At 40.5% G+C, this 274,410-nt stretch overlaps 2 protein-coding genes across 2 annotated transcripts in view; both read left to right on the top strand.

The window, feature by feature from the left end:
• The window catches only part of MINAR2 (membrane integral NOTCH2 associated receptor 2), an 8,802-nt gene extending 5,002 nt beyond the window's left edge, over nucleotides 1–3,800 (top strand). The window contains exons 2-3 of the mRNA XM_075446826.1: nucleotides 2,575–2,820; nucleotides 3,621–3,800. Coding sequence (XP_075302941.1) covers nucleotides 2,575–2,820; nucleotides 3,621–3,800 — 426 coding nt within the window. The remainder of the gene's footprint in view (nucleotides 1–2,574; nucleotides 2,821–3,620) is intronic.
• Nucleotides 3,801–41,770: 37,970 nt separating this feature from the next.
• CHSY3 (chondroitin sulfate synthase 3) lies at nucleotides 41,771–242,369 on the top strand. The gene is made up of 3 exons (XM_075411483.1): nucleotides 41,771–42,494; nucleotides 43,883–44,166; nucleotides 234,446–242,369. The coding sequence occupies exons 1-3, from the start codon at nucleotides 41,771–41,773 to the stop codon at nucleotides 236,009–236,011; spliced, it is 2,574 nt and encodes an 857-aa protein (XP_075267598.1). The 3' UTR covers nucleotides 236,012–242,369.
• Nucleotides 242,370–274,410: the final 32,041 nt, after the last annotated feature.

A 274,410-nucleotide genomic window follows, 5' to 3' on the forward strand; every position in this document is an offset into this window, starting at 1 on the left:
ATATGGATACCTAAGTTTACAATGCTTTCATCTTTCTTTGAATGTTTGTTTTATGAAGCAGCATCAAAACCTAGAAGTCTGTGAAAACTGTTGGGACATGTTTTGAATCTTAAAAGAAAAAATACATGGTTTTTGCTAAAATTATTACTAGCAGGCATATATTTATTATGTAAACCCCTTCCGTTTCTCAGCTTCTATAAAGGTATATGTTTCATGCAATCTTCTTGACATTTCTCTGTATCATTTCTTGGACCTAAACCTTTTTTTTCTGTGCATATGCATCAAACTTCTCTCCTTCCTTTTCCCTAACCAGCCTCTAGGACATACCTACTGCAGAAGTTTCACAACCAAGCGTTTGTCAGCACTCAAGTTTGGTCTCTCAATTAGCTTGGCATTTCAGTGATTGGTCTCCAAAACTTCTGCAAACCATCTCCTACCCAAAATTCCTGTCCAGTTCTCACAGTAAAACCCTGTTTCCCCTCCCATCCTATTCCCTCCCTACCTCTGCTTCAGGCTACCACAGTCTCTTGTTCTCATGTCTGTGAAAATGAAGGTACTCCAGACGGAAGGGGCAAAAAGTTTTGCACAGTGCACTCTCTTTATGAACAAATTTTGCATCATGCCATCTATTCCAAGTTTTGGAGCACTTTATTTAAAACAGCTTTAAAAATCACTGTCAAGTCGCATTCTTTTCGCAACATTTTAGCCCAGGGAGACCGAGCATCCCCTGGTGAGACACTTCGCATTCTTCAACAAAATGTTCTCCAAGCTCAAGTATCTGGCAAGCCTGAGGGAAGCATCATTAAGGACACTGACAAATTTTAAATAAGAAATAAGCAAAATAAAATAAAATGCAGACAGAAAGACACGACACTTAAAAACACCAGCTCAGCTGAAATCTGGCCAGTACAATCCAGAGGGCTTCAGTGCCAGCTGCAACTGCAATGAAGAGAGTAATAATATCAGGGGACATGTCAAGGCTAAGGAATGACATATGGAAACTATGAACTAATCGAGGGACTGGGAGAGCACTGAGGATCCACCCACCCACTAATGGCAATTATTGATGGGAAACATGCTTAGTCACTTGTGCACGATTTAGTGATCAGAATGCCAGCATGATGCTTCCTCCTAGGCTTACTTAGACAAAGGCTGTTGGTTTCGCTTCTCCCTCTTTCCTTTCGGAAAGAAACCAGTCCTCCCGATTCCTTCTACACCTGCCTGCCCCAGCTCAACTCACACGTGTCTATGCATCTACACAGGCACTGAGGCATAAAGTAGGTGATGACATGTAGCAGCTAGCTTCCACTGAAAGTGGATTTACCAGTCCACAAACGGGGCAGAAAATTACTGAGGCAGAAGAAGCTAACAGTTTGACATCAGCTTAGGGACCTGCACTGGCTGATGTGGGATCCGAGCAGCTCCAGAGCCAGTGTGAGGGAGGAGGTGGGATCCTCTGGTCCCGCCAGAAAGGTGGAAGAAGAATCAGGACGTACTGTGGAAGTTCCTCCAGCCTGTGGCGCCTTGGTGGCTGGAGATCTCAATATAAGTGAAGTATCCTGGGAAAGACACCCTTTCATGGAAGGAAGTTTCTTACTTTGTGCTGTGGTGGTTCTGTAGAAGCAGTCCTGAGACATGGGACAGGTCTTAGCATGAGATAAGGGCTGTGCCAGAAGCAGGTCTCTCAGGAAGCTGATGTACCCCCAGAGCCGCAGATTGGTGACAGAAGAATTTGAAGTCTTGGGAACAGAAGGTTGTGGTGAATGAAAATGTTGAACAGCTTGAATTGGAGAGTCTGACTGGCATTCCTCGATGCAATTACAGATTGAAAAATATAGTAGCTACCATCTTACCGACTCCTGAAGAGGCTGTTCATGCTGCATTAAGCAGCAGCTTGTGAGTCCTCCAAAAGATGATCCCAGGAGGGCTGTTCCTCCTCCTCCCTTGTCCCCTCTGTTACAAAAAGTGAAATTTAATGATTGTTGTTGCTGGGAGACTGCTCAGATTTTTAATTACCTTTGAGTTCTGACAGCACCCGAATTAAGGGTTTCCCCTTAGTTAAATGAAGGGCCTCTGACACCCTGGCACGGGTCTAGCGTTCAACAACCTGAGCAGCACTGCGAATCACACCCCGGCTCTCAGAGGTGCTGCTCCACTCCAGGCAGCCCCTTACACACCATTACCCCCCTGCTTCATGTCGCTTTGTCCTTACAGCTCTGCTTCTGCACCATACGCCTGTGGCTTTCACCAGAACTGCATCTTCTGCCACGGTACTCTACAGCACTGTTCTGCGAAAGCGGAGGCTTGCTTTCAGCAGGCATTGTAACACCAGTTCACGTTTGCAAAAGAGTTTATGTTCAGATTGTACCCACGTGCTTTCACCAGCAGGAAGAAATGTGCGCAGAGGGGACAGCCAGGGTCCGTTGCTGCCCTGTAGGTGGTTGCCACAATGAGAAAAATTGTTGCGTTTTAAAAAAGAGTCTATTGTATCACAAATGATAACTCTGGAAGGGGACCTGTGTAATAGGTAAATGAAGATGAAAGTCAACTTCTAATGTAACTTGTGCCTTACAGAGAGAAAAGAAAAATGTCACTGAGCTGCCGGGCTTAGACTCGAACAGGGTCAGTCAAGAAATGATAGACAAAGCCCTCGGGAAACACATTACACCTATCACCCTGAAATCCACAATCAAATGCAACCCCCTGTATAGTGACATCCAGGTAGACGACGACTGTGAGGAGAAGAAAAAGACCCCTTGCTGGACTGTGCAAGACTATGAGAGACACTCGCTGGGCTGTGACTGGGCCAGCCATATAAAGGTAATGCGCTGTCGTGCTGCGTTTGAGCAAAGTGAGTTGCAGTGAGCTCTGTGTGCGTGCATGCATGCAGCCCGCTTGGTTCTTCTGGTGGGATTCGAGAAGTAAATGTGAAACGCGTTTTCTGGTACAGACACAATACTCCCATGAGTCTGATCAGCAAAAGAAGTCTGCCTGTCTGGTTGGACTCCAAGAGCTTCAGTTCTGCAGAACACAACCACTGAGGCTAGGGAAAGTCTTCAGCTGCAGCACCTCGCGACTCAGTTTCCCCATTTATGTTGGGAAGAACTATAAACGAGGCAACTAAATACTATATACCTGCTTTAATAACTTTTCATAAGATCATTATGTTATCAAATAACATACATTTCCTCAGCCTCATCCAGACCACACAGGATCCTGCCTGCCTGCGGGTTGGCAGAAATCACTTTTAGGGTCACTTTTGTGAGTTTTTTTCTGCTGTTTCCTGTTGTGGAAAGGGACTCAGATCTGTGTTTGCAAGTGGACATCTCTTCTTGAGAAGACAACACTGTTTCTTCGGTTTTTTAAACACAGTTCAACGGCTGGTGTCCTACATTTGGTTCCTGGCTGAAAAGTGTGGTTTTAATTTTCCCCAGTGGAACATTTGCAGCATCTGGCAAGTAGAGCAACCTATGTTCAAGTGAAAGTCTCTTGCATTTGTGTTGTGATGCCTTAAATTCATTAATCACTATCTGATGATAGCCAAAATACTTCTGGCTGTGTTCTAACGACTTTATGTGTAAGAGAGAGGAACTGAGTTCATTTTCTGACTTTTCTTTTAGGAAAATCCTAATGATCTACAGTTCTGGATGGGGGATATTTATACTCCTGGGTATGATACCTTGTTAAAAAAGAAAGAGAGAGAAAAAAAGCATTCCAAATGTTGCCGAATCATCCTGTTCATGGTACTAGCTGTTTGCATCCTGATTACCATAGTCACGCTCAGCATTTTACTTACTTAGTACAGCCAAATGATGGTGATGGGATTTTTTTCAATAAATTTTTTTATTAAGCTATTCCCCTCCCTTGTTTTATTTGAATTCCAATTTTTTGTCACAAATAAAATTTGTTTGACATCATTATTTCACTATGTTCCTGTGCAGCATAAGGAATTGATCCTGAAAAGATACAACTGCTCTGAGCATGGCAGAGTGTCTCCTTATGGGCATAATTAAAAAAGAAAATCATAAATATTTTACTTCTCTTCATGCCTTCTTCTTTTGGCCAATGATTTGTGTCCGTGTGTGTGGTGTGGTACACACAGCATGTACAGACAATATTCTGACTCTTTGTTCTGGTAAATACCTAACACCCTGTTCATCTTTTTATGACAGCTATTACTGGAATATAGAAAAGTGTGATAAAGCAGCATTCAAGGTATCCCAAAGAATTTTAAATCAAAAATTTACGCATTACTTAGTGGCTGAATCCATTGCTGCAATGATGCAGCACTTAGTAAAAAGCTAGCCTAAATGCACAAATGTTTCCTTATACTTTTTTCAGAGCAGAAAAACAGACTGCTGAGCTTCCACCAAAAGAATTCCCTGAGACCTGAGATAGGGTTTCTTCATCCCTGTGTGATGTTCTTTGAACATGTAGCATCTCTGTCACCCCAACAGATGGAGTGTCGATATTTTTTTTAATCTGGCACATCAAAAATTAGAGCAAAATTGGTAGAGTATTAGAGTATAAATGGGAATTAGAATACACCTTAAAAAGATTAAAGGTGGTGTATAGCCATGCTATCAAAAAGGATCTTTGTAAATGAGAGGACCAAAATTAAATGTTAAGAGCACTCAGAAAATTAAGTTCATACACCTCAGAATAATCCAGAATGAAAACATGAGGTAAAATGACAAAAAGTCAGTGAAGAGAGAGAAAAGAAATTAAACTATTTCATTCCGTTCTAAGAAAAATACTCCGAATATTGGAAACACTTTATACTTCTGCATTAGGGTAAGGGGCTACGAACGCTATTTAGACGGGGATCTTCCTCATTCACACAAGGGAATGTCGCAGATTCACAAAAGCTGGAAAGTTGCTGCTTACAGCAGCTTTGCAGTGCTTTGACGTGGGTCAAGGCGGACTCATCTTCCAGGACAGTGTGACCATAAGACAACTGCGCTTGATTCTCTCCTTCCTTCCTGACCTCGTCCGTGTTCGAATCTCCTTGGTGCCATTACTACTCGGACCCTAGTCTGGCTTGCACCGTCAGTGCTTCGCAGTCCCAAACTAAAACAGCTCACCGCTTTCATCTGGTGGGCAGCCAGCAGCAAACTGTAGCAGCACTTTAATGGATTGGCGTAAGAATTAGCGTCCCTCTTACAAAACCGGATGTTGCTGTCGGTGTACAGCAGAATGCGGTCTCCGGGCTTGCTGCCGTGTCGGTGGGGACGGGTGTTCTCATCTGAAAGATCAGGCCCGTTCAGCTCATGAAAGTAAGAGCTTGGGAGCATTTTACAAGACCAGTGGCTGACATTACGAAGTAATTATTCACATTAAAGCGACAATACTTGACCGTTTTTATTTCCAGCCCAAGCGCATTTGCTGTAAGGACACTGCATGCAACGCAGAGATGCGCTTTGCAATTACTGAGGCCTGCAGTCGGGAAGCCTGAAAGCAAAGGGCTCTGCAATTTCCAGGAAAGCCGCCAGCAATGCGAGTTTCTTCACTGCGTTGCCCTCCGAGGGTTCAGCAGCGGGGATAAAGCCGTTTTCCCCCCGGCCGCTGCACTCTCGTTCCGCTGCTGTCACCTAGCGAGAGTCAGGAGGCGGGAAACGCGTTTCAAGGCACGGAGGTGCCGGTTTAAAGCAATTTGCCCCCCCCCCATCCCACCCCCTCCTTTTTTTTTTTTTTTTTTTTTGACTGATTTCTTGTATTCCGCCCGCGCCGTTGCGATGCACCTTCCTCTGCTGACACCTCGCGGCAGGGCGCGCCGGGCGGGGAGACCCTGCGGCTCCGCCCCGCCCCGCGGCTCCTCCTCCGCCCCGCCCCGCGGCCTCTCCGCCCCGCCCCTCGGCTCCGCCTCCGCCCCGCCCCGCGACCCCTCCGCCCCGCCCCGCGGTTCCTCCTCCGCCCCGCCCCGCCCCGCCGTCTCTCCGCCCCGCGGCTCCTCCCTCCGCCCCGCGGCTCCGCCCTCTTCTCCCACGCGTGTTTTCTATTTCATGGGTGCGTCGCGCTGCTGAAATCTGGGCGTGAGAAAAAGGTCCGTTCTTTCTCTGCTGGAGCGTCTGCCTGGCCTTTGAGGCAGGGGCCTGCTGCTGCGTGCTGGGGAGAGCATTCGCAGGGGGATTGCCGATTGTCTGCCAAAATGTGAGCCGTGTCTTGGGGCTTGAGAAAATGAACCACAATTGCATACTTTGGAGCAGCGGGGGGGGGGGGGGGGGTGTGTGGAAAAACCCCCGACAGGCTGAGAGACAAAGACCTCTTTTCATGGGGGAGTGGTGGAGCCTCGGGGTTGTACAACCTCGGGGTTGTACAATGTGCTTCATCTGAAAACAATTAAGGAGACACCCTTTCTTTAGCCACTTGATGTGGTATTGGGTTACGTGTGTTGTACAGGAACAATGTTAATTTTTGGTTGGTGAGATTGTTCTCTGTTGCCTCTGCTACCACGTTGTTTTTTTGGTGTGTTTTTTTTTTTTTTTAATAGTGACAGAGACTGAAGAAGAAAAATCATCGCATGACATTTATAAACTAGGATCACTGTAGGAGGCTGAAGAACAGAATGTTTAGTGTATTCCAAAAGTGCTTCGAAAACTGGATGAATAAAACAACTTTAGTAGGTAATTAAACATTAAATAAAACATTAAAACAGGACATAGGGCATTTTTTCCGTCGTAAGTAATCTCTGGGATCTACGTTCATTGGTCTCTTCCTGGCCTGAGAGAATGCTTACGCATACACTTTGTTTGACTTCAACAGGATTTAAGCAGGTGCTTAAAGCTGAGAAAGCAGTTAATCAAATTTGGGTCACAACAGAAACATATCTTGGCATTGGTTTAAAATTTTTATTCCAATGATTATCAGCTCAAATGGCAGCAAAGTCTCCTACTTAGTAGTCAGTAAAATCTCTAACATACAACCCCCGGCTGATACGTTGATATCTTACCAGCACCTACTCATGAGGTGTAGAACAAGGATATAACTGCAGTGGAATACTATCTTTGACTGAGAAAACTGGCATTTGCAGTGAGATGTAGCAGGAGTTAGCTCTTATAAACTGTACAGCTGCAACCTGGAAGTAAATACGAGCACTCGTTCACACAGTTTCTGCAAACTTACAAACGCACCGGCAGTTGCTGTATTTCCTGAGTGGTTTTTATAAAAATTAACTTCCTTCTCTCCAGCAAATCAGGATTAGCTTTCAAAACCACCTAAGCAACTGAACTTTATTTTTTACTGGCTTTTAGTACAACTGCTCTCCCAAATCACTAGAGCATCTTGGAAAGTTCTGATGAGGAAATTCCCAAACTTCGTCTTCCTTGGCTACATTCTTCCCTTCCTAGAAGTGTCCATAAATATGCAACTAAGTTCTCATGTTATTTGCTTTTAGCCTGTGAAGTTGCTGAACACGGGCTGCTGCTTGACTCTGGCGGTCCAACGGGCACTATCTGGGGAAATTACAGCTACCACTCCAGTAACATATGGAGCTGGCCCATGGAAAGCATCTTGCAAGGCTTGTTGCTTTAGCAAGCTACATGTTTTCGCACTTTCCGGTTTCCATGGTAGATATGAAATGTCTCATGCAGTTGTTGTCCAGATCCAGTGTTTGTCTCCTATCACAGCACGATTATTAAACATTCACAAAGTAACATTTTGTCTACAGACTCTGGAACATATTCTGCTTCCACAAAGACATGTCAGTTTTTGGTTATGGTAGATGAAGTAAAGGAGGAGTCTTTCAGGGTCAATTAATCCCTGCAGTGAAATTCTTTCACTCTCATAGCAAAACCTCTAATTCTGCAACAATTGCATTGTGCCTGAAGGGACAAATACATCAAAGCATTTTGTCTGTGCCTGTTTTACTCTCCTGACCACCTCAGTAGGAAGCCAGAAATTCCCATACAGAGCTGAAATAATATTAAACCCCTATATGACCTCCTTCTCAACGCATTCACACACCTGTCCTGCAGAATAAAGTCTGCGATGTATCGTCTACCTGAAACTGTACCTCACACTTCAACTCTCAAGGTTCTCTTGCCAGCACAGAACAAAACAACAAAACAAAAACTATAAACAACAGCACTCCAAACAGCGTGGGTTCAGTGACAAAAGCAGTGTGATCTCTTACTTATCTCAATTTATTTATTTCTGTCAAGAACTTCCAAATATAGCTTAGATACTATCTATACACACATATGCTCCTCTCTACCATGTTATAGTCAACTGCTGATTAAACTAAACTGGATATGACCATTACCATGGAGGCAAGCAGAAGTAAACGGTAACCTGATGTCAGATAGTCTGACAGAAGCTGGGCTGCTATTTTACATGTATCTCTGTCAGGTCAGGCAACTCAGTGAATACGGTTTGACTAGTACTAGTGATCAAGGGGACAAAATTACATTAGTCTTCCTAGGAAAATATTTGGCTTCAACAAACCTGCAGAAGTGGCAGCACTCAGAGTCTCCTTACACATTACTCTTTCCCTCGGCTACATGTACACTCAGCACGTGGAAACACAAGGAAAAGCAAGCTGGTGGTAATCTGACAAAACAGCGCAGGAGCGGTGTCATGCCCAGTTCAAACAGGAGTCTTTGCAACCATGTGTGGCTTTGATTCGTGCTCCAAACCACACGCCAGCAATTCAGTTGCTGATCATAAGAAGAGCTAAAAGCTGCTGAAAACAGGCAGAAATACTGACTCTTCAAATTTCCTGATGCTCAAGCTGTAAAGTCTGCTCTGATCAAGAACCCCAGTAAAAGCAGAAATCTGACCCTGCAAGAGCAATCCAGAAGAGTTAGAATTTGTTCCACCTGCAGCAATCTTACAAGCTAACTGCCTTATGTACTCTTCTACCTTTTTTCTTTATTGTTTCTTTCTAAGTGTTTCAAGATGGCATTACCTTTTCTCACTAGTGATTTTCTTCCATTTTTATATAACTATTTTTTTTTTTACAAAACAGAGTCAGGAACATCCTAAGTGTTGACCTTCTTTTGTCGTCTTTGCTGGAGGGCAGTCTCAAAGACAACAGAACTGCAACATGAATTTTCTCAGCACTCATTTAGAGTCGATGTAAGGTACATTCTCCTACTCAGAGAACTCTGCTCCCAACTACGTGTCAAATGTTTGACCAGAGTTTGGATTTAAAAATAAAATCATAAAGAATCTGACTAAACAGATGTCCTGTTCCTAAGACCCCAACTGCCACTTCTTAGGATGAACGCCTTAGATTTCCAGGCCCATAAGGTGATCTTGGGCCAGAACAAAAAAGTTAAGAACCAGCCTTTCTAATGTAAAGATAAAGCAGGAGAACCTTTTATTTCGGGCACGCACAAATAAAACCAAAACACTGATACTACTTTTATGTACAACACTGGGTGTCTCTAAGATTGACCAGGCTTACCAGGTCTGGAAACCTCTTGAAGAACCAAGCACTGATAAGATATTTACAAGTTCCTTACCACACGTGCACTGCACTGGCTGATCAAACACATTCTGCCTTCAGGTTTGTGGGCAAAAGTCTGCACAAAATGGAGAATTAACCAAACAAGCTATGTAGAAGTAAGATGCAGGGTCAGTGGTATGGTGCCAGTTAAATCTCCTCCCACGGACAGAAACCATAACTTCCAGAGACATCTGGGTGTAGAAAGGAAGCACTGGAAGAACCAGGTGCCTCTGAATAGCAATAAAACCCAGCATGCATGAATAGGAATCTCTCTACACAGAGGTCATGCAAGACTTCCGTCAAGTAGGTATCTCCTCTAGAAGCATATGGAGAGATCTCTAGGCATACTGCATGTGCTGCAAAAACATACGGAACACTGCCGCCCCCACCCTCGCATTAAGCATCACTTCAGTTTCACATGTGACACAGAAAGAACAGCGAACAAAAGACTGCAAAAGAAAATACCTAGGAAACATAAGAGGCTTTCCTTAACAGAAAAATCTGAAATACAAATGGGCACATTACACTATATGGTACCTGTGTAACACAATGTATTGTATGCAACTGTCGAAGCCAAGTCCAGAGGGCATGTGAGACAAAAAGGTCCTGGTAAATAAAAGGCAACCACGGCAACTGTTCAATACTAAAATCACCTTGTGAAGCACCTAACTCTGATGAGAGCTTTCACCATCTATTTGGTGCCCCTGAAAACACAGTGTGTGTAGATCTAGTGGTTTTGCTGAAACACAGAGAACATGCAAGAAGGCAAAAAAATTTTTAGCCAGTGTTCATGAAGGCAATTCTGAAAGCAGAACTGAAGAGGTACCAGATATGTATTGGTTAGTGAGATCTCTTTTTTCTGATTGCACCCCACAAACTTCACTTACAAAGACAACAGTAACTTGCAAGTTAGTTCTATTTTCCTGAAAATAGAAGAGGAACAACACTGTGCATCAGCCATAAAAAGAAACTTCGAAATCCTCCAGAAAGAAAAACTTTTTTCTTTGAATACATTAAAAACCCAACTAACTTAATAATACCCTACCAATCCACCCTTGTAATAAAAGGAACAAAAATAATATTTAAAATTACAATTTGAGAACAATTTATTTTAATACATTCAAATAATAAATTTAGAACTTATTTGGAGAGATACATCCTCTGCTTACACTTTACCAAAATAAACAGTACTAAGCCAATTCATAGAATATAACAGGATATTCCAGAGGTTAGTTTTGAAAAAGACAGTAGCAACTTTGTTACAGCAGTTTCCCACCAGCAAACTAAGTTCTTTTAAGATTTCCTACAAATTTTGCCACTACGCATAACAAGCCTGACGTTTTGTCTGTCTCTCATATTGTCCAGGGATTAAACAGCTTTTTATCAAAAACTCTTACATAATAAAAGAGGGAATTAGGACTCACATTCGATTACAAGCGGGGTGGCAAAGCAGGGGAAAATGCACAGAAAACCACAGTTAGGCAGCGACAGACAAAAGAACGGACAAATTATTTATGTCATCCTATTTGCTACGGGTAGAGAAATACAACATTGTGTATGTGGCCACTCGTCTTGTTGGGAAGTCTCAGAGTTCTTTGATAGCTACAGCTTCAAAACTACTGGCAGAAGCCATGTAAAGAGGATGATTGTAATTCACAGTAAGATCTGATGGAAAAGGACAGGCATCATATTTTAGATTATGAGTTTACTTAGCTCCGTGTGGCTACTTCATAAACATAAAAGACACAAGGCAATGTGTCTTTTATGCTTATGAAAAAAAAGCAGGATCAAAACCCTGGACCTCAGGAGGGCTGACTTTGCCCTCTTCAAGGAGCTACTGGGAGGAATCCCGTGGGCCAGGGCTCTCGAAGGAAGGGGGGTCCATGAGTGCTGGTCGCTCTTTAAACAACACTTCTTCCATGCACAGGAGCAATGCATCCCCCTGAGAAAGAAATCTAGCAAAGGAGGCAGGAGACCTGCATGGTTAAATAAGGAGCTTCTAGCGGAGATCAGGCAGAAGAGAAAGGTCCATGGAATGTGGAAAGAGGGACAGGCCACTTGGGAAGAGTACAGAAACGTGGTGAGAGCATGCAGGGATGCGACGAGGAAGGCCAAGGCTCACCTGGAATTGAAGCTGGCAAGGGATGTCAAAAACAACAAGAAGGGCTTCTTCAACTACATCAGCAGCAAAAGGAAGGCTAGAGACAACGTGGGGCCGCTGCTGAATGAGGCGGGTGTCCTGGTGACGGAGGATACGGAGAAGGCAGAGCTACTGAATGCCTTCTTTGCTTCAGTCTTCAGTGCTAAGACTGGCCCTCAGGAATCCCAAGCCCCGGAGGTAAAAGAAGAAGCCTACAAAGAGGACGACTTTCTCTTGATTGAGGAGGACTGTGTGAGGGATCGCTTAAGTGATCTGGATGTCCACAAATCCATGGGCCCCGATGGAGTGCTGAGGGAGCTGGCGGATGTCATTGCTGAGCCACTCTCCATCATCTTTGAGAGGTCCTGGAGGACAGGAGAGGTGCCCGAGGACTGGAGAAAGGCCAATGTCACTCCAATCTTCAAAAAGGGCAAGAAGGAGGACCCAGGGAACTACAGGCCGGTCAGCCTCACCTCCATCCCGGGAAAGGTGATGGAGCAGCTTATCCTGGAGGCCATCATGAAGCAAGTGGAAGAAAAGAAGGTTATCAGGAGTAGTCAGCGTGGATTCACCAGAGGGAAATCATGCCTGACCAATCTAATAGCTTTCTACGATGACATGACTGGCTGGGTAGATGAAGGGAGAGCCGTGGATGTTGTCTACCTTGACTTCAGCAAGGCTTTCGACACAGTCTCCCATGATATCCTCCTAGGGAAGCTGAGGAAGTGTGGGCTGGATGAGTGGTCGGTGAAGTGGATAGAGAACTGGCTGAATGGCAGAACTCAGAGGGTTGTCATCAGCGGCGCTGAGTCTAGTTGGAGGCTGGTGACAAGTGGTGTCCCCCAGGGGTCAGTACTGGGCCCAGTCTTGTTTAACTTCTTCATCAACGACCTGGATGAAGAGTTAGAATGTACCCTCAGCAAGTTTGCTGACGACACCAAACTGGGAGGTGTGGTAGATACACCAGAAGGCTGTGCTGCCATTCAGCGTGACCTGGATAGGCTGGAAAGCTGGGCAGAGAGGAACCTGATGAGGTTCAACAAAGCCAAGTGCAGGGTCCTGCACCTGGGGAGGAACAACCTCATGCACGAGTACAGGCTTGGGGTGGACCTGCTGGAGAGCAGCTCTGCGGAGAGGGACCTGGTTGTCCTGGTGGACGACAGGTTAACCATGAGCCAGCAGTGTGCCCTGGCTGCCAAGAAAGCCAATGGGATCCTGGGGTGCATCAAGAAGAGTGTGGCTAGCAGGAGGAGGGAGGTTCTCCTCCCCCTCTACACTGCCCTGGTGAGGCCTCATCTGGAGTACTCTGTCCAGTTCTGGGCTCCTCAGTTCAAGAAAGATGAAGAGCTACTTGAGAGAGTCCAGCGGAGGGCTCCGAGTATGGTGAGGGGACTGGAGCATCTCCCCTACGAGGAGAGGTTGAGGGAACTGGGCTTGTTCAGCCTGAAGAAGAGAAGGCTGCGAGGGGACCTTATAAATGCCTACAAATATCTGAAGGGTGGGTGTCAGGAGGATGGGGCCAAGCTCTTTTCAGTGGTGCCCAGTGACAGGACAAGGGGCAATGGGCACAAACTGAGGCACAGGAAGTTCCGTCTGAACATGAGGAGGAACTTCTTCCCTCTGAGGGTGACGGAGCACTGGAACAGGCTGCCCAGGGAGGTTGTGGAGTCTCCTTGTCTGGAGATATTCAAGACCCGCCTGGACGGGGTCCTGTGCGGCCTGCTGTAGGTGACCCTGCTGTGGCAGGGGGGTTGGACTAGATGACCCACAGAGGTCCCTTCCAACCCCTACTATTCTGTGATTCTGTGATTCTGTGATTCTGTAATGCAAAGAATTAAAGGAATAAAGGGTTTATGTTTAATCAAAGAGAGGCAAATCCCTCTGACTCGTGGGAAGGACATTATAAAAGGCTGCAGTACAAAATCAGGAACCTCACCCTGGACAGCTGGGAGGGTTTCCTGCTTGAGGGACCTGGGCACTTCTTCCAACCCTCCCCAGGCCAGCCAGTGAACGTGGCCTCTCTGCCTTTTCTAGCGCGACACCAGCTGCTGCAGCGCCCGTGAGAGGGAGCAGTTTGTCATCCCCAGCTCCCCCCAGCCCACCGCAGCCAGTGCAGAGCATGGCCACGCAGCTGGAGGAGCGCTGCCCTATCTGCCTGGGCAGCTACGAAGACACCAGCTACGCGATGCCATTCCTCCACCGCTTCTGCTATGAATGCATCCTGCGGTGGGCTGAGATCAAGCTCGAGTGCCCCCTCTGCAAGAGGGGCACCCACTCCATCTTGCACTCGGTGCAAGCAGATGACGACTATAGGGAGCACGTCATCTCGCCATCCACACGACAATCAGACATCCTTGGAGAGGCGCAACCAGCTCCCAGCGAGTCAGAGGACGATGACCTCTAGGATCATGGGTCACCAGAATGGTGGGCTGCGGAAGAGGTGCCCAGGAATCCTGTGAACTTCTTCCAGCCCCCAAACTGGCTAAACAGTTTGCAGGACCAGCCATAGCTCCTCCAGACCCTGTAGCCCTGATTCCATCAGGGTATGGTGGCGACCTTTGGCTGCGGGCTGTTGGAGACAGCCATGGGCATCCACAGGCTGGATACAGAGCAGCCAGTCTGGATGCTGGGGGCCTCCTTCCAGAACCCCGATGCCCCCAGCCCCGCTGCCTCCCGAGCAGGGTCTCCCAGCTCCAGACCAGCCCCTTCCGGCAGCCCTGACACATCCAGCGTGGACGACCTCCCCACCACCTTGTCCGCTGCCCTTGCTGGGGGCCCCGGAAGACACCACTCTGCTCCCGCTGCCATCCCTGCGGAGCAAGAGAAGCCCCAGCAGGAGCCAGGGGAGGCTGTGCCCTGGCCATCCACTTCCCACCGGGGCAGGCATCGCTCCCCTGGGCGGACACGGGAACCCCAGAAGAGGAGGACCGGCAGGTCCCAGGGCTCTCCGGCCAGCAAGAGGCCAGCACCGCCTTGCTGACCCTGGAGGGTGCCTCGGGGGATGGCCACACCAGGACTGGGCCATCCGCTGGGTCCTGCACCAGCACTCAAGGGCTCCCAGCCCCACCAAATCCAATTGCCCTGATAAAATAAGTGCATGGAAACTACAGAAAAAGTCTCTGTGTTACTGACAGTGCAGGTGGAGTGGCTATCCTTGCCCTTTTTTGCATTTTTGCCAGGAGGGGAGGGATGTTAACGCTGAGGCATCCATCCCCGCGTGACAGCAACTATTTCGTTGTTTCCCCTTGAAGCCAAGTGCAGCATCCAGGTCCACAGCTCTGCAGCTGGTCCCGGGGCAGATGTTTCCAGCTGGGAGGTCTCCAGGGCCAGCCTGTGCCCCACTGCTCGTCTCCCCCCACCTCTCCTCCTCCCCACTGCACCCTCTGCCCCCAGGTCCTGGGGCTCTGCTCTCCTGACAGCCTACACTGCTCGGTGCAGCCTCGCGAAAGGATCGCCCAAATCCTCCTGCGTGGAGTCACGGCTTGGGGCTGCTCTTGGCATCACCCTGGGCTCGTGCCCTGCCAAGGCAGGAGCCCCAACAACTTCAACCAGGGGAAGCGCAAAGTCCTGCACCTGGGGAGGGACAACACCAGGCTCCAGCACACAGAATCATAGAATAACAGAATCACAGAATGCTTTGGGTTGGAAGGGACCTTTAGAGCTCATCTAGCCCAACCCCCCTGCAGCGACCAGGGACGTCGTTAACTAGATTAGGTTGATCAGAGCCCCATCCAACCTGGCCTTGAATGTTTCCAGGGACGGGACCTCCACTACCTCTCCAGGCAACCTGTTCCAGTGGTTCACCACTCTCACAGTAAAAAATTTCTTCCTTATATCTAGTCTAAATCTGCCCTCCTTTAGTTCAAAACAATTACTGCTTGTCCTGTCACAACTTGTCTTTGTCCTGTCCTTGTCCTTATATACCTTCTCTGGACATATCCAGCTGCAAACAGCAATGGGTGGCTGCAGCCATCCACATACATTCGTCACAGTACTGCCCCTAGGTGGATACTTCCCGAACACGAACATATTTCAGCCAGATTTCTGCTGGCATACAGACGTAGTTCAAGTTTGAACTGAGGTAGAGTCTTAGTGGGCACGTGGTATAGGTAAAGAGCTTTTGACCTCATCTCTCAGGCTGTGTGACACTGTTTTCTCCCTTTTCCAGCTGCTTTTCAGTGGACTTCTCCCTGAGAGCAGTCAGTCTGGTCAGTGGTGATGGCGCATCCTGAGAGGCAACCCTCTTCCTGACAGAGGGATTTGTCAGGATTTTCTAGTTGAGGAAACTGACTTTGTGAACCTCTGCAGCTGGACACGCTTTGCAGTGATGCTGGTACTGCTCTGATGCTGACCACAACACGCTGAATCCAAGAGTCAGAATAGTCAGTTATGAATGACATATTGTTAAGGGGTTTTTTCCATCATCAGGCCTGGTAGAAGTCATGTGGTTGTGGAAGATAAATGCCGGACACTCTCTCCTCTGATATATTACATTCTCTTAAGGCAAGCTTGCAACAAAATTCCTGTACACATATATATTTTCAATGCATTATTGAAATGAGCTGTCAGACAGTTTCTGTGTTGTGTTGAGAGAGGGGAATAGTTAATTCATAGCAGTATGACATGCTGTATTTTCAGGAGAACATGCAAATCCTGAGTTGGTGTGCATTGGTTTTTCCTCCCACATATTTATCTTCACAGACATCCCAGCTTACAAACCAGCCTTCCCAAAGACAGCTTGTTTCCCTCTGAGGTTTCCTCTGTGCCAATTGTGCTTTTCTTGGAAAATCTCCAAACGGCCACTTCTAGCTCAGAAATCAATTTGCTGCAGCTGCTGCAGTAAATTGAAACTCTTGTAGCAGTAAGTGGGTTCATCTGTGGGGATTCTCCCTGTATGTGGCAAGTCCTGTTGGAAGATGTGGGGTGGAGGTATGGTAGAAGGCACAAAGGTTTATGACAGCATACAGTTGTACCACACACAGCATAAACCTACTGAGTATCAGGCTTATTTGCTTCAAATTTGCTAGACTTCTGTTTTTTAATACCTGTGAGTGTGCAATATATGATTAAAGGTTCAGTTTTTAAAGCTTCTTCTCTCTAGGCAGAACTGAATACTGAAAAGACACCTATAAATGTGCATGCTGAAGCAGTATTTTGTGTTCAGCTGTTTGGGTCTCTCTTTTTTACATAACTTAGTGCTTGCTCAGAAGGGGAAGTGATAAAGATGATCCATAGTGAAGATGACGAAAGATGGTTTTGTCCTGGAAGACTCTTGCTTTTGTTCCAAGTCTGATTTGTCTTTTTTACACCCTCGCCTGGTTTTTTTGCTTTCTGAACTGCAAGCACGGTAACCTTTCAAAAGTGCTTGGGACAGAAGACAATCTGGAGTTGCAGATACAGAAGTTGTATGTGAATAATGTTCTTTGTGTGGCTAGCACTATTAGTGGTACGTTGCTAAGGGAAAGACTGTGTCCCTAATAAAAGTAGCTGTTATGGTAAAATAAGCACAGGGCCTTCAGTCTTTATATTTGCATTGGTTCCCTTTCCTTTTAATGAGCAATGTCATAAAATGCTGTCTTAGCTCAATGAGAAGTGAGCTGAACCAAGTATTAGCAAATTGGCATGTGGGCAATCTACTTAGGAGCCAAAAGTGCTGTTTATTTTTTTATTTACTTCTCTTTTTCTAAGGCTGTTTCTTGAGATTAACTGCACTGAATTTCAGAGCCATTTGCATGGAGTATATGGGGAAAAATTCAAATCAGGAATTGGAAAACTCTATTTTGCTCTGAAGTAGGCTGTCTTGCTCTAAATGTCTGATGAGTTATTGTAGCCTCATTGAACCCCATAAAAAATTCTGAGATGCCTGCAATATTAAGTTACTGTATAACACAGTTTTCAGTACAATGTAATGTGAGAGAACTTTTTAATCAGAACATTTGAAAATAAAGTAACGAGAAAGGAAAGGGAAAACCTCCTAATTTGTTAAGATTAAGCTAAGGATAAAGAGACAGCCATGACATTCAATCAGTCTTTGTTCCTCGCTGAAATGTGACGCAGAAAGTGATCTATACCTGGAACAAGAATAAATTCTGAAAAAGGCATTTAGAATTGAATAAGCTGAAACAACAGAAGCTATGGCTTTGTGCACAAGGGTGAAAATATAAAACATTATAAGTAATGAGGTCTGAAGTATAAGATTGTGCAAAGCTCAAAGCCAGAGAAGAATGGGGTCTCCTAGCAAGTGGAGTGAAGGTACTGTTTGCAGCCTGGATGCCGGTACATTTAACTGGCAACTTGTCAAATCCCCCGGCAGCAGAAAACAAATGAGTAAAACCTAGGGTTTATACCAGTGATGTTATGTGGAAGTGAATGTTGCAATACTTAACAAACTGCCGAGCAAGGGAAGAATTTGCTAAGGAGCTAAATGCATGTCTGACCTCAAAGTGAGAAATCAGCTTCCTCGGGATTTTCTTGACCAAGAAAAATGAAGGTAGGTGATGGTAGGATCTGTACAGTGACACCCATTAAATTTTACCTTACCAACTATGTTTAGCTGTATGTGCCTTGGTTAGATACTTTCCCCAGTGCTGTGTCCATACCCTTGAGACAAGCGAGGAGTCAGTGACCTTGTTTTCACAAGGCAACTCTGCCACCAGAAAACCTGCTTCAATGTGGAGTGAGATCTCCTTCCATCAGGGCAGATTATTCGCAGCTCCCCTCAGTTTAGACAGAACGATCGTGACAATGGGCCAGTTAGAAGCTGTGCCTGGCCTTCCTCGCTGTGCATCCTGGCAGCAGGGAGCTACCAGCCACCTCTCCGCTTGTTTGATCCCTGTAACATTTCTTGAAGGCTCAGTCAGGTATACCTGTGGCTCAAGGCATGCTGTCCAGTGCATCTTCAGCTTCTTTTTTGTTTGGTGTTTTTTCCTTTTAGGAGTGACCCCAAGGTGTATTCAAGTCACATAACCAGTTTGCCCAGTCATGGCACTGGGGGCAAGCTTTGCCTTCGCTGCTACCTGGAACGAGTGTCTGGGCTTCCCAGATTACCATGCATTTTGCAATGAAGTTTGGTGATACGTGCGTATGTATGTATATATACTTGTAGGTGTGTGTGTGTATGCATACCTACGTATGTGCGTATGATAGATACGTGTGTGTGTGTGTGTATATACACACTTCAAAAAATCATTGGCCATGTGAAGCTGTTACCTCCTAAAAGGAACATGTGATGTGTTTTTTCCAGCATCCAATGCAGAAAATTTCAGTTGTCAAGAACAATTTTTCTTAAGAAGCTCTTAAGCAAAATTTAGGGTATACTAAGACAGACAAGACCCAGAGCATAGTGCTTGTGAAACTGGTGGCATTAGTCCCCTGCTGCACATTGCTAACAACTGCTACTGCTCCTTCTTTGAGGGAGGCTGGTGATCAAGCAGCAATGGAAATCAACTAGGATGCCAGCTGGAGATCATCACATGATTTTTCTTGTTATGGATCTGTGCTGAACATCCCTTTCCACTGGTAAGCCCATTTGGGAAAGAAGATGTGAGGAAGTGGCCTTTTGAGATGTTGTGCTGTGTAACTCATTGGCAGCTGGAAACGAATCTGTGAATTATGCAGAGGTCTATGAAGCTGCATTTCCCACACAGCTGCAAGCTGGGGCTGCCCAAGGCACACAGGGGTGCAGGCACCCTGCCTGTCGGACGGGCAGCTCATGCAAGGAGCTGGGCAGCTGGATGCTGCAGCAGCTTGGCAGGCTATACCAGCTGCCTGGGGAGCGGGTCAGCCCTGCAGCCAGCAGGCAGGGTCTGCTGCACCTGGGGGAAGCCAGGCGGGCAGCGGTGGCCATCTCTGCGTGCTCCCACTGAAACTTCTAGTGGGAGCAGCTCACTCCAGAGAGATGGCATCAAGCCTCTCAAACAACTAAAAAGCATCCTCGCTTTCTCACCTGCAAATGTATTTACATGTTTTGAGTGAAGGCTGAATGCCTGCTGAAAATAAAACTTATTTTTGCTGTTGTTTTCTTAATTAATTTTGCCTTCATTATTCAGCACAGTGATGTGGACCATAAAGCTTACCAAAAGGAAAATGGTATGTATTTCTGTGAATTATCAGTAGTTATTTAGTGTTCAAAATCAGTTTCATATCTAGTAATCAAGTAAACTGCTGACACATGCTTATGAATTATTGAAGAATAAGCTGTTACTGATCATATCCATAGAATCCATTTGAGTAAGCTGTTGATCAATGAGATCAAAGGCATAATTATGAAGTTATGCAAGCTAAATTCTGTCCTTAATAGCACAGTGTCATACTAAACTTAATTGACAAATACTAAAGTCCAGGATGCTTTTCCTGCTGCACTCTGTTTTTGCCCTCTATTAGGAGTCATGCTTCTAGCTATGCCTTTAAAACTTTATAATGACTGGAGGCATGTGTTGAGCATTCCTCCTAATGAATCAGAATAATGTCCTTCTCAAAAATGTTCCATAGTTTAGCAGCTTGTTTATTTTTTCTTTCATATATGACATTCAGAGAGGATGTCAGGATGCCCAGGAAGTTGTTTTCCGTAACTTCATCAGAACTCTTGTTATATAAGTCATCCTTTTAGAGGATAGATACAGGATTCCTCTCAAGTTTCTTTTCTGACATGAAGTTAGGTTCACCTTTACTGATACATCCTGGTTACATCTGAATATGCCAACAGTGTATTTGGTTACCTGCCAAAGTTCAAGTTTACAGAGCCAGCTACATCCACAACTTGCTTCTAGCACAAGCCGGTTTGGGTTCATACTGCACATTTGCAGTATGCAAGTTTGGCAAGCACACTTAAGCCTCAAAATCATTCAGTATATTTCTGCAGCTCCCTCTGACATGTCTTTTTCACACCACAGATGACTCGATATTCTCTAGAGACTGCCTTGCTACATTGAACTACCTCAGCCAGTGTCTTGCCAGCTGCAGGTGAGTTGCACAAGCAGCTACAACAGAGAGGCAGATGAAAGTTATCTACAGCTTTGCATTAGGGCCAGAGAACTCAAAAAGTGGTGATTATGCTCTTAAATAAACAGACTCCAAAAGAAATGAGTAAAGACTGATGAAAATAGGTAGACTCTGAAACATGACTCTCTTGGAGGTGTAACCAAGGTGATGGAATTAGTTAATCATAAAGCACGAACAATGCTGCTATGTCCCTTGTACAGCCCTGCCCATCTGGACATTAGGTCTGGAAACAGAGGGTTTAGTCCCTAGGTAATCATTAATGTTAAACAATAATGGTGAAGAGGGATTTTTAATAGAAATAGCGTTACCAAATAGTTGCAGGTGTATTTGTGGTACCTACCTATTGTGTGAATTAATTGAAGCAAAAAGTCATACATCTCCCCCCAAAGAAGTTAGTGTCAATTAAAACCAGCAGGTGCCTAGAACTGGTCAAGATGACCCGTAATGCAGGGACAAGAGCCAGAAGAGGACTGAGTTTGCGCAGAAACTGTGATGAAGAGGATAAGCCTTCATCTTGGGACCCCCGACGACCACCACTAGGAGGCACTGCGCAAGCGCGGGTGGGAGGAGTGTATGAAAATGGACTGATTTGACTATGAAGGAAAGGGCTTATGTAATCAGATAAATATGTATATTTTGATCTATATAGACTGCACAGAAGGGGTATGGGGTATGCACGTTCGGTGGAATTATCCCCCGTGCATCCAGTGGTGCAATAAAGAATGCCTGCCTTTTAACACTACATTGGTGTTACGAGGTTTATTCCCGGATTTTTGGTGACAGAGGCAGGATGCAGGTGACCAGGTGCTGTTAAGCAACGGTCCACAGCCACTTTCAGAGTTGGCACTCCTTGGGGGTCAGTGGCTCTGGCTGTCGCTAAATCCTCACCCAACTCTTGGGTGAGCGGATCCTGCTCCTGAGCAATTGTAGGAACGCGGCAGGAGCTGAGAGCTGCCTGACGCAGGGATACTGCCTTAATTACCACCATGCTGCCTCTGACAAGAAAGCAGTAGGTGTTTGTGTACTTTTTTTTCCTTACACTCTGTAAAGAGGTGAATAATTTTGACTGGTCTTGCACATGTCACTTCATGCATGCAGTAATGCTGAAGCACAAGATGGCTTACTGTCCATTCCAGAAAAAGAGAATGAAGGAGTTCTGAGTAATTCAACAGGATGCTCATAAACAAATATTTTGTTCTGCTTTAATTAGGCTGGCAGAGTATGCCACAAACCTAGACACTCCCATTTTTTTGCAGCATGTAACAGCAGACTGTTCTGCCTTACAGCCTGGTTTTGCCTTCTAAGGCCTCTGGCTTTAGAGTTCCAAAAGAAAAGAAAAGAAATCTGAAGAAGATACTGATGCCGTGAAAAGCCGGAATTGAAGACTCAATAGTCGGCAGACTATTAACCAGGTATTCTTTATTACGGTGCCGGGCACACGGGGATCTCTCCTCCAAACGTGTGCACCGAAGAGACACAGTTACTAGGTATTTATGCTATGTTAACATACATATTAATTACATTTCCAAGAAATGTTTATCATAGTAATGGCTTTTCCGAGAACTCATTAATATATGGTAATGTCCCTCGCACATGTTTGTTTGGCGTCTCTCGGCAGGGGTCTTCAGATTATCTTGCAGCCTCCTTATCTCTGTAGTTTGCATACCTGTTCTCCCAAGGCCCAGGCGCCTAAAGGGGTTATTCAGGAATCCCTTGTCTTGCAACCGTCCCAATTATTCACAAAGAACGAAGACTTGTTTCTGATCACCTCAAATGATAACATCCCCTACATGTTACATTTGTTACATTTACAGTTATCAATACAAGTTGGTTTTATAAAGTAATTGACTGTAACTTCTATGCTTATAGTTGCAGGGTTGGGTTCTAATTTACATTCATCTTTTTCTTCCAGAAGAATATTAACACACCAGACAAGGCAATAAACTCTATTACATTAGAAAAGGAATTTTTTCATGATGTAACATAAATATTCTTTCCACTTAGTATAACCTCTCCATGTACAGCTAGAATTCTCAGATGATAATTCATGTTAAAATAAAAGTCAAGTCTTAAGCAAACAGTTATTCCCCAGATAAAAATACTGACAGCAAACCAGGGAACAAATGTGTGATTACTCTTGTATTACATAGTTTCTCAAAGTGTCTTAAATCCTTAGACTTTCTTTCAAACCTTAATTTGATGCGGTTTTTGGAGGTAGAAATAGCAGAAGAACCAGGAAGAAGAATACTGATCTCTCATTTTAGAGGGTGAAACTTTGATTTTATCTTTCCATTCTTTACATGGGAAAAAAACCCCCACAACCCCTCAGCAAAATAATTTAGCCATATCATTGTGAATTAAGCCTTTTTTTGGTGTGAAAATGCACCCTGACAAAACTTACTGCTGACAGAACTGGCAAATACAAACCCAATCCTTTTCTCCTAAGACGTCACAACATTGCATACCCCAAATAAAAATTTCAAAACACCCAAACTTGTTAGTGGCTTACCTTTTGGAGGCTGTTGTTAAAATATATTTTCATGGACACTGTACTCGTGACCTAGACAGGGAAACGGCACGCAAGGAAAACAGCTTTTTGGAAAGAAGTTGTTGCTGTCAGTGTATCAGCAAATGCTTGCCAGAAATGAGCACGAGCAGTTGTATTGCACAGGCTCAGAGAATGTCAAGTACAGCATTCACGTGGCAGAAAATCACTTGCTGTGGCAGGGCATTAGTGCCTCTGTAACCAAGGTGATGGAATTAGTTAATCATAAAGCACGAACAATGCTGCTATGTCCCTTGTACAGCCCTGCCCATCTGGACATTAGGTCTGGGAACAGAGGGTTTAGTCCCTAGGTAATCATTAATGTTAAACAATAATGGTGAAGGGGATTTTTAATAGAAATAGCGTTACCAAATGGTTGCAGGTGTATTTGTGGTACCTATCTATTGTGTGAATTAACTGAAGCAAAAAGTCATACATCTCCCCCCAAAGAAGTTAGTGTCAATTAAAACCAGCAGGTGCCTAGAACTGGTCAAGATGACCCGTAATGCAGGGACAAGAGCCAGAAGAGGACTGAGTTTGCGCAGAAACTGTGATGAAGAGGATAAGCCTTCATCTTGGGACCCCCGACGACCACCACTAGGAGGCACTGCGCAAGCGCGGGTGGGAGGAGTGTATGAAAATGGACTGATTTGACTATGAAAGGAAGGGCTTATGTAATCAGATAAATATGTGTATTTTGATCTATATAGACTGCACAGAAGGGGTATGGGGTATGCACGTTCGGTGGAATTATCCCCCGTGCATCCAGTGGTGCAATAAAGAATGCCTGCCTTTTAACACTACATTGGTGTTACGAGGTTTTCTTCCCGGATTTTCGGTGACACCTCCATATTGAAACCTCAACAGAAATCTTTGGAAAAATTCATCCAAGTTCAGGAGAGTGTAGAAGTACTATGGAGGTGCCCAGTGGAACTAGAAGGAGAAACTGATGTCTCTTGATCTTAGAGAACAGATGGGAGGTCCTGAGCAGAGCTAAGGTGGAGAGCTTTTAACACAAAAACATCAGTGCAGACTCGTTTCCCATGTCAGTTTCTGTGGAGGACACGGAAAATCTGAGTGGAGTCAAAGAATTGGTACTAAGAATAGTATCTGGAATTTTCCCTGCTCTAATAGGGTTTTTGAGTGACGGAACCTGAGACATCTTTGAGAAATAGTGAGCTGATTATACGAAGCACTGTAATGTTTCGGAACATGTTTTTATTGTTGTCAAGAACAAACAGAGATGGGCCAGACACAGCCTCCTTTGAAGCCCTGCTCAGGAGAGCTTTCCACCCTCAGCTCATTATGTTTTTACATAAAGACAAAGTGATTATTTTGCTTCAGGTTATTCTCTCTGTTGCCATAGTTAGGCAAATTGATCAATTTTGAAACATTGAAGTTATAGTGGTCCTGTTTTGTTCTCTTAGCATGTCGCTAAAGTTGCTATTCTGAGATAAATTCTGGCTTTACAGCTGCTTCCCCGTTCTCCAAGCATCCTAAGATGAAGTTTTGCAGTTCCAGCCGACCTCAGCAACATCTAACTTTTGTAAGGGCTCTCTCTGGTATTTTCCTTCCCTATTCTAAACTGAATTCCTATGTCTTTGGTGCTGATACACACTGTGTTATCAAACAGATCACAAACAGGGTCTTCAGTGAAAATTAGTGAATATTATAAATATGATGGCATTTTACAAGAAAGAGATAGTGAGTGCTCACATGCATGCCCTCTGGCCTGCTCAGCATCATTGCTTTCCTGACACACACTTTCTATGTGTCTATGGGATAAGTTCTTGTTACCCCTGATACCTGTTTTTATCTTGCAGCCTTTTGGTCCTTAGATGCTTGATGACATTTTCATCCTTGTCTTCAGTAATTTGGCTTATTTTTCACTTTCTGCATGCCTCCTTTTATTTAAGGCAATAAGGAATGTACAACTAAGCGAGGTTGGTCTGTTGTTGCACATAACAGTGGCTGCACTGGTAATGTGCTTAACAAGAAATTTCTTTCTTTTAGCCCTGGCATTGTTTCCTCAAGGAACCACTTCTGTGCTTCCTTTACCTCCCAAGGGATTTTTGCCAGACAGTGCTCTGAGCTTATTCAAGCCTGCCGATCCTGTAACGTAGCACTCTGCTGAAAACGGGTGTCAGTAGTAGGCTCTTCTCTAATGCAAAAAATAAGAACACTCTCCCGCTAATATTAGCTTCATTGAAAAGGAAGTCTTTTCCTTATGTTCGATCTGTCAGCTAGTGTTTAGGCATAAAGCAGCATGCTGAGCACTCTTCAGTGTGAAGAGGCTTTCAAATAACACTCTGAAAACAGGAGAGGTGAATCACTGAGTGTATTGAAGGTGATTGTATGACTCTCCTGCCTGTTGCAGGATTAAAAGAGTGAAGCTAAATGAATGAGAGAGAATGGCAAATCTTAAATCTTCAGTAGAATCTTTAATTTCCTATCTGACATTGCAAGACACAGATGAGGAATCCTCTGCCTCCCATCTGCTCAGGAAATAGCAGTTTGGGGAAAAAAAGAATATGAGAAGAGCTGAGGTCAGTACCTTTACATCAGAATAAGGAAGTCAACCTTTAGAAAATGCTTTTCTCCAGCAAACAAACTGTGCAGTCGTATGTTGTTTGGGGAATGTTACTCTCAAGGTAGTAGCAGGGATCTTGATGTGTGCTCGATTAGTCCAAGGAAAAACATTTCTGAGCTATACTTTATGATTTAAGTATCAGTAGTTTTAGCATGTTAATCACCTGTCTTACCGTGGCAGGCGCTAAAGGCTGCAAATGACAGGGCATGGTTTACTGAATGCGGTCTTAGATTGCACTAGCTCCTGAATAGATGAAATCTGTTTAAAATATTGTTAAGAGGAAAAAGTTGTTAGCTGACAAATAGAAGCTCTAGTCTTGAAATTCGTAGTAGAGATTTCGTGAATGAAAGAAGCAAGAAACAATTATTAGGGATATAGACACAGGAAGGGAAAAGGTATCCTGATTCCTTGTTTGCTTATTTACTATTATTGATGAAATAAAGGCAAATATAGCTCATAGACTTGAAACACTAACTTTCATATAAAAATACCTTTAGGTGATGATACCAAGTGTTGTTTACTGCCCACATCACAGAACAGGGAGGAAAGGGTTGACCTGCAGAAACAAACTCCACAACTCACAGAGAGTTATAAAGCAGGTATGTTTATTACGGCGCCAGGTGCAAGGGGGATCTCTCCTCCTAACTTGCACACCGAGTCACAAAGCATGCACCTATTTATTACAAAGTTTATCTAAGTGGGCTGGATTATTACAATTAGTTCTGCGAATAGCCATGATTATTATCATTATTTCCAGGAATTCGTTATCATACTCCACCTCTCTTTAGTGCTTGCGCAATGTCATTTGGTGGTCGTCTGTGGGGGTCTTCTGGATGAAGGCTCGTAGTCTTCCTCGCTGTGTACTTTTCACCATTGACCCATATCTGCCGAGTTGTCTGTGTTGGCTGAGTTCCAAGCTGCAAAACCAGTTTCCGCTAGAGGGGGGCTTCTTACATACAATAGGGTTCTGGTTATCAGTCCTTATCAGTCCCTGTCTCTTTTACCAGTCCTTGTTATCTACATTTGAGCTCACAGCAGTCCTTATTAGCAAGGTTACAAAGAATAGGACCAAACTAAATGTCAAAGGTTTAATCCTTGCCTCAAAATGGCTGCAAAGCTATATGACAAAATCAAACTAAAGTTATAGCAGAATCAAACTAAATGTCAATTTCCCATATCAGGGTTGCCTCCCCCCCTATTTTCCCATTGTACTGCACAGCTATGCCTTCAGGTGTATCTTCAACTTTAGAAAGTTTGGTTTGGCTGGTTGTTGCCCCTCCCCCCCCCCCCCCGCCTTATTTTTTGAAAGATTTAATCAAGGAGAATGACAGAGGATAAGCTTTGACAGCCATCGAAGTCCGACTTGTCAGCACAGCCAAGACAAGAGGTGCATTCCCTCCTGCAGGACTCTGTGTGGCTGTTTCCTTTGAGTGGCCAGATGGTACTCCTCCATATTGCTCCTCAAGTGCCCTGGTCCCAGCCATCCGTACAGAGCTCTACAATATGGAAGTGATGGAATAGTTTACCTAAGGAATGAGTTCTAGGTCGTTGGTGTGCTAATCAGGGGAAATCCGCAATTTATCCTGCTTCTCCCAGGGGAACATTCCCACCTTCGTCCACAGAGCACTCAGCAGATCTCCACAGCCCCCTGTCTGCTATGGCTGCCACTTACGCCATAGCAGCTTGGAGGCACAAGATACCTCATGGCATATGAAGTTCTTTTTGGATTTTTTTTGGTTTTTTAATAGTGGTACAGTGCTGTAATTAATTCATCACCTCGGCCAAGGGTTACAGTTTTGCTTAGGACAAACCAGAAGGATTAGGAGCCATTTGAATTTTCTCGCCCACATGAAAAGTCAGGGTGTTCACAGGAAAACACTAAAAAGTACACCCACTGCCTTCTTTGTGGACCCTGGACACCGTCTGTTTCGCCTAAAAAAACACCCTGACATTCTGCCTCGAAGCAGACTGGCTCAAACAGACTGAGTGTCCAGAGCAGAACTGCACAGAAAGTAAGTACTGTTCAATGCTATTTAGCTGGAGCTCTGAAGGATCTGTCACGAGGGCAAGCAAGGCAGAGCAAAGCTAAACGCTCTAATGGGGCATGATACCCTGGAGAACAATGGACTCCCTCAGTGAAGAAGGAATTGAAAATTCATCAAGATCAGACTACTGTCATCAATCTTGCATCCTCCAGGCTGGAAGGAGGGGTTCCCATGCAGGACAGGAGCCAGCGGTGGCACAGCTGCGGGGCTGCCGTCCTGCTGGGGAGGAATGTGCCAGGGCAGCAATCATGGCTGGTGCAGGGCGGCAGCCTGTGATCGGCAGGAAAGGATCTGCGTTCTTCCACCGCCCCATAAAGAACAGATCTTTTTCCACTCTCTTTGTGCACGCTTGCTGACACTTTACCCTGTGAGGAAGAAAAAATTGAAAGTTGTATTAACGATGACATTCATACGGCCCCTTCCCTACACTGAAATGAAAGGCCAGTTTGGCCACATGCCAACACTTGAAACCCCAAATTTTATTTTTCTTTCATATTTTTGCTTCATCTTGTGACTAATCCACTTCCACAGCATACACATGCATGTTCTTGTGTGTTTGTGTTTGAAAAGCATTGCTGGCATTTGAAGGAGGGGGCGGAGGGGGATTTTTATGGGCACTTTCAATAGTAAAGAACACTGACTGACTAGACTACCTTTGAAATCCAAAATCTTTTTGCTTTAATCCAAGTTTTGCGTAGCCACACTTCTTGGAGACAGCCATAGTCAAGATAATCCAAAAGAAACGAAGACACATAGGCTTATTTCATCATCAGAGGAATTTGTTGATGTTTGCCTTATGATTACCTGGAATTTTAAACGCTTGCCCATGTGGAGATACATCTTTGAAAGTTCTGGCATGAGTCTGTAAATTTTCTTCATTCTTACCCCAAGACCACAAACTAAACTGACGAACTATTCTGAGTCCCAGATATTCTCTGCAGTTTGTTACATGATGATGTACAGCAGCAGTGTAAATGCCAGTTTCCCAATAAGCAAATTTGTTCCCAGCAAATTTTGTGTAAAACACAAGTAGCTATCTAAGCAGCAGGATTTTGCAAAGCAAATTTGCCACATCTCACACTTGAGGCCGTTGCTCTGAGTATGTTAGTTGGTAAATGCATAGGAGTCACAAACTGAATTTCATAATGTCTCTCTTTGCTATAGCCACCTGAATTGCAAAGATTATTTCAATTGGTAACCTATATTTTGGGGTACGTTTAAATGTGTTTAGGCTTAAGAAGCGTATGAACTTTCTTATTATTAAAAAAAAAATGTAAAATAGAACTAATTTCAAACACATCCTTTCCATAATCACGATAAGCTTAATACTGATATTAGTGATTTGGAGCAGTGCTTCTAAATGCAAACCAATATATTTACTTCATAGCACCTCTGACATTTTCAAATGACATAGCCATTATAAAGCAAAATTTTGTGTCATCTTCTTAAGTTTATGCACAAAATGAACCTGCTACACTTTTGCTTTTGTGATCTCTAGAGTCTAATTTCCTAGTCCTATTAGGATTTCTTCTATGCTAAAAAGCATAGACTCTGCTGAATTTGGGCCACCATGTGCTGGGTAACTGAGTAGCCAAATTGTGCCCCAAATTACTCATTAATCAAATTAAAGGGTGAAAAGGAAATATGAGATGATTCTTTCTTTAACTGTTGGGTTTTCTTCAGCCAAATGCATATTTCAAATACTACTAATCCAATCTCCTATTCCTATTATAAGTAAGCAGTGATGGTAAAAATCATGATGAAATTATTTTATATGATATATTTTTAAAACAGGGCAACTGTTTCGTTGTAGATGTTTGCTGAACTGGTTTCATGACTGATATTTCATACAGATACTTTTACTCACACAAACATCATATTTTTTAAATAAAAAGAAATTTTTGAAATTGCTTTGAAAATTTTTGTCTTCTTGAGTGTAGTTATACAATATAAAACACACTATTTAACTTTTCCCTTAGAAAAGTCGTTATGCCTGTAGAATTTGTTTGTTTGTTTTTTCTTTTTTCCCCTCAAAATTCTAGATTTTCTGGACAAGACATTATATATAAATAGGTTGATGTTTTTGTCAAAGATACAATTCTTTTGCAAAAACTTCTGCAATCAAGAGCTCTCTCCTCTTTGCACAACTTTTTGCAGCTATATATGTCAGGAAATCAGCAGGCAAAAGATAATGTTTTCAAAACTGTAACGGAATTTTCAGCAGATAATTCAGAAAGCAAGCAGAGATGCAGCTTCTTTCAAAGTCTTTTCTACTAAACGGTATAAAAGAAAATGGTGTGATAATAACTTGGTCCCAAAGATATCGTGTGATTGTTTGAATTATAAGGAAATGCTGCCAGAAGCCATCAGACTGCAAATACAGTGTTGTTTCACAAGGTGGCCCCATTACTGTCCATATTGTGCATGTATATTTTTTCCTTAGCTACTAATGAAGTGCTTAACATCTACTCAGCCTCCCAGTGTAGCTGTGAAAGAGCCTACATGTATTCAATTGCTGAAAGCATAAGCAAGGTAGATAGGCTTCAGGCCCAGTCCAAGGCTTGTTGAAATCAACAAGCTTTCCAGTGTCTTTGATGGGAATTTAATAGTTTATCCACAACAAGTTTATAATTGCTTTGAACTTTCAATATTATTTTTACAGTGATAATTTTCTTGAGGACTGCTTACCCTGGGTGCACTAACCTACCTTTCACAGAATCACAGAATGTTCGGGGTTGGAAGAGACCTCTGTGGGTCATCTAGTCCACCCCCTGCCGAAGCAGGGTCACCTACAGCAGGCTGCAGAGGACCTTGTCCAGCCGGGTCTTGAATATCTCCAGAGAAGGAGACTCCACAACCTCCCTGGGCAGCCTGTTCCAGTGCTCCGTCACCCTCAGAGGGAAGAAGTTCTTCCTCATGTTCAGACGGAACTTCGTATGCTTCAGTTTGTGCCCATTGCCCCTTGTCCTGTTGCTGGGCACCACTGAAAAGAGTTTGGCCCCATCCTCCTGACACCCACCCTTGAGATATTTATAAGCATTTATTAGGTCCCCTCGTAGCCTTCTCTTCTTCAGGCTAAACAAGCCCAGCTCCCTCAGCCTTTCCTCATAGGAGACATGTTCCAGTGCCCTCATTGTCTTTGTAGCCCTCCACTGGACTCTCTCCAGTAGCTCTTCATCTTTCTTGAACTGGGGAGCCCAGAACTGGACAGAGTACTCCAGATGGGCCCTCCCTAGGGCAGAGTAGAGGGGAAGGAGAACCGCCCTTGACCTGCTGGCCACAGTCTGCTTAGTGCACCCCAGGATCCCATTGGCCTTCTTGGCAGCCAGGGCACACTGCTGGCTCATGGTCAACTTGTCATCCACCAGCACTCCCAGGTCCATCTCTGCAGAGCTGCCCTCCAGCAGGTGACCCCCAAGCCTGTACAGATGCATGGGGTTGTTCCTTCCCAGGTGCAGGACCCTGCGCTTGCCCTTGTTGAATTTCATCAGGTTCCTCTCCGCCCAGCTCTCCAGGCTGTCCAGGTCATGCTGAATGGCAGCACAGTCTGCCGGTGTATCTGCCACTGCTCCCAGTTTTGTGTCATCAGCAAACTTGCTGAGGGTACACTCTATCCCTTCATCCAGGTCATTGCCGAATAAGCTGAACAAGCCTGGGCCCAGTACTGACCCCTGGGGAACCACAGTAGCTACAGGCCACCAACTAGACTCAGCCCCTCTGATGGTAACCCTCTGAGCTCTGCCATTCAGCCAGTTCTCAATCCACCTCGCTGTCCGCTCATCTTGCCCACACTTCCTGAGCTTTCCTGTCAGGATGTTATGGGAGAGAGTGTCAAAAGCCTTGCTGAAGTCAAGGTAGACAACATCCACGGCTCTCCCCTCACCTACCCAGCCAGTCATGCCATCATACAAGGCTATCAGATTGGTCAAGCATTATCTCCCCTTAGTGAATCCATGTTGACTACTCCTGATAACTTGTTCCTCCGCTTGCTTAGAGGTGACCTCCAGCATGAGCTGTTCCATCACCTTTCCAGGGACAGAGCTGAGGCTGACTGGCCTGTAGTTCTCTGGGTCCTCCTTCTTGCCCTTTTTGAAGGCTGGAGTGACATTGGCTTTTCTCCAGTCCTCAGGCACTTCTGTTCTCCAGGACCTTTCAAAGATGATGGAGAGTGGCTCAGCAATGACTTCTGCCAGCTCCCTCAGCACGCATGCGTGCGTCCCATCGGGGCCCATGGACTTGTGGGTGTCCAGGTTGCTTAAATGATAGCTAACCCGATCCTCCTTGACCAAGGGAAGATTTTCCTTTCTACAGGCTTGGTCTCTTACCTCCAGGGACTGGGACGTCTGAGGGCAAGCCTTAGCAGTAAAGACTGAAGCAAAGAAGGCATTCAGTAACTCCACCTTTTCTGTTACTTTCCGTTACCAGGGCACCCACCTCATTCAGCAGCAGCCCCACATTTTCCCTAGTCTTCTGTTTGCTGCTGATGTACTTCAGGAAGCCCTTCTTGTTGTCCTTGACATCCCTTGTCAGATTGAATTCCAGGTAGACCTTAGCCTTCCTTGGTTTTCCCCTGCATGCTCTGACAATGTTCCTGTATTCCTCTCAACTGGCCTGTCCCTCTCTCCACATTCCATAGACCTTTCTCTTCCATTTGAGTTTTGCTAGAAGCTCCTTGCTCATCCATGCAAGTCTCCTGCCTCCTTTGCTTGATTTCTTACTCATGGGGACGCACCTATCCTGAGCATGGAGGAAGTGATGCTTAAATAGGAACCAGCTCTCTTGGACCCCCCCTACCTTCTAGAGACCTAACCCATGGGATTCCTCCAAGCAGGTCCTTGAAGAGGCCGAAGTTAGCTCTCCTGAAGTCCAGGGCTGTGATCTTACTTATTGCCCTGCTTCCTCCATGCAGGATCCTGAACTCCACTGTCTCATGGTCACATGCAGCCAAGACTTCCCCCAGTCTTCACATCCTCAACCACTCCTTCTTTATTTGTCAGCACAAGGACCAGCAGCACACCTCTCCTTGTTAGCTTCTCCACCACCTGTGTCAAAAAGTTATCATCAATGCTCTGCAGGAACCTCTTTGTTTCTTTGTTTTGGATTTGACAGTTTTTCCATACTATTTTGCAGCAGATAGAACACATTTTCTGGTGTGATACCTTACTACCTGAACCCACTTGGACTAATATGTGTAGCAGTCTTGTCTGCTGGACTTAATGATCCTACACAGGCTAAGTAGCTCTTTTCTTATTTTGGCCATCACTCTGAAAGCTGATCTTGAAAAAACAAACTATACTGTTCATCAAGCATTGCAATTGCATCTTTAAATGATAGCTGCACCTAGTAAACCAGAGAGGTCATTTTAATGATAAATACGGGAACACCATAAACAACAAGTACTTGCCCAAGTCTACTTAGGTTCAGTTCTGAAAAATTCCCTCAGATGATCAGTTCAGGTCCTTTGAACAACTCTCTTTGAAAGAGGCACCTAGACACAAAGATGGCTTGTAATTCATTACTTCTGTGGAAATCTTTGTCTTAGCCAAAAGGCTACCGGAGACCTAAAAGAACAATGCAGTTAATATCTGTTTTCAGGTGAGAAATTCATCCTCCCCTGTTTGGCACAGAATTGGTAAGTCACATGAATTTCTGAAGCTACTAGTGCACATGGTAGGGATGCAGCTATTTCTCAACAAGCATCACCAACCACTGATCTTCAAAAGTAGAAAACTTGCTCTTCATTATATTGTGTATCTAGATTATACATTGTACAGAAAATGTTTAGGGAGGGGGGAGGGAAGAGGAATTTGTAGTTACAGTTCTTCCATTTTCCAATCCATTTTAAAAGCTCTCCTGCCAGGCTTTCTAATCCTGTGCGTGATTAGCTACAGCAGACAACATACTAAACTTCTCAGGAAAAATAAGTTCATAATGCTTAGCTGTTGTCTGGCTTTTTGGAAATCTTAGTATGATTACTAATAAGCTCAGCTAGTAATAAGAACTAGAAGCTAAACTGACACATATATAATCCTACCAAATTCAATGAGACTGCTTCTCAGTAAATTCAAAACACATACTGCAGAAGTGGTTTCTAATAAGAATTCTTGATATTTTGCTCTCTTAATGTTTCAGTACAATTCTTTATATTCTTAATTCAAACTTTGGAAATTCACCTCTAGGATCAGGAGGGAAAAGTGACATAAAACACAAATTAGAGATATTTTTTATAGATCTATCTAGCAATTGCAAAACAATGTTCTTGCAACAGTTAAGGCAATGACTTAGTCCTTTCAATGTCGTTATTTGTTCTTCACCCAGACACTTCAAGTTGAAGACTAGAAGGATATTCCATTAGGTGACTTTGATGCCAAGTCTAAGGAAAAATTATGTATGAGTAAAATACATAGCAAATTTGGAAAAAAAATGTTCAGTTTGTTATCAATTTCTTAATATCCCCTCAAAAAAAATCTTAAAAAAGGACTGCATGAAGGAAAAAACTGTAAGAAACTCACCAGACCAACATGCCTAGGATCAGCAGAAACGATGTTTAGAAGAATTCTGGACTCATAGTAGTATTCTTTCAATTTTTCCTTTTAGGGTATCACATAGTTTGGTTACACTAATGTTGGAGGAGGATGTGTGCATGTGTTTATTGTCACTTATGTTTTGGCTGATTCATAGCGGAAGATAACTATTCAGTTTTTCCACTGGGAGCAATAGCTGCTCTCCTCTGTGCGTATCCTGTTGTTTCCTTTCTAGAGCTTTCTTCCTAGTGTTGTTATTTTTTTTTTTTAATTCAGTTTAAATTTTTATTTCTTCTGCCATATTTTTCTTTTCAAATGGCTTGAACAACCTTCAGAGTTTTTGGCATCCACTTCTCCAGCTGTGCACTCCACCTTCACAAAAAAACACAGCAAAATATATGCCACGCAGCTTCCTCATGTGAGTTGCTTCAGCCTGCAGATTAACCAGTAAGGTATTCGTGTACAGAGGATATGTCTATTGCTAGTAGAAATTAATCTTGTATTTTACCTTCTGTTTCTTTTGTTTCCAAGGGCCAGATTGATCAAATTGTGGTGTTACCTTCGGTATTACAACAATTAGTAAAAGCTATTACAACAATAACTTTTTCTGCCTGATGAACATACTTTAAATTTGGACGAAAGCACTACAGGTTTTTTTCCTGCTGTAGATATTGCAGGGAAGTTACATTAAGCAACAAAGGTTTTTACTTTCAGTCTTAATCTTTGTCCATACAGTCAGTTCTTAGAGTACATGGAGAACCAAATGTTTCTGCTGAGATCTTTAAAAGAGAGTTTTTCTGTTGTGCTCCTTACACTTGTAACTACCTTTTTACCAAGATTGATGTACATGCCTTTCTGTCTATCCTAAGTGCACATGGAGATGCAGCACACTGCTGACCTTCTTTCAAAGGGCAGAAATTACTCCGCTTAATCCTTATATCTGCCACTGGAATAGTAGGCAATAACATGTGGCAAAAGTGTTAATACAGGAAACAAGACTGCATTCTCTAGTATCAGAAATGTGCAAGAACCTACAAGAAACAGACTCCTCCTGCCAGCAACTGCCCTGGAGTGAACAGGCCCTCAGTTCCCCTGAAATGTTCTTTGGACTGGGATTCTTTCAGGAACAGTATCTCAAGTCACCCCAGTAAGGCCAAAGCACACTTCTCGGGACAACAGTTGCAGAAAGTGCTTCAAATTTGGAAACTTCCAGGTTTTGCAGGATTTTGGAAAAGGCTTTTTGCCTGCAGCCTCTACCAGTGCGTGCAGAACTGTGGCTGCAGAGAGTGCTTGCCTGCTTCCAGGTGAGAATGTCTTGGTGCAGGAGTTGCCCGTGCACCGTGCCGTCCCATCCTGTGGCTTCAAGGGAGAAGATGTTGTGCCTGTGGACAGGAAGGATGCCACAGTGATCTCCAGCCACGTGCCTGGTCCGGTGTCAGGATCAAAGCCTGTGCGGTCTGTTAAGGCATACCCGCGCTACAGGCTAGATCGCAGGAGAGTGCAACGGACCTGTAATGCCAGGAAAGATTCACCTTTCCTATCCTATCTGAGAGTTTCCTATGTAGGTCAGCCCCTGTGGGGAGAAACTATACACTATCTTCCAAACCCGTCAAAACCACTTAAAACCATGCCTTCCATACAAGTCCACAGCATTTGCAGCACCTGAGGAGGAAGAGAGTAAATACTGGAAGAGAGTAAATACTGCTGGCTGCCACACAGGACTGTTTAATGTATCGCAAAGATAGGTGGGAGCTGTGTACGGATGTTTCCTACTCATAACAGAGAGTGATTTAGTCTCATTTATTTGTATTCTAAGATGAGAGGGAAATCGACTACAAAACACAGAAAAAATAAATTGAGAGGGGAGCAAAATAAAACAGGTTAAATAAAATTTACATATAAATGGCCAATGTAAGCTTAACTGCCATAATAATTCTTCATAAATAAATGTCGCAAATGTTAAACCTGAAAGGATTTTCATAAGTACGCATTTCACAGCCTAGCCTGTTGCACATTATTTCCGTTTTGGCTTTAAACCAAAAATAAATTAGAGGAGTATGGAGCTCCACATTTATCTTTCATCAAATTGCAGATCGAGTTAATTCGTTTCACAAGTAAAAGATGGGTTTGGTAACAGCTGGTTTTGCAAACTCACCTCAAATCTAAAATTCAAGTTACTGCTGGATTTTCAGAAATGCATATAATTCTGGACGATATAAAGGTTTTGCTTTCAGCAATGCCTGTTGCGCTTCACTGATCTCAGTGTGAAGCAGGACTGAGTACACGCAGCTTCAGAAATGGCTCTGTGGACAGTAGTGAGGGAGCAGGATACTGCAGTCGAATTCCTGCTCCAGTAGCTGTCATTTCTCTGCAAGGAAATGGTGGTATAAGACTGTAAGTTTGTGGATGTGGCTGAATATGCAGAAGGAGCTGATTGCTCTTGAAATAAAATGCTATATTTATGCAAGATCTGGCTGGGTCCGGTGCCCTGTAAAATCAACAGAAAAGGCTTTAATCAAATTCATTCAGATGGCTATGAGGGTGAATAGATTGGACCAATAATTACTTTCCAAACTCAAACTGCAGGTAGCAATGCAAATAGCTGTAGAGTCAGATGTTGCAATAGCACAGGCACGACATAGCAATACAAGTTCAGCATAAACACCCTGCAGATATGGAACATAAGAAAAAAAATAAAGACAATTAAGTTATTTCTTAGTCAATATACCATTAATGCATATGATTTCCCAAATGTATCAATGAAGAAATACATGCTTATAAAAATCTTAAAGGACACTTGGCAGTTACAACTACTACTCTGTAAGTGATGTGTATGTGCCTCCACAATAATGCTGAATGCCCAAGGGGAATTTAAAATTTCATGTTTTCAAAAGTTTGCTCTACAAGTGAAATTTCTTTGTCTTTTTCGGATGGCCGTGCTAGCTCTGATGGAAGCCATTTTTGTGGGTGGGCACTTCACAGTCTATTACTTCAAGCCAAATGCTATGCATTTTCTGCAACCTCACACACCTAAAAAGAAGCTATTCACTGTTTCCTGGTGATATTTTAACGAATTCAAGTGAAAAAGCAGTAAAAAAAAATTCATTTTGGCTTCAAAGTCTGAGACCTTTCTGCAAAAATTTTGAGACCTGTCTGATTAGTGATACTAATAACTCCAGTCCTTTCCATAAGGAATACGTCAGTCTTGAGTTACTCCTTGTCTGCATCAAGCAGATCCATTTGTCACCATTTTTTTCAGGGTTTTTTGTTTTGTTTTGAAAATGGCATTCATCATCATCACTCTTTCTTAACTTCCTAACAGAGCTCGAGTTGACTGTAGCAGCTGCTACAATATAAAGTGAAGCCATCCCTAAGGCTGCTTTTTGAATTCACGCAATATATTACCAAGATCCTCTTAAAAAGAACACAAAACAGATATCTGAATTTTTTTTCCATCTCTGAAATTCTCTGAACTTGTCCTTAATACCTCAAAATCTAAACAAAAATCCTAATTATATGTTAAAGTTGATTTTGGTCTGCCTTGGGAGAACCATACATCATAACGCTTCCACGTCAATACACATACAAACAAAACTCATAAGGAAATCTGAGACACTAATCATATTGACAGTCCCAAATAAATGGCCTCTTAGCTGGAACGGCACTAAGCTGCATTTTCAGCAAATACCATAACAGCTACTTGATCTTTGACATGTGTGTCTATATGTATGTATATATTTAATCTTACCATTCCATACAGCTCTCTTCAAAGAAAAACTTAGCACAGCTAAAGGTCAGGAGTTCTATCCAAAGCAACAGCTCTAATACAACTGGAGCAATTAATTTCTCCTTACTATTGCACTTCAGTTTTCTTTTACAGTTCGCATACTGTATGTTTTAGCAACTGGTTCCTAACACGGAAAACAAATCCTGGTGTTCTAACAGACCTATTTGTTTATGTAGGATATCTGGGCTTGGACAGAATTAAGTTGAGTGAGCTGCTTTATGACAGTGGAATTAAACCAGATGCTTTCCCTTCCCTGTTCAGCTCTAATTTGCTGTGGGGCTATGTCTGTTTCAGCTGATCAACCTACACCGTTAAAGCATCTTTTCTTGATATGACTGACACGGGACATGGGACCAGCAGGATACAAGACTATGCCCAAAGACACAGTTCCACAACTCATCCTCAGCCTCACCTAAAGTGCAGTTAGTTTTAGTCGAGTGTTCTTCACCTACGGCTGCTGCGAAGGGATTGTAAGCGATGTTAAGGCTATCTCATTTAGATGCCCTTTGCACAATAGGTACAATCAGTAAACTGCAGCTGAAGTGTCAGTATCATATTCAGATATCACAGCAAGCTATTTGAGTGAGAACGTCCAAGGATGCACTCGAGATTTATCTTCCTTTGTTTTCTGTCCAGTGTTGAATTTGAAGCCTACTACTAATTCCCACCAATCTATCACTGATGGCTTTGGACTTGCACCTGAGAAGGAATAGTGAGACTACTACTAAGGAACAGAAGAAGAATTTTGAGAAAACCCAGCTCTGTTCCTCTCTGGCACTGCAGATGTGTCAACCACCCCTTTCGTGCAGGGGTGCTGAAGGAAAGATGACTGGGTTCTGTGTGTCCAGAATTACTTTTTCAAATGTAAAGTGAGAGTGAGAAGTTGATACCCACCCATTTGAACTCTGGCTACTGCTGGTATCACTGTGTAAGAAAGCTTGGCCACTTCTTCTAGAGCTAAAAAAATACCATTTAAAAGTATTACTAAGGACAAGGTTACCCCTATATTTCTGCAGTTCCTTCGTCAAAGGCCATGTGTGTAAAAAGTTGATCAGAGGCTGTAAAACTATGGGGGTGAAAAGGGAGATTGCATTTTCCACCTTTTTTACAAAAGAAAAACCCAAAAATGTTAAGAGACTCCCCCAAGATTATAGAAACACATGGTACAGTGGAAAGAAGGCAGATTTTCTAATTTCCAGTCCAATTTTTGTTACAAAATAATCTTTCAAGCTTTTGAAGCTATCGCTTGTCCCTGGCTTCTTGCATTCCCTGCAGAGACGTTCAGTGTGACATTGCTGTAATGTTCTTATCAAATGCGTTACAGCATGTGACAAGCCGTGTAGCCATGAACTCACGGTACCCCGCATAACAAGTTATTATACCAAGTATTTATTTTAATTGGAAAGGCGTTCTGGGTTTGACGACTTTTACTGAACACAGGCATAGGACTGTTATGATTAGCCACTAGATGCCACCGTTGCTCCTATAAAAGCACTCTGGTCTTAGCCTGGGTCTGTCCATAAAGCCCCACAAACCTTCAACAGACTTCCCCAGCGTGTATCGAAATACTGGTATAGCGTTGAAATAAAAATATAAATGCAGGTACACACTTGTAATATTTCTGCTCCAAATATCGTTATACTCAATTCCTTTATAAACTGTCACCTTGGTAACACACACAACACCTTAAGGTCCATTTTCTTTTTGGAAGCATGTAAAAGGCTTTATGGTCACCTGTCACGGGTGACACCCTGATGATGGGGATGTGTAGGTGTCAAGGACCCCCTCCTACTCCTGTCGTGCTGCACATGACTCGCTGGGACCCAGCAACCCACAACCGTTTGCGGGGAGCTGGAGTCAAGGAGCGGGAGACAGTATTTTTAAGTGGAAGACTTGTATGGAAAGCTGAAACATTCGTAATTGTGGTAATCCCTAATGCCATCGTGAAAGCTTCCTGAAGGACAGCCCTCCCCCTTAGCTTGTTGCCTCTTAGTAGCATGGTGAAGGCAGACCCAGGATCTGCCACTCTGTTGCTTGCAGAAGATCTCGGGTGGTATTTATGTGCCCGGACACATTGCCTGGACTGCTGTTTTTAATGGTGACAGCGGAGTCAATGCCTGATATCTAGTGTCTCACTGCTCAGCTTGATAAATGCTCCAGCCTGTGTGTGCGTAGAGAGGAAACTAATGATGGGCTGCCTTGGAAAGGATGCTCAGCCCTGGGGAAGCTAGAGGGTATGTTTCCTGATGCTCGCACAACTCAAAAAGGCGAAGAGCACACAGCCTGCTCACTGCATGTAGTGGAGGCGCAAGGCAAAACTGGAAACGACTTCACTAAGTGACCTCTTCGTAGCTAAGGACTATGCAGAGTAGGCTTCTTTCTTCGTTAGGTGGATGAAGTAATTCCTGTCTTTTCGGAAAAGGGCTTGAATTTTTTTCTCTCACAACTACTGCATTGCTTTTGCTAGCCTCACATACTACCAGCTTCTATACTCCTCCTCTCGCCTTGATATACGCACCTGACAATTGATGAAGTCACGTGAAGTGACACAAAATCCCGCAGACTTAGCTACAAAAATGGGTGGTTTTGCTGGCAAATGATTAAACATACACTACCAGATCTTCGGTAACTTGGATGTGTTTCAGCGAAAGGGCAAATGGAGACGAGGAATGATTTATGGCTTTTGCTGGAGATGAGCCTCTGGCACGATTAAGTTAGGGGTGCATACAAACACGGGGGATATGTGGGAGATCTTAAACTTCAGAATTAAAGCTGTCTCTACAGGCACAGTGTCCGGAACGTTTCGCTCCTGCTGTCAGCCACCTTGGGCTGTGGACAGTGCAGCCCAGCCTGAGGTCGGGAGGATGAAGAGGCTCTGCCCCAGCATCTCGGAGCTGGGGACAGTAACAGTCACACACTCCGGCTGCGGGGATCCACGCCGCAGGAAAAGACACGGCCACGGAGGGCTACAGTTCTCGGCCGGAAGGCTGTTAGCCGTCCGGAGCGGGGGAGCAGGGGGTCGAGCGGGGGCAAAGGGCCTCCCCTCCTCCTGGAACGACGCCCCCGAGCCGCCTGCCCACGGCCACCCGCTGGTGGGGGAGCCGGGGCAGGACGGGCCTACCCGGCTCCCCGCCGGCCGCCCTCGGGCGCAGCGAGCCTGCGACCGCAGATCAGCCCCCGGCCTCTCCCGACCCGGCGCCGGAGGGCGGAGGGGGCCGGGGCCGGGGCCGGGCCCGGTGGCGGGGCGGCGGCGCGGCGGAGCCGCCAGCGCCCCCTAAAAAAACCGTTTCCTTCCGGAGCGGCGGCGGCCGCCCCTTCGCCGGCGCGGCTCGGGCACCGGCGCCCTCCGAGGTGAGGCGCTCGGAAGCCGGCTGAGCGCCGAGCGGGGGCCGCCGCCGCCGTGTGGAGGGGGCTGAGCGGTGGGAGGGGCGGGGAGGGACCAGCCGCCGCGGTGACAAGGTGCCAGCGGAGCGGAGGGGCCGCCGCTATCGCTCCGCCGTCCCCGCCGCCGCCCTCCCGCCCGGAGAAGTTTGATTCGGGAGCAGCGGAGCCGCCCGGGCCGCCGCGGCCGGGCACGGAGCCGCGCCGGGAGTCGCCGCGTCGGGGGCCGCCGCGGGACGGGGGTCGCCTCCGGCGGGAGGCGGCGGGGGGACGCCGGCGGCGGCGCTCCGGGAGCCGCCCCGCCCGCGCCATGGCAGCGCGGTCCCGCAGACCCTGGCTGAGCGTGGTGCTGGGGCTGGTGCTGGGCTTCACCGCCGCCTCCTGGCTCATCGCCCCCAGAGTGGCCGAGCTGAGCGAGAAGAAGAGGCGCGGCGCCAGCCTCTGCTCCTACTACGGCCGCTCGGCGGGGCCGGGGGCGGCCGGGGGCGCGGCGGCGGCGGGCGGGCAGCAGGCGCCGCCGGAGGCAGCCGCGGCGCTGGGCGGCACGAGTTTCAGGAGCAGCCCCTGGGAGCTGCCGCCGGCTGCGGCGGCGGCGGAGGAGGGCACGGTCTCCAGCCCTGCCGCCGGCGGGGAAGGGGAGCCGGAGGAGGAGGAGGAAGGCGGCGAGAAGCGGGGCGGCCGGCCCGGTGTCAGCCACAACGGGAGCGGGGACTGGGGGGGCGCCGCGGGCTACGCCAAGCCCCGCAACTTCCTCTACGTGGGGGTGATGACGGCCCAGAAGTACCTGGGCAGCCGGGCCGTGGCGGCGCAGCGGACGTGGGCGCCCTCCGTGCCGGGCCGCGTGGAGTTCTTCTCCAGCCAGGGCTCCGCCGCGCCCCCCGGGCTGCCCCCGCTGCCCGTCGTCGCCCTGCCCGGCGTGGACGACTCCTACCCGCCGCAGAAGAAGTCCTTCATGATGATCAAGTACATGCACGACCACTACCTGGACAAGTACGAGTGGTTCATGCGGGCGGACGACGACGTCTACATCAAAGGTGAGCGGGGCGCGCGCCGCCGCCGGGGGGGAGGGGGGGGAAGCGGTGGCCTGGGGGCCCGGCGGGGTCCCACGGGGCGTGGGGAGACTCGGTTCCTGCCCGGGGTGTGTGTGTGTGGCGGGGGGAGCTGGACGGGTACCTCGGCCGAGCCTCGCGCCCCGGCGGCGTTTGCCTGCAGCCCCCGTGTGCGGGCGTGGGGTGCGCGGAGGTCCCGGTGGGAACCCCGAGGTGCCCCCCGCGGGGCCGGGCCGGGTCGCCCCTGGGGGGCCCGCGGCGCCGAGGCGCGCTGGAGGACTGATGCGGCGGGCTGGACCGCGGTGAGCGGTCCCTGCGTGGGCGTGGGATCCCGGTGCTGCGGGTCCCGCGAGTCCCGCTCTTCCTGCCGGCTTGGCTCTGCGGGCGAGGCTTGGCCGTGGGCCGCCGGAGACGGTTGGACCCGGCCGGGCGGGCGGTGGGTCTGGGCTCGGGTGGGGGCCGGAGCCCCGTCCCGCCGCGCTCGGCCGCGCAGCCCTTGGGCGGCCTCGTGCCACACCGTCCCGCCGCTCGGCCCGGAGGCTTCGGCTCGGCGCCCCTCGGAAATGGCGTTTTCAGCGCTATCGGGGGTTCTCGGCTGGGCCACCGACGCTCGGGCAGGACAGAGGCCGCCCGCGAAGGCTGCTTGCGGGGCTGCTGTTCCCCTCCGCGGGGCGGGTCGCTGGAAAGCACCGGGGGCTCGTTTCAGAGTTGTCAATGGACCTGTCTTTAACTGGTTCCACGTTTCCGAGTTAAACCTATCCAGGAACTTTCAAGTAAATGCGAAATCAGAATTTCTTAAATAAATAAGGGGTTTAAAGGAAAAGCACGTAGACATTGTAGCTCTGGAAGTACTTTGGAAGGAGCCTGAGTTTTACCTTGTTCCGGCAATTACTCTGCAAATGAACATATTTATCTTTTTTAATTTAGATTTGCTGTGGTGTCTTCAAAAATTAATGCTGTTAAAATAATACCTGGCATTTCCTCTGCCATTCCTCCCCAGCCTGGAACTATATTGGCGCATTGTCCTACTTTAGAGAGAGTTTTAAACTATCAAGGGACTGCTTTCAATCAGTACTGGTTGAACAGAGCAAGGTTTACTGGTCACGTTAAGCTTTGATCGTATTCTGGCTGTTGGCTGAATGAAAATGTCATTGTAAGGTTAGTTAGTAATGATAATAATAATAAAATAAGAAACCTATGAAAAGTAAACTTGTCCAAGGATATTTTCAATTAGGTATAGGACAGTGATTTGGAAGTGGTTTCCTGTGGCAGACTCAGGTGCCTGTTCTGTTTTTAAAAAAGCTCTAGGTACAGGAAAAGAGATAGCTGGCAGGCTAGGTGGAGAAATAACAGTGATCTTTCCTCTTTTTCAGGTGAAAAATTGGAGGAGTTTCTTCGCTCACTGAACAGCAGTAAACCTCTGTATTTGGGGCAGACTGGTCTGGGTAATATTGAAGAGCTTGGAAAACTCGGGCTGGAGCCTGGAGAGAATTTCTGCATGGGAGGGCCGGGAATGATCTTCAGCCGTGAGGTTCTCAGGAGAATGGTGCCACACATAGGTGAATGCCTTCGAGAAATGTACACCACTCATGAGGATGTGGAGGTGGGCAGGTGTGTCCGAAGGTTTGGAGGAACTCAGTGTGTTTGGTCCTATGAGGTGAGTGACAGTGTAAATTGCAATGTGTTGTTTGTTTATGGAGTTTGTCATCTTGCAACGTAAGTAGCTGTATCCTCAATCTTTTTCCACCATAATTATGTTTTAATGCGTGCATCAGAATGTAAACTGCAGACTGTAAGGAAAAAAGAGAGGAGAACATTCACGGCACGTTGCTGCAAGCGTATTTGTTTCACTTGTGTCTTTCAATTTTCATCGGTGACAATTACTGAAGCCATGTTGTAAGTATTGCTGTGCTATAAGTTGCTGAAGCATTACTTTGAGGGTTTCCGAATATAATCCTTGACAGGGTGCTGCTGTATTTGTCGTGTGCTGTTAAGGTTGGATCTTTTTAAGAACTTGTTTTTGGATAAGCATGTGGCATAGCTGTTTGTTCTACATCGCAGGATCTTGGAGTAAGTTGTGGTATTTGAAGAAGAATTTCTTGTATTTTCTTAACTACTGAGATGTGTTGTGATGGAGTTCATTACTGGCAAAAGCAGAAGTAGAGGTGGGGTTTGTTTTTTTTTTCTTGTACAGGAATGGAATTTGTTACACTGCCTGTGTCTATTATACGCTTTTAGCAGTGTTTTTCTTGGTGTAAAACAGTGTTAAATGTATTAAGGACACATGCAGTGTAACAAATCTTCCTATGCTGAAGTCATTTTAGGAGCAAATCGCTTCACTCCATAGTAGCATTTTCTGAAGTAATGAAGATGTGTTGCAGTACGCAAAAAGTTTGTTTGCAATGCCATAACAAAAATCCAGGCCTGTTTCTCCGGAAATGTTGGGGTTAGTGGCAAGGCTATCTTTGTAGATAAAAATAGACTAAGTGTGCAACTGCCAGAAAGGGTAAAGGGTGATAGCTAACATGATGAATATGATTTTAGTTATTTTGACCAGTTCTTTAATATTAATACATGCTTGCCCTTGTGGCTCTCCCTCGTTAAGCAGGAAAAATCATTTAAATGGACCGCTGAAGGAGGTTATGTGCTATTGACAACAAAAAGACAGGAAAAATAATTAGTATTGTGGATAATTGTTTTTCTGAATGGATGAGGAAAGGTGGCCATGCTAAAAAATGGGTTTGGTAGGTTACTGTGCACGTAAACAGGTGAATGAAAGTAAATTTTGAATAGTTGATGCTAACTAGGTGGAAATCTTAGAGGTGGAAATCTTATCCTTTACTTCACAGTAGAAAGGTGCTTTTACAGACTATTTCAATAAATGTTGTAAATGCCGATGTAAAATAATTCACGCGTTGCACTCGTAGAGCGCGGAAAATGTTTCTTGTGCTGATGAATGTCGACGCAGGACTGGTGGTTCTTAATCAGACTTCCAAACCGCACGCTACGTTGGCAGCTTAATCTTACGCTCTGATGTGTTTGGACTGTGTCTGTACAAGGTTATTTTCAAACCCTTACGGGCATGTGGTGCCTGCTGATCTGCATCAGATAGCAGAATTATGATTCTGCCTTGACAGTCGTATCTTGGAAGGGGTTTTGGTTTTGTTTTTCTGATTTGTCTTCGTGGGAAGAAATCTGAGGAAGGGAAGAAAACTGGTAATAGACGTTATCACTGTGGGTATAATTTATTTTGATGTTGAATGTCCGGAAAATTTTGCTCCAGGCACTGAGTGTAAATGAGATAGAGTGAAAAAATATGTTTACTTTCTTCAGTTTTGGAGAGTGAGTTATGTGACTGCTCAGAAGCTCAGCTTTTCGTGGTAGGATCGGGGCCTGAAAACATAAAGTTTTTGGAAAAAAGTGTGTGTTTATGGGATCTGGAATAGAGTGACACTAGTCTTGACTGTCAGTTGCCCTTGAAGGCCTAGGTCTGTATAATAAAGGAAGGAAAAAGAAAAAAAATGTGTTAGGTTTGCAATAGCAGCTGTTCATTTCTGACCAGTGTTTCTGTCTGCTAGAAGAACCTTTGACTGTTTCCAGTATAGGAGATGCTCCAGAAGATGCAGATTATGAAGACAAAGCTGATTAGAGTGATATCCCAGCATTAGATCCGTGTGGAAGGGATGGAGTGAAATAGGGTGTCAGGAGAGAGAGAAGTTGCGTTCATGCTTTGGCATGGTTTCTGTTGTGTAGCTGATTGTTTCAAACAGCCTGATACTGCATCTGAATAGATTGGCCTTTAGCAGGTTGGTAAATTAGTCAGTGACAAGGGTGACTTTTCTCCTAGGGCACTGAAACTCTCGCTGTGTGCCTTTTCGTTCCTGCTTTAGATCAGCAACGCTCTTTTTGTGCTAGGAGGAGAACTACTCTGTCGCGTACACGTGAGCAAAACCTAAGATGGGAGCCAGGATTTTCTGCCTAGCCAGTTGCGTTTTTGTCCTGAAGTCCACTTGTTGTATCTAAGTATTAGACCAAGTCCTGTTGGGCTGCAGAATTTTTATGAACTTTGTTGCTTTTGGGAAGATGCATTATTTGTATTTAGTTTGTGTTGCTGAAGACTAACATAAACTGGAAACAATTCCCTTAAAGTTCTTAGAAGGAGAAGAAGCTCTAGAAGAGTCGAATCACTGTTGTATCATTTTTACCAGATTTCTTAGAAAAGAACTGGAACAGAAAGTCTCTTTTTGGTAAGGATGAAAGAAATCAAGCAGTTTAAGAGAAAACCTGAAACGCTTGATCTTTGCTGGGTAACTCAACTGGTATAGGTAAGAGGGGTTGCCTGTCAGGGTTTATTCTTGCTGGCTTTTAGAGTTATCTAGTAAACTGTGCCCTAGCTTGTATGTGTAATGTGTTTGCTGGCAAGGAGAGGATTACACCCTGACTTTTTTGGAGGGACACACAAATATTTATTTTTTTTTTGTCAGAATGAATAAGGACAGAAGAGGTGTACAAGCCTGTAATGAGCCACTCTTATTCTTGGGGCTTTCTAGAGTTTAATTCTTGTTCTGCCAGATTTGAAGCCAGGGCTAAATGCTGGGTCTCTCACATAGCAGATGACTTACAGCTGAGGTGATGAGTCTTTCTCTGTCTCTGGTGACAGAGCTCCTCCACTCTGAATGAAGAATTAGTCATCAGGTTGCTGAGAGAGTGAATTGAATAACAGGGTTTTTAGGGCACTTGTGCAGAATGGAGGAGACAAAAACCTGCCCATGGGCTGCAATTTGACAGTTCCTCTAAGCTGACATAAATACGGGCTTTCACTAAAGCGCGGTTGCTCCTTACGGTTGCCTTCTGCAGGACTTGTGCAGCCCTGTGGTGGCATGGAACAGGGGCGGGATCCGCTTGAAACCCAAACCTGACCAGAAGTGCTTTCTTCAGCTGAATCGGTACTTGCCGCGAAGCTTTGCTGAGCGTGAGCCTCAGGAGAAAGACGAGGTGGTCATGTTCAGCCAGGAGTGAAGGGGCAGAAGAGTGTCAACCTGCCCTTCCTGGCAGCTGCTTACATTTGAGTTGGCTGGAAGCAGCAGTTGAACCCCAGCCTGAATCTAGGATGTTTCCTTGCTACGTGAGGAGGTATCTGCTAGAAGCGTTGTATTTTTGCTGGATCATTTTCTTTCTACAGAAGATCCATCCTTGTTCTGATACAGTTTTCAACGATTGCTTCATTTATCCTCCAGTGTTGATGATGCTGTAATGATTAAGGTGTAATAAACCTGTAAAACTGGCCTAAAATATCTCTGTAAAAAGCCTCTTTGCTTTTGATAGGTGTTAGTGACTTCTCCTTCCCCAAATCAGTAACAGTAAAGATTAAAAAGGGCCTTTTGCTTTTGTGCTTTCAGAATCCATGTTTCAACCTAGCACTCTCTCTTCCCCTAATTTTCAAGCCTTGAAGTGTTTTTCTTTATATGATAGAAGAGATTAGTTTGATTTTAGTGGCCATACTTGTTTTACTCTTTGGAAGCAAAAGTGTAATTAAACTGAGATGCTGTGGTGTTCCTTACTTTGCTGTTTAGGGGGGACTTGACTGCAGAGGACCGTTTGGAGAAAAAGGCAGATTGCTTTATGCTACCCCCCCTCTTTTTTTGAAATTATGTTTGTGGTTTCAGAAGACCATTTTGTAATTTATAACCGAAGTTTATGACAGATCAAGTAGTGTAGTTCCACAAAAGGACAAAATAAAATGCAACACATGAATTAAGTGGCTGTAACAGTTCAAGCAGAAATCAGTCATTGTCAGGGTATGAATATTGACTATCAGAGAAAGTTTTTCTTCAGGAAATTAAAAATGACAAATGCGGTGTAAAAAGATTTAGACTATTTGTCAGTGTGTTTGGGACATTCATTCTAATGTTAAGTTTGTAAAGCTTTTTGTAGCCTTTTTTTCCCTTTCCATGGGAAAAAATATCATAGAATCAAAAAACATCTCAAGTTAGAAGGGACGCATAAGGATCATAAGTCCAACGCCCACTACATTCGTTGTAAAATTAAAACCTATGTTCATACAAAAAAGTATCTTCATACAAACCACCCCATATACTTTTGGTAATGCTTACATTGATACTGACGTTGGTACTGAAAGAAAATACTGTACTTCGTACATGCAGGCAGTCCACATTAGTGATTGTATCTGTTTTCCTGTTGTTTTTTTGCTTTTACGAAGTTCTGTGACAACCAGAGAATACAGTCTCATTTCTATAACACTTTTTAAATAATAGAGCTCTCTAATAGCCTTTATGTTGTTGCTTCCCAGTAATTACAGTAAATATCCTGGGAAAATGGCTATTTGGATCGAACTACGTGGTCAGAAAGGTTCCCTTTGCAGTGCACTGGTATTGTGACTGTCTCTGGAGGTGCTGGCACCTTTCTAAGCCATCTTCTGGCTTCCTTTAAAAAGACTTTATCTTTTCCTTTTCAATGTTGATTTTCCTTTCCGATGTATTTTAATTTTTCATTCAAGTCTTTGTTTCTCTGGTGAAGATGTTGGTGGATCACAACTTGGTTTGAGTTGAACACTACACCAAACCGAAGTATTAGAGGTGTATTTGCCTTTGATGATGGTAAGATGGTATTTTGCTCATTTGGGTACTAGAATGATCAGTCTTGAAGCAGCAGTGCCCACCCCATTTAAGCTGTTGGTTTTGGGCAGCTTCGTTAGGTAGTTATGTAAGTGCAGCCGTCATTTTAAGAAAGCATAGAGCGAGCTATCAGTGACCCTAGAATAGAAATGCACAGACGAGTAGATAATTAAGATTGTAGCAGGGGTCTCTCGGGGTATATGGAGAGGAACAGGATGATCACAGAGGCCTCAGAACTGTTTGCATAAGGGTGGTTACTGATAAAGGATTGTGTATACGCTCTCTTAACTATTTGTTATTAATAGCTGTCTGATTACAGCAGTGTTAAAGGTAATTATCAAACTTTTTTACTTTAATGTGATTTTCACCTGGCTAGGAAAATTAGTTGTATTTCCAGAAGATTCTATTACAGTGTTTCTATATGTACATGATACCAAGTAAAATGCAAATTATCAAATGCTTATCCTGTTGCAGAAACCGTGGTGCTAAAACTGGGTCGTTACTCTTTCCCTGTGTGGCTCTGTCGGGTCCTCACCTGAGCTGCGTGCCCCTGCTGTGCCTCTTTGGCTGTGTAAATAACCTCCTGTCATTCATTTGCTCTTTTACCTGGGGAATTTGGGGAGGCTGCTCGGGGGTGCTGCCTCCCTCGTGTTCATGTACGCTGGGAAATCCCTGTCTTCTTGCCCCTTCTTGATCCTGCAAGGTCAGCTTGGCTGCGAGTTGAGCAAGTTCACGGTGAGAACTCAGAGTCGTCCCTGGTACTTGCATGCTGTGAGCATTACAGGGTCTTAAGCGTTTTACTGTGTGGCTCAACAGGATTGCAAGAGTTGGAGATACCTTTTTTTTGGATTTTTATTGTGAACTATTCAGATGGTGTCCTGGTTTCGGCTGGGGCAGGGCAAGTGAGTGGTTGTGTGGTCCTAGCTACCAGCTGCCAGGTTAGACCGTAGCAGATAGTGTCTTAGCCGTGGAGTCAGGGGCTAAGGGAGCTGTTTCTCAGCCTGGTTGGGAATTAGCTTCTCTCACATTTCTGGCTTGCTTGCAGATCAGTTGTCCTGTCTTCCCTGCTGTGCCTCAAGAAGAAATACTGCTTGTGCCTCTTGGGAGTTTGACACCTGTGTAATTCTGCCTCCTGGTGCTGAGTTACCAAGGTGCTGGAGGACTCTGGGGGTGTGTTTTCGTGTCTGTGATGAGAAGAAGGCGTGAATACTTAATGTGTTTTCTTCTAACATGCCAGCAGCTATTTATGTGGAGGACTATGTGGGCTAGCTAACAGCTTTCTAGTCTGTTTTGAGTGTTTGTACGTTCTTAAAGCAAATATTTGAAAGGTATTAATCTTTAAGGATAAGCTCTTGTTTAAACTACAAGAGCATCCCACAGTCAAGCAAAAGAAAAACATTAGGAAAAATTCTTAAATGATTAAAAATGTGTCTTTAGTTCTGCATATTGGCATCCTGAGCCATGTCTAAACCTATATGGAAATTTAAACCTAAACTCATGATTGCTCTCATTTTATTGGAAATGTTTTCTCAAGACGTTTGTGAAGTTGTTATATTGGAGGTGATAGAAGTCTAGTGCGGCAGGCTAGCTGTGTTTAAAAATAGTGTTCGACATGAGACGACGCAATTGTGGAACAACTACTGTTAAGAGTCATCTCATTTAAACCCATCACATCATCACTCTTGACAGTGCCTGTCACATTATACAAGGAATAAGCTTGATTTTTAAAAAGACACTTACAGGTGAAGAACTTACCTGTTTTGGGGTCAACAGTGGGTTCAATGCTCTAAGTGAATCTGTGAAACAGCACAATGAAACCCTGCTGTTTTTACTTTTTGCACTGCAGTGGTTTTCTGTACTTTACCTTGAAATCAAAGAAAGCAAACCAGATGCGAAGCATTATCTATAGATATTCCTGAAATTACTTTGTTTGCAAAATTTTGTCTTTCCTAGGTGTTCTGAAATAAATTTCCATTTTACATGTACAGATTTGATCGTAGTTATTGGTCACTTTGTTAAACTGTCTTGCTTGAGCCTTTTGAAGACCAGGTGCTTGTTGCGAATTACCAGACAAATCAGATAGTATAGAGTTGCTCAAAGTATGTATAGTCTTCTCAAAGATGATGGATTGTTTCCTCCTGCTCCCTCCCAACCCCCAGAACTGATGGGCTTTGTTATTTTTTTCTGGACAGTTATTTGTCTGTCTTCTCGTCCTGACTTAGAGAGGTAACTTTTCCCTGACTTGCTTTCCAACTTTATGTCTTTTGATGAGATCAAAAGGCAAGGTTCTACTGAAATAAAAAATGTTCACAAAGAGAGAGGATGGAATTCATAAACAAGGAGTTACAGAAATTACTTGAAGTAAGTGCTAATTAAATGCACTTGCATTTATTGTGTTGTATTCATCATGTTATGTGGTTTTTTCTTTCATTATATAACATGAAATATTCAAAGAAAACATACTTTATTTAAAGTGTAGCCAGAACTGCTGCGCTTTGAGGAGTTTATTCCATCTAACCAGTGCTAGCTAACGATTTGAGCTCAGGATGAGTGCAGAGGTTGGTTACTCTTTAGTACAAACTTGGAACTCTTTAGTACAAATTTGGAACTGGTCAGCAAGTAACTGTGTAGTTCCACCCAGCTGCAATTCTTTTGGCTGCTTGGGTATCACACTAAGAAAAGATTTTAGCTTACTTTTAAGAATTCTTTTAGAGCGTACATATAGATTAGGAAACAAAGACCGTCTTAAGCTAGAGGTATACTTTTAGGAAATTCTGGAGGAGCGTAAGCAGCCTGGTAACTGAGAGAGGCTTCCTGAATGCTTTCTTATGTATGATTTAGTCTTGAAAGGAATGTAGGAAAGGGAAGTTTACTTTTTCTTTTTTTTTTTTTTATTTAATTCTTTCAAGAGACATTTTCCACAGTCATTTTTCACATTGGTTGAGGTTACCTTTAGTAACCTTTTGGTTACCTTTAGTAAACTAATCTTTGTGAACATTTAAAAATGAAAAAAAAAAAAAAAGCCTACAAGTCATCTCTTCTCGAGTGTGCTTGTTTAACCAGACAGTTAGAATATTGGAGATTAAAACCTGAGGTAACGACTGGACAGATTGTTTGTTTGGTTTTGGTTTTTTTAATTTTCAGTTTGTGACAAAATATTTTATTTAGAAACTTGGAAGCATTAATTTTATTAATTTTCAAATAGGATTGTCATTTTGTGCCTTGTTTTTTTTGTGCACTTAGATACTTAGAAGGATTTATATTTTCAAAATTGCTTTGAAGTGTGTTTGAGTCCCTAAACTTTTCTTCTTTTTGTTTCTTTATTATTATATTTTTTACAATCATTCAAGGCAAAATTAACATCTGAAGGACAAGAATTTGCTTACCAGGGACAATGCTCCTTTTGACTGCATTTGCTGGTGTCCGGGAAGTCTTTGTTTGTGGGGCCCTTTCCGTGTGTGGCATGTGTGAATAAGCTTCTCGAGGCGTGGCAGCAGATGCACCAAAGAAATGCAGCATTTCTTTAGTTGTATACGTAGCTGCAATGCAGTGGAAGTATATGTGGCCTTAACTAGTACAGGAGGCATACACTGTAAATCTATGTGCACGGAAATCTGGATTTGTACATACATATGCATATATTTAAATCTTGTGCCCAGTTGATAACTGAGCTTGTAGGGCCATAAGTGAAGGTCCTTCAGAGCTTTTAAACTGTTCTTCTAGGTATTTACTTCAGTCTCTTTCCTGTAAAACTTAAGAATTTAGCTTTCAGATTGTTTTTCATTTGTCTTCAGTTATATCTGTGTCCTTCTATTCCGTATATACATGTATTTTGGCTTCCAGCTACAGTTTAACATAGCTGTTTGGCTTTCCACTTTCCGTGAAAGCTTTTTCTTTCCAGCTACAGACGGTAGCACACCTATTGTCATAACCAAAGGGGGACTCTCTTATGGACCAGCTCTTATCCTGCCAGAATTGCACAGCTTGCTATTGTTGATCATGATGAAACACAGTACCTTTTTCTATCACTTTTTATCAATTTTGGGCAAAAGTTTCGGAATTGCATGAGTCTCAGTTCCAGAAATCAGGAAATTTAACTAGAACAGATGCAACTGATGACAAAGCTTTAGGAAAGTGCTGAACCTGGCAAACGAAAAAATTTTGTTATGTGCTATAGATATTTTTAATTGTTTTAAAATAATTTGTTATGTATAAATCTATCCTGCTGGAATGAACAAAAGCAGGTGCTAGTATTTTCAGTTCATCTTTTCTTCTACTCCAAATTTTTGTGGTTGAGGATATTTTTCTTCATGTGATAGGGGGAAATGATTTTGCCTAACTGAGAGTAGCTGACTGTAATAGAAAATATTGTCAAACAGTGAAAAGCATTTTTTCATAATATTTGGCTGTAGTAATTTTGGGAAGTCTAGTATTAGTGTAGCCAAGAGGGAAATGTAAGTGTATATATATTTCTTTTGTGGCATTAGGTGCTTGAGGTTTGCTTAAAGTTGTGGACCATGTCTGTTACATCTTTGCAATAAATGGTTATTGTTTCTGCCTTCAAGGAAGAATTCTGTACCGAAACTGTGCATTGGGTATTCCTCTATCCTGGCCACGGTAAGTTGATGCTTACTTTCCTCCTCCAAATCTGTTAGCCTTAGTTTTTGCTGTACTAAACCCAAGAATAAACCTACCTTCAGACTCTGTTCTTAAACTCCTATCCATGCTGTGCTATTGGCATATATGCTTGAAGGTCACAACCCTGTCACAGGAGGGAGATGTAAGAGATGTATGGTCTTTATGCGGCATACAGCCTTGTGTGAGTAAGGGCTGGTCTTCTTTCTTCAGTATCAACTGTCCCAGCCCAGCTTGAGCTTCCTAACTTGTTGCTGGAAAAATGTTTTGAGCAGTGGTGGCTTTATTGTTTTAGCTGCCCATAATGCTAGCTAGAAGCATGAGAGGGAAATGATGGAAGAAGTAGGTTGGAGTAACAGACTGACATGCCTTCGTGAAGTTTGGCACATTAGAAAACAGCTACTAAGAATCAGTGGCTCATGACTGAAAACTGCATCCTTACAAGTAAGACTTCTTTCACGAGTTTTTGCTATAAGAAGGATGTGGTGCCGGTGTTCTCTGTGTGCCTGTGTGTATAGATGTGTGTATATATATGTGTGGGGGGGTGTGTGTGTATTTAAGAACCATGCAGTGTATTGCTATTTGCCTTTTTGCTCCACTATGAGGACTGGATAATCATAAAAGACCATTAAATTTATGTTGTTTAGCTTGTTACCAGCTGTTTCTGGAGACAGATGATTATTGCAACAGTTGTGACTAGACCTGTCTGGGTTCATTCCAACTAAAGGAAGCGGTTCAGTGCATCTTAAAGGAAAGTTACCTTTTGGTCTTTCAACTTTACACTCTGTGATTTGCCATTTTCCTTTTTGGTGTTGTTGGTTGTGAAATTACTGCAAATAAACATGTCAATTATTAGAAACCTGCAAAAGAGCTCACAGGACTATCTTTGAACATTGGACTTTCTTTTTAAAGAAAGTCGGTTACTTGAGTCCAAAGCTGAACATCTGTGGAAGACAAACATGCAGTAGTTTCCAGTTTTGCTCTGCAGCCATTGTAGCCAGGACAAATACTGAATGAATACTGGTGCCTGCTGGGAGAGTTGATGTTTCTGGCTGAAGTGTGTTGACCGTGTAGTGCAGATCTTTCCAGGCTATGACTTCATACATAATTTGGAAAAAAATAAGTTATTCTGAGTGTACTGTTTATGAGTGCTTTAATTCATGAGGAATTGAAGTGGAAGACTACAATTAGTTGCTTAAGGAACTAAAGGTTCAGGAAGTGTCTATGTACATGTGTATGAACACACATGTATGTGTGTATAGATATTAAAAAAAACTGATAGGGGAGCATACCAGTACTTTTTAATCTGACAGTTTGAGGTAATTTTCTTGAAACATCTACAATAAAATGCAGACTTTTGAAAGAGGGTTTTGAGTAGGTTGAAAAATACGTTCCCATGAAAACAAGACTTGCATAAATACATTGGTTTAAAGAGAGGAAGCCCTCTCAAGAGAAAATTCCACGTGTGGTTGAAATCACCTCTTGAAAATGCATCTTTTAGGGAAGATGTTACTGCGTCATGCAGACTAGATGGATAAGCTAAAATGACAAATGAACAGTTCTGGTGCTGGGTGGGTATGTCCTTCAGGCTTTCGGATTTCTCTTCTGTAAAGCCAGGAGTCCTGGCTGGCTGTACTGATTGTGAGTTTGCTTTTCACGGGTGGATTGAATGGGTTTTATGAAGAGAGTTGCCAACAAGTCACCCTGTAAGGGACCTGTAACTGTCATGATGTTACAGTGATTTCCAAAGATGATGAAGCCTTAATCTGAGGCCACGATATTTTTTTCCCCAGCCATTATCTTAAATGGCTCTTGTAGTAGCTATAGTGTCACCTATGCAGGTTTTTTAATGGTATACCCTCATATCTGCCATTCATTATCTTTTAGAGGAGGGGGCTGTGTTTCTGCCCACTTGAGGTGCCTGGAGATTTCGAGCTAGTTGACAAAGGCAGAAGCTTATTGAAAGTTTTACATCTCTGTGTATGCAAAGCACTGTAAAAGTTACACTGTTTTGTTTCTGTGTTTCGTTTCTTTGTTGTCTTTTGTTCTTTCTAACAAAAAAAGAGGGAATGCTAAGACACAGATGAAAGCCATGAATTAACAAAGAACGTACTACTGTTGACATGCTCGGATTAGCATGAGCCGCTGAGGCTGTTCTCACCTTGAGCTGACACAGTGTACTTGGTTTTGCAAGTCCTTCCATGCCTATTTCACTAGGGGTCTGTTTTAACTTTGGTTGCAGAGGTCGTCCAGCATGCAATACCAGAATGTGTGGGCTGGCTTGCTTGCTGGTACCTGGAAATCTTGTGGGCAGTTCCTGTACGTGTGTGTCTTTTGCTTGTGTTTCCAGAGTGAAAAGCAAAATCTGACTGTGAGGAGGCAGTGAAAGGCTTGGAGGATTCAGGAAAGGAGGAGGAGTGGGACTTTTTTTGAAGGGCAGATAAATTATATACCTTTTTATAGGTGGTGTAATCTAGGACAGGAAGAACACTCATGGAAAAAGAGTCAGTCATTCAGACACTTAGATTTCACCCCAGGAAACAGTGCATTATTGCATTTATTTAAGTTTAGCTCTTTCTTTATGTTTTTTAAAAGAAAATTCATACAAATACAAGGATTGTTTCCAGTGTTAATGCTTCTTCAAAGCTTTTCAACTTCAGTAATAAGTAGTAAATATATGTGTGATATATCTCCTGTGTACGTATATTCCCTAAGCACTTTAGATCATGCCTGTGTCTTGAGGATGGCACCTCGTGATACGTAGCATTCTTTGTCACAAATTTCCAAAAACTGAATAATGTGATCATCATCATCATCAAGCACATAGCTTGAAGTTTTTGTCTTAACTGAGGGAATGAATAGCTTTTAGAAAAAATTTTTAATGTTGAATTAATTTCATACACATTAATACCATTGTGTTGTCTAGATGATGACATTACCCAGCAATAAAAATGGTTTCAATACGGTAATGTGTGTTTTCTGTAGAGTTTCTCCTTCAATACCTGCGGTCATGTTTTGTATTCTAAATCTTTTGGATTTAATCAGTTAAATGTGGTTAGTTCTTGACATTATTTGGGTAGGAGACTTATGGAGGGTCTTAGGTGTTTGAAATTATCTTGGCAATATCTCATGCAGTTCTCACTTTTCTGAATCTACACTCAGTGAATGCCTCCAGACTGTAATGAAGAGTGGAGCTCTTGGGGTAGTGCTTGTTGAGATGCTGTTTCCATAAAAGATACCAAGTTGTGGTCCTGGCAACTAATGACCCAAAGAGATACCATGAGAATCTACTCTACTCGACAGCCCTTGTTTAACTTCTGTTCTTTTTATGGTCAGCCTACATAAATCTCTTTGCAAAATGTTACAGTATTGCCACGTGTTATTAGACAGATCATTAATGTTCATTGTTTAGCTAAATGAATTCGGGGCCTGTAGAAGAGCTGAACTACTTGGACTTCTATCTAACACAAGTAATTATAAAATCTTTTGATGTTCAAATGGTCTATGACCTTCATGCAGGTGACTTTTCTTTTACTACATGTGTGCTCAGTAAGCAGTTTAAGTAATTGATGGTACACAAATCTGAACAGGTTGTTTGGACTGTGGACTGCTACTGCATGCCATAGCATTGGCTGCAGAGTTTCTATAACAGTGTTGTAAAGTGTTCCTGAAGTGTACTTACAGAAAAAAACCCCAACATTGAAACCGTATTTTACTGCTTTAGGAGAATACACAGTCTCAAGGGATGAACAAACCCAGTTAATTGCCTTTGAAGAAAGATCATGTAAGTTAATATATTATTTACATACGTACACACATGTATGCATACATAGATAAACAAGCTCTTCTTAAGAAAAAGACTAAAATAAATTTTTCTGCAAAAGGCTATGCAATATGTAAGTAAGTAATAGTCTATTTTACCAAACTGATAGGTTTAGAAGTAGTCATTAACCTGACAGGCACTGTCATTTGGATGATTTAGAAGGTTGTACAGTAGTTATAGTCTTCAGACCAAAAACTGTCTTTGCATGTGTATTTGCTGCTGGTAGAGGTTATTCACTGTGCAGCTGAAGAACTCTGTTGTAGCCAAGGTGCAAGGAATGCTATTATTTCCAACAAGTTCGCAGGACAAGGCCATGACCCATTGAGTGACTCGGTGCTGGCAAAGCCCAGCCGCGGTGAAGAGCTGGGAGGGGTGGGAGCATCACATCTGCAGCTTGTGCGCCTGCATGATCCGTGCTGAAGACAGAGGGCAAGAAGATGGAAGGCAAGACCGTGAGATGCTGTTAGTAGGCAGAATGAGGGTACGTAAGCAGATGCTCACTTGAAAAGTTTTCTACGAGCTCTTGAGAGACAAAAAGGAGAACTCTGCAACAGTCTCGCTGTCTTGTCGTATGTATGGTGGAGGGATGTGACAAAGTGAGAGCTTGAGAGAGGAAAGTGGAGAGTAAGGAAAAAATATAGTCATCGAGGAAGGGGTAAAAACAAGTGTGGCTAGTCTAGGGTGACTTACAGCTTTGGGACAGGGCCTTGAAGTTGAGCGCTTTTGACCAAATGATGTTCGAGTTGGAATTTGTGGCTTTCTGTGACTGTGACTGACTTGTTTCCAGCAAAGGAGATCCATTTGGGGCTCTTGTAAGTAATTAAGTAATGAAAGGATAAATTGGAAGAATTACTAGATGCTAGTAACATCAAAAGGCAGTCAGTTTAAAACATAATGGTAGTGCTGATGTTCTGAGCAAAAATAAAGTTTCACTAGTTGAGACGTGGTACATGTTTAGCAGGAGCAGCTAATGTGCTGTCTCTTATTCTTTAAAAGAGACACTTTATTAAGTGTTTATACCTAACATAAATGAAACTTGAATGAAGCGTTTAGTCGATTGTAGCTTTAATAAAAAAAATCATCTCTCTGAGTAGCTTTAACAGATTGAACATTTCTTTACAGCTCTCGAGGTTAGTTTAGTTTGTTTTTTCTTTATTTTTACAGCAGAGGCATTAGGCACTGAAATCCACACAAGATGAATAAAGCTGTACAAAAAAGCAATGATCCGTGAATGAAAGTGAAGTGTGGGAGTAAGTTGAAATGTATGAAGGTATGGTTTATAGTGGCTTACCACTATTACTGTTTTCTTTTTTGTTGTTCTTTTTCTCTTTATCCAGTTTAATGGATTAGTGTTGTCACTGAGGCATTCTTGGTCTGTAATTTCTTGTGCCTGTAAGTCCCCAGCCCTTCACTATTAATAACAGCGACAACAAAAAATCACGTCATGTCAGAATCTGTGCAGTAGGCTGGTGATGTTGTTCATCTTCTTCACTTTCAGAATCCACGTGTATATCTTGTTTACTTGTCAAGTGCTGCATTGAAACACATGATTGTAGCACCTGGTTGCTTCACCAGTTAGGTTAGACAGGACTGAGGGTGTCCGTCCTACTAGATCTGCCTCCAGTTAGGAGTTGAATTTTTTTCTTTTGTAAAAATTAATGGTGTGGGTCCAGTCTAAGTGGGCAGCAGGGGGAAAAACGAGTATAAAGTTGTAGCTTTAGTGACTCCTAACCAACTTACGGCAACCATTTCTAGGTAGAAGTTCTACTGTGTAGCCCCCATTTAATACCTTTTAGGCTGATGTTTTCCTGCAGTTGTTGCTTTTTAGGCATTGGATGAAAGCAAAGCTCTTTCCATAGTCCGAATGCACAGTCTAAGTCAGGAGCATCTCTCTGTCCAGAGGCTCTGTTTCCTGCCATTTCAAACAGGCTTCCCAGACTATGCAGAACAATATGGGGTGTGAACCCAGGATTTTCAAATCCCTGGGATTAATATTTTTCCTAGCTACGCATTGGATGCTGCCCATCTTACTAGAAATAATTTTTTTTTTTTTGGATATTTTTTTCTCTTCCTATAGAAAATTACTACAGAAAAAACAAAAGGGCTGGAAAATGTGTTCCTGTTTATTCTGTCATTTTTACTGTTTTGCGTCATTGGAACTCTCGTTACCAAACTTCAGTTAACTTTTGATTCAGCTTGGTGATTTTTTGAGACACTGTGTCTTAGTTTTCATGCACTATATATCTTATGCTGCATGCCATCCTTCTATGCAGATTTTCAGTTGAAAATATGTACTTTTACTTCATTTGTATGAACAGTTATCTTCAGTAAACTTACTGCAAAGCAGCTCAGATTTTGGTATGCTGCAGTGTAGAGTAACTTGTGCAAGTGTGAGCTAAAGGTAAAATTCTGTCATTTGGGCAAGTTGTCAATTTTTGCAGACTGTGTCCTGTGCAGTACAGAAGTAGAAAAGCGAACTAACTTCAGAACAGCTATTACATAGAAATAATTTAATGACAACCTAGTTCATCCCTGTCCCAGCACAGTTTACGGACTTGCAGGGTTTTCAGTATCTTGTCTAAAGACAGTAGCTTTAAATAATGTGTGAATTGTGTAGCGATTTATCTTAATAAATTTTAGCAATTCTTCTTTGCTTACAGGTAACAAAGTCTGATTTCTTTCGAATGTCTGCTAGCTGGATGGGGTTAATTTGTCTGTTTTCCCTCCCAACACATTTCAAGAGAGTTATATTGAAGGTAGGAATCCAACATGAAAGCAAATAACTGTCTCATAAAAAAAAGCCTATAAGCCAAGCGGAGGTGAGTGAATTCTGAACGTTCTGATTTTTCTCTTTTGCCATCATCCACAACACTTCCATTGCCGCTGTTATCTGTTAAAAAAAGCTCCTGGTGAGGAAGTGCTGTGAGAAAAGTCTCCAACAGTGCATTTGCTAGTGTGAGGAAGTGGTGGGAGACAGAGAGAGAGGATGGTGAAATAACGGCATCATCAGCTGGATGAGGAATGCGAAAGAAAAAGCATGAGCCTTCCTTTTGGCAGCCAGAGAGGGGTAGGAACTCTTGCCTTTCTGGGGGTAACAAGCCAGGAACCTGTACCTATGGGAGGTACAGTTCAGGTCATCTTTGTTCCCTGCAGCCCACTTATCATCCCTCTGTGTGCATGGGAGGGTCCTCATGTTCCGAGTGGTCCTTCACTTGCCATGACATAGGAGGAAAATAATGTGTCCCTGTGTGAAGGGAGCGAGGAGGATCGTAAAATAGGGGCTTTTCTGAGAGCGTTTTTCTTTACTCTCTGACATTTGCCAGTGACAAGATTTCTCCCATAAAGAAAAGGCAGGCTTGAGACAGTGTGATTTGCCATGTGAATTGCTAGCTCTGTGAGAATTAGATTTTTTTTTTTTTAATTCTAAATTTTAGTCTATGAACATTTTAAAGTATCTAGGATGTATATGACACAACAAGACCTTGCTGGCCCTGACTGGCTGTCAAACAAATATTTTTACAGACATTCACTGCACCTTTTTCTCCCACGAAATTTGAAAGAATGAGGCTTTTCTGTAATTGCAGAAAACACATGTTTCCCTTTCCTGGACTTCTTTAATGTGAATATGCCTGAGAAATGCAGAAGGAAAAAAAATGCAATTATTTGGTCAATTGTAAATTGTGAGTGCACGTTTAATACTCTGAGCACTGTTCTGCTTCGTGATTACATTATGAAGACTGTTTCATTCAAGGTTCTATTTGCACCTTTTATTTAAAGTCCATTCTAATTGTAACCATGTCAGCATCATACTTTGAGTTCCATTGACAAGTAAGCCAGTGTTATTTGCAAGATGCAGGGTTTCTGTACCAAGGAATGGCAACTATTTTATTTTGTGCAGGTGCAGGAGCAATATATGTGTATATATATATAAAAAAAAAAGTGTATTTACTGTTTATGGAAAAGTGCTTCTGTGACTGCATGCGTGAATACCTCTTCTGTCATTTCTTCATCCAACCTTTTGTTCCAATTTCCTTTCCACAGATTTTGTTTTGAACAAGTAAATGTCATGAGAGTTCAGATAGTTCTTCATGAAAAGTCCAATACTTTGTCCCTTACCTAGTGAGTTACATTAAAATACAGATCAGTATGCATGATGGACTATATTGAAGAATTTATTACCACATGAGTAGTGTCGTGGTTTCAGCAGCTTTGCTGACAGACTTAACTTTACTATGTAGTTATCTGGTACTTTTAGAAAGATGAATCGTTAAACCTTTTGTTAAAAGCTAAACCAATATACTTTTTTCAAAGACAAGTAGTGTTTAACTGCTCTAGCTCATAGTGTTCATGAGTTGTACTACAGTGAATGACAACATTGCTCCTGCTTCATATGCTCCTGCTTCATACGTTTGTTACTTCTCCTGATCCTTGGAATAAAATATTGCAGCTTTTCCCCTTTGCTGGTATAAGTGTTCATTGTGGTTCTTAAATTCTATTAGATGTTCTCCCACTATGCTTAATGGTTTTGATAGTTGTCCAACAGCTTCCTGAGATTTTTAAATGTTTGACTTAGAACTTCTTATTATAACAATTTAAGCAACAATGAGTACCAGGTAAGATTAATCAGATTTCCCTTTTTACTAAGGATTTTTACTGAGGATTTGTCAAGATTTTATTTGGCCAGAGGTTGATTTTTATAATTTGGTCAGGGATAAAATTTATGATTAAAATAAAGATGTTGTTTGACTTAAAGCACTGTTGGCTATTACAGTAATCAAAGGAGGCATTGATTCACTTTTTTAGCTTTGCTAGAGAGAGAACACATAGTCTTAAGTATTCATCTTGCTGGTTAATATACTTAGTCGTCTGACTAGTATGTAGGGGATAAACTAGTAGTAGACTTTGTTGAACACTGAGCAGAGATGGATAGACTTTTTTCTGTGATGATACATATCCAGTGATGGTATCTCCTGGTTTCCAACAGACTTCCGTAAATGATCAGATTAATCAACTGGCAATAGTTTAGCTATTGTAATTAGATTAGTTTGATTGTGATGCGCTCAGTTCATAATCAGTAAGTACCATGTGCCTTTTTTCTCTGCCTTCTCTGAAAGAGTTAGTGTTATGATGGTGTTATCTAAAAAGGTTAGTAAACAAAACTAGTCTCTTACTATTTTGATGTACACAATCAAATACAGTTGAATAAAAAAGACTGATTAAAAACATCTTTAAGAAATTTGTTGTATATCTTTCTATCCTCAGCTTCTCAGCTTCTTGATACCTCATTATACTGAGGTGGTCTGAAACATAATGTTCTGTGCTGATGTTGTTCTTCTGTTTGCAAGCCCTTATGTTGTACGAGTTCTGCTTCTTCTTATTAGTTATGTTACAGCTGTGCAAAGATATCTGCTTTTTAAGGAGTAGTTTTAAAGTAAAAGAATACTTAAATACATGCTCTTTTGATGCATTTTGATTTTATTTACATTATTACTGGAGGAGATGGAAGTACTATCTGACAATTTCAAAAATATTAAAAAAAAAAATTGGAAGGATCTCCATTATAGACTGAAGGTGTCCTTTATGTCAATATTTGCTGTGTTCAGGAGTAAATACAAGTGCAAATAATTTGCTTTATCTACATCAGAAAAAAAAATCCTACACCCAAAGACCAAAGCTGGGGAGAAGCCCTGTGTATTCCCAGAAGGTAGTTAATGTTTAAATTGTTTTCAAAGCATGTTGTTTATAATGTCTTCTAAGCTCTCAGATAGAAACATTATGTCTTTGTTGCATTCATTTACGTATACAAGGTGAGTTTTATTTCAGTCCATTAGTGTGGCACAAAAGCAGGATATATCAGAAAAAAACCACTTCAAATATTTGGTTTCAAGTGAAAGAATTCTTACTTTTTGCAGGAAATAGTGTAAAACTACATGACAAAAACAATAGCAGGGATAATCTGAATATTGTATGTTTTTTCCCAATGGTGAAATACTTTCAGGCAGTCCTAATACAGACTGCAAAAACTGTTTTTCTGTTTTGAGTTCTGAAAAAAAGGCATTTTTAACAAAAATGTTTCTGTAATTCTGTTAATTTGTCCCTTTTGCAACTATAGTTTTGTCAGTATTTTGGTTTTCTTGATTTCTTTCTTTCTTAATTGCTCATACCTCATTTAAATGGCATCAGTAGCTCAGGTATTTGCTGATGAAAATGCCATTGTAATGAGCACACGCAAAGATGTCACCACCATTCTAGTAATAATCTTGAATTTTTGTGCTCCGTATCTTATGCACAAATAGTTACCTTTTTTTGAAAGTAAGCCTGAAATGTTTTCCCTGGAGGAGTTCTTTTTCCTTTCCTTTAGTCTGAAGTAGTGTTTTGTGGATTTGAGTAGTCTCTTTACTTATGTTCTAGGTTTAGATATGCCAAATATGAAAGATACAAAAAAAGGGAGATGACTGAAATTACTAATTTGTAAAAGGCATAAATAAATTTAAGTAATACCACTCTTGTTAGTCAAGGAATTGAGGCTTGGTTAGAGGTCTGGTTGGTCTACAGAGGCAAAATGTTGAAAATGAGTGGAAAAAAAAAAAGTGTTATTGTTATCAGCTTGTATCCTGAGTGCTGATATGGCTGTAGGGAGTAAATTAATCTGGTAAAAAGTGGTTTTGGCTGTATGTGAAAGTAGGCTTGCTCTATGTGCCTGAGGTAGATGAATGGGGAGAACAACAAAATAGTAAGAAAAATTGGAGGAGGCTTGAATTGTAGTACTGTTTGGATGGAAATACTCCGGGTTAAGCAATGTGCAGAAGTGTGGGCAAAAATATGTACTTTTTTTTTTCCTTAATAGAAAACGCTAAGTTAATGGAAAAGGTCTGTTATGTGGGTTGCAAATGCAGGTTTGGTATTTATGATTTAACCAGTAATAAGCAGGAGCTGAGTATTGTAGGCCAATGACGTTTGTTTTCATAGTCTCTGGATACCAGCTCTTTTTCTTCCTTGACAAAGGAACTTATTACTTACTGGCCTAATAATGTGCATTTCTCTGTGTTATTTACAGTGATCACGCCTTTAGGGAAGGCAAATTAAATATCTTATAATTTGAACAATTTGATACTAATCCTATTTAGTAAGTTAAATTCTTTAATATTAAAAAAATATAACACCTTTATTTTCTGTTCTTTAAATATTACTGGCAGTAGTAGTGTTAAGTCTGTACATCTCAGCAGAAAATTGTCATCTCTATGATGTGTTCATTTCTACCCCATTAAATGCTCAAGAATACTGTTTTTTAATTTTGATGTCATTTCAGTCTCCAATTTTAGCATTTGTGGGTTCTGTTGACTGGGCAACAGATTGTGTGTAGGAACTAACTTGGTTTGTACCAAAAGGACGTTAAGATGCTGCTGACCCTACTAATTTGTCTGTGATGCTGTCTGGTGCTAGGGAGATATGTCTAAGTTATGAATTGTTTGAATGAAGTGTCAACACACCAATTTTATCTTTTGCAAGTCTGGATGAGTCTGCTGTACAGGTACAGCATGCTATGTAAATATCTGTGCAGTAACAGGTGTGTTACCTTAAGTACATTTACCCTTACAAAAAATAACTATGGACCAAGACAGGAATTTACTTGAAGATAAAATAGTGGGAAAAAAAATGGGTTCTTTTCATATGTTCTATCATTTTATAACAGTTAAGTTATGGCACTAGATTTTCCCAAGGTATTAAAAAAATTGAAACTTTGATATTCATACCCCAAAAGTAGAGAGAAAAAACAAATGTGACTTAAGTTTGAGAACGGCTGGAAAGTTGGGCAGAGAGGAACCTCATGAGGTTCAACAAGGGCAAATCCAGCGTCCTGCACCTGGGGAGGAACAACCCCATGCATCAGTATAGGCTTGGGGTGGACCTGCTGAAGTGCAGCTCTGTGGAGAGGGACCTGGGTGACCTGGTGGACGACAGGTTAACCATGAGCCAGCAGTGTGCCCTGGCTGCCAAGAAGGCCAGTGGCATCCTGGGGTGCATTAGGAGGAGTGTGGCCAGCAGGCTGAGGGAGGTTCTCTTTCCCCTCTACACTGCCCTAGTGAGGCCTCATCTAGAGTACTGTGTCCAGTTCTGGGCTCCCCAGTTCAAGAAAGATGAAGAGCTACTGGAGAGAGTCCAGCGGAGGGCTACGAGGATGGTGAGGGGACTGGAGCATCTCTCCTATGAGGAGAGGCTGAGGGAGCTGGGCTTGTTCAGCCTGAAGAAGAGAAGGTTGCGAGGGGACCTAATATATGCTTACAAATACCTGAAGAGTGGGTGTCAGGAGGATGGGGCCAGACTCTTTTCAGTGGTGCCCAGTGACAGGACAAGGGGCAATGGGCACAAACTGAAGCATAGGAAGTTCCGTCTGAACGTGGGGAAGAACTTCTTCCCTCTGAGGGTGACTGAGCACTGGAACAGGCTGCCCAGGGAGGTGGTGGAGTCTCCTTCTCTGCAGATATTCAAGACCCGACTGGACAAGGTCCTGTGCAGCCTGCTGTAGGTGACCCTGCTTTGGCAGGAGGGTTGGACTAGATGATCCACAGAGGTCCCTTCCAACCCTGAACATTCTGTGATTCTGTGATTCTGTGAAAGGCAGAATGTTATCAGTCAGTAGCTTAAATATTGATTTTATTCAGAGTGGAGCCTTGTAAAAAGCACACAAAGATGCCTAACTTTGCATTACAGTTTCAAATGACATACATTGTTTGGTTGCATTGATTAGGCATTTGATTTCAGTTTTCATAAACTTAGTTCAGGCATAAAGCAGGATTATAGTACCTTTCAAATTCTCGTATAACTTAATGAGACTAGTTCTTTTGTATTTATATCTCAAATTTTGCTGATTTTCGCTGAGGAAAAAGTGTCAGTTGCATAAACTCTTTGACTTGCACCTTTTTATAATACCAATATTGTGTCTTTAAGAAGCTGAACAAGGACTTTGTCAGATAGGCCTTAAGTCATAGAGAGATTGTGAGGTCACTTTTCTGTCCCTTTTTTAGCCTTTTTTTCCTCATAGTGTAGAGAAGAGGCTTACTTAATTTATGAGGTTATTAGGACAGAAAATATGTAATAATGTACAATTAGCAAATCCGATTGTCCATATGTGCAGCAAACTCAAAGGTATAGAAATATGAAAATGTACAGTTGTCATCAGAATGAAATTCTTTCTACAGTGATGGCTGGTAGTGACATGTATTGACAGTTAAGGTTTGTGGTGTTGTAGTGTTGATCACAAATTATGCTAACAGCGGTTGTCTCGTTTTTAAAGACAGGCAAGCTTTTCTTTCCTGCGGATTGCACCGGAGTGGAGGTTAGTTGAAGGAAGTGGGCCAGAAGACTTGGCTGCATTTGAAACAGGGGAAAAAAACAAACTCAGAATTTTATAAGAGAAGTAGTTATCCTCCCTCCCTCCCTTCCTCCGTTCCTTCCTTCCTTTGCTTTCCTTTTATAGGAAGGATAATTCATAACAGTTTCATTAAGTATAAAAAAAGACAAAAGTTAGATTAGTTTACAAGAGAATTGTAATCTGCTTTTAAAGCAGGTTTTTGGGTGGTGTCTGTGTCCGTGTCGTGTGCTGTCCCCCCCTGCACTGGCTACATTCTTCAGTCCTGTTAACATGATCCAAAGTGTATGATTTCTGTAAATGTCTTTCGCTTCTGTCACAAGGGAAGCATGTATACCATGTACCTTTATTAAAGCTTTTTGCCTTACTACTCAGAAAGAAATAACAATGTCACGTATACAAGTGAAAGATTCAAGAAAGATGCCTGTATATTTATAATTCTGTATAGTATATAATATGAACAAACAAAAATGTATGAACCAGACAGTTCAATAGAAAAATATTTTCTCCAGACATTAAATAATGTGCATAATTTATTTTATAGTAATGTGGAAAAACCTCACTTGCCTGTTCTCCAAAGATTTTTATAAAAATCCTTTGGTGAACCTCGTCTCTCTGAAGGAGAGGGGATAAGAACCCAAACAAACAACTGGGAAACCAGTTTTCAGGCATAATTCATAGTAATAATATATTTTGTAAGTGGAAATCTGGTTCAGCTTGGTTTCAGACACTTAGAAGCCTTGTGAGGGGTGAGTGAGCAAGCAAGCTAACTCTCTAGATGAGTCAGATTGCCTCTTCATGGAAATTTCTGTGCTACTTAAATTTATTTATGCCTTTTACAAATTAGTCTGAGGAAGCAAAGACTTAAGAACGGCTTTAAATACAGAAAACAACAATTTTGTGGCAAATATGAGTTGTGTGTATTTAGTATGTTGCTAGAAAATATTAATTGGTTGAAGTCTGATTACTGCAAAAGCTTATACTGGAAACTCTTTCAAGGACCACATCAGATTAGGTTTATCTTTTTCAGAGCTGAACCCCTCTTAAATTGTTTGAAGCTGCTTATATGTTGTACACATCGATATATGCCACAGGTGGATATTGTAAATTCCTGCTGTTGCTTTTTTAAGTACAGATGAGTGACCCAATTTCTTCACCATAGGAAATTTTTCGAAGTTATGGAATGCTTTGAGTAATACGTTCTCTTTTGTAAATTCTCTTTGAGTTTTTTTGTAAATGTTCACGTGGTCTTCTGTTTTCCTGTGGTGACCAGTTAGCTGTCTGGGACTTGTATGAACAAAGCTGCTGACCTGTTAGGCCACCATGCGGTGAGATGTTGGCCATCATTAGCTGGTGCCAAAGTCCTGAAGCTACCTGGGATGTGCCTGATTCAGTGGTCTGGTCAGCTTCTGTGCAGCATGAGCACACCATCTTTGCCTTAAGCCTGTGTAGAAATTTCGGTCTGGCAAAGGTAGAACAGAACTGAATACCCTCAAAACAAAAAAGAATGGCAATACTGGACTATATTTTTAAAATGAAATAAATGTAAATGTATATATATCTATTATTGATTATAAATTACTGTCTATATGCAACTTACAATAAGCAATCTTGGCTAAGTGTAAACATGCACAGAAGCAGAGATTGATTCTTGTACTTGCAAACTTAGAAAAGTTTTGACATTCTAATGTTTGAAGAGTTGACTCTACTGAAGCAACTTAACGTGTTTTTTTTAAGCTTCTGGCAAATTGGAAGTTATTTGGAAGTTGCTGAAGGTTGTTCTATCCATTCTGTTCAATTCCTGATCAGAAATGCAAAAATATGTTCCAATGAAGCAGTATTTTAAATTGTTTCAGAAAGGGTGTAGTAGTCTGTTACAACCCCCCTGTAGACTGAATATAGTCTAGTTACCTAGAATTACTCTGATTAATTCCTTTTTTTTAGATCTGCTATATGACAGGGATATATTAATCTCCTGAAATAAAGCAGGCAATATAATAGCTGTACAGCCTACAGTAGCTCTAGTAGTAACCTGTGTGTAGAGCGCGGTGAGACAGAAGAATGAAATGGAGACCCTGCTGTGAAATAATACATGTCTGAGGACAGTAGAAAAAAATAAGGTATTTCTCTCCCTTGTTGTGGATTGTTTCTCCTTCTGTATAGATCAATTTAAATAATCCTTCAGCATGCATACACTGCATTAAAAAAAGAATATGTAATCAAGTAACTTAGAATAAGAGCTATCTGAGGTGAAAACATAAAAGGAACGTAAAAATGTTTTTTGTAGCTTGTTTTTGCATTTGTATATTTTTTAATAAAATCTGCAACGTTTTGAAATATATCCTTACGTATTCTGTTTAAAAAACTGCCATTTGCCATTAAGCAAGCTAATTGTATGCGGCTTTATGGGTCTGGAAGAGTAATAGGGTGATATGACTCAGAGGCATGAGGAGACTGTGTAGTATATTCCAACAGGCGTTCAGAATTAAAGACGTGATAAATCTTACCATCATGATCCTGCTCAGGGCTGGATAGTTCTGACACCTGTGGATAAATGTCTAGAGATGACTTCCACAATGGTGTTTTGCTCCCTGGTTGCAATGGTGTTTTGTTCCCTGGTTGCAATGTTAGGTCTCTACCAACTGCTGCAACAAATCTGTGTGACAAGGCTTGTGTTCGGTTGTGTTTTGTTTTGTCTTGTGGTGGGTTTTTTCAAGCTCTGCGCTAGATTCAGTTATCATGGTATGTTTTTAAATTACTGTCAGTACAATGAAAGGAAACAACGGAGTGTACTTAACTGGACATCATCCTTCAGAAACTGCAGCGAAACTTGATTCTGGAAGCTGCTGAATTAGCTTTTTTTCTCAAATTATTTTCCATTTGTCAGTGAATTAAAAGCGTATATACAAAGCAAACAAACCCTGTCTATTTAAAAGTATTATGGTTGTTTTGTCAAGCACTTAAACTTGAAGCACCAGGATGCAATTTAAATGCACCTTGTTTGTGTTAAAATAGAATTTCTAATTTCTATTCTTGCGTGTAGGTGTTCTTTCAGTGGATAAATGTAAAATTTTGCTTCAAAGGGTTTTCCCAAAACCATAAGCAAGTGAAGCATTCATTGCTGTAGAGTGGCATGTGATGACCTTGATAAGGTGGCAGATCATGATTTCTTTCCTGTCTAATACACATCTCATCACAAATGACATTTCTATAAATGGGCTAGTATGATGCTTAATGGAGTCTTCTTTCTAATCCATGTTCCTAATCCATATGAATGTGTTCCGTAGCGTATAAAACCAGGTTTTAATAACATAACTATGCACTCTGGTTTACATTTTATAGACAAGACAGCAAATAATGGGTAAGGTAGCCTTGTACTCTATTTCAGCATGTATGTAAAGTCGAAGGTCTGTCCTGATTTGACAGCATACTGGACAGTTTCATAGTTTTTTTAGTTAAATGATAGGGTGCATTGCTTCCCACTTTCCTGCCATGTCGTGACATAAACTTTATCATAAGATTTATTTTGAAAATATTTGAATTATTTTTACTGCAGCTTTAGTAAAAGGAGTGAAGGAAAAGAAGGCGAAGTAAAATGTGTCATGGAGCATTTTAGTGAGACTGTTTGCCATAATGAAGTTTGCTACTGCACTGTTTCAAAACTTACTGTTAAAGCAGCGCTATATACTAATACTGTGGTCCAAAGGGGTGTTATTTTAGAAAATCATAGGGCACTGAAAGAAAACTTTATAATGAGGGAACAAAATACTCTAAATGTAATTTTTACATCAGTAATAGATCTTAACTGGACAGAACTATATTACAATGAATAGTGAGTTCCAGAGTGGAAGATAGTACACAGGATAAGAAACCTTTGGAAAAAAGGTATGAGTGCAGTGTATGGAGGGGTGCCTGTCCTGGCGTCACCTAGCTCCTTGTGTAGGTAGTGTGGTTGGCAAGTGGGATGTGGCCCAAGCATTTTGTATGATCTGGTATGTTAGATGGCCTTGTATGTTCTTGCACAAAGTAGACCTTGCTCTGTTTGGTATCAGCTAGTCAGCTTAACAAAGTAAGTAATGAATCTGTAGTGACATCCTGGGGTGGGTTCGAGCAGCCCAGGTTGCCTCTGGCGTGACTATGCAGAGGGGAACATTGAGGTAAGTAGAGAAAAGCCATCTGAGAAGTGCTTGTTGTGGTCTAATGTAAACACAGCCACAATGTAGTAGGTAGTGGCTGATAATGGTTTGTGCTTGATGCCTTCTGAATAGGTTTGAGTAGGTGAGTCTATTTGTGCAGGAAGGTGTTCCTACTTCCTACCTATTTACTATATCTGGCTTTTAATGATGTTTGAAGTGGGAGAAATTTAGACCAATCAGCTGTGTTTTGTGGACCAATGGTTATTCTGTAGTCAGCTGCATGATTGAATAAAATAGAGAATTTGTGTAGTATTATCTAAATATGTCCTGTTAATTGCATGTTTGTTTCATTGCCGTGTGATGAATCTGCATGTTACATATTTCTTGGCTTTGAACTTTCAAAAAAATTACAGCTTTGACAGGTTGATAAATGTGAAATAATCCTGCAGAAGTGTAGCAGTCAGTCCTTGCTGGCAGTGTAAAACTGAAGTGCTGCAGGTGTCTACATCTCAAGGATAGCTGAGTACAATTTGCTTTGTCATTTCTCTTTGTATTCAGTTCTACTGAGTTGCACTTCAGCTAATGCTTTTAAAGTTAGATGAAAATAAGTATTAGTTATAACACTAGAGTACTCTCAAATGGTTGGAACCATCCCTTCAAAAAACAGTATCTTCAGACACGCACAAATTTGTTTTATTTCATTTCAAGAGTTCTGAGGCCAACCTGGAACTACAAAATAATAAACTTTTAGAGTGAGATTATAAAAGAAGCATTATTCAGAAGAGCTCAGCAAGATTAGAATTCTCCCATTTGTTTGTATGTGAGGTAAATTTAAAGATAGTTGACAAGGTCAGAGTTTTATTTTCGTTCTGCTTGTAAGAGATACTGTCAGCAACCTTTGAAAACATGCAACGCTAAAGGAGAAAATTGTTACTAACACTCTTCTGTGGAGGACTGTATGGTGACTCTTCCGCCTGGCTGATGTGATAGGCACCGCAGTGTTAAAACAAGTCAGAACAGATAGGCAACCATAAGGTATGTTTGAGGAGTTAATGATTTCTGTGCTACTGGATGGTAGTTTAAGTATGGATCTTAAATTTAAGTAGGTGTCACCTTCAGTACAGCTGAATTATTCACTTTGATTTTCTTTGAACTGCATTAGTAAAATGCTTTGGTTGACTTTCAACTGCATTAGTAAGATGAGTTAGGAAGGTATTACAGGCTAACACTACTGCCTAAAAGTGAAAAGACTTGTGTAGTGTTTCAGCTGTGGTTTTATTGTTTTTAATAGTCTTAAATATATAGTTTATTTATTTTAAAATCTTTATGCTGGGCAGGAATCAATACATCTTAAAATTGCATTTGAGCAGTACAGTATTTAAGACATTAATCTCTGTATCTAACCATGCATGTTTAAGGATTACAGTCCCCTAATTTTTTGTTTACTAAAACAGCAAGTGGTAATCATCCTGGGAATAGTTCCATGTTCTCACGAGAAGGTTGTATGTCTGTTTTATTACTTTACATATTCTTTTTCCTTCATGCTGTCACAGCAATGCAACTTTTGAAATAATTGGTTTGGCTACAGTGAAGAATTTAAATTTTTTTAATGCTGCTTGCAAAAAAGCAAAATACCTTATCATAGAATCATAGAATAGTTTGGAATGGAAGGGACATTTAAAAGTCGTTTAGTCCTACCCCCCTGTAATGAACAAGAAAACAGACTGAAATCTGAAGGATGACATTACCTTAAACCAAGAAGTTTTAGCAGGAAAATTAGATAAATGAAATACCTGCTTATTATGGCTAGGTATTTTGCCATATTTTTTTTTTTTTCTGCTTCATGTATGTGGTACCTCTTACGAGAAATAAAAAAAATCTTGCACTGGGGTTCCCAAGTGCTTCTACTATAAAGTAAACAAAATACTTCTTTTTACTTTATCTCCGTATCTTAAAGCAGATATTATAATATTGGATTTAAATTATTTTTTAGACTTTGTGGACAAAAATACATTTCTTAATCGTGTTTGATTTATCAGAGTAGTTTGGTATCTAAAGGTAGTCCTGATGTTATCTACATGTCTGTGACACAAAACTGGGAGGAGTGGTGGATACACCAGCAGGCTGTGCTGCCATTCAGCAAGACCTGGACAGCCTGGAGAACCTGATGAAATTCAACAAGGGCAAGTGCAGGGTCCTGCACCTGGGTAGGAACAACCCCATGCACCAGTACATGCTCAGGGCAGACCTGCTGGACAGCAGCTCTGTGGAGAGGGACCTGGGTGTCCTGGTGGACGACAGGTTGACCATGACCCAGCAGTGTGCCTTGGCTGCCAAGAAGGCCAATGGCATCCTAGAGTGCATGAAGAAGAGTGTGGTGAGCAGGTTGAGGGTGGTTCTCCTCCCCCTCTGCTCTGCCCTTGTGAGGCCCCATCTGGAGTACTGTGTCCAGTTCGCATCTGGAGTACTGTGTCTGGTTCTGGGCTCCCCACTTTAAGAAAGATGAGGAGCTACTGGAGAGAGTCCAGCGGAGGGCCACAAAGATGATGAAGGCACTGGAGCGTGTCTCCTGTGAGGAGAAGCTGAGGGAGCTGGGCTTGTTTAGCCTGAAGAAGAGAAGGCTGAGGGGGGACCTTATAAATGCCCATAAATATCTTGAGGGTGGGTATCAAGAGGATGCGGCCAGGCTCTTTTCAGAGGTGCCCAGCGACAGGACAAGGAGCAATGGGCACAAACTGAAGCATAGGAAGTTCCATCTGAACATGAGGAGGATCTTCTTCCCTCTGAGGGTGACGGAGCACTGGAACAGGCTGCCCAGGGAGGCTGTGGAGTCTCCCTCTCTCAAAACCCGCCTGGACGAGGTCCTGTGCAGCCTGCTGTAGGTGAACCTGCTGTGGCAGGAGTGTTGGACTAGATGATCCCCAGAGGTCCCTTCCAACCCCTACCATTCTGTGATTCTGTGATCTGTTGGTGCATAAACATTGCCATCAGTCTTGTTGTAGGTCTGCATCTCTTAGCTACACTGAAGCCAAGACATTCCTACTGTTAGACTTTTTCTCAATGAACTTCTTTGAAGTTAGTGGCCAAAAAAATACAAAGGAAATCCCAGCTTCCTTGCTGCAGACAAGATGACTGATTTTTTCCTACATCGTCTCCTCTAACTTTTCTTAGTGTCACCTTTTTGTTTCAGAAAGCTAAGATGACAACAATACATTACACTGATTAAGTTCTTCTGACAGCACAGTCTGACTCAGCTATTTTTTTGGCAAGACAAGTATTATTATATTAAATTGTAAGGATTTTATCTGATGTCACATTTGTAGAACCTCTTGCTATGTGTACTGTTTGAATATAGGATGAGCACTGCAGAGTTCTTTCCATTCTTTCAAAAACTCTTCTCCCATTCAGATCTGCTGAATGTCTCGGTTTTTTATACAGTATTTTTAGAAGAATTATGGAAGATGAATATTCATCTTCCAGGGGGGTTTCCTCAGCCAGGGGCATGTGTGGCAGCTGGAGCGGGGAGCCGCCAGCTCTGGCAACCAAGGCTGAGGAGGTCTGGTTGGGACCAAGCAACCGTGGCCATGCCCCCATGGTATAAAAGGCAAGGTTACGGCGCAGCGGCAGCTAGGCCGCCTGCTCTTCCTGATGTTGGTCAGCTCCATCTGCCCGTCTCAGTAGGATGATGGGCACTTGTCTCAGAGTGAAAGCTGGGGTTTCCACAGCGAGGTACCCCAAGATGTCCGATGGTTCCACCCAGACAGAAGTACTAGGGAAGGAGTTTGTGGTGCAGCCCTCAGATTGTGACAAGTCTCCAGGCCTTCCTCCTGTGGCACAGGCAAGTACCTGCAAACGACGCAAGCATTGCAAGGGTCTGTGACACTGGGTGGCAGGGAGAAGACTGCATAGTATTAGAGGGGCTGAAGAAGAGCTTGGTGAGGAAAAGAAGAACCAATGTCTTCTGGTTGACGCTACTTAGAGCGAGGCACTGTGGACTCTGGTGACCCTCAAAAGCAAAACTTTGCTCTGCCCTCCACCCTCCTGCATAACAACCAGGACTAGCTATGATGTCTTAACGGGTGAAGACAGTGGTGAGCAAGCTCCACAGGGAGAAACCATACCTGCAGCACACACTAGAAATCACAAAAAGCAACGATGAGTGCTCGTAGTGGGTGACTCTGCTAAGGGGCACCGAGGCACCTGTTTGTCAGCCTGTCAGGGAATCGCCTCAAGTTTGCTGCCTTCCAGGTGATAAGGCCTGGGATGTCACTGAGAGGGTGCCACAGCTTGTTATAAGCTGGGACTGTTATGCCCTGCTATTCTTTCATGTGGGCACAAATGGCATGGCAAGCCAGAACTTGGGCAGGTTCAGACAAGACTCCAAAGTTCTAAGGGTGCGACAGAAAGGGGTTGATGCTGAAGTTATCTTTTCCTCTTCTATGCCAGTTAATGGAAAGGGTGCAGGAAGAAACAGAGGCCTCATGCAGATCAACACTTGGCTGTGTGTCTGGTGCTATGGCCAGGGTTTTGGCTTTCATGGTCATGGGACACTCTTTGATGACTTTAACCTGCTAGGAAGAGACAGGAACCACTTGACTAGAAAAGGCAAAGGAATCTTTGGCAACATGCTAGCAAATGTGGTGAGATGAGCTTTAAACTGACAAGCCTGGGGGATTGCATCCATAGTAGTGACGCCTGTGAGTCTGAAAGCAACAGAGTAAAAAGCCAAGCCAATCAGAGCAGCAAGGAGTGCTCCTTAGTCTTCTCAGGAGGGGTAGAGGATGGATATTCATGTGGCCGCAAAGACACAAGGGCTGTTGATGCGTTAGAAACTATGGAAACACCTGAGAACAGTCACACAGGACTTAGGGCTTCTCCCCCAAAAAAGGTGGCAAAATCAGTAGAGCAATTGAAGTGCATCTACACCAATATACACAGCACGGGCAACAAACAGGAGGAGCTGAAAGCCATTGTGCAGCTGGAAAACTATGGCAGAATTGCAGTCACAGGAACATGGTGGGAAGACTCACACAACTGGAGTGCTGCAATGGATGGCTGTAAAACCTTCAGAAGGGAGGGCAAATAAGGAGAGGGGTGGCGGTAGCCCTGTGTGTTAGGGAGTGTGTTTTGACTGTCTAGAACTTGATGATGGTGGCAGAAGGGTCAAATGGGGTTTCTCACAGCCAGTCTTGCTCCTAGAGACTGAGACAAGGTATTCAATACCTCAGCCTTTTCCGTGTGATGCATCACTAGGTCTCCTGCCTCATTCAGCAGTATGTGCCCAGACTTTCCAGAGGGATGATATTCAGGTTCTTGTGGAAACATGCGAGGCTCATCCCAGGATGCTTCTGGGAAGGTCCAAAGTGGGGTGAGGGGACGGTTCTAATTGGATGGGGGAGCAAGTGGCATGGAAAGAGAGGTGGAAATTGATAGGCTCCTAGGAAACTTCAGGCTGGAAACGACAGCAATGCCTTTCAGTACCTTAAAGAGAGGCATTTGGACAGTACGCTTCATGGTAGACTTTAACTGTTGCTCAGCCCTGAAGTGGCCAGGCAGTTGGACTAGGCGATCATTGTAGGTCCCTTCCAACTGAAATACTATTCTATTCTCTTCTAATTCCTCATGCCCTTCTTGTAAATTGGAATAGCTCTGACTAGCTTCTGGTCAGTGGGGACCTCTCCAGACCCCCAAGAGCTTTGGCAGATGTTAGGGAGGTGTTCTGCTATAACATCCACTAGATCCTTCAGAACCCTGAGATTAATCCCACCAGGCCCCATGGACTTACGAACATTCAGGTGATACAGCTGTCCCCTTACAATTTCTGTGTCCATAAATGGAAAGTCACTGTTCCCGCAATCGTGGTCCTCCAACTCAGAGGACCAGGCAGCGCAAGATGGATCTTTAGTATTAAAGACTGCGACAAAAAAGCATTGAATACCTCTGCTTTTTCTGCATCCCTGTTTGCCAGGGGACTGTCTTCATCAGGTGTCAGTCCAGTGTGCTTCTTGGATCTCCTCTTGCTACTAACGTACTTAAAATTCCCATCTTGTTGTTTGGCCCAATAGCCGGTTTCAACTCTAGTGGAGCTTTGGCCTTTTTTGTCTTCTCCCTGTGTAAGCAAACCAGAGCTCTGTAATCTTCCTGTGAAGCCTGACCTTGCGTCTGGAGATCACCCGGTCCCTTTTTCCTCCTGAGTTCCAAGAGGAGTTCCCTGCTGAGCCAAGCTGGTCTTCTGCCGTGCTTGCAACACAATGGGATGGCCGGCTCCTGTGCTTTTAAACGGTGGTTCTTCAAGGCTGACCAGAATTTGTGGACTCCTAAGCCCTCAAAAGCAGATTGCTAGTGGACACTGCTAAAGTTTTCTCAGACAGCCCTGCCCTGGTGCTCACGAGAGGGAGGCTGGCAGAACACAAGGAACATGTTTCCTTTCTGAAGCAATTAGGTGACATGAAAACGTGATGCTGTCCAAAAAATCCACCCCTTTGTCATTGTTGCACTGCCAAGACAGCGTTACATTCCCTGGAAATAGCTTGGCTCCATCGTCTTCACACCATGCCTTCAGATATCTCTACAGCTTGATGAGATCTGCCCTGAGCCTTGTCTTCTCCAGGCTAAACAGTGTGAGCTCTCTCCACCTTTCCACTTCTGGGAGATACTCTGGTCCCTTCCTCATCAGCGAAGATACTGAATAGTACAGGTCCCAGTATGGACTGCTGAGGGACACCGCTTGTTACTTATCTCTGTTTCGATATTGAGTCATTGACTGCAACTGTTTGGATGCCGCTGTCCAGCCAATTCCTTATCCACGGAATAGTCCGTCCATCAAATCTGTATCTCTCCAATTTGTTGGCAAGATTATTGTGTGGGACTGTATCAAAGGCCTTACAAAAGTCCAGATAGGTGATATCAGTTGCTCTTGCTTTGTCCACCAGTGCAGTCACTGCATCATAGAAGGCATGGTTTTCCATTGGTGAAGCCAAGTTGGCTGTCTCTAATTGCTTCCCTGTCTTCTGTATGCCTTGACTGCCAGGAGGATCAGTTCCATGATACTGCTGGGCATAGTAAGTTCCCACCAGGGTCCTCCTTTTTACCCTTTTTAAAAAGGGGCACAGTGTTTCCCCTTTTCCAGTCACGGCGGACTTCACGTGACTGCAAGGACTTTTCAAATATGCTTGAAAGTGGCTTGACAACTACATCAGCCTTTTCCTCAAGACCCTGGGATGCATCCTGTCAGGTCCCATGGACTTGTGTTTGTTCAGGTTCCTCAGATGGTCTCAAACTTGATCTTAAATGATGAGAGGGAGTTCATTCCCCTAGTCCCTGCGTTATAATTCAGAGATTTGACAATGTGGGAAGAGCACTTGCCAGTGAAAACTGGGGCCCTTACTCTACATTTGTGGGATCCTGCTTTCTGCTTCCTATTCTTCTCCATGTCCTCCCTAGCTAGTATCAGTATACAAATCATTTTCATTTTTTGTGTTTTTCTCTATTTCACTCCCTCCCTGCCCCTGTTAAATTTCATGAGCTGGCTTTACCCTGTAACTTCTTCAACATCTTCTTGAGTACAAACTCCCTTTTTTCCTGTATTTGGGATGAGTAAAACTTGGATCTAACTAGCATGACTGCACACTGCTGAACACCGCACTGATACTGTCTGTCTGCAGCTGTGACACTAGTGTCTGTTGTGAAACCTGGTTTTGTAGTATGTTGTGAAAAGTTTACAAATATATTAGTCTTAACACAGTTTTTGTTGTGATACCGAAGAACAGATTGGAGCTGAAAGTACTTAATGAATAAGAATTTTGACACTCTTCCCCCCCCCTGCCCCTTCCCCTGTATAATGTGAAACTGTCTATTGGTTACTTTTGTCATTCACAGTGGAGTGTTTTCTGCAGTATATCGGTGGTGTTGGCATTAGCACAGTCCTGTGTATCTTCCAAGCAAGTCTTCGTATTATAAAAGTAGCAATAATTTATTGAATGCTGGTGATAGTAAATAGCTGAATTAGATATAAACTCACTCTAGAGAGGTTTTTTTGTTGAATTTATTACCTGATGCCATTATATCACAGAATCACAGAATCACAGAATCACAGAATAGTAGGGGTTGGAAGGGACCTCTGTGGGTCATCTAGTCCAACCCCCCCGCCGAAGCAGGGTCACCTACAGCAGGCTGCACAGGACCTTGTCCAGGCGGGTCTTGAATATCTCCAGAGAAGGAGACTCCACAACCTCCCTGGGCAGCCTGTTCCAGTGCTCTGTCACCCTCAGAGGGAAGAAGTTCCTCCTCATGTTCAGACGGAACTTCCTGTGCCTCAGTTTGTGCCCATTACCCCTTGTCCTGTCACTGGGCACCACTGAAAAGAGCTTGGCCCCATCCTCCTGACACCCACCCTTCAGATATTTGTAGGCATTTATAAGGTCCCCTCGCAGCCTTCTCTTCTTCAGGCTGAACAAGCCCAGTTCCCTCAACCTCTCCTCGTAGTGGAGATGCTCCAGTCCCCTCACCATCCTTGTAGCCCTCCGCTGGACTCTCTCCAGTAGCTCTTCATCCTTCTTGAACTGGGGAGCCCAGAACTGGACACAGTACTCCAGATGAGGCCTCACTGGGGCAGTGTAGAGGGGAAGGAGAACCTCCCTTGTCCTGCTGGCCACACTCTTCTTGATGCACCCCAGGATCCCATTGGCCTTCTTGGCAGCCAGGGCACACTGCTGGCTCATAGTTAACCTGTCGTCCACCAGGACACCCAGGTCCCTCTCCGCAGAGCTGCTCTCCAGCAGGTCCACCCCAAGCCTGTACTGGTGCATGAGGTTGTTCCTCCCCAGGTGCAGGACCCTGCATATTGATGCTTAATTTCTGCCACCTATTGCTAGTCTTCAGTTGGTGTAAAATCATTGTATTTGTTAGGACAAGCCAAATGTATTTGGAGTTCCTTAAAAAAAGAATACTGATAGTCATTAAGACAGAATTACAGTAGAAACCTTTAAGCCTTTATCTGCAGCTCATTAACTGGCTTATGATTTTCTAGAATGGCTATTAATTATACACGAGACACAGGGTGAATATAAAGGATGATTCAAAGACAGGCTGTCTTGACAGCTGGTTGTGTCCTTAGGCATTACACCTTTTTGCTGAAAGGTCTTAATTAAGCTGAATGTTTAGATTTTGCCTAAAGGGTCACACCCAAAACTGTATTTGGAATCCTTTTAATTTAGTCTGCTGTCAAGGCATTTATCCTAAAATCTTTGTTGGAGGCTTCTGATAGCTGAAAAGCAGCAAACAAAGTTTGGGGTGAATAAAATCTGACAAAAAGAGAGATACCTCTTAATGTGAAATCCTACCCAAGCTATAAATGATGCTGACAGACTGTTAAAATGTGCCACTATGAGTGATACTGTAATATGTTACTGTGTTGTAAAGGTGTGCAGTTCAGGATTTAATTACACATTTTATGAATATGTGTCAATAAGTATGCTGTGCCTTGTTAACCATGTCATTTATGAGACATCTTCTATCTTGTACTCTCAATGGTTACATAGTTAAACTTGGTTTTGACTGCATGCTTTAAAAAGGAAACAAGGTGTATTTTCAACAACCTAATACTAAAATCAGTGAAAAATTAAATTTAATGGTATTTCACTGAATTTTAGAGGAACTGTGTGTTAAAGGCCATTTGTTCTTTGCGTGGGGATGTACTGACTGATGGGATCACCACAATCTACAAGTCTGTTGGAAGACTCAAAACTTCAGGTGGCATAAGGAGAGATAGGTGAAAGATTTAAAGCAGGGGCAAAGGTAGCTTGTTGTTGATTTGAGGCAGTAACAAAAAATGCTTACTTAAGGCCTTGACGTGCTAATGCTGTCCCGCTCTGTGTTTGAGGAGAGATTGGAGGAGTCATGTTATGAAGTAGACTGCAATACTGAAGAGAGAATGAATTAGTTTAAACAGTAGGTAAACTAGGTGGTAAAGTTGCTGTTGTACTAGGGAGAAAAATGGGAAAAGTAAAAGAATAAAGAAAGTGGTAGTAGAAGATAGGATTCTCCTCGCTCTCCCACCCATCTTTTATTTTTTAAAATGAAATGACGGATGGATGAAAGAACTCTTATTCCTTCTTTACTTCCATATCGTTGGAAATCACTACTAATAACATAATGATTTATATTACCTAAAAAACCCCCCAAAAACTAATGTTTTGAAAGAAAATAAAGAGAATTCCTATAAGTAAAGTTCTGTTTAAAAATAGCCTGTTGTATTTTAATCTATGGAGCATCTTGGCTTTTGTGTGTGATCAAATGTGTTGTTTGCATTTGGTAGTGATCCTAAAGTTGGTCAGCTGAAATGTCAGTCAAAAGTTGGAATCGCACGCAGTCTCTCAGTTATTTCTGATGAATGCTGTTGTGACAGGCTGTTATTTTTGGGTTGTACATACCCCTGCTAGGATCGCCATTTTTCTGCTTTGAATCAGGACAGAAGCTCAAAGATGTTGAACGTGAACTTGAACCACAGAATCACAGAATGGTAGGGGTTGGAAGGGACCTCTGTGGGTCATCTAGTCCAACCCTCCTGCCAAAGCAGGGTCACCTACAGTAGGCTGTAGTGGACCTTGTCTAGGCAGGTCTTGAATATCTCCAGAGAAGGAGACTCCACAGCCTCCCTGGGCAGCCTGTTCCAGTGCTCTGTCACCCTCAGAGGGAAGCAGTTCTTCCTCATGTTCAGACGGAACTTCCTATGCTTCAGTTTGTGCCCATTGCCCCTTGTCCTGTCACTGGACACTACTGAAAAGAGCTTGGCCCCATCCTCCTGACACCCACCCTTCAAATATTTGTAAGCTTTTATTAGGCCCCCTCTCAGTTTGTGTAGGAGTTGTGAATTGGATCCACTAATGCCAGTGCTCTCTGTAATACAGAACCTGTGTCTGCCTGAAAACGTGAAGAGTACCCTGAAAACTTAGTAGAGAACTCTGGAAGCAGTGTCAGGATGGAGAAATGGGACACTGATTTTAAGGTCCTTGTCTTTGCAGGGAGAAACAGATTTTGACCCAACAGATTTGAGTGGATTTTGTAAATGTTGCTGAGTGGCTAACTGATTTTATTATTTATGGTAATTCCTGAGATGGAAGATGTCTATCTTGGCTCTGAGGCTAGTCTAAATTGTACTTCCACTTAGGAAAGCTTTTTGTCTACCTCCTGAGCAAATTTTGCATGGAAGCTGTGAGACAGGAGAAATAGTGAACATTCATATGCTTTTACTAGAGTCTTCTTCTGGAATTTAGTTACACTTGAAGGTAATTTCTTTCCTAGGCATGTGTCTGTTAAGAGGATTGCAAGGTGATTTCATGTTTTCATGTAATAGCTACAATCCTGATTCACATGAACTTCAGCTGGATTTAGGTATTTCTTCTGGAATAAGGCTGATTTTGCTTTTGATATTTCAGAAATTGTTTCAGTGGGCAGAATGACATATTTTCTGTAGCTTCAGTTCATCTGTGTATCTCTTTCATATCCATGAACAGAAAGGAAAGAAAGAAAAAAATCATATGATCTCTTTAGAATTCATTAATAGCTACCTGGGAAATGTAACTGATGAAAACTGAATGAAATACATCATTACATCACAGTCACAATCTGAAAACAACAGCTGTATGAACTCAGATTCAAAGTAAGATCTAAAAGTATGCCTAGAAAGAGGAAGACTAAAGCGTTTTAGCAACTTGCCTAAGCAGCCAATGTACTTTTTAATGAAAACTAGATCTCTTTCTGTTAGATAATACCGATATACATATATGACTGTATACAGCAACGAAAATCAAGATTTCAATAACATTTTCTTATCTGACCTTGTACAAAAGATTGGATTATTCTAATACTTTTTCTGATGCTGTTACAGTTGTGATTGTGTCGGTCTTCATACTGCGTTAGGGAGTTCAAATAATGTTAGTTTGGTTCTGTGAAGATGAAAGTCCTTCACCTTCTCTGAAGCTGTGTCCTTCCAAAGCACAGCCATTAACATGCCAGGGTGTTTGGGCTCTTCCTTTCAAGAGTAGTCAGTCCTGGGTTCACTGGCAGCTACGGGTTTGTTTGGACTTTTTGATTAGGTACTTGAGGGCAGGCAGTTTTCCTTGCTTGTTTGCAGGATGGTTGGGACTGTGGCCAAAATACACCACTCCTGCTGCTTAGTTTCACAGGAGGGGACGTCCCCATCCTCATGGATGTCATTACAGTTGCTAGGGTTCTTCTATATCAGATGATTAGTGAGCATAGCACAAATATTTGTAGTGATCTTAAAATGAAGAATTTCTCAGGCCCTGGTTTTTGGGCAGCTCTGAGCAGTGAAACTGCCTTTTTTTGTCTGGGTTTGAAGTCCTGGTTTGGCAATGGAAGGACTGTGTAAGTACTGCGCATGGAAGAATAGCAAAGGGAAGGATCTTCATCTGGGGAAAAAAGCTGTTGTTTTTTTAATTTTTTTTTTTGTTGTTGTAATTATTGTTATTTCAGGTAACGTTGTGTAAGTGTTCATTGGCTTTTGAGCGGGTCTTGTGGTAGCTCAGTGGAAGTTGACCCCTGAGGTGGGGCGCTGCTGCATGACAGATGAGGGGACAGTCTCCCTGTGGGAGTCCCTGCTTGATCCTCCATATTCTTAGCTTCACTATGTGGTGAGCCAGCAGTGGCTGCTGCCTTCCTCTGTGAGCCACAGAGAGGTTAAGCCTCAGGGAGACATTGCCATTTTCCAGCCTTGGACTACTGCCAGAGTTGTGCTTCCACTTGAGTTTTGGAAGTTGTGACTCTTGAATGTATGACGTTTTTTAATGTGGTCAGATTCACCGTCCTGTCAAGTGGCATATAGCTGGTGTTGGGGAAGGTTTTTTTCAACAAAAGCCATTCTGCAGTTGGAAAGAAAAATGTTTTGATCCAATATGTGTCTATTTTAAGCAAGTCCCAGTTTGGTCAATTGAAAGTGTGTGTGGGAAGCTGTGAGCAGCATGCTTGGTCTGCCTGCAGTTAGAGTCACAGTCATTGTTGGCTGCCTATGCTGTGCTTTTTCCAGCAGCATCGATCAACTCGTATTTCATTAGTGCTTAATGGGGATATTTTAATATTTTATATTAGATCATAGTCATGTGACTTAACCTGTGTGGTAGACAGTTTATGTTTTCAATACAGCAGTGGGTCTTTGGGAGACTTGTATTTTGGACACATGAAGAAAAATCAAATTGCAGGAACTGGTTGACTTGGATCATTATGATACAGAAACTTGAGCAGATCTTTCCTGCCATATTAATTCAAAAGCAGAGCACAGCATGCTTGGAGGAACTGAAAAGCGTTTAAATATCTTCAGCATGCCAGACCTGCGCATGTGGGGTTTTTTGGGGTTTTTTTTTGTGGTCGAGTAGCTTAGCCACAGGTATACAGCCTCTGAAGCGTCAGAAAGTATGGGGTTTACTTTTTCAGGTGAGTTCACATCAGTTTCACTAAGTTAATTTAACCAGTGGGAGATATACTCGCTGGTGCTTCAAAATCAGAAAGTTGTGACATTTTTGTTTCTTGAGTTCCTAAATGACTTTGCATTTGGTAACTTATTTCAGCTTCATGTAAAAATACAGAGCGTGCCAAAATAAAACTTTCAATCAAACAAGGTGTATCATTCAGTCTGAAACTTACTTTCCTTGATTTGTCATTTGTAAATCAACCCAGAGCTTCCATTGATCCAAAAGTCATTTGGCAGGCACAGCTGTTATGCAGAGTGTTACGGTAATTTTTACTGGAATTCACAAGTTACGTTTGTGTGTTTTAAATGTGCTGCAGCCACTGCATGGGCCAAGGCTGGGAAGCTTCTTACCTGCCTTATCATTGTGAATGGGCAGCACCAGCTTTAGGAGTACAATAGGAAAAACATTACTGTTGCTAAGAAATGGGATGGAAAATCCAGAAACAGAGTACTCTGTCAGTAGGTATCTGCACCCTTTGACGGGCTCGATGAAAGTGCCTATTGACTATAACTGCAAAAGAAATGGTAGCTGAAAGTCAAGAAAGACTTAAAAGAAGTTTGCATGGTAAAGAATTGTTATTGAGACTTTTTGCTTATGAAGACTTGGGAAAAAAAGATTACCACTGACCACTTAGCAGTCAATACTGCTCACTTTGAGAGAAGTATATAGATAAAATGATAAAGCATGGGTGGAATGTCAGTTTTTATTTTAATCTCTCTCATGTTTTCAGGTAGAGACCACAGTGAAATTGAGAAGTATCAAATTTCAAAATAATAAGAGGATTTCTCAGTGCAGTGTGTGTAAGCTTGGAAACACAAGTCTGTGAGACACCGTGGTCAAGAACTTAGGAAAATGTAAAGTTTTATGGATTAATAACATCTGCAGTTACAGTAAGGATAATTTTTTTAAAAATACTCTAAAACCTTGTAATTTGTATACATAAATTGGCTTTGATTGCCCAGGCAATTGTTGTGCTTTAGCCTGGCTGGACACCAGGTGCCCACCAAAGCTGCTCTATCACTACCCGCCCCCCCCCGCCCTCAACTGGACAGGGAAGAGAAAATACGACAGAAGGCTTGTGGGTCGAGACACGGACAGGGAGAGATCACTCACTTATTGCTGTCATGGGCAAACCAGATTGAACTTTGGTAAATTAGTTTAATGTATTGCCAATCAAAAGTCAGAGAGAGTAATGAGGAATAAAACTGAAATCTTAAAACACCTTCCTCCAACCCCTCCCTTCTTCTCAGGCTCAACTTCACTCCCAATTTTCTCTACCTCATTCTCCTGAGCAGCGCAGGGGAACGGGGAATGAGGGTTGCAGTCAGTTCATCACATGTTGTCTCTGCCGCTCTTTCCTCCTCACACGCTACCCCTGCTCAAACATGAGTCCTTCCCAGGAGCTGCAGTTCTTCATGAACTGCCCCACCGTGGGTCCCCCACGGGGTCAGCCCTGCCAGCAAACCTGCTCCCGTGTGGGCTTCTCTCTCTGCATGGGGCCAGAGCTCCTGCCAGCAGCCTGCTCCAGTGCAGGCTCTCCACGCGGTCACAGCCTACTTCTGGCATCCACCTGCTCTGGTGTGGGGTCCTTCTCAGGCTGCAGGTGCAGATCTGCTCCACCGTGGACCTCCATGGGCTGCAGGGGCACAGCCTGCCACACCATGGCCTGCATCACGGGCTGCAGGGGAATCTCTGCCCCAGCGCCTGGAGCAGCTCCTCCCCACCTTCTTCACGGACCTTGGTGTCTGCAGAGTTGTTTCTCTCACATCGTCTCACTCCTCTCTCCTGCTGCACTTATGCCATTGTGCACATTTTTTTCCCAGAGGTGCTACCACCATCACTGATGGGCTCTGCCTTGGCCAGCTGTGGGTCCGTCTTGCAGCTGGCTGGCGTTGGCTCTGTCAGACATGGAGGAAGCTTCTAGCAGCTTCTCACAGAAGCCACTCCTATAGCTCCCCCACTACCGAAACCTTGCCATGCAAACCCAGCACAGCAGTGAAGATAATTCCTTTGTCTGCATGTTTCATGTATGTTTCAGGACTTCTGGACGTTCTTCTGAACTCTTATATGTCTAATGTCTAACTGAAGGACAGGATACTGAATTATGTGAATCATGAGTCTGTTGATGACAGTTTTTATGAACCCAAGATCCCAATTGTAATTTGGAGAAAACATGACGTAATAGTTGGACTGTTTGAAGAATTTTCTGCTATCACAGTCACGTGGCTAAGAAAGTTTGAAATAGAAGTAACAAGGGAAACTGCAAGCTCTCTGTATTTTTTTTCTCGTTTTGAAAATGAAGCTAGTGTTACTTGGATGAGAACTATAAATGACCTTTAAAAGTACATTGCTTGTGTGATTCTTTTAACTTTGAAATTGTAGTATAGCTAGGTATAAGTAGATTCAAATTTGTTTGTGTGAGAGAGACTGAAATTACTACTTTAATGCTATAGGTGTCTCATGTTGCCATTTCTATGCAAAACACACAGAACAGTTCAGCCCAAGCATATGCAGTATAGGCATATGTACACACAGACACACATGTATTTGTTTTTCAAATTGTGTATACGTATCCATGTATTTTCATGCTTCATCTGCATTATCCCATATGTCCCACTGAGCAGTATGTAATGTCTTCAAGATGTGCTTTCCAAAAATTTTAACTGCAGTAACAGAGCAAGTGTTCTTCTCTAAATAAGTAGAAGACATGTTGATTTTCTGTATCAAAAATCTTGTATTTTTTCATATGTGGATGAGTACTCAAACTATGGCTGTTGTTAAAAAGACAGATATGCTTTGTAGTATTTATGTTGCAGTTGACCAGAGAATTGTACAGTGTGTTTTTGTAACTGACCAAAGTTAGTTATCTTTCTCAGGACAATTGCAGAGAATGTTTTGTTTTTTTTTTGGTTTTTTTTTTTTTTTTTTTGAGGTCTGTTCAAGACTAGCGGAATCCATTACCATAGAAACCAGAATGGTATTGTTATGCTCCAGTGCTCTAATCCAGCTCTCACCTGACAGACGGTGAACTTAAACATGCTGACACAGTTTTAGGAGGTAGTCTGTACAGACTTTCAACAGAAGCAGGTAAAGATTTTGACCTTTCAGGTATGAAATTAGTATTGGAACAAAACCAATTTGCTAGGAGAAGCCTGAGCAACAGAAATAGACAATGATTTGTAATACAGTTGCATGTCAGATAGCTGTCTCTCAACATAAATGATTGCACTGCGTACGGTCATTTGCATATGGTGTTTGCAAGGCCTGGAGCAGCCCTAAATGGGGAGATGCGTCATCCCCCTTGTTGCCGCTTGTGCTGGGGTTGCCTGCTGAGTTGCTTGGGGTGTTTAGACTTTCTGGACCCAAATAAATAAATACGACACACCTAAGGCCCTGTTTTTTGCAGGGTACGTACTGACACAGAGCTGGCTTCTGATTATCTGCTTCAGGGAAGATGTGCAAAACTGTGTTATAAATGTTGTAAATGCAAATTCTGGATTTTATTCCTTCCTTGCATTTCACATTTTAAGTTGGCTAGGTGTACAGAAAGAAGTTTTAATGAAAGTATTTCAGAAAGGAAAAGTGCAAATAGTCTTTGAATCCCCAAAAAGCTGCTCCTCAAGTGAGAAAACTTGCTTGTTTTCCTTTAGTGGTCCTTTCATTTTTTTCTTAGCTTTCCTGTGTGAATGCTTAGTGTTTTGCTTAGGTGCTAATAAACAGGTGGAGGCTTTTAATCTGCTATGTGATACTCATGATAGTCATGTTAACTTGCTGGTGTTTGTAGCATATGACAGTGTGCCCCTGTCAAACCTTCTACAAATTGACAAAAACCTTTGTAGAGGCATATTCCATAAACCAGGTTAATTTAAAGCAGCGAAGGATGAAAAATAAAAACACAACCCAAAAATCCCAAAGCCAACCACAGAGAAATATGTGCTTGTTATCCCAAATAAGTAGATGAAGTGAGTAGTGAGTGTGCCTGCAGTTCAGGTTCTAGAGAAAACCATTGAAGTGGTGATATCCATACAGGGTGTGTTTCACTGGCTTCGGCTGCAGATGACGTCCGGTGTTGTATGGACATACAAAACCCCCTGTCTGTAATAATGATCATATTCCCTCCCCTCCATTAACCTTGAGGAAAATCACTGCTAGCTTATGATCTGATTGTATTAATGCAAGTAGCCCACAGAAGTACAGGGCGAATGCTGGTACATCTTCCACAGCATGTGCATAATGTTTACTCTACCTTGTGGTAGCCTGCACAGTTGTTCAAAAGGTTGCAGGGTTGGATTTGTTGACTGAGAGAGGTGGATTACTATTTCAGGCTTCTGAAATAAATCCAGACATCCCCATGGCTAAAAGCAGTGTATGTTTTATCCTTGATATAATTTGGAGAAGGTAGTGGTTTCTATCAGCAATATCAGAATGAAGAACACAGATAGGATACTTGAAGTACGTAAGAAATACGAGACAGTCTATTGGTATTGTGTTTGTCACAGTGAAACAAAGGAACATTTTTAAAGCTCTTCTGATACTGATTTGGACAGTTAAAGTATATCCTATATATATATCCATATAAATGAGGCTGTTAATTTTTTTTTTTTAAATTTTTTCAAGAACATAGAGGACTTCTGCAAAGTTGTTTTTACCTCTCCAGTCGTATTTTGCTCCTATAACTGGGAGACTGGTACAGTTCAGGGAATATAAGAATGTTTTCTTGGTAAGATGGAAGTACCTTTCCCTAGCTTGACATTTCTTATTCCTGATAGCTAGACTAATCCACTGACTCCTCAGATGTTACAATTTATTTGAAATTCCCTGAGCTTTGAAAGGCTTTTGCTCCAGCTTTGCTTTGCTTCTTTTCCTGAACAGTGAAGTAAGCGATGTATGTTTGTTCCCGTGGAAATAATAGTTCCCTATCCAAAACGTGGCAAAGCCGTAGGTACTACCTTTCTGTCAGTGCAAACTTCATCAGGCTGAGTAGAGCATGTCATTTTACACTGGGAAAAGCAGATGTAACTGTGAAAAGTATGCAGTCCTCGTAAAAGGCAAGTATGTAAGATCTGCACTTCTGTTGAACTGTACGCCTGTAGGAGAGGGTGAGGTTTGAGTCTTCATGGGATTAGACTTCCTTGTAGAAAAGACTGCAAAGAACACCCCAGTTAGCAAGATTATTCCTGGAGCAGTCTGCAGAGAGTTTAGTTCACAGCGTTGGTGTTTTGGTCAGAGGCCCAGCAGCCCCACACTCAGAGCAGTTAAATGCTTGTTGTGTTAGACTACAGATGAAACTAAGACAGGCATTTTATTTGCTTTAGAGAGAAAGGTTATGCTATGTAGGTGAAGGGAGATGTCTGCCCTGCACTGTGCTTGTCAGGGAATTTACCTTTTTATAGAGGGCAGTAAGTTAATCTCTCTGAGTATCTTTAAGCTTGTGCCTATTGTGAGGAGAGCAGCTTGCCACTTCAATTGAACTGATGAGTCTCAACAAATCTATTTTCTGAATATCTGTGGTTGTTGTCCAGTGTTTGGTGGTAGTTTGGTTTTCAACAAAAAGATCAAGATAAGACTAAAATCTCTCAAGAAACAATCAAAGGAAAAGGAACAAGTATGCTTTTATTGTTTCACTGCAGAGTTGTAAAGCATAGTGGCTGCCTTGTCACCTGTGGCAAGATTAAAGTAAACTGGTAACAACTCAGAATCACAGAATGGTAGGGGTTGGAAGGGACCTCTGTGGGTCATCTAGTCCAACCCTCCTGCTGAAGCAGGTTCACCTACAGCAGGCTGTAGAGGACCTTGTCCAGGTGGGTCTTGAATATCTACAGAGAAGGAGACTCCACAAGCTCCCTGGGCAGCCTATTCCAGTGCTCTGTCACCCTCAGAGGGAAGAATTCTTCCTCATGTTCAGACGGAACTTCCTATGCTTCAGTTTGTGCCCATTGCCCCTTGTCCTGTCACTGGGCACCACTGGAAAGAGCTTGGCCCCATCCTCCTGACACCCACCCTTCAGATATTTGTATGCATTTATAAGATCCCCTCTCAGCCTTCTCTTCTTCAGGCTGAACAAGCCCAGCTCCCTCAGCCTCTCCTCGTAGGAGAGATGTTCCAGTCCCCTCACCATCCTTGTAGCCCTCCGCTGGACTCTCTCCAGTAGCTCTTCATCTTTCTTGAACTGGGGAGCCCAGAACAGGACACAGTACTCCAGATGAGGCCTCACTGGGGCAGTGTAGAGGGGAAAGAGAACCTCCCTCGACCTGCTGGCCACACTCCTCTTGATGCACCCCAGGATGCCATTGGCCTTCTTGGCAGCCAGGGCACACTGCTTGCTCATGGTTAACCTGTCGTCCACTAGGACACCCAGGTCCCTCTCCGCAGAGCTGCTCTCCAGCAGGTCCGCCCCAACGGGTGAACTTTCAGAGGTGATGACAGGAGGAAGTTTCCTGGAGAGGAGGGAAATGAGCACATCAACTAACAGATTTATTCCAAAATGCTATAGAGTGCGTTGCTTTGAATGGTCAAAAGTACAATCATAAGTAATGGTTTACTAACCATAACTAATGACTGACTACAGAGGAAGTAACAGTGGCATCTTTTCAAGAGAGTGTAGCAGTGTTGGATGCCAAAAGATCTGGGTACTCGAGATGGCAGAAAAAGATTCCATTTTTGTACATGAAAATAAGCTGGTCAGATGAAAACAATTATGTTTGTAAGATTCTGAAGAGCTTTTCTAAAGATCATTTTATGTAGTCATTGATATCTAAAATTTTGCAAGTAGTCTTTAATCTCTAGACTACTCACTTTCATGAGTAGATATAAAATATGGAAGTAATAATACTTGGATGCTAAAAAGAAATTGCTACTGCAAGTGTTTGTGACACTAGAGTTCTGTTCTGACAACCTTGAACTGATAGTTAAACTCCCAAATAATTATTGGAAAACTGAGCAACTAGTTGATCTTTCAAGCACCGCCTAACTTCACTCTGACTGATAGTGTTTTGCTTGTGTGCTTATAGAAAAGCACTTCTGGACTTCGTTTTACTATTAATTCTATGAAGCAACTCCAGTTGTTGGTGACTGACTCTTAAACGCTTAGGGCCTTTCCCGCACAAATGCCAATCAAGCACTGCCTCTCTTCGTCTTAGCTGGAATGATCTGTGCTCACTGGTCTGTAAATCAATTGTAAATCCATTATAATCTGGGAAGTAAAATTATCTAATCCCTTGCATAATTTGGGTATATTCAGGAAAGGCATTAATGAAAGATCTTGCAGCCCTCATGAATTACTGAGCAAAGCACAGCGTTAATTGTGTGAATCATCCATATGACACTTGTTATCTTTTAATTGTAGGTGTACTGTGACAGTTGGCCACTCATGCTGTTAAAGAGAGCATGCTTCACCATCAGTCCTTTGGGAATGACATCATACATTGGTTTTCTGTGGGCTTTTATGAAGTTACACAGTAGCTTCCAGACCATATGCACTTTAAAACACAGGGTTAGCCAAGTTCTATGAAAAATTGTATGTCATTGTACCTTAATCCAAATGTTGCAGTTAGCACATGTTGTTCCCTCCTGTTCAAGCTGTGTCACACGTCGGTTTACTGAACAAAGTACATAGAGTGTAGTAATCAAAATCCAACTTGAATTTTTTTAACTGCTATATTTAGCTTTAATGTCATGATGTGGAATAATAAGATGTCGATATTTGGAAACATTTAGTCCTGAGTTAAGGCAATGTATGAACTAAAGTAGAAAGAAAATATGTAATCAACTAGCCATATGATTCTTGGTATCTTGTCAAATCACAATTGCTTTTCAAGTGTTAATTCCAGAATATTCATATTTGTTTATTCTTTTCTTAGTTGTGAATTTTGTGCTCGCCTGCTTGCCTTGCATGTATGCAGTATAAAACTGTGGTGTATACTTCTTTGTTACAACACAGCTTTTTATAGAAACAAACAGAATCTCTGCATGTGTTGTAGAGATTTTATTCTGATGATCTCTGCCCAGGACAAACAAAAGAATGTTTTTGTTTTGAAATCCTTGGCCTTCTACAGTTGTTCAAATCTTGTCTGACAAAAGACATTCACAGCTGTTGGTTTCTTTCTCAGAGACCTCAGCACTAAACATTGACTCTCTGACTTTCCACAAATAAAACTTAACATCCAGATTCTATGTGGGTTGAACTTAGATGTTGAAGACTGAGGTGTGCATTCTCACCTATCCTCCTTGGTCAGCAGAGCATCATAAACACCTGGTGTCCAGGGCTTTATTGTTACTCGTGTCCAGAAGCATTTATTTTGGCAGACCTTAGCAGATGTCGTTCGTATCTGAAGCTCTTTGGATTTAACGGTGTGTTTTAATGCTGCGCATTTTACATTAGCTTTAATGCCAGACCAGTCACAGAAGCACAATCAGAGCTAACATCTCTCTATTCAAGTACATATCTCCATCATTTTCGGCGAAGCTACTGAAGGTGAAGGGTTCTGGAGCAGAGGCTCGCGCCGAGGGACCCTTTCTCCGGTGGCAAAACCGCAGCGGCGAGGCGGCAAAAAGTGCCGAGAGAGAGAGAGGAGACCCCAGACACCCCCCCCCCCAGCGGGAAAGCGGGAGGTGCCAACGAGCGGCAGCTCTGACTCAGCGGGGGCGGAGTCGAGTGTGACAGCGGCCAAACCCCCTCACGGATAAGAGCAGCCCCCAGGGAGCGCGGGCGAACAGAGCCGGCAAACAGAGGCGGCGCAGCAGTTTGCGCGGCAGTTTGCGCGGGCAGGGCAAGCGGGGAAGGCGACTGGCAGGGTGCAGTCCGCCTCCTGGCTACTCAAGTAGTGGGCGTCGCTCTTCCAGGAGATATTCTAGCCATGGTTACCACCCGTGGTAAAGGTGTTTCTCGAAGCAGTGTGGGGACCCAGACGGAGGCCCCACGCAAGAACGCGGGTGTCCAGGTCTCTGGCTGCAGGGAGTGCCTGAGCCTGGCGCTCGTACCGGAGGACAGCAGAGACAACGGCTGTGTTCGGTGCGAGCAGGTGAATGACCTGCTCAGCCTGGTGGCAGAGCTGAAGGAGGAAGTGGAGAGGCTGAGGAGCATCCGGGAGTGTGAGAGGGAGATCGACTGGTGGAGCCGCACCCTGCCCTCCCTGAGGCTGAGGCAGCAGGAGGCGGCTCCACAGAAAGCAGAGAACCCCCAACCCTCTTGCCACTGAGCAGAAAGAAGGGGCCTAAGAGATGGGGGGGAATGGAAACGGGTCCCTGCTCGGGGGGGCAAGCGAATCTCCCCCCGGCCTCCCTCACCTGCTCAGTTGCCCTTAAGCAACAGGTATGGGGCTCTGGAATGTGAGGGACTGGCCACAGAGGATGTGGGTGAAGGTGAGGCTCCATCCAGGGGGTTGCCTAGAACGAGTCAGACAGCCCCACGTATTACAACTGCCTCAACTAAGAAAAAAAGGAGGGTCATTGTCATAGGTGATTCCCTTCTGAGGGGAACAGAGGGCCCGATCTGCCGACCGGACCCATCCCACAGGGAAGTCTGCTGCCTCCCTGGGGCCCGGGTTAGGGATGTTGCGAAGAAACTCCCTGGTCTGGTGCGGCCTTCTGATTACTACCCCCTCTTGGTAATGCAGGTTGGCGGGGACGAGGTAGCAGAAAGAAGTCCCAAGGCCATCAAAAGGGACTTCAGGGCACTAGGGCGACTGGTTGAGGGATCAGGGGCGCAGGTGGTGTTTTCCTCCATCCCATCAGTGGCAGGGGACAGCACTGAAAGGGGCAGGAAAACTCACCTGGTTAACAGGTGGCTCAGGGACTGGTGCCATCAGTCAAATTTTGGCTTTTTTGATCATGGGGAGGTATACACAGCACCGGGCCTGCTGGCAACAAGTGGAGCTCAGCTATCACAAAAGGGGAGAAGAATTCTTGGCCACGAGCTGGCGGGGCTCATTGAGAGGGCTTTAAACTAGGTTCGAAGGGGGAAGGGGATATTGCCCAGCTCACTAGGGATGAGCCTAGGCTTGGAGTGCCAAGGCCAGGGGTGAGATTGACAGCCCAGCTCAAGTGTGTTTACACCAATGCACGTAGTATGGCCAATAAACAGGAGGAGCTGGAAGCCATTATACAGCAGGACGGCTACGACTTGGTCGCCATCACAGAAACGTGGTGGGACAACTCGCATGACTGGCATGCTGTCATAGATGGCTACAGACTCTTTAGGAAAGACAGGTCAACAAGGAGAGGTGGGGGAGTTGCTCTATATGTGAGGGAGCAACTGGAATGCATTGAGCTTGGCCTGGGGGCAAGTGAAGAAGGAGTTGAAAGCTTGTGGGTTAGAATTAAGGGACAGGCTCACACGGGTGACATTACGGTGGGTGTATACTACAGGCCACCTGACCAGGAGGAGGAGGTTGATGAAGCCTTCTACAGGCAGCTGCAAGCAGCCTCACAGTCACAGGCTCTGGTTCTCATGGGGGACTTCAACCACCCTGACATCAGCTTGGGAAGACCATACAGCTAGGCAGGCGCAATCCAGGAGGTTCCTACAGAGCATCGATGATAACTTTCTGATGCAAGTGGTGGAGGAACCAACAAGGAAAGGCGCTCTGCTGGACCTTGTGTTAACAAACAAGGAGGGACTGGTGGAGGACGTGAAGGTTGGAGGTAGACTCGGCTGCAGTGACCATGAAATGGTCGAGTTCAGGATCCTGCATGGAGGAAGCAGGGCGATAAGCAGGATCAAAACCCTGGACCTCAGGAGGGCTGACTTTGCCCTCTTCAAGGAGCTACTGGGAGGAATCCCGTGGGCCAGGGCTCTCGAAGGCAGGGGGGTCCATGAGTGCTGGTCGCTTTTTAAACAACACTTCTTCCATGCACAGGAGCAATGCATCCCCCTGAGAAAGAAATTTAGCAAAGGAGGCAGGAGACCTGCATGGTTAAACAAGGAGCTTCTAGCGGAGATCAGGCAGAAGAGAAAGGTGCATGGCATGTGGAAAGAGGGACAGGGCACTTGGGAAGAGTACAGAAACGTAGTGAGAGCATGCAGGGATGCGACGAGGAAGGCCAAGGCTCACCTGGAATTGAAGCTGGCAAGGGATGTCAAAAACAACAAGAAGGGCTTCTTCAACTACATCAGCAGCAAAAGGAAGGCTAGGGACAACGTGGGGCCGCTGCTGAATGAGGCGGGTGTCCTGGTGACGGAGGATGCGGAGAAGGCAGAGCTACTGAATGCCTTCTTTGCTTCAGTCTTCGGTGCTAAGACTGGCCCTCAGGAATCCCAGGCCCCGGAGGTAAGAGAAGAAGCCTACAGAGAGGACGACTTTCCCTTGGTCGAGGAGGACTGTGTGAGGGATCGCTTAAGCGATCTGGATGTCCACAAATCCATGGGCCCCGACGGAATGCACCCACGAGTGCTGAGGGAGCTGGCGGATGTCATTGCTGAGCCACTCTCCATCATCTTTGAGAGGTCCTGGAGGACTGGAGAGGTGCCCGAGGACTGGAGAAAGGCCAATGTCACTCCAATCTTCAAAAAGGGCAAGAAGGAGGACCCAGGGAACTACAGGCCGGTCAGCCTCACCTCCATCCCGGGAAAGGTGATGGAGCAGCTTATCCTGGAGGCCATCATCAAGCAAGTGGAAGAAAAGAAGGTTATCAGGAGTAGTCAGCATGGATTCACCAAGGGGAAATCATGCCTGACCAATCTGATAGCTTTCTATGATGACATGACTGGCTGGGTAGACGAAGGGAGAGCTGTGGATGTTATCTACCTTGACTTCAGCAAGGCTTTCGACACAGTCTCCCATGATATCCTCCTGGGGAAGCTGAGGAAGTGTGGGCTGGATGAGTGGTCGGTGAAGTGGATAGAGAACTGGCTGAATGGCAGAACTCAGAGGGTTGTCATCAGGGGCGCTGAGTCTAGTTGGAGGCTGGTGACAAGTGGTGTCCCTCAGGGGTCAGTACTGGGCCCAGTCTTGTTTAACTTCTTCATCAACGACCTGGATGAAGAGTTAGAATGTACCCTCAGCAAGTTTGCTGACGACACCAAACTGGGAGGTGTGGTAGATACACCGGAAGGCTGTGCTGCCATTCAGCGTGACCTGGATAGGCTGGAGAGCTGGGCAGAGAGGAACCTGATGAGGTTCAACAAGGGCAAGTGCAGGGTCCTGCACCTGGGGAGGAACAACCTCATGCACCAGTACAGGCTTGGGGTGGACCTGCTGGAGAGCAGCTCTGCGGAGAGGGACCTGGGTGTCCTGGTGGACGACAGGTTAACTATGAGCCAGCAGTGTGCCCTGGCTGCCAAGAAAGCCAATGGGATCCTGGGGTGCATCAAGAAGAGTGTGGCTAGCAGGAGGAGGGAGGTTCTCCTCCCCCTCTACACTGCCCCAGTGAGGCCTCATCTGGAGTACTGTGTCCAGTTCTGGGCTCCCCAGTTCAAGAAGGATGAAGAGCTACTGGAGAGAGTCCAGCGGAGGGCTACAAGGATGGTGAGGGGACTGGAGCATCTCCACTACGAGGAGAGGTTGAGGGAACTGGGCTTGTTCAGCCTGAAGAAGAGAAGGCTGCGAGGGGACCTTATAAATGCCTACAAATATCTGAAGGGTGGGTGTCAGGAGGATGGGGCCAAGCTCTTTTCAGTGGTGCCCAGTGACAGGACAAGGGGTAATGGGCACAAACTGAGGCACAGGAAGTTCCGTCTGAACATGAGGAGGAACTTCTTCCCTCTGAGGGTGACGGAGCACTGGAACAGGCTGCCCAGGGAGGTTGTGGAGTCTCCTTCTCTGGAGATATTCAAGACCCGCCTGGACAAGGTCCTGTGCAGCCTGCTGTAGGTGACCCTGCTTCGGCGGGGGGGTTGGACTAGATGACCCACAGAGGTCCCTTCCAACCCCTACTATTCTGTGATTCTGTGATTCTGTGATCACAGCCATGGAACTGTGAATCTTTTCTGTTCTCAGCAGTTTTCTATTTGTTTTTTACTATGACACTTCACTTGCAGCCAGAAGTCCTAGGAAACAGTAAGATTACAGGCATATCCCTCTTTTGGTTGCTTTATTTGGCTGAATCAGCATACTGAGGGAGGGAGGGGACAGGGATAATTTAGATGTTGGAGGTTTTGAGGTTTTTTCTTAAACTCTATGCCCTTTTGATGAATTGTGCAGGAAACTTAACAGGGTAGTTTGGGAAAACTTGTACTTTACGATGGCAGAAACCCAAGAGTTAGGCAGTTCTATGCTCAATGTCATCGTGTGTTAATATTATTTTTTGTGTCTGATTCTAAAATTGTATTTCTGGAAACCTGATGACTAACACCTGGTGTGAAAACAGTTCCCCCAGGTATATCCCTTGTCTTTCTTGTACGCATTATTAGTTGACACTGACTGCTGTACAGCTATGTTGTCCAAGTGTAAGTGATCACCAAGATCAAAGCCTCTGCTCTGGCATTGGAACGCAAGTCCTAAAGCCCAGAAGAGAGGAGGAACAAAAGGCGGGAAACAGTGTAACAGCCTTCTGCAAGTAATGAGGCAGAAGAGTTTTGGGTAGTTTTTCCGGTAGGATAAGATAAGGAAGGACCTATTCAAAACTGCAAGATGACTGTGCAAGTTCAGTGTGACATGGGCTTTTAAACCTGGCCCTTGATGCTGCTCATCAAGTCTTGCGGAAGCCACATTTGTTTGTAACATGTTGGTTTTCCTCCAAAACTTTGTTTTGCTGCTTGTCTGGCAGTGTGTTTTAACCTGTTTTCTGCTGTCTAGATTGTAGTTACTGATATTTTAAACACTTCTTAAACCTGAAACTTTCCTGAATGTTGTGAAACAGACACTTTTGGTTTTTTGTATTTACAGCTACTCCTGTCCGTGCTTCCACAGTTAGTATTGTGTTTTGTTGGGAAGACTTATTTTTCTCATTTAAACCTCTTGCATGATGCATTTTATGAAGTTCTTAATACCTGGATGTGTCAGCCCGATACAGTCTTTTAGATAAGCAGGCTCTAAATCAATGAGTTTTTAAGTGGCAGTCTTCCAGCTGTGTCTTGTGATCAGTGTGACTACTGATTGCATGTGTGATGTTAAAAAGTGGTATGTGTACGTCAGAAGTGCAGAAGGAGTTGGCAAAAAAATTTGAAAGACAGAACATTAAATTTGCTTCCTGATGGTGGAATATAACTATTGAGTAACAGTGAGTGATAAGTGTCACATTCTAGTTGTTCCTAGAGTGTAAGTATAGAAACACTAACACGGGGGAAAGGAGGATCAAAGGAGAGGAGTTTCTTCTATGTTGATGGCTACTTTCTGGATGTGACTTCTTGATTTTGCCCTGAAATATTAAGATCTTTTTTATTAAATGAGGAAAACATTTTTTGATCACTTGAGTTTTGAACTGCTATGTGATTTTTTTTTTTTTTCTTTTTTCCCTTGAAGCCTTGTAGTTGCACAGGATTAATTTCTTGTGATGTATGTCTTGTGCTCTTACTCTCTGGATGACATTGGATACCCCTAAACAGTGCAGGGCTTCTGCCATAAGAAGACCATGAAGTTTGGCTGGAAAACAGGTCCAAAGCAGACTATTTTCCAAAAGTCCATGACATCCTTGGATAAAAGATAGAGGAAATTCACATAGTCCAAAATTACTTCCATATTGCAAACTGGAGGCACTTCAAAATAGAGGAGGCACCATGAATTGGAAAAATGAAATATTTTATCTTTTACTAAGTAACATTTGCCTTAATGATAAAATAGAAATATTTCCAGTGTGATTATGTAACCACAGTAGTGCAACACAGTGCATAACTACTGCTGTTAATTCCATTTAATTTGATTTTTTTAAAAGAAATTTCATCATAGAAGAGTATTTAGAAATGTGGATTTTTCTACCACCATTAATTTTAGTCCATGCTGCACAGAGAAATACTAGAGCACATGGACTTTAAGTCCAGCTGAAGACTTTGGCAGGTTAGATTAGTGTACAGCAGTGGCAGATGAAAAATGAGTTTTAATTCAGCTCAAGAAAATAAAAATTCAGACCTTATGTTGTGCTCTGGGAGTATCAGCTTAGTACTATTTTTTTTTTAAATAAGAATTAGTAAATTAACTTATGTTTTAATTACAGGTAAATACATAATGGAGATTCAGGAACTCTGAGTTTTTCTGTAGGGGTAGGTTTTTTTTTAATAGGAGTAACAGATTACTTTTCTGCTTGGATTATGGTACAGCGTAGCTGTTGACATAAAGGGACCCAAGTGTGATCCTCCTATATCTTTTTTCGCAGCATATGATGCAATTTTGATTCAACATGTTGTTCCATCTTGTGATACAAGAACATATTAGCAAGAATTGTCAATTTTTCAGAGAACTCTTTGACTTTTTAAATGAAGATCTCATTTCTAGAATGCAACTTTTTTCAGGGCTTGGCACTTCTAAGTGTAAGTAGTAAGACTTAATAAGTTCTGTTTTGTAGTTGGAGTGAAGGCATAGCTCAGTGGTAGCTTTTCCATCCTTTATTCAATGCTTTTGTCTGTGTAAGAAACCCTGCAGTGTGGCTGTTGAGAATGACAGAAGAAACTAGAATGGTATCTTTTTTGTCTTCCAGTTCAAGCATTAAGGCAGAAATGTGTGTGATGCTACATTAGGACTATAGAGTCACAGAATTGTTTAGGTTGTAAAAGACCTCTAAGATCATCAAGTCCAGCCATTAACCTAACACTGCCAAGTCCACCACTAAAGCGTGTCGCTAAGTGCCACGCCTACAAGTCTTCTAAATACCTCCAGGGATGGTGACTCCATCACTTCTCTGGGCAGCCTGTTCCAACACCAGACAACCCTTCCAGTGAAGAAAGTTTTCCTAATATTCAGCCAAAACCTCCACTAGTGCAACTTGAGGCTGCTTCCTCTCATCCTATCACTTGTTACTTGGGAGAAGATCCCGACACTCACCTTGCTGCAACCTCCTTTTGGGTAGTTGTAGAGAGCGAGGTCGTCTCCACTCAGCCGCCTTATGTAGTTTATAGAATCAGAATATAGATGCGAATTGATTTGCAAAATAGGTTTTCTTGTTTGAGCTCTCATACTGGCTTGCAGCATTCAAAGAAATATGAGTTAACTGTCCCAGGTGAAAGAACAGAAGCGTAAATAGAAGATCTCCGAGTATTTGTCTGACGGCACACCCCCACAGAAAAGACCGGTACTAAGTCTGTCTAGCTTTCCTCAGAATTTGACGAACAATTCCCTTTGTCTGTCCCTGAAGTAAGTATGGATTTTCTAGTTCCCTCTTTGGTAGATAGAAGGTTTTGTTAAGGTACCAGGAGCAATAATGACTCTCACAGAAATTGCTGTTTGGTCTGTTTCAAAATTTTATTGTTTGCTTTCCCTAGAACTTTGTTTTGCAGTTACAATCTTTCCTGCTGCCGTTGTTGTATAAATAATTATGCTACAGCTAGGCCTATGGCATTTCTCTGAGCAGCATGTCAGTGTCGTCTATCCTAAGACAAATTGTCCTTGCTTTGCTCGTACAAATACTTGCATAGAAATAGAGAGGTTAATTGTTATGAGGCGTTTCCTTGCTTGAAATAATTTCCTTATTATTGTAATTAGTCATTACATTCGTTGAGGGATTGCTCTGAGTTTTAACAAGCATTAGTAGCATTTGTAGCAAATTTTATTACTAAATGTTGTGTGAATGACTGCAGCAATTATTATAAACGCGAAAAATACCATCATTTTTCAAAAGCATAATCCAAGTTAGTAATAAGTTCCATCATTTTACATAATTGATTTACATGAACAATATCTTTGCAGTGCTAATTTAATTCTTTTTTGATTACTAAATAGAAGCCAGTTTAGCATTTCTGCATTTGAGAGGAGAAATGGAAATTGATAGGACTAAGGACTAACCAGTATTAATTCTATTTCATTCTCTTTTATATAGAAGTGTAGTGTATAAAGGCTGGTGATGTGTCAGTTTTCTTCATTGTTTAATTAATGTTGTGTAATTCTAAAGAATGGTTAGGATTTTTTTCCTGTGATGTTATATCCTTTGGGGTGGGGTTGGACTGGATTGTGGGGAAGTGTTTTTTTCTTTCTTATGCACTATGCTTTGTTACTTGGAAGAGAATTATGAGCGATTGTAATGACTGTGCTGCAAAGGATCCCTGGCAGTGGCTGCTCAGTATACATCAGTAGCCTGTGTGTTTGTAAAGTAATGAGGTTAGTGTTCTGCAGGGTCCCTAGGCAGTGCTTGAAATCAGGTACTTAAGAGGTGGATTCCTGTGTTACTCTTGACTTTGCTGCCTGGAAGGCAACCTGAGTAAAGAGGTTGTTGTCTACACCTCTTAGACTTAACTCTCTGATCTTGTGCTCCCCATTTTTCCAGCATGCTGACTCTCCATACCTTTCTCTCTTGCATTGTCTTTCTTGAGGGAATCAGGTTAAAAAGAGGTGTGTTGCTTTCTCCAGCCTGCTGTGTCTTAGTCATAGATACAGGACTCTACCTAAACAGGGAACTTCAGCTCTCTTCTGGCCTGTGTATAGCTATGGTGGGTAGCTTATGGTGAAATACTGGTCATCTGTGTTCAGGATAGTGCAATATATCTTTCAGTCAGTACACTAACTTCATCTTAATTTCGTCTGTTCTCTTCCCATGTTTAGAAATTAATCGGTTGCTTTTATCCTCATGAGCCTATAAATTTTAACTGTGTGTTGTATTTGGAGTGGGGAACAAATAAATATTCCCTGGGTATTTATGTATTTATTTTTATTAAGGAGCTACTGCAGGTTCTGGAAAGGAACTGGACGTTTCCAGCATCTCAATGACCACGTGGTCACTGGGTTTCCATTTTAAGTTGTCTCATGGATTAAATGATTCTGTAGGTGAGTAGTCTTTTCTTAAAAGAGCAGCAAGAGATAATATTTTTTTTTTCATTTCTTTTTAAGCTTCTCTTTTGGTTGCCTTTCCCTCCTTTTTTGTCCCAGTGATTGGGCCAGAACCTGGAGTGCCTGACATGACTCTCTAAAATTTGATCAGACCTCTTTTGGGACTGGGAGTGTGGGAGGGTGTTTTCTGAATACTCTTCACACTTACTCCATTAGATGCATATGTGAAGTTTCTTTTGTGACTCCACTTTGTGTATTTGATATGGACATGCAGATTTTGCAAACTCTGTCAGTTTTATTTTCAGGAATCTTAAGCACATCAGAGCTGCTCTCACTCGTCTGGGAAGTGTGCATCTTCTGCTGCAAGAATGGAATTCTCCTTTTGCTTTAATGGTCTTTCACAGATTCCCCTTTGACTGTTATGTGCAGTCGTTGTACCTTCAGGGTTATCCTGCTTTAAATTATATCAAAGGAACCTGGTGTCTCTATTGTTTTTCCAAATTAATAAGGATATAGATGTTGCACATTTTCGTTAGTAGTAATACAGTGACTATTACATGTTATTTCTCTGTTGTTGTTTTTTCCTGTTTTATTGCCTTGGAATGCTCTTTAATTGGATTAAATAATCTGATTATTTTAGTCAACTAGAAAATAATTTAATTTTAACAAAGTTTTATAATTTTGAAACGTTGTTTCTTGAATATTAGTGGCTTAAATCCTGTTTGGAAAAGTAAGGAAAAGATTTAACAGTAAAATGTATGAAAACATTGTTAGATGTAGGTAAGTCATGGCAATCGGGTGAAGTCTCTGGTGACTGGAAAAAGGGAAATATTGCGCCCATTTTTGAAAAGAGTAGAAAGGAGGACCCTGGGAACTACCGACCTGTCGGCCTCAACTCTGTGCCTGGGAAGATCATGGAACAGATCCTCTGAGAAGCTATGCTAAGGCACACAGGGGACAGGGAGGCGATTCGAGACAGCCAGCATGGCTTCACCAAGGGCGAGTCCTGCCTGACCAAACTAGTGGCCTTCTATGAAGGAGTGACTGCATCAGTGGACAAGGGAAAAGCAACACATGTCTTCAATCTGGACTCTGTAAAGCCTTTGACATGGTCCCCCACAGGTTCCTTCTCTCTAAATTGAGGAGGTACGGATTTGACAGGTGGGCTGTTTTGTGCATAAGGAATTGGTTGGAAGGTCGCAGCCAGAGTGTAGTGGTCAACAGCTCAATGTCCAGATGGAGATCAATGACAAGTGGTGTCCCTGAGGGGTCTGTACTGGGACCAGCACTGTTTAATATCTTCATCAGTGGCAGCATAGACAGCAGGATTGAGTGCACCTTCAGCAAGTTTGCAGATGACAGCAAGCTGAGTAGTGTAGCTGACACGCCTGAGGGACGGAATGCCATGCAGAGGGACCTGGACAGGCTGGAGAAGTGGGCTTGTGCGAACCTCATGAACTTCAACAAGGCCAAGTGCAAGGTCTCGCACTTGGATCAGGGCAACCCCTGCTATCAGCACAGGCTGGGAGGAAAATGGATTGAAAGCGGCACTGCGGAGAAGGACTTGGGTGTCCTCATGGATGGAAAGCTGGACATGAGCCAACAACGTGCGCTCGCAGTCCAAAAGGCCACCCATATCCTGGGCTGCATCACAAGCAGCGTGGCCAGCAGGTCGGGAGAGGTGATTCTGCCGCTCTGCTCCACTCTGGTGAGACCCCACCTGGAGTCCTGTGTCCAGCTCTGGAGCCTTCAGTACAGCAATGACATGGAGCTGTTGGAGTGGGTCCAGAGGAGGGCCACAAAAGTGATCAGAGGGATGGAACACCTCAGCTACGAGGACAGGCTGAGAGAGTTGGGGTTGTTCAGCCTGGAGAAGAGAAGTCTGCAGGGAGACCTTAGTGTGGCCTTTCAGGACTGAAAGGGGGCTTGTAAGAAAGATGAGGACAAACTTTTTAGCAAGGCCTGTTGTGACAGGACAAGGAGTAATGATTTTGAAGTAAAGGAGGGTAGAGTTAGACTGTATATACGGAAGAAATTTTTTACAGCGAGGTTGGTGAAGTACTGGAACGGGTTGCCCAGAGCGGTGGTAGATACCCCATCCCTGGAAACATTCAAGGCCAGATTGGATGGGGCTCTGAGAAATCTGATCAAGTTAACAATGTCCCTGCTCACTGCAGGGGAGTCGGACTAAATGACCTCTAAGTGTCTCTTCCAACCCAAACTATTCTATGATTCTGTAAGTAATCCTTTTATGTAATCTTACTGCAGGTTAAATATGACGTATATTTCCCCTCTGACACAATTGTACAATTGCTGTTTTTTGAGCATCTGAGGATTTAGATCAGAAACTATGTTTCTTGCAGAGCAATATAATATATATTGTAAAATTATGGTAATGACATTGCTGTTCCATTCAAATACATTGGCATATGCATTTTTATGTACTGCAGACTTCAGGATAATAAAGAGCTACATGAAGTACCTTAAATAACAGATGTGCATAAGGCATGGCAGCATGGAGTTTGCATGCTGTAATGTAGCCTGTGTCACTTAGGTTTCAATAGATTACTGATGGGTAGTGTACAGTGTACTGTAACTGTGAAGCTCTAAGCCACAGAAAGCCTGTTATGTTTAAGGGTGGTGCAATATAAAAGTAGCTTTATAGTAAAATAGGGTAAGAACCTAAGCCCTTGAGAAAAAATAGCATAGCTTTATTTCTGTAATGTTTAGTATTCAACTCCTATCACCTTCTTCCACAGCCAGTTTCAGGATGGGGAGGAGAAGGAATTGAGATTCTTTCTTCTTTCCTCTTTGTTGCCAGCAGTAGTGAAAGGTGTAGTAAACTACAGTTTATGAGCAGTTAGGTCTGTAATGATCCCACTCCATCTATAACGAAGGCATGAAACCTGTGTTCACATCTGATTTAAAAATAGTTCTGGTAATTCTTAGGGAGGAGTCACTGACAAGGGATCCTCCCCAGATCTTTGTTTTGCTGAAGGGCATGTGGTTGCAGTAGTACAGAAATGCGTAATGATGATTTGTCTCCAAAAGTGTGTTAGGTCCAGGGCATCATTAGGCTTTGTTAACTTACTACAAGTAGTGAGAAGTTTTAGTCTTGGTAACAAGTTCTTGATGTGTGATTTTATCGTTCAGAATAAAAGCGTAATGTTTAGACAAGTTTTTTAAGTTCACCTTTAAGAATGGAAGTCGTCATCACTCAAGTCCTTTTGTCCTGAAGAAGCTGCTGATTCTGGTAGCCTCTGAACCTTGCTAAATTTGTTCTCAGTAGGATCATGTTGAAAAGGGGGTATCACATCTTGCAAGCATTTTCTGTTCCATGAAGACTGACCAAAGTGAGGCATGTTTTACTAGCACTTTGTGTGTTTCCTTTTCCTTGAGCAAGTTCTAAAGTTTTTTTTCCTTGTTGAACTCATCTGTCACTTTCTAAAGCTATAGTTCAGTGTAATGTTTTTGGAAACGGAAGACTTCAGAGAAGCCTTAGTATTAAGAACTGGCAGTCTCATCTATTTATGCTTCTCCTGAAAAATGCATATCATGGGTTGAAGCTTCTGCATCTGAAACCAATGCCCTATTCCGTCAGTTCTGTAATTGCTTCCGGAAGGTGAAGTTGAAAACTGCAGGCTATCAGTGTCTTCTTCAGTGCCTTTTTACTGACTGCCTGGAATTTAAGCCTTTCAAATTTGTACCGTCAGCACAGCCCAACAGTATTTTCTGCTTAGAATCTGTAACAGTTACTTTCAGCCTCGTTCATACTGGGTAAACAATATACCATTAAACATGACTGACTAGAAGTTTTGTTCTCTCCTTTGTGGTCTTCACTGAACATAAAATGCATTTTTCTGTAGTGTATTTCTCTGCCAGTCATCAAAGTTGCCTATATTTTTTCCAAATGTGTTGCACACAGAAAGGAAAGACATTTGGTAACATTACTTTTCCCTCTTTTGAGTCAAAATCCTAAAACATGGGAAATCAGGAATGTCTTTTTCAGCATAAACATAACCCTTCTCAAAACATGCCAACTTTTTTATTGCTGTTACCTTGATTATTGTTTTATGGTACTCAGTCTCTTTTTCCATCCAGGTACTTGTATTGTTATCTGTTTCCCATGATACCACTCAGTCTGTCCACCTATGTGTTTAGAATGGGAATGATGTGCATTTTCATGCAATGGTGTTGTTTGGTTCGGTTCTCTCATACCTCACCACAAATATGTCACTGTCAGCAGTAGCAGTTCTGTGATACTGAAGGAGGTCTGCTGCTGCAGGCACCCATCTACCTTAATTGTCGCACAAAGACACATACTCTGCCTGTGCGAGAAGTTATCCTGTGCTGTCAAGAGTCAGTTACCAGCCCTGTGAACAACGAGAAGTACGAAACGAGGCTCCTGAAATGAGCTGAGCTCTAGGTGTGGAGAGGAAGAAAAGAAGATTTGCAGCTTTGAAAATGTGTTTAAGGAGAGAGAAGTTCATGGGAAAAGAGGTGGCAACTGATAACATGTAATATGAATGATAACACCAGAAAAGGTTTTCAGTGAAGCATAAAATTGTGAATAATATTGTTCAACATTTTCAACCAAATTCATTAATATATTTCTTCTTGTTCATATAAGCTTATAAGGACTTTGGAGGTTGAATGTATTTCAAATAGACCTTGGAGGTTTGATTTACTTCAAAATAAAATAGGTAGTTGCTTGATTTGTGGTTCTATCTTTCTCTGATTCACTGTGTGAAAAATACATATGTGTGTACTTTTATATGGTAGAGAAAATGAGACGTGTATGACGGTGCTCTCATGGAAAAGTATTATTTCGAGAATTAGGTATGATGCCTTTTGTATCCTTCAGGAGATGTAATTTAGTCTGTAATACATTGATTTACTATTTGAGAGCAGAGATAATAAAATTCATGCTTTCTCCTCTTGAAACAGAATTGTTCTATTTTTTCTGCTATATCAAATCTGAATTTTGTTCAGCGTATTAGTTTCATGCAAATATTTTTGTTCAAATTACTTTTAAATTGCTTGGATGTTTTAAGTGCTTATTTTATCGAATAGCTTTTGGAGCCAGTAAGATGATCTTGATTCTGCAGACTTCCCATTAGAAGTATTTCATAAAGGCTATTTAAGGATATCCTTTTTATCCACCTTCCACAGACTCTTCAGGGGTTGGTGTAATCTCCAGGGAGAGGAAAAACAGTTTTTCCATGGACGTACTGCAGAAGCATTTGAAGGGGACCATGTCACTGTTACAAAAATGCAGCACTGCAGAGTGTTCTCATACTGAACAGGATGTTTGGAACTTGAGACCTTCTTCTTTTTTTGTAGTATTCCTCTTTGTGGCACAAGCTTTGTTCTATGGAAAAATAATGGAAGGTAAATGTATTTTCACAGCTGCTTTTCACTGAAAATGTTAAAGAGCCATTAATTTTATAGTTATTTCTATAGTAACGTGTGTTACTGAAAAGAATCAAGAATTCGCTCTACAGAAACTGTTGGCAAAATTAAGGAAAAAAATACATGTGGGTACTTCGTAGTACTATTGGCATGGCACCTAGTCATCCAGTGTACATAGATGTCTAAATTATTGGCCAGGCTGCAAGTGTCAGAGACAAGATTATGTGGCCCCGTGATGTAAACCAGAAAATCTTCTGCAAGGAGTAAATCAAATGCTGCACTGTACTGCCATAAAAGTAAGTTCCTCTTAAGGCAGATAAGCAAATGAAGGCCTCATCTGCTAAGGTCTGGGACTGTAGTCAGATACTCTGAACAGAACAGAAACTGTGAAGGTTGTGCGAAGCTTAGCCCTTTTTGATTGAAAAACTACTTACAACAGTGGCTGAATTTGTTGCTGTTGATGCGATAAGGAAGAAAGCAGTACAATATTTTCCAACAAGCGGGTAACTAGCTCTGTGTTCAGATTCCTTAGTTGTGGCCAAACCAAGAAGAGATAGAGATTTGCTTGAGCTACTAGAGAAATTTACCTATTTTTGTAAAAATACTGAATTCTGAAAGACATGTAAGTTGAACAGGAGAGCTCATTCTTAGTTGTGAATTTGGCTTTTCCATCAGCCTGCATGTTCTTACATTTTCTGTTTTCTCGAGTAGTGTCACTGAAGCGTAGAACTCAGTGTTGTCAGCATCTGCTTCAGCATTTGATGGTACTGTGATAGGGTGCACCATACATACTAGCTTGAGCAACAGTAATGAGGATTGTGATAATTTTATCAACCCAGCTTTATTAAGAGTAGCCTTGGTTAGACTGGGTGCCTAAAGATTTAGATCAAAGCTATGTCATTTTACCTTGCTTTACATTTGCATAGGGGAAATGTGTAAGTAGAGACTGTATTGTACAATGTTTTATTTTTCCTATTTTATGTATTGTATCATGATACAATCCTGTGTCATGCACTACAGAATGTAGTGTTATCTATTTTATAATTTACTGATACTTATGTGAATATATAAATATATGCATATGTAATGTAAAGTGTGGCATGTAACAGCATTGACCTTGAATTATTTGAAGCCTGCAGGGCTGAGCTCTTACCTTGGAGCTGTTCCAAAACAAATAGGACCAAGTCTGTGTACTGATGGCAAGAAGCAAGTGATTGCTCCATCACTGTGGACAGAGAGCTGTCATGTTTCACCTCGCTTGGGAATGTGGAGAAGAGAAGCAGCAAAGTGGGGTGCATCCCTTGGATGACTTAATACGTGCAGTATATTCTGTGGAGGAGTGTGCGGCTGTAGTTTTTGGGCTCAACCTTTTACAGTAGCTGAGCAACACTAAAATTCTGGACAGAATTTTGTTTTCAGTTCTTATTAATTTAGACTATTTCAGTTTTTAAATAATTTGAATCAAATATAGCTGGTGTATTATAGTTGAATAAATGAAGAAAATAAAAAAATTAAAAGCTAGTTTTCTATGATGTCTTCAGGTTCCAGGGTATTTGGTATGCTTGTGAAATCAGAATTTTCTAATAGTTTCTAAATTTAATGTTTAGGTCTCCATAAAACCTTAGAAAAAATTGCTTCCTGCCTCAGAAAAGGACGAAATTTTAAGCAGAAAGTCAGTAAATGAATTACAGTGCAATGAAATAGTTGTCTTTCATTTTATTTTGTTATTTTTTTTTGGAGAGGGGTGGGTTAGGCTTATGCATAAATGCAATTTGTGCAGTGCCCAGACTACTTTTTTCCCGGACACCCAAGCTGGTAAAGCAAGCCAAAGGTCCTGATGGAATCTGCACACCTTGTGTGTGCGCCCACAGAAACCCTGGACAGCATGTATGGGCACGGAAGCTGTGGTTGCTGAAATGTGGTGAGGTCAGGGGCAGTCACAGCCGTTCCCTGGTGATGTTATAGGGTTATCAGGGGCTGCCCCTGATGGCTGCTCAGCTAGGAAGACTGACTTCCTTTCAAAGGGCAAAAGCCTGCTCCAAAAGACCTTGCCACCCTCCTGTGGCCTGGCTGGCAAGTTTTAAGCTCAGGCCTGTGACAAGAGGCTGGTTCCCTGAGCACACAGGCCTGACCAGGGGCAGACCCACAGCACAAGGGGAGACCTGGTGAGCTCCTTGGTGCCTATGGTGTGTCCCAACTGGCTCCCGCGGGGACTGTCTGGAGCGGAGGATGTACCCCTTGTTGACAGAGGGCAAGCCCTCAGGATGACGAGTGGTTGAGGTTGGAAGGGATCTCTGGAGGTCATCTGGTCCAACGTGCCTCTTCAGGCAGGCTCAAATAGAGCGTATCGCCCAGCACTATGTCCAGATGGATTTTGAAGACCTCCAAGAAGCGAGACTCCACCAGCTCTCTAGGCAACTTGTGCCAGTGCTTGGTCACTCTCATGGTAAACAAGTCTTTCCTGATGCTGGGGAGGAACCTCCCTCCCATGTTTCAGTTTATGCACACTGATCCTGTTCCTGGGCGCCACTGGAAACAGCCTGGCTCCTTCATCTTTGAACCCTCTCTTCAGGTATCTCTACAGCTTGATGAGATCTGCCCTGAGACTTCTCTTCTGCAGGTTAAACAGTGTGAGCTCTCTCCGCCTTTCCTCCTACTGGAGATGCTCCAGTCTCTTCATCTTAGTCCAGCCCTTGGCTGGACCCTCTCCAGTAGCTCCATATCGCTCTTGTACTGGAGAGTCCAAAACTGGACACAGGACTCCAGATGTGGCCTCAGCAGCACTACTGAGTAGATGGGAAGGGGTAGCCTTCTTTCCCGAAAGGGTATGGTTCTGGCTCATGTTCAACTTGGTGTCTACCAGGATCCCCATGTCTTTTTCTGCAGAGCTGCTTTCTGGCCTGTTGTCCCCCAGCACGTGTTGGTCATAGGGTTGCTCCTACTCAGGGTGAGGACTTTGTACTTCTCCTTACTGAAACTTCATGAGGTTCCCATCTCTCTATGAGGAGACAGTCTCAAAAGTCTTATTGAAGTCTAGGTAGACAATGTCTGCAGCTCTCCCCTTGTCTGCAGTCATTTTATTATAGAAGGTTATAAAGCTGGTCAAGCGTGACTTTGCCTTGCTGAATCCAAGCTGACTACTCCTGAGCACCATTTTGTCCTTCATGGGCCTGGGAACGTCTCCGAAGATTGGCTGCTCCATCATATTCTCATGGATCAGGGTGAGGTCCTCCTTCTTGCCGATCTTGAGGATAGGAGCAATTTTCCCTTTCCTTAAGTTCTCAAGCACCTCTCCCAATTACCATGATTATTTAAAGATTTATCAAGAGTGGCCTCACAATGACGTCAGCAGCTCCTGAGTTGTTTCGGGGTTATGCTTAGAGGTATGATAATTATTTAAGTTCAAGAGAGTAAGTTTATTTTTCCTTAGAAGGTGCTGGAAAACTGTATTGCTTTCTATTTTTAACAAGAATTACATTGAAGCCATTAAAAAAGTCTTTGCTTTATACCGTTACAGACTAAGTGTGTGGTTCCACATTTGCACAGCTTGGGTTGAATGGTTGACTGTCACCCTAACAGGACAGCAGTCCCATCCCCTCCTCGTCCAGCTCATGTTCCCCTTCAGTCAGAAGCTGCATCTGCTCACTGAAGCAGCAAGGTAATGACCCCAGAAACATTAATATTTTGAAATGTCTTAGTGGAATTCGATTGGCTTACCTTCTGCTTGGGAGGACATCAGAATTAGGCCAAGGTAAGCAGTGGGTGCACACAGTCAAGAGGTGTGAGAGAGTCATGGAGGGGAAAGGAGAGAAAGAGCTCTTGTGTTTGATGGCAGAAAACTATTCAGTCAGTTCAGCAGTATGGAGCAACTGTTCTCTAGTAAATGAGACTGAACAGTGGCAGGATCAAAGCAGTTAAATTTAGGAAGGAAGAAGAAGATGTAATGATTCAGAGAAGAAACCTAAGTTTTAAAATCAGTAGGTTAATTACAGTGGCAGTTCGCTGAATATCTTTGAAGTGATTTGTGTCAATAAAGCAGAATGCAAGTATGTGAGTATTTGAGCATAGTAATAGTTTCACATTTCAGTTTTGCTATAAAGTATTTAGTATTATTTTGACAATGTTTAAGCATTGCTGAGATATGTTAACAAAGGTATATTTTACTATTTAATGATTAAATAACTATGGTTTTTTGTTTAGTATTAAGCCAGTTTTGAGGATTACTGCTTTAAAAGAAGCTTGTCGTTCACTGTACACAAAGTGCAACGTAAATTACTGACACATTCTAGATTTGCAATTCTTCGTGACTGTGCTTGGATTTGCATTAGAATTTGAAGTAGCAGCTCTCTTGCAAGTATTCTCATTTTGTAGTGACGTATTGGTTCACTTTGTTGTAGTTCAGTTTTACAGAGCATTGCTTTGTTCATTCAACAATTTAGTCTCTTGCCTGCCAAGAAGATCCTGATGAGTTCCAGTTTTCCTTTTGAAGAACAGAAGCACTTGAATACTGCAAACCAAACATGCTTTCAAAATTACTACCGCTAGCTGCTGACAGGGTGTCTGTCTTCCTTTGTCTGCAAAACAGAGTGAGCTTATACAAAAGGTTTTCTATCACATCTTTGTTAATATCAAAGATTCGAGTAATGTTTGGTAAATGGTTTCTCCATTTTGCCACGCTTGCAGGCCTCTGTTTTGAAGGGAGGAGTGGTTATTTCTATCAGAGCACTGTCACCGCTCATAGTATTTCAGGCAAATTCTGCAGCTCACTGAGCACACATACAGTACTGAATAGTCTTAGTTCTAACAATCCAAAATCATTGTATTGTTTGGTAGTCACGAAGATGTCATACTTTTCGTATTGTTTTATTGCTTGAGATGACTTTGTAAAGCATGAGGTCATGTAACACGATGAATCTACTGTGAAACTTCAGACTTTGGCAGTTGTAAAACAATGTAGTGTTTGTGTTACTGCTTTACCACATAGGTTTTATATAAACCAGCAGTAAACACAGAACTCTGTGTTCTTAAAGGTGACTGAATCAGTGCAAGCATTGGGCAAATGCATGTGAAAGTCAATGTAACATTAGTTTAACTAAACCTTATTTTCCAGTTCTTTAGGTTATTTGAGCAAGCACACTTACTTCCTTAGTTGTGTGTCATGCAATAGCATTTGGTTTACCAAGGGTTTTAATGTTTTGGTTATATTAGGCGCGCTGGGATTCTAAAGTTATAAAAACAGTGGTGGGGTGTTTTTTTTCTGTTTCTCCAAACTAAAACTGTTAAAACTTGATGTTTTTAACATGGGGTTATGGTGACTTTCTTGAATGCGTGAACCACTTTAGTCTCACAGTACATTAAACACTAACACAGGGAGCTTGTTCTCCATGATATCACAAACAGAAGTATGACTCTATTCCTGGAGGCAACACTGTATTTTGAAAACAGCAAGATATTTGTGCATTCCCTTGGAGAAAAATGCAATTGTGTATGAAATCATTATGGCAATTATATTGCAGTTCATTTTCAGCATTGATTTTATTGGTAATGCTGTTTCCCATACCATCTATAGAAGCATATATTATGTCTTTGATTTCAGCACTGTGGAATGTCACATGCCACAAGAAAAAAAAAAAGCCAACTTTTTAGTGCATCCAAGTAATTTCTATTGTGTTTTTTTCCTACAAATGGTGTTTAAAAATAGCTGTATCCTTAGACACAGAGTTGCATTGAGTTTGCAGTTTCATGATTCTGAGATTATAGGTGCCTGCTATTTATTTGAAATGGTAGGGGATCTGATTAAATTGATAATGCTTTCTCCTTTTGAAGGTGTGCTTCTTTTTTGTGCCTTATGCTTGTTTCAGTCTGCTCATTTATTAACATTTCTGCCCAAGAGAGATGCCATCACTTTTGTTTCTATAGCATATGCGCTCTCTTCATCCATTGTCATGTAAGATAAATGTGTTTCTCTGAGCTAGTAACATTTTCTAACCCTTCCTTTTTTGTTTGTGTTCAGCTGCAGTCGAATAACTATGTCCATGCTGACTTCCAATACTATTCTTCTCTGTTTTAACATATTTGGAGGTCTCTTACATTCTAGTTCTGTGGGATGCTGTGCGGCATCTTTCTGTTTTCACTCTCAGTGCTGTTCATCAAGTGATATTTCCTATCCATCTCTAAATTGTCCTTATTGTTTACATCATAGTTTTACAATGATGGATTGGTTTTAACCATCATTGCTTTCTCCTGTGTAAAAACATAATCTTTTTTTTTTTTTTGGAGAGAAGAATCCTTTTCCTGGTCCTTTTTTTTTTTGAAGATGATTCTTTATTGCAATCTCAAGTGCATTTGGTATTGCAGTTCTTACTGCAATAAGTAAGTATTATTTTTTTTATCACAGATTGATGCCTGGGAAGAGCTGTTCATAGTAATTTTTTAGGTGTCCTTTCTTCAGTCACTTTCATATTTATATTAGGCATTTCTTTCCCTATTATACTGTGTTTATTCTTGTCTTTACTATTTTTTTTTATTTTGTTTTATCTTATTCTTTCGTATTTCTGTTAATCTTTGATAAAACTTTGTCAGTATTCAGTGTCTTCTGGTTTCTCCTCTCCTCTTTGTCTTGTGTTTTGTTATATTTTCTTTCTTTTAAGTTAAATTGCCATTTTGTGTTATGGTACTGTTTCTGGTGGTCTGCATCAGCATACATTCTGTTCAGTTCACATTCTAGAAAGGTTTCAGTCTGCTCTGATGGTGTCTGTATATACACTCTAATTCTGAGCTGGGGAGCAAAAATAAATATCTGTTGTATCTGTTATTTTTTTCCTTTCATTTTTTCCTGTTTCATAAAAGGGGAAGAAGATTTTCTCTAACTACTTAACGTATTTCTCATTCTGTACACTGACAGAGGCTACCTGTATTCTTAGCCTATTTTTATTTCTGTGTTTTCCTACATCCTGTGGACCCTCAACAGTCTTCTTTCAGTTTGTTTCATATTATTTGTTAAGATCTATTCTAATTGTGATTTTTTTTTTTTTGTGCTTCTATCAAGATCCTTATTTGTACTTATGATTCCTCTCATTGATGAAGTCATCAAGGTCCTTTCTGGAATCAGGGACTATTTTGTCTTCTATCTGTTATGTGCTGCAAAGTGTGTGTTTTTGACAACTGTCTTTTTTAATATGTGCATTTAAGTGTCTTTTTGAGTTACTGTCTCTAGGAGGGGTTGTTTTTTTTTTTCTCTTTGAGAGAAGAATAACCTTTCAACTAAATTTGCTGCTGTGTTTTGTCCACGCTACTAATATTCCTTCCGTAAAGTTAATGGGATCAGGACGTGAGTGTAGATTTTTGACACCTCTCTTGTGAATCTCTAATACTTTATGTATTGTGTAACACTGGCTGAGATTTGATAACATGTTTAAACTTAAATTCTAATCACTGGGTGTTTATTCACATGTTTGCTCCAACAGGAACTGGATTTTCAGTTAAGGCTCTGTAGGAGAGTGTTGCAGGGCTGTTTCTTTTTGGTTTTAGTTTTTGGGTTTTTTAGCTGTGCTTCACACATAATAGTAATTCCAAGTGTTGAATGTTTTTCCTTTTGCTGCCTCCCTTGTGGCGATTATCACTGTTGGTTGCAAACACTGTCTTACCATCTGTAAAATGTTTGTTTGCACAAAACTGTAAATTACAATGAAACAATATTTTTACCCAAAATATATTTTGATTAGAAAAAAAAAAATCCCTACAGTTCACACTGCAGCTATTTAGGTGTGATTTTTTTTTTTTTATCGTAGCTCTGACTCATCAGAAAAATAGCATCTTGCTGACTGTTTCTTTGAAAATGTAGCTATGAGACTGTTCATAGCGCTGTGCATATATAAGAGACAGAGAGAGTGATTTGTTTTTTAGGCTGCCTCATTAAGCATTCCATTCCACCCTTTCTTCTGAGTTGTCCCTTTAATCAACTCCGGCAAACTGCTACTTAGGGGAACTGAGTCACAAAAATGTTGCCTGTTTTTCTTCCAGTGGCTTAATCAGGATCATGTTCTTCCCAACTAGCTGATGTCAGAGCAACCAGACAAGAAATTTAACAAAGATCAGGCTCAAAGTTGGTTGCCCAGATGATTATCAAACAGGACCGTTCCTGGGGATTGTAAAGGAGCTCTGAAGAAGCTCCTGAGTCTGAGCAACACGCAACAGGAAAGTCATGGTTTTTTAAGAGTAGTTTCTAAATGTTCAAATAAATTGTTGACAATGATTCTACAGATTATTAACACAGTCTTGTATCATACATGATCTAGTTTATTAACTGGTGCAAGATAATGTAATTATACAAAAATTGTGTAAATAGTCATAGGCAAAAATATAATTAAGTATAAAAATCAAATACAATGCTAATATTATGTGGTCTATTGAAAACTGTAGGAAATCAGAACTGCTTAAAACTTCGTGGATGTGAGCAAAAAAGCAAAAGTTTCCTACTGTTTCCTCTCCTATTCTGTCCAGCAAGATTGGATTGTTGAAATATTTTGATACTTGATGCAGTGCACAATATAGCTTTATATTGCTCAGATATTGTTTTAAGTAGAAAAAAAGAATCAAAATTATAAAGAAAGCCTTGAAATCTCTTAAATTAGAAATGTATTAAAAACTTGCACATTCCACTGAAATGTTGTGAGTTTGATTTAATAGAATTTGGTGAAACCTGTATTATAAAAGGCTTCTGAAACAGTTTTTTAAAGCTTTTTTTAAACAGGTTTGGGGTTTTTTAAACTGTTTTTTCTGATTGGCAATAGCCTTAAGTTTTAGCAGCAGAGTGCTTTATATTGAGGCTTTTATTGAACGAAAAAGGTCTTGCAGAATGTATTTCAGAGAATACTTTTTTTAAAGCTTACTTTGTACATGTGCTTTACACAAATTTAACTTTGAATGCAGTGTGAAGTAGAAGTCAGATTTTTACTTGATTTTCATTGCTGGATATTAAGATACAGCTAGATTTCTTTTTTTCGTCCCACTATATTTGGTTGTTGGGTTATTTTATATTATTATTGTAGAGTAGCTTAGTTGGCAGCTGTGAGGTGTGAGATGGCAGGCATGAGAGTCAGTACTAAAACAAGCACCACGTTGTTCAGGTAAGTAAACACCGTCAAGGGAGATGCCTGCTCAGAATTTTTCTTGAACAGTGTGTGATTCACATCATGGAGTTGTGAGAGCGAACCTCTAAGCTAGGTTGAGGTGCTGCTGAATAGCTGCAGTTAGTCATCTAATACAGTTTTAGAACTTTAGAAACTTCTTAAGAAAGGTTATGCTTAAGGTATAATTAAGGAACTGTTTCTGCCGAAGAGTCTCCTGAAAAATATGTAACATTTGTAATTGTACCTATTCTAAAATTTGTGGTTCTTGAAGATTCTGTGCTCCCTTTTTCAACTATTAGAGCAGAGGGGAAACTGCAATTACAGTTAGATCATGGCAGACATCTCGGATCATGGCAAATATCTAGTCTTTTGGCCTGAATGATAAGATACGCTTATACCTTGAACAAACTAAGAAATGGTGACAAGTATACTACTCTTTTTTCTTTTTTTGCTTCTTTTCTTTTGCTCTTTTTAGTTTTCAAGGTGTCTTTTAGATCATGGGGCAGGAAGAGGAAATAGAGGAGTAGAAAATTTTCTAGAACAAATGAAGTATCTGTTTTAATCCAGAAGAAATAGTTTGGATTGTTAAGAATGTTCTGCTTAAAATTGGGAAATTTCAGGAAAAAAGGATTTCTCACTGAAGTAGTTTGTTGGAAATATTGAAACAGAGGTGGTTTTGTTGTTTTGACACAATTTGACAAAATCCGGATGAACTCAGAAATTGATTTGCCATAAATTTTCTTGTTTTTAATTCCTGAAATAGTTTTAGTTGGAAATATCACGCAGTTCTACTGACAGTCAAGGGCTCTTCATTTACATTTCCAGACTGGGAGCTTTGTTGAAAGCACATCCATATTTTTGATAAGTATATTGAAATGTCATCTAATAGTTCTCTTGCTCATGTGGACTCCAGTATTGCTTCTGAAATGGTTCTATTTTCTGAAGATATTTAATATCTCACACTATTTTTGATAAATTATTGAAGGATTTTATAAAAATTTTCTTTCCACATAGTTGTTACTAAAGGTGAATTGAATCTGTTAACCTTGATGCATTCTGAGAACCAGCTTGGCTTTTTACGTGGGTTGCAGCATTACGAGGTTGACATCTGGACTCTGTTCCATATCTCCTTTTGTCTAGTGTATTGCTTTGGTCAGGTCATCTAATTTCTTGTAATTAAAGTATTTCCTCTCTGGAGAATTATGTTTCATTGTAAAGGGTATAAAATTTATATATAAAACATTTGAAGTATGACAACTTTTACCATTTACTTTTTCTACCTTCTTTGCTTGATCTGTCCGTATTTTTTGCAGAGAGAAGATTTAGCTATCCTTTCTCTCCTTACTATCAGGTTTGCTACAAGGTATGACAACTCAGTTTTGCAGCTATCTTTTATGCATTCTTTATGTATTTTTATTTTTGAACCTGGAACTAAATGGAGTGGGTTTTCATCCATTATTTATTTATTTTGAAAGGCAGTCTGTAGGTTGAGTCATTTCTTAAATGCATATCAACCCCCATTGAATTTAAAGGAAAACTTGCTGAGGCTTAGTTTGGCATTTAATTAATATCTTAAAAAATATTAATAAAACACTTCAGTTTCTTACATATTCTTTAAGACTGTATTAGCCTACAGAAGGCACATCTGAGATTTTATGGCAGCTATAGGCAAAATTACTGTAATGCTTTCATGATAAAATGAATATGCAAGCAGCAGAGTTAAAAAAGTTGGCTGGAGAAGGGAATGATTCATTCATCTGGCTGCTGGAGTGAGTTTTACAATGAAGTGAAGAACAGTGTTTTCATTTTGAAGCTTTTTCAATCTAACTTCAGCTTTTCTAAGTGTATGTCTTTAGGGTACCCCTTTGCCTTCATCCCTCTTCATTTTCTTTTGCGTTTTTTTACCCTCTTACAAAAAAAGCCCCAAACTTGTAAATATTGTCCCTGAGAGACTGAAAAAAGTATTCTGTGTAATTAGCTGAAATGGAATAATATTTTTCTATTTTGCTCTGTAACTTGTTTTTCCAGGTATTATGGTTGAAGAATTTCAGAAACATCATTTTTTATTACTTTTCAATGGAATTACTGATTAGAAAGAGTGCTGTTGCCAGTGCTGTTGCGCTTCATTTATGGCAAGACAGAACTATCGCTTCTTAAACTTTTATTCACTGTTATTCCCTTTATCTGTCATTTTACCATAATATTCAAATATCGTAGATTGGAAAGTGGTTTTACATAGGAGTGAATATTCAAATTTCTTGTAGCAAAACCAAAAATAACACATGTACTCTGTGCTGTGAATTTTATCTCCTTGGGGCATTCTGATTCATATTTAAATTTTGATTTAGTTTTTATGGTATTTAATAATTTGAATTTCTTTTGCATTTTAAGACAGTATTTTTGTTCACAAACAAATAGGGTTTGGAAGTGTAGTTTTGCGGGAAATGTGTGTTTTTGGTTCACAGTTCCTGAAATATGTGTAATGTTACCAATAAAAAAACACTGAAACTTGAAACTCAATATGCTATTGCTAATATTTGGTATTGAGTACTTACCCAGTTCTGTTGTATTGACAGAAAATACCGGCTGGGGTAAATGAAATGTCTGATATGACTGAGTGATGAGCTTTGAATAAGAATCTGGTTGTGCAGATGAACTCTTTGATAACAGAGCTATGAAGCCAAAGCCCATGCTGTTGCCAGCAGTCAATGCTAAATAGAAGTGTTTACTGTACTGTATGCTGGAAAACGGATATGGACTTCATTATTTGGGATAATTCTTTATCAGTCAACAACGTCTCTAATACTAATATATCAATCAATCCATTTCTAATACTGTACCTTGTTCGATGCAGTCTTACAAAAACAAAACCAACCAACCGATAACTAGTTTATACTTGATCTGTGAAAACAATGACAAAATCTTTAAATCACATATGTGATGTAATAAAGGTTATTTACACAGAGATTGTAGAAGAAGATGCATTTTGCCAAATCATATATTTCACTGTTCTTTGCCAATGAATGATACCCTGCACACATTCGTGAACAATTTGCCTTTCATTAGCCTGTCGTTGCATACTACAGCATGGCTTCGTTTCATAGAATCGTAAAGTCATAGAATCATAGGTTGGAAAAGACCTAAGTCTAAGATCATCAAGTTCAACCATCCACCCAACACCACCATGCCTACTAAACCATATCCCAAAGTGCCACATCTACATGTTTTTTGAACACCTCCAGGGATGGGGATTCAACCAACTCCCTAGGCAGCCTATTCCAATGTCTGACCACTCTTTCAGTAACAGATTTTTTCCTAATACCTAATCTAAACCAGTTTGTTGGTGGTTAGCTATAGAACGATTTCTGCTTTGTATTAATGTCTCAAAATTACCTATATTTCATTATTTAGAATTAGTTCAGAGAAATTAACTTCTCTCCAGGAAATCAGAAGTTTTCTAACAGTTGGATGACTGTGAACGCTATCAAAAAGCTGTCTTGTTTTGTGTCTGTATTAATTTAAGGTATAACATAAGCATCCAGTGCTACCATTGTTATTTTGGTGTTCTCTTTGGGGATGCAATGTTTAGGTTATGGGTCACTGGTGAACTGTAACAGGCTGCACAGATATTTAGCGTTTCCACTCTTCTGTATTTCCATACAGGCAGTATAAATAAGCACATATGCACAAAATCAGTTTAAGGACAAAATATTCAGATGCAAATCCAAAATCTAATAAAGTGGCTAACATACATTGACCTCCTTTTGGTCAGATGCAAATTCAGTTATTAATATTAGAAAAATGGAAATGCCTTCACAATACTTCACATCATCTGTTAGTTTGTCTGGTATGTTAAATAAAAACCAATTTGTAAAGCAGCCAAATCTCTGTTACTGCTTGATGCTGGTCTTTTGAAGACAATAGGCACAGGTACATGAATTTGATTCAGAGCAACTGAAGAAGTCTGTTAAGTGTTGGTTCATGTTTTGAAAAAGTTCTGAAACTTCAACTTAAATAGACTTCTTAGAAAAAAATAAGGAAAAGTGATTCCTTTGCCTTTTAAATAATTATTACAATTTATATTTTTTTCTTTAATAACTATCCAGATAAAAAAATATTTTCCCATTCTCACTCCTGTCAGACAGTTTATTTTTGTTACAGTCGATTTCCCTCCAGTTTGCACTATCATTTGTGCTTTTTTTGGCATGTGGTGAAATCTGAAACCCTTTCTTCGTGTCATAATGTGAAATTAATTTTAAAATTTGTATTAAGATTCTGTAACTTTTTCAAATGTAGCCCTCTGGTTTGGTCAAACAATTATTTAAATTGTGATTACAAGCTTGTGACCTGATTCACTGTGACACTGAGGAAACCTTATTGAGTAGCAAGTCAGTGACCCTGAGAAGCTTAGTGTTAGCTGCATATTGCTTCTTTCCACAGGAATGTCCTCAGCAAACAGGTGTTCTTTCTGTCTTTATCATCGGAATTATGTTAGTAGCTTAAAAATAGATGCTTGGTTTGGCAGACGTAAAACTGAACAGTTCTGTTTAAAAGGCTGGCGTGGAGCAAAAAATGTACTCTCTATCAGTATTGCTGTACTGTTAATGAGAAATGAACTCTGACTTGGAAAAAACTATCTTTGTATCATGGGTGTCAATAAATAGGAAGTTTATCCGTGTGAATTTCTCCAATTATTGTCTTACTGTCCATAAGAAAATAGTATATATAAAAACCTTTTGAGCTTATCGTTTAGAACACAAAGCTCCTATTCAGTGACACTTGTAGCTTAATTTTGGTTTGGCTTGTGGTAGCTTAGCCATTTATATTAAGTGTGGAAGACACAGTAAGGTAAGAATTTGCACTTTCATTATTTTCGTTTTCTCAAAATGTGTGAATTTCATACATCAGCACTGGAACTCTGGACACTGGGTGGAAAGGGGAAGGAGCAGCTGCTGGCTACCATATGAGCAGGCTGTGTAGCCTCAGGCTGTAAAAGCCACTTTATCCTGATTGTCTCCAAATAATGTGTCAGGAAATGTATACCAGAAGTTTTTAAAGATGTTATAGTTTATTTACTTGCCTGGATTTCCCCCCCACCCCCCCTGAAAATTGTAGTTGGCCTCCTGAGCTCTTGCTCTGCAGATCAGTCCATATCAGCTTGGCAGGCTATTTACACTGGTAGAGTTGCCCAAGCTGCATAGTTGCATTTGTTGAATTACATTGTACCTTCCAGATGTTTCTGGGGTTTTTTTGGGGGGTGGCAGCTGTTGCGTTTGGGTTTGTTTTTTTTTAATGTGGGGGCAATTTCAGAACACTATCTCTGAAACAGTTTCTTGAATTCGGTTAGGAGCTGGACTGCACATTTTGCATTTGAATTGTGCTTGAACTCTCTTCTGCTCAATATTGAGCAGGAGTTTAAACAGGTCTATGCATAATACTCTTCCTTCATGATTTTGCCAGTTAAATTTGGCAACAAAGATCACAGAATCACAGAATGGTAGGGGTTGGAAGGGACCTCTGTGGGTCATCTAGTCCAACCCTCCTGCCAAAGCAGGGTCACCTAGAGCAAGTAGCACAGGACCTCGTCCAGGCAGGTGTTGAATATCTCCAGAGAAGGAGACTCCACAACCTCCCTGGGCAGCCTGTTCCAGTGCTCCGTCACCCTCAGAGGGAAGCAGTTCTTCCTCATGTTCAGATGGAACTTCCTATGCTTCAGTTTGTGCCCATTGCCCCTTGTCCTGTCACTGGGCACCACTGAAAAGAGCCTGGCTGCATTCTCTTGACACCCTCCCTTAAGATATTTACAAGTATTTATAAGGTCCCTTCTCAGCCTTCTCTTCTTCAGGATAAACAAGCCCAGCTCCCTCAGCCTTTCCTCATAGGAGAGATGCTCCAGTCTCCTCACCATCCTCGTAGGCCTCGGCTGGACCCTCTTCAGTAGCTCCTCATCTTTCTTGAACTGGGGAGCCCAGAGCTGTACACAGTACTCCAGATGGGGCCTCACTAGGGCAGAGTAAAGGGGGAGGAGAACCGCCCTCGACCTGCTCACCACACTCTTCTCAATGCACCCCAGAATGCCATTGGCCTTCTTGGCAACCAGGGCACACTGCTGGCTCATGGTCAACCTGTCATCCACCAGGACACCCAGGTCTCTCTCCGCAGAGCTGCTCTCCAGAAGGTCCGCCCCAAGCCTGTACTGGTGCTTGGGGTTGTTCCTCCCCAGGTGCAGGACCCTGCACTTGCCCTTGATGAATTTCATCAGGTTCCTCTCCAGCCTGTCCAGGTCTCGCTGAATGGCAGCACAGCCTTCTGGTGTATCCACCACTCCTCCCAGTTTTGTCATCAGCAAATTTTATGAGGGGACACTCTATCTCTTCATCCCGATCATTGACGAATAAGTTGAACAACACTGGGCTGAGTACTGACCCCTGGGGGACATGACTAGTTACAGGCCTCCAACCAGACACAGCGCCGCTGATGACAACCCTCTGAGCTCTGCCATTCAGCCAGTTCTCAATGCACATCACTGTCCAGTCATCTAGCCCACACTTCCTGAGCTTTCCTGTCAGGATGTTATGGGATACAGTGTCAAAAGCCTTGCTGAAGTCCAGGTAGACAACATCCACGGCTCTCCCCTCACCTACCCAGCCAGTCATGTCATCGTAGAAAGCTATCAGATTGGTCAAGCATGATTTCCCCTTGGTGAATCCATGTTGACTACTCCTGATAACCTTCTTTTCCTCCACTTGCTTAGAGATGACATCCAGAATGAGCTGCTCCATCATCTTTCTAGGGATGGAGATGAGGCCGACCAGTCTGTAGTGATTCCTAATTGACAACATTTGTAAAAACCTTATAAGATGATGGAAGATCATGCATATGCTGATAAAATCTTAGAAAAGCAGTGCAGTAAGAAACGAGCATAATCAGAATCAGATGATAAGGGCAATACTGGTACTAGAGTAGGTACATAAAAGTATATATTAACCCACCTTGAATGTCACTAGCTGTTCATACTCTTTATCTGCTTCAAGTTCTGGAGAAATCTCTTTTCTCTTTAAAAAATCAGCTCTGGTTATTTTAGAATTGGGCATGGCCACACCAGTGGTGATATTTTCTACTGAACTTTCCATGGCCACACCAATGACATTTTTTTCTACTGAGCTTTCTATAAATAAAAAGCTAAAAAGGAAACTCTGAACAATTAATTTAAATTTACTTTTTATATTTTATTTTTTTCCTTGGTACAATACTTGTTTAGAAGATTAGCTAATGTGTATTTAGTGATCCCTCAGGCTAACAGTTACTAAACTTCAAACTTTATGAGTCTGACTTGGATTTGACAGTTCCAGATAAATGCAAATCAACAGTTTCACTTTGAACAGTTAACAGAAGAAGCTACTCTTCTCTGATTCATACTTCTGAGACTAAACAACTGAACACCAGGTTTGCTTACCTATTTCTGACCTTGTTCAGATTTTCAGAGCTGGACTTCATCCTGCTTATCAAAAATATATGTGGAAGAATGATGAGTTAGGTATGCTGATTATATCGAGCTGTCTTTGGGAAAAGAAAGTGGCTGTACATTATCCATGTATATGATGAGTGTAAAGGGTTGCCCTGAGGAGAGTGAGACCCGGTAGGCAGGCTAACCAAATTCCGTGTCTGAAGGTGTGGTTGCCATCTCTTTCCCTGACGTGTACTGTACATCACCCTTCTTTATTTTTTCCCTTTTTATTGTTGGTGTGCATGGAATTTCTGACTACTGAGACTTTACGCAACACATTATCACTGAAATTATTTAAACTGTTTAAACCTCTTGCACCACAGCATCTTGCTGTGGCAAGGGCAAGCCCCAGCACGGTGCACAGAAGAATGGGTGAACCATCAGGAGATGCCCTGACTGCACTGGGCCCTGGTTTACTTTCTTGGCCACCTTGCAGAAAAATGCAGGATACCAGCAGTCCACCACTGTTCTGGTGGATGCTCTTGAAATCTTAAGGGAATATAACTCGGTTTTGAGAAAGAAAAAGCCTAAGCAGTTGATGTTAACACTTATTCTCCAACAGAAAATTGGTTCTTGCAGTAAGATAATGTGAAGAAATGGGTAAGCCAGAAAATACTGTGTAATAAAATCATTTATGACTCTTAGCCCTTTTGGAGTAAACAGATTTGTTTATGTGATTGAGGCTTCCCCCCCACCCCGTTCACAAAATAACATTAAAAAGTTAAATTATTTCTCTCATAGGCCAAAGGAGAAAAAAAAAATGTTCTCTGTGTTAAGTACTTCCTAGGTGCCCTTGTAGATGCATAGGGGGCATACAGGTATATTGGTTCACAGTTCTTGCAATGTCAACATTGTATACTGTTTAAGGGATAAGCTGTTTTTTAAACGTTGTCTACTTTCAGCAGTGAAAGTGCCCTCCTGTTCCCGACAAGAAACAAAACATTTCCATTCTGATTTCTGTTTTAATTAAGGGTGTTTTAATATTAATGCAAGTAATTTTTATTCAAAGCAAGTTTTATTTTAAAGAATGAGCTGCATTTTTTCAGTAATCTGGTCTGGTCACACTTATCTTTCCCACAGACTAGTTGAATGTGGAGACTGAATGGAATCTCCTTTAAAAATATTTATAACTCTGTGGAAATGAGTTGAAAAATCAAAAAGAAAGTTTATAAAAAGAGAAAAAGAAAAGGAACCAAAATATTAAGATACTAGGGGAAAAATGAAAGTTAAAAAGAAAAAAAATAAAGAAAATCCACACCGAAACTCAGTATTCAAATGAGGAGAATTAAATTATTTCTTATGATCAATTTTTATAGTAAAAAATTAAGTAGTGCTAAGGAAAAAGGGAGGAATTTACGGTATTTTCTTCTAAAGGGGTAATTGAGTTAATTTGGATCTTCATAGCAGCTGTCTTATTCAAATGAGTAGGAAATCTTTTTGATAATTACACATACATCAGCTACAGATAATAGCATCAGATTATTTGTTCATAATAGCTTTGGTAGTAACTAATACATGTATTTTTCTTAGTATGTAGCTTATTTTAGGAGAAAAAAGCTTTTTTTTAAAGTGATTTTTGTTTCAGTTTGATTGACTTGATTAACTTAGCTGCGTCAGGCTAACTGAAAATCTCAAAGTTTGTTCTGTGAAGGAGGCTTTAGGAATCAGCAAGAAGCTGAAGCAAAGCTTTGATTCTGTCAAACAATCTGGAGGATTTTTCTCAGGACTATTGGGGAAGCATTTGGCAAGGAAAAAACCCACAACCTTGACAGCAACCTTTCAAATGCTACTGCTACTGACAAAGCAAATTTTTATTTTGGATCTTGAGCCTTTTATCTTTTCCAGGAAGTGCATTTTGCAGCTCCTGCCTTAAGTTGTTGGCCAACGTGCATGGAGTCAAATGGTACAGCAGGTTCTTTCTGCTTGTTTCTGTCGCTGTAGCTGTCACAGAGAAAGTTCTCACTTCTGCAGACCTATAAAAGCTTTAAAATATCTGTGCATAAATAGAATGTTTAAAAAGTTTTTACAAAGGTAGTGGAATAAGTTATTTAAAAAAAAAATATTTATGTTTCGTGAGTCTTAGCATTGTGTTGTAGAGAGGCTCAACTAGAAGGGAATGTATGTGAAAAGAAATTCAAAACCTCCATCTTCCGTCAGAGAAATCTTACTCAGAAAAGCTCTCCGCTGTTTGCCTCTCGAAGTACTGATGGTCATTACCAGTCACTGTGTTGAGACCTGCTAGAAAAATGGAATTTTATTTCCAAATTTACATTTCATTAATAATAATTTATTCTGCAGTTTTTAATTGGAAGAACCTTAAGTAACTGAATTATAATATTCAAATAGAAGGTTTTTTTAGAAGTAGTATTTGTAACCATGGATTTTAAAAGACACTTAGCAGATATTTCTGGTAATGCTGGAATAAAAAAATCAGATTCTGTGTTTTCTTGTTGCCAACGACAATCTATCCTGCATGAAAAGTGTTACAATATGGAGCACAGTCACAACAAAAGAAGTATAGCAATACAGTAAAAGTGTGTGCACACTATTCTGACCAGTAATATCTTGAAATATCAATCTACTTGTCTTAAAAACTCAGATCTGGGCATCAGTGAGCTTTTGCACCTTTGGCAGAGCCCCCCCCCCCCCCCCCCCCCCCTTAATTTTCCAGCTCAGAAACATTGAAAATTTTAGAAATATTTGTATTGGAAATGCTCTACAATGCTGGTTTCAGGGATTGTTCAGTTCCTAGATTACCTTATTCTGTAATGCTCTAAATTATTTGGAAGCAAGCTTGTGAAGATTATCAAGATGTACTTATTTTCATCTGATGACCTGCTTACAATAATGAAAAGGTGCAAGATTAAATAGTGTCTTAGTTTTGCATCTACATGGTTTTTACTTTTTTCTTGCTTTTGAGGAATCCATATGAATATTTGTCAATAAAGATGTATTTTTATGAAGAGACTTTGCAATAACTGTTAAAAAAAATTATGACTTCCAATGTGTTTGGACAGTGCCCAGTTCAGTGGGGTTCAGCCCTGAAGGAGATCTCTAGGTGTTACCAAAAGGAGTGCAGTCACAGGTCTAGCTTCAGGGTACATGGGGGTACTTTGCATAACCACTGGCTGCAGCTGAGTTTCAGTGAGTGTGGGGGGTAATAAAAAGGGAGAAGGGTGGCATCTGTTAGCGTGCATATGTTTTTAAAAGTGTGGTGCCTCAACAGGGGTAAGAAAATCCAAGGTGTAGACATTTTATTACCTTATTCTGGACATTCTGGTTAGCTGCAAAATGAACAAAACTCCTTTGTTTTAACTGTCAACAGCCAGGCTAGAAAAAACAGCTTTACATTGCACTCTTTGTTGAGAGATTGGAAAATGTAAGATGGTAGGGTTTTTCTATGAGGAGAATTATTAGAGTCAGTTGTGAAAGAAACCAAGAGGCTTCTTAAAATTCAAGAAGAGAGATCTGTCAGGCAAGGGCAGTATCCACATTGAGATGTGACAGTAAGTCAGAATAATAAAGTTACAGACACTAACAATCAAACCTGAAGGTTTTGTTCATGCTGTGTTGTATTATTAGTATTCATTCAGCAGACTACCATTTCAGTTTTCCAGGATATGGAATCATAAAATATTTCCTGTCCTAACTTACTTGCTTGAGTGTTGAAACATCTACATTATATTGACCACAGCCATTCATATTATCGGTCTGCAAGACTTAATTTTTTGTTATGCTTTAATCTCTCTCAAATTTGTCCCCAGAAGTTCATATTTTTTCCTTCTTATTTTCAGGAACACTTGTTAAAGTAGCATTTTAAAATCTTTATTTTCTTATTTGTGATAAAAGATTTAGTTTTATTTTTAGCTCCGGACTGATTCAGTGAACAAATTGTAAGGAATGTATTCATATACATATTGTGTATATAATACATATTGTGCATATGTGTATATGCATGTAAGTGTACTAGTTTACGAGCTTCTTGAATGAGGTTGGTTGTTAGTGTACCACACAGATATTTAGCACAGGAAATGGAAAAACAACTTTTCAGTTAAAAGGGAAAGGCTGTCTGATGCTACAGCATGTGTTGATTCAACTTGGAGTTGGGACTGGTGTTCTGAATTTGTTAACATTTAAAAGAGGGAGGGCATGAAAGGAGAGCAACTGCCTTTTAATTAAATCTGCTATGTAGCTGGATTAGACACACTGGAGATACACAGATGTACACAATGTAGAAACTGAATTTTAGAATTCAATCTGAACGTAACATTGAATGATGCTTACTGCTGATACAATTTAGTCAGGCTTTGGTGGCATACTTGATGCTTACTTCCTGACTTTGGCATCTATTTGTAGAATATGCAGGATTTCAAGACTTTTCTGTTGTAGCCAATTTTTGCCACATGACATTAACTGAAGGAGGCTTGAGGGTGAGAAGGAATCCTTATATTGTGGATACATATATGTCCTTATCCTCTTACTAAAAATGCTGTGATGTTTCCTTCAGAGAAAGTGAGATTTTCAAGATTCAGATTCACAGTTAGTAATACAGTAAGAGAAACAGCAAAATGAGGTTCTCTAAAGAACTATTAATAATATTGTGTGTAATATATGCATGTGATTAATTCAAACATGTAACAATTTTTTTCAACATGTCTAAGCCAGCTCAGGGATTCTTAAAACTGATTCTTGGATTCCTTGTTGCATACTTGCTTATCATTTATAAAAAAAGAAATAAGTATTCAAATTTTGCCTTTTAATATCATTTGTACGTGAAGATATGATGCTTAGATATGAAATATTTAGCACTTAAATGACAAGAATTTGCTGGTGTGGAAGGAGCGTAGGGAACGGCTTATTATCAAAGCAAGAACCTATGTTCAATGAAGCTAAACCTCAGGCTTCTCCATTTTTAAAAGAAGAACCCGAAGCAGTTCTTTTTCTCTGAAACAGGTACCCGATGTATGTCAATGAACCAATCTTAGCACAGAAAATTCAACAGTTGGATTGCTGTTTGTGACAGCAGATTGAAGAGTCTTCCAGGCGTAGCTGTCACACAGCCCCTGGGAGCTTACTGTGAAACTGACCTTGCAAGTGAGGCGAACGGGATACTGAGCAATTCCTGTGAAGCTCAAGTGTCTCAGACAACACAATTGTAGCATTCTTTTCCATAGCCTCAGCTGAGCCATTCTGTGGAGATTCATGCAACATACAGATACTTGTATTAAATTTGATGGATGTTTACAGAACTGTGTGGAAACTTTACGGTTGCCTGTTAAATTTAATATGAATATTCTGCAAGGAAAAGCAGTTTGCATAAAATGTAGGGTGGAGTTAACTGTGCATCTTAGAGAATAATCTGACAGATCTTTCCTCTGAGAGCAGTGGGTGTATCAAATCAGCCCTGGTTATACGTAAGCTTGTGGCAAAAATACCTGCCAATCTGCTGTAAAATACAAAAGCTTTTGCTGCTTTTCTGGCCTTCTGAAGAACTGCGATTGTTCTCTGCCGTTTTTCCAGAAAAGCAAGTGCCTGCCTGTGCCGTGCACTGTAGTTAATGCCTTGTGAGTTGGTCCCCGTAAGATGCAGAGCTGCGTTGGTGCTGCTGGTCCCTCAGCAGTGCGAGGGAGTTATGGAAACACTCTGCCGCACCCAGTGAAGCTTGCAGCCCTGGCAGCAGCCTTCCCCACCTCTAGCTTCAAGAAGTGGTACCAAAGTAAGCACAAAACCATCTCCTTCAGATGAATGGTAGCATTGCTTTTATGTAGCAACTGGATCCCAGTTTTTTATTAGATAGGACCTATTTCATCAACCTTGCTGCGTAAGACGCTTCGATGCTGAGTTGTCGTGGTGTGAGTGCATCGCCCCAGAGATGACTGAAAAAACCTGTCTGTTATCCCAAGCATCATATAGAAATAGCTGCCACAGCAGTTTTGCTGGTTCTTCAGGTCATCCTTGAAATGCTGAAATGCAGCACGTCCATGTTCCTAACACAGTGACTGAGGAATTTCAGAGGCAAGTGATAGGAAATTCCTGGGTATTTTCTGCATAGATACGTGTAAAATGATAGAGTGTGTCTGTGTTTTTAAGTCTGAAGAAACCAGTTATTGAAATTAGTCAAATCATGGTCAAGAATCAGTTCCAGAATCTGTGTTGAGCTCATAATTTGCGATTGAGCTAAACTGAATTGTTCATTTCTGTTGTTCATTGTTTTTTTCTGAATCACTTTTTATGAACACATTGTGAGAGTGCATGACTGTAATTTATGAATTACATTTATTTTTATCTTTGGAGTAGCCTGCTCAATATATTCTCAATAAAAATGAACATATGTGATGGTGTGTCAGGAGAATTAGCATTCACTTCATGATGACTGTCAAGCCTTTGAAATTTGGTTTTGCTCTGCAAATAGAGGTAAATACCTAAAGAATGTTTCAGAAAAATAGAATTGTTTGGAGGTTTGACTATGTCTGTATTACATCAAGTAAGTAGTGACTATTTTGCTGTCCAGTACCTGGCATCTTTTTCCACAAGTGTCTATAAATGTCTGTGGAGGCAGGCCTGGTTAAGCTTTTGTATTGGAGGATCCCCACCCATGGGCATATACGCAACACAGGGGAGGAGAGGGAATGTGAGATCCCTTTTAACTGTGGCCATTGATTTGCGGTAGGCACCATATGAGTTTGTTGTGTTAATTCTGGCTTTAGATTCTTTACATAGTCATCTGTCTGATTGTATTGTTATAGTATATATTTTAAATATCTGTGGTTACTACACTGTGAAATTCGCAAATTGTCGGTATCGCAGATGATGGAGTTTTGGTAAATATTGGTATATGGTGTCTTTTATATAACTTCCTTTTAATTTCCTAATGTACATAAGCTATACTGATTAAGTGAATTAGTAGCTTCCTTTAACAGGTCTTCACAGACTGTCAGATTTTTCAATACTTTAAATGCACTTTCTTATTCATGATACGAGGATACTTTTATCCTTTTCACTGTTTTCAGTTATAAGGGACACAACCTTTTGTGAACCTGTAGGTCACTCATGAACGAGTGATGCCTCGTTGCATACCGAATTCTAATAGTATTGTGGAATTTCATCTCCCTCAAACTACTGCACAGGCCTGTTACAGAAAATATAGCACCCTTTTGGTGGGATTAATCAAGAATGTGGTAGGATACATTAAAGAGAATGAAAGTAAATCGACTGAAGTTTGAAGTGAAGTCACTTTAAAATAAAAGAATGAAAGTATCCAGGGTTTTCTAAATGTTCATATTTCTCTGTCTACAAAAATGTTCTTCACATAAAAGGAAAATGGAAATGCTACCTTGCATGAAGTCAAGGCTAGTAATTGTAACATTATAAATGAGCTGGTGCATATTCTATTCATTTATTCAGGCTTCTGCAATTCTGAAAGGCACAGACTGAACCGAGAATAAATAAAAACTCATACACTTCTTCCAACTTTCAATCTGCATCTGAGTTAGATGAGTGATTTCTGCTCCACTTAGTTAAAATGCTGCTCTCTAGAAAGAATTTTGATGATGCATAAGTAACAGGGTTTTTTTGGTAGCAAACTGAGAAGAGGTCTTTTTGAAATATGGCTGAATTTCATACAGAGGGTCTACTATGTTGCATGATAATTTCATTCTCTATTAAAATGATTTGTGAGCTTCATATTCATGCACTTGCTGTATTAAAATCATATTTTGAAATCTGTAATAACAGAACTGTGTTAAACTGCTTAAGTGCTCCATGAATAGGTATCTTAATTCAGCACTTTTCTCTATGCTGTTATAGAACAGATTTAAAAAATCATTGTGAATGTATGTTTTCTCAAGCCCAATAACATTTGTTTTGACTTTATTATGAAGACTTACAATAACTTTAATAGATTTCAGGTTGATTGCTTTTGCAGTTTTCTTTAATTTGGATAGGCTCTTGCTTTCTAAATTTATAAATACCAAAAACCAGATTGTGTTCAGTTTGATCTTTAAGAATCAGATGCGAGAAGATGCTTTCTGTAAGAATTCTAGTTTTCAAAGTTACATTTTCACATTTCTGGGAAAGCATTAACAGTACATGCATTTTATACTATATACATTTTATTCTGTGATTAGCAAACTGATTTATGTGGCATTTAGATTTATTACCATTTCTTTTACTTAGTGAAAGCAAGTGATTTTTTATTTTATTATTATTATTTGAAAAGACCTGCAAGCCAATTCTTTATGTTTCCCAGAAGTATTCTTTTTACATCTGTAGAAAGAAAAACATTCAGAAGTAATTAGGATAAGATAAAGATCATTTTAGTTGAAGCACATCAGAAGAAATCCAAAAGTGACTTTTGAGACATCCATTTACAAAGCTGTTAACTAGGCACCCTTTCAGTATATTGCTGAGTGATATATGCTTTTATTTTCAATCTATATCTATAATCACTTTTAAATTTTAGATGGTGCTCCTTCTGATGGAGATTATGAGGAGCAATACTACAAGTACAGAAGCTGCTAACAAAATACTTGCTACAATATAGATAACACACGTACTGTATTTAATGAATCTTGTGTAGTATTGCAGCTATTATGAGATACTTGTTTATTTTTGAGGGAATGTTAGTCTTTTTCAGTAGTTTACCAACATTCAGTGATCAAAATGAATTAAACTGGTGTTTCTATAGGTGTTTCTCCCTACAGTGTCTAGATGGTTGCAAAGATTCCTCTGGTATTATCTTGTTTGAGTTTGGGTTTTTTTGTATTACGTACTTTCCATAAGAAAATTGTACATGAAAAAGAAGTGCCCACAGCAGAAGAAAACATGCAACACTGCAATGAGTTTTTGAGCGTTTGTAACACCCTTTTTTCTTGTAGAATTAATCACACCGTCTTTACACACACGTTACCTAGATAGTATTCATCACAACTCTATGCAGTACGTGGAAAAAAGAGAATGGGAAGATGACTTGGGAAACGTTGTGTAAGAAAGATGTGCACAAAAATTCAGTATTCAAGTAAGAATATTTGCTATCTGAACCTTTCAGATTATAGTTAACTAACAGAGCTCAACATCCTGTATTTCTCAGAGGCAAACATACATCGGCACTCATAGTTTCAATAATCAGCTTCATGTCATGCTTAAAACTCTATTTTGTTTTAATGTAGAGTGCAGGTTTTTGTAAATGTGGTCAGAGGACATGCCTAAAATCCTTATCTGGAGTTACAGGAGTGGAATTCTGGTCCAGCTGTGGAGCTGTGAGTGACACTACAGCTCACTCCAAAGCAGAATTTAATCATAAATGCCAAAGATGCGCATCTTGCGTGAGGTCAAAGGTTGCCGTCTGAAAACTGTTCTTCAGGCTTTGCAAGACCTTACTGGACTGTTATCTTTGTTCTGAGATGTGCTGCTGTCTTGAAAATCCTGCGGTTTTCTTTCATTTCTGTGCACATCCTAGCTTCGCGGCAGTGAATGCAGTTCATTGACCCAGAAAGCCTTTGATGGCAGCTGCTGGGCACTTGAAGCAAACTGTCTGGCTGCACTGGTTGAAGCTGTGCCCCATCAAAGATGAGAGGGAAAAGCCTGACAGTGCGGTGTTCATGCAAAGAAAGGATAAAAGATAGCGCTGTGTTGCTTTCTGTGTTAAAGGCTTCTTTCCTGCCTCTTTTTTTCCACAACTCTTTTTCCTAATGTGTTTGCCTTCGGCTATTAGCATAATAAAAACAAGCACTCTTTAATGTAAGAAACTACTATGTGCATGTGAATGTTTCGGTGACAGTAAACACTGCTTCTAAAGCCACAGAGACTGTTAGGTACCTGTGCTTAATAACTTATTTGATTATTTAAATGACAACGTAGCAACAAAACAACGTGATTAATCATCAGAGGAAAGCATATCCGCTGTCTTTTTGTTTGTGGGTATTAATCTTACTGTATCAGTATTAGAAACCTGAGCTCCCCGTTCTTGGAAACCCCATGTCTCGGACATATTTTTTCTAATGATTATGTCGTAAGTACTTACAAACTGCTAAATGCTAGATTCCACCACTATAAGTACTCTGTGTAAAAGCATACTCTCCAATAATTTCAATTTAACTAAGCACAGGTTTGTGGAGTGCTCTTCCAATTGCGTTTAGATTTTAGCTTCTCAGTGTCTACTTACCTAATTTACAATACTTTGTTCTTTAATCATGAATTAAGTACCCACAATTGTTAAAAATATAAATAAAAGTGATACAGCAAAAACTTTACATTGCCACACCACAGCTTCAGCCCTTCACTGCACGGTAGTGAAGCTTTTGGGTTCTTAGAATCACAGAATTGTAGAATAGTGGTGGTTGGAAGGGACCTTATTTGTGTGTGGTTTATCTGGGCAGCTCCTTTGAGATTGGAATATACTGGTTTTAGAAGAAAAGTTGTGATTTTTGTATGTATGTAGGCTGAAGGCTATCTCATCCTATTGCCAGTGCCATTCCAGGGAAGGTCACTTCTCTCTGTGACCTGTCCCTGGTATTGCACCCTGTTCTGTTTTAATGAAAATGAACTGGGTTCATTTAAATGTTTGTTTAGCTTAAGTAGCCTGACTGATAAATCTAGGAGCCTGAAGTCCCTGGCAGTGATGGGAATTTTGAAGTAGTATTGCTGTCATGTCAGATGGAATAGCTATCCCTAAAGGGAATTGTGGTCCAACCCTAAACTGGCCGTTAGTTTTGTCCATCACCGAATGCTTGACATAAAAAGCACAAGAAATGTATGCCTTTAATTATGCTGTTGTACAGGATGAAACTGCTTAGCAGATACTGATGTTCTTTTGCTAGACAGCGTATAAACATTAAAAGTTTGTGTTTCCTGGAAGGCAGTAATACTGTAGCTGTGAATTTCTTCAATTTAGGGCAGACGGAGAGAAGATTTTGAGACTCTCTTAGCTCATTTAGCCCATTTTAGTCCACTTTTGTGGACTGTAGTGATGCCGTGAAAAGCCGGAATTGAAGACTCAATAGTCGGCAGACTATTAAACAGGTATTCTTTATTGCGGCGCGGGGCACACGGGGGATCTCTCCTCCAAACGTGTGCACCGAAGAGACACAGTTACTAGGTATTTATGCTATGTTAACATACATATTAATTACATTTCCAAGAAATGTTTATCATAGTAATGTCCATCGCACATGTTTGTTTGGCATCTCTCGGCAGGGATCTTCAGATTATCCTGCAGCCTCCTTATCTCTGTAGTTTGCATACCTGTTCTCCCAAGGCCCAGGCGCCTAAAGGGATTATTCAGGAGTCCCTTGTCTTGCAACCGTCCGAATTATTCACAAAGAACCAAGACTTGTTTCTGACCACCTGAAGTGATAACATCCCCTACATGTTACATTTGTTACATTTACAGTTATAAATCCCTCCTTTTCTTTTGAGGATTTGTAGCTAGAAAGCTATGAATCCTCACTATTCTATTTTGTAGGTATTATTTTCAAATAATTCTATTTGGTGCCTAATCTTATTCCTTTTTCCAATCACTGTGTGTCTCAACTGAATCCTGACAGCACCAAAGGAGACATTTGAGAGACATGCAAACAAGTATTCCTAAAAGAACCAGTGTGATCATTCCCATGAACAATTGTTTCAATCACTCTAAATTGGGGAGCCAAGAGGTTAAATTTTGTTCCCCTACTTACAAGTGGGATGTCTTCCCGTTTGGCTTGTCTCCATGATGTTCTTAATATGCCTTTAGGTATTTGGGACTGATTATATATTCGGTCCTGGCTGACTAGATGACCTATGGTACACATTCCCTTCCAACCCGCAGGGAGTCGCTTTCTGCTAATGCCATCACCACATAGCCACCAATACGTGTTGTGTAATTTACAGGGCCCCGTCAGTGGCTGTGAGATTAGCTCTGCAAAATGCTCCGCGGTTTACCCAGCCAATTGGTACATTCCTGAAATAATCCCAGTTCGAGCGGCTATAGGTTTCTAATTGGGTTCTGTTACAAAAATCTATATATATCGCGCATGTCCCTTTCAAATCCCAAGTTCCTACTTCTACTGTAGTTTTGTTGATCAAATAATCATTCCACCCATCTCTGCAAGTACAATTTTTGTGTGTATGGAAGGAGGTCAGCACGAACAAGTGTTGGATCTTGCTTTCCATAGGCACCTATTATTGCTGACCAATATCTGGGTGTTGTTATCTAATATCTGTAGGTCACATCTTGGTCCAGTCATGTAGTTCGAGTTGTCATGATCGCAGTATCCTAAAAAGCCTAGGTTTAACAAAGTTACCGCCGCAATCATAGTTTCAAACCGCCAGCCTTTTCGACCATCCATCCTGGTTTAGGAGCCTTCTTCACTCGGGAATAATGGATCCAGGCCGGTTGTTCTTTAATCTTGATTGCAGTGAAGGTAGTCAGCAATACCTGGTAAGGTCCATTCCACTTCTCTCTCAGTGGATCACCTGAAAAATTCTTAACATAAACCCAATCTCCAGGGCTAAATGGATGGATCGAGTGATCTAACCCTTTAGCCCTGGTACCCAAAACATTTTTACTAATCCTTTCTAATTGTTTTCCTAAGGATATAACATAATTCTGTAGATACTGATTTCCCAACTGGTTCAAATCTTCCCCCTGATATTTAGCCTGATATGGTCTCCCATATAGTATCTCAAAAGGGCTCAAATTTTCTTTGGCCCTAGGCTTTACACGTATCCGAAGTAGTGCAATAGGCAATGCTTGGTACCAATATAGATTCGCTTTTTGGCATATTTTTGCATCTTTTCTACTTGCCCACTGGCTTGTGGTCTGTAGGGCGTATGTAACTGCCAATTGATTCCTAACAGTTTGCTGACCTGTTGCACTACTTCTGCACAAAAATGCATCCCCCTATCTGAGGAGATAATTGTCGGTACCCCAAATCGAGGTATTATTTCATTTAATAATACCTTAGTTACTTCCCTTGCTTTATTTGTTCTACAAGGGAATGCTTCTGGCCAACCTGAAAAGGTATCCATGAGTACTAATAAGTACTTGTACCCTCCTTTTCTTGGAAGTTCAGAGAAATCAATTTGCCAATGTTGTCCCGGTATACTTCCCTTCCCAATACCTCCTAATTGTACCCGGTTACCTGTATTTGGGTTATTTTTAAACATGTTTCACACTGTTGGGTTACTTGTCGGACTGTAGTATACAAATTTTTCCCTATTAATTTCTGATTTAAAAATTTGTACAGGGAGTCCGCTCCCCTGTGTGTCCTATTGTGTTCTTCTTTAACCACGCCCCAGATCTGTTTAGCAGGGATTATAATTCTGCCATCACTTAAGTAGGCCCACCCTGGGATGGAACTTGGCCCCCTAATCCCTCTATTAATTCTTCATCAGCTTTAGAATAGTCAACATTTTCTTGGTCACTGAGGTTTCTATTTCTATAATCTGGAATTAAGGCTAAAATCTCTTGCATTCTCTCTACTGCCTGTTTAGCTTCATAGTCAGCCAACCTGTTACCTCTTTCCTGGTCAGTGTTACCCTTCAGGTGTCCTTGGCAGTACACGATGGCAACTTTTGCTGGTAGTTGAACAGCTTCTAATAGTCGAAGGATTTCCTCAGCGTATATAATGTGCTTCCCTTGCGCAGTTAGTAGTCCTCGCTCCTTCCAAATTGTCCCATGAGTGTGGACAACTCCAAAGGCATTTTTGGAATCTGTCCATATATTTATCTTTTTCCTTTTGTTAACTCCAGAGCCCTAGTTAGGGCAATAGTTTCAGCCTTTTGAGCTGATGTTCTAGCAGGTAGTGATTGAGAACAAACTACTTCGGCTGCTGTTGTCACCGCATACCTGGCCTTTCGAATACCTTGTCCGACAATGCTGCTTCCATCCGTGAACCAGGAGTCCTGTGCATCTTCCAGGGGTTCCTCTTTCAAATCTGGTCTGCTGGAGTACACAACCTCTATGGTTTCTAAGCAGTCAGGTACCGATGGTTCAGAGACTGATCCGCTGAGAAAAGAAGCTGGGTTCGTAATATTAGTTACTACAATATTAATATTCTCTGATTCAATTAGAGTGGCCTGGTATCGTGGAAATTGGGATGGGGAAAGCCAGTAGTTCCCTTTTTGTTGCAGTACAGCTGATATTGTGTGTGAGATCGGTACTGTGATCTTTTGGTCCAAGGTGAATTTTCAGGCTTCCTGAATAGTCAAGACCACCGTCGCCACAGCTTGCAGACATCCTGGCCATCCTTTGCTTACTCCATCCAGCTGTCAGTCCCAGAAAGGTCCTGAGCATTTTTACCGTCTGACGGAGGGGAGTCCTGCAGATGGCTTCATTCTGTTCTGTTCCTAGTTCTCTTTGTCCAGACAGCTTGCATCCAAGGTAGGTTACCCGTTGCCGCACCATCTGAGTTTTCTGTTGAGAGACTTGATACCCATTTAATCTCAAAAACTTTAACAAACTGATAGTCTACTGTATACAGTCAGGTTTTGTTTCAGTTGCTATTAATGTCATCTACATACTGTAAAAGGGTTCCATCTCTGGAGGGCGGGTTCCATGCTTCAAGTTCTCGTGTTAGTTGATTTCCAAAGATCGTTGGGCTATGCTTAAAACCTTGGGGTAACACTGTCCAGGCAAGCTGGGGTTTTTTTACCAGTGGTAGGATTTTCCCACTCAAATGCAAATAAATTCAGACTTTCTTCAGCTAAAGGCAGACAGAAGAATGCATCATTTAAATCCAATACCGTAAACCATACTTGCTACCACAGGGTGTATGCCCCTAACAATATTATTCACTTCTCTTAAATCCTGTACTACCCAGTAAGTTCCACCTTTTTTTTTTTTTTTTTTTTTTTTTTACTGGTAACACAGGAGTATTGTATTCTGATTCACACTCCACTAGTAGTCCATACTGTAAAAAGTTACCTTGTTTCCCCTCTTTTTCATTTTGTTTTTCTGTTGCTTAACTTCTAAGAACTTTGCTTTTTTTTTTTTTTTTCTTCATTTAGAGCAGCAGCTAGCAAAGCAGCTTGTAACTTGATACCTTTCTGTTCTAATCACTTTACACAACCCTTCGGAAAATCCAGAGGGGTTTTCCTTTTGGGTTTTTTTTTGTTTTTTTTCAATACCGCGTTAAACTTTTCATCTCCTATACTTTTTAATTGTCCACAAAACCGCATCAATTCTAACAACATATCATAATTCAATTAATTGTTTCCTTGTGAGGGGATCACCTCCCTCCGAAGCTCATGTTACAATAAAATAACTTCTCAACTTCTCCACCAATCGGTTAACACAACACACACACACACACACACACACACAACCTAGAAGCGATCTTTTAAAATCCTTCTGTTTACAAACCGTATCACCTAAGTACAACAATATATACAGGCAAACCACTTCAGTTAACATGTTTATATACATAGAGCTCTTTCAAAACAATATATACAGTATATTTAATACATACCCCAAAACCAGAGTCCCTAAATGATCGATCAATGCCGAATAACTAGAGAACTTGTAACCCCACGATATATACCAACTTGTATTTTAAAACCAATCCCCAAATTCCCAACTCAATTCCTAAATCATGCTGATTTTCTTTAAGCAAACCAAACCCCATATATTATTAAGACGTTGTTGAATGAGGGGTCTCCCCTACTTTTCCCAATGTTGCCGTCTAGATCCTGGGAGAGGCTCTCAAAATCCCCCCCGTGGGAAGACCCTGCACTGATACTTAAGAAATCATAAACCACGGCCCCGAAGACTCAGAGTTCAAATACAACAGTCCCAAGTCAAAAACCGGAAATCACGGAACATACCAAACGTACGTGGTGGTTTTTTTCTTTTTTCCTTTTTTTTTTTTTTTTGACATATTTGTCTTTCACACAGAGGCTTCATACACAGTCACACAAGCTTTCCAATGTGCTAGAATACATCCTAAGGGGCTTTTCTTTAAAATACCACTGCTTTGCTGTCCCCCATTTTACTTTGTTGATTCTGTACCTCTGTTAGTCTTTATCTTAACAATTTTAATCTGTCGTCCCCTTCTGTCCCGCTCTGACCACGTTCCAAAAATGTCACAATTAATATTCTGGTCACAAGAAAAGAGGTTCACCGTGCAAGGTGGTTTTTTTTGGTGGTTTTTTTTTTTTTTTTGGTTTTACGATGCCTGATGGGTATGTTAACAAGCCAGTATCCGAGATATCTGATATCCGAGTTTGATACCAACAAATCCGTATCGCCAGAAGTACAACTTAAGTGGGTTTCCTAAGTGTACCATACCGAATGTACGTTATTACAGAAGTACAAAGCTTAACCCATGCTTGTACCAACGCACAACTACCAAAAGCATGTTATTACAGAAGTGCAGAGCTTAACCCGTGCCTGCACCAACGTACCAAGACCCAAAAGTACGTTATTACAGAAGTACAAAGCTTAACCTATGCTTGTACCAACGCACAATTACCAAAAGCACGTTATTACAGAAGTGCAAAGCTTAACCCGTGCCTGCACCAACGTACCAAGACGTACACCCTCAGGCACTAGTAGCCTGGTGTACAGCGCTCAGCGTAGGACGTCTCCTGTGACTTACGAGAACTCTCCAAATGACCGGTCTCACATACCAAAACAGAGAAAGAAAGGAAAAAAAAGAATACCTTTACTCGTTTAGATGGTCCTTGTCTGCTCCCGCAGTGATCCGAGTGAGGCGAGGAGTCCCTCCGGGAAATCCCGGGGGTACCCTAGGGAGTCCTGTTCTCAGCGGGTCCTGCAGCCGAGCAGAGCGGGTCCCATCTGGGTCGCCAGAAATGATGCCATGAAAAGCCGGAATTGAAGACTCAGTAGTCGGCAGACTATTAAGCAGGTATTCTTTATTGCGGCGCCAGGCACACGGGGGATCTCTCCTCCAAACGTGTGCACCGAAGAGACACAGTTACTAGGTATTTATGCTATGTTAACATACATATTAATTACATTTCCAAGAAATGTTTATCATAGTAATGTCCATCGCACATGTTTGTTTGGCATCTCTCGGCAGGGATCTTCAGATTATCCTGCAGCCTCCTTATCTCTGTAGTTTGCATACCTGTTCTCCCAAGGCCCAGGCGCCTAAAGGGATTATTCAGGAGTCCCTTGTCTTGCAACCGTCCGAATTATTCACAAAGAACCAAGACTTGTTTCTGACCACCTGAAGTGATAACATCCCCTACATGTTACATTTGTTACATTTACAGTTATAAATCCCTCCTTTTCTTTTGAGGATTTGTAGCTAGAAAGCTATGAATCCTCACTATTCTATTTTGTAGGTATTATTTTCAAATAATTCTATTTGGTGCCTAATCTTATTCCTTTTTCCAATCACTGTGTGTCTCAACTGAATCCTGACAGCACCAAAGGAGACATTTGAGAGACATGCAAACAAGTATTCCTAAAAGAACCAGTGTGATCATTCCCATGAACAATTGTTTCAATCACTCTAAATTGGGGAGCCAAGAGGTTAAATTTTGTTCCCCTACTTACAAGTGGGATGTCTTCCCGTTTGGCTTGTCTCCATGATGTTCTTAATATGCCTTTAGGTATTTGGGACTGATTATATATTCGGTCCTGGCTGACTAGATGACCTATGGTACACATTCCCTTCCAACCCGCAGGGAGTCGCTTTCTGCTAATGCCATCACCACATAGCCACCAATACGTGTTGTGTAATTTACAGGGCCCCGTCAGTGGCTGTGAGATTAGCTCTGCAAAATGCTCCGCGGTTTACCCAGCCAATTGGTACATTCCTGAAATAATCCCAGTTCGAGCGGCTATAGGTTTCTAATTGGGTTCTGTTACAAAAATCTATATATATCGCGCATGTCCCTTTCAAATCCCAAGTTCCTACTTCTACTGTAGTTTTGTTGATCAAATAATCATTCCACCCATCTCTGCAAGTACAATTTTTGTGTGTATGGAAGGAGGTCAGCACGAACAAGTGTTGGATCTTGCTTTCCATAGGCACCTATTATTGCTGACCAATATCTGGGTGTTGTTATCTAATATCTGTAGGTCACATCTTGGTCCAGTCATGTAGTTCGAGTTGTCATGATCGCAGTATCCTAAAAAGCCTAGGTTTAACAAAGTTACCGCCGCAATCATAGTTTCAAACCGCCAGCCTTTTCGACCATCCATCCTGGTTTAGGAGCCTTCTTCACTCGGGAATAATGGATCCAGGCCGGTTGTTCTTTAATCTTGATTGCAGTGAAGGTAGTCAGCAATACCTGGTAAGGTCCATTCCACTTCTCTCTCAGTGGATCACCTGAAAAATTCTTAACATAAACCCAATCTCCAGGGCTAAATGGATGGATCGAGTGATCTAACCCTTTAGCCCTGGTACCCAAAACATTTTTACTAATCCTTTCTAATTGTTTTCCTAAGGATATAACATAATTCTGTAGATACTGATTTCCCAACTGGTTCAAATCTTCCCCCTGATATTTAGCCTGATATGGTCTCCCATATAGTATCTCAAAAGGGCTCAAATTTTCTTTGGCCCTAGGCTTTACACGTATCCGAAGTAGTGCAATAGGCAATGCTTGGTACCAATATAGATTCGCTTTTTGGCATATTTTTGCATCTTTTCTACTTGCCCACTGGCTTGTGGTCTGTAGGGCGTATGTAACTGCCAATTGATTCCTAACAGTTTGCTGACCTGTTGCACTACTTCTGCACAAAAATGCATCCCCCTATCTGAGGAGATAATTGTCGGTACCCCAAATCGAGGTATTATTTCATTTAATAATACCTTAGTTACTTCCCTTGCTTTATTTGTTCTACAAGGGAATGCTTCTGGCCAACCTGAAAAGGTATCCATGAGTACTAATAAGTACTTGTACCCTCCTTTTCTTGGAAGTTCAGAGAAATCAATTTGCCAATGTTGTCCCGGTATACTTCCCTTCCCAATACCTCCTAATTGTACCCGGTTACCTGTATTTGGGTTATTTTTAAACATGTTTCACACTGTTGGGTTACTTGTCGGACTGTAGTATACAAATTTTTCCCTATTAATTTCTGATTTAAAAATTTGTACAGGGAGTCCGCTCCCCTGTGTGTCCTATTGTGTTCTTCTTTAACCACGCCCCAGATCTGTTTAGCAGGGATTATAATTCTGCCATCACTTAAGTAGGCCCACCCTGGGATGGAACTTGGCCCCCTAATCCCTCTATTAATTCTTCATCAGCTTTAGAATAGTCAACATTTTCTTGGTCACTGAGGTTTCTATTTCTATAATCTGGAATTAAGGCTAAAATCTCTTGCATTCTCTCTACTGCCTGTTTAGCTTCATAGTCAGCCAACCTGTTACCTCTTTCCTGGTCAGTGTTACCCTTCAGGTGTCCTTGGCAGTACACGATGGCAACTTTTGCTGGTAGTTGAACAGCTTCTAATAGTCGAAGGATTTCCTCAGCGTATATAATGTGCTTCCCTTGCGCAGTTAGTAGTCCTCGCTCCTTCCAAATTGTCCCATGAGTGTGGACAACTCCAAAGGCATTTTTGGAATCTGTCCATATATTTATCTTTTTCCTTTTGTTAACTCCAGAGCCCTAGTTAGGGCAATAGTTTCAGCCTTTTGAGCTGATGTTCTAGCAGGTAGTGATTGAGAACAAACTACTTCGGCTGCTGTTGTCACCGCATACCTGGCCTTTCGAATACCTTGTCCGACAATGCTGCTTCCATCCGTGAACCAGGAGTCCTGTGCATCTTCCAGGGGTTCCTCTTTCAAATCTGGTCTGCTGGAGTACACAACCTCTATGGTTTCTAAGCAGTCAGGTACCGATGGTTCAGAGACTGATCCGCTGAGAAAAGAAGCTGGGTTCGTAATATTAGTTACTACAATATTAATATTCTCTGATTCAATTAGAGTGGCCTGGTATCGTGGAAATTGGGATGGGGAAAGCCAGTAGTTCCCTTTTTGTTGCAGTACAGCTGATATTGTGTGTGAGATCGGTACTGTGATCTTTTGGTCCAAGGTGAATTTTCAGGCTTCCTGAATAGTCAAGACCACCGTCGCCACAGCTTGCAGACATCCTGGCCATCCTTTGCTTACTCCATCCAGCTGTCAGTCCCAGAAAGGTCCTGAGCATTTTTACCGTCTGACGGAGGGGAGTCCTGCAGATGGCTTCATTCTGTTCTGTTCCTAGTTCTCTTTGTCCAGACAGCTTGCATCCAAGGTAGGTTACCCGTTGCCGCACCATCTGAGTTTTCTGTTGAGAGACTTGATACCCATTTAATCTCAAAAACTTTAACAAACTGATAGTCTACTGTATACAGTCAGGTTTTGTTTCAGTTGCTATTAATGTCATCTACATACTGTAAAAGGGTTCCATCTCTGGAGGGCGGGTTCCATGCTTCAAGTTCTCGTGTTAGTTGATTTCCAAAGATCGTTGGGCTATGCTTAAAACCTTGGGGTAACACTGTCCAGGCAAGCTGGGGTTTTTTTACCAGTGGTAGGATTTTCCCACTCAAATGCAAATAAATTCAGACTTTCTTCAGCTAAAGGCAGACAGAAGAATGCATCATTTAAATCCAATACCGTAAACCATACTTGCTACCACAGGGTGTATGCCCCTAACAATATTATTCACTTCTCTTAAATCCTGTACTACCCAGTAAGTTCCACCTTTTTTTTTTTTTTTTTTTTTTTTTTACTGGTAACACAGGAGTATTGTATTCTGATTCACACTCCACTAGTAGTCCATACTGTAAAAAGTTACCTTGTTTCCCCTCTTTTTCATTTTGTTTTTCTGTTGCTTAACTTCTAAGAACTTTGCTTTTTTTTTTTTTTTTCTTCATTTAGAGCAGCAGCTAGCAAAGCAGCTTGTAACTTGATACCTTTCTGTTCTAATCACTTTACACAACCCTTCGGAAAATCCAGAGGGGTTTTCCTTTTGGGTTTTTTTTTGTTTTTTTTCAATACCGCGTTAAACTTTTCATCTCCTATACTTTTTAATTGTCCACAAAACCGCATCAATTCTAACAACATATCATAATTCAATTAATTGTTTCCTTGTGAGGGGATCACCTCCCTCCGAAGCTCATGTTACAATAAAATAACTTCTCAACTTCTCCACCAATCGGTTAACACAACACACACACACACACACACACACACAACCTAGAAGCGATCTTTTAAAATCCTTCTGTTTACAAACCGTATCACCTAAGTACAACAATATATACAGGCAAACCACTTCAGTTAACATGTTTATATACATAGAGCTCTTTCAAAACAATATATACAGTATATTTAATACATACCCCAAAACCAGAGTCCCTAAATGATCGATCAATGCCGAATAACTAGAGAACTTGTAACCCCACGATATATACCAACTTGTATTTTAAAACCAATCCCCAAATTCCCAACTCAATTCCTAAATCATGCTGATTTTCTTTAAGCAAACCAAACCCCATATATTATTAAGACGTTGTTGAATGAGGGGTCTCCCCTACTTTTCCCAATGTTGCCGTCTAGATCCTGGGAGAGGCTCTCAAAATCCCCCCCGTGGGAAGACCCTGCACTGATACTTAAGAAATCATAAACCACGGCCCCGAAGACTCAGAGTTCAAATACAACAGTCCCAAGTCAAAAACCGGAAATCACGGAACATACCAAACGTACGTGGTGGTTTTTTTCTTTTTTCCTTTTTTTTTTTTTTTTGACATATTTGTCTTTCACACAGAGGCTTCATACACAGTCACACAAGCTTTCCAATGTGCTAGAATACATCCTAAGGGGCTTTTCTTTAAAATACCACTGCTTTGCTGTCCCCCATTTTACTTTGTTGATTCTGTACCTCTGTTAGTCTTTATCTTAACAATTTTAATCTGTCGTCCCCTTCTGTCCCGCTCTGACCACGTTCCAAAAATGTCACAATTAATATTCTGGTCACAAGAAAAGAGGTTCACCGTGCAAGGTGGTTTTTTTTGGTGGTTTTTTTTTTTTTTTTGGTTTTACGATGCCTGATGGGTATGTTAACAAGCCAGTATCCGAGATATCTGATATCCGAGTTTGATACCAACAAATCCGTATCGCCAGAAGTACAACTTAAGTGGGTTTCCTAAGTGTACCATACCGAATGTACGTTATTACAGAAGTACAAAGCTTAACCCATGCTTGTACCAACGCACAACTACCAAAAGCATGTTATTACAGAAGTGCAGAGCTTAACCCGTGCCTGCACCAACGTACCAAGACCCAAAAGTACGTTATTACAGAAGTACAAAGCTTAACCTATGCTTGTACCAACGCACAATTACCAAAAGCACGTTATTACAGAAGTGCAAAGCTTAACCCGTGCCTGCACCAACGTACCAAGACGTACACCCTCAGGCACTAGTAGCCTGGTGTACAGCGCTCAGCGTAGGACGTCTCCTGTGACTTACGAGAACTCTCCAAATGACCGGTCTCACATACCAAAACAGAGAAAGAAAGGAAAAAAAAGAATACCTTTACTCGTTTAGATGGTCCTTGTCTGCTCCCGCAGTGATCCGAGTGAGGCGAGGAGTCCCTCCGGGAAATCCCGGGGGTACCCTAGGGAGTCCTGTTCTCAGCGGGTCCTGCAGCCGAGCAGAGCGGGTCCCATCTGGGTCGCCAGAAATGATGCCATGAAAAGCCGGAATTGAAGACTCAGTAGTCGGCAGACTATTAAGCAGGTATTCTTTATTGCGGCGCCAGGCACACGGGGGATCTCTCCTCCAAACGTGTGCACCGAAGAGACACAGTTACTAGGTATTTATGCTATGTTAACATACATATTAATTACATTTCCAAGAAATGTTTATCATAGTAATGTCCATCGCACATGTTTGTTTGGCATCTCTCGGCAGGGATCTTCAGATTATCCTGCAGCCTCCTTATCTCTGTAGTTTGCATACCTGTTCTCCCAAGGCCCAGGCGCCTAAAGGGATTATTCAGGAGTCCCTTGTCTTGCAACCGTCCGAATTATTCACAAAGAACCAAGACTTGTTTCTGACCACCTGAAGTGATAACATCCCCTACATGTTACATTTGTTACATTTACAGTTATCAGTAGCATGGAGTAATTTTTGTGGAGAGATATTACATGTAGCCTGAAAATGTATTTAGGAAAGCTGGCCGTTTGGGGCTAGCTAGATAAACATTTTAAATATCGAAGCAACTGTAGTCTTCTGCCTTAGCCAGGAGCTGCAAGATAACTTGAACAGTAAACGTGGTAAGTTAGAAATAACAAGCAGAACACTCGGTAAGTTAAGTCCCTACTTGCAGTGAAGCCAGTTTTCTGTGGGCTGTAGGCAGGCACATAGTTCTTTTTGCCCAGGTATAGATGAGTATTTATTTGTTGGTAATACAACGGAACTTAAGCATCTCCTTGTTTAGTTCTCAAATAATTTATTTAAAATTTCTATGTAATTTAATCATTAATAGCTGTCAGCTTGGATGTAGTCCTGTACATTACTTACAATCTCTGTATTTGCGAATTAGCTTGAATGGTAATTCTGATCATGAATTTCTGTTAATTCTGATGTATGGGTGTAAAATATTCTTCAAGAGCTTGTCTGTAGGGGGAAATCCGTTAATTATGTCCTGGCTGTTTGTGTGTGTCTGTATCTATTTTGCACTGGTTTAGTGTAGTTCCGAAGTATTTCAGTTTGAATGAGGGTATTATTCATCTATGGATACACATGTGTACAATTATATAAAAGTTAAGTTAGAACATCTCTTAGTTTTTAAATTGTATTTGATTCAATAGACTTGTGTAGGCAGGTTCAATATATGATACACTGTCCTAAACTGCAAATTACTTCTTAGTAGAAGAGGATCTGGTCAGTATCAGCAATATCCCATTTTTATTAATTATTTGGCTTTATAGTGTGGCATTTATGAAAGGTGCAAAAATATTTTTGCATTTTATGTTATTCCTCTTCTGCTTTGTTTGGAAGAGCATATATTGCTTTTATCTCCAACCGGTAAAATCCCTGGACCAAGTTTGGAATGTGGTTTATAAAGTTACAATTACGGAAAAGGTAGATCTCAAAAGGTAATATTTTCTGCTATTGCCTTTCTCTGTTCTTTTGCAAACAATGTGCAGGTCCTTCTCAGGTATGTTTTGTTTCTGTGTTTTTGGTCTTAACAGCAGCCTAATTCAGTTAAAACCCATTGCTGCTTCAGTACAGAGCTGTAGCTATTCTGGCAGACAGTGATCTGATGAGGTGCTTCACATGTACGAAATGGCTTCACAGAGTTCTTTTAATAAATGTTTGTGTAGACACCATCAATTCTAAGAGAAATTCAAGAAGCTGAGTTAATTTTAATAAAAGCAATTAGAAGAAGGCTGTTTATGTTTGAATGGCTCTAGAGATATAGAAGATATATGGTGAAACATCTTTTCTTTTAAAAGTAAGAAAGCATTTAAAGAAATACGAAAAATAAATTGCAACCAGTGTCTTCATGGACCACTGGGTTACTACTGTCGTTGTACTTATGATATCCTTGCTGAGTTTTTTAGACTTGGAATGTAACATGACAGAAATCAGTGTTTGTTATCTCTACTGTAACAGGTGGTTTATCCTCTTGATGTGTAAACTAAACATTTGGAACATAAAGAGCAAAAGCTGAGTAAATTGACCTCTCTGCAGGAGTGAAAAGGATGATGAATCTTAAAATATTCTTATAACTCACATAATTAATTTCTATTTTTGATGTGTACTTCATCACTGTGGCCCTCGTAATCTTATAGTTGCTGGAATCAAGTGCCTTTCCCATCAGGATAGATATGCAAGGTTTTTTTTTTCTACCTGGGACTTCTTTCTTGAAGACTTACATAATAGTTAACCGCAAACAAAATAAAAATGTGATTTTAATGGTAAAATCTGTACTTTTTTTTTTTTCTTTTTTACCAGGAAGTATTAAAAAGTAGTACCTTTGCTCCTTTGAGACTTGTCAGCTTTTTTCTCTGCCTTTATGAAAATATTCATGGTAATGATAAGCTGTTGTAAAGATAATACTCATTCTTCCAGCCTTATGGGTAGTTCTGAGTTGTTTTTACAACAGAGAGAAAAGGAGAGTGAACAAGATGAGGGTCAGACACACTGCAGCTGAATTATTTGTTTTTCTTTCTTGAATGTTAGTGTGAAAGAGACAGTAAGAGCACTAGGGCTGTGGCTTACCTCCTTGTTTTAAGATTTCTTTTGATTCAAATGGAAAAGTGTGAATTAAACTCTTAGGAAAAATCTTGATTACTAATAATAAATGATGCACAAATTGTTTGGGAGGCCATCAGATGTCAGATTGAGGTGTCTTGGCATTTACTCTTCACATCCAAATTCTTTCTTGCTTAGTTACTTTCCTTTTTGTTGCAGGGTTCATTTTTTATAGGTATGTTTGTTTATAGAATGACTAGGAAGAAACATATCATTTACATCACTGTTTAATAAGGGACATTAACGTTATTGATGTTGCTATAACTTCCATTGTATTGTTACTCCATGGAAGGACTAAGGACTGACTAAATTTTGACTTCTGGAAGTGAATGTTGTAAAGTCTGGCTGTTGAGTACTTGAAAATTTTTTGTCAAAATTTCTATGGTAATATGGTATCACCTTTGTTTCACGTACATTCTACTAAATTTTAGCTTGATGATATTTAGGTAACTACAGTGTTAAAGAAAAAAGGTAAACTGAGGGGAGGGGTGTCAAAAGCTAACAAACAGCACATTACACAGCATTAAATTAATAATCCTGGAATTGTATTCTGACTTGGATAATGTACTGTCTTTATAGGGTGGTACCTTGAAACATTAGGGTCCATTAAACTACACTTTTTAACATTGTGCAGAAACAGATTATTGCACAAAAAAACTTCCAGCCAGTGTAGCATAAAATGGCCACATTTTACAGGTCATTTTCTGTCTATAATACCCCCCCTCAGCAGAGCTTCATCTTCTCTAAGTTTAGAGCAGTCCAATTAATACATACGATTAATAAGACGTCAGCATACTTTAATTTGGAGGGGAAACAGCTAATTTAAAGTTAAACAAAATTTAAGACTTAATTAATGGACAATGAGAATATTCTTGTAAGAACTTGGTTCATAGATTTTGAGCTAGTTGTTTTTCAGCCATCATATGCATCTACATTATCTGAACTTTTTATTACATAAAACCAGATGGAGCAGTTTGGTGTTGTATAGAAGGTATCAGCATGTCTTTTGATACATTTTTGCCTGCTTCTTGAAGGTGTTTTGTATTAGTGGGGAACTTTTCTGTGGTTTCTTCTCCTTCCCCCTCCTCACCAATCTTAAAGACCATAAAATATTATTTATGTTATAGCAGCAGTTCTCAGTTGAGACTTGCAGAATACTTGTGTTGCTGTTACATTGCACCTTTTCTTCCTTTTAATTTGTGAGTGTCACTACAAGCAACCATATCTTTTATGAAGAATTGTCTAAGCTAAGGAGAGACAACATATGGCTAGTAACTTCTAAAATGAAAACAGTGACAGGAAGAGACAGCCAGGAAGAGTAAGGATAAGGTACTACCAAAGCCTACAGCAGATTAGAGCAGAAACCTCAGAGCTGTACAGTTTCCAATGGTGTGGTGCAGCTACTGATAGGAAAGAAAGGCCTGCAAGAGAAATTGCAAATTGGTTTTATTGATAATGGTGTGTTACAAGTTTGCCAAGTCTTGTAGCCCTGTAAGAGTCTTCAGCAGGTGCGAACTGTGAGAAGCCTGGTGTCTGAGGTGTTAGAGGGGAAATTTACAAGACAGTCTTTTTTCAGAGATGGTGAAAGTGGTAACAAAGCTTTAGAACCTTTTTTTGCGATTTGTATTTAAGACAGATGGCTTTCAGTTCTTCTGGACTAGTTATTTCTACAGAAACAGAGAGTTTGGATGATTGCTTTACGGTCAGATTTCTCTGTGCAGGCAAAGCACTCCAGCAGCTGTCACATTTTAGGCAGCGCACAGAGCCCTTCATGTCTGTTCTCTCTGCAGCTTCCAATGATGACTGTTTCTTGTGGGAAGGCACTGGGACCCTCTTATTCTTAAGACACAGATAAAGCTAATGAAGTTCACAATATCACACAGAGAATACGTCAGATATTAACAAACGGACATTTTTTGAGGCTTACTGATAAATAGTATAAACCTGTAGCATTTAATACGCTACAAATTATCCCTGTATATTCACATTTGACAAGAGTATACTTTCTCTAAAGAACATCACCTTTCTGGTCAGTTTCTTAAATGGAAAGACGTAAATTCTGTTAGAAGAATTCTTACTTAGGTTCTTACTTGGAAGTAATGACAAGTAACAAACAGTAGTAACTACTGCAAGACATGAGCTGCACCTTGGTTGTGGAAAAGAAGTGTGAGAGCTTATTGCATGTCTGTTATAAAGCAGTGTGATTAAGTACGGGAACATGTGTGATTAAGTATGGGGACATGTGTGCATGCTTTGCTTTCAGCTCGGTCGTGATCCAGTGGATAGAGCAGTAGCCCTGTGCTTGGGAGGTCTGGGTGTTGGGCTGCTGAGCACTTCTGTAGACTACAGAATGGCATTAAGTCCTGTTGATGGCTTCTGCCATCCATAAATATCAGTTTACCTCTTCTTACTGAGAATGTTTGTAAGAATGAGAGAATACACACATTGAATTGGCAAGGTGCCTTGAAAGTAAATCTTCTGATTACTGTTAAAGCTTTGAAAAAGATTGTATTTTCCCTAAACAGGTTTTTAAGCAATTTAACGTACTTACTTTGACCAGGGGAAATTGTTACTTGTGAAAATGGAAAATGGATAACTTTGCCTACCTGGTTCTGCTTGACAATAGACATATGTGTGTGTAAAGTCCATTGTTAGCCCTATGAGCTCACCCCTAAGCCCTTAAAGAAGTGCATTCATGAACCCAGCTGCTCTGTGTTAACTTAAAAGCATCGCTTCATTCAGGTCCACTTGGACACCACATAACTTGGCAGCCTTTCCATCTGCTGTGCTGGGAAAAGAAATCCTTTCATAAAATCAGATGCAAGGATGTTAGGAGTCCTACTGTGTCTTCACTAACCTGTATTTGTAAGATGCATCCCACCTAAAGCTGTTTGAGGTGCAGTAATCAGTTTTATGTAATAGAACAGAGAAAATACTGATGTTGTTGCATTTTGAGCTGAAGGGGCTTTCAGGCTTACCTTTCAGAGACGTTGAACATACAGAGAGTTGAGCATACACTGCTGTATGCACTTAAGACCATAAGGCAGACAGGGATTTTGGCAAATCCCTTTTTTGGGTGTTGGGTTTGGCATGCCATTGATTGGGCCATTGGCTTTTATGAATCCTCATCTAGCACGTACCTCTATCCCATCTGATTTTCAAGGAGCTGCCACTGTATAACATTGCTTACATCATGGATCCTAATTCTGAAATCAGTCTTGTAGGTGTCTCCATGTGCAACCTCCTGGTGTCTTAAGTTCAATTACAGAACTTGCTTCAGCATGAAGAATAGATACAAATGTATTGGCAATTTTGATTGCTATTATCTAAAAACCTGGGGTTTTTGACCACTGAACAGTACACTGAAGTTGAAAAATCACAGAGCTAGACAGTTGTATATTTATATACCCTAAGAGAATCTTTCCTAATCCTTCCAGTACTGTGTGAAAATCAGTGGAAAAAATGAAGATAGAAGTGCAGATTAAAAACAAAAGTTTGTTTGTTGAAACATTAAAGACAACAAATCTATCATAATTAGGATTAGATATCCACCTTTTGTGAATTCAACTGGAGACCATTTACCAGATTTTTTTTGAGTGGTACTTACTAAAATTTTTTGTATCAGCTGTTAAGATAGATGTTTGTGGAAACCACATGTGAAGCAGCATATCTTCTTTTTCTCCTTCAGAAAGACTCTGTGGTTTCATTCACATAAATAATTTCTTTCTTCTGTCAGTTGGTCTACAGAAACAGTGAAAGAACTTTATTTCAAACATGCTGTACTAGAGCAACGTAAGTTCTTGCTTCATGCAATAACTGTATCTTTCTGTCTTCACGATAAGACTCATCAGATGTAATTTAATTGCTCTGTCATTTGCTGGTTTTATTCTGGAGCGAGTCCAGAGGAGGGTTATGAGGATGATGAGGGGACTGGAGCATCTCTTCCACGAGGAAAGGCTGAGGGAGCTGGGCTTGTTCAGCCTGAAGAAGAGCAGGCTGAGAGGGGACCTTATAAACGTTTATAAATATCTCAAGGGTGGATGGCAAGAGGATGGGGCCAAACTCTTTTCAGTGGTGCCCAGAGACAGGACGAGGGCCAGTGGGCACAAACTGAAGCACAGGAAGTTCCGTCTGAACATGAGGAAGACCTTCTTCCCTCTGAGGGTGACAGAGCACTGGAACAGGCTGCCCAGGGAGGCTGTGGAGTCTCCTTCTCTGGAGATATTCAAGACCCGGCTGGACAAGGTCCTGTGCAGCCTGCTGTAGGTGACCCTGCTTTGGCAGGGGGGTTGGACTAGATGATCCACAGAGGTCCCTTCCAACCCCTACCATTCTGTTATTCTGTGATTAACTTTCAAATTGGATAAAGCAAACATTGAGACCTCTACAAAATAGAAGTCTTTGAGGTCGAATAGCACTTCCTGATTTTCCTACTGTAATGGTGGGTTTTTATCAATGTAGAGTTAAGCTTGTCATCCACAGAGAATATTCAGTCATGTAGCTGTGAAGATAAGGAAGTCATTTTAGTTTTGAAATAGTTAACCTGTTGATTAATTTCAGAAAGTATTTGGTTCTTTACAATACTATATTCTGTTGAGTAAATCTTCCCTCATGTATACCTGCATATTTTATTTATTGATTTCACCTAGCTTAATTTTGTATTGTTGACCAATTGAAAATAAAGCTTTTCAATAAATTTTAATGTTACTGAAATGTATTTCTGGGAACGCCCACTGTTCTGAGTGAATTCTGGAAGCCTTAAAAAAGCAAAAGCAACAACAAAAAAATCTACCTTAGTTTTCAGCTGCAAATTTGCTGCACAGCTAAATGATGTTTGAAGTTGCCTGTTGTTGGGTCCTTTGTGAATGTGAAAGGAGTCTCAGTTCTAGCGTCTTTGCAGTAGTTAGAATAGCACTTTAAATTTTTCCCTTCTCTCCATTTCAAATTAATTGTTCACAGTCTGACAGTATTATTACCTTAGGATAATGTGATCTTATGGTGCTGCTACTATAGGCTAAAGAATATACTATAGGCTACTATAGGCTAAAGAATAAGACAGCTGGAGCAGCTGACCATTCCAAACATTGGCCTTAGCTTATGCTATTTATCATTGAATGTTGTTGTAACTCCTATAATCTTCTCTGTGAATCCACCATACTGTGTAGAAAAGCAGACATAGAAACATTTCCACTACGCAAAGCTGCAGAAGCTTGTTCTGCTGAATTCAACAGTAATCACTGAGATTCAGGTGGAATCTGCTTTAGTGAAAAAAATGTTCCCTGATCTATGTATTTTTTCCTCTTTGAAATACAAACATCAAGAAGAGAAGACGTTCAGCAGTAATTATCATGTAGTGACATTTTCTTTTCACTCTTGTTCATCCAGTGTTTTTGCTCCAAGCATATCCTACTTCAGATCATACTAATCAGTAGTACAGAGATACAGTACATATAGATAGACCCTGATACAGAAAGAGTACTGTTTCCTAATGAAAAATGTTGACTCATTTGTACTTTAATCTGCACTTAATATAATTTTTCATTCTTATGAAGAGTGAAAAATGAGCAGGAAATTGTGAAGGCAACTAGGTTTGTCTTCATAAGTTCAATATTGTTTGGTTTGAAGTGGCAAATACACTTACGTACATGTGCATATATGTATCTTTATCTACCAATAATAAAGGTGAAATATTGGAAATATGAAGCAGATAGCAACTGTGAGCTACAGTTAGTAAAGAAGATGAGATTTAGTAGAACTTACTGAAAGAGCCGTGTCGCAGATCTTAGGTTCTTAAACGTAAATAGAGATGATCTTCTCTAATGTATACTGCAAATCAGAAATCTGTGTTATCTTTTTAATTGTTTGTTGGTTGTTGTTGTTCTTGTTGCAACAAGGAAAAGGCATGTTGTTTTAAAGGCATGTTCAGATCTTCTTCTGAACAAATAGTTGTTGCCAACACAGCAAAGTGAAAAAATGATTTTGTACATCAAGAAACATTTTGCAAATGAAAAACACTGTAGATTGTTATGAACCTTAGCTATCTAAGAAAGCTATTGGAAACAGGACGGTTGGAAGGGAATTGGACTTTTAGAAGTTGGCTATCCAGTAGCTAGAGGATATTGTTATTTTTAAAATTGGTTAAATCCAGTGTATGTTTTATGTGTTACTGGGTACACAGGTGTATTCTGGATTCTCTATTACTTCTAGTTTTATTGTTTCTGATTGATTTGCCATGTGGATGCTGCAGCTGTACTGCATTTATGACAGCAGGCCTGGCCATTACTGCAGACACTAGAGTGCAGATGATGCACAAGAAATGCAGGCAGTGCTTATCAGTGACGACCACCTTCTGCTGAAAGGGAGGTGATGAATTCCCATACTCATAAGGTGTCTGAATTTGATAATGGGACTAGAGGAATAAAAATTGCTTTTTATTTTTGGGATTCTGCAGCAGTACCTATTTTTGCCGGTAGAGTTGAGGGGGTAGAGGGGCGTGTATGTGTAAGCTTCACTCCTGTTAATGTGGTATTGTATCGCCAAGTCGTTTTCTGAGATGTTGGAGAACATACTCTTTGGGTTGTGCAAGAAAAGAATACTTACTGTGTAAATGAGGCTGTTAGTCTTCCAGGTAGTTTGTGGCTGCCTTGGTGCATGTGCGTGCGTTCACATACACACTGTGGCTGGCTGCCAGGTGCCCACCCAGCTGCTTTTTCACTGCCCCTCCTCAGTGGGACGGGGAGAAAATAAGGCAGAAAATCTTGTGGGTTGAAATAGACAGCGAGGTCACTTACCAGTTAGGGACACGGGCAAAACAGACTCAACTTGGGGAAAACCAATTTTGTTTATTGCCAGTTAAAAATACCATAGGATGGAAAGAAGCAAAGACAAAACTAAAAACACCTTCCCGCCCCCATCCCTCAGTCCCCTTTCTTCCAAGGCTCAACTTCAGTCCTTTGTGCCTGACTCGTCTGTGTCCTCATTCCCCCTAGAGCACCGTGTAGATAGCAGAAATGTTTGTGTTTTTGGCTGTTGGGATTATGTTGGCTCCAAAATTTCTTCTGATTGCAAAGTAGACTAGCTTGCTTTGTTTGATGTGTTTTATTACTTTGCTGGTAAGTATCAGCCTCTACCATTTGCAACAGGTATATGTATTAGTCACATTGTGTGTAGAATAAATTATACATATTTTCCCTTCCATTTTGAGTGGGTGTGCTTTGCTATTTTTAAATTACCTTTGCTGTTTCTCATACTGGGAGATTTTCCAATGGCTGTTAAGTGAATGATTTATGAAACTTTTCAGTAGCGTTATTGATGAAAAAATTGTCACATAAATTTAATTATTTCTACTGCCAAGTTTTCAACATAATTGCTTCAGTGATATTGTGAAATAACCATCTAAAAATCCATCATATTCTATTTACTGCTCAAAGCAGCAACACAAAATTGAAAACATTCTATCATCTCTGTAATAAATCTAGTTACATGGGGCCTAGGTTTATTCTAAGTGATGATAAAACTTAGAATTTGCCTGCTAGTTTAAAGAAAATTGCGATGTAATATTTAAATATTTTTCACTCATGTAATATGAAATATTCAATGGGGAGAGGGCATTTGTTCCTTCAGCTGATCTACTGTGAAAATTTTTAATGTGTACGTTCATCAAATGGCAAAAGTGTTTGTTCGACGAGCAATGCTTCCTTTCTGGCTCGAAGTGGTGCTTTGATATTAATTTAGAGTTGATTAGTCTAGGATAGCAATGCTTTCTCAACCAGTTTTAGCACATACAAAAAACACTAAACTGCTAAAGTAAAATCTCACCAGCATAGATATGACTGTGTCTCGTTGTTTTGGTAAAATAAGATTAGTATTGCCCTTTAAAATATATATGTTCTTGAGAAGTTGGTACTGAATTTTACTGAGCTGAAAATTTATGCTTTAGACTTTAACTCCTGCAAATAGAGTATTAAAAAAAAGGATGAAGTTGTTCATTTGACTATGTAGATACTATATTCAAAAGTATGTTGCACAGTTGCATTTGAAAAGGTGTCAATGTGAAGATTGACCGTACCAGCTTAATTTGTTCCCCTCATTCATGTGCATTATGGTACAATTTCCAGTTTTATATCCATGTACTGTTTTACCTGGATACAGGAAAAATAATGCTTAGGAAATAATCAGATGGAGCTCCTGCCAGTGGAACAAAGGATAGCACATAATGAGTGATGCAAGTGACTGCAAGCACAAAATAGGTTTATACCCAAAATTAATATAAACCTTATCATTAATTTCTCTGCCATAGTTCTTCCTTTATAAAAGAAAATTATCAACTTACTCTCTTAAGGCATATCAAAAAACTGCAGATTTCTCCATTGTACTTGCTGAGGATAATGTGGTGTAGGTTAATAAATACGGTTTGAAAAAAGTAATTTAAATGGTGTACCAAATGAATATCTATGATTATAAATATCAAGATTCTATTTCCATGGTGATAAACTAAGAATTTCTATTCTCTGACTCTTATCACTCACATCTCAGCCTGAATCCCTCCAACAGTGGTGTTGCCTTGCCAAGAAGCGAGATTCCTTGTATCTTCAGATTTCTCCTTTGTACATCAAGGTGCGTAACGTTCCCTCTTCTTCCCTCCACACCTCACCTTTTTTCCCTCTGTTTTACTAGCAGCAAATTATTTGGTAGTTTAAGCCAGGCAACAGGGCTGCGAAGCCTCAGAGGAAACTGAGATAAGTGTATGGGGGAGAAAAAAGGAAATTCTGGAGCCTGAGCAGGTGGTGAAGGAAGGGAAGGACTCTCCACATAGGAGCTGTAGGAGCTACACAGAACAGGGAATGGATTTGGGAAGCTAGAGCTCTTGTTGCATGTCCTCAGTCACCTACGGGGAGAGGAAAATACCTGTCACAGATTGATTGCAGGGTGAACTATGGCTTGGGAGTGTCTTTAGAGATCTTTTATAACCTACAGTGGGACAGTGGTTTTTATTTTTCCTGTGATTTTATTGTTTGCTTTTTCTGCAAAAGCTAACTATTCTTCGGTGTGTGTGAGATGTCATAGAATGTGAGTTCCATTTCTGTCGTGTGTACAGTAGTGTGAGTAGACCCTGAATATAGCTGTGAGTACTCTAGCAGAGAGCTTGTTCTTCTGTAAGATGCCCCTCAGCATGTTAATTTGCAGGAACATTACTGATGTATTTTAAAGCATGGCAGCCACACTTTCCAGATTATGAACATTTCAGTGCAGTTAGCAGCCTTATTATGAAATATTTGTAAGTGATGTTTTACCAGAAGAGAAATTTTAATGAGTTTGGAACATATCCAGGAAGAGAGTGGTGGGGTTTTGGTTTGGATTTTTTAGGGGGGGGAGGGGAAGGTTTGTGGGGAGGGGGCTTTTGTTGGATTTTTTGGGGGCTGGATTTTGGTGTTTTTTCATTTTAAACTTTCTTGTTCTGTTTGATTATGCATACATTTTTTATTTTATCTCACTTTTGCTGATTCCAGCTTCTTTTGATACGTAATTATTTTGAGCTTTCTCTGTTTTGTATAAGTAGTGATAGTTGATTAAAAGAGAAAAATTAGCAGATAGTATTGCAAAGGGAGAGGTTCAAATGAAAGTGACTGAATTAACTGTCTTGTAATAGTGTCTTGATCATGAGATACGGGATAGTTGTATTAGTAGCTGAAATTGTGAAAATATTTCTTTAAGGTCTGCCTCTTCATAGTAGATGAGAATATTGTCTAAGGCCTCTCCTATAGCTTGAAGAGCAAAATATTAATTATATTCCTGAGAAGTTGTATAATTTTATTCCTCACAAAATTATTTGAGTTTTGCATTCCAGAATTCGTTTCTACGGCTCTGACATTCACATGTGGCTGTACGTGGGTTCTGACAGAAAGGTGAATTTTGTGCTTATTATTTCCTAAAGTATTATAAGCCATCTTTAATAAGATATTTTTAGTCTTGCAAGTGAGCTTAATGCAAATAGTCATCTGATTCGTAACTCAAACCTACCTCTTTTCTCCATCCTCTCCTATCTAGGAATAGTTTTCTTGGGTTTCGCTCTTTGATGAAAAGGCTGAAATGTTGTGCTAGTATGTTTATGCTAGACTGAGAGTCCACTGAGTTTTCCATAACCTGCAGTCTAATGATATTATTTTTGTAAGCTGAGGTACAATAGGAAAATACACAAAGAGGGAAGAAGAAATATAACATGTAGTAGGCATCAAAATTTATGTTATGGAGCACCTGAAGTGATTTTGGGCAAAAATTTTTTTATTATGTTTTATATAAATTACATGAGGGAAATAATAGCTGGTTTCTTCCCAAGTATGTTGTTAGGCTAAAAGCTAATGTTTGTAAAGTGGTTTGAGATCCTCACATAGAATTAGCATCCGACATGCAAATAACATTGAAAGCAGTGTCTGCTGTAATTAATCTAGTAAGATTGTTGGTCAGTGCTGTTTCTGGTGTCAGTAATGGTCTGTGTCCTGCTAAAGTAATGTAATAGGTCTCATCAGCACATCGTGAGAATATTCAAGTGCAGATATTCCAAATAAACTGCCCTTTGGAAATTCTCGGTATGTATTCTCTTTACATTTAGAACTAGATCATAGAGGGCAAGAAGAGAACTATGCTTTCTTATTTGAAGAGGAATTGCATTCTTGGTCTAGGAATTGTAGAAACGTGTTCTTACTTCTTTTATCAAGACAAAGCAGTATTTGCTATTTTCACACTCAGTTGCTAAAACCTCCACTTAAAAAGAAGTGATAGTTCATCCCAAGCCAAAAAATACGTAGAGTTCATGCCAAGCCCTAGCGGGGGTAGTGGATATCTTAGGAAAGTAAACCTTTTTGTAGTGCAGTTCTGTTAACATACTTAGGTTTTCATTGGCCATGTTTTTACTTGAATCTAGATACTTACTTGTTGCATCTTCAATAATACTCAGTTAGTTGTCTTAACTATTTTAAAACCCTGTTAAATAAAGCCTGTAGATTATCTATAGAAAATAGCCTTTTGTTTTGGGTGATTCCTTATATCCATTTTATGAAATGCAGGGATATAATGTAATGTAATAAAAATGGTGTGATATATCCTATTTTGTTACCTTTGCAAATGGAAGTATCCTATGAGGTGCAGAGTGGTACTGGAGTGTATATTATCATATATGTCATGACTATGTATGTACTGAGAATAGTGAAAGATCTTGCGTGATGAGACCGTAATAAAATCGCTTTATAGTTTTAAGTTATTCATATAGTTAAGCAGTGAAATTAACTAGAAGATTGTGAAGAGACATTAAAAATGTACATGCATTAGCGATTGTAGCCAAAGCAAATTTGTCTTATAGCTAGATAATAATTAAGTATCTTAAGAGATCTAGCTAACTTGGCCAGATAATTCTCTACGAACAGGCAACCTTCACAGTTGTCTCTTTAGGGTGATATATCTTTCTCAGCATTTTGTGTCGTTTTCAGTCTACAGTAACAGACTTTGTTTGCAGTCCATCTTCTTTCAGTTTCCTTTTCCTCTCTCCTCATACTTGTGTTTCTGCTGTGTTTGTTCCCACTGTTGCTTGATATGCTTTTTCTCTCTGCCATCCCAGGCTCTGGTAAATACACTCTTCATAATGGCAGGTGCTGGTCTGGACCAGCTAACATTTTTTTACATTTATCCAAACTGATGATCTGGAAACCTACTTTGCCGGCATTCCAGGAACTCAGGTTAGCCTCATTCTCTTTCTGTTTTTTATTGATGTGGAATTAATCAAAGAGCCTGTTTTATGTGGTATTCTGTGTTTCTTAATTATCGTAATTTGTAACCGCTCTTCAGTTACTTCCGTGTGGATTCTTTCCTTTGCTCTCCCATCTTCTGATACTGGAGTGAATATCACATTTCACTACTTATTATAGGGTTTATGTTATTAATTCTGCTATATTCTGTGGTTTTTTTTGTCTTGAATGTTACATCAGTAAGCATCAACTGGAGACAGAGAATGATTACAGCTGGGACCGAAAATTCAATATTTATCTGGTACCTGATATCTTATTCTACTTTCTTCACAAGTAAGAACTTTCCCATAAAACTTTCGAACTTGCAATACATTTTCAAATCATATATTAATCAATTTCAAATGATATATTAATGTAATTTATTATATAATAGAAATGATCTGTTATTTGACTTATATATTAATTAAGTAGTATATTAAATGTCTCCATGCAGGAGACTATTTCCTTGGCAGGGGAGGTAGATGGTGCTGTGCTGTGCAGATCCTTGCTTCCAGAAGTGAAGGAAGAAACGTGTCTCCAAGGCTAGTTAGATCCATTAGCTTTCATGTTGACTTCACGCAACTACCTAAGAACCTACATTTCATATATTGTATAGATTTTTCTGTTCTGATTTTAGTGCATAAACTTCATTTCTTGTTGTATTTCCCTAACTATTTGACTGCATACAATCCATAGGCATTATATTTTTATTAGCTGTCTCCCATTAGTATTGTCTAGTTTTTTGCACATTATGAGGAAACACTATTGTCCTGTATGTGCCTTCTATGTGTTATCTTCGGTGCTACATTTAGCCAAACAGTAGATCTCACTTTCATGCCCTTCTATATTGGACAGACTTTAAAAAAAAACAAAACACACCTGCCTGTGTGCAGTTGGAAACAGTTCTGAATAGCTAGATGAGGAAGGAGTGCAAAGACAGAAAGTTCAATGGAAAAGGTTAAGATGAGCTGAACTTTGGAAAACTTGTAAAGTCAGACATGAAAGGGAAAGGGTTTAATGAGTCTGACTGTCTTCCTATAGGTTTGCTTTACAATACTTTGTGGGTGAGGAGGGAAGGAGGTTTTTGACTCTCTGAAAAAGAAGTTTCTTGCTTTGTGTTTGACTCTGCACTATTTACTCTGTCCATGAATGTGATGGGTGTATCAGGATGTTGAGAGCTCTCACCCTCTTTTGAGGAGGACCAGAGCTCAAGTTGTTGGAAGAGAAGTTGTTTCAGAATTTCTTACATATGAGTCTTTACACATCTTTGATAATACAAATGACTTCCCGACTTGAACAGTAGGAGTACCATTAATAATATGGAAGCGTCGTCTAGGAGATAACTAATAGATTTTGTTTTAAGAGTGCTAATACGGTTGGCTGATAACTTCAGATGAGTGAAGGTCCAGTTTTTGTCTCGTGTAATTCCTGCACGCTCACTGCTATAATTTATTGTTACTTCAGATCTTTTTTCTGAGACAGATTTAGAACCAATTATCTTTCCCCTTCTGTGCAAAGAATTTGCAGTGGTATTGTGTTTCGCTTTCTAAATCTACCTTTGGGTTACAGTTGCTTGGCTTATCTGTGCCTTTGATGAAAAGAGAAAAGACAACTAAGTTTAGTAAGCTATGGAACACTAATTCAACTCTAGCAAAAGGGGAAAGGATAAATAGTGTTTTCTTTTGATTCACAATGGAAAAAAATAGATTTTATACATTAAAGGGCTGTACAATTCTTTTATGTTATGCTTAGACTGTGCGGTTTGAACAGATTACAGTAATAATAATAAGGACTTCTAACACGTCTGGGTTTGTTTTTTAAAATTATTTTGTCAGTCTATGGGAATAATATTTTTTCAGATAGAATAATACTTTCATCAGTTGATAACTTTATTTGAAAAGCTCTCGTGCTAGCTGAAATAAAATGGTGGAAGTCAGTAAATTTGAAACATAGTGCTGTAAGTTTTTTAAGATTCGGCAAATCTATCCAAAGCTGCTACATGGATTTAAAAGCTTAAAAGTCTAATGTAACTAGGAACTTATTCCACAAGAATTGAACTAAATTGTGTGACCATGGATATTTGAGTTTTACAATGAGTTATGATAGCAGAAATATAATTATAGCAGAATTTTATACTAAGCCTTATCTGTGTTATGTTCAATATCAGTTCTTACAAATTCACAGTTGCTTCGCTTTTCATTATAACTTAATGTTTAGTTTCTTGCGAAGTAATGCCTTACCTCACCAGCTGACTGCTTGAAATGTTTGTTTTGTTTAGAGCCGTGATTATGCCATTAAAGACACTTTTGGCATCTTAATGGTAGTGCAATGTTCTCTGGCAGTTGTTATATTTTACTAAATATTACTGGAGTAGTGTTTGGAGTACTTGCCTTAATATAGTAGAATATACTAAAGTCATTGAAGTAGACTGAAATATCTTCTCCAATTTTATATAAATTTTTAAGGTTTCCAAAATAATTTTGCAGAATACATTCTTAAGAGTATTTCACATGCTAAAAATGCAGTGTACATTACAGTTGGAACAAAATGGAATGTACTATTACTATCTAATAAATACAGTCTTTGAAACATTAAGAGGAACAATATTTATTATTAGTTATACCCAGTATTTGTATATATGTCCAGACAGTACACTGAAGGTTTCCTTGCTATAACTCTTAAGGCTGGTCTTTCTATCTGTTATTAGGAAGAGCTTTTACCATTCACTAGAGTTTATACCTTGTGTTAGGGCTTATAACATAAATGCTAAATATTAAATAGGAATTAATCTGGACACTGTTCTACTTTTAAGTAAACACAAAACCTGATGCTAACAGAACAATGATGTTTATACTTCAGGATTGTAATCTATCCCTACAACTCCCTTATTCCAGTAGTATTGTGATATTTTACTCCGATACAGTCTGTTGGCTTGTAAGTTCTGACACCTGTGAATTGCGTATCCATTAAAGAGGAAAAAATTTCTCAAGTTCTTGAACCCTATTTCCAGTCTAAAAATAAGTTCTCTTCAAACTCATTTTTGTCTTTAGTTTTCATGTTATTTTCTCTGTGTGACTTTCTTCTCCATAAGTTCTGTACAAGTAGACATGCAAGTATACCTGTACCAACTTTATGTTCTGTGACAGTGCTCCATATCACTGGCTTACATTTAACACATTTTGGACAGTTACTAATGTTTGTGTGTTTAGTGATTCCGTGCTAGAACAATATGCGTACTTCAGCTACAGATCTACCAGGCTGAGATAATTTACTTTTCTGATGACAAAATACATGAGGTCACTTCAACACTTGACAGTAGAAGACTAGGAAAGAAGTTGTCTTTTTTTCTCTTTTCTTCATTGTTTGATGGTTGGTTTTTGTTTGGTGAAGTACTGCAGAAAAAATACTGAAGAAATTTATAGATGGAACCATACCTTTGCGAAATGCAAGTCAAGGGTTGCAGTATTGTGTGGGAACAGACATGAAGGGTTACATGTGACTTCAACTTTGACTCACTCGATTACTAAAATGTGACAGCTAATTAGAAAGGCTTTTGTACATTTTTTTTAACTTAATAGAATAAATCACGATCTCTAGGTATTTTACTTATTTTAGAGCTTCAGATGAAACCCAACCCAACCAGCCAAACAACCCAGCCAACCCCAAATCTAAGTGTTAGACTTTCTCAGTTGCTTCTGGCTTGATTGTGCTTTGCTTACTTATCCAGGACAGTCATGTGTTGCTTTAGTCAAACCTTACTGCAATATTTGTACAGATAAAAATTTGAACAGGTGGTTGTTAGTATCAGGGATTTTGTCATTATTGCTTCTGTTCTAATGTAGGTCTAGTTTAGGCAGTGATGCACTCATCTGTGTGTTTAATATGACTTCTGAGTTTTGCTGCATTTAAAATTACATTTTTCAATAAACAGTCTTTGTAATTTTAGACAGCTTGATTTATGGGGTCATCTACCAGTAAAGCAGAACATACAGTGAAATAAAGCTTCCAAAACATACGGGTCTTAAGTCTAGTTTCTCACTATGTGTAAAATCCTTGTAGAATCTCAGGAAGGTAGACAGCAGCCAAGTGGAATAACCCTTAAGGAATCCTTTTTTATACTCCCATGTTATGTATAAAAGTCACAATAGTAGTGAGGGATTTCTATTTATTATTTTGTAATGCAACTTGAGAAGTCTGATGTGGTTGCCTTCTGTGTTGAAAGCATTTTATGAGAGAGGATTCACTGCAAATAAATTTAACAATCTTTCAAAAATCAATCTCAGTTTGTAGGAATATGAAACTGCTGATTAAAAATAGTACAGGGTAAATATCTCATGTATGGAATTTGAAAAATATTTTCAGGTGGCAGGAATACCAAATGTCAAATCTGAATAAAGAAATAGAGAATTTTAGTTTGGGTACTGTGAGTAATATCATTGGCTTAGTACAAACTATGTTGAAGAATGGAGGTAGATTTATTTTCTCTTCCTTCACAAAAAGAAAAGTTAATAAATTTTACGGGATTTACAACAGCTATAATGATGCTTGAAGCCACTGTGCGGAACAAAATACACACTGGCCCAGCAGACCATGGAAGTAGTGGGAATCACACAAGCAATGAACAGTGTTGTGTTTTAGGAGAGACTGAAGACAATACTGTATGCAATAGCTACTTTTGCAGATTTTCAGACTTGTGATTGGAACTGATGTGATATAGCCAATCTAACACACAATTTCTTCAGTATAACATTGATACCAAACCATATTCTCTCACAGTTTCATGACCACAATTCATTTTAATGCAATATTCTGGCCTATGATTGTTGCGAGGTGAATGGGGATGTGACTGGTGTTTTCAGGAACACACTCTTTTATATGTTTTCCCCTCATATTTCCTTTTTAATTGTATCAGTACTGTGAACAGGAAAGGAAATCATGGAGTCTGCATATAAAGAATTAAAAAGATGAATGAGTAGAAATAAGTGGAAGAAAAAATGGTTTGTCAGGTACTTGTCCTAATAGAGGAAAATCTGTTAAAAGAAGTGTCAGAGAGAGAATCCATCCAGGTAGGAATAACAGTGAAAGGAATAAAGGGTTAGTGGAACAAGCAGTAATCTGAAACAAGGAATCTGAAGTGGAGAGAGTAGCCTCAGGATAGGAAAGGCAGCTGGTGAGAATAGAGAGAATCAAATTAAATGACAGTACATCTAATGAATATAACAGGAACTAGTGCAGGATAAAAATGCAATTAAATACTGAAATAAGTATCTTCAGATGGATTTAAATATAAGTCGTTATGGTGAAATAACACAGTTTTGTACCTATTTGTAAACCCTTGCTGATACATACATCTACTACTGACAGATATGTTGTCTGACACACATACGAGCTACAAAACTTTTAGGTGAGCTCTCCACTGCTGGAAGAGCATAGGAGCCCCCACGGGATCAAATTAGCTTTCTGTGCACGGAAATTTAGGCCCAGTTTTTCTCTCAATATGTTCTGTGATTTGTTGCCACTAGCAAGTCAGAATATCTCTGTGGTTCATGTTTACTTGAGGAATCTTTTCTGTCTCAAGTGGATGTTCAGTTTTGTTCTTCAGTGAGGTACACACATGAGAAACTTGCTACTTTTAATGCCTCATTTTAGAGCAATTCTTGATTAATGATTTTCAATAATTTCATATTTTAGCAGGAGGAAGTGGGATGAATTTCAGTAGGCAACTTCAATAACAGAATATAGAGATTCTGTTGTATATTTAGCTGTGAATAATGTGTTACATGAATATATTATTAGTTACAGTAATAAACAGACAAAATTCAGTAATTGGATTCAGATCCAATTCCTTTGTTGTCTAGTTGCTGTTCCAGTAAAGAAAAGCAGGCTGATAATAGTTTCCTGGCATGCATTTATTCTGTATTTGGAGACATTACAATGAAAATTTGAGATGTTACAAAATTGAAAAAGTTGATATGAAATAGTTAATATGAAAAAAAGTTGATATTGAAAAAGTTGAGGGAGGTGATTCTGCCCCTCTGCTCCACTCTGGTGAGACCCCACCTGGAGTCCTGCATCCAACTCTGGAGCCCTCAGTACAGGAGGGACATGGAGCTGTTGGAGCAGGTCCAGAGGAGGACCACAAACATGATCTGAGGGCTGGAGCACCTCTCCTCTGAAGAAAGGCTAAGAGAGTTGGGGTTGTTCAGCCTGGAGAAGAGAAGGCTGCGGGGACACCTTATAGCAGCCTTCCAGTACCTGAAGGGGCCTACAAGAAGGCTAGAGAGGAACTTTGTAGAAGGGCAAGTAGTGGTAGGCCACGGGGCAATGGCTTTAAGCTAAAAAAGGGTATATTTAGATTAGATCTAAAGAATAAATTCTTTGCTGTGAGGGTGGTAAGGTACTGGAACAGGTTGCCCAGAGAAGCTGTGGATGGCCCATTCCTGGAGGTGTTCAAGACCAGGCTGGATGGGGTGGAAGACGTCCCTGCCCATGGCAGTGGGGTTGGAACTAGATGATCTTTAAGCTCCCTTCCAACCCAAACCATTCTATGATTCTACGACATGGTACCAACGTTTACATCTTTTACAGCAAGTTAAAGCTAATGAGGAGATTACAGTTTTCTGGGGTTGGCAGAGACATACTTATATAGAAAATAAATTTAAAAATGAAGTAGTTACTGTGGAGGCCTAATGTAGTTTCCACTGAAAAACAACGGGCTTTTTTAAATGCAATATGTAACCCTTAATGCTTTTCAGCTATTAATTCTATAGATGGCAGTGATGGTAATTTAATGATTATATCGGAACTGCAAGAAAATAAGCAAATATACCTGATCACATTGTAAATATTTACTAATATAGTATTGTTTTTTCCTACTTTGAGGGAATCCTTGTCTTTATTGCATTTAGAGGTTTAGAAGTAATTCCTCCAAACTTTCAAAAAGCACACATAGCTTGCTTTGTTACTCTCATCATGTTTTTTATTTAGTACTACTGAAGTACTATAACAAGAAACTTCCTGTTAAATTGATCTAGATTTCTTTAATATCTACAATAGTTATAGAAATCACTATATTTTAACTACAGGTATTGGTCAGTGGGCCAAGCCTCAAAGTCCTATGTTAAGCCTAAAACTGTGGGCAAAATCTTCCCGTGGTCACAAATTTTGATTATCTGTCTGTGATTAATTGAAAAACACTGGTTGTTAGCAATTATAAAATCAACCCCATTCTCCTCAGTTACCATTTTAATTCTGGGAAGAGTGTCCTTGTAAAGTGGATACTCCAGCCATGGCCACTTACTGCACCATCACTGTCCTGACTGAATAGATTTTCACTTTGGCCTCTAAATATGTTTATGATTTGTGTTTAACAAAGTACATGGTTTTATGTGAATATTTAGAGTCTAAATATCTGACACATGTAATATAGTTTTGCCCCACTGCAGTTTAGTGATAATCACTGTCTTCGCTCATGAGTCATCCTTACAAAAGTTGTGGGTACAAACTTTTGCCTGTGAATTCTGTCACCCTGAGGTGATAGCCTGAACTTTTGAGCTAGTCCAGCATGAACATACTTTCCTTCTTCTTCTTCTTTTTTTGAAGGCATTTTAATTACTAGGCCAAATCACGGCATATTATCTTTTAGGTCTGATAAGCCTGTAAGTGTAATATAATGTCTTGTAGCACATAGCCAACAGAGAGCTTTAACTGAAGTAATTTTCAGCTGGATAGCTGTGTGCCGTTGCTGCAAGGTTTGCAATTGACTGGAAGCTGGAAAAAAAGGAGAGTTAAGTTATCCTTAACAGTTCCATAGTGTCTCTGCTAAGACACCTCTCTGGAATTTAAGTAGTATAATGCTGCTGCAGCCAGAAACAAAGCACAGAGGCAGTGGCAGGCAGGTGTAGTTGTGCAGAACCAGAGACCTGGCAGCGGAGCAGCTTCAGTGGCTTGAGCACACCACTAAACCTGCTCTTAGACACGTTTCAGCTGTGCAAAAGCCAAGTAGCAGCAGACTGGAGAAGTGTGACTGCTCTCTGTGCCTTCCTCAGTATCTGTAGGCATGAGAATGCGGCTATTGGAGTAATGAGATTATGTACAGATTGGAAATGGAAATTGGTTTATTAGAGCACCATGTATCATCCCTCTTTGTAAGTCCTGCTGATCCGTGCAACAAATAGTGCAGTTTTACAGATCTGTAGATTCAAAATATTTAGAATTAATTTTTACTGTGGGGAAAAAGTAGTAACTAACATGTCTAGTTGAAATATCAGCACTAAACTTTAAATTACAATATTATATTTTCCTGGGAATCTTCATCCACAAAACAATACTTCTGCTTTTCCAGAAATACTGATGTAACGTAGAAGGTGATCATCCACAGAATGGCTGGGGACCTTGTATTCTTGACCTAGAAGAACTTTTTGGGTTATTGGTAAACTAGTTAATTGATAGTATTTCTTCTTTTCCCCTCTATAATCTTGTGATGCCAAACTGATGAATTCTGGTGACACGTCAGCCAGAAGGTATAGTGTGCACTGTTTGTTTCAAAGAAATAAGTTAGACTTTCTGTCATGAAAAGAAAAAAACTAAAACCTCTTTGTCCTCCAGAAGGAAGACATGAAAAAGTTTTGAAAGGAAATGCCAAAGTCTTGGAAGCACTTCACTGAGGACACCCAGCAGGAAGCAAAAAAAGGCAGTTTTATCACCAGGAGGGTAGGACACATGTTTGCTTCCATCTGCCTGTTTTCTCCCTAAAGTGAAGCTTCTTTGAAGTGCAGACCCCGGCATGTCGGAAAGTGGAAAACGGGTTGTATGTTTACTGTGCGTGTAGTTGTCCTTTGGCAAGTTCTTGCATGACATATCATTGCAGATACCTGTTTCTGCCAGGATTAGACAGATTTGAATGCTGAACACAATAAAAAAGATGGAACAATCTCCTCAGTCTTCATTGCTAGCGCAGATACAGTAACTCTTCTCAGAGGAGCAAGCAATTCTGTTGCAGGTTGTAAAAGAGCTAGGAACAGGTTTCTATAACCAAATAACATACCCAGAGTTTGGCCAGCTCTCACCTTTCCTAAAATTTTTTTGCTGAAGGAGCTCTTTTGTCCATTAGCCCTAATGGGAGCTGTTGGTGCTTAAAATGAATTCTGATCCCTGTGTGGAGTTAAGATAGTGCTGAAACCAGCATGATGGTCATTAGCTTTGTTTGATCCCAAATGTGGAAAGCAGGATCTGCTATTTTTACACTCAGGTCAAGCAAGTTCACTCTCTCTGCAGCTCATGGTAACACATGAAGGAAGACAGAGCTAGCAAGTGAAGGTCAGAGGATTTACGGTCACTTAGAAAAATCGTTTTGAATTCATTCCTCTAAAAGTTCAGGCAGCAGTTGCTTGCAGAACGTCATAACATCATTCTGACTGTTAACACAGCCGTAACAGCCTTACCTAAATTGCCACAGGCAAAAGCTGCATTTCAGGCTTAGTGTGTTTGGATGGAACTCTGAAAGATTGACTGCTGGTTTATTAATAGCATCTTTAAGTGTTTTGCTATAATGGCTGGGTGTGGGTGGAAGGGAAGCCTGTAAATATGTCCTGGGAAGAGTTTCAAATGGCTTTAGGAACTATAAATTGTTGCAATATATAGTTCATAGTCCATTTCTTCTTTTATTCAACAGTATCTAATGGAGTCAGATTGTTTTACAACAGCCTTTCCTGGAATAATGTCTTCCATAATAAAATGCTCCATTTTTAAAAGAAACCTAAAGCTTTCATTTTTTGATGCTGTAAATTGCATGTTGAGATCCACACAGAAGAGTGATAATTCTTTTATTAGTGATGTAAAGTGGAAGACAGCAAAACCCCACTCATTTAAAGTGATATTTATTTTATCCTATTGCTTCTCAATGTTATCGTATTCAATGACATGTATAATGTTCTGTTTTCTGCAAACCAATAAACTGTTCCTAGGACACACAGAATCTGGTGTCTCAGCTGCTCTTTGCAACGTTGTCTCCTGTACCATCTTCCTGATTTTTCTCACCAAAGCAGTACAGCTGTTCTCTTTTACATCCTTTCATAAAATTTGCTTTTTCTGGGGCACCTACTTACAACTGCTTAATTAGGAAAATATGCTGATAAAATGAAAGGCCTGCATTTTTTTAATGATTATTACTATTATCTATTTGTTAGTGTTTATTTATTAATTACTTTTTAATGAAAGAAAAAGAATTTCCTTCTGAGCCATAAGGGTAATAAAAGCAGGAACTGCTGGTGGATATTATGCTAGAGGAGAAGGAACAATTTATTGAATTTAGCATTAAATTTTTGTATAATACGTTCTCCAGTTTTCTTTGCTTGTAAGTTAAATCCTTCAGATGCTTTATAGCTGGGTAGAGACCTACTTTGGAGTATAGGTAACACTTCAGAATTTTTCTACAATCAGCCAGCGGTATGTGCCTGTGAACAGTTCTAGAATAATTTTCAGTGTCTTCACATGCGATGTTGCAAATCTAATCTTCATTAATAGCTTTCCTTTCCTCTCATTTTTGTATCAGTATTTAATTGCTTTCACTGTTCGAGGTCTTCATGGTAACTTGTTTCTGTCAAGACAGGACATTTAAATATAGTATCTTTAAGTCATACATGCAAGCTACCTATTAGTATCCAAATATTTGTCTCTTATTTTTTATGTGTATCTTACTTAGCTGTGAAGTTTAAAAATGAGTTGATAATGGAGGCCAAATAAATCGAGATGACTGTGGTGCGATGTGAGTTTTAAGTAGTGTGGTCTTTTAGGTGAGCACTATAAAGTGGCTGATGTTCGTTGTGTTCTTTCTAAAGCAAAGGATAACACCTTCACAGATGGAAAGTTACAGGTGGGAATCTTGTGGTCACCTACTTGTCAGTCCACATATCAGCTTACTGCATATCACCTTCATCAGCTGACCTTCTTGTACTCTTTCTACACTGAGTGGAAAAAGATACCTTCAGCTTTTTGAAGGTGATTCAGGGAGGGAGGCGAAATTGGATTCTTTGTTTAGGCAATTGAAATGTTTGTCTTCCAGAGCCAGATGCTTTCTACCTTCCTTCCATTCCTGTTCTACCCACTGTATAAAGTTATAATCTGTCCTGATGTATGTCCAGTCAAGGATGACAAGGAATTAGATGCTGGTGGCTTGTCACTGACTGTGACAAGTCCCTTGTAACTGCTTCTGGGTATGCCACCCCTTGTTTCAGCCTGGGAGCTTGCCAGAGCAGGGGCTTTGCACAGATGGGCTTTGCTGTATTGACATCCCGCTTCTGTGGGGCCTCTTAAGCCTCTTGCACTATGTTCTCATGTATACAACCTTATAACAGATTTTTAAGATATCATCAACTTAAGAGGAATCATGGTTTTCTGAAAATGTTTGGGAAAGGTCACATAAAGAGTTGTACCCATAAATGGGACCTCTACAGATTAAGGTAACCTGATCTACAAACTCATGGTACAAAGATGGCAGAATGCCATTTAACCCATTTCCAAACCATACTGCAGTAGACAAATCTGGCAATACTGGAAAAATTTATTAATGCTGTTTCACAAAGCTTCTCTTAGACCAAAAGAAAGGCACTATCTGACATCTTTGTAGAACGTGACCCTTTCCTGTAGCTGTCATTGTTAGTTGCATGGTACAGAGCTCCATTGCTGCCGAAGTTCAGTGTTCGTATACATTCAGAACATGCTGAAATCATGAGAGGGTGAGAAATCTGAGGCCTATTGATGGTTTGCAGTTGAAGTGATTTAAGTTGGTTAAATCAATTTAAGTTAAACTCATAGAAGTTTCTTTATGAATGTTTAATTCAGTTGTAGTGCAGTTCAGTTTCATTTAGCCTCTGTTAATAAGGAGTTTATTTGGGTAGGCTGAATTTCTGTTAGTATTTTTAGCACTTTAAAGTTCTACTTTTAGCCAGACTGTTAAAATTGACTTTTACAGAAAGCATCTGCTTTTTTAAAAAGTGGAGTGTGTATAATGCAGTCTGAACCCATTTCCATGTCAGATGAATGAGCCCAGGAGATGTGCCCTCTGACAGTAACCATGCCAGTGAAAAAAATATATTAGGTATAAATCCAGATTCTACCTAGAGGGCTGTAGGTCACATTAGCCATGGAATTGTGCATATATATAGTTAAGAATTAACAAGACAACGACACATCTGAGAAAGGACCTTTTTTAGCCCACTTGAGCAGTAAATCTCTGTGTTTCAGAATGTTAGCATAAGGATATTGCTCCCTACTTTGTATTTCACCCCACAGAGGCACCAAGAAACAGCCTTTCCTGCTTTTAGAGTTTGTGGCATGTATGTGAAGTTGTGCATTCAATACAGAAATATTAGTTAGAAGGCATAGTCAAGATTTTTGGGTTCAGAACTAACTGTGCGAACCCACACAATAAATATTTTCCTGTCAGACTGTCTCTGCAGCCCATCTGCTGGGCTAGCATGCTGCACACCCACATGCTACCTGGGTACCTGCCCCGTGCTTAGATCCAGGCAGCAGGGCTTTAGATGAGTGGTTCTTCAGATGAGTAGTCAGCACCACCACTGATTTTCTTCAGTCTCGCAGTTGCTGATGTCATTGAAACTTAATGGCCAAGCCCAGACTGATGAGGAGCATTGACTGGACTGCACATGCACTTTTATGTAAGGCGGAAGCTCTTGTTATTTCATCTGTTAGCTGACAAATGATCAGTGGGATGATGCTATGTATTTCAACTTCAGCGTTGTATTTCTTTCCTCTCATGACTGATTACTTTCTTACCTTTTATATGTCAAGTGACACACTGAGCCTGTATGAGTGGTGAGAAGGGAATGATGGTTTGGGACAGAAGGTAGTGAGGCAGCAGTGAGAAGGGAATGATGGTTTGGGACAAAAGGTAGTGAGGCAGCAAATACAGTTCTGAGCTGGAATAAAGGTAGAAAAGATGAGAGTGCGAGAAACAGTATGCAATGAGAAGGAAACAGGAGAGTGACCAAACTTATGTACCAAAAATGAGGAAACAGTACTACTAAGAAGGAATAGTGTGAAAGCAGTAAATTCAGCATTTTTTATTCAATTTTATATGATGTTAGAGTGAATAAGATGTAATCAAAAAAGCTTAACACAAATACAAATTTGTCTACAAAATTTTTTTAAACAGCTGTCCTCTTTCTAGTCCAGGAGGCTTAGTTTTCAGTAAATTTTCTAGTTATTATATCGGAAGAGTGTCACTGAGTATTTTTTTCATGTGTTTTATTTTTAATTAGTATTTAAAACCTACATTCTTATTTATAGTAATGGATTTTCATTTCATTTTTCTCATGATCATGGAAGGCTTGGCTTTGCTTGCCTGGGTTTTCATAAAGACTGCAATATCCTTGACTTTGTGATCCAGCTTCTTCTGGGTACCTTTTGCCATATATATTTTAGTTATGAGTGGGAGAATCCTCTGCTAGTAATTCCTGTGGGTTTTTTTTCCTTTTCCCATGTTTTCTTCATTCACATTCCTACAACTATTTTTCTTGTTCATCTCCTCCCTTCCTAACTCTTATTTGTGTGTCTGCTTCTTTTCTGTTCTACTTTCTCCTTTTCTCAATTTATAACTAAAGAAAGGCTGGAAGAAAGGCACTGATTACAATAGTGATGGTTTCTGCTTTGTCGGTCCTTCTCCTTTTAGTTCCTAAAATTCTGTCTGTTGTGTTTGACCACAACCTAGTACTGAGCTGAAAGTTTTATTAGAGTACTTATTAAAATGCCAAGATCTTGTTTACAGTTGTTGGTCATTGACTGGGAACACACCAAAGCGCATGAAGGCTCTTTGCTGTATGATTTGAACGTTGCATGTTCCATAGTGAGGAGCAGTCAGCGTTATGACATTTTCACATCACATCACATGTGAAAATGTAGATAAAATGGCTGCAACTTTTATCCATTGACAATCTGTGTGTGAAAGAACTGAGTGGAAAAAACTGAAAACAGTGTGTCATTATGAACTGAGTTAGAGTGGCACTGGAGAAGACTGGAAAAATTAACAAAATGGGGAGATTATAGTGCTTATAGTGATTATAATGATTATAGTGATATAATAGCTTATAGTGATTATAGTACAGGTGGGATTTCCAGGTATGCCTGTTCAACTGGACGTGCTTTTCCCTACCCAAGCTGAATTTAACAGTACCTGTCTGAACAGGAGCTGCAGAGAGCTCTGACGGGGTGTAATCTCAATGCCTGGAAAGTTGCTGCTTGTCCTTGGTATCTTACTGGTTCTGTTCAGACCTCTGACGTACTACTGGCAGAAATATGTTGGAACATATGGCTGCTGCCCACGTGCTGGAGAGTTTGAGCTCTTCTAGGCAATGTAGTCTTACAGCCTTTTTGCCTTTTGGTTATGAGTTGCCACATGTTGTGTGTCCTTGGGAGCGTTTTGAAAAGCAAACCTTGGATTTCTCCACTTTACAAAGTAGACAGTAAACAGGACCTAAAAAGCAAGGAGAGTTAAAAAATAAACTTCAGTGTCTCTAAGCGAGAGTTTTGTAGTGGTCTTCAGGAGGACAAATTTAAGGGACAGAAGCTTTGTTCTGCCTGACATGTATAATAAAGGCTTTGAAAATTTCAAGAGTAGATACAGCACTTCTCAGTACATGAAAGGCATTCCTCTGAGGAAACCATGAATGTTTTCAGCTATCTTTGTATTTTAGAGTCAAACAATGTATAGCCTTTGAGTGAGAACCATTTTTTTCTTCCTGAGCGGTTTAGAAAACTCCAAGGTTATTGGAAGTCCTCCAGAAAGAGTATGGTCTTTTTCTAGATACTGATGGTCTTACTCAGATCTTATACCAATCATTCACAGGTTTGGGGGGTTTTGTTTTTGTTTTGGGTTTCAATTATTGTTTATACTACTGAAAATGCAGAAGTTTTTATAAAACTATCTGCGTAAAAGAAGACATTTCTCTGTATAAATTATTGTTTCATGAATCCTCAGACATTTTTACAAAGGACCATTTTTTAACCTAGTTCACTGTTAAAATATATTTAATTTCTGATTTATTCCTTCTGATATTGGTACTTAAATTTTTGATGACTGAATTCGACATGTGGATCTAACATTTTCGGGGACATTTAGACACATAGAAATATAACTGCATGAAGGTCATCTGACCTCAGCTGATTCAGTTCACTGAGGCCTGCTGAAGTCTGTTTAGACCATGCCTTATATAAATTTAAGAACACAGAAATATGTTCTTAAAAGTCTCACAGGTAGGACACTTTAACATATCCTATTTAATGTTATCATATAGTTTTTCCACTATATGTATAGCTAAAATACCAGTTTCTAATGTGCAGCCGAAGTAACCTTGCTGCAAATTAAATCCCGTTCCTCATATCTTTTCCCTGGAGGCCCACTAGACATGAGGAAAAGCTCATGATCACGTTCTTGACAGTGTTTTTTTGACTATTGGAAGGTTGCTACCCTATTTTCACTCATTCTTCTCTTTGTAGTTCTTTCTGTTTTCTCTAGCTAGATCATGTTTCTAGCATGAGCTGGTTTTGTGCCTTCCCCAGCCACCGTAAATTGTTGATATAGATTGGCGATATCTTCATTAAAAAATTACATCCGAAACTGAAGAGAATATTCAAGGTAAGGTGTTACCATACAAAGTGTGTTTCAGAGTGGTTTTTTTAGATCCCTTTAGCTTCACTTAAACACAATGGTAAGCATGGCACAGGTGGTCTGTCTTCTGAAAGCTGTATCTGTAAAAGCAAAAGCATCTACAGCAATGAACAGGCTAAATTGGCCTTGATACAGGAAGCTGTTAATGTTAACCCTTGGAAAAATCAGGCTTGTGCAGACCTCACAAGATCACTTAGTTCATGCTTGCAGGGTCAATTCCTATGTTTTTTCCTATAAATTTTTGCTAAAGTTCTTTATAGAAACGTCCTGTGAGGGACATCCTGTAACCTCATTAAGTCTATTTCAGTATTAACCAAGGTTCTTTTTACTACCTTTTTTCTCCCTTCCTCTCTCATGCTGCAGTTCATTGTTAATACTTGCGCTTGCGCTATGGAGACAAGAAACATTTCTTTGCATCAACAGCATGTTTCTCCTCAGTCTTTTCTGAAGTAGTGAAAAAGGCTTAAACTTACGGATTGTGTCTCAACTAGGATTTTTGATGGTGTTTTCTGTAGAAATTATTTTCCACTCTTTCTTGTTTAGGCTTTTGAAAGATTTGCTGGAAAACAGTATTACTGGAAGAATTATATGATTGCACGTGATTCTCCAAACTGCTTGTTGCTTGGTTCTTCTCTTTCCAGTCCATGAAAAGATTAGACACTGGGTTTTGTAGTGAGGGAGAAGAATGATTGTGCATAGAGCTCATGTTACATGTTGACATTTCTTCTTCTTTTGATGCCATGTCTATGTAACCTGTTCTGTTTCTCCATCCTCTCCCGTGGTGGATGCTACTACTACTCTTCTCATTTGCATCCTTTGTTATGACTTTCAGTTTCTGACAAACACAAAGGACCTTGTCATCATTCTGTTCCCACTGGCCCAAGTGACTTTGTTAATGTGTTCTAATTTACATTGGTATAGCATCTCGAGATGAAAGGTGAAACCTGATTTTTGGCCCTCGCTGCTCTCTGCCTTAGACTCATATTAAAAAAGAAAAAAAAATGTTGAGGGTGAAGAAGCCGTGTATCCTTCACTACTCCCAAACTCTGCATTTCTTCTTGATATCTTCACATACTCAGATTAGCTCAAGGCTACATACAGTTATCCTGTGTTTGAAAGGAAAGAGTAGGGGATGTTTCTAGGGTGGTTTGTTGCTGGTCTGGTGGTTTTTTTTAAATCTTTTGATCACCATTATGGAACAATTGTTTTATTACCTGTAGATCATTGAATGCATGTAACCATTAGACGTTTTTTCTTTTCTGCTATTTTAGAGGTGTTAAAATAGCAATACTGCTGAAGCTTGGCTGAGTGAAAAGCTGTTTTGTAGAAGAATTAAGGAACAACTGTTAGGTTTTTATCTGTCACTTTGTGTCACTGAATTCTGTCTCTGAAGAATGCTCTATAGGTGTGCATATTTTCTGGATGAGAAGGTCAGCTGTAACTCAAAAGGCATAGTGAAAAAGATGTAGACTGAATATGTTAGTTACATTTTTTACTGACTTAGATTCAATTTATTCTTTCATCCTAAACTGGGTATTGCATTATCATTTGTCCACTAAGCATACTGTATCAGCCAGGTAGTCAGTGGGTTGTACTTTATTTTAGTTATACTGGGAGAAATTTAAATATTTACTCAGATATAGATATTGATCATGGTGTTATGTAGCTTGGTAAACCTAGGGTATATTCAGAATTAGTTTAGTGGTGGTGCGGTTTGGAATTCTGGATTCAAGCTTGTTTTCAGCTTACCAGCTCCATGTTCTTGGTGATATGTATCCTGGCAGCTCTCTCCAGACAAAATTAGAAAATTAGTTCATGAACAGGCTCGTGATGAAATATGTTGTTGTGTCTTGAATGTAGAAGCTTTTAATGCCAAAAAAGTGTTTGGACACTATTGATCTGGTAGTTGCCCTTGTAAAACTGGAACCTGCTTGTTAAGCATTTGACCCAGTGTGGTGGGTTTGCTAGCCTTGTCTAAGGACCAGACTCTCACCCAGCCACTTGCTCATTCCCTTGCCTCAGTGGGCTGGGGTAGAAAAGAACAAGACAGGGACATCACTTACTAATTGCCATCACGAGCAGAGCAGGCTCAGAGTGGGGAAAATTGATTTAATTTACTGCCAGTTAAAACGGCACCTCCTTCTCTGACCTTGATATTCTCTCTGCTGTTTCTCACTCTTTTTCTTCCCTCTCCCTTTCTCTGTTCAGCTTTTTTTGCCTTTTCTTAAATATGCTTGCAAAGGGGTACCACCAGCATGGCTGATGGGCTTGGCTGTGTCCTGCAGTGGGTCTTCTGTGGGAGGTTGGAGCTGGCAGTAACTGGCCATGATGGGCACATGGCACTGTGCAGCGTCCTCCCACCAACACTGTACACACAGAGCATAGAGTCTTCTACTTCGTGTAAAATCCCAGCTTTGCAGGAGCTCGCAGATCACTCTTGATACAGCCTAACCTCTTGATACAACACTCCAAATTTAAATATTACATCCTCAGTGCAGGTAATTTTGTGTTTTCACTTGGTGGTTTCAAAGGTAACAGATAACTGGCTAGCTACTGGCCTGAGCATGTAGAAATGGTGATGTTCAGCCTGTGAGTTTACGATGGAAAGAAGACTGTGCACTGGGTGGAATTTCCTTTTAGGTTTTTATTTTACAGCACAATGTGAGTTTGTGTGGCTTTTACGTGGGAGAAAGGAAAACTTTTTCTGCTTATGCAGGTATGCTTGATTCTGTGCGTAAAAATTGAGCAATACTAAACTCTCATTTTTCCTCGATGTACAGGCTATAAATTGATCTAAAGAATTTCGTGCTTTCTTCACGTAAATCTGTTTGCAGTAGTCGGCATATTACTAGCAGTAGGAAAGGTATATTGGGGATTTTCTCCACCAATATCATTGCTAATAATCATATTAGGGCTCATTACTATGTATAGGGCACTCTGTAAACCGATTTTTTACGATTCTTTTTAAGTGTTTTTAATAGCTAAAGCTAATTGTTGTTAATAAACGCAAGCTCATCTTTCGAGCCCTCTGTTCTCAGTGAATTGGACCTCTGCTTTGCACTGAAAGGCCTTTGCCTCTTCTGGAAGGCAGAGTGAGACCTTGTTTTGTCTCTTGTTTGTTATTTTAGTTAATTTAAATGATTGAAACTTCCGTATCCTGACTGGCTTTTGGCTGAGAAGCCTGTAGTGAGCTTAGTGAAATAGGCGGCGCTTGCATCCCCAGCATGTATTGTTAGAGCACATTGTCATCTACTGCCAGGATCTGCAGACACAGCAGCTGCTGGTCATTCCTGCAGAGCTGCCTGCCAAGATGAATGAAATGGTGAGGGAGGAGAGCTATGAGTGGCAGATGCTTGAAGAAGCAGAGTAACAGTAGGATTACAGGAGCTTAACTAAGCGAGTTCCTGTCCTGTGACGTACAGTTGGCAGATGTATTTAATGTCGTAGGTATATAGTGCGTAGGGTGGGAGGATGTTACATGCTCCTTAAGCCACTTCAGTGATCCATGCAAATTTCCACTCTTTGCTCTGAAACCAACTATTTTGTACCTGAGAGCAGAGCAATGAAAAACATCTGGGACAAGCTGCTGCTTATCTGTTGCATAAGGAATTATCTGGGGGAACTCTGTATGCCACTGATGTTGTGTGGGTTCTCTGTTTATGAAACTTCTGTTTGCTTAGATCATCTGCTTGTAAAATAATTGGTTTTTGCATGAGTAATGGGTACCATGCTGATCCTGTGTATTTGACAGCAAACCAGATGTGATTATCCATGGATTGGAAATCGAGTTAAAAAAAAAAAAAAGAACACGTAGGATTGATCTGGTTCCTCTTACGGTGCCACTATATCTAATGTATTATAATTTTATGGCTTAAGTAACGTAGCCGCAAAGCTCCTATATGTGTATTTATACATTTAGGATACTGAGAGCTCTTGTTTCTGTAAAAGGAGCAATATAGAAGAGGCTCATGTGTATTTTTTTTTTCCCTTAGAGATTTGAATCTCTGATGCTTAATGATACTACCATAAAATCAGCAGCTCTTTCTCTGTGCTTTCGTACCACGTTAGGTATATTGTTATAGTCAACCACTTTTAGTAGACTTGGATTGTGTGGTAAATTGAAAAGGTTAGGAAGATGAAAAGGTTAGAATATAATCTAGTCTTTAGAGTCTGAAACCTAACCAATGCAGAAAAGCAGCCGATTATGTAATGATTAGATTCCCTTGAAACAAATCTGGATGAAACAGTCAAACTAATGACCCTTTTTAGTGGGACTGAAAAGTAATCAGTGCAGAAAAGTAAAATAAGCATTGAGGGGGAAAAAACAGCATTTATTTATTTGTTGCCATGGTCCCTGAAAAAGAGATAAAATATTTTTAACTGTGTGTTAGAGTACATTTATGCCTTTGTCCTTGTTGGATACTGACACCACTGAAAGTTAGATCCAGAGGAGGTCAGTTATCTTAATTTTTAAACTCCAGGAGATTTATGTACAAATGGTGGCTACAGGGAACATTTGGTGGTAAATTCAGGCAGCTGTTGCCCTAAATACTCTTGTTCTGTTTATTAAGAAGGTAAACCAAGAATGATAGATTTGCCTTCAATCCTGAAAACTCTCTTGGAAATGGAAATAAGCTGAATAATATGACAGTGTTTTCACCCCTTTGCAGAATATATTTTTAGCGAGCCTGTTTATTTTGCTATCCTTGTTTTTTGGTGAAGACTGTTTTGTACAGGCATAAGACCTTAATATCTTCTTAACTGTAACATGTATGGGTTTATATTGTTCGGAGGTGTTTACATAATGTGCAGTAAGTGTTAATCTGGCTAAAGCAGTATTGTACCCTCTTGTTGCCTTTTTCTTAGTGCTGTATTCCTTAGTCCTTGACTCTTTTTGCTTTAACGTCCTTACTCAGTTCCTCCAATCTTTTCTCATTGTAAATTCTCAGAATCTTAAGTGTTCTCCACCTCTATTTTTAAGACTCAAGTCAAAGTCAAAAAAATATATACTTTGTAGATGAATCAGCTGGATACTCTTAAATGTGTAGACACAAATAGCCCTGTACTAGACTCAGTTTCCTGAATTCACTCAGTTGTGATCCCTGTGTTACAGCCACTGGTGACAGGTTATGGCATATTTAGTTTTTGTGACTTCCAGTGAGTGCTGTATGTAGTGTGCTTCTTAACAAAAATTATTCCCCTGATATAACATGAGTTGCACAGACAATTATCAAAAATCCGCTTTAGAGTGAGCAGCTAGTAGATTGGAGTCTGTTCTTATGATCACTTTGTGTGACCCTTGGCAGACTGCTTGTATGGTGTCTAAAGGTTATCTTTTGAGTCACACTTTACTGAAAAGATTACTCAAAAGATGTTATCTGATTAATAGATTTCATGCATTTCATGAATATATTCCTATTTCATGGTATTTATAGTGCAATTTACTAATAGCAGTTGGCGTTTCTGTCTTCTCCCAGCTAATATAGGCAGCATGCACTAACTGTGTTTAAACGATTTGTGGTAGTTTCTTTCTTTCTGTTTTCTAGGTAGCATATATCTGACACTAACACTTTATTTTCTGAGTAAAAATGATCTTTTATATGATTATATTTTACGGTTTTATAGTAGTCTGTGCATTTAATGATGAACTGTAAAACACTTGACAAGATTTCAGGATGTACCTTACCTAAAGACTTTTTCACAGTATCCTCACAGTAGTAGATTTCAGCCTGGAGTTTCAAGCAGTAGCTGAAAGATATGATGTCATCTGGTAATAGGATTTACAACTGTGAAAGTACGTAATTTACCGTAAAAGCACAGTTAGACTGTTTGGTTATTTTGGCTGCTGGCCTCAGCTGGTTATATTCAGACAGAAGAAACTTTGTTCACTTTGGAGTTTCACTGTTGCAGTGCACAAAATGCGTATTGTCTTCTCTCAGGTTGTGGCCATTCTGTTTGCTCCTGTCTTCGTAATTCCTTGACCTGGATATTTTGTGATAGTTCTTCAGCAAAAAGCAAGATATTACAATGCTTGAGACCAGCTTGATGTTTTCAGTATTTCCTGTAACCTTGTAGATGGATTTCTGTACCTGAGGGAGATAAGGAGAGGAAGAAGCTTTGGCTGAGACAACAAAGAGGGATTTTCATTTGAAATTTTTTATCAGAACTTTCATGTCTCTGTTCAAAAAAAAAAAAGAAAAAGAAAAAAGATGCCATTAGGCATGCCAATGAAATAGTGGTGTGGTAAGACCTTAAACTTTCTTTTAAATAAAAACTTTAGGAGATATTTTACTGTATTACATCATATCATGTCTGTCATAGACTGGGACAGCTGTTCTGCAGGTGCCATATAACTTTCTTATACGTTGTTGGTCATTTCCTCTCTGTACATCCATAGAAAGATTGTCTTGCTTTGTCCTTGTGATGTGTGGTGACACTAGGAAATCTTGTGCCCTGCAGCCTTTTCAAATCAAACTCACTTCAAAGTTTGGTAACATAAAGGCAATGGTTTGAACGTAGCTTGTTTTCTACTCTGTTTCAGTGTCCTGACTTCAGCCAGGACAGGGTTAATTTTCACCGGAATCCAGGCTGACCCCACCTGGCCAAACAGAGCAGGGTATTCCATACCATGTGCCGTCATGCTGGGTTCTGGCTGGGGGGAGCTGGGTGTCAGGAACTCACTCGCAGCTCAGGAGCGCGCAGCAGCAGCGGTTGGTGAGAGCGGCTCTCTGGGTTCTACTGTTTTGTGTTGTGTGTTCTCCTTATCTGTATCGTTGTTGTTGCTGTTCCCTTTGTTTGCTGTTCTGTTAAACTGCCCTTATCCCAACCCACCAGTTTCTGCCTCTTTCTTTCCATTCTCCTCCGCACCCCGGCGGGGAGAGGGGCGGCCATGTGGCGCTTTTGTTGCCAGCCGCAGCCAAACCATAACTCAGAGGGATTCTGCAAGCCCACGCATTGGCGGTGCTAAGTCCCTGTTTGCTCCATTGTCGGGGATGGCACTTCTTTGGTAACTTGTTTCTGTAAATTAATTCTGGAAACAGATTAACATCTCTAAGTTCAATGGTCCACTATTGGTTGTAATTTTTGGAAGAAAAATGAATTGGAGTTAAAAGTGAACAATGTAGTTAACGTTCATCAGAACTGTTACCTGGAAAATGAAAGCTGTCAGCCAGATTCAGTTGCATCCCTTGATGAGGTTCAGGTTTGCTTAGTAGACATAAATTGTGTAGAAGTAATGATTTTTGTCAACTGTTTAATACTGCTTGGCATAATTTTTCTTAATAGCTTTGTATACTGTGAAGAGAGTACGTGTTAAAGCCATTAAGATACAACTAAGCATGTGTCAGATCTTTAAAAATATTTGTCAGCTGGGAGAGATCATCGGAAGTTGTTTCTAGGAATTGCATTTCCTGCTAGACCTGTCACTGATGGTGAAAGGCACAACTAAAAGGTTAAAAGAGAAGAGACTGATGGCAAATTTGACCAGCATATGCTTTTAACCAAGGTAAGTGAAGAGTGAGTGCTTCAGGAATGCAGAAAGGAAACTTATTCCTATTAATGTGATGGGAGCTTTTTTGTCCCTGGAAACAGCCCCATACAGGATTCAGGAGTCAGAGCAGAAAACAGTGAACCTGAGCTCGCAGTGTGACCACCAGAGTTAAAGAAATCGTTGAAAATGAGGAAGTAGTAAATAGAAGAGGAGTGAGTTTACTTCTACTAAAGTTTACTTCTACCAAGAAGACCTGTGAATATCACCTATATGTATAGAATCTGCATTTCGAAAAATGAAAGTAACTCAAAAGAGAACTAGAAGATTGTCCAGGAGGTAGAGTGAATGTCACTGGGGATGTACAGAGGATATTCTTCCATTTGACACCTTCAAATAAGGGCATGCCTTTTAGAAAGCTGCTTTTTGTCAAGGATGATATATAGAATTTAGTACCACTTAACCAGAAGGTATGTGAACCCATGTGGTTTGTAAGCTTGACTGTGTACTGTAATGGATGTTCTGGTCTATTAATCTGTGTATCAGTCCAGGAAAATGGATGACCCTGTTCGGCTTACTTGCTGCCCAGTTGCTCTTGGCTGTGTTACCTAGCTAAATTGCATTTCTGATATCTTCCTGCAGTGAAATGAAGAAAATGGCAAGGACACAACGCCTCCAGAAACGATGGCAGAGGAGACAGAAGGAAAGCATGCACGATACCGTAGAAAATGAGAATACAATGTTGGTGCTAAGATAGTGTGAACTGGGAGGGAGGGTGAGGCTGAGGAAGTTGCATGCAGTGGTGAGGAGGCTGGTCATCTTGTAAAGGAAAGGACTTTGAAAACTAGACTCTGTTCTCAGGAGCAGTGATTAAAAGACTGCGGAGATAGCTACCGTTATTTTTGCTCATGGAAACAACCAGGGTAATAATTTTAACAGTAGCTGAAGGAGCATATTAAACAACACAGCTGTGTTGCTGTAACTTCCTGGTGGGCTAAAGTAATAAGATAATGAAAATCAAACAGAGGTTGAAAACTGCCAGCACAAAGGGGAAAAAAATGAACAGGTTGGCACTTGAAACACAAGGTAAACTGCTGTTTGATCAGAATAAAGTAAATATGGCATAGAGAGATCTGAGGCTTTGGGAGTGAGACCCAAACAGATCAGGTGACAGGTACAACAAAACCTAAGGCAAGATCCATCCTTTGGGTGCTGTGTGTGGCTGTGATCACCCAAATGGGCAGCAGCAACACAGTGGAGAGTTACTCAGTTGCAGTAGTACATCTAGTTTTGTGCTGGTACCTTCTTGAAAAGTGTTGCCTCGGATTTATGGGCAGCAGCTGACAACCATGCTGTCCACTTTTCCAACTCTGAGCTGCAAAGTGCTTAGAAGAGTGAGTGTGAAGGTGCAGTGAGCAACAAGGTTAAAAAGACAATAAAAAAAACAATTGAAAATTGAACAGATAAAGTAGAGTTCAGCCTTTCTGTACTAGGTACACTCAGGAACTGCGCAAAGCTAGTGCACTCACAGGAATATCAGAGGCATTCAGTAAGTGATAAAAATAAATAATAATGTTTCCAGTCATAAAAACAAAAAACCAAAACAAAACAAATCCACAATAACAAAAAACCCCGTACAAAACCCTAGAAAACCAAACCTTTAGTTTTTTTAAGAGCACATTGTTCCAAATCGGAGTAAATGCATTTCTAACGGAGATGACCATCTGAATTAATGAGATTGCTTTGTTTATTGCAGCGTCTTTTTTGGTTGAAAAGCATTTTACCAGACTGAGGTCCAAATGATCTACAGTTCAGAAAATATACAATAGATGGTGCCAGACTAAGAAGAAGTTAGTATATTCGTTAAGCCATGTAAAGACTCCTGTCATTCCTCTCTCAAAACCGGTTTAGAAAATAGGGAACTCATCCCTCTCTAACTGCCAGATTTTCATACTGACTTCATTTCATCTCAGGAGTTCTTCTTTGGTTTGCATACCATATGAAGAGAGAAATATGTCAGTTTAAATTAATCTGAAAGTGAAAATCTCTGGGGTTTGCTTGTCGGTGCAGATAGCGGATCTGCAAGGAAATTGGTGGTCACCGTTGTATGTGCATTTTACTTAACCAGTCTTACATTTGCTGTTATTTTAAGTGATGCCTTGGTGCATTAAGTCACTGTGATTAGCTTTATAGGAAAATTCAAATTCTTGTAGGTATTCTTTCACTAACCATGCTAAGAGCTTTCATATATTATATGTGGCATGTCAAGTATTTTATGTATTACATATACAATTTCATATAATAAGGCAGTAGATCTTTATAAAATACACAAAATACTTTATGTGTATGAATTTTTTCATTTGCTTCTCTTATCCACACAGCAATATACAAAACCTTTCTTTTTCCCATTCTGTGCATTAAAAGTTTATGTCTTTTCCATAGTTTTTCCTTTAAAGGCAGAGCCATATATTATGTTATCTTTTTAATTCAGGATCAAACATGTGGTGGAGAAGAGGAAGCATATTTTGTTCACAATGTCTAAAGCTGTATTTTGTTTTAACACCTACTGATCTCAATTACAGTTTAAAAGGATGAAAGAAATTATGCATTTACTAAACATTCAGAATATCCAAATGTCTGCAGCTAAAGGCAGAAAACACAGAAATGTGTTACTGTGTCAATACAGTCTTTCCAAAGACAAAATGCCGGGGAGACATGGTTTGATTTTCCTGTTATTTCTATGACTAAGAATCCAGAAAATCTCTTTCAGAACAATTACATGAACCTTTCTAACTTTTTCTTTGTGAAATTGAGGCAACAAGGGGTAAAACGATTCTTTTATTTCAGTGATAAAATACCCAACTATAATCAGGCTCACAGATGCGGGCAATTCAAATTTTGACATCTTTCTTCTGGAATCATTATTGTAATGGAAAACTTGATGCTGAAGGTGCTATATGTGAAAAGGGACTAAATTTATGGACTATTGAAATGAAATACCAGTTCCAAGTTTATGCTAGGTGAGAATCAAAAGGTATTTACTTTTTAGATACCAGAGCCGAACCTTATTACGCGTTATTAGCGTGATTTGCAGATTTGATCATCTTAAGTTTCTTTGGCCTTTATGAACTAGAAATTTCTGAAGAGACTAATGATCAAAAAATACTAGTTAGCTAAAACTTTCAGATTGTTTTATTTCTTCCAGTATTGGCTTGGGAAGGAAAAATAACCAAAACTGTTGAAGTTTTGCATAATCTAGGTATTTCTCTATCAATTGAATTTTTCTATTATGACCTGTACTGCTTTGTAATAATACTCACAGGTTGTCTTACTCTGTGAATCTTAAGATGCTAAGAATGTAGAAGAAGAGCTAATTGCTTTCTGTGGAAGAACAGAACAATAGTTGGTTCACGTTTCTTACACCAGCATCTTAGAGATAAATATGTAGGAACAATGTGAAAGGAAGTTATTCTAACAGCTTAAATATGCTTTTTATATATACAGATATTATATTGCTGCTATGTTTAGAATTTCTGTACTCTCTATACACTGAGAAAATCTAGAAATAGGGCATGTTGCTTTTCATATTTTGAAGACAAATGCGAAGTTTAAAAAGAAGTAGATATGAGGCCCAGCGGTATTCTGAAAAGAAAACACCTGTCACCTTATCTGGCAATATCAAGGAGATTTTGCATTTTTTACAGCTTGCTGTGTTTTCTGGAAGTGGGCTCCTGAATTCTTCTGAATGGCTTAAAGCATGTTTCTAGCTTTGCCCATTGCTGTTGTCGTCCTCCATTTCTTTCACCTTCTCTTGATCCAAATTCATCTGCTCAGCTGAGAATAGCAAACATTTAACTGTTTTTTTCAGTTTCCGTTCCAGATGTCTATCTGTCTTTTCTTATCTTCTTATCCCTTCCCTTCCCTTCTCTTCCCCCCTTTCCCTTTCCCTTTCCTTTTCCCTTTCCCTTTCTCTTTCCCTTTCCCCTTCTCCCCTCCCTTCCCTTGCCTCTTCCCTTTTCCCTTTCTTTATTTACTCCCTCTATTTCCCATGCGTGGAATGCTCCCTGTGCCCTTCTTGTTGACACTGCCTTTCTTCACTTCACATTGCTGCCGGATACCCAGTCTTGTGTGTTGCCTGTCAAAATTCAGACAAATAATGCTAATTCAAGAAGCCAGTGATAGAATTTGCTTATACTGTCTTGTTATTTGGGCACCATTGGTTAACCTAGATTTGAGGTCTGAGACAGTATGTTGCACGGGTAGGTTGTTTTGGTTTGGTGAACACTTTTCAATCCCAAAGGCATCTCAAGATACAAAAGCAAACAAAAGTTGAAGCAAGGCGAATTTAGACAGGAAGCAAGGCACAATGCTTAGTAATTAAGGCAAGTAAGGTTGAAATAATTTATGAATAGATATGTAAGCTTTTTCTCCACAATCTTTTAAGATTGACAGTTTTTTCAAAAGATATGACTTAAGCATAATTTGTAGGGTTGTTTTGGAAATTTCAGTAGAAAATGTTGTATAATATGTAATGTAGAAAGTCAAAGTAAATTACCATAATGGTGCCTCCTGGCCTCAGTATCTGTGAACCTATTGGAGAGGGGGGGGATGGGGAGGAACAGCTGAAGACTCTCCTATAAGGCTATTCAAGATACTATCTTAAAAAGTGGTTTCTGGGCTGATTTCCACAATCAATCATGGTGTGTAATCTCATGTTGTTCCTTTGAGGTGCCCAGTGGCTGCATCTCAAAGTTCTTCAGCATCTGATTTGAAAACCTGTATCAATGCCTTGTTCTCATTCAGCTCCCAAGACTACTGGCAGCAATCATGATTGTCAGGGAGACAGTTAGAGCTGGCCTTGGAACTGCGTATTAAAGCACAGAGAGACCTACCGAGGAGGGTGGGTAAGAAGATGGCAGATCCACTGTTTCAGAAAAAGGCTGTTTTCTTAAATATTGTCCGACAGACTGACCAAGAGAGAATATATGAGTTTGGCTTATGCCAACTGCTGCAAATGTACTGTGAAAGCATGACGAAGTGTTTAGTATGCTTCAGACCATTGGCTTGTAGAGCTTTCTACCACATTAGAAAAGTCTCATTAATTTCTGAAGATAACTGGCAGATTTCCTGTGCTTTTAAACAAGACTTTCCTTAATACACTGCAAGTGTCTAATTATTTATTCTACGTCTGTTAATTCTGGTCAATAAATGAGCTCAGAAATTCAATTATATTAGCGTGATCCTCTCACTGAAAAATACTAAGCAGTCATACAGGGCTTGGGATTTCAAATATAAAGGCTTGCATCTGTCAAATGATTGCTACTTAAAACTTTTAAACACTTCATTAAAATACAGAAAGGAGGGAGACTACTAAAGCATTTGAAATACAAAGTTTTAAGGAAGGGTTGCATTTTTTATAGTCTCCTTTATTTTTCTTTCACTGCAGATGGTTGTTTTGTTTTGTTTTTAATGAGAAAGACTGCTCTTGGCATTCTTTTGGAAGGTTTTGAATGGAGGGGGGTAGAACTTCGCTGAACTGAGCTGTGTTTCAATCTTACTTCTGTGAATATCCCTTTCCTCTCACTTCCAGAAGAGAGGCCAGAAAGAAAGAGCGCCCTGCACAGTGGGGAAGAGAAGAGCAAGGAAGGATGGGAAAAGGATACAAAGCCAGATGTCTCACATTCCTGGAGGTAGTCTGGATTTAGCGGAAACTCTTGCAAGAGCTTGAGTTTATCAGATATTTGGGGGTCAGTTCAGTGACAGCCAAACAGTATTGTGGTGCATTTAGAGTTGTATCCATATTTGCAGTCAGTGCCTGTTGTTGCTGACGATATGTAGCCAGCTTATTGAGTACCTGTTTGCAGCCAGCACTGCTCCATGCAAGCACAGCAAGGCTGGGATGAGTACCTGCAAGATTGCCTTGAGTATATGCAAGCACTGGCATAAGCTTTAAAACTAATTTCAGTGAGACCTTGGATTCTAAGTGCCCAAGTCTCTGTTTAGTGCCTTCTTGCTTGTGTCCTTTAGTTTTTTCATCATCACTGAAAGTCACTTGTCTTAAGTGTCACCAGCAGATTTGTGGTGGCATACGGAAATGAAGAGGAGTTCCTCAGACTACAGTGACTGAATCACGGAACTGCCATTTATATAATTTTTATTTATTTACTCTATTTGCTTAATGAACATTTGAGGTACAATGAAGATGAAGATCGCTATTTTTACAAGTACTATGACAGTCAGTTTCTGGGATGAATACATCTAGTTTCCAAAATTATGAAGACACTCTTTTTTCCTGGGGTTTTTTTTTTTTCTTTTTTTAAAGAAACAAAACTATGCACTCGTTAAGCAATCTACAGCAATAGCTCTCACAGTAATACATTTCTGTGGACCCAGAAAGGTTTTGCCATTAGCTCTGCTGCCTAAAGCAAATGAAAGACATGACTGACTCTCTTCATGAAGGAAGCAGGGGATCAGTAGGGAGTGTGATAAAATATGTTAACATAGCAGTAATGTTTCATATTTTGGCAAGCATTCTGCAGCTGCTAGGTGTTCCCTAACAGAAATTTGGGGTTGGTAATTTGTAAGCAAGTTTGGCACACAAGTGAGACATGCTGGAGAGTAGCTGCAGAGAAGGCTAACCTTAAGTAGATGTCTTGTGTTAGATAGTCAGCAGTGAAAAGGTGAAGTCTTCTCTTTCCAGTGAAAAGCTCCTTACTTCTAAGCTCAATGTGATAGGTTTTTTTCCCCCTTGCAGAATCATTGAAGCGCTTTTTCTGTGTATTGTTTTGGCATGTCAGAGTAGGATTTAGTGTTACACGATTAGTATTTTTTCAGAATTACCTTTGTGACACCCAGTCTTGGGGTCTTGTGGGTTGAAAAAGCAAAAGGTAGATGAGTATAAGCATTTTGGGGGGTACAGATTGTTTACATGTCTTTTCCTGCTGTAAATGTTGTTGGAAATAAAGGATCTTACTTACAGTACTGAAATAGTAAAACACTATGTGGCTATCTTTAATGGAAATACATTTCCAGATTACTTCTAAAGGAAGTTTGAGAAACACTATGCACAAACACTTTATATTCTACTCTGTGTTGAAAAAGCACTTGTGAACTGTAATAGAATATGACAGCTGAAATAGATACCCTCATGCTGGGTTTGGTTTTATGTATTCTAGATTTTTAGCTGTAAAAGAGCTGTCTTCAGTCCAGCAGCCATAATGGACAGCCATCATCCCCTTACCTTACCGAAGGATGGGAGTCCATTAAAATACACTAGCAGCTGGGGAAAGCTAGTATTTACAAAGTGTTGTTTAAAACATTTGGAGGGGAGAGTGGTAACAGGAGCTGTTCAAAATAGTATTTCTGCAGTTTGAACACTGGAAATAGATTTTGAATTGTACTGAAAAGTGTATTTGCCCACCATTAGGTTAATGTAGTGCTGCATCTGGATGGTATATGTAGTCAGAGAGCAGAGTTACTGCAGCAAACTAACCAAAAAAACTGAACAAGCTCCCATGTAACTGAATTGGCAGTGGACACAAACAGCAGTCCTTAGGGTACTTTTTATGATTACTGTTCAGGTGTTTTTTGCTGGATTCTCTTCTACCTAATGATGTTTCATTTATAAATTGTTTTTGTCTTAAAAACTGGAATTTGAGTTTCAGAAGACAAGTCATAAAGCTTTTGATTCCTTTCTTTAAATCTGATGACATAAGAAGTGTTGGAGTAATCCCAAAAAGTGATGAAAAGGGTTACTTCTCCTTTTCTTCCACCGCATATGTGAAGCTGACTCTTATTAAAGTGCAGTGAGTGTGCTACTACAGTTTTGTGATGAAAGCAGATGGTGAGATAGGAGGTAGTGGGAGACAGTTTGCTCTATGCCCGTGGTTGCTCACATGTAACTGGGACCTTTTTGCTGCAGAAAGGGTACGTAAGTGCTCACAGATTCTCTGCAGAATCATTTAGCTACATTGCTGCCCAGTGCTTCAGGTGGGCTGTGATTTCATCCCTCATGCTTCTGCTGGAAGAAGTCAACCTGCTTGCCAGAGAAAAATACGTGTTGTGTTTTGGATTTTTTTTGGTGGCTCTTGAATGATTTTATGATTTGAGAGAAACAAGCCCCCAGCATGTTTCCTTCTGAGATTTTGTGAGTATCCATAATCAACTGTCTGTGGTTAGGTTGTTAAAACAAGATGTTTATTATGCCATGTTACTTTTTCAGGCTTGAATAATTTATCTGTTAGATTTAATACCTCCATTAGGTATATCTGAATAGTGGAAGAAAGGGTGAGGTACTCTTCATACGAATCTAGAAGTTGGAAAACACATAGGATTTTCAAACCAGAAACTGGCAGTTTCTCTTATCCTTTAGTGAAGGTGACAAGCCATAACAGTTAATGCAGATGTTGTAAATAGATACTAATTTTAGCACACTCCTTATATTAAGGTTTCAATATAGCACATGAATTCCAGTCTTGTGTCACCATTACAATTTTTTTTAGTAACACTGGAAATAATTGGAAAATAAATGTAATAGCAAATGTATTTCTTTTTTTTGGTTTAGCATGAAAACAAGCATTTTTCTGTGGATCATAGTATATGTGGAGCAAAAGACTACAAAGGAAAACAGTTTTACAAAAGAAGTTGGTGTTACTTTGTGCTTGCAGATAAGGGTACTAAAGACCAATTGTGATGTGAATACAATCTACAAGATTTCTTTATTTCACTTTACATTTGCAATACAATAATAAGGATTGCTATGTTGTTATAGCAGTAGTAGTTGCTCTCAACTGTGTTTTAGCTGAAAAGAAAATTCAGTTTGCAGAAAACTGTGGTTTTTTTCCTCACAAAGTTTTGTATGTGCAAAATAACACAAGCTGGGAAAAGGCATAAGGAACTGGGAAAATATGATAAAATAACGTTTTTATCAGATATGGGAAATACCACTGGATATCACCTCCCACAAAACTGTTGCAAAAATGTTTCATAATGAACCATGCTCATCAGTAACATGCAGTAGTTGTATTTATGACAAGGGAACTAAGTGAAACACAACACAGTGTTTTAACCACAGTATCTAAAGATATCTGAAGGCTCTGACTCAAGTGGCTGAATTTGTTTTTGACTGTTTTCATTAGTCAAAGTCTTTTTGTGCCTTTTTGTGTGTGTGTGTGTGTGCACACTTTTGTGCAAATTGACATGATCTGTGCTCGTTCTTCAAAGTGCAGGAGTGCTTAGTTTTCTAAGTTTATCCATCCAACTTTACAATAAAATTAATCAGTAACTTAAGACTCCGTGCAGTGTTTATTTTGAGATGTTCTTCAAGGATTCAATAGGTTAGGGAGAGATTTATAAACATTGATGCGTGTGACCCTGGGATAACCGTGAGTTACAGTATTGTCCATTGTTTATATTGTATGTTGAACATACTGTTCCAGCAGATTACTAGCTTTAGTGTTATGGCTTGATGTTACCAGAATTTATATAATAAACCAAAATAATTCTGTTGTTGCGCACAACAGTGCCCCCTCTTCAGTTTTAGTGACATCTTAAATTGCAGTATTTTTTTTAAGGTTTTTGACAGATGGAAGAGGAAAAGGCTGTCTAAAAGGCAGCTCAGTTACAGTAGCAATCTGAAGTCAAGGCAAAGGGGAGTGGTGAAGGGAAGTGACAACCTGTGACGAGATTCATAACTAGCTAGTATTTCCAGATGTGATGTTAAACCTTTATCAGGTTTCATCAAATTTATCTTCTACTCTGACTAGAACACTTTCAGGTTCTTTGAATTATTTTGTTTCCTGGCACAAAATACTAATTTTGGAGGAAAAAACCCACAGCCAAATATTGATTACAGTTTATTCCCTCTCTCCTTGTTTAGGCTTTCATTTCATCATTTTATGCATATTTGCATTCTTCTCCCTGTTTCTAATTTTTTCTTTTGAAAGTTTTACCTTTGATCAGGTGACACTAATTGCAGAATACTCAAGAATTATTTAAGGTTCTGTTATGAGTTATGTATGGGGAAAAAAGGAGAGAGAAATGCATGGTTCTATGTAATAGTCTGTGGAGGTTCTGTGTAATAGTCTGTGAAGCTGTCAGATTAGCTACAAGTTACTGGACATTAGCATAAAAAATGAGCTGCTAGTATAAAATTAATGCATGTCTTGGTAATACCATTTTAAGTTCATTTGCAGTATTTGGAAATCTAGTCCCACATTTAGCTGAAAGCAAGTCTCACAATATTCTCTGTGTATGCTATACAGTGCATACTTGTTTCTCTCTTTTGGGGGCAAAAAAGATGTTGAACATTTGGTTTGCCAGGTTATCATTATAGAAGCGGTGTTTCTTCATGACTAGTTACTGAAACAGTCTCAGCAACATCTGGAATAGTTGTGCTGAGTCAGCTTCTGAGACTCCTGTTTTTTCAGAACTTCATCTATATACACCACAGCATTGTACAGTGTCCCGTCTCTGTGGTGAGACATGCCAAGGATTTATGCTGCAACTCTGCAGCAGTGGTCATAGGTGATGTTGTTTACATCTGGATGTTTCTTAAATCTTAGGGTCTGAAAATAGGGTGATCAGCTAAACTATTTCAGTTTATTATTTTGAGACTTAAATTCTTAAGGTACAAATTCTCAAGTTACAAGTTCTCTCTTTTATATTTTCATGCCAGAATGCTGTATTTCCCTTTGTCTGTTTTCAGTGAGTCCTGTCCTATGGAGTGTCTTTATAGGTGTTGGCTTTCTGTAAAGTAGTAGACTTTGTCTGTTATGTATTTGTCTTGTCTTGTTATTATCTTTGATGTTTTTTTGCATTTTTGACTGCACTGTCAAGGTTTCTAAAGAATCTTACAGAAAGGGAATCTCGTTTACCTCTATTTAAATATGGAGGGCTGTGATATCCTTGTGTAGGGAAACAATTACAGAATCATAGAATAGTTTGGGTTGGAAGACACCTTTAAAGGCCATCTAGTCCAATCCCCCTGCAATGCGCAGGGACACGTTCAACCACATCAGGTTGCTCAGAGCCCCATCCAACCTGGCCTTGAATGTTTCCAGGGATGGGGCATCTACCGCTTCTTTGGGCAACCTGTGTCAGGGTTTCACCACCCTCGCTGTAAAAAATTCTTCTTTATATCCAGTCTAAATCTACCCTCCCTTAGTTTAGAACCATTACTCCTTGTCCTGTCGCAACAGGCCTTGCTAAAAGGAACGTGCCCATAGGCCCCTTTTCAGTCCTGAAAGACTGCAGTAGGGTCTCCCTGCAGTCTTCTTTTCTCCAGGCTGAACAACCCCAACTCTCTCAGCCTGTCCTCATAGCTGAAGTGTTCCATCCCTCTGATCACTTTTGTGGCCCTCCTCTGGACCCATTGCAACAGCTCCATGTCTTTCCTGTGCTGAGGGCTCCAGAGCTGGACACAGGACTCCAGGTGGGGTCTCACCAGAGCAGAGTGGAGGGGCAAAATCACCTCTCCCGACCTGCTGGCCACCCTTCTTTTGATGCAGCCCAGGATATGGGTGGCCTTTTGGACTGCGAGCGCACGTTATTGGCTTATGTCCAGCTTTCCATCCATGAGGACACCCAAGTCCTTCTCCGCAGTGCTGCTTTCAATCCATTTTCTTCCCAGCCTGTACTGATAGCGGGGGTTGCCCCAACGCAAGTGCGGCACCTTGCACTTGGCCTTGTTGAAATTCATGAGGTTCGCACAGACCCACTTCTCCAGCCTGCCCAGCTCCCTCTGCATGGCATTCCATCCCTCAGGCGTGTCAGCTGCACTACTCAGCTTGCTGTCATCTGCAGACTTGCTGAAGGTGCACTCAATCCTGCTGTCTGTGCTGCCATTGATGAAGATATTAGACAGTGCTGGTCCCAGTACGGACCCCTCAGGGACACCACTTGTCATTGATCTCCATCTGGACATTGAGCTGTTGACCACTACACTCTGGCTGCGACCTTCCAACCAATTCTTTATTGTCGCGTTAAAAGCGGGGTAAGGGGAGTCTGATAAGCGGCAAAAGGAGAGCCCTTCCGTTGAGTCACAAGGTTCAGAGAAGACCCCCTTGCTTTCTAAACTCTCTCTCAGAGGAAAGTCTAGGTGTGGCTGGATCTACTCCTAGTCCCAGACTTGGTCAACGGTTTATGTCTAAAGGGTTAAGTATGTAGCCACTTATCAGATTCAACTTGCCTGTCAGAGCCTCTCCAGGGACTTTCACTGAAACAGTTTTGCAAAGTTGAAACAGCAGGTAATTTATTCAATCGTCAAGTATCACAGATTCGGGATTGCCATTGATAAATGCACTGTCTACAAAAGTTGAGCTCAAAGGTAATGGTTTAGCGCTGTAGTTAACATTGTGTTCCCAGGGATACATCTGACAAAGTCAGAGGCGCAACTCGTACCAAAAAGTCATCCCTTCATGGGGGAGAAGAGAGGTTCAGGCCCGTCGACCCGTCTGTCAGGTAAAGGTCTCGCTTGGCTCTTCCTCCCAAAAAGAGTTTTCAAGTGCCTCTTTTTATATGTTTGGAAAATTTTTTGGTGAGGTGGGACTAAGTCAGTTATGGTGCATCAATTGGCTCTTGGCATGGAATGTCGTGTCCTCAGAAGTGGGACTCAGCAGTGTGACACGCCTTCGGAGCCGGCATCTTGGGGGCCATCTGTGCTTTATCCGAAGCAATCTCTGGCTGGGAGAGGCCTCCGGGGCTCCACAGATCACTTGGTTTACATTGATGGGCTATCCTCCCTTACTTCTGGCTGATAAGATAAGCACCAGCTAATTGCTCCTTTTGTTAAGTCTTCGGCTCTTGACACCTCAGTCTGAGCATGTCTTTAGTCTTGTATTTGAGAAGTCCAGCAAGGCCATTGATTACACTTATACACAAAACAGCCCACCTGTCGAATTTGTATCTCCCCAATTTAGAGAGAAGGATGCCGTGGGGGACTGTGTCGAAGGCTGTGTAGAGTCCAGACAGAAGACATGTGTTGCTTTTCCCTTGTCCACTGATGCAGCCACTAGGCTGGTCAGGCAGGACTTACCTTGGTGAAGCCATGCTGGCTGTCTCAAATCACCTCCCTGTCCTCCATGTGCCTTAGCACAGCTTCTCAGAGGATCTGTTCCATGATCTTCCCAGGCACAGAGGTGAGGCTGACAGGTTGGTAGTTCCAAGGGTCCTCCTTTCTACCCTGTTGAAAAATGGGCACAATATGTCCCTTCTTCCAGTCAGCAGGAGCTTCACCTGACTGCCATGACCTTTCAAGTACGATGGAGAGTGGCTTGGCAACTACGTCAGTGAATTCCCTCAGGACCCTGGGATGCATCTCATCAGATCCCGTAGACTTGTGTATGTGAGCATGTAAGAAGACGTTTAGTATCCTTTTACATTAACTAACACAGGAAATTCAACCATATTGCATTAAACAGCTAAAATACATAGAAAAAATCAAGACATACAGGTTTAAACAACTAACATAAATAGAATACAGATGAGAACTTTTTTGGGAAGCAGTATTATCTAAAACATTACGCATGATGCAAAACCAAATTTAGTATTGTAGTATCCATCTTTTTCTGTTGTTGCTGTATTTTTTGAAACTTAGATTGTTTTCTTGGATCAAATGCTATTTACGTCCTCCTTGGAGCAGGGGCATGGCACAAGGGTGATTATCATGTGCTCTTTGAAAGTAGTATCTAGTTTTCTCAAAGGTTTAGCTAATTCAAAATTCCTTACAGGCTAAGAGGAATCCTCATTTGTGAGTAAAAGCATCATATATAAGGCACTGACTTCATTAGTTGAGGTATGCATAGGAGGAAGGGTTTCATATACATGTCAATAGCCTGATTTTTTGTTTTGGCAAGGCACCCTTCTAGACTGTAGCTATTCATCAGTATGTTGATGTTGTGAGTATGCAGTCGTGAAAAATCAATGTGCTTATGGCAAAGACATGCAATAGTAAAACTAGTTGAAAAATTTGCCTATGTGAGATAGCATGGAGTGCTGATCATTCTCAATTTCTATACATAGGTGTTCTCCTTTGTGAGTAAAGTAAGAAATGTTTAAAAGCCATTTGCAAATGCTATGGAAATTTCAGTAGACACAGCTACATGTAAGAACGTGAGTAATCATCTCTCCAGTTGCCACTACAGAGAGATCAGAGAAATCACTTCCACTTTGCAGCTGGTGGATTTTGTCATTTCCATTGCTTAGGCAGCAATTAACAAAGAAAACATCTGCAAGTTTTAATACACACGTAAAAACACCTTTGGACTTGCGTTAGTGGTCTGCAGTCCTTCAGAAATCAAATTTAAGATGGTTACTGCAATAAATGTGCTTCTGCAAGCAACAGGAGACTCCATTGCTGCAGTTCGTAGTCTTGTGTGATAGGTGGTGCAGCTGGCTTGGCGGTTGTCTCCTCTGTGCTCCCAGCCCTCTTGCCGGGTTCTCACTTGAATTTAGCAAGGCTGGGCTGTTCGGCCTGCAAATTGAGTGGGGCATGGACATGCGCACAGACCTGGTCCTGTGCCAGGCTGGCTGAGGGCAGGCAGGGTGTGTTTGTGCAGTGCCTTCTTCACAGACACAGCCATGGCTCCCAGGTGGTGAAGGGGTACAGCTGCTCCGGGCCAGTGTGGTGCTGGGGCTGATAAACCCGCAGCGGGCAGCACACAGGCCCATGCAGACGCTGTGCCACTGGCAGTCCATTTGCATTGCTTCCAATACTGTGTGATCTGTTTTACGCCATCATCACAGGAATTCTCTTTTTCCTTTCTCTCCATTACTCAAAATGACAGCGGTGGACTATAATTGGTCCTGCGTTTTACCCACTTTCTGTACAAAAATCCTTGATTTTAGTTAAGCGGTGACTTAAACTAACATGAGGCAGCGCAGGTCACAGTGTAGAAGGGGACCCTAAAACCTGGACAGTGCTGACAACTGAACAGTAATTTAAGGGAGCTGTGGAAGCTGGAGTTACGGAAGTGCTTGAGATCGCAATCAATCCTGCTGGCTTCAGTATTGATTCGTAAGATGACTGCTTTCACTTGGGCTAAAGTAAGGAGAGTAATTGGGGTATAATAACTTGAGCTAACTGCTCCAGTAAAGCCCTCACCCTGGCTTAACAGAACCAAATGAGGTGTATTTGCTTGAAAAATTATTTGTTTTTGGAAGACTTCCTAAAGCCATATGATGACTGCTATGAAAGCGTGATCTTAGTCTAAAAGTAAGATCAAGCACAACAAACTACAGTTTTGAAGTTTTTCTGTGGTGCTGATTACAATGAAAGGGAAAATAACATAAACCCTATCTTGGTCAGTGATGCACTTTGACATGTGCAATATCTCGGTTCCTAGGGGAGGATCTTCTCAGTTGTTTCTAATAAAACACTTCAGCTGTCATAAGGTGGTTAGCAAGATCTTATATTTCACAGCAGCTCTGTTATAAATTAAATACAGCTGCTGTTTACAGAAAAAGGTAGCATAGTTTTTTCTTTCTTCCATTATTATTATTATATCAGTGTCACTATTGATAGGTCAAGTGTAAAAGATGCCTTTTTTGGAGTACATTTGATTCTATTTATATCTGCCTGTTGAAAAGTTACATGCATTCTCAAAAGAATTTCAGAATTTAGATTGATGTACATATTAGCCTGTGGCATTAGTACTGCGTTTTTGCAGGCTTTGTACATCGCTTTCCTTATAGTGGAATGTCACCATTGAAACGTAGTTTTTTCTTGTCAATTGGTCTTGGAGAGGAAATGATTTATGAGCCGTCGTGATAAATGCTTATGATGTTTTACACTCCATTTGGCTGGAAACTTCTCACATGTGTAGAAAACCCAGAATCTGAAAAAAGTACCAGAAAGTAATTAATCTGTTAAAGCAACCATGCTAGTTTTACTAATCCATATGATCGGTTCTAAGGAGTTAAATACACCATTTTCCAAAATTTTATATGTTCACATGTGTAACCTCCCAACTGTAAACTGTGATCTGAATCAGTCGTGCTATCTCTTTTGTGTTGCTGTGTTTCATTATGACTGTTTAAGCACCTGTGGTAAAATCTTGAGAATGTTCATAGCAGGACCCAGATTATGTTTTATGGCTTTAAAAAAACCCCAACACATTTTCAAGGGGGAGGGCTGCCAGTTTCTCTGTATATGCATAAATACATAAAAATCGGAATGGGTCTGTCCAAGTTTCAATGGGGAGTGACACTAATTGTATCTTAGCATTTACATTAAAAAGTGACAGACTTTCTGAGAGACCCTGAGATAGTGTTTGTGGATTTACAGAGATGACTGTAATGCAATTCTGGACAAGCTTTATGCAGAAATAGGTGGAATCAGACATTGAATTAGTGTATATATTATTTTGTCTCTTCAACAAAACTGTTTTTTGCAATTAGCTAATAAAATGTAGGGGCTAGTAAAGGGAACTGCAGTTACAGTTCCTACTCTTGGCAGTTTGTGATGTTTTGTTTAGTTATTTGTGATGACAGGTCCTATCTGTGCTGTCTTAAAAAGATGCATCATCACTTTCATAAGGAAAATGAAGTTATTTGTATTACTCACTATAGACAGTAATTAAATATATGGAGACGGATATCTTACTAAAAAGAGAAATAAATCAGTAATTAACTGCACAGATGGAGTAGAGATAATTAAAATATATATAAAAATTGGCTTTACAAGCCATACAAAGAAACCCATCTGTTTAAAAAGAAAGTATAACCAAATATAAAATCAGCTTCACTTGAATTTTTTTTTCATAGCTTTTGGAACATCTGTGCAAAGCACTTTGCTGGTGTAAGTGATGGTGTTTTTGCTTTTGTCAGCAAAGATTTCATTCATACAAGTACAAGGCTATAAATACAATACACATACTGCTGAACTCACAAGTGTAAGTTGGACTACTTCCATGAAAGGTTTCTCACAGGGGTACTACAGTTCTGTTATTAGTGCAAGCCGCTGTCTCCATGTTGCATCCTGCTAGAAGGTCATAGAATCAGTCATGATACGCATGATCATGCCTTCTGAAGAGAATAGTATGTAGTAATTCATTCTGGGAAAGAATTTATTGCATTACTTTCCCTTCCAAATTTTGCATATATTCGCACAGCAACACTATATTGAAATTGCTTTTCTTATTTTAATTTTTTGACCTTCCAGGACTTAAACTTTGTTTAAAACTTGAATGGTCCATAATCCAAAGAAGTCCCCCTCCCTTTTTCTTTTTTCTACCTAATTTGCAAATTATGGAGTTTTCTTTTTCAGCATAGTTCAAATCTGTGGCAATACATTGCAGGAAAAGTCCCTGAACTTCAATTATGTATTTAGTGACTGCAGTACCCTGTATGCACAATTCTGAAGTACCCAAAGCACCTTTGGCTAGTTAGGAGCTCAGCTGGAACCCAAAATGACTCCTCTCAAAAAATATCTGGTCAAAACTGAGGAGATCTGAATTTCATAATTAGCTATTCAGTGTTGTGTCCAGAGAAAATAGTTCTTTGGAGATAGAAAGAATACTGAAGAGCTTGAGTAAAATACAGTGTTTTCTGCAACTGGAAATCTGAAGCAGCAGTTGTAAATATCAAATCTCAAATTCTTTTACTAGCCACAAATTTAATAAGTATTGGCTGATCACATTCAAACATACAGCAGCAGTTTTCTTCAAAATTAACTTTTCTAATAGAGGGAAATAAATGGGGTGTTTTTGTATCAAAATGTTTAAAATCTCTAATGTGAAATGAACATTAGATTGATTTAAATTTTGGTTAATGCCAAGGCATATTGTTTCTCTTAATGGAGACATAAATCTTCTATGACCGTGGTTAAATTTTGTTAGAATATAATGTAAAAAGAGACAAATATATATGTAAAGTGATGAAAAAAAAATCCAATATTTTAAATCTTAAGCAAATTTTTAGATATTAAGCAAAACATTTAGAATCTTTACACAATGAAGTTAGTGCTTGAACAGCTGCAAATCTAGGCACAAACCCTGAGGAGGTGAACTCATTTATAAAGCACAGATACTGTAGTAATAGAAGTATTAGGAAATTTTGGATAAATCAGAACACATGGTGTAAACATGCCTGGAGTATTGATCAAAGACATTTATTTGTCCTTCGCTTTAATGAGCAGAAGCAAAACTTAATTCTGTATAGGAAGCGTAAGCCCAAGGTTGCCCCCGTTCTTCTAGAAAGCATATGCTATTATTTAGCCTGGGCTAATTGTGCTGCTGTTAATTATGGGCTGCATAAATCTTCCTAGGAAAGGGCTTTATTTTCTTTGCTTATTTTTTTGCCAGATTTGAACCATTTTGTCTGAAATCTTCTATGCCAGGAACAGATTTTTTTTAATTTTGTGAAAAATGTTGCTGTCCTTTGAAGAACAAGATTAGGGAAACTGTACTTCCGATCTGCATTAAAGAAAACAGAAATGCCTTCTTACTGACAAAATGCTACACATTCGTACTTGGGGGTGGCTACTTGAAAGTTAACAGGCTGGTGGCCAAGGTGGAGGTGTGTACTAACCACCACTGTAAAAATTTACCTCCAAATGGTCTGTGGTTTTGTAGGAAAAGATGGGAGGCAATGACGGTCTCCAAAGGTACCATCTACTGGAATGCAGTTTTGCCATCGGACAGTGCCTGCCTGCCAAAGGGAGTAGTTACTCGTTATCCCACTGAAGCACAGCAATGCAGTGACTCAAGGGGGTGAAACAGAAACAGCCTTGTGCAGCGGAAGGGAGTGGGGAGGAACACAAAATCACATGGGAGTGCGTATTAGAAAGGAACAGGGGAGCAGAGACTGCAGCTGGCCGAGGAGTGCTGGCCGGGACCAATGTTTTAAGGAGAAAAGACGGAAAGAGTAATTACAGGTACCGACGGGGACGGAGACAGAAGAGCCTGTAGGTTTTAGAGCATGCACCTTTTGGAGCTGGCAGCAGGGGATCTCATTTCTATGCTCCGCTTTGTTAAGCAGTAGCTAAAAGCAGACTGATTTTTTTTTCTAGTTGTCTTTCATTAATTCAAAGGATAAAGCCAGTGCTGAGGATCTAGGAGCCCAAAGTGATTTAATAGTAGCAGCCAGGAGTCAGAATGGCACTGCCTGTCTATTCCTGGCGCAGGCTTGAGCCTCTGTGCCTTGAACTCTCTAATCTTCCAGCCCTAGGGTGCTGTGTCCCATACCTTTGATCCTGAACTTTCTTATGAAGTCCAGAAGTGGACAAGAGCATTTATTTGTGTAGTATGGATGGGATCACAGGTACTTATTTTTAATTTTGTTTCTTGGCAAGGACTAGAAAAATTACATTCAGAATCTAGTAAAGAGTTGAAGCATTGAAATCTCCTACACTCAGAAACTGGACAAGGTCAGGCTTATTTCTTTCCTTGCATCATGGTATTTGAGTTTTTATAGTGAAAAGGTGTGTAGGGGGATACAATGCTGTTTATTAAATCTACTTGTTATAGGTGGAAGAATGGAATTTGGACATACAAACCTTGCTTCACATCTGCAATACAGCATTGATTTCCAATTAAATACAACTTGAAAGGAATTATTTGCCACTTAATTATGTTAAATCACACATCATCTGAGGAAAAACTGCAGTGAGTGGGAGGAAGTGTTGACAGGGTTGCAAAGGTGATGAAGTCATTTATTCCAATGGGTTGCTATGCTGTGGGTAATCTTTTTGCTTACAGAATATGGGAAGTGAATTATGTTTTAATCCTTTTAAAATACAATCACTTAATGTTTTTCTAAAGGGCCCTTTTCCTAACTTCTGAATCTTAATTTGCAAACTCAGAATTACTGTAAATTTGGGTTGTAATTTGTGTAGTGTTTCTGGGAAGTGCATATTTTAGCTACTTGTATTTCCAAATACTGTATTGGTGCAGGTTTTCATTCTTTGCAACTTTGTTCGCTTCAGGATATTGAGCTTATCGAATTTACAATCCACTCTGGAAGGTATATGTGTAGGTAATGGAGAGGGTTTTGAGGGTATTGACATGCTTACTGTAATTCTCAAGTGGCTGCCAGCTTATAGAAAAATAGTCTTGGGACGTTTAAAGTTAAGTGTTACAGAATCACAGAATCACAGAATGGTACGGGTTGGAAGGGACCTCTGTGGGTCATCTAGTCCAACCCTCCTGCCGAAGCAGGGTCACCTACAGCAAGCTGCACAGGACCTTGTCCAGGCGGGTCTTGAATATCTCCAGAGAAGGAGACTCCACAACCTCCCTGGGCAGCCTGTTCCAGTGCTCCGTCACCCTCAGAGGGAAGAAGTTCTTCCTCAGAAAGAAAAATCTTCTGAAAATCTATTTGATTATGGTGAAGAGGCTTTACTGTAGTGTCTGAACTGCTAACATCTTGGTCATTTTCACTGATCCTAAATTGGAAAGTTACTCATGCATTTCACTGATATCTTTCATAGCCTTCATAAAAAAAGAGTTTATAATGCTTATTTGAAATAATAACAATAAACATCTGTGTTTGGTCTGCACCTAGATATAGCAGAACTGGCAAGCAGGTGTGTTGCCTGTAGGTATAATGCAATAAGCATGTAGAAAATATTGTCAAAGACTTATGAAGACATTACAGTAGCAATTCATTATATTACTTCTCGTCTTCTGTGTTTACTTATACAGAGTCAGGAATAAAGCTATCTGGCAGTCAGTCAGTGTCTGTTAAACTAGTCATGTTACTAGTTTAAGGAGATGGAAGATGATAGATGGAAAAGGAATCAATATGAAATCAGTTCAATTTGTATCTTAAAATACAAATCCCCCTCTTTAGGCTATTTTCTAGCCTGTTTACAGAAAACGAGTACCTTTGTGGTCCCGCCTGCTTAGTTTTGGTGGATATGACTGGTGTCCAAGACATCAGTTTCAACTTTTGTTAAAGAAAATCTGTTTCAGCTGAGAAATGCTGATCCACTGTTTATCTGAACTTATTAAGTAAATGCTGTCTTCTTTTTGGTGTTTGCTGTTTTGTTATACTTAATCTTTTTAAAACTGAAGGTTTTTCCAGGTTGTAAGTGAAGACTTTGGAGGCCCACAAATGCAGGGGCCTGTGGCTCCCCTTGGTTAACAAAAGTCGCTTAAAGTAACTTAAAAAAAGCTACTGTGGGTCAGTTTCCTGGGAAGTATGAAGTAAGATATTTCAGTTCCTTGAAGGCGGAGTTGTATTGCCTACATTTATGTGCATTTGAAGGCATTATAAAATTGCTATTCAAGGATATCCAGAAACAGTCTTTAATAAGAAGCAATGGTTTTGGATCATTTCATATTTAAAGTGGTTCTAGTTTTTTACTCTCACATTTTTAATCTGTTGGCTGTATGAAATTAATAGAATTAATTAACCTGCACCAAAAATATAACTCCTGTAGCAGACGTTGCCCATGTTAAAGCAGTGATTAAGCACAACTGTCTGTGGATGCTCCTTGCTGTGTGTGGTGCATTCTGGTTTTTCTTGCTCTTCCAAGTCTTGCATGGGAAGGATTTTCGGGAAGGAAACTGATGAAAATTCAGTGATTATGATTCTGAATTTACTTTATACAAAAACAGATTTCCAGTCCTTATGTGTTAAGGCTTCTAATTTGGGCATTTTAGAATTAAGAGTCATTAAGGAATTACTTTGTAGACACCTATCTTGGAAAAAGAAGCAAGAACTTATCCATAAGTCTATAGTTTCTTTAAGCTTAATGAAGAAGAAAATTGTGAAATGGGATAAGGGATTTTTCAGTTTGATTCAAGTATAGAAATGATTTGAAGCAACTTACATGCTTCCTAATTGTGTAAATACAGAAAGATCCTTTTGGCTAGATGGGGTTTTTTTCATTGTTGTGATGTTGAGCTGTTCTGTGTCACAAGTGTAACTGTAATTCAGACTGGTGGCGACTGAAATGCATTAACATATAGCACCTGTTGCATAGCTAGGCTAAGTAAAATATGAAAAACCTTAAATCTGAGTTACTAACAGCATTATTTTTACTTTTACAAATAGGTTAAATACAATAGGCCTGTTTGGTGCAAAAGGTCACTACGATTCCAAATGGTCCCATATCTGTATATTTAGACCTGTTTTTGAAAGAAACTCCTGTTGGTGCCATCTGTAAGGAAAATATGTTGATAGCTGTTTTAAATGTTAAATAACCCAGCTGACACTGAAGAGAAAATACCAAAGCTAACTTCTGAAGTGAAGATAGCTGAATCTTCTGCTTGCCTGATAAATCTTTCAGCAAGCAGTTGATCAGTTCAGCATATTCACAATAGTGGTAGGAACAATAACCAATTAGATCTCTCATTCCTAGTCTTAGTGCATTTTAGCTTATTAGCAGGAAGTTCTAATACGTTAGTTCTTTCTTCCTTTTTGATAAGATTTGTGAACTCCAAATATGAGTGAGGTCATTTGCACATTATAGTATATAGTATATAGTTTTTCCCAGAAGGCAAAATTTGCCTGGATTTGAGATGGATACGGTGACATTTCAACCCATCCTCCTAAATACCTGTCTCAGTGCAACTGGAGTGTCAATACCCTTTGTGCCTTACTGATTGTGTCCCCACATTCCACAACTGTCTTCAGTCACAGTACAGGAAAAATAATTTTGTTGCCACATAATTGAATGAACTTGTTCCTGTTATCAACTTGTGAAAGTTCTTTGTTGTTTTCCCCATTTTGCTGAGTATTTGAACCAAACGTTGTCTGGTTTTACTCTTTACAGGAATTGGTAGGCACGGTTGTAACAGAAATAACAGCTCCCTGTAGGCATACATCAAAGAAAATAAATGTAATAATCCTGTTAGGTGGGTTTCAAACAGTTCTCTGATGTTTTTTCAAGCTGATCATAAAATTGTGTGAGAACGAGTTTATCTTACTGTACGATGTTGCTATTATTATGAAATAGAACTATTAACCACCTTGACAGATAAGTCATTTTCTTAATATTCATACTATTAAAAATAAATGTAACGTTATCCTACAGAAATAGCCCCAGCTTTCTATAGCTCTGGTCTCATTCTTTCAACATGTTATAACATTTTACAGTGAGAGACAGAAAAAAATCAAAATGAACTATTGCACTTTGTTTTGATTTTTTGTTTTACTTTCCTTTCCCTGTTCCCTTCTGCCCTATGTCCTCCATTCAAAACACAAATCCAGCCAGCCAACAATTTCATAAAAGCAAGGACCAAGTAATTTCTTAAAGATTTATGTCAATTTTATTGGTAAAATGTGAAGATCTTAATTTTTTTTTAATTGTTTTCACCAGGAGTTTTCTTCTTTTGAGTGTTCCTCCGAATATATTGAATTTGGCCATTTGCTGTACCCTGTTGCACTCCCCCATTTGTCATCTTTTTTTATTTTGGCTTGGTTTGTTCCAACATCTTTATGCTAAGCATTTATAGAACTGTTTTCTGTATATTTGATTATGCTATGACAAATTTGGTATAGAACAGCATGATGTGACATAATCTCATGCAAGATGCAGTGCATATAGATTATGAATTTTTAAATGAGTAAATCACCAAGCTAGACATGCTTTTTTGATTCGTAAGAAAATTGCTAGAGTTTATTGCTGAAGAGCCAATGAATGCACAGGTCTATTTCACTACCTGAAAAAAAAATAGTTTGAATTCTGTGACTTGAATTAGAAATTGCCATTAGGATGGTAATACCACTCTTTTCATAATGTAAATTTTCAAATGTGTATTCAAAACAGTAACATTTTCAGCCATAAAGACATATGAGGCAGTGTAAAATAGGTTTTAAATTACCACTCTGTAGCTGGAAGACTTTTTTGTTTTTAGTAATCCGCAGCACTTCCCAATTCAGAAATCCAACACTGCAGTATCTTGTTAAGAATATTTTGTGGTACTGGGATGATGAGGAGTCACTGTTCAATGCAACATCTCCGGTCCCCATGAAGCGCACAACTTAGTAGATTTGAATTTTGTTTGTTTTTAGTGTAAGACTAATTTTTAGTGATGTTGTAAGAATACATTCATGTCAATTAATGCTATATTTTCATCTCATCCAGTCAGAAAACACAGCTATGCCTGTGGAAAAGTATAATGGCAATATAATTAGGATTTCTTCTAAGAAAAACATTGTAACAGACATCCTGCCATGCTTATGTTATTTTAATTGGATGCTTAGCTCAAGGGTGGTTCATAATTTATCGTAAACTTTAACGTTAATAAAATCAGCTGTAAGGAAGCTATAGTTAATCTCCTTGATTGCACCATAAGAAGTAAAATCTTAATTTGAACATCTTTTTTTTTTTTGACTGATGAAGTAAGTAGGGAAGAGTAGGTTGAAGAGGAGAACATGCTGTTCACTTCCTCAGCTGACTAATGAGTGTAGGAAAATTAAATCAAAAAGAGATTAAATCTGACGTATCATGCAGGCCATCAGTATGCAGACTGCTGAGCAGCTTTTATTTCAAGGGAATGGAGAAGTACAGCAGAAAGTCTCACTGTACTAATTTTACCTGTTGTTCTTTGTGAGAACGCTGACTTTTTGAGTGCTCTAGTTCAGTCTTTAGTTCTCTGGTGGTAGCTTCTGGGAAGCCACTTTCAGGTCTGCCGGGCACCAGAACCATATCTCAGTCATTCCGAGACTTTTTAGAGGTTGCTATAAATATTATGTTTAACTTTATTGTAAAAAGGGAGTATTTAATCAGCAGAGATAGAATAGAGAGTCTTGGTCGATACTAGATAGGTCTGCTGACACTTCTGTTTTCTTACTTAATGTGAGAGTTGAAAGTGGGACTATGAAATATATTTAGGTCTTCCGGAGATGTACTTACCAATTTAATAAAAGAGAGAAGTTCTTTGTTCACCAGTCCACATTTATTGTTTTGTTGTCCGAAGATGCTGAAAATCCTGCTATATGTTAATATATGTATGTTAATATATGTTAGTATGTTAATGATGTGGTGTGTGTGAAAGTGATCAAATTCTCATTTTTTTACTAAATACATTTCTTTAGGAAGAGTTCCTAATACTGCATTCCATAGACTTGATCTGGGCAGTGAGCTCCTGCCAGGACTTTGCCATAGGCTGTTATTGAGCTACCAAATTGTTTTTGCCCCGAAGCTGCTATGGTTCTTACTACTCTTGTCCCTTATAATGTTGTCTTGGATGTTCTTATTATCTGTATGTTTAATCCTTTTAGCTTCATGCTAAGTTCTGAGCTTCAGTAGTGTTAAGAAGCCCTGGGTCCCTTAGGTACTTTATCACATGCAGACTTTTTTCTTTTCTCCATTTTACATCTGCCAAATTTCTGTTTCTTTATCCTACTAAAAAAAAGACATCTGATTTCCGTTATCTGTTATTTGTAAATTATTCCTGTGTTCTTGTAGCTGCATGACTGTATGTTTCCTTTTTAAAGTCAATATTCCTAGCATTAGAAAAATCTGGCTGGAGGCTGGTTTTAGTTCCAATTATCTTCGAGGCTCTGCTCCCAGTGACAAGCTCAGTCACCTACCCATCTGGTAAGGATATACCCTGCCCCCAGGCAGTCAAGACCTCTGCATAATGGGAATACGAAGCCCCACCGCTAGCTGAGTGAGCGAAGAGGGTAACCTAGACCTGTAAATCTCCTTTCTCTTGGAGATAAGGTGTCACATCTCACTGAACACTGTATTCCACACCTGCATCCCCAAAGGCGAGCCTAGAAGTACAAAAATGGTCTGGACACAGCAGCAAACCCTGTAGCATGGCCAAAGACAAGTGGAAGAAGAAAGATTTCCTCCCTCTTACCTCATGCAGATGTGGGACCCTGAGTGGGGCATTTCTCAGTGGCTTGCCGTAATGATACAATTTATGCCTGCTTTTTGAATTGTGTGATGAAGGTCAAACAGTATCTCCTGCTGTGGGCAGCCCTTTGTCATAGCTCTTAGTCTCCCAAACCACTTCCATATAAATACATATAAATGAATTAAGTAATGGGTGAGTGCTTAAACACACTTCAGTGCTTGTGTCATTTGTCTGTCAAGCCTAGATAACTGAAATCCCCTGAAGTGGGATGACATTCTTGGTCTCATATCCAGACAAATGTTTGCAGGAGGAGTTAATGGTTAACGGAGGATTTAAATATTTTATTATGGTTGGGGGAGGGGGGGGGGAGCTTTGTTGTTTTTTCCCCCACCGGATGCTGTCTTTCAGGACTCCTCTGCTCTAGCGTTTCCATAACTGAACACCTACTCCACCCAACAACTTTTGCAAGATGCCAGATTTCAAGGGCAGTCTGAATAAACAAACAGGCTTCAAAGCAAATCAAATAGATGTAATGCCCTTAGGGTTCTAAACAGAAAGTCGGTGCTCTGCTACAGGTGCTGATTTTTATGAGATTGCCTCTTTTTATATTTACAGTGTTCTTCCTTCTAAGTCTTGGGTACACACTAGCCCTGGTATGTTCCTCTTTTTAGTTTGCCTGTTTCCATCATCATTTATAGCTTTTGATACCTCAGATTTTGTCAATGTGTTGCATTTATTTCCAGAAAATAAAAATCCAAACGTCATGGCCTGAGCTTGAAGCGAGGAGACTAGTCAGCTAAGATGTGCAAAAGGCTTCCAGGCAGCTTTTTAGGTCTCTTAAATAAAGTTTTCTTCCCCTAGAATCATGTTTATATTGCTCTTCTATGCTAGTTAGTTTTAGAAACTTGTTGCCTCTGTGTCACATTCTTGGCTCTGTCCTTAGACTAGCACTGCATAAAAGATAGCAATGAGTTTTTATCTGGTGCTGTCTGAGTGTAATTTAAAACAGATGCTGCAGATTGAATTCTTATTCTCCATTTTTAAAGATGTAACCAAGTATCACTCCCATGCTAAGCTTTTAAGTTTTTCAGTTACATATGTCTCTTTACAATGCTTGTCCTCTCTGCACTTTGTGTGGAAGATCTATCCAAATGAGGCTAAAGTACTGGGGAACTGAAATACTGAAACTAACTCTTTTTGAAATACAGCTAATCGTGAATAAAGACATTTGAGGTCAATGGTTTTCCTACAGTGCTTTTGTTGTAGGTGTTTAGGCATTAATGTAAACAAATGTGTAATATATTCAGACAGTTGATTTGTTTGGTTGGTGAAGTATTTAAACACAGAATTCATGGTGTTACTTAATGGAAGTTACGGATGCTGTTCTTCATACATCATTTCAACATTATCTGATAGTGCTGGGATATAAAGCTGTGCTTAATTGGTTATGCAAACATTTATTGAATTTTCTTCTAATAATTAAAGGCTTCAAAAGCTTCTTTAAAGGGTAAATCCAGCAGTTTTATGAAGTGTATTTGCAGTAGAATGATAATTTCTTAATATAAAAAGAAGATTGTAGTTGGTGAACAGTATAGAAGAAAACAAGCTGCATGCCTGCACCTCGAGAAATGAAATTTTAGATGCATAATAATGGATTGTGCTGAAATATAGACAGAGTTACAGGATTTTTTTCCAGCCTTTTTTTCATTTTTTACCCAAGTACCTCAGTGTCTTTAAACATTTTTTCTCATTTCAGTGCTGGAGTTATTTTTCTATTACTAATATGATTTGCTATTATGAGTTATAAATATTTTCAGATATGAAAACACTTCTTTTCAAATGTGCCTATACTAAGAAGAAAATATCTCTAGAAATAATCAGATAAGCAGCAGTGAAGGTAAATGCAGCATTCTGTTACATTTCTTCTTTTGCAGATCTGTTCACATCAGAGATCTGAACAAACTCTGTGTTCAGAAACTCACCAAACTCACTTCTCTTTTGTTCCAGTCCACTTTAGAAAAGATGGCTTTTTCATGAACCTAGTGCTTATTTTTCATGGTCCGTTGTAGCTAAATCCCCTAGTTCCAGCTGTGTGAATGTTCGTGGTATAGCTTAACTTCCCAGTCAGAGGAGATGGGTATAGGCAAGACTTACATTGCAGTGGTGTTAGGAGCACACCGTTATTAGTTACTTGTTGATATAAATAATCCATAGTTTCTGACAAAACAAGCCCCATGTGCAGTTCCCTGCCTTGTTGTCTTCACCATTCAAAAGCATTTAATTAGCAGAGATCTGCTGGTGCACTGCATTCTTCTGCATGGGTCAAGATATGTTTTGTGACAGAGAATTCCCTTCCACTGACCTTCTCAGCTCCTGCTTGCTTGTGCAAGTGAATGGGTAGTCAATATTCCCCATGGTAGGCTGGGGTACCATCCTCATCCTCTTGTGATGCTTTTTCTTTTGACTTTTTGGTTTTGACTTTTAAAAATGCCTCTTTCTTGATAACTTCTGTTCTCACTTTCATTGGCATTTTGGAGAACTTTAGCAAACTGATTTTTCTGCTCAGGCTGTACTTCAACAGCTCCACTTTGACCAAGAAATAAGTATCAAGTACCATTGCCACTTATCTGGTAGATGTGCATACAGTAGTGTTAATAAAAAAGAAATATCATATTCTTCACGATATGTCATACAGCATTCTTCATGGCAGCAACTGCATGCTCCTAAAAGATCAGCCAGCTTTTTTAAGTTGTATAGAAGTTCAGTTATGAAATAGCCATTGGAGTCAATTTGTTTAACTGACTGTGTACCATACTTTTTGTTGAGACTATGTACTTCATCTTCAGAAATGTTATGGTACTCTACTCATAGAGCTCCTGATACGTTAATATATATGAACTATTTAGTTTTTAATCTACTGGGGGAAAAAAGCTTAGGTATCTGATTAAATGGAAGTGTGTCAGCTAAGCACAGGAGAATGATTTTTGGCTGTGTCTAAATACTTTCCACAAGTCTTCAGAAGAGACACTTCCAAGAAAAGAGGTAGCTGAAGAAGTTAACTGTAAGATAAAGGGAAAAAAAGGATAAATGAACAGAGGAAGTAGCATCTCTTTAAGGCTGAGTTACTCCAAAAAATTTTGACTCATGCTATGTTTGCCTTTGCATGTATGCCGTAATAACATGTGTCAGGTATTAGAAGTTAGAAATACTGTGAATTGTCAGTGCTTCCAGTCTTTCAAAGTTTACATTTCTGTGAAAGACTTTTGGAGGTTGCCAGGTGCAGATTCCCTAATACAGTAGAAATACAGTACAGTAGAGATTTCTGCCACGTGTTCTTCTTCAAATTATGTTTCATAATATCAAAATACTTATTAATATGGAATTGTGGGGTCAGAGAATAATCTAAGTTAAAAGAGACCTTGGAGATCATTTGGTCCAGTCCCTTGCTTTTCAAGCAGGATCAGCTTCAGGGTTGAAGATCGAAGTTCCATCAGGTTGCAGTGCATTGACATTACTTAATGAGTTCCCAAACCTCATATTTTTGCAGAAAAGAAGTGTTTGGGAGTGACAGAATGATGTGGTAGAATGCCTACCACTATGCAAAGACAGTTTATCTTAATTAGCTTAAAAGGAGGACTTTTTTTTTACATGGCTTGTATGGATAAATCTGCTAGTTACAGTAAAGATATTCCTATTATTTCTTTTAATATTTATATAAAGTGAAGTTCCTTTTTCAAATAACTGTGGGCTTTGGGGAGCATAGGGCTGTTCATTTTTGCTGTCTTTTGTATCAAAATGGATTCTACAGAACATTAGGTACTGAGAGTAAAAAACAATAAAAACATCTTGAAAAGAATATTTTTTGCTTTCATTTTAGCCCCAAAGAGTAATACTTGTTAAAGACTCCTAAAACCCAATCAAACAAGATGAGGAAAAGCCTTTTGTGTCCCAATAATTGACTGTACACATAATACCTCAGTACATTTCCCTTTTGTAGGCTACAACGATAAATATACTGTGAATATTAAACACAAATAATTGCTTTCAGTTAGATTTTTTCATTTAGCCAGAAATATGGCCAGCTAGTGAGGCAGTGAAGCATTTCTACACTGAAGCAATTTACCTCAGTGCTTAGGTCTCAGGTTTTGTAGCCGTGAAGCATGATTTTTTAATACTTTTTTTCAGATGAATCAGAAATCATAATGGGTTTTTCTAAATGTTTTCTTCAACATTTGAATTGCTGAATTGCTTCAAAAGTAAGGATACTTATGACTGAATCAGTTAAGGAAGACCTTTCGAGCTCCTGCTGAGCAATGCAAGACGTACATTTTCTGTAGTGGAGAATAGGTTAAGTAAGGTATAGAAATGCAGATTCTTCAGTTAGATTTATTTTCTAAGGGAAGTCATACATACCAGCGAACCTTTTGTGTCAGACTGTTGTAGTTTGCAGAGATGCTCATCTCCTAGTAAGGAGGATTGTGCTTTGTAAAATATCACTACAGTATAATGATTTCTCATGAGAAAGGATCCTCATACTGTTTATAGCTAGCATTGTTACTGGGGCAGAGACACGCGAGGAGGTGCTTTCTCTAGCTATATAAACTTGTTGTCTCCCACTGTATTAAGATTATCCACTCAGAGTTCTTAAAGCATAAAGGGTATAGAAATATAAAATTTTTATATTGCCCCGTAAAATTGAGGCGCAGAGGAAAATCTCCCCATTCTTCATTCAGCTGTAGAGATTTCATCTGGCAGGGTTGTGAGGGGAGGGAGTTACTGTCCCACTTCAGGAGATGTGAGCGGCATGCAGATCATGTGCTGAGCCTCTGTCCTTGTGTCAGCTCGTATGATAGGAGTGAAGTCATGGCGTGAAGCACAGCCAGGCAGTGTGGAGTCCTGGCTGGACGAGAGGGGACATAGTTTGGTGCGTTGAGCAACCCAGGTTCCGATCCGGAAGTGAGCCTTGGGAGTGGCTGACACGGAACCCTGCTGGGAAGGCAGAGCGACGAGCTCGGGACACTGGAGCAGGGGGAACGTCACCGTTTCCTGCCACACTGTCACTTCCTTCCTGCCACGTTGTTGTTTCCTGCCACAGTACTGTTTTCACATCGAGATGCAGCTCTGCACCAATCACAACGAGTTGCAGTAGTTTTGCCTATATATGGATTAGGGGTTTAACCATTCAGATGCTGTAGTAGTTTTGCTATATAAACGTTGTTTTTGCTGACTAATAAAGGTGAACGATCATACTCATATTGGGGTCACATCGTTACAACGGATCCGTAACCCACGCCAACAAGGCAGTACGGCCTCGAGCCCTTTACAGAATGTTAATTACCTGGCCCCGACCACGGCTGGTTAGCATGAAATGGGGCTGGGTGGATGTAGGTGCTCAAACACATCATACAAGAATATTAGTCTCTAGAAGTGGAGAACAGAAAGCATGCATTACGGCTGTTTTTTTAGGAATAGCTCTAGCCAAGTATCTGTGAAATACTGTCCCATGCACCTTCATACAGTCATAGAACAAACTACTCTCTGGTTTAACATTGTGGAAAGCTTCAGCCTTCTTGCTGTGCTGAGTACATCCATGCTAAAAAATGCTGATCTGCTGACTGTTGATATTTGAATGGTTTCTTTGGAAGTCCATTTTGTGGGAGGGAGGGCTGTTGGGATGAGCTGAGTATAAATATGTGAGCACTGCTGGAAACATGAGAATGGGAAGGACAATATGAACTCATTGTAGATTATTGCCAACAGTTATAGGGAAACACGCACTAATTGCTTCATGCACAAGGGTCCAGAGGACATCCACGCCATGTGTCACAGGCCACAAAATGTTCCCTAATTCTCTGTAATAAAACACAGGATCAGAAAATCAAAAGCATGAATATCCCAACTTGTCATGAAAATAATGGACTTGCCCATGACCTTAGTCTGTGCAACGAAAGGGAAGTTGTTCAGTAAAAATTCTTTCTGGGGTAATCCTGTAAAGTGGGATATGTTGCTAGTCCAAATGTGTTATTACCCATCTAGCACAAAAAAAAGTTATTTTTTCCAATTTCTACATAATTTACGTATGTGGAATCAGCTTTTGTGCTATTAATGCACTTAGAAGAATGATTACAATGTTCAAATCTTTGATCAGATACACAGATGCACAACTCCGTGTTTGAGTGACGTTTATCATTAAACAAATATACCAGCTGGTTTCACAAGACACGCTGAAACGATTCAGAAAAGATGATCAGTCGTCAAATCACCTTTCATCTTTTTTCCTGAATCCAAAGGATCGAATTTGGTATTTCTGACTAAATATGTGACCTTTAAAGACTTTTTCCATTTTTTCCTGATGTGAGTGTTGGAGGCTAATGATTTAACAGATTTTAATATTTTTGCCTGTGTATGGCCAAATCTGTTATGCAGTGAGAAAGGGATGGTTTAAGATCAAGAAATAAAAATACTTACACACTTAAAAATACATGTATTGAGTAACAGAGTTAATTGTAACTTTTACTTATTTTGATAATTAATTCCCTAGTAGCAATAAAACTTTATTATTATTTTTGCTAACCAAAAAACTTGAGTTTTAATTTTACGATTTAGTGATGGTTGTAAAATACCTGCAGAAATGGTCTGTGCTTAAGGTTAAGATATTGGCAAAGTAACTTTCCTCTTCTTCTGCTCCTTGAAGTTAACAATTAAGCATTTTTCTCAACAGCATATGTAAAAAGTGTCTGTTTTGTAGGTAGAGATGTTTTTAAATGCTCTGATGAAGTGTTGTGCATGAACCTTTGGGAAGGTTTGCTGACTTACACTGAAGGTGTATTTTTGTTTTCCTGTAAATGATTATGGATCATTTATGTGATAAATTTTGCAATGCCTTTTTTTAAAATATAATATGAATAAATAATAATGCAAGTGCATAAAAAAGCTAGTATTTCTTGTAGATTGTAGTGATACAGAATATAGGTACCTAATAGACCATCATAATAAAATTAAGCATGTTGTTTTAATGGTGAAATATGTAAAGGACTTGATACAAATGCTGAAAGTTCATTTTTTTTTCTAAAATGCTGAAAGAAAATTATGAAATATATCTTAAAATTTGCAAAATACCACTTATTGATCAACTCTGCACCTGTCTCATACTGTATATCTGAAAGAGAAATCATTGAAATCTAGGTCTTAATATTTGGAATGAAAACTGATTTTCTCCACCGTGTTCACTATGAATTATTTAAGGGTTCAGCATGGGAGCATTTTCCTGTACTACTTGTTGATCCTGGAACAATTGTCATAGCATTTACAATCTGAAGATGGAATTTCCGTATGTGAAGAATTGTATTTCCTGAACTATTTGTATAGATAACTACTATAGGATGTTGCACATCTTCAAGTTCTCTGGGCTGTATACAAAGCTATTAAAAGGATGTCTGGTTTTTAGGAAAACTTCAACCAAAAAGAATTGAGTAGGAATAAATATTAGCTGTCAACAAGCTCAGACAAGAAAAAAACAGTTAGTCAAAGTCAACACCTTTGACACAATTCTTCCAGATCTGAATATTTTTAGAGCTCCCTGGCAAGCAGCGAACAGCTGTCAGCTCTGCTTTTCCCCAGAGGTGGAACAGTTTACTCAGGAACCAAGGCAGCAAGCTGTTAAATCTTCCAGTGGGGTACCAGCTATCAAATATGGGGGCATCTTTCTTTAAAATTAGAATCCCTATTTCTTGGAGAGCTTCCAAAGTACCTGAGACCCAGCCAGCACCACTGAGTGAGGGGCAGAGCCCTGGGGAAGAGTGGTTTTACGGGGAGCTGCAGCAGCCTCTGTGGCATGGCAGGAGCCTGGGTGAGACCCAGTTTGTCAGTACAGTGAAGGATTTGTTTCACATGAGGGTGGGTTGCCACTTTGCCTGACTGGGGCAAGCCCGAGAACAGTTTTGTCGTTAGGAGAAGTTTTAAGCACGGACCTGTTGCCTAAGGATGTGCATGTGTCCTGACAAGATCTTCAAAAGGATATAAAGTAGGTGCGTGTTTAGGGCTGTCAGCTGGAAGCAACAGCAGGCAATGCTACTGCGATAAATTGCCTTCAGTAAGGAGGCAAATGAATGGCAAAGCTGTGGATGGATTTACCTGCTGGACTGCAAGTATATTCAGTTCGTTCTGAGGAGGGCGTGTTCAGCTCCCAAGACTCATGTTGTAAGCATGTAGGTGATCCTAGTGCACTTGCTAGTGTCTCACTGTGTAACTCCATGAGAATGTGGACGTGCTTTTCTCTCCTGAGCTCTCGTAATGGTGTGAGGATGTAGGAGCAATCACAAGTCTGAAGATCACTGAATTACACCGAGCTTAAGCTATGATAGGAAAATTAATTATACCTTCTCTGTGATCATTTCTCCTTTTTCATCCAGAATATGGAATGTCAGATCTTCATCATCATCAAAACCTCTGAGCCAGCCTTTTCTTTTCTGCATGCCAGTGAAAAGAAGATTGGCAGTGAGTGAGAGGCTGTTGTTCATTGTCGCTGATGCACTGTTAGCAATTTGTTAGTCCCTCGCCACTTCCCATTGCCCATCGTGCTTTTCCTCTGAAGGCTGGTTGTGCCAAAAAAGGGGGTTACTGACATCAGGCCAACCAAACCTGAGCAAGCTGAAAGGGTAGTTTCCTTAAAGCAAAGTTTCCTTAAACCCGTTGACTTCTGAAATGCAGCCTGTTCCACAATTGTTCCGCTTAGATAGTGCAGAGGGTAATTTAAAATATTTTGCTGTTTTCTTACATGTATGCTGCTGTGCTTTCATGTCAGTGCTGTTTAATTTGTCTATTTATAGCCAAAATTACAAAAGTTAAGTATTTACCATTCTTTTTCTAACATGTGCTGATTTTGCCTGTACAGCTTTGTTGGGTTTTACTACATTTTGTGCTTGGTGAAGTATCGCTATATCAGGGGGTAGCTAGAACCGTACGTAGAACAGCATGAGTTTATACATCTTTCTTGTATTGTCTGTCCTACATTGCAGGAAAACTTTGGGATTTGGAGTGGGATTTTTTAGTCTAAAGCTATAAAGAGATGATATGTCAAAAAAGTCTACCAGTATTAACAGAGCAGCACTGTTTCATGAGCGCTTTACTTTAGCTTTTCTTGCTACCGCTTGGCTTACAGCGTGCTGAGCTGATTTCAGCCCAATGGCTTGACTAAATGAGAAAGGAGATGGGGGGGAAATGGTCCAAAAGGGTTTGCTATAAACCTTTATTTATTAATCTCATTAAAGTGAGAGCCAGTAGAAGAGCTATAAATAGTTAATGCACAGTTCTACTTTTAAAGTCTAAAAAATTAGCTCTTTTTTATTTTGATCACTACACATCATACCTACCATACCACCTTTCTATTGAGTGAACAGTCCTAATCCTGAAGAAACTGTTAATCGAATTTGTGGTGTGCGCTTGTATTTTTTCTGCTTACTAACCCCTACATACCAGAGCTGGAATGAAAACATCAAGTTTTGCTCATCCTGGGGATGATGTCAGCAGGAAGACTGTAGATTCTGGTGCTGAAGTTATTTAATGTGTCTGTTAATGATGCGTGAAATGGAATAGTATTTAGCGCTTTCTTCGGTGGCTGTGTTGGCTCAAACTTATTTCTCTAGGAAGAAGTAGCGGATATGCCTTTCAATATACAGCAAGATGTAACTCCTGTATACATGGCATTTGCTGTCACTCATAGATTATAATTACACTCCAGTTTTCCCCATTGTTTCTGGGTACATCATAAGCTAAAGCAATGGCTGCAATATAAAGACAATAGCAGGTTTTAATCCTTCACAATAATTTGAATAGTGAAACATGAATCCTTGTTCTGTTTTTGTGGCAAAATGCTTCCCAACATTGTTACTCAGATGTATTATGAACTACAAACAAATGGATGTGTTATAAAGCTATTACATTACCAGTCATCATTTTTACAGACATAAAGCTGGTTTGTTAGGCATTACACTAAGTGGAAACATAAGGAACTACAGCTGGCTGAGGACTGTGAATAGAAAGAGGATGTGACGTGCGGAATCAAACTTCACAACTCAGAGAGTTATAAAGCAGGTATGTTTATTGCGGCGCCGGGTGCAAGGGGGATCACTCCTCCTAATTTGCACACCGAGTCATGAAGCATGCACCTATTTATTACAAAGCTTATCTAAGTAGGCTGGACTATTGTAATTATTTCCAGGAATTCATTATCACACTCCACCCCCCTTTAGCACTTGCGCAGTGTCGTCTGGTGGTCTTCTGTGGGGGTCTTCTGGATGAAGGCTCGTAGTCTTCCTTGCTGTGTGCTTTCACCTTTCGCTCAAAAATTCCTGAGTTGTCTGTGTTGGCTGAGTCCCAAACCATAGAACCAGTTTCAGCTAGAGAGTTGCTTCTTGCAGACAACAAAGTTCTGGTTATCAGTCCTTGTTTCTCTTTGTCTGTCTCGCAAGCAGTCCTTGTTAGCTCCATTTGAGCCACAACAGTCCTTGTTAGCAAGATTACAAAGAGCAGAACTAAATTAATTAACAGTGTTTAACTCTTACCTTAACATAGATGCAAAGTTATATAACGAAATTAAACTAAAGCAATAGCAAAATCAAACTAACTGTCAATTTCCCACATGAAGTCCCCCCTTTTCTTTCTTCTTTTGCAAATTCTTTTGCTATAAAGTTACCCTCCTTAAGGGTTTTGGCAAAATATTTGACAATGTCACTGTTTTAACTTATGTTTCTCATTTAGCCCTTCCCATTGGGGTAGTACGTCTGACATGAGATATTGATTATTACCTACGGCTAAGACTGACGATCGTAACATGTGTTGTATTCTACTTAAATCTTGCATAATGGTGGACAACTTATTCGCCAGCACCTCGGAATCTACACTGTTCAAAATTCTTAAACCCGTTTCCACAAAGCCTGTTGTATCCCTTTTTCTCCTTTGAGATGTGAGAATCATTATTAGCTCCACTTTCTTTAATGAACTATCATTTTCCATTTGCCCATACGCTTAACTATATAGGGTCTCACTTCATATACATAAGGTGCTGTCATTTTCTGGGGTGTAGGAGAAGTTGACACCTTGATGGGCACAGATATAGCCGTAATTGAAATCTTTTCCTGTGATATGTCCAACCCAAATTTAAATGATAATGCTCTGTCTCCTTTGCCGGTGCTCTTTAAACAGACAACAGATACTGACTGAATTATAGTAAAACTGAACCAACAAACATCAGATGCACAATGTTCCCCACCTATTGTGGGTTCTGTTCTTTGTTCAGAAAATCTTCTCATAGTAACTTGGGTTAAAGGAGGGAAATTTTTTCTTCTGCTAGTACTAAAGGTTCTGCAACCTACATGGATTGTTTTCCTTTTATCAACCTTCCGTCTATGCATCGAATGCTTCCATTCTGATTCATGTAATTGCAGTTCCCTGCTGTCATGTATGATGACAGTTGCTAGATTCATTCCTGCTAAGTCTTTTCCCATAATTCCTGTATATCAAAAATAGGCTTTTGACTAAGGCCATTCCCAAGTATTAACTCTCATGGGTTTCAGCACAGTTACCACCCACATTATTGCAAAGGTTCTTAGCTTAGCTTGGTTAGTCCATGTTAGCGTCTTTGGATGCGGAGCTTCAGGGGTCCAGTGGACGTTATTTTCCATTGCTGCTGAGGAGCTTTCTTCACTCTTGTATGATGGATCCAGGATGTCTGCTCCTTAATCGTGACTGCTGTGTGGGATGTCAGCAGCACTTGGAATGGTCCTTCCCATTTCGGTTCTAGTGGAGAATCTAAAAGACATCTGATATATACAGTCACCAGGTTCAATATTATGTACAGGCCCATTAAGACCTTGGGCTCTAGTTCCTAAGATCAGTTTCTCTACTTTTTGAAGCTGCTTCTGCAAACTTATTATATAGCTAGTCAATACCTCATCCCCAACTTGAGTTGATGTTCCTGCCTGTACAATGTAGGGCCTCCCGTATATTATTTTGAAAGCATTTAGTGCTTTTTTGGTTCTGGGTTTGGTTCTAATTCTTAGGAGTGATAGTGGCAATGATTCGGGCCAAGACAGGTTAGCCTCCTGACCCAATTTTACAATTTTCAGTTTAATCAGGTGGTTCATCTTTTCCACTTGACTGCTTGATTTTGGATTATATGGGGTATGTAATTGCCAATCTATTCCCAAAAGTTTACTAACTTGTTGAATGATCTTGGCAATAAAATGTCAACCTCTGTCTGATGAGATTACCACAGGAATCCCAAATCTCGGTATTAGTTCTTGCAACAGTACCTTGGTTACTTCCCTAGCTTTATTAGTTCAACAAGCGAATGCTTCTGGTCATCCTGAAAAGGTATCCGTCAAGACTAGCAGGTATCAAAATCCCCCTTTTCTTGGCAGTTCTGAGAAATCAATTTACCACTGCTGTCCTGGGTAATTACCTTTCCCGATTTGTCCTAGCTGGGCTTTAGGTCTTGTCTTAGGGTTACTCTGTAAAGAAACCTCGCATTGTTGTGTTACCTGCTTCATAGTAGTGTATAGATTTTGGGCAACCATCAGCCGGTTCAAATATTTATACAGGGCCTCTGTTCCCTAATGAGATTTTCTATGTTCTGCCGTAACTACGGCCCATAACAATGCAAATGGTATTATTGTTTTACCTTGTGGGAGTCTTTGCCCACCTACCTTTCTCTGTTTTTCCCCCTAGGTCTTCAATTAATTTTTGATCTTCTTTAGAATACTTGGGTTCACAATCAATTTGTACTTTACCATCTGGGACTAAAGACTGCACCCCCAATTCACTCTTCTCAGCTACTCTTTTAGCCTCACAGTCCACCATGGCGTTGCCCAGTTCCTGAGCGCTGTCTCCTTTCTGATGAGCTTTGCAATGCATAATAGCCACTTTCTTGGGTAGCTGCACTGCTTCCAGGAGCTTAAGAATTTCTTCGGCATGTTTTATATGTTTTCCTTGGGTAGATAGGAGTCTTCTTTCTTTCCACACAGCTCCATGAGCATGGACTACCCCAAAGGTGTATTTAGAGTCTGTCCAGATATTAATTTTCTTACCTTTAGCTAGTTCTAATGCTCGAGTTAAGGCTATTATTTCTGCCTTGTGAGCTGAGGTGTTTGGGGCAAGGGCTTTGGACTTGATTACCTGATCTGTAGTGGTTACCGCATATCCTGTCTTGCGGACTCCTTATCAAATGAAGCTGCTTCTGTCCATGTACCAGCAATCTTCAGCATCCTCCAGTGGCTCCTCTTTTAGGTCAGGTTGGCTGGAATACACTGCTTCAATCGTTTCCAAGCAGTCATGCGATACTGGTTCCCCTGTGGTCCTGCTGAGGAAAGATGCTGGATTGACAATGTTAGTAACTGCTATTTCCACATCATCCTGCTCTACCAGGATAGCTTGACATTTAAGAAGATTTTGTGGTGAGAGCCAGTGTCCTCCCTTCACCTCTAATACTGCTGATACAGTATGAGATACCAGTACTGTAATCTTTTGGCCTAGTGTAAATTTACTTGCTTCTTGAATGTTCAGCACTACTGCTGCTACTGCCCTCAGGCAGCTAGACCAACCCTTGCTTACTTCATCAAGTTGTTTAGAGAAGTATGCCACCGCCCTCCGATATGGTCCCAGATTTTGGGTTAGGATTCCTCGGGCTATTCCCTGCTTTTCGTGAGAGAACAGCCAGAAGGGCTTAGTAGTGTCTGGTAATCCCAAAGCAGGCGTGTCCATCAGCTTTTTCTTTAGCTGTTGGAATGCTTTTTCTGCTTCCTCATTCCAGATGAGGAGTTTTTTATCAGATTTTAATAACTCATAGAGCAGTTTTACCAAAAGTCCGTAATTATATATCCATAGGCGACACCATCCTGTCATTCTCAGGAACGTGCAGAGCTGTTTAGGTGTCTGTGGTCGAGGGGTCTGACAGATGGCCTCCTTCCTCATTGTCCCCGGTGTTCGTTGGCCCGCAGCTATCTCATACTCAAGGTAGGTTACTTGCTGTTGAGCTATTTAGGCTTTCTGTGGAGAAACTCGATAGCTGTTAAGTTCAAGGAAATTTAGCAGACTGATTGTCCATACTATAAAAAATTCTTTCATTTCAGTGGCTATTAATAGATCATGTACATATTGTAATATTGTTCCTGTTCCATGGGGTCGCTCCCGTTGTTCCAAGTCTTTAGCTAATTGATTTCCAAAAAGAGTGGGGCTATTTTTAAATCCGTGGGGTAACACAGTCCGTGTCAGCTGTGTCCTCCTTCCAGAGTCTGGGTTTTCCCATTCAAATGCAAACAACAACTGGCTTTCTAAACTTAATGGGATGCAAAAGAAGGCGTCTTTTAAGTCCAGGATGGTAAACCAGGCCAATTCAGGTATCAGTTTAGTTAATAATGTGTATGGGTTTGCCACAACAGGGTGCAGATCCTCAACAATTCTATTGATAGCCCTGAGATCCTGTACTATTCAATAACTACCACCTGTTTTTTTAATTGGTAAAATATTCTGATTCACACTCTATTAATCTTTGATGAACCAGTCGATCACTGGTCAATTTCCTTCTCTGTCTTTCATTCTAAGAGGATATTGTCTAATCCTTACAGGCCGTGTTCCTTGCTTGACTATTATTGGAGAGGCATTTTTCGCTTTTCCTGGTGTCCCTGTGGCCCATACTCCTGGGTATACCTGGTTCTGGACTTCCTCAGGTACTCCTGAGCCAGCAGGGTTATTTATGAGGGCCAAACTCAAAACTGTAATTAGCTGGTCATTTCCCACCCAGAATTCTACTTTCCTTTTGTCAAATCTTATTTCTGCCTTTAATTGTTCCAATAAATCTTGTCTTAATAGAGGTCTTGGTGAATTAGGCATATATAAAAATTTGTGTACCCCGAATTGTTTCCCTAATGTGAATTCAAGAGGTTTTAGAAAGTACGCCTTTCCACTTTGGCCAGTAGCTCCCCTTACCGTTACAAAGTCATTATCTACAGGTGGCAAAGCCTGATATAAAACTGACAATGTTGCTCCAGTATCAACTAAAAATTCCACGCTCTGTTGCCATTTCCTTAGCTTTAATACAACCAGTGGATCCGCTAGGGTAGATTCCCCAGGTCCCCGTCAATCCTCCTTGACGTGGGCCTGTATTCTTTTCCTCCTGCTCTGCCTTTCTAGACACTCATTTTTTTAATGTCCCCTCTGCCTACAACACGCACATTGGTTTCTTTCCAAGGGCCTCTCAGGTCCTTCACTTCTGAGTCTTTCACTGTTTTGTAACACCGCTACTAACATCCGCTTCTTTTACTTCCTTGTAATGCTGCTAACAACATCTGCTTATCTTTCTTTGGATCCTCCTCCGTGTTACTAAACACTCTCCACGCCTCGTCTAGTAAATTTTCCAAATTCCTGCTGTCTGCTGCTCTCAGTTTCTGCATCTCTTGCTGACTGCCCAATGAGTAATGTTCTGGCAGGTCAGATACATGATCCCTCCAAGATCTTTCATTTTATCCAACTTAGTACATCTCTGCCCTATACTACACGCTAAGCAACACCCTTTCAACTTCCTTGTTCTTCTTTCTTATTTTATACAAAATACAGCCCAAAGGGCTTTTCTTCCGTATCTCTCTGCTTTGTGAAATCCCCATTATTTACCACATCCAGCTCTCTGTCCCTTAATCAACATATGGCAAACCAACTTTGCACTTAAATTCTTTTAACACCGACAGCTCCAACTCTTAACCAAACTTCTATACTTCAAGCACCAAGAAATAGTTACCGGCTGCATACGAAACCTTATCCCACTTCTTTTTTCTTCTTAAAAATAACATCAATTGCAACAAAGTATTATAATTCAGGGTTCCATTAGAGGGCTGTTTTCCTCATCATCTAATTTATACCAAAGTCATCACTGATTACAATACTTTATTAAGGTCCTTTTGTTCACACTCCTGCCTGGTGGTCCTCCTATATCCTTCCAGTGAGCCAAAATACAGCCTAAAAGGCTCTTTTGCACTGTCTCTCCACTTTGTTTACTTCTCATTATTCAGTTAATGTTTTTCTCTCCTAGTGTATCCTGCAGGAACTTTCCCTGTCTTCCTCCCTTGCTAGTTAAGGAATACAGTCTGATTAAACCGACAGCACTAATACCTTATCCAAGGCAGAAGGTGCAGAGGTGTACTCACCCCACAGCAAATACACCTAAATTCAAGACAATTATTAACATAAAACTCCTGTCTTCCATTTGACAAAAATAATGTACTTCTAACACTTTGAACACTGAGTGTGAACAAACAGGCAACAGCAGTGACAAAGTGGACAGGAGCTAGTACGAGCTCCACATTGAGGGACAACAGTGCTACTCTGTCCTGTGTCCCTTCCCATGTAATAACAAGAATTCTGTAGCTGTACTTTTATTGCCCAAATTTCACTGATTTTTAATATTTCCTAAATTTCCTCAAATCGCTTGCTTAAGTCTGCCTGAGCGATCAATCCTGTCTCAGTCAGACCAATTTCCACATTATGTACACTGACAATCGTCTCTAAATAGTACCCAAACGTTTTTCTCACAAACAAAACACTTAAAAACCGAGTTACATGAAAAATCCCCATGTACAGAACACCAAGGGTTAATACTTCATTCAAGTAACCCTGTTTCACAGTCTGCCACACGGTTCTTTAGTCTCCAGCTTGCTCTTCTTGCAGAGAAGATGAAACTGTGGATCAGAACTCTGCACTCACTTTGCAGCCAGGCTGCATCTCACTCGCCCAATCACTCGCCCAGCACTTTTAACACACAATAACGGCACAATAACACATGTACATTCTGGGGCTAGCCCGGCACTTCATACAAACATCAAGGCCTTAATGTTAGGTGTTATAATAGTGTTAGATGGTATGATCCTTCACACAACACACGGTACCGAATTTTTACAGCATATAACAATAACCATGGCAATACCAAATATAACTCCTGCTACCGCAGTCAGGAGAACCCAAGTTACCATTAATCGGGGTACAAGACTTACAAGTATTACCCCACCACCTTACGGGGACCTCAAACCCCCACCACCATCTTATGGGGACCTCAAACCCCCAACCCAGGGGTGAGCACCAATGCTCTTTACCTCGCGTGGGACGTCTCCTCACGACTTACAGGTATCCCCTTACAATATAAACATACCTGGTCCGGTGGATGGTCCTTGTCTGTCCCCGTGGTGACCTGGGTGAGAAGGGGAGTCCTCCCGAGAAATCTCGGGGGTGTCCGGAGGAGTCCCGTCCTCAGCAGATCCCGCAGCCGGACGGAGAGGATTCCACCTGGGTCGTCAAACTGATGTGCGGAATCAAACTTCACAACTCAGAGAGTTATAAAGCAGGTATGTTTATTGCGGCGCCGGGTGCAAGGGGGATCACTCCTCCTAATTTGCACACCGAGTCATGAAGCATGCACCTATTTATTACAAAGCTTATCTAAGTAGGCTGGACTATTGTAATTATTTCCAGGAATTCATTATCACACTCCACCCCCCTTTAGCACTTGCGCAGTGTCGTCTGGTGGTCTTCTGTGGGGGTCTTCTGGATGAAGGCTCGTAGTCTTCCTTGCTGTGTGCTTTCACCTTTCGCTCAAAAATTCCTGAGTTGTCTGTGTTGGCTGAGTCCCAAACCATAGAACCAGTTTCAGCTAGAGAGTTGCTTCTTGCAGACAACAAAGTTCTGGTTATCAGTCCTTGTTTCTCTTTGTCTGTCTCGCAAGCAGTCCTTGTTAGCTCCATTTGAGCCACAACAGTCCTTGTTAGCAAGATTACAAAGAGCAGAACTAAATTAATTAACAGTGTTTAACTCTTACCTTAACATAGATGCAAAGTTATATAACGAAATTAAACTAAAGCAATAGCAAAATCGAACTAACTGTCAATTTCCCACATCAGATGTTAGGTATTTGCAGTGTAATGTCTCTATGTAGGAAGGTTGGCTGCTGCCAATTACTAATATGTAATTAATTCTTAATAAAAACCAAATACTGTATCATTAGGAAAAATTGAATGGATCTCTGGAGTCATTGATTCCCCTACTCACAAGCAATCTAGTTTTATAACCTCGTTAAATTGTATGCATTACTTGTATTGAAAATCTAATCTAAACCTTCCTGACAGCTAGAAATTTTATTTTCATTTCCTGCCCTGGTAAACCAATTCTAGTCTGCTTTCGTTAGCTCTCTCTTATTTGCTTAACATATTTAGAGACAATATGATTCTTATCCTTCATTTTGCAAGGTTAAACAAGCCAGATAACATTAATGTTTTCTCATAGGATGGTTTCTGGTCCTGGCAAATCTCTTTTGCATTGATTTGGTCCCATGCTTTGCTAAAGATGTAGGTTCAGAATTTTATGAAATTGTCTGCTGTGTCTTTCAGGCATATTCTGACTCATGCAACACAAAATCTTGTTTTCCTTTTCTGTGGAAGATTCACAGTTATGTTTCATAATGTCTCTATGTCACCTTACTGTTTGCTAATATTCTTATGTTCTCCTTACTTGTTAGTTGTTTCCAGTTTAAAAAGTCAACTTTCCTGAGCTCTTTAGCTACCTACCTCTTATAACCATGCGTGTAGGATTATGTGTGTTGTATTGTTGTAGTTGCTTCTCCAGGTTCTCTGGCTCTTCTTCTGGGCTGTCCTCTTGTCTTTTCATAGTGTCCTCTACTTTTTGTTGTGACCAATATCCCAGATTTTGTGCCAGTGTCACGTGTGATACTGTTCCTCAGAAGTTTCTGTCATGACTTCTCCAAACTGATAGTTCCCCATTTAAACATAACTGGTTATTGCTGCTATGTTACCCAGTTCATATAGATTTCATAATTCCAGCTTTAATACATATCTTCTCCAGGCTGACAGTTTTTCTCATAGCACCATACCAAATGACTAGCTGAAATATGTTTTCTTGTCCAGAAAATGATGATCACCCATAGCTTGGTGTTGCATTTTGCTGTAGTACACATTACTTAGAACATCCTAATGTGCCTGTAGTTACCTGAATTTTTTTTTTTAATTTGTACTTCTATTAAAGTTCTTGTCTTGCTGCTGTTCAGCCAAACAGTATCATCTTGAACATAGTCAATTTTACATGTGTTTCTCATATGGATGAAATGCCCCTTGAAGACACTGGAATTAGTGAATAAAGCTTCATACTTAGGAGAGTTAAACTCTAAAGAGCAGGGTGAAGAAAGACCAGGAATAGTTCCTGTTCGTCTTCTTTTTAAGTTTATTAGAAGTCCAATTTAGCTAAAGTGGTCAACGGTTTAGTACTATTGTAGATTTAAAAAGAGCTAGCATGGATGGAGTGTAAAGTTCCATGTCTTCCCTGTTAAATGGGACAAATTGTTCTTAAAGAATGCTAAAAAAAACCCAACTATGTTAATTTAAAAAGCACTATTTGCATTCAGTCTTTTAATATGTGATAGCCTTGCAATAATAAAGTAGGTTGGTTTGGTCTTTTGTGTATATGTAATAAAAAATTTCCTTTTTTATTACATCAGTAAATCACAGAGTTTACAATGATTCCAGGGCTTGCAATGCAAATTACAGTGTGCTTACGTATTAGCTATTGTATTGCTCTGCCACAATAATAAAGCATTGCCTTTATTCTGATTTGTTTCTTCTCATTTTTTCAGTCCTGCTTGCAGTTCAGAGTTCCTCAGAACACAATTGAATTATTCATATTTCTTGCCAGCTTCTGGTTTCAGCTGGTGTGAAGAGGCAAGCAGAAGTCCTTGCCAACTCTTGCATTAGTTGTGCTGTGAGAATTGTTCAGAAGACAGCAAACTCTTCAGGAAAGTCACAAAGTCATGCAATATGAAAAAATGAAATGTTGTGCCTCCATGTATTATACTGAATTGAAGACAGCTTCTCCCATTCATTGCTTTCAGTGAACGTGAAGTGGTTGTATTATGTCAGACTATCATTTGACAAAATACCCTTTCTGTGCAGTAACCAGCAAAAGAAGCTGAGGCAGGGGTGTAAGAGGTATTGTAATATAGCCTCTGCTGGGGCTCCAGGAGTATGCAGTACAGCGGTGCTGTGGAGAAAGTGTTTAACATAGCAATGATGAAAGTCTCCCACTAAGCTGTTGGCTCACTGTTTGAAGCCATTTACCATCAACAGCTGGCTGTGCCGGTAAGTTCTGTCATTGAGCTGTGTGAGTATTTCCTTTTCGGTTTTTGAATCTTTGAGAGCGTCATTGTATGTGTCATAGTTCTTTGTGTGACAAGAGACACTGTCTATTCCTGTCCATTTGCCATGTGATGCTACTGACTTTATAGAATCTCAGGGCTGGCCTGCTTTGGATTGCTCCCTCTTGCCCTAATCATCTGTTCATCTAACAATCCACATGTGTGATCATCTGGTGGCCCTGGTTAGTACCTTTCTACTCATATGTTTTTGATTTCAGGTGGGACATCACAATATTGCCAAGGTGCCTGCCCACAGCCTACAAGATTTAAGTGCATTGTAAACACAATCATTTAATTAAGTTTTCAGTTTACCCTAGACTTGTCCTTATGCTATTTGCTTTGCCTTTCATCACTACCGAACATTGACGTGACATTTGCGCAGAATTGCCTACTGTGTAACTAGATTTACTTTCCAGAGTACTAACAGCTGGCACGCAGGCTGACATTCTTGTAGTATAATTAGGACTGCCTTCTTCACATGTACTTTGTGTTTATGTACACAGAATTTAATCTGCCATTTTATTACCTAGCCATTCAAAATCATGAGACCTTTTGCACACAGGTTTACTTTTACCATGCTGAATAATCTTAATTTATACTCAGTAAATCTCACCACCTTCCAAATCACCTCGTTTTCCAGATCACTTATGACTGCATTGACCAGTTCAGGCCTTTGCACATATCCATTCTCCAGGACATCTTTCCCTTTGCCTCCTAGGCTTAACTACCTTGCTTAGAAATTTCAAAGCAAAGTTAGGATCACATTTAATTCCTTTCATCTGGATGTTAATAATTTGAGTCATAAGAGGATTTTTGTCCTGCAATATTGAAAACAAATTCTTGTGTGGCACCAAGATTAAAACCTGCTATCTTCAGGAATAGTTCATGATTTCAGTGTCATATTTGTTCTGAACTGTTTTCTCTGTATTGAGATCTATTAAATGTGTTCAGTAACATCATTTGAAATGGATTAGTACAGTTTTGTATATGTGTAATAATATTGCATTACTGAGTTGATTCATTTTTTTTTCATTGCTGCTGTTAATGTGTTGTTGATGATCAAAAGCAAAATCATTAGTATAATTGAATACATCCTCTTGCTGTGATTTCAGTGGAGCACATCTAATAAACCAAGACATCTGAAATTGGAATGTAATAAAAAAGTGGTATTTATATTAATAGAATATTCCTCTTAAATGAGTGCTGTTAATGAATCTGCTGTGAAGCAGAGCTTGTAATCAGTTAAGGGTTACAGAAGAATTTGCGCAATAGGAGGACAGCATATAGTTTTACAGTGATAGTTTGTCATCTGTTAAAAATGTTCTAGATAAAATGCATTAGATTGCTTTAAATAAAATTTACTGTGAAAATTCAGGTACCATAAGTTAAATGTGTAAAGTAATTAATGGTTGTTTCAGTTATACTCAAATACCATTCTTCAAGGTGGATGAAGAAAAATTCAAGTGATTCTTTATGATTAGTAGACTTAGGAGAGAATGGAGTGTCAGGATTTGTGGGGAAGATGCTGATACCATTCAGCAGCCAAACAGCCTCCCCTTCTTTCTTTTGTTTTCAAAGTTACATTTTTTCTTTTTCTTTGTTTTCCTATAAGTGGATTTTAATGTGAAATTCTGAATGTGAAAATCATGGATTCAACTTTGTTCCAGAAAAAGTGGAGAACACAAAAGCACAGTCACCTTGCAGAGCACACAGTAAACAGCTTTAAATAAAAGGGGCAGGGAAGGGAGTGTGACTTACAGCTGGGAAGATGGAAATCTTACCTGATAGGCTGACCTTTTTTCATTATTCAAAATGTAAATTGTAGTGGTAGAAGGGCGATTATCCTCACCCAGCCCTTTCCCAGGCATTTTTCTCTAGTTCAGTCCCTCATCTCTAATCTGCCCCTGCTGCTAGTGTCCATTTCATGTTCTCAGGGAAGCCATATTTCAATTTTGGCAGCACTGCTGGTTAAACACTGACTCGGTATCGATGTTGTTGGTTCCCGTTCTCTGTGATAGCACGAAAATTGCCCAAACCCTCATGTCCCTGGTTCATCTCATCTCACATGACAAGCAAAATACCCACCTCCCAAGACACAACAAATGTGCTCTGACAGATTTGGGTAGCGCTTCTGTAAACAAGGAGTATTTGAATCATTTTGTAACTGTATGTTTTTTCATGCTCACGTTCGCTTTAATATAATGGACATAGCTGGTTTTTTAAAGGCAAATTTAAGATAGCTTAAGGTAGTTCTCAAAATTAGGCTGTTGCTTTTCTCCATGTTGTATGACTGTAGCCTCGAAAATTCTGGCCTTACTAACAGTAATCACTATGTTTGCTTGAGTAGAGTCATTTGAGGTCTGAATGGGGTGGGAGGGAGGTTCGAGAAATTTTGTATTAAAATTCTGCTTTTCTAAATATGACAATGGGTGTTTCTTGCACATGCTAATGGATTTTAAATAATCGTGTTGGTTCTTAGCTTTGTTAGGATAAATTTTACATTTATTGCTCTATGCTTAATATTACTTCTAGTAGAAAAACCTCTGTTCAAGAAAGAACTGCAGTGAAATGAACAGTTTTGAGTCTGAGACAGTGTGTCATCAGACCTCACCTCTCTTGATTTCCTCAGAATATAAAAGACAAACTTCAATACCGATCTCAAAATCTGATTGTAGCTCAAGCTTGCAACACCTCCTTGAACATTTTCTATCTTATTAGCACATCTTCCTTATGTATTAATTACAGACCAATCTGAAGATGAAAAGGAGCAGCCTCTTCTTTATCGGCTACTCATGGGAAATAATTCTGTTTCTCTGGAGTTAGTAGGTGTTAGCTTAGCAAAGGGCAGTGGGTCTTAAATGTATTTATGAAGTTAATATTTTACTCCTCTATATCACTTCCTATTGAAGAATAAATATTCATCACATTAAATTAATAATGAGCTAAGTTTTCTTTTAGGGAGGAAACTGAATCAGAGAAAGTTTTATGGTTTGCTCATAGTTCAGCTGTTACCACAGAAAGGTATAAAAGCCGGATACCTGAAATCCTGCACCTGTGCTTCAGCTATAAAATTTATCTCTTCACTATTTAGAAGATATTACGATTACTAATTTGACAGAAGTAGAATGTCTTTTCTTGTCACAGAAGTACATTGGAAATTACTCAAAGTGAGTTATACTAGCATGATCTATAGCTTAATTGACATACTCTGTTATATGTATCCCTACCAACACACATTCCAATGGTTGTATTTCAGTCATTGCATTCTCAGTCTGCGTGGAAAAAGAAGAGTTTTCGTGAAAGCAATTCCATGAGATTTTTGAACGTTAAGCAGTACCATCCATTTGCATATGTCTGTAGGAAATACAAGCAGCTTTGTGCTCCATACATGTAAATCAAGGTCCTCTTAAAAATCGTGATCAGTGTTGCTAACCTTTCAGTAAGGATCTGTTCTGATAAGAGTTCAGATGTATGTGAAGACTTAGCGTTCCATGCGTAGAAGAATTCAGTCCACACCTAGGAATTCAGAAATATTACTGACAGACCTGTGGTGAAGTGTTTCATTTAGTTTTGCAGTTAGATGAAGTAAAGACAAACCCAAGATATGTGCCTTTCGCTTTAGTTAGAGGACAATATTTGCTTACTGTAGATACTGCTGAAACCGAGACCAAAACAGTACTTTAAGATTCTGTGTGTAAAACTAGCCATGATTGATAAGAATTGGTAATGATCAACGGTACCAGTGTGGATCCTTTTGTGGGTAGAAGCACTTCCACTTAATGTCTTTTTTTTTCTCTCTTTCTCTCTCTTTCTAGATGCAGCAGTTGTTCCATGAAAACTATGAGCACAACCGCAAGGGTTACATCCAAGATCTTCACAACAGCAAGATTCACACAGCCATAACACTTCATCCGAACAAAAGACCAGCCTACCAATACAGGCTGCACAATTACATACTGAGTCGCAAAATTTCTGAACTGCGCTATCGGACCATCCAGCTCCATAGAGAAAGTGCCCTGATGAGCAAGCTCAGTAACAGTGAAGTAAATAAGGAAGATCAGCAACTGGGAGTAATGCCATCTTTCAATCATTTCCAGCCACGTGAAAGGGAGGAAGTCATTGAGTGGGAGTTCCTGACAGGAAAGTTTCTTTACTCAATGGTGGAGAACCAACCACCTCGGCAGAGCCTGAGCAGTGTCCTGCAGGCTGCACTGGATGACACCGTGATGCAAGTCATGGAAATGATAAATGAGAACTCTAGATCTAGAGGAAGGCTCATTGATTTCAAGGAAATACAGTATGGCTACCGCAGGGTCGACCCTCTGCATGGAGTGGAGTACATCCTGGATTTACTGCTTTTGTACAAAAGGCACAAAGGAAGGAAAGTTACAGTTCCGGTGAGACGCCACGCTTACCTTCAGCAGTTGTTTAGCAAACCTTTCTTCAAAGAAGCAGAGGAGCTGGATGTAAGAAGCCTGCTGGAGGATACCAACACTGACACTCAGTCTTTCTCTTTTCTTTCAAATTCTTTTAAGATTTTTTCCTCATCATTCCAAGGCACCAAAGACAATGGGGGACGCAATGACAAGAAAATACATATTCTTGTTCCTCTCACAGGAAGATTTGACATTTTCTCAAGATTTATGGATAACTTTGAGAAGACTTGTCTGATTCCCAGGCAGAATGTGAAGTTGGCAATAATTCTCTTCAGTTCTGAGTCAGGCCAGGACTCCAGCAAACACATAGAGCTAATGAAAGAATACAGCATGAAGTATCCTAAGGCAGATATGACCCTGATTCCGATGTCAGGAAAGTTTTCTAGAGGCTTAGGTCTTGAAATGGCCTCATCTCGATTTGACAATGGCACTTTGCTGCTGTTCTGTGATGTTGATCTGGTATTCACACCAGGCTTCCTCCAGCGGTGCAGAGATAACACTATTCAGGGAGAACAGGTTTACTACCCTATCATCTTTAGCCAGTACGATCCAAAAGTAATATATGGAGGCAACACTCCAGCTGACAGTAGTTTTGTTTTGACAAAAAGAACTGGATTTTGGAGGGACTATGGATTTGGAATTACCTGTATTTACAAAAGTGATCTACTTACTGCTGGTGGATTTGATACCTCAATTCAAGGCTGGGGACTTGAGGATGTAGACCTGTTTACTAAAGTGATAACATCTGGCTTGAAGGCTTTCAGAAGTCAAGAAGTAGGAGTTGTCCACGTTTTTCATCCAGTTCAGTGTGATCCCAACTTAGATCCGAAACAATATAAAATGTGTTTAGGGTCCAAAGCAAGTACATTTGCCTCTACCATGCAGCTTGCTGAACTTTGGCTACAGAAACATTTGGGTGTCAGGTACAATCGAACTCTCTCCTGACATCTCAGCTTTGGCCTTTTTAGGGGAGTTTACCTCATTAGTGTTACTATTATTTGATTTTGCTGTCATAGTTTTAAACTCCCTCCTCGTTGTCTTCCAAAGACTGTTGACCTCAATTGGGATGAGTCTGCTGTTCACTGATGTTTCTTATATGTGCTGAACTGGTGAGGTGAATTCCTTCATCTTTGCTTTATTTGAAATTCGGTCAAGTCACAGCAATCATATGATCCCATGGAGCACATCTGTCACAAGAGACTGCATCAGAAGAATGTTCTCTTTTGGCTTTGGGATGCAGTATCATCTTTGTTGCATTTCTGAGATCTGATGTGATACAAATATTTACTGCTGAAGGTACCACAAAAGTGCTTTATGCTTCTTCTGGGGATGGAACTCTATAAGATAAACTTGAGTTTTATAATTTATATGAGGACTTATATGTATAAAAGGTACTTTTCTTCATCTTTAGAATTTTTAAAGTAAATTAATAACTATGATTGTATCTTTATTTTTAAAAAAAAAAAAAAAAAGAAAAGCTGAGGAGCTAATTGCAAATACAACTGGTACTGGCTACCAAGGTCCTTAAATGTCTTATTAGAATAAATAACTCCTTATTGTTGTTCACTCTAAGTGTAAAGGAACTTTATTTTCACAAGGAACAGGATTTAATTGAATGCTCATGTACACTTTAGAAGATTTGTGAATGAACGTCTCCATTTGCAGACAAGAAGAAACTATGACTTAACAAGTCACTTATGAAAAAGTTCAGGCATACAGTATTTTTTTTGAAGCACATAGTATAAGTTGCTGATTCTCTTTTTAGAATTAGTCTCTAATACAACATTTTCTTTTACATTCCTTTTGTAAGGCTTCACTTGATACAGAGTGTTAGAGCTTAAAATTGTATTTTTTTTTTTACATTTTACATGAATATAGGTACTCAGTAGCAATTTGTTGTTAAAATTAAAATAATTGTAGAATAATTATTTAAGTTTCAAAATTAACTATTGCTGGTCAAAGTTCCTTGCCAATATATTTATATTAGTGGAGGCTATAAGACTGTGTTAAGATTTATCTCTCTGGACAGCCTGAAGTTGTCATGTTGTGGATTCATGGAGTAAAGTATTAAAAATGCTACCAACATAAGAAATAATAAAATCAATTTCTGTATTTTAGAGAAATGTTTATATAGGGATATATATACACAAGTGTGCATGTGTGTGTGCGCGTATGTCCCTATATAGAGATAGACGGAGAGAGTCGTGTCAAAATATGTTCTCTTTTTAGTTCAGGCAACAATTTGTTACAATCATAGTGTTATTTTTGCCGCATGCTTGGAATGTTTTATGTTATACTGTGGCAAGAGCTCAAACGCATCCAAGAAACCATGGGAATTCAGCCAAACTCAAATTAATACAGCGGGTACATATACTAACCTCAGTACCCTTGATTTCAAACTATATTTCAAATAGAACTGGGCAAGAAAAAGTAAGCAATTATTGAAGTTGAGTTTGTAAGTTTTTCAACTGTAACTGACTCCTGTGTTTCCTTTCAAAAAACGACTACAAGACTGGAATTCACTGACACATACATTTGTATGAAAATGTCCTGATAAATTTCGTAGGGCATGAGGAGGGTGTATAGGTCAGTTAATGTCTCTTATCTGCGGTTGTCTGTTCCGAATTTACCAAGCAAGGAAAAAGGCATTCCTGAAAAGGAGTGAGTAAACTGAAAGTTACAGAGCTGGCCATAGCTTTTTGTATGTTTTAAAAAAGGCAATCCCCCTTGTCTTGGAGAAGGTGGTAGTTGTGGTAGATGAGAACAGATGGAAGGTAGTTCCTGCTCGTCTGCCTTCCCCAAGGACTGCTCCTGGTTTATTGCTCTTCTGGAGGCTCTTGCCTTCCTAGCCCAGTATTGTTAGCTCAAATGTCTGGAGAAAGTAAAATTCAGTATTACTTATGAAATAATTCTTGGAAATGGCTCTTTAAACTGGGTGCAAATGTCACACTTTGTTCAATAAGAGAGCCAAGAACAAGGAACATAAAATTTATTTGATCGATCTCGACTAACTGGTACAGCTCAGATTGTAAGTGTCAAAAACTGAATGCCTGTTGATAAACATTTGTGATGATTTCATAAATATAAAAAAAAAATTATTTACAAAGTCATCTAAGGAAATAATTGTCTGCTGGGAGGTATTCCAGTGTTTATTTCAATTACTTAACTTACTGGCCAGAAAGTAGTTGCTCAGCTCAAAGTAAAATAGTAGATTAGAAGAAATTAAACCAATCATTCAGTGGGGATAAAGATGTATACAGAGGGCTTGCAGGATCGGGTCCTCCATATATAAGCAAAATGCTAGTATTTACCAGTACAAATATTTATTTAGTGTCTGACTGATTCATTTGTTTATATGATGAATTACTTTGTTAAGAACCTGATTATAAATGTTTGTTATGAAATATTGCATTGTCTTTTGAATTAACTATCCTGAGATAACTTGAGAATTTGTGTCAGTTTAAGGAATGATATGCCTTCTAAGGAGATCATATTAAAAGGAAAAAAAAAAAGCACAAAAGTGTTAATGTTATGGATGTCTAGATTAAGATGGGAATGTCTGTGCCAATCAACTGTTTGCTTTTGTCTAATCTGAATCATAATCTTGATTGTAAAATGAAATTTCTGTGTGTATCATGTCCCTTTGTAAATGCATAATTAATGAGCTCATGATAGAACATAATGACTAGCTTTTCCCAAAACCTCCTTGCCCTGGGAATAGGTTGCCTGGTTTCATTGCTGGGAAATGGGTTGTGAACTGCACACACTTTGGCTTTTCAGATGCTGCCTTTCTTTTAAAAAAATCTCAGCAATCCCCGCACAGAGACCTCAGAAATCCCCATGCCACCCCCATCCTTATGTGTTTTCCCATTCACAGTACTTGATTTAACAGAGCATTGCATCTGCTGGATGAAGGAGAAATATCAGGTTGGGCTTCCTAAGACCTGTTGAGCATACTTTGCATCAGGGTACTGGTCTCACGCTGGAGAAAGGCAGAGGGCTTGGGGGAGGCATGAGGCTCAGCCGTGGAAGTCATCGCCTTCTGCCTGAGTCACCTCCTTGCTGCCACCAGTGCTACCAGATGCCTTTCCTGGAAGCTGCCAACAAGCAGCACAAGCCAGCGCAGGAGGAGAGCTGCACTTGCTGCCACCAGATACTTTTGATAAGCAAAAGGGCCATTCTAATCAGGGCTTGGGTGGAGTGAAAGGAGGGTGTGAAAACTGAGGTTTCATTGGGTTGAGGCGGCAGGGTATCTTGTGCAGATCCTGTGTCTCCCTGTCCCTGGGTGGAAAGGGAGCCTGGTCCCACACCTTTTCCCTGTTTCCTCTCGAGGGACATTGTGAAGGATGGGGCGAAACCAGCAGTCCTTCCACTTGGTGGGGCTAGTGGGCCTGGGCCACGCACTTGGAGTCCTGCTGTGTCATGGAACATGTGGGCAGAAAGGTGCTAAGGAGTATTCCCAAAAAGCAGTACAGAGAGGAGCACCTTCTGCACTCGCCAAAAGCCAGGAGGATGTGCACTAAAGTGCCTTTTGGAGCCTTTGCACCACTGTGCACTTAACAGTGCCTCAAGACTTACAAAAATTGTAATGCTGGTAAAATGACTCATAGGAGTGTACTGCAGATCCTGAGGAACTGTGGAGGCTTCCAAGGACCATGAATTAACAACCACTTTCTTTAAATAGAGAAAATAAGCAATTTAAACTTATTTTTCTTTCTTAAGAAGTAATTCTAGTGATTAGTTAAGATGTAGTTTGCCACGCAGAAGGTTTGGCTCCATGGAAGAATGCTAGCTTTAAGATATAAGCAAAACACATGTGCGCTCTACATCTGATTTTCCTGCACTTGGTTAAAATTTTTTGAAAAAAATATGGACTAAGAATTCGTGAGCTGCTGACTGGAGGAAAGTTTTGTATTTCTGCTCTATTTTTAAAAGAGAATTAAATGAGATGAAAACAAGAAATGCTGACGGTAGATATGCACAAAAATCAGCTATGATGTGAGGGTGCATTGATGCTTATGGTCCTCATCTGCAGCACAATGAGATGTTTCACAGAAGTCTAACTATTTACAATAACTGAATATCACTGAAAGTTACACTCTGCCATAAGTCTATAAATGACATATAAAGTTAAATGACTCGATTTTTATTTCTTTCATTTCTTAGAATAATTTTCTTTACATTTTTCTCTGTCAGCATTTATTCACTTGATTAATAAGCTGGCTTTTCATGAGTTACTCCTTCCTGTTTTCCTTTGGTCTTCCCAATTACAGTATGTATTACTACAGTATTTTAAACTTTTGAACTAGCATGACATTTCTGTTAAGGTTTTATGATGTTGTTGCCATATAGAACTCCTGAACAACGGTATTTTGCCAAATGAGTTGCCAGTCCTGCTTCAAATTGTTTCCATTTGCCTGCCACTGGAAGTTAAAAGTGTTCTGAATATTACCACTTCATCCCTTCCTCTGGTCTCCTTCATACTGGAATCCCACCAAGGCAAGGAAGTGCAAAAACTTTCCAGTTGTGAAGTCTAGGAAAATGAACAGAATCTGAAGATTTACTTTATCTCTTTTTTTGTTTGTCTGGGGTTTTTTTTGTCTTCAAGTCTGTTATCTAGAATTCCAGAAGCATATTTATCAGATCCATAATTTTAATAAATTATGTAACAGTTATTAAGATATGAGACAGCATATATATGGATTACATGATGCTAGTCATAATTTTATGTCTTTATTTTTTGATTATTCAACAGATGTTTGCCATTTATAGGAAGTTTGAAGATACATGAAAAGCATCCTTGCTGATTTAGTGTTTATTTATCATTAGTGGAGAGCTTAACCATGTAGGCAGAGGTCAAAAAATGTGCTTTATACTGTAGACTGCAGGTTTTGGTTTGTTTGTAGTACTGGTGGGAAGAGCTCATCAGCTCTGCATAGGATGCCTGCAGTGTGGTAGTGTCCTTCATAAATCAGCCGTGTCTAGCAGTGATTTTAAGTGACTGCAAAACTATGGGCATAGCATCCAGCTTCATACAGCAGGCAAGGCTCACTGGACTTCCCTACACATGTGAGAGATTGATCCTCAGATTCAGAGGGACTCTGGTGTGGCATAATCAGATGGTAGGTACATAGGTCAAATACATCTGCTGCCACAACTTCTGGGCACACCCACTGAAGGCATCCCTTTAGAAAGGAGGCCCCAGCAATGCAATGGGCTCTGTGAAGATATTCCTAAGAGAGATTTATGCTAGCTAACATAGGTGCCAAAAACTTCTACTTAGAGCAGGTAAATTGCATTTAGGTGATTTCATCAAAAAAGGATAAAAGAAAATGAATGATGGAAAAAAAAAGTGCTAGTACTTGAGATCATGAACGTTTTTATTATTGGTTATTTGGGAAGCCTACGTGACTTGCTCTTGCCCTTGCTTAGGGTAATACGGAGCAATAAACTATGCCTGTTTTACGCATTTGTGCATATGCTGCTGACTAAAGAAAAGAGAAGCTGACTAGATGCTTTGAAGATGGTGGCTGAGGAGTGACCAGAGAGAGAACTGCTAAGCATAGTTCAGCCTCAAAACCAAAACTTAGATCTGCTCCCAGGTAAGGACAATTCTCCTAGCTGGCTGTCTTGAACAGGCATAAGAAATAGAAGCCTGAGTTTATAGAAAGCATCATGGTATCCAGGGATCTACCTTCATTCTTCTAGTGTGTAATTGCTGGGAGCAGGCACTAGGTCTGAAAACAGTGCTACCACCAGTTGAAGGAAAAACTAAGGAAATGCAGTTAGTGAGAAATGCAGAAAAAAGTGTTTTATGGGTGACAGGATGGGTAGGAGGGATGCAAATCCAGAGAGGTGTGTGTGTCTTTGTTATGTTAAGAGAGTGGAACACAAAACTTATTTTAAAGTAGAACTCGGCATTCCTTTCTTCTTGAAAGCTTTTTTGCCTTGCTTTACATTCCACTTGTACATGCAGTGCCAGATACTGAAACCATCTGGAGCAATACCAAAGCTATATACCTTTCACACCTGGTTTGTTCTGATGAACAAGCCCAAGTTCATTGAAGTGATAGTTTAACTGGCAATTATGACTTTTTCGTGTTCTCTTTCTACACTGGACACACTTTATTGCTGTTTCTTTGGGAGTGACATCTTTGACAGCTTTGTTCTATTTGTGCCTAAGATGCTCTAGTCTTTCCATTGTAACTTTATATATTGCACTGTTATGTGGCATATCACTGCTTTAAATGAGAAAAAGTTTACTTAAGCAAAGGCTTCTGTACAGTAGCATACAGCTGGTGTAACCTTGCAGCCACAGCTGTGTGGTTGAAATAAAGTCTGTTCACCTATGGTCTTTTATTTGCTGTGTCGGTACAATGTTTTTGCTTGATGAGAAATCCAGAATGAATATGAGTTATGACTGAATACTTTTGACTGACGTAGCTGAGCAAATTTATTTAAATAGCTGGGGCTAAGTGATGAGCCATGCATCCGGCATGTTCTGATACTGGAGAATATCCAGAGACTATAGGTGCTTTTAACAAAATAGATACAGGAAGATGTCTTTGGTAAACGTGAGTGAGAAATGCTGCGTTTTCCACTCCAGAACTGCTGGTGGCAGAAGATTTGTATTGCTTGTGAAATTATATCAGTGATAACTTCTGCGTTATAAACAGGTGTTGAGGGAAGGACACAAGGGTAAATCACTGGATCTTGCTCTCATGTACAAAAGAGAGCAGAGAGATCAAGATTCAGCCTAGAGCACCCTTAGAAGAAGCCCAATCTGCGAGAAACACGAAGCTGGGCAAAGAAGGGAGCATGCATGAAACCAGAGAAGATTCCCTTTCTTATTTTTCTTTATGCTTGACGTTGCTGTGCTCTGCAGGGAGCTACAAAGTCTGCCTGGATTCAGCTCAGCACCAGGTGGGGAAGCCCATTTGTTTAGCCTTTTGGAAAGAAAGTATAAATGCTGTGTATGTGACAGGAGCAGATACTGGTATGTGATGGGAAGGAAAGTGCATGGGAAATCATAAAAGGAGCCAAGAAAATGGATTTTTATGTTTTCTGGTGAAGTAGAAATTCAGTCTCTGGGTAAGCAATTTTGCTAGCCTTGATGTGTAGGGGCAAGAGCCAGTAATAAAGAGAGGGAGAAAGAAGGACGTAAATTTGAAAAGAATGAGAAGGTACAGACACAGTGCAGAAAATAGTACCTGTGTAAACACAAAATTTAGTTAAAGCAGACATCAAAGTAGATGGGAAAAAATAGCATAAGAAGTAGCAGGAAATAAGCTGCAGAAAGAAAATAAGAACTTCCAAAAGTTTAGTAAAAAAGAACTGAAGGACTGGCGTAGATGTAACCATTAAGCGTTGGGTACAGAATACTCTGCAGTGCTGTTTGAGAACCATGGGAAACATGTAATGGGAAGCATTTCTGGAGCGCTACACCCCACTGCTTTACTTGAGGGTGGCTTAAGGAGCAAATGCCAAGCTAATATTAAAATATTCTTAGGTTTGTTTGCTTTTTACCAAAGCCTAAAATACTTGCATTTGTTTTCATGTTGGTTTGCCCCCACCCTATGTGGTAGGCATCTATTCTGATGCTGTGTTACTGGGATTTTCTTGCTCTGAACAGAGTAAATAAGATGGGAGAGCTGTCTTTAGTACTAACAATTGAAGCTTAGTGGTAAAGAAATGGCAATAGCAATGCTATGGTACATCTTCGGAAAAATAATCTTATGTTTTTAAATTTTGAGATTAAAATGTCCTCTAATTACAAAAAGCTGGTGCTTGGAGGGAGCTTCTGTAGTCTTGTCCCATCTTCCTTTCCATTCCTATTCCATCTTCAGTTTCTAGCTTCGGCTGTGCGTAGGTTACAGATGACAAACTTACAGGACTAAGGAAGTCTGTCTCCTTTTTAGTATTACCATAACAAGAAATTAAAAATGGGGCACAAGTTTTTTTGTGAGCTTGTGTATTTGGCACAAAATTATATATTCCAGGTAAAATTATTTTTCAGCACGTTGGTAGTTTATTTATACGAATATGTTTGATACTGTAACAATGTCACTGCTGTATAAAATTGCTGAACTATAGCACTTTGTTGAATTAGTTCCCAGCTCCATTGCAAGCCATTTCCATTTGCCTGTCACTTCTTTTTAAACTATGCTGAATTTTATTACCACTTCCCTCAGTCTCTTCTCCTGACATCTTGAGTTTCTTGCCAGGGACAGGAACACACAACTTTTCCAGACTTCAAAATGCATCTCCAAAATGAGGGCTGAAGCATATAAGACTCACTGATTCAGCAGATATTAAAGGGCTCAGTGACGCACAGAAGGGAACCCTTGAAAAGAGAGAGAGAAGATGCTGAAGAAGCAGGAGATGCGTAGCTCCCGAGACATATATCAGACTTCGTGAGGACACATTTTAATAATACTCTTTTCCTGCCAACGCTTGTGACAACTGTGTTTCTTTATTACAGACTGAACTACTTGTTGTCTGGCAGTAGTAATTGTGAAGTAAATTAAAATGTCAGGAGAGGTGTTTGGGAGAGAAACAAGGAGGAAAAACGCACCCATACTGCTCTACTGCAAGGCTGGTTCTGTTAGTGCTCCCAGAGTGGTGGGGTCAGCAAGGCCTCTGGAGGGCACCTTCCCTTGCATAGTGGGGTTGGATTCCCTAAAGATGAATAAGCACTTTACAAAAAACTCTCACACTTGTGTACTGCACATATTTTACAGAGTCACACACAATCACAGAGTGGCTGAGATGGGAAGGGACCTCTGGAGATCAAGTCCAAACCTCTGCTCAAAGCAAAATCACATAGCGCAGGGTGCAGGCGACTGTGTCTGGTTGGGTTTTAAGTATCTCCACAGTTGGAGGGTCCACACTCTCAAAGGACAACCTGTGCCCGTTTGACCAGACCCACTGGGCAGTACTGAGAAGAGTCTAGCTCTTGTCTGCTTCGTTCCGGCCCAACAGATGTTTATACACATGGAGAAGATCCCCATGAGCCTTCTCTTTACTCTAGACTCTCAACTCTATCAGTCTCTCCTTGTATGACAGATGCTCTAGTCCCTTAATCATCTTTTTAGCCCTTCACTGAACTCAATCCAGTGTGCCCATGTCTCCCTGTGATAGGGAGCCCAGAACTGGACCCAGAAGTGTCTCACCAGTGCTAGGTAGAATGGAAGAATCACCTCCCTCTTCCTACTGGCAGTGTCTTCCTAATTCAGTGCAGAAGGATGTTGGCCTTCCTTGCTACATGGGCACATTGCTGGCTCATGGTCAGGTTGTTGTCCAATGGGACCTGCGATCCTCTGCAAAATTGCTTTCCAGTCCCAGTCAGCTCCTACTGTGTACTGTTGCCTGGGATTATCGCTGCTCATGAGCAGAACTTTGCACTCACCTTTGCTGAACTTCTTAAGGTTCCTCTTTGTGTATTTCTCCAGTTTGTCAAGGTCCCTCTGAATGGTAGCACCCACCTGCTGTCTTAATTATTCCTCCTGATTTTGTATCACCTGCACATTTGCTGAGAGGGCTCTTGGTCTCATTGTGTAGGTTGTGAATGAAGAAAAGAAATAATATTGTCCCCGGTACTGAGTACTGAGGTACACCTCTAGTGGCTGGCCTGGATCTGGACTTGGGCCTGGCCATTCAGAGAGTTTTCAGTCCACCTCGGTGTCCATTTATCTAGTCTATAGGTCTTCAGTTGTCTAAGGGGATGTTGTGGAAGAGCTGAAAGTCCTGCTGAAGTCCAGATAAACAACACCCTCTACCCTCCCCTTAGTCACCAAGTCAGACATTTCATTGTAGAAGGCTATTAGGTTGGTCAGGCAAGATTTCCGTCTGACTGTTCCCGGTCACCTGCTTGTCGTTCACGTATTTGGAATGGTTTCCAGCTTTATTTGCTTCCTGTGTCCCCTGGGATCAAGGAGAAGCTGGCCAGCCTGTAGTTCGCTGGATCCTCCATCTTGCTAGATGAGATGGCATTTGCTTTCTTGCAGTTCTCAAGAACCTTCCTTGAGTGTCATCACCTTTGAAAGATGATTAACAGTGGCCTTGCAGTGACATCAGACAGATCCCCAAGCACTCACAGGCGTATCCTAACTGGTCCCATGGACTTGTGTGTATCCTGTTTGTTCAAATATTCCTTAACTTGGTCCTTCTCCACCTAGGGTAAATTTTTCTTGCTTCGGACTTTCCTACTGGTGTCAGAGGCCTGGGATTCAGAGAATCATGGAATTGTTTGAAGCTGGAAGGGATCTCTGGAGGTCATCTGGTCCAAACCCCTTGCTCAGCTCAAGTGGAGACACCTAGAGCTGATTGCCCAGATCCGTGTCCACACACCTTCTGAATATGTCCAAGGATGGAGACTCCACCACCTTCCTGGGCAACGTGAACCAGTGCTCGGTCACCCTCAGAGTAAATAGTGATGTCTGATGTTTACATGGAACCTTCTGTGTTTCACTGTGTGCCCATTGCCTTTTCTCCCGTCATGGGGCACCACTGAAAAGAGCCTGGCTCTGTCCTCTTTGCACTCTCCCTTCAGGTATTTATACACATTAAGAGAATCCCCCCAAGCTTTCTTCAGTCTGAACAGTACCAGCTGTCCCAGCTTTTCCTCACAGGAGAATTGCTCTACTCCCTTCATCATATTTGTGGCCCTTTATTGGACTTTCTCCAGTAGCTCCATCTCTCTCATATTGGAGAGTCCAGACACAGTACTGCAGGTGTGGCCTTACCAGTGCTGAGGAGAGGGGAAGGATCACCTCCCTTGACCTACTGGCAGCACTCCTCCTAATGCAGACCATAGCACCATTTGCCTTCTTTGCCACAAAGGCACACTGCTGGCCTGTGTTCAGTTTTGTGTCCACCAGGACGCCCAAGGCCTTTTCTGCAAAGCTGATTTCCAGCTGAGCGGCCCCCTGCAGGGACAGGAATTTGCACTTCCCTGTGCTGAACTTCATGAGGGTCCTGTCAGCCCATTTTTCCAGCCTGTCAAGGTCCCTCTGGATGGCAGCATAAAACACTGGTGTATCAGCCACTGCTCACAGTTCTGTGTCGTCAGCAAACTTGCTGCAGATACACTGCCCCATCACTGAGATCTTTAGTGGAGATGTTGAACAGGGCTAGACCAGTATAGACCGCTGAGGTACACCACTAGTTACTGGCCTCCAAGTAGAGTTTGTGCCACTGATAACCACCCTCTGGGCCTGGTTGTTCAGGCAGTTTTCAATCCACCTCACAGTCTGCTTATCCAGCTCACACAGCAGCAGCTTGACTATGAAGGCAAATTCCTGAAGTCAAATCTTAACAAAGTCCTGAAGACTCCTGAAGGCAAATCTTAGTGGGGAGATGTAGGCAAAGTCACTGAGCAACTTGGCTTTTTCCATGTCTTTAATCATGATGTCCATTGCCCAGTTCAGCAATGGAACCACATTTTCCCTTCTCTTCCATTATTGGTGATTCACCTTTAGCAGCCCTTTTTTTACCTTACGCCACTTGGCAAGGTCAGCTCCTGGTGGCTTTGGCTTTCCTAACCCACTTCTGCACGCTGGGACAGTGTCTCCCTATTTCTTATGTGTTGCTTGTCCCTGCTTTCACCTCCTGTATGCATTATGTATAATTTTGTTCATCCATGCAGGCCTGTTTTTTGAAAGATGATATTCAGGCAGCCTTCCAGTACAAACCACAGATTTCTCTCTGAGTTAGCAGCCTGAATGTGTTTTCAGATGTAATTTGTGCTGCTAAAAACTCTGCTGGATTGATAATTGAAAAACATGTGTGGAGTGAATACATAGGTGCAAAACAGCTACTACAAGCTTCTGTCCAGGATCCACCTTGTCCTGGAGCAGCAAGTATTCGTGATACTCCATGACACAAAGATGTCACAAGGAAAAGAGACAGGGATGAGCAGGCAAAAAAGATATGGAGCATCTGAGGGAAGTTTTTTATTGATATTTTAAAGATAAATTGCAGTGCTTCTGTTGTTAAGAAGGCAGTTACCTGCTGAGAACTGAACTGAAACAATAAGTTGACCAGCGTCACTACCAGCATGGCCAGAGATATCTGTTAAGTGCTATAATAGTGTATGGATAAACAAAGCCATTGCATATATGGGGTTTGAAAACCTGGGACTGTGATCCAACTACTGTTAAATGGTGAACTTATCATAGAATCATAGAATCCTGGAATTGGAGAATCGTCAAATGGTTTGGGTTGGAGGTGATGTTATAGATCATCTAGTTCCAGCCCTCCTGCCATGGGCAGGGACACCTTCCACTAGACCAGGTTCCTCAAAGCCTCATCCAACCTGGCCTAGAACTCTTCCAGGGAGGGGCATCAACAGCTTTTTTTGACCCTTTCATGTTCTCTTATAGTAATGTTAGGTGTTTATATAGATAAAAGTTTGTCTTAGATTTGGTTCCTGCAAAGGCACTGTCATGGTTTAACCCCAGCTGGCAACTAAGCACCAGGCAGCCACTCGCTCACTCTCCCCTGGTGGGATGGGGGAGAGAATCAGAAGGGTAAGAGTAAGAAAACTCATGGATTGACATAAAGAGAGTTTCACAGGTAAAGCAAAAGCCGCACACACAGGCAAAGCAAAACAAGGAACTCATTCACTACCCATCTGCAGGCAGGTGTTCAACCATCTCCAGGAAAGCAGGGCTTTCATCATGCAAAATGGTTTATTGGAATGACAAATGCCATCACTCCAGATGTTTCCCCCTTCTTCTTCTCCCAGCTTTGTAGGCTGAGCGTGATGTCGTATGGTATGGAACATCCCTTTGGTCAGCTGGGGTCAGCTGTCCCGGCTGTGTCCCTTCCCGACTACCTGTGCACCCTCAGCCCACTTGCTGGTGGGGTGGGGTGAGAAGCAGAAGAGGCTTTGACTGCTTAGCAACAACTCATACATCAGTGTATTATCAACATTCTTCTTGTACTGAATCCAAAACACAGCACTATACCAGCTACTAGGACAAAAATTAACTGTATCCCAGCCAAAACCAGGACAAGCACCAAAGAGCAACAGTAATATCTTGATTACAAAAGAAAATGCACTAAAGTGAATGTCACTGACACTGGTAGGATATGTTCTGTATGTATTGCTGTCGGTTAGGATTACAGAAATAAGATAATCTGTGTTTTGTCAGTCCTAGAGTTTTTTTAGGCAGTGATACTTCCTCCTATGAAAGGGAACAGATGTCTCCTTCAGTTACTGCACCGTATAACCTCTTTCTTTTTTGTCTATTCTAGGTCACTTAGACTTGCTAATTGTGGTAGTCATCAGTAGTGGTAACAAATGTATGCCAAACTGGCCTCATCATAAGGCTGTCAAAACAGATTAACCCACAGACCAATAATGGTAAAATCTCTGGAGAGCAGCACATAACCAATTACATTACTGCTGGTGGCATTTAACATTTAGGAGAAGGAAGAAAAGACAGTTTTGTGAAGCTATTAAGGAATACCTCTAAGAGTGAAAGATGTATTATAACTCAATATAGAAGGCTCTCAGGTTTCCTATAATTAAAAAGTAAATGATGTTGCAAAGGCAAGCTGTACACTCCAGATTACTGTAGCAATGTCAGAATTTGCAGAGTAATACCAGTGATAAATATTGTGTGTTTGACATGTGTCTGAAATGGGAGGGCTTTTCCCTATAAATATACTCAGTGGCATATTCACACCATCTTTCTGGCTAGTTCACTCACGTAATTTTGGCAGGAGTCAGACCACATAAAGCTGTAACCTAACCTCCAAACAGTTTTTGAGAGCAAACCAGCACTAAAAGAGAAGCATAAAATTAATATGATTCGTGCCCAACCTGCAGCATCAGAGAATGTGGCACACGGTTTCTGCTACTTGGAATCATAGAATCACAGAATCATGGAATGCTTTGGGTTGGAAGGGACCATTGGAGGTCATTTAGCCCAGCCCCCCTGCACTAAGCCGGGACATCTTCAACTAGACCATGTTCCTGAGAGCCCCATCCAACTTGGCCTTGAATGTTTCCAGGGATGGGACCTCCACTACCTCTCTTGGCAATCTGTTCCACTGTTTCACCAGTCATAGATCAGTAGTCTTGAGTTTGCTCAGAAAATAAGCAAAATGGGTGGGCTTGGAATGTATTGACACTTGTAGGTAGTGTCAAGGCAGCCACTCACTACGATCACATTTGTACAGCACTCAGAATCTGGTTCTGTATTTACTGTCCAATTAAGCAAAACTTTGATTAGGAAGCGAGTCTTTCAACACTGCCAGCAAAACATGTTGAGATGTTCTACCTGTCTTATTCTTGCAAAATCTTCTTTTTGTTTTATTTTGTTTGTTTTTAATGTTTTTAAACATTAAGTCATGATTATTAAGTATTTTACTGCCATCTTGTCCTCCAGCAAAATTTTGTGTAGAATCATAGAATCATAGGTTGGAAAAGACCTCTAAGATCATAAAGTCCAACCATTCACCCAACAACATTGTTCTTACTAAACCATATCGCGAAGTGCCGTATCTACATCTTTTTTGAACACTTCCAGGGATGGTGACTCTGTCACTCCCCTGGGCAGCCTATTCCAATGCCTGACCATTCTTTCAGTAAAGAATTTTTTCCTAATATCTAATCTAAACCTCCCCTGATGCAACTTGAGGCCATTGCCTCTCGTCCTATTGCTAGTTACCTGGGAGAAGAGACCAACACCTGCCTCACTATAACCGCCTTTCAGGTAGTTGTAGAGAGCAAGAAGGTCCCCCCTCAGCCTCCTATTCTCCAGACTAATCAGTCTATGTTCTCTCAGCCACTCCTTGTAAGACTTGTTCTCTAGACCCCTCACCAGCCTCCTTGCCCTCCTCCGGACATGCTCCAGCAACTCAATGTACTTCTTGTAGTGAGGGACCCAAAAATGAACACAGTACTCAAGGTGCGGCCTCACCAGTGCCGAGTACAGGGGCACGATCACCTCCCTACTCCTGCTGGCCACAGCATTCCTGATACAATCCAGGATGCCGCTGGCCTTCTTGGCCACCTGGGCACACTGCTGGCTCATGTTCAGCCAGCTGTCGACCAACACCCCCAGGTCCTTTTCCGACGGGCAGCTTTCCAGCCACTCCTCCCCAAGCCTGTAGGGTTTCATGGGGTTGTTGTGACCCAAGTGCAGAACCCGGCACTTGGCCTTGTTGAACCTCATAAAACTGACCTTGGCCCATCAATCTAGCCTGTCCAGATCCCTCTGCAGAGCCTTCCTACCCTCTATCAGATCAACATTCCCACTCAGCTTGATGTCACCTGCAAACGTACTGAGGGACCACTCAATCCCCTCATCCAGATCATTGATAAAGATGTTAAACAAGACCGCATCCAAAATTCAGCCCTGGGGAACACCACTCGCGACCGGCCGCCAGCTGGATTTAACTCCATTCACCGCAATACTCAGTGATCGGCCATGCAGCCAGATTTTTACCCAGCAAAGTGTACACCAATCCGAACCACAGGCAGCTAGTTTCTCCAGGAGGATGCTGTGGGGAACAGTGTCAAAGGCCTTACTAAAGTCCAGGTAGACGACATCCACAGCCTTACCTTCGTCCACTAGGCGGGTCATCTGGTCATAGAAGGAGATCAGGTCAGACTAACAGGCCTGTAGTTCCCGGGATCCTCCTTCTGGCCTTCTTGTATATGGGCGTTACACTGGCGATGTGAACCAGAGTTTCCTGTTCTTTCTCACCTGAACACATGAGATTGGTGGGGGGTGGGGAGACATAAGCTAGCGGAACTACTTACCTTTTTCTAAAAGCTTATTCAGTTCCTGGGAAACTGAAAAGCAGTCCTTCAGAGCAGGATGTTTATCCTATTTTGATACAGAAGCTCACTTTTGCATCAAAGGACTGTATCAAAGTGAAGCGATTCAAAAAGTGCTTTTTGCAACCAGATAAGATTCATAAATCAGACTGATAAAACAGATTGCAGTCAGTCATATTATACGTATACCATATTTTTTGTGATGTATTATATCAATTTTTTCAATAAAGTAACTTTTAGAAGGGTTTTTTGAGATCTGTACCACTTTCATTCAGTCATATGAGTGAATCATAGTGGCCTCTTCATCTGCCCTCACTTTGAGAGTAAGACAGAATTTCTCTTATTTCATGGGCCAGTTATAGATGAAGCCATCTTAACAGAAGGTTTTGATAGAGGATTTTAAAGATTTTCTGCAAGGAGTTTTTTTATTAAAATGGAATTCTGCAGAGAAGAAAAATAGAGTGAAGGATGAATGTCATTTGGATGACATTATTTGGCTGATTAAAGCTACACCAGACATCATTTGAAACTCCTAAATTGTCTCAGAAGCTTTGCAGCATCTTTGCTGTTGTGGTAAAGAGAAGATAAGCTTTTTGAAAAGTGGTATAAAAACATCATCTAGGAGAAAGCAGATAATGACGAATGCAAGGGATTGTGATTACTGGACAAAATTATACTGAAAGCTGAACTAAGTTTAAAGCCAATTTTCTTACGAGATCTATCACTCTTTATAAAACTTCAGCCTTGGTAAGGGGGTAGTGATTGCTGAGGTTACAAAAGGCTGCACCCAGCTTCAGGAAAGAAGGAGACAGGTTGCTTGACCTACATAGGTTTGGAGAGAGTAGGATTCCTGCAGCTGTTGAAAGAGAAGGGCTGTGAAATACCCACTTAGGTAAGCTTCATTACTAGGACTACAATACACACCTTAAAGGTTTTGAGAAGAAAAAAGCAAGATTGGGAATGCATATGTCTGTAGAGAGAACAGGAACGATGGCTGCCAACAGCCTGCAATGGGTCTGTGAGAGGTTGTTAGGGCCTATCTTCAGTTTTTCCTGCAAGGAAGGGAGTTAGCAGAACTCTGTGAAGACGTTGACAAAGGGTTGCTGTGGTAATGTCTCACAGCTGGTGAGCACACACTACAGCAACCCTGTTCCTGCTCTCATTTATGCCAGGCCTGATTGGGTCCCATGAGATTAACTGACAGTTGCACTGTTGATACTGCACAGGCAACTATAGCACTACATTTGCAAATAGGCAACTAGTGCTTCCAGGCCTGAGGAGAAATACAGGACATCTTGAGGAAGCACAGGGTGACAGAGAGAAATAACTGCTGTGGAGGTGTTGTGCCACCTCGTCCTTTACATAGAGAAGAAAAGGATTAATTAATATGACCAAATGTTACACAAAGGAAGGGTGGTCTAGCTTTCAGGCCTGCCCGTCAGGGGGTGCAAGAAAAAAAGGAGAGTGGAAAAGATGCTGAAGGTGAGATTTGAGATGACATTTCCCATGACTGGGGAACCATAATGACAACGTGCATATAGTGTGCACCTCGTCGGGTCCATGCTCAGACCCCCTGCATGCCATGGTTACATAGGTAAGAATGAGAAGTACGGAAAAAAATTTACTGCTTACCTGGAAAATAGATTGTTAACTTGTTAACAGGAAAAGGTGAGAATACAAACATCACTGAAGACAGAGAACTGTTTGAGAAAGCCCGTGCTGTCAGAGCTGAAATGGCTCAGAGGACCTTGCTGGCAGAAACTGGTGGAAAACTTCTCTAGTCACAGGAGTGGTTCTTGAACAAATGCCAGTGGAATCAAACGTGACTCACTTTGTCAACTAGTATATTTTTGGTCATGGGAACAATCAATTTTCAGTTCCAAGTTTAATCAAAGCAATGCAATTTGACAACCTGCTAAAACATATGAGATTAAGATGCCTTTCCTGGAAACAGGATGCCATCAAACATCATCATCACTATCACCATCAACCCTTTAGATATCCTCCCAGTTTCACCATTATCAGTTTCAATTAACAGTAGTGGTTTGTGGAGGATACCTGTCTGGCTTGAGTAACCTTTGACTGATTGACAACACATGCTCCATTTTGCATAATGCATTTTTCTGAAGTTTTATTAAAGTGATTATAGCTCACATGAAGTGTACTTTTTTCGACAAGGGCAATTATTTATTGTGTGAGTAAAAATTTGGCAATGTCCTTATTTTTTCCTTGACAAGCTTAATAAATTTGGTGGAAGCCATGCTAGAACTCAGTTAGGGTGAGAACTGTTAGAAACCCAGGCAAATACAAAACAGAGTTTGCAATATTTTTTTCATTATATACTTTGAGTAAACATAAATTAGGAACTCAGCACCATGCCAACCAAACATTTTCTGTATTCTCAAAAATGAATGCCACTTTTGTACACTTTCAGAGCTGAGCTCACCTCCATACGCACCACCTCTTTCATCATCAACATAAGATACCTCTGCCAAACTCTATTGTTACAGATTTAAACAAGCGTCTTATACAGATGTCTGGAGTGGATTCTACTTGCTGTTGCTGACTAATACATCTTCATTTTTCTCCCTTCCTCTATTATTTGATACATGGCTAGTAGGCCTCTGAGGTCCATTCTACTTCTTAGCCTGCGTTTGTACTGTGTGCAACAGGCTGCCAAGTCCATTTGTGGGCTTCAGTGCAGCCCAGTAACAAAAAAGCCTCATGTGATTTTTGCCTTATATTGTACTTGTGCTCCACCCTTTAATAAAATCATATACTGATTTAGGATCTCATGAGGCCAGCCTTGCAGAGATAATGCTTTTATCTATAATATAATAGCATACAATGTCTTGCAAGGTATGGAAACACTAAATGTAGAAATAAGAACTTGAACATTACAGATATTTCTGTTATAGTAACTACAAGAGTTTTACTTCACATATAAATGCTTCAGTCAGTAGAAATGCTGAAGAACAAAAAATGACTGAACACCTATACATACATTTGCAAAGAAACATATGGCTTCTAGCCATGCAATTTGCATGAAGATCAACAAGTTCTGCAGCTAAGTCCCCTTGAAATTCAAAGTTTAGTTGAATGGTTCTGGGTTTCTAGCTAGACCAATGGCAAAAAAATGCATGTTCCAGAAAACTGTTCTCCATGTCTGCTTACAGAGATTTATCTCCACCACTGTGTAGATCTCCCACTTTAAGTGCCCCTCTATCAGGCTCAAGCGTACAATTAATTTGGTAGTATGAAAACTTTACAGGCTTTTGCCTTTGATGTCTCTTGCCTGAAAAAGAAGGGAGAGAAACAGTGTCGGTAAGAGGGAATTTGTCTTCATAGATCAGTAAAAGAAAAATGCAAAAACAAAAGCACAGTTGTGTCATAAAGGTTTTCTTCAGATAGAGTGACCCTGCCTTTGACCCTACTTGTTCTGAAGCCGACAGCTGCAAGTTATCCTCAGAACAATATTCGTGTTTGTAACTCTGTTCAGCATTTTGCTTGTGTAAGCTGAGAGTGAGCAAGAGTATCACTCGTGTCCATCCCTCTAGGTGTTATACACATAAAGACTTTTCCTGCTGGCAAGCAGGCAGGGACAGCTGATGCCCACTCAGAAGCAGGCAGCAGAGAACCATCCATGAAACTGGACAGTAGCCACTACCAGGTCCAGATCAAACATAATGAAATATGTTTTGTTCTCCTTCTCTTCTACATGTGCCAGACAATGGCCTTTTTTTAACTCACATCAAAGCCTAGTCTCCTGAAATAACTGCACAAAAGCGGAGCCATGGTATGGGTACCTAATCATTTGTGTGTGGTCGGGTATTTTAGTCCCGCGTTAACTCCATTTGCAACAGCTGGAGTCATCACCTTCACTTCAATAGGATGAAAATGTGAAAAAGGGACACTGCATGAGTCTATCAAAGACTGTGGAACAAAATTACAGTCATTAAAAGCCACTGATGAAAGAACAAAATGTAAAACTAATGACAGGCTAATGTGGAAAGGCAGATTGAAAGCATTTCCATAATCTGAGATGAGCTGACAACTGTGACAAAGTGAGAGAGGGAAGGGGAAACCAGTTAAAGAGCACAGCTCCCTGCTTTGTCAGGAGTCCCATCTTTGTCTCGTCTCCCACACATTCTCCATGCTTTGTAAAGTGAAGAAAATGCAGAGGCAGTACAGTGTAGCATATCGTCATTGTGTTGTAGTTCTGGACCATTGTAAGCAACCAGAATTTCTGATGGGTTTTCATTCTTAAAATTAATGGATGGTGATGTTCATCTTTCTTTGCATGAACCAGTAGCTTTCCCCCAGCTTTCTCACTGCTCTTGCAGTGGTTTTTGAAGCCAGTAAAACTGTAGTTGCATTTGATTGCTGGTTCGTTTTAAGAGAACAAAGGCATAAAATCCCTCGCCATTTTGGCACTGAAGTTAATTGTTCTTTTGTCAGTATCTGACTACATAAAAATGGGGGAGCTCTTTTCTGGTCACTCATGTTTATCTTTTTTTGTCAAAAATTCCCTGTCTCTGTTAAGAAATGTATATGCTTTGGCCCTAGTAAGAGACATTCAAGTACGGGAGGAGTATGTCTGAAAGTTCAGCATATAGTGTTGAGACTTGTATCAGGTACCTACCTCAGGTGAAGCAGAGCTAATTGCTGTTGAAGCCAGAGTTCTTCAATATTTGTTTCAGGTTTGATTCTAACCCAGCTTGTACTCTGGGCCTTTGCAGCATCCCCTACTCTAGAAGGACATTCAATCCCTCTCCCAGAACCCAGTGCAAACAAGATTTGTGCACACATTTGCTTCCACCCTCCCCTACCAGTGGGTGGGGGGAGCCATGGGCAGTTTTAGGGTCCCTCCAGGGACCAGCTTGGGCTGTGATGTGTGTGACGAAAAGCAAAAACTGAGTGCAGGGCTGCCCTTTCCTCTGGTCACCTTACCACTCTGTGAACAAAGCAGTTACAGCGGGCAGCAGCACTGGTGCGCTCTGCTCTACCCAGCGTGCCTCAATGCTTTATCAGTCTTCAATTTAGTGTCCATTTAAAGCAACGGGGAAGGCTATCCAAAAGTGGCTAGCAATGAAAACCTGTAAGGCTTTCTAATTCTATTATTTTTACATTCCCTCTTAGATACTAGAATAACTATGGCATATTATTAGTCGAATATATTAGAATAACTAAATAAGCCATGGCGGCTTCAGCTGAAGTCTTGATGTCAAAGTTGGAATCTCAGTATATCTTCTTCGATTTCATTTTAAATTTTTATTCCCCCCTTCCCCAAATAAATTGTTCTTATAATCAGTTTTTGAATTCTAGGCCATCAACAAAAATGTTCTGTGCCTCTTAAATGCACCCTTTACATTCCTCTGGTTGTTTCAGTGGATGACATTTTACAAGTTTTACATCTCCACATAAAGCATTGCTGTTTGCTAATTTGGAAATAAAGCATTTTAACAACTGGTGAGATAAGAAGGAGCTGTAGATAGTTGCTGACTGCTTTCCAAACCACATTGCTCAATTCTAACTGCAAAACATATCTGTAGAATATTTTAACTTCATATTTACAGTCTTGCACAGATTTCAGATCTGAATCAGTTTGCATTTGGGATTCTTGTTTGGATTTAAGGATTTTTCTATTAAAAATAAGTACATATGTTTAAATATTTGCATTGTAAGTAAAATATATGAAATGCTATGAAGTTGGTTTTTTTCCTCCAGAGAAAAGGGGAAATGTAAACCAAAGTGTCTAATTTTAACATCAGAATTTTCAGAGTTGCCATAGTAATTAGTGCTAGAATTTTTTAGTGTTCACATATTCCCCTTCAGTTTGACAGCCTCTGTGTTTACAAGAAGTGACTCCTGAAAAGAAATGTGGCTACAGCATCACAATATCAGTTGTCTGGCAGTGTATGGTAGCATTTGGTATAGTTACAAAACAGGTCCTTAGAGGGGTAAAGGTGGAGGGAACACCTTCAGCATACTTTTTTTGTGACTGTTTTGTAACTACTTCTGAACTTATTTATGCTTATGCATTCATATGCTGGTCCTAAGTGATAATGCAGTGTCATATTTTGCTCACAAAGTGATTAGGAATTACCGTACTGATTCAGGCATGTAGCTTTTCCAGTACAGTACCTCAACTTACCTCCTGGAGGGGAGGGTTCAGATCTTCTTGCAATGGGAACCAGGGAAAAAATAGAGACATAATTGTCTTTTTAAAATTCAGAATGTCCTGTCAAATCCTTACAGTCTGAGAAATTTAAAGTTAACTTTTTGCATTTTAAGAATGTTAATGTAATTATAGTAGAGCCTTTTATTATGTAATTTTCCAGTGAATAAGAACATAAGAAAATGTGTCAAGAACATTCATTTGCAGACCAGATCAATACATCCCTGCTGTCTTCTACTTTGACAGGAATGCTGTAAAGAAGCCTATGCAATCGTTTCATCATGGAGCAATGTATTTAGCAGTTAGCACATGCTAGAGGGTATGGGAAAACTGCAGTATTTCCACACGAAGGATAAAAATATGTACCTTGGATTGGGAAGGACAAAGGATGACAGAAACATGTGCTTGCGGAGTTGCTCTTGTTGCTAGAGTCCACAGTTCTTCTTCATTTTAAGAACAACAGCTTGAAGAGGATTAGCCCTCTGTGTACCCATCAGCACTCTTCTTTGTATAACTAGAGTAACATTCATGGCTCAGCTCGCATGCTTTTGACTATATTGCACTGATAGAATGCTAGATTTCCTGGAGATAAAATATAACAAAAAAGACTTTCAACGGGCACAAATTGAAGCATAGGAAGTTCTGTCCGAACATGAGGAAGAACTTCTTCCCTCTGAGGGTGACGGAGCAGTGGAACAGGCTGCCCAGGGAGGTGGTGGAGTCTCCTTCTCTGGAGATGTTCAAGACCTGCCTGGACAAGGTCCTTTGCAGCCTGCTGTAGGTGACCCTGCTTCAGCAAGGGGTTGGACCAGATGACCCACAGAGGTCCCTTCCAACCCCTACCACTCTGTGATTCTGTGACTTTGGGGCTGCCTTACATGCAGTGTATATCTTACTGAATTAAGCGATGATCACATTTCTAAACAATGTTAGGTTCATTTTTAGGACTCAAAAAGAACTAGATAAGGTGGATTAAAATCCATACTTATCATTTTAACACTTGAAACCCCAGTTTAAGTAGTTCTGGAGAAAACAGTAAACAAATTTAAAAATGAGATAAATCGGCATAATACAAGCTATATTTATTTGCAATTCCATTAAGCAAAAAAAAACAGAAAATAGCCTTAGAGACACAGACTTGAGTTACAATAAGAAAATGTAGGCAAATGGAAAAGAGGTTACTCAGCATTTGTTTTTGAGTGTTCAACAGTCTTTTGTGCCTTTTTCCTGAGGGCAATGGCTCTATGACACAGTTAAAGGGAACTAAATCATCTCTCTGTCTGGTCATAAAAGAAGTGCAACTGAAGGCAGAATTTGTGATCAAGCCAGCAGGAGCCTGCTACAGTAGGCTTAAACTCTGATTACTAACAGAGGCTTTGGACATGTATTGTGCAGGCAGGTACTGTAGACGTTAATTTCACTTTTGACACATTAGGGAAATTTGACAAAATCTAACATATTATGAAAGAATTTTAAACTGATCTCCCATAGTCTGATTATAATGAATTATTGCATGCTATGCAATAGAGTGTACCTGTGGAAGGAGCAATGTTGCTTTCCTTTTCATGTGTTGCCTTCACAACACTTTATCTTGCTTTCGTATTTCTGTTTTCCTTACTGCGTACTCTGCCTTGATTGTACTGAAAAAATGGCTTCGTACTAAGATGTTGTTGCACATTAGAGGGACTCGGCATAAAGTCTTAGAATTGCTGGGATACTCCTGCTCTCCATCAGGGTTCTTCTGCCTCAGGCTCTATCTGGAGGATGCATGTGTTTGGGCCATAGAGAGCACAATACTATGCAGAGCAGGATAAGATAAATTTCCAAATCCAATGGCAGAATATCACAAATGAAAAGACTGCAAGAAAATACCAGGACTTCTATGGCTTCCTCAAGCCGTAGGCCGTGAAACCAATAGGACTTACTGTTTCTATTGTACACAGCTGAAAGGCAAGGGCTTAACCCACTTGCTCTGTTGTGGTTGACAGAAAAATAAAGTAAAAGTAATACAGTCCAATAACCTAATTACTGTCAATTAATTTGGTGTCTTTAATTTCTCCAGTTCAACATAGTCTGCAGTTTTTCAGCCAGTGTAAGGTGTCTGAAAAATCTTGCAGGCATGTCGGAGATCTTCATTGTCATGTAATTCCTTACAAAACAGAAGAAATTTTGTAAATCCTTATCCTTCCTTGATTTAGTGAGTTTGTGGTTAGCTAGATCTGCTTAAACTGCTCTCTGTCAAAGCAGAATTTTTTATAAAGTTTAGTGAAGGGCAGACCTCAAAAGCATTACCAATTTAGGTGAAGTGCCCTGAAGTTTAGATTCTTATCAAAGCTCTTTGGTTGGGAAATTGGTCAGAAAACCTTCTCAAGAACAGACTTTATCCTGAATGACTTACAGGTTCTGGGCAGGAAATATTATGGCATCATGTTGTCTTGGTATATTTCATTATCTTAATTTCTCTGAAATCAGGTACATGAAAATGGACATAATTCACAGAGACTGGAAGAAATTATTTAGAATGACCAATGGAAAGCAAAGATAATAAATCACTGCAAAAATCAGATGCAGTCAGAACATCCTGTAACTACATCCCGTATCATCAACTGAGAAGATCCTAATTTAGTTTCAGCACTAATGCTTAGAGGTAGACAATAAATAAGGTGACTAACAAAAGGATAGAACTTCACAAAGGTGTTTGTATTGCTTGAAACTACGTTTCTGTTGTTAATTCACAGAAAAATGAGTAAGACTGGAGAAACAACAGCTGAACACCCATTTCTTTATCTTATTAGTGAACTCAGTTTACTAATGAGGAAAGTGTGTTCATTCTTTTGCATAGAGAAAAAAGTATGTGATCCTTCTCATATATCACATCAGTTACGTCAAATGGAAACTTCTATAAGCTCTAAGGCTCTCAGGAGCAAGTTCATACTTATGCTGTAAAATGACTTCCTTATAATGTTTCAAGTAGGACAATACCAAGACTATTGTCTGGCAAAGAACAGATCCTGATTTCCGTGAAGGTGTAAAAATTACAAAGGAAAATGCTTAACTTTAATTGCTCTGCGTCAGACAATGAAAACTTATGCTTATGACATTTAAACTTCAAGTAAATTTTCATGGTAGATTTTCATACACAAACTCTCACCAGCTACATACAGATGAAATATGGGCTGCTCCAGGTTTGGTTTCCTCAGCACCAAAACTAGCTGGGAATCCAAAACCAAGGTGACGTTAGCAAGTGCTTCCCCTTGTAACAAAACTCTGCAACTGAATTTTGTGGAAACGGGGTTTACTGTCATTCCTCCATTACTCCATTCCTCTCATGCACTTTTAATCCTTTACATTGGTTAATTGTTAATTACTTTCTATGTAAGGTTACACAGTAAAGTGTGAAATAGTTAGAGGTGTGTGACAGACATGAAGCTTTTGCATTGGCTGCTGGTGATCTCATATTTATTATGCCAAGTCTGACTGCTGCACTTCTTTTTATGTATTTTCATAAGACTCTCCAGATAGCACATTTCTGAACCACTTATGCTCCCCTGCCTTTCAGTGCTGCTGCAGGCTTGTTATATTTGTCCAGAAATGTGTTGCCTGATTACTGATTTATTTCTCTTTAAGTTATTATACACTTTGGTTTTCCTTGCGTGCAGATTTTCTTGTGCTGTAAACAAAATTAAAATCAGGAGGAATGGAAGTGGGAACAAAGAAGAGAGTATTTGACAATGTGTGCTCTCAGTTTACAGGACAGCTGCACCTGAAGTGATGCTACCTGTGTTTTTCCTTTGCAGTCATTATGGGCTGTTAAATAATGAACCAATCTCATTTCAGAACACTAGGATGTACTATATTACATATAAACTATTTTAAAGTAATCTTTTGAAAAAAATGAATAATGAAATATAGCAGATAAAAGCCCCAGACAAAAGAAATGCCACTGAAAATCAATATGACAATATTTTGATGACAATGATTTTAAAACTGCATGTTTCCATTGTTTGAGTCTTTATACCAGTGTAAGGTGAGGTGTAAAACTCCGCTCACATAAAATTATGTAAAAGCTGTGCCTCAGCTGCTGGCTATATCTTACAATTAGGAAACATCATTAGAATCCCAAAGAAGAATATTATCAAAAAACCAAATTTATTTCCATCATTTAATTAGTCATTTGTAGTTAATTTCAGTCCTCAAAGATTGCATATCTTCCTTTGATTAAATTGTGTGTTGCTTTATCAATAATATTTGTCAAATCTACAGACATGGCTTTGAAAGCGTTGTGTTTGTGAAAGACCAACTTGAATCTTTAAAATCATTGAAAGAAAAGCTTTTCTACTTTAATTGCACAGAGAGTAAAAAAAATTATGGTGTTTCTAAGCAAGTGCTAATCTGCTCCAATCATTTTTGTTGAAAGAGGGAAATGTCAGCCATTCATCCTAACTGTTTGTGCTAGAAGAATAATCATCTGAATATTGCAACAACAACAAAAAAATCTACTTTTTAAAGGCATTTTTTGGTGGGGGAGTTAGCATGCTGGCAAATGCCAGCCCATATGAATACAGCGTATCAATACTGTTCCTTTAAGAATTCATTACCACATGTAACTTTTGAAGTAAACACAGCAGGAGAAAAATAATAATAGAGTTTGCTCAGAGGCCTCATACTGTATGTCAGAAGTGCTTTCTAGAGCTTGCAACAGTCATAGTGCCCTGCTCTGCAATACATGAAGAACTTTTAATCAAAAATATCCTGTGCATGTTTGTTAGTCCTGCAAATTTGTGAAGAAAAGTCTGAGACATTTATTACTCTGTTACAATACCCTAAATTCCCAAGTCATCAAAAATGTTCAGTGAGATAAGGCGGTGCAGTCTCCAGGTTACGCTGTGATGAAGCACTGCATCACAGCCAGCACCCGCTGCTGCAGCAAGCACACAGGTGAGTGTGGGGTGCCCTACAGTTCAATGGCTCTGAAATGACCACTGTGAGTGTGGGGAGAAGTAGTAACATTAATTCAGAATTCCAGGAGAACCTTTATAATTAAATATTTAGGCTTAAAAGATGACAAGTGGCTTAGTTCACATGCTGTATTGTCTTTGAATCACGCAAAAGATGATGTGAGTTCATGTGACTTTTTTTTTAAGGCTGTCATTTGTTATGTTTCAAAACATTTTTCTTCCTCAGTGTAAAAGATCCAGTTAACCAGTGAAGGAACTGAAGAATTTATTGGTTTATGAAGACATACTCATGAAATTCACTGAATACACACCAAAGTAAAATGGTAAAGGTTCTGTGACATCCCTTATTTTTAGCTCCTCTGTGTAAGAAGAAATGTGCCAGATAAGAGCTGATTCAGATATCTGCCAGACATTTGCAAAGTAGTGTTTCCATGTACTGTCCAGGTATATTTTTTAGAATAATAAGTAGCTTAAGCCCTTGTGGCCCCAAAGCTCTGTAGGGTACATATTATTTAAATTGAACAGTCCTATAAAAGGAGCAGCAAATACTAGACAAGAAGTATTCTGTATTTCTGAATGCAGCATCTTAGCAGATTCAGTCGTCATTAAAAAGTTATCATGTTTTTCTGGGCACACTTTAGAGGCTGCTTGTATGTATCACTGATATGATATTCTCATGATGATATGATATTCACAATTACAACTTACCTCGTTCACTGCTGTGAGTGACAGTGGGGTAAAGCAGTCTAATGTTAAAGCTTAGACCAATCAAAAGATATGCAGAAAATCCAAAACTTTCCTAAGTGTCCTTAGTTACTCTGCTTATACAGTGAGAATGACAGTTTTGGGACTCAGCTGCAAAACACTGGGCATATGCAGGATCCTGAGGAATTATACTGTCCATACACAGTATACTGCTGTCTGAACAGCAGCTGAGCTCACAAGCCTTTCCCATCTAATCCAAAGTAAATAAGTTTCAGGCAAACAGTTTGTGCAGCTTTGAATATTTGAGATAATCATAAGGCCACCTCTGGCACCGAGAGGCAGGCAGAGAAGAAAGCAAGGTTAAAAGCAATTGCAGATTTAAAGAGAAAGAAAAAGAAGAGGGACAGCTCAGCATCCCACATCAGTCCTACAACATGTACCTGCTTAGCAATGAGCAAGTGCCAGTCAAATTCTCAGAGGTCCTGGGGACAATATTCTGGACTGGAGAAAGTGACACTCTTCTTTCGGCATGCTCTGCTCTGCAAACGGCAGTCACAATTCTCCTGCAGATTGACTGTTGTGGAATGAGCGATGCCTCATATCATATGGCAACATCTTGGCAGGGCAAGGAAGGCACTGGATTTTACACCTTGTTTCATGTGCATTGACACACTGGGGTAAAGTATCAATTACACCTTTTAAGAAGTTTTAGAAGAAAAATCCACTATGTACAATATAGACAAATATAAATAAATAGGAATAAGCTAAATCAACCCAGCTATTAGTGGATTTACACCGACTGTCTAAGTCCAGTACATCCTTGGTTTCTAGTCATTAACAGCTTAAGGACTCCTGGGCTGTAAAGGAGCTAAAAGCCTATTGAAGTTAGGATGTGAACGGGGGGATTCACAGGCCTGAGTATTGAGACATGGATGGTTCTTAATGCTTTCTGGAGAGCAAGGGTGACTCAGGGAAGCAATTAAAAAAAATTAATATAAAAGGAATGAGTTTACAAAGGCAAACTAACTGTTAAGATGAAGTAGAGCAAAGGAAAGATGCTACAGTTGCTCATGAAGTGTAAAACAACAAGATGCTAGTTATTCACAGTATTCATTCACCTAACATTTAAAAAAGCGGTATGATATGATGAACAGCCTTCAAAAGAAATACAGAAACTGACTATCCCATATTTGTTCATCTGCACATCAGTGTTCAAAGCTCCAGGAAACTTTCAAAAGTTTAGTGCAGACTGAAACCCCCATGAGTAAGGAAAGTGTAACCATGTAGTCCTCACTTAAACAGCATCATTCCTCTAATAAGAGAACAACCCTTGGTTACTGCCACAAGGTGACTGGATGTTGACCTTTATTATTACTGAAACTGGCAGTACACTGAATTTCATAACTGAAATATGCTCTAGTATGCTATTGCTTCCGTTGAGGATCTGGTGGCCAGGGCTGAACAAATGACTGAGACCCTTTGGAGGGTATCTGAAAGGTCATAGCTGGGCACTGGAGGAGCTCTCTTGGGGATGCTATGCACAGAAGTGAAAGCCTGATCTTTTATAAGTTAAATGTATGGCATGGAATTGTTAACGAAAAAACGAACTTGTACTAATATTTTCATAACACAAATGTATTAGGTATCTTGCCCTTCAATCTTTATTTGCCATAATAAAATGGTCTTTAAAGGAAACTGAACTCAGCTGCTAGACATTTTAGTGCAGATGGATCACTCCCCTGAGCACTACTTTAAAGGAAGTTATCCACTTTAAAATGTTTCCCTTTGAAAAGATCCTAAAATGAAAATTTGCAAAGAATAAATGATATTTGGTCAGCTAACTGATTTTTCTCTGTAACAATAATAATTAATTTACCAGAAAAAGCCATTAAAATTAATGTGTTTCTCTAACCTCTCCCCTTCCCCCCCCCCGGCCCCATACATTTGCAGTGATGTCAGAAGGCAATAATAACCTGGTTTTTCTCTCTTTATAACCCTGACATTCACAGAACATAAATCTGCACTGTGCTTCGAGAAGACACTTTGTCGGATGCTACTGCTGCAGCTACACAGAGCAGTGCCTTTGGACATCACTCATGTTGATCAGAGCAAATCCCACCTGTTTGTTGTTCTGGCAGTTTACTTGAAGCAGAATTATATAAGACTCCAAAACCGCGCCAGGTAAGTCTGTACTATTAATTCAAGGTGTGGAACAGATGGTTAAGAACAAATTACACTAACTGAAACATAGCCTGATCCTGTATTCATTTCACAGCCACAATTCAATTTCTACAGAAGTTTTTCTAAGTTATGGTTTATCACTGGATTTAATCTGCATTCACACCTTCCAGTTTGAAACCTTGATGAGAATAGGCCTTCTCTAAAGGGAGATCAAAGCTCCAAACATCCAAAGATCCTAACTGATACATATTAAAACTTCTGTTAACCTTTTCATATATGTTTGTTTCTGAAGATACGCATCTTATTTATTCTGTCTTTTTCAGATCAACTATTCTGTCAAGTATATGCCAATTTCCTGTTTCCCATTGCTTTGATTTCCTTTCTTCTTTCTTTTCTCCTTTTGTCTTTTCTCCAGACAATGGCTTGGCCTCCAACCACTGGCTGTCTGCCTTATTGCAAGGAAGATATTTGTATCCTACACGTAACAGTGAGACCTCACTCTTTCAACTTTCCCTTCTTTCCTCCTACAAAGTGCTGTCACAAGAGTACCTGAGCAGCTATCCAGAGTTAAATTCACTTTGCATGTCCTTCTTGCTGTAGCATTAAAGGAAAAGTTTGGAATATAGTGAAAGTATCTGTCCTAGTGGACGACAGGTTGACCATGAGCCAGCAGTGTGCCCTAGCTGCCAAGAAGGCCAATGGCATCCTGAGGTACATTAGGAGGAGTGTGGCCAGCAGGTCAAGAGAGATTCTCCTTCCCCTCTACACTGCCCTAGTGAGGCCCCATCTGGAGTACTCTGTCCAGTTCTGGGCTCCCCAGTTCAAGAAAGATGAAGAGCTACTGGAGAGAGTCCAGCGGAAGGCTACGAGGATGGTGAGGGGACTGGAGCATCTCTCCTACGAGGAGAGGCTGAGGGAGCTGGGCTTGTTTATCCTGAAGAAGAGAAGGCTGAGAGGGGACCTAATATATGCTTGCAAATATCTGAAGGGTGGGTGTCAGGAGGATGGGGCCAAGCTCTTTTCAGTGGTGCCCAGTGACAGGACAAGGGGCAATGGGCACAAACTGAAGCACAGGAAGTTCCGTCTGAACATGAGGAAGAACTTCTTCCCTCTGAGGGTGACGGAGCACTGGAACAGGCGGCCCAGGGAGGCTGTGGAGTCTCCTTCTCTGTAGATATTCAAGACCCGCCTGGACAAGGTCCTTTGCAGTCTGCTGTATGTGATCCTGCTTCGCAGGAGGGCTGGACTAGATGACCCACAGAGGTCCCTTCCAACCCCTACCATTCTGTGATTCTGTGATTCTGTGTATTTTGTTCACATGGCAAGCAAAAAACTCTGTATTTTTTGTTCACAATCTAAAATCAAGCAGGTATATTTTTCTGCATTTTTCTGCATAAGGTATGCAGTCAGTGGCCATCTTGTGTTATGTTAATATGTGGTATGATGTGCCAGGAAATGAAACCGTGTTCCAAATCAATGTTTCATAAAATTACTGCTCTAGATCACTTTGGACTACCTCAGGATATATATTATATATATCCTATATATATAACATGACTATAATGACTATATATATAATAAGGCTATATATATAATAAGACTATAACATATGCTACGTGCTGGCTGAGGAGAAGAAATTCCACTTACGGTGCTAGAGAGGTGTAACCTGTATGCCTGGGAGAGTGGTTTACAAGAAGTGGCTGAAGTATGCAGCTGCTCAGTATATTAATGGCTCCTGAAACAGAGCTCTTAAACAGTGCTAGGATTACCATAGCTATTCATCTAAAGGCCACCCAAATGCCTTGTCTCTTTATCCTTGCTTTAAAAAGGTATTCCTCTTTCAGTTTGGCTGATACAGCTGGCATGCCTTCATTTCATTTGCATGCCCAGAATATGTATAAAATGCTGCTGTAGTTGATTGAGAGGATTTTGAGAAGGATTTGCAAGAAGGAGTCAACAGCAGGTGCCATGACTTTGAGGACACTGGGATGCCCATTTGCTGAGTATAGGCTGATGATAAAAAGCGATATAAAAAGCTAATGCCTGTGCCATTGTGCCCTATCTCTGACCAAAGACTTGCTTCTGCAAGTGATTTACTGTCTGCCCATGGCATTTTGCTTGGGTAGGAGAGGTGTAACACCTCTACCCAGCTCGGCCTTACCGGGCACTACTAGTGTTTGCTTTATGAAGATGGAGAATGGGGCAAAGGAGGAGCTACCGAGTTCCTCTGTCATTAGCTGCCTGCCAAGAAGATGAAACAGTTGATGGGGTAGTTTAGGTTGCAAAACTGGAAGAGACTGGATATACAACATGTTTCTAGAAAAATTTCAGGGAGGTCTTTGGAAATGTAAATGACTTTGAGTTGCTTTTTCTTTTCCCAGCTACACATGCACTGTAATGAATGAATGGAAGATGCAGCAGTCAGTGAGCTGGTTAACTTTACCAATACAGAGTAAGGGCACAAGAAAAATAAAGATGCAAAATATAGCAGAGATGTCAGGAGTTAATTTAGCTATGTATTTATTGGCTAGTCTGTAAGCTTTTGTTGTCACTCACCTGCCTATGGGTAAGCAGCACATCAGGACAAATTGAATTATTGAATTGAATTGAACTATTATGAAATAGAAAACTAAGGTTTTGTTCAGGTGAAGAACAGATGATCTCCTAGGCTAGACAGAATTTTTTGTGTTCTGTATGATTCCTTCATGTGGTCATGTTTTTTTTTCTTCTCAAAACTGCATGTTAAGCTCAAAAACGAATATCATCCTGCTGTCTCTTTATTTAGTGAGAGTATAGATAAAATATGCCATCTTGAGAAGTTTTCAGTCCTTTAATTTCATTTCTTTTATAATTTCTTTCAACATTCTCAGCTGAAATTTTTTATAAAGAGGAAAATAGTGACATCGTTAATTGCTACAATTAGAGCTATGGCTGCTAAAGCAATTATCCCTATAAATTAAAAAAAAAACTAAACAACCCTAAATGGCATTAACATTTCTATTTCAGCAAGCCAAGAAATAAAATTCACACACAGGCTGCTACTCTATTCTGAAGCTGCACCTTTGTATATCCCATGAAGATTCTGGGGTCTGATATTATGCACTGTCACTGTACCCATCTTGTCGTTGTTGAAATGAAAAGCCGAACTCCTATTCACTTAATGGAGAAAAGCATATTCTCTGCCTTAATTCCATATGTCTTTTACCACAGTTTATTTTAGATTTTTATTATCACATGATAATAACTAAATCTGGATCTGCATGATTAATGATCTGAGATCTCCAATTTATTGTATTTTGTTGGTGTATGTGATGCTGAAAGTTAATGATATTGAATGTGGCAAAGTTGATGGATGAAGCTGATGTGAATTGTATAAACTGTCAGTCCTACAATGACAGTCTTACACTTACAGTTTCACAGAATCACATAGTGGTTGATGCTGGAAGGAACCTCTGGAGATTGTTTAGTCTACCCCCCCACCCGTGCTCCAAGCAGAGTTGCCTAGAGCAGGTAGCTCAGGGCCCTGTCCAGTCAGGTTTTGAATGCCTCCAGAGTTTTACCATCCTCACAGTAAAAAAAAAAAAAAAAAAAGTTTTTCTTATGTTTAGATTGAATTTTATGGTTTGTTTGGTTAGGGGTTTTTTTTTTGCCCATTGCCTCATGTCTTGTTGGTGGGCACCACTGAGAAGAGTCTGTCTCCATCTTCTTTATTTTCCCCCATCAGGTATTTATACACATGGATAGGATCCCCTTGCCTTCTCCAGGCTGAACACTCCCAACTGTCTCAGCCTCTTGTTGTACATCCAGTCACTTAGTCATCTTTTTGGCCCTTCACTGAACTCAATGTAGTGTGTCCGTGTCTCCCTCTAATGGGGAGCCCAGAACTGGACCCAGAAGTATCACACCAGTACTAAGTAGAATGGAAAGAGCACCTCCCTCTTCCTACTAGCAATGGTCTTCCTAATGCAGTGCAGAAGGCTGTTGGCCACCTTTGCTACATGGGCACATTGCTGGCTCATGGTCAGGTTGTTGTCCAATGGGACCTGAGGTCCTCGCAAAATTGCTTTCCAGTCCCAGTCAACTCCTACTGTGTACTGTTGCCTGGGATTATCCCTGCTCATGAGCAGAACTTTGCACTTACCTTTGCTGAACTTCTTAAGGCTCCTCTTTGTGTATTTCTCCAGCTTGTCAAGGTCCCTCTGAATGGTAGCACCCACTTGCTTTATTAATTATTTTTCTCAGTTTTGTATCACCTGCAAACTTGCTGAGGGTAGACTTGGTCCTATTGTGCAGGTCAGTAATGAAGATGTTAAACAGTGTTGATCCCAGTATTAAACCCTGAGGTACACCGCTAGTGTACCACAGGCTAGATTTTGTGCACTGATCATCACCCTCTAGGCCCAGACATTCAGTCGGTTTTTAATTCACCTCACCGTTCATCTATCTAACCCATAGTTTGCCACGGTGTCTGTGAGGATGTTGTGGGAGACTGTTAAAAATCTTACTGTTCTCCCGTCATCCACCAAGTTGGTCACTTCATTGTAAAAGGCTATTTCATTAGGAATAATTTCCTCATTGTAAATCCCTTTGACTACCTGCAATCACATTCTTACCCTTCATGTCCTTGGAAATGGTCTCCAGGATTAGTTGTTCCATCACCTCTTCAGGGATCAAGATGAGGCTGACCAGCTTGTAGTTTCCTGTGTCTTTCTTCTTCCCTATTTGAAGGCACGAGTAATATTTGCTTTCTTCCATTCCTCAGGCACCTGTCCCAGTCACCATGATTATTTAAAGATTATCAAAAGTGGCCTTGCAATGAAATCGGACAACTCTCTGAGCACCCGTGTGTGCATCCCATCAGGCCCCATGGACTTACGTCTGTCCAGGATTTTTAAGTGGTCTTCCTCTGTGAAAGCTGAGTCTTCCTTGCTCCAGACTTCCTCTCTTGTCTCAGGAGCCTGGGATTCCCAAAGGCCATTTTTACTGATGAAGACTGAGACAAAGAAGATGTTGAGTACATTGACCTTTTTGGTGTCCTCTTGTCATCAGCTTCCCTAGCCCATTCAGCAGGGGGACTATGATCTCCCTAGTCTTCCTTTTGCTGTTCATGTATTTGTGGAAGCCTTTCTTGTTTTTCTTCACATCCCCTGCTCCCTGCAGCAATTCCAGGTTGGCCCTCACTTTCCTAATCCCATCCCTGCAACATGGGACAGAAGCTCTATACTCCTTCTGGGCCACCTGCTGCTGCTTCCACCATTTGTACACTTCATTTTTATGTCCAAGTTCAGTCAAGACCTCCTTGCTCATCCATGCAGGCCTCCTGTCACCTTTGCTTGATTTCCTACTTGATGGAATGGACCATTTTTGAGCTTGGAGGGTGTGATCCTTAAATATCAACTCTGAAACGCTGGTAGGATCTCAAAAAAAACCAAATATGAAAAATCAAACCAGATGAGAAAATTTACGGAGAGACTGTGAAACTAAATTAAGCTTACAAAAAGCATGTTTATAATTATCCGTTATTATTGCAGTTCACAGGCCAGTCCTCAGCACCAAGTGGGAAAATGTTATTTTTCATGCAGTGTTATAGTAGTTTTTGATAGTTTAAAAAAACAGTTTCCATGACTTTTTGGTTTTTTTAGTATGACATTTGGTACCTTATCCTGAAATAGCTATGACAGAATCATCTCCTGATTTAAGGCATAAACATTTAGTAGGCAAGTGGTGAGACTGTCTAGGAAAAAAAAAAAGTTGCCATTGAAGCTAGAATGGGCAGGAAGTATTTGTAAGATCACGTGTTGCTCATTTCTCTCTCTTGTCACAACAGCTATAACTGTCTGACATACCTGTCCCCAAACCATTCTCCTTCTTCCTTTCAAATACCCGCTCTATTATGTCCCTGTCAGCTAACCCCATTCTTTTATTTTTTTATTCCACCAGAGGTATGTTTGTTAAAAACTCTTCAGCTTTGAAAGGCATGGCTTTTCTTGCCGGAATGCTTTTCCTCAAATATACTGACTGTAGAGTATGTAGTATATGCATAGACAGAAATAAAGTTTTTGTAATAGAAGATCTTCCCTTAAATATTCCCCTTATGTCCCCAGTGAGTCCATCTTTCCCCAAACCTGTGTTCCGCACCATTTGCTCCATTTCCCTGCTATATCTTCCAAAGATATTTGAAAGTAAATATAGTAAAGCACCATGTGCCAAAATGCAAGTCTAGAATCCATACCTGGAATCCATATGGACAGGATTTATTGCAGATTGTCCCTGAATGAGGCAGGCAAGATGGTAGAAAAGTGAAAAGAAAAAAAAAAAGAAAAATATTTCATCAGATTTCCATTCCAACCTAGTGAAGACTTGGGAAAAGCACAGAAGACCAGAATTAAAATAAAGGGTGGAGGTGGAATGGATGTTGTTAATTTTAGGGCACGCATAGTTCCCAGTGAAAGAAACTCCCATCTCAGTTTTTATTCAGCCTTCACTGTTATAAATCTCTGCATGGTGTTGAGGTGGGGGAGAGATCATAAGAAAAACACTAGTAAGACATCTCTAATGCCACTAGACAACTCCATAATGAACATACTCGATCTTTTTTTTTCTCATATTCAGACTTAGAAATTACAGTCATTGTATTGAGGGCATACTCTGGGAATAACACAGCTCAGAAAATCTGCAACAGTCCTTGCTAAGGTTATGAACTCAGATACTTTCATTATTCTGCCAGGTTGACAAGGGAATTCTTTTTTGTCACTCTCCTTGAATTGCCCTGCCTTTAAGTTATTCAGACCTCAGGGGTTTCTAGTGCTGCAGTTCAGCTGAAAAGAATTCTTCTCCAGCCTTTCTCACACTTCTCTACACGAAAAAGCACTCTTCTTTAGTGTGTTAACTACAACAGGTCATAACATCTGTTCTGTGAGAGGTGGCTGTATTCAGTAGCTTTGAAATAATTTTAATCTGCTAGCAAATCTTGTACTGTCCTCTTCAGATCTAGTCATGGTCTCATTTGTGGAGGGAAGACTAGAGCGCTTTGGGCAGGCTCAGAATCAGGAGAGTTGAAGAAGTGTTCACGCAGCTCTAGCCACTACCCCAAAAGTACGCATGGTCTTCCCCCTGTCTCCAGCAAGCCCTCCTGCCAGAGAAGGACATTGAAGGGGAGAGGTTTTTTCCCCTGCATCTCTATTGTCCTTCTCTGGGGAAAAGCATTGATTTAGTTAAATCGGCTTAATGTCTTTGAAGCAAATGCACCAAATTGTTTGCACTGTAGTAAGCAGATGAACTGAGGCTGGCACGTTCATCTGAAAATAAACCAGATCCTTCTCCCCTAGGAATAAGAGAATTACCCTGTCAGGTCAACTGAGCAGCTCTTGAAGACAGGGATAACTCAAGATGTCAGTCTCCCTGACAGCTCAGGAGCCTGAAGCTGCGTGGTTAGCTGTGCAGGACCGCAGTCTGACAGTCAGCAAGGGATGCCCAGGAAGCGTTTTACCTCCTGTGCAATGACTCTGAGGGCAGCATTGGAAATACAACATAGAGTCACTATGTTTCAAAATACTGGAAAGATTGCTCAGTCAGTCTCTTGGAAATTATGAACTACAAGAATTAAAGTTGGCTATATAATTGATTCAGCAACTTTGCCTTACTTTGAAGTGCTATCTTCTTGACATGGCTACATATTGGTTTTTTTTTTCCACTAGAGCCCTTGTTGCATTTTTCCATGCACTTTTGGTCATGTTTAAAGCCTCTCCTTTCACCTTTTCCAATTGAAAAGGAAATAGAAGGTGTCAGGAGAAATTTACATGTACAAAAATAGAAAGAGATAAAAGATTGTAAATGAATACAATCAGATAGTCTAAGCAAAATATTTGTAAAGTTGGAATGAAAGAGTAAGTTACCTATTCCCATTCTAGCAACCTGTTTCTCCCACGTGGTGGGATTGTCTGTTCTGAAAAGCAAATTCAGTACTTATTTCTAAGTCTACAATTCCAGTACGTAGGCAGATGGGCACTCTGAGTGTTAGAAGGTTCATTGTTATGTTGCCATTATTTTCGCATGGGCAAATCCAATGTTGCTAGGATGAGATAACGGATTTCAGTGAGGGTCTCAGCACTTAACCTGGCTTGCGCCAGCTTTTTTAGGCACTGAGGTAGACCAGTACCATGTTGGTTAGAGAGCAGGCTATACCAGTCTGTGTTAGGCAGGATGCTTACCAGAAAATGAGCTGACCACTTAAAAGCTGCTGCTGGACTGTAAGGATAAGAATAATATAGTGAAATATTTGCAGTAGATAAAATTATAATCTCGCCATTTTAATTGGGTTTTTTTTTCTTTTGCTCTTTTTTTTTTGCTTTTCTGGTATAAGTTTCAGTGTTGTTGTATTGTACTATAGTTCTTAAAAATTTTTGACACATCTTCTGCAGTTCTTTTTGTGTATGAAGCAAAATAACTCCTTCTGTTATCCCAATCTATTATAAAAGAAAACAGCTTTTTAATTACTTCAAATTACATATTAAGAAAAAACAAAACA

Source organism: Opisthocomus hoazin, chromosome Z (assembly GCF_030867145.1).
Source record: "Opisthocomus hoazin isolate bOpiHoa1 chromosome Z, bOpiHoa1.hap1, whole genome shotgun sequence".
Classification (NCBI taxonomy): Eukaryota; Metazoa; Chordata; class Aves; order Opisthocomiformes; family Opisthocomidae; genus Opisthocomus; species Opisthocomus hoazin.

Excerpts from the sequence above, each read along its gene's own strand:
- CHSY3 (XM_075411483.1), top strand. The coding sequence starts at position 41,771 with ATGGCAGCGCGGTCCCGCAGACCCTGGCTGAGCGTGGTGCTGGGGCTG. Across the intron at positions 42,495-43,882 it reads CGACGACGTCTACATCAAAG|GTGAAAAATTGGAGGAGTTT; the intron begins GTGAGCGGGGCG and ends CCTCTTTTTCAG. Across the intron at positions 44,167-234,445 it reads AGTGTGTTTGGTCCTATGAG|ATGCAGCAGTTGTTCCATGA; the intron begins GTGAGTGACAGT and ends CTCTCTTTCTAG.